General features: G+C 43.8%; 4 protein-coding genes, 3 long non-coding RNA genes and 1 pseudogene across 11 annotated transcripts; 5 read left to right on the plus strand and 3 right to left on the minus strand.

The window, feature by feature from the left end:
* Positions 1-2299: 2299 nt before the first annotated feature.
* On the plus strand, positions 2300-14452 carry PURA (purine rich element binding protein A). Of its 5 annotated transcripts, none has more exons than XM_059917245.1 (2): positions 2300-2391; positions 9039-14452. In XM_059917245.1, the coding sequence occupies exon 2, from the start codon at positions 9183-9185 to the stop codon at positions 10152-10154; it is 972 nt and encodes a 323-aa protein (XP_059773228.1). In that variant the 5' UTR covers positions 2300-2391; positions 9039-9182; the 3' UTR covers positions 10155-14452. The 5 variants fall into 5 exon arrangements, with proteins under 5 accessions (XP_059773228.1, XP_059773227.1, XP_059773230.1 ...); XM_059917244.1 differs by lacking the exon at positions 2300-2391 and adding an exon at positions 2900-3327; XM_059917247.1 differs by lacking the exon at positions 2300-2391 and adding an exon at positions 2900-3193.
* Positions 14453-19622: 5170 nt separating this feature from the next.
* On the plus strand, positions 19623-23980 carry IGIP (IgA inducing protein). Its single transcript, XM_059919508.1, has one exon. It carries the CDS (start codon positions 23691-23693, stop codon positions 23850-23852), a length of 162 nt encoding a protein of 53 aa, XP_059775491.1. The 5' UTR covers positions 19623-23690; the 3' UTR covers positions 23853-23980.
* Positions 23981-37592: 13612 nt separating this feature from the next.
* Positions 37593-67306, plus strand: LOC132363814 (uncharacterized). The gene is made up of 4 exons (XR_009502660.1): positions 37593-37635; positions 50984-51193; positions 66216-66330; positions 67145-67306. It is a non-coding gene; the product is annotated as an uncharacterized LOC132363814 (long non-coding RNA).
* Positions 67307-73287: 5981 nt separating this feature from the next.
* LOC132362569 (uncharacterized) lies at positions 73288-143589 on the plus strand. The gene is made up of 2 exons (XR_009502401.1): positions 73288-73447; positions 143490-143589. It is a non-coding gene; the product is annotated as an uncharacterized LOC132362569 (long non-coding RNA).
* On the minus strand, positions 76033-76843 carry LOC132363815 (small ribosomal subunit protein uS3-like; annotated as a pseudogene).
* Positions 99965-128116, plus strand: LOC132362568 (uncharacterized). The gene is made up of 2 exons (XR_009502400.1): positions 99965-100056; positions 127932-128116. It is a non-coding gene; the product is annotated as an uncharacterized LOC132362568 (long non-coding RNA).
* On the minus strand, positions 128877-129565 carry LOC132362566 (U6 snRNA-associated Sm-like protein LSm3). The gene has a single exon (XM_059917276.1). It carries the CDS (start codon positions 129526-129528, stop codon positions 129220-129222), a length of 309 nt encoding a protein of 102 aa, XP_059773259.1. The 5' UTR covers positions 129529-129565; the 3' UTR covers positions 128877-129219.
* Positions 143590-145365: 1776 nt separating the features above from the next.
* PFDN1 (prefoldin subunit 1) lies at positions 145366-210637 on the minus strand. The gene is made up of 4 exons (XM_059917274.1): positions 210534-210637; positions 207830-207996; positions 175496-175580; positions 145366-145768 (listed from the first exon to the last, which is right to left on the minus strand). Exons 1-4 carry the CDS (start codon positions 210564-210566, stop codon positions 145685-145687), a joined length of 369 nt encoding a protein of 122 aa, XP_059773257.1. The 5' UTR covers positions 210567-210637; the 3' UTR covers positions 145366-145684.
* Between the last annotated feature and the right edge of the window lie 22094 nt (positions 210638-232731).

Below are 232731 nucleotides of genomic sequence, written 5' to 3' on the forward strand. Positions count from 1 at the left end.
TAAACTGGAATAAAACCAATAAATGCCTGAGGAGCCACTTCACACCCCAAACACGTGCAAACTTTGTTCAACAGAACACTTTACTGCCAAAACGGAGCTGGCAGAAGTTTGGAGCTAAGGCCCACAGGCTGCATGATTTGCTGGCGCAAGAGAGCTTAAAAATCTTAACATAATACTGCTGAGTTTGAGTTCTACCAATTTGCTTAAGACTCCTTCCCCAAGTTTGACTTAAGAAAAATGGAAGCTGCCATCAAGAAAGACTTTACTAACACTTCATCATCTACTCAGAAGTGATTTAATTCCCCACTCCTGATGGTCATACCTCTATATTCCTTGGTGGTTGTATTTATATTGTAAATCTAAAGCAGTCTATTTTGAAATGCATGTAAATTCAGTTTTGCTTGGTTGCTTGGATATAGAAGTACAGGAAGAATGACTGTAAATATACAAGATTAATTACAACAAAGTTTTGCTTAGAAAACACTTGATCCAAATAACCCCCATATATCCCAATTCATTACCCTTGAAAAATGGGGGAGAAATTAAGATATAGAATATCTGTAAATTTTTATCACTTTACATTTGTTTTAGTTCATCTTCTCACATCTCTGAGTTTGAGTAATGGTGTTTTATTTTTTACATGAAAAATGTAGGAAGCCAGGAAAGGAGCCAAGATGAGTTCTTCTCTTCCACAAGGGTCAACGATAAGGTCCTATTTGGAATCTTCATAAGTTTGATGCAGTTTAATGACGAAAACTGCACCTGAATTTAAAAATTGTAGTGAATACTTGCAACTATACAACTAACAACTTTAAATTTGTAAACACTTGAAAAACATGCAGTACTGAGAAACTATGGTTTGCTTGGGAAGGTTATCTTGTGCTTTTTCAATAAGAGATCTTTAAAGATGCTACTTGCTCCTCATATAGCTAAAAAATAAAGATAAATTAAAAAGCTTAAAAAAACCCCTTTCTAATCTTTTCCCTCAGTAGCTCCATGTATTTTATTCATTCCTCTGAAAGCCTGTTTTTCCTCCTTTAGAACTTCCTAAGTATTCTAATCTCAGCTATGATTTCATATTTTCACTAGCTTCTAATCTCCACAATATAGTTGGAAGCATTTAGGACAAAACACTCTTTAGGATATCAAGTTGCAGAAGACTGTAGTTTTAAAGATATTTATATAGTAGTGCTGCCACCTAAAGATGAGGCGAATAAAGAAGCAATTCAAAGGAAATGACCCATCATTCTTAAAGCTGTCTGAAAATTTTCTCATTTCTAACTAGGGATTAATAAACATTTTGCTGTTTTGTTAATATGGAAGTTTGTTTCACAGTAAATTATTGCTGAGCTGTAATTTTCTATGGCAGAAATTTTCAAATTCAAACTTTTTAGAGTAATCTGTGATTTGGGGTCTCCAGGAAACTCCCCAAATTTGTTTCTCTCAGACATTAGGCACTGCCTACAATACACAAGTGTGGGGTTGGGGGAGGGGGGAATCAAAAGATACCCGGAAGTAAACTATTGAGGAATCTCTGGTTTAGTGGATAAAGCAGGTAATAATAGACGTATGGTGTTTCCCTCTATCGGTGACAGACTGCTTGCAACTCTCAACTGACATACTTTTGTAACTCAATTTTCTCGTCTATAAAATGGGGTTAATTTCACCTCTCCCCTACTTGCCTCTAAGGCTTAGCTAGGTAAGCTTCTTGGAAAAGGTCCTATAATAAGTGAGTTGAAAAGTCTACTATTAAAAATAAAACATAATAAAAAAGAAGTCTACTATTGCCTAATAAAAGAGTATCTCACAGTGTATTGCAAAGTTACCTCAAAATAAAATACAGTTAAATAAGTTAAAACATTGACTAAGTTTCCTTAAATCACAGATTGACTTCTCTGAGAGCTATTTAAATAATGATAAAGATGGTAAGGCTGTTTTTTGCTTATTTTGCAGCCGATATTTTTAACTGATCCATCTTCTATGTATGCAGTGTTGCAGGATGGAGATGTGACAGCATACAAAATGAGGGAAAAAGTTAACGTGTACCAAAAATCTTGTCAAACCTGGTCAAAGATTTCAAGAAAACTCTTAAAGGACATTTTATAGTTCTGCATTTCGCCCTAGCATAGCAATTTATGAAAATTAACTCGTCCCTTTTACTCTCTCCCTCTCGGCCCAAGGACGCATAAATAATATTTATCAGGGTTTTGTCCTTAGTCACAGTCCCTCAAAGGGGCCCAGTTTCACCTACACTGCGTGGGAGGCTGGGCAGCAACCCCACGCTTCCTGTCAAGGATTCCTGGGGCTACAGCCTGAACGTGGTCTAGCCCGTTTCTTCTTTATGCTAATTTTGCCCTTCTAGCCCCTCTCGGCGGGCGTCTGAAGGCCAAGGTGAGACCCTCCCGGGAGATGAAAGGCCTATTGCCTCCTAAGAGATGTGGGCGGAACGGGGGCGCGGGGCAGGGTGACAGGGTGGTAGCGACACTGACAACGACGCTGAGGGCCCTAAGTTGGAGCTGACGCAGGCCCTACAGGGTTCCCTCCCCGCCTGAGCCTGGCTTCCGCCCTCAGAGCCCAACAAGGGAGAAGTCCTCCCGGGGGCGCTACCGGCGGTGGGCGGAGGAAGGGCGGGCAAAGAGGCCGCAGGCAGCCCCCTCCTCAGACGCGCCTCAAGGCCTGGGCCGTGGGCTGTTGACGCGCCAACGGCGGGGAGGGCGCGCGCACGCGCGAGCTGGGGGGCGGAGGGAGCGCGCTCGGCGGCCGCCGCCGCGGCAACTGAAACGGAGGAACGCGAGGGCGGAGGGCGCGAGCCACGGGAGGAGTGTGGGGGGGAGATGGTGGGTAGCGGGGAGCGCGCGCTGACGTCGCCCGGAGTCACGCACGGAGCGCCGGGTTACGCGCCGACGTCTGGCTGCCACGACTTGCCGTCTGCGGCGGCGGCGGCAGCGAGCGGATCCCGCAGGGGAAGGAGGAGGAGGGAGAGCCAAGGGGGCTGTGAGTGAGCGGGAGAAGCAGGGTGTGAGCCGGACTTGCCAGCGGGAGGGAGAACGAGTGAGAGCCGAGCCAGCCATCCGAGCCGCCTCCTCCTCCTCCCCTCGGCGTCCCGCCCCCGCCTGCCAGCCCGCCCTTCTCCCTCCTCAGCCGGCAGAGCCCGAGTGAGGCGCAGCTCGGCTCGCGCCGCTGTCCAGGACAGGTGTGCGCGCGCGCGCCCTCCTCCCCTCCCCCTTTCCTCGCGCCCGCCTAGCGCCTGCCTCGCGCGCGCCCTCCCTCCCTCCAGCCCGCGCCCTCCCTCACCTGCGGCAGGACAGCGCCCGCCCGCCCGCCCGGGTAAGCCCCTCGCGACCTTCTCTGCTGCCACTGCCACAGCTTGAGGTGCCGCCCACCTTGTCCCTTCTAATTGCCCTCTTATGCCCCAGGAATAATTACTGTAGCATTGTAGACATCCCCGCACCCTTCCTCCGGGGACCCTGGTAGTGCAGCAACGCGCCCCCCTCCCTCCGGAGCGCACGAACGAACGAACTCCTTCCCACCTCCAAAAAAGAAGAAAATCACACGCCCCTTTAAAAAAAAAAGCAATCCTACCTCCTCAGGCGCTGGAGACCACCAGTGGTGCCGTTTGCTTAGCAATGCTTGAGCCCCATTCCCCCTGACCACCTTTGCCTGGGGCCTGGGACAGTTCGCCAAACCTGGCCGACACTCCCTGCACAGCAACCCTGGCAGGAGGGGAGAGGAAGGAGGCTTCTAGGCTCCACTACCAACCCCTCCTTTCCTCTGTTCAACCCCCGCCCCACCCCCGCAATGCATACACCCTCCCAGTATGCGTTGTAAAAATAAAAAAGAATACACTGGTGCTGACAGCGCAGGCGAAGCCAGGCCCAAAGATGGGTGGCCCGAACAAGGCATTTTTGCTGCCCCACAGAGCTAGGTCAGCTCCATAGTCTCCTCTGCCTTTGTCCGAGGGCAAAACGGACGGATGTGAAGTTAGAGGGTCTTCCCTTTGAGCGACGGTAGGCCCCGGCAGCGGCTATGTCTATAGGGGAAGGGGCCCCAACAAATATATCTGTCTTGAGCCTGAACTTGGATAGAGAAAGGCCCAAGAGTCCGGCTGGGAAAACTTTCTTTGGTTCGTTGCTGTCTACCCCTGAATAAATGCTACTTTAATTTACGTTGTCTCTGCGGGACCCTCTTGAGGCTTCTAATTCGTTCTTATCTGGGCCCCTTTACGTTTCTGTCGGGCCAGGCGCTTTTGGACAGCTTTTTGCAGCGGTGTCTCTGCTGGTGTCCCGTGTCCTTGGAAGGAAGCCCCAGTGCTTTATAATAGGCTGAATTTGGTTTGACATCTTTTGGTAGATTGTCAGAGGAGAAAAGGAATTTTTTGATTACTTCAAGACCCTCACTGTTCCCCGCCCAAACTGACGTTTTCGAATTGCGGCTTTGAAAATTGGAGTGTTGACTAGAGTGTGGAGAGAGTTGCTGATTTCATTCCTTTGGGTACTAGTAAAACCATTTAAGAATCAGCCGAAAGAGAGAGAGCTGTTGACATTTGCATCGGTTCTGTTTGGACCTTTTGGGTACATAAAATGTCGGGTTCTCTGAATCTTTTATCGAATTTAGAATGTGTGCTACATTTATTTAATTCTTCTACAAATGCTTAAAATAACATTTGGGGAAATGTGAGGATTCTATCACATGGATTGTTCTCTTCAGATTTTAAATGTTTAATTCATATCTTTAACCCTAAACATTGAAATAGCATTGGAGAGGCGTAATTTTAAAGATTAGATGAGCTATAGAAAAGGAATAGACTTTTAAAAAATGGTCGGTGAAATACTATTAGTCGTTGTTGTTAAATGTTAAGATTTACTTGAGAGTTTCCCTTAATTTTCCTGGTAGCTAGCCATGAGAAGAAATGGGTAATTCCTCCACTTTGAACAGTTACAGTACAACATTCCAGTTAGTTTTAATGATTTGGGTATTAAAGATAATTGTCTGGTTTAAGACAGGCATTTAACCTAAGTAGCACTTGAAAACACAAGTTCTAATGTTTTTGCTTCTCTTTTATTTGGGAAATCTGTGATTCTGTGAAATATTAATGAGCGTATTGTTTCTGTTGGGAACTCCGTAATCAAAAGGGTTTATTACCCAGAGGTAGATCTCCTCTCTCCAAGTTTATTTTGTAAATGTGTGTGTTAATTTTTACTTTTAGAATTAGATTATTTAAGACTCAACCGTATTTCAGGCTGAGGAAAATGAGGTTTTTTCCTTCTTGTTCAGCCTAGTATCTGTTTCTCTTGTGAACAGTTTTTTGTTGGTAAGAGTTTGTTAAAGATGTAGAGATAGAGGGATTAAAAATAAAGCAATCTCTATTTTCCTTGAAATGTGTGTGTAGTGTTAATAAGAGAGCACACTAAATCTAGAGACGTTTATTAGGTTTTAAAAATATAAGCAAACTTTGAGGAGGAAGGAAATATTTTTTGATAGTTCTTTCATTAACACAGATATTCTGTGCATATTAATATATTTCGTTTTCCCTTTGTCTTTCCTACATTGTATTGAAATTATAATTTTAATTTTACAACTATTTGGTTTAAAATGACAATGCAAACATCTAGACACTAGAACTGGCTTTTCATTTACCAAGTTAGCATATTGTTTTGGTAATTAACAAATAGCTAGGTATGTTTTTAAATCCACAACTTTGCTAATGGATTTTCAATGTTAGGATGCAGATTTAACTTTGAAGTTCTGTTTAAGGTTAAACTCTTTGTTTTAAGACTTTTCTCTCAGACTGCCTTTTAAGGGTACTATATTCTGTAGCCTACGGAAAGCCGCCTTTCACCACCCCCTCCATTCTGACCAAAAGCCCACACTTACAGGCTTATCCTGAAATAAACTCTCTTGTTTGAGTAGTGAAAATGTGTTAAATATCCTATTTATCATTGTATTATTTTGGGAAAGGCATTATTAACCTTGTTTGCTTTTAGATACATTTATAAAGTAGGCAAGAAGCTAATAGATAAAGGCAAAATTTTATACATATATAATAAAAAGCATGAAATAAGTAAGAACATATTTATGTGGAGAGATCCAGGTCTCAGTTGTTTACTGATTTGAGCTTAAAATTCCCAGTTTATGCGTGCAAATGATATTTAACTTGTGTTTTGTCTAGAAACTTCATCAATTGCCTCTGCGCTGAGGAACTAAGAACTCAGTTCCTGGTGACAGTCACTTTTTCAGAAAATCAGGGCATTCCCAAACTCAAACCAATTCAGAGCCCCTGGACATAAACGTTTGGGACAGAGGGCAAGAAATTTAGACTCCAAAGTTGGTTCAAGAAGGCGGGCAGTTTCGAGCCCTACTTTTTTGTCCTGGGGGAAGCGATCATTAGCATGGAAGAGTGACAGGGACCGGCAGGCGCGTGCCCCCTTATCGCAGCCCCACTGGCCTTGCTGCTTTGAGTTCTCCTGAGGGGTCAAGGGCTTGGTTCAGCGCGAAGTAAACCCTTGAGGAAGAATAGCGGCTCTTCTAGAGCGGTCTTAACCAGGTCTTAGTAGTCTCAGCTTACAGGTGGAAGCGTAATGCCCCGCCCAGTTCTGTGCGGAGACCCTGCCACTCAGCCTTTGAGACCCTGTTTGGGGCCGGGGTCTATCCAGGGTCCTGATCGCTACCGTGCAAACCTAGAGGAGCCGCCGCTTCTTACACATGCATTTCTGTGTGGTGGGAAGTGCACCAACAGTTCCTACGTCTCCTTCCCGACAGACTTGGGGACAGGGGAGGGAGTGCAGAAAAATCAGCACTGAAAGGGTAATACGCGGTGCTAGAGGATGACCCTAAACTAAGGGGAAGTTTTTTATGGGGCCCAAAATCTGGATTTCTATCTCTCACAGTGGGCCTCCTCTTCAGGGAGCCATTTCAGGGACAGCTGGACAGGTGGGTGGTTCTGAGGCTGGTTCACAGGACTATCCCAGTTTTCTTCTTGGGAGCCAGGGTGCTCTGCCCTGTTTCTTCCTCTTTAGCGGGAGGTAGCGAACGTCAGCCCAGAGCTGAAGTAGCTAATGCTGGGTTGAATGGGGCCCTTGCTAAGAGAAAAAGGTAGCTGTGAATACTTAGCAGGCAGGTTTGCCCAGGAGATGAAGGGATATATCCGGGGGCTTTAAGGTCTCAAGCACTGACAAAGCTTACGCCCTGGGCTGGTCTGGGTTTCTTTATCATTAGTTCTCTCTTTACGCCTCTCATTTCCAGGAAGCTTGGGCAGCCAGGTACTCAGATGTCTTGGGAGCTAAGAGTGAGGGAGGCAAGTCTCCTTACTTTTGGGGGCAGGGGTTGGGGAGTGTTAAATGGGAATGGAGCCTACAGATGAGATAGGTATATGCTTCTCAGGGTGGAGGCAACAATCCATGCTTGAGAAAGCCAGGAATAGGGCTGTGAGGTCTGTATCCCCTAAGCCCCTTGCATAAGGTGATGGGGAGCATGTAGGGGCATAGGCAGGAGGTGCCCTGGAGACAGGCCTTAGCTTTCCCACAGCTGGTAGGACTTCAGACTGCAGTGAGGGAGTGTGAACATTTGCTGTCTATCTGGAAGAAGGAAAATAGGCCCTAGTTTATGCCTCAGATCTAGGAAGAGAGAAATCTATTATTTCTGAGCCCCTTCCTGAGACCAGAGAAGACCCTCTTTAGCTGTCACTGGTTTAGCTGTCATTGGTAATGGTCGGTAACCTAGCTGTCTGCCTAAAAACCAGTTATCATTTAATGTTTTACTTTTTGAGAGATGGGGGCTCTCCTTGTCACTTAGGAGTTTCTGGGAGGAGGAGTAAAAGGGGCGAGCGAACCTGCGTTAATGAATCCCGTAAGGAACTGCGTTTCCCAGGAAATTCCTGACATTTTTAGCTCGTGAATTTCCTAAAGCCTGCTTGGTTTTCTCTTCCATCTGGGTCCTTCCAGAGAGGAAGAGTGGGCTAGGGGCTGAAGGCTCGGCAGGGCCTGGTTTATCCGCAGAGCTGGCCGGCAACCCAGGCTGGGCTCAGCCCTGAAGAGGGTGCCCCCCTTCCCCAAATCTCAGAAGGAGGAGGGGGAGGCAGGCGGGCAGTCGTTGTCCCACAGGGGGCTGGTTGAAGGTTTTGGGGTGAGTGTGGGGTTTCTTTTTGATTGTTGCTTGGGGAGAAGGGCAGAGCCAACGGGAAAAGGCACTGCGGGCACCCCGGCCCTGGTGCGGCTGCCGTCCTCTGCTCGGCTCCCCCCTGCCGGTGAGTGCGCCCGCCCGCCCGCCCGACTGTGCGGGGCTGCGGTTGGGGGGAGGGGGGAGCGGGATCATCTGAGGCCAGAGCCGCTGCCGTGCGCGGGGAGGGGGAGCGGCGGGAGCGAGGGGAGGGAAGGGCTAGGTGTCTGGTGCTCCGCGCCACTGCTGCCGGCGCCCCGTCCTCATCCCTGGCAGCCCCTTCTGCAGCTAAGGTTTACCGCCGCACCACCTCTCCTCTTCCTCGCCCGCCTCTGCGGCCAGGGCTCTGCGGTAGGAGACAGTCCAGTCAAGTGACGGGTGGGCCTGTCTGGGTTTGGATCTGGGTCTGGATGGGGCCCGCTGGGGAGGGGGTGGCCGTGACTCGGTGTCCCCTCTCTGCAGCGGGCTCAACTGCGCTGCGCGGGCCCCTCCCCCCACATCTTCTTTGGGGTCACTGGAAAGCAGAGCTCAGGCCCACTCCCTGTGCTTAGTATGGCAGTCCCCTTCTCACGCCAGTCCCCCAACTCCCCGGGCCGAGGCCACTCAGGGTCTGGCCAACAGCGACAGCCACAGTGGTGGCGGCAGTGGCGGCAGCAGCTGCGACGCGGCGCGTTCTGGTCCCCCCCCACCCCAACCAGGAGTGTGGGGTGAGGGCCGATGGGTGGGCGCCGCCTGGCGGGCGGGCGGATGGGGGACTGGCAACGGGGAGGGGGTGCGGGTCACGTGCTGGCGGTCGGGTGGGCGCGTACAGTAGGGCGCCCGGCTACTGTACTGGGGAGTCAGTGCCCTGTTACCGGGTCTCGTCTGTCTCGTCTCTCCCGCAGATCTCGCGAGAGTGGCTGACTGGCTGTGGGGGTTGCGGCGGCAGCAGGCGGAGCCGGGGAGGGAAAGCAGCGGCGGCTGAGGCGACTGAGGCGGCGGCGGGCGGAGCGGCAGGCGGCGGCAGCGCGGCGGCGGAGCGCAGCATCATGGCGGACCGAGACAGCGGCAGCGAGCAGGGTGGTGCGGCGCTGGGCTCGGGCGGCTCCCTGGGGCACCCGGGCTCGGGCTCGGGCTCCGGCGGGGGCGGTGGTGGCGGCGGGGGCGGCGGCGGCGGCAGTGGCGGCGGCGGCGGCGGGGCCCCGGGGGGGCTGCAGCACGAGACGCAGGAGCTGGCCTCCAAGCGGGTGGACATCCAGAACAAGCGCTTCTACCTGGACGTGAAGCAGAACGCCAAGGGCCGCTTCCTGAAGATCGCTGAGGTGGGCGCGGGCGGCAACAAGAGCCGCCTCACTCTCTCCATGTCAGTGGCCGTGGAGTTCCGCGACTACCTGGGCGACTTCATCGAGCACTACGCGCAGCTGGGCCCCAGCCAGCCGCCCGACCTGGCCCAGGCGCAGGACGAGCCGCGCCGGGCGCTCAAGAGCGAGTTCCTGGTGCGCGAGAACCGCAAGTACTACATGGATCTCAAGGAGAACCAGCGCGGCCGCTTCCTGCGCATCCGCCAGACGGTCAACCGGGGGCCCGGCCTGGGCTCCACGCAGGGCCAGACCATTGCACTGCCCGCACAGGGGCTCATCGAGTTCCGCGACGCTCTGGCCAAGCTCATCGACGACTACGGAGTGGAGGAGGAGCCGGCCGAGCTGCCCGAGGGCACCTCCTTGACTGTGGACAACAAGCGCTTCTTCTTCGATGTGGGCTCCAACAAGTACGGCGTGTTTATGCGAGTGAGCGAGGTGAAGCCCACCTACCGCAACTCCATCACCGTGCCCTACAAGGTGTGGGCCAAGTTCGGACACACCTTCTGCAAGTACTCGGAGGAGATGAAGAAGATTCAAGAGAAGCAGAGGGAGAAGCGAGCTGCCTGTGAGCAGCTCCACCAGCAGCAGCAGCAGCAGCAGGAGGAGACCGCCGCTGCCACCCTGCTACTGCAGGGTGAGGAAGAAGGGGAAGAAGATTGATCAAACTGAATGGAACCCCCCCCACATGCATACATACACACACACACACACACACACACAGCCACACACAGAGAAAATATACTGTAAAGAAAGAGAGAAAATAAAAAGTTAAAAAGTTAAAAAAAAAAAAAAAAAGAACTGTTAACTCCAAGGGAGCACCACCCACAGAACCTCCACCAACTGACAGTTTCTCTTCTTGACTTGCCACCCATCGCTGGATGTTGTCCACTTTATCCACCATATAAAACAGTAAGCAGCTGCTAAAAACAAAAAACAAAAAAAAAATACAAAAAGTAATAACATTATATGAACTGTGTTTCCTACTTGATTAAAAAATATAAAGAACTGAGTGTTTATTTCCCTAATTAACCAAGAACTTTTGTACACGTTTAAGCTATTATTATTAAAAGTGTTTGCAAAATGGTCAAGATTATAATATTGCTGAATTCTATAAAAGTCCTTTTCATGTTGAGCTAACATTTGACTTTAGCACAAAAAAGAGATATTTTAGAACACGTAAAATAATATTTTTAGTTTTTTCTCATTTTGTTACCAAATTTCAAACCTTACATGGAGGTTATTATAGTATATTTGACACCCTATATACCTGTGATTAGAGATGTGTATATATATGAGGGCTAGGCATGCTGTGTGTCTGAGCTTTGTCTAAATGTTATGCAGAAGTTTGTAGAGTTAAAGGTACGTAGGTTAATTCATGCAAGGTAAACAATAAGTGCTCTCTTTTATACAATATGCATTGCATCTGGACCTTAAACATTTAAAAATGGTCAGTGAAACTTCTGTGAACATGAAGAAATTATTAAAAAAGGCATTTAAATGAAATTTGCTAAGTTGTGATTTTTACGGTTGGAACCAAAGTTATTCAAGTAGTAAAAGAAAAAAGAGAAAGAAAGAAAAGGAAATCTCCCATAATATTTTTCTGCATCTGTTTGCTTTGACTGAGTAGGCGTTTTGTCATTATTGTGTATATGAGATGTACTTGTATCGTTCATAATATATTTTTTTTATTATGTGTAGAAAGATTTTAAAAACTTAACTAACGTGCAGCAATTTCCAGTGAACCTGTACTTGGACATCAGGTAGTGAGTCTGTTTGTGGTCACTAGCACTGTCTCCTAAACTTATAAGAGGTCTGAAGCTATCCTTTGATTTTTGCCAGTGCTATTAACTTATGTAGACCCGTTAAAAAGCAGAGCAACACAATTATAGTTATCCTACTGAGCCATGGATTCTGAGCTTCATTTTAAAAGTGAAAGCCAAGTTGGTGTATGTAAAGGATTTCCATGTAGCTGTGGTGCTAGTTATTACTGGCTACATTATATGCTAAGTGTATTTGTGTTCCCCAAGTGTACAAGCCTTCTATCAAAAGTATGTTCTATAACTCATATATTCAAGGTGTAGGGTATGAAAATGCAAAGCTTAGGAGAGCACTTTACTAAGCTGGTGTCCTCCCAACTGAAATTGTTTGTAACGATAGTCTTTTACAGGTTTTCATTTAAAGATGTTCGTGTGCTTTTAATTGACAACTAACTTCTTGCTGCTGTATAGTAAAATATTAATATATTTTTATCATTAAACTGCTGCATGACTATCATCTTTGAGTGAAGAGAAAATGTTATAAAAAAAAGATGCCTTAAACAGTACATTTTGGTTTGGAATTCTGTAGAAAGTATTTTGGTTTAAAAAAAAATGGATCTTGTCTGACATAAAGAGTTCTGGGGATGGAATTGTTTTCTTGGCAAATCCAGCCATATAGATCTAACTGCTGTATGTAGAAGACACCACCTGTAGGAGCTGGAAGGTATCAGTGCTTCTCACATTGTAAAGCATTGGCCTAGGAAGGTGAAACAGTTGTCTTTGAAGGATTTTTTTTTCTGCTGGTTCTTTGGGTTTTGATTTGGTATTTTTAAGCTCCCTGGTTGAGTGTGTTGTCTTTGAGATCTACTGTATGTGTTGAATAACAAGCTATTTCCATTGTACTGTGCATTTTCCCATTAAATTGTTTGCTTTTAATATTCATACAATGTTTAATATGAGGTGACCGTACAATAGTTAGGAGTTTCTTTACTTACAAAATCACTGGAAATGATTAAATTGCTTTTCCCCTTCCCCCAAGGTGCATTTTTCTTATTTCCATATAGTAAAGTTGAGCTTTTACAGTGCATAATGTGACATTTGGAATGCTTATCAACTGCATGTAAACATTAATAACCTGCACTTTTTTGTCTTAAGGTTTGTTGAGCTGTTTTGTTCACTGTACTTTAACTGTGATATGGAAAAGACTGCATTCTCTGTGCTGTTACTAGTTAGGAAAGAGAATTGCTTTGATTTTGTCTCTTGTTTACTATAGCTTCTTAAAGTTAAGCCTTGTACTACAGGTTGTTGGAGTACTCCTAGATCAGTGTTTCATAGTAGCCAGCAATAAGTAGTGCAAGTCAACAAAAAACACAGCAAACTTAGGCAAAGTGTCCTTTCTTTGAGATGCGAGTTCTTTCATGAGGTTTTCTTTAGGGTCCGAGTTACCTAAAGTGAAGCCTTTCTTAGCTATAGACTTCAGATTCTGCTTGGAATCCTACCGGATCAAGAAGCACATGTATTGTGCAATTGTCTTTACACTTAACAGTTAAACACAATCTTACTCAGATTTTGAAACCAGTGTCTGAATTATGGTCAGTGGTTTTAAAAAGAAATCCACATGCAGATCTTTTAAGACTTCTTAAGACGTGATCATAGAAAAGACAAATGACTGTAAAGATGCTCTTTTTTTGCATCTCACTTTACCTCCCCAAGTCCCCCCCCAACCTTTCCTTCTCCCCTCGCCTGTTTCATCCTTTTCCCACCCTTCCCCCCAGGTGCTCGGTACTTTACCAAGGTTCTATATCTCAGTGTTTTATGTTGGAGTTTTTCCTTGTTTTTATTTTACTAGTTGGTAAACCCTGTTTGTGCTGAAACAAAAAAGGAAATGGTATATTTGACCATATGTTTTATTCATAGAAGACAGTATGATCAAATGTGCCAAAAACAAGTAAACAAAACTTAATTCATGACAAGTATGCCTTATTTTTAATGATCTGCTTTGTCTTACAATTAAGGTCCAAGAGCTTGGTTAAACTATATTATTTGCCTAAGTATAAAAGAACACTTGAAATGCATTGCGTTCTTTAAAATGAGAGACATTGTCAAGTAATTTAATCCAGAGATCAGCCACCAGATTTGAAATGCCCATGTAAGTGTGTGTGCTTAGTGTTGTTCGTTTTTTGGGGTTTTTTTGTTTTTTCTTTTAAGTCACCAAATCTTTTTTTAAGCTACTTTTTATTTGTGCCTCCTATTTATCATGCTGATGTTGGAAACAGCAGTCATCCAGCCACAGAGGGAGCTAAAGTTAACTAACCAGAACTGTAGAAATCATTATACATGGCTTTGACAACAAAGGAAGTTCATAAGAAAAGCCATGTTGGCTTTTCCTCCACTAGATACGGATTGGAGGTAGATGAATATTTGCCAAATGGAAAAAAAGACAATGTGAGTCAGGAAAGACAAACTTTTCCAGCTTCTCAAAAGCCATGGAGAGTAGAAACCAAAACCAACAGGGAAATAAAAAACCTTGAAAGTCTCACTTTCTAGTTGTCCCATTCAGGGGTTGAAATTTGACTCAAAGTGAAAAATGTATCAATGTGTTTTTTAGGTCTTCACATCTAGAGATGGATAACTATTCCAGTTTGATTTTTCAGGTAATGGAGAAAGCTGCTAGTAATTTTAACCCCTGCCTAAAGAAGATAATTTCATTTGGGAGCAAATACTTGTTGCCTTGAAAAATAGCACTGTAATAGCCTATGATAATTAGTTATAGAATAACCTTTATCCCTTTTAAACTATGCAAATTATTAAATAAGTGTAAATTAGGACTCAAAGATAGTTGATTATATTGCAATCAGATGGCATTCACAAACTTAACTGGAGCATATACAAATAAAATCTATTAGTCTAAGAGTTTTGTATGCTAACAGAAGAATATAATTTAGCTACCTATTCTAAAAATGGTGAATATTATTAATATTGTACAATAGGACTGGGAAGACTGCCTCCTTTTTTGAAGAGAGAGATTAAGGATTTTTATAATTGTTTTTCATCAAATTTTAATATTTTTGTCAAATTTTTAGGTATTTAATTTGTAAAACAGTTTGCTTTGTACTGGCATACAGAAAATAGGGTATTGATTTTAAAAACTTTTTGAAGCCAAGTGATCAAGTACATTTGTAATAAAAGTCAATGGATCTATATCAGTTGTACTCACTGTTTTCATTTCTTATACTTATTAATATAGGAATGCTGTGCTTTTTCTGCAGGAAAACAACTAAATTTGGGTGGAAGGGAGGGGAAAAGATAAGTCTGTTGATAATGAGAATCTGGGTGGGTACCATGGCCCAAGTACTTTATATAATCTTTAAGTCAGTTAAGATTTGGTATATTGAAAAAGATGTATAGGTCACTTTTTTCTACTTTTTTTCCTTATGAAATGATGTTTGTGGGGGTTGTCTCATTCATTTTTTCTGTGCTTTAACATTTTGCATTTGGCAATGTTGAAACTTTCTAAACTAACACATTTTTCTTTTATGATATTTTGGATTATCTGCCAGCCATGGTTGACCCCACCATGGGCATGATTATTTTTATCTCCCACACATGGTTCACCCTCTCTTCAATATTCCCATTCATTTTTTTCATGTTACACATACACACATTTCCATATGATTTCAGAACGGGGATTTCTGAAATTGTTGTTCTGGTGGCTTTCATAGCTCCACGATTTGTTTTGTTATACATGTGAACATACTTTTAAGATTTTTTTCCCCCATAAAAAATGAGATACCAAATCTGATGACTTTTTTCATTTTCAGTATCAGAATGAGATCCAGCTTTCTATGTAAAAGGATGCTAAAACGAGAATCTTTAGCAACTTAGGTTTGGAAAAATTGGTGATAACTCTGAGTATAACATTTATAGTTGATGATCCCTAAATCTGAATATCTTAATGATATATATATATATATACACACTTCCCCATGAGAGTGGAATGAATAGGAAAGAGAATTTATTAGAATTCCTTAAGTGAATAAATTCACTAAAGTTATTTGTGCAAAGTTGTCTGTTGAAGTTTATCCACTTTTAAATCATATAATATTTCTGTTTATTTTCATTGAAAATTAACCAAATTTAGGCCATTCATAGTGAAATTATGTAAAGCTTAAGCATTCACTTCTATTAAAATTACTGTTTTCACTCAGCAACATTAATTACTATGAAGAATTTGCAATAAATTTTTAAGAAAAGCTGATTTTAATATTTGAAGAGTTATTTGATCCTAAAACAAAACCTGAATTTAAGGCCTAGGCCATTTGATAGACTCTTTTTGAGCAGAAATTTCATTATTATGGGCTAAATGAAGATCATCTAAACTAGCATTAGCATGAGTCAGATAGAATTTCATAATGCAAGACAACCAGGTGAAAAGTGAAATACATGATTGGTTTCAAGCCAACAGTTTGTCATCTTTCAGCTGCTAAACTGACTACCAAGTTTTGATGTTGAATGGTCCTAGGCAACATATGCCTTTAGCAAAGTTGAGTATGGCAAACGTCACTTGTTAGAAACATTTTTCTTGAAAAGAATTTCATAGCTATTCATTCATATATGCCTTTAGGAAAGTTGAGTATGGCAAACGTCACTTGCTAGAAACATTTTTCTTGAAAAGAATTTCATAGCTATTCATTTATTTTTATTTTGTCCCCATATTGTGTTTGGCATTTCCTTCCTCCCTACCTTCCTCCTTCCCTCCCTCCCTCCCTCCCTTCCTTCCTCCCTTTCTTTTTTTTTTTCCTGATGTGCTTTGCTTTTGTGGAAAATTGTCTTGTTTGATAGGTATAAACATGGTGGTGAGCCTCTGTGTAAAATAAGGTTACTTCTTATGGACCAGAAATATTTTACTCATTTTGGAATTATAAGATTTTTGCATTTTCATGAATACATACTTTGTTTTGGTGATTATTAGTAATTTGCTTATTAATTAAATTTTTGTAGTATTTCCTGGAAAAAATTTAAGCTAAAGAGTCTAATTTTCTTGATTTAGGATGCACTTTAATAAGTCTAGAAGCCTCCAAGTTCAAGGACCAAACCTTTATATTCTAGAATTTTGAGAAACGTGGAAATACTCTTGTTAGCATGTGTTTTGCTCTAAACTGGATTAACGCAGAAGGATCCTAGGAGGACTTAAGATGTTCTTATTATGAAGTGGCAGTCAAATTTATGGGACAGGTGACTTATGTATTCACATTGACCAGCTCAGTGATGGCCATCCACTGATGAATTAATAGACATATGTTGGGGAATGGGCCAAACTCCCTTTGAGCTAGAGTGGGTGGGCAGTTTCCAGTGCAGGTAGTTGTTGGTGACATTTGACCTACCTCCCTACCATAAACACTGGAATTTTCTTTTTCCCATCCTCCTTTTTCCTTGTTTTTGTCTCCTTTATCCTTCTCCTTGCCATAGGCCTACCAGTGGCACTCCAGTTTACCTCCTTAGGAAGGAAGTAAAGAAATTGCTGACTCCTGCCTTAGAAAAGAACATAGCTAACTGATCCCAGAAAGATTTCTGTATTATGAGGTAATTGGGCAGTTTTTTCTGACTGCTGTTTTCCCCATAGTCTTAAGTTGGCAGTTTGAAGAGCATCGAAATTGTTAAGAAATTTGTGAATTTAAGAAAGTAAGAAGTATGTGTATTTTGGGTAAGTTCCTGGAAGCTGAGACTTACTGGTTTGGAAATTGGAGAGCAGAAAGGGGAGAGCTGTTTAATGTGTTTATGAGTGGAGTGTGAGAGGTATACAAGGGAATGGTTTCAAGGTAAAGTGGGAGAAATTTTTACTGGAGGTAGGAAAAGACACTGAGATGGAGTCTTAAATGAGAGTTTGTTTGCTAAGGACAATGAAGTTGATATTCACTAAGGAAGTTTCAGTAAAATCAGAAAATGGGTCCCTTGTTGGTTATGGGAAAGCTATTGGTCTGTAACTAGATGTTACAGTGACGATGCAATATACAAATCTGTTTTCAGGTATAGGATGTTTGCTTTTCTGGACAAATTAAATAGCACAATTGTGGAATGGCAACTTTTCTGGTCAAGGCAAGTTGCTGCTGGAGACTTATTTTGAGGGGAAGAAATAAGAAAGTTCCAAACTTTTTCACCGTTACCATTTTTAAACTATCAGAAATATGTATCTTACATTCTCCTGGGCTCATGTTACAATGTAGTTTACCTTTGCTTTTCAAAATGTTCTTTAGATCAAATTATTTGATTTTATAGTCCACAAAGATCCATATTATGCCTTGCATTTATAGAACCTTGAGCCTTTGTTCCACATGAATTTCTAGAAGAGGACAATAAACCGGGTAAAAACACTGAATTGCAATTTTGGGTATCCTTTCTATTTCTTTTATATTTACAATCCTAGCAACCATTTAACATTGTAGACCTTATGAGATCCTCAATAATACTATATTTCTGAAATTAGAACAACATACACCCCTCCCACCCCTGTTTGTTCTCCCACTTTCTATGTTACTTTAAAATTGTAGAATTCTCAAGAGTTCGTTGGTGGCAAATGTTAATAATATAGTTTAGTACATCTTGGAAGTTCTTGCGTCCTTTGTAGGGTGAAGTGATTCTGTTTAGATTTCTGTTCCCAGTATCCCAGGAGCATTTTAAATTATTTAAGATAAAGAGTTGCTATCATACTTGTTTTTAAAGTTATATAATTCAAGTATATTTGGATTAACTCTGTTTTCTAGTTTAGTATGGACTTATTCTCAGTGATTTTGACAGATTACTTTCAAGTTTCATTATACCCAAATCTGTATACGTTAGTGATAAAACCTCTTTAAAGATAACTAAAAAAAAGAGGTTCTGATTTTGTATTTGGAATGTAGTGGGGTTTTTTTACAAATGTCAAATACATTAATAATAGAAGAATTATTTTTATTTTAACTTATTTTGTAGAGTTGGCACTTAGTATGGTTTTCACATAGTATTGTGTGTCAGATTTTAAATTATTGTAGTTACATACTATAACTTAAGTCAGTGTAGAGCCTTCTTAAATAACCCCTCCCTTAGGAATTGTTTAAAAAGAAGTGAATTCCCAAACCTGTGTCAAGAACCAGTGATTTAAATGACTGTGAGACAAGTCTTTGAAAGGCTTCCTTGAGTCTAGTCAATGGAGATAAATGATAGCCCATTTCCATGCTGCATACAGTTGTTAGGGTTTATAAAGTTGTCAATATGTAAAAGTGCAAAAGCAGGAAAGACTGTAAAGTTGCCTATAAAATTTCTAGTTTTCATTATTTGCACTATTTATCTTTGCACTTGATTTTTTGAAAGTTAAGACTAGTCACTTTCACTTTTGTTTCTAGTCTTTTCTAATTTCTTACAGAATTATGTTTTCAATATCCCTCCCAAAGCAAAACTTATATGCAATTAAATATTCTTTATAAGTCCAAGAAAATATTTCTTAGTGTTAGCTATGTAGAACAAAAATTTGTTTTGATAAAATTTTTAATACGGGCCTTTATTTGCCAATAAAATCCTTTGTAACTGTGAGTTTTATTAGACTATTTGAATAGACAAAGTGAAAGCTTAGGATAGAAAAAAAATAATATATGTATATATATATATATATGTATACATATATATATACACACACATGAAGTGGTGTCTTTAAGATCCAGTTTCCAGCCTGAAATGGCCTGATTTTGGAGTGTTGATTTGTTTTCACTGAAGTCAATGAGATTTGAGTCTAGCTGGGTATTGGCTTTAAAAGCTGGAAGTGAAGTGGGTGGCAAGTGGCAGCTCCCTCTTTCATGTAGTTTTCCATAATACTCATGGAGTTTCCTCATGGTCTATGTGATATAACTGGTATCGAAATAATTATATTAAATGAATATTCCTTTTTGGAATTCAAGGTTGACTCACTTTTTGAGGAGGGGAGGGTGACGGGGGTAAGAGACTTTATTTTAACTAGAGGCATTATTATAACCTCAAGATGTGCTCTAGAAAGAATAGGAGAACAAAAAGTGTACCTGTGAACATATTTTTTGTCTTAGCGAGATTGCGCGACACAGTTAGTGTTCGGAATTGCAAAAAAAAAAAAAAAAAATTGACGGTTTTGTCAATAGAACAGAAATGTGTTTTGGCTAAAATTATATTTTGTAAGTTATTTAATTACTTCATTTTATATTCCCTTTCCCATAGCCTTTTAGGCACTTCATACTTAAAACCAACAAGTGAGAGGCCTCTCTTCAGATCTGGTTTATTTTTGGAATGCCTGAGTGTGTTTCTGGATGGGGGGGTGGGGGCGGGTGGTGCGGCGGGGCTGGTGTTTTAATTCTTGACATGCTCGTCTCAGCATGTTTTGCTATTCATTCTGGATCTTAAGTTTGCAAATTCTGCTGAAAATTCAGTGATGTATTTGAAATGAGAAACTTCTCTGTGACATAGTGTGAATGTTTGTGGCTGGACTCTATTGTGGAAACTTGTGGCTTTGTTTTTAATTGAGGTAGAAAGTTAAACTTCCGTTGTTCAGATTTTAGGTTTATCTAGTGGAATTGTGCCCGGTAGTTATCTAAATATGGACCAATTTTGGGAAATGAAGGTTGACAAATGTGTATTTGACTCTAGATAATCCTTTATTCAAAATCATAAAGGCTTACATCATTAGAGTTGTCTTAGGTTTTATGTTGTCTTGGGTTAAATGTGGATGATGATCAGCATTATATCTATGAACTTCCTTTGGGAAAAGAGAAAAATTCAGTCTCCAAACCTTTTCTTGGAGACTAAATTTACCATATATGGATAATGAAAAAATTTTAGAAAGTGGCTTTGATTATTTTTAAATGGAATTTAATCAGCTTAATTATTTTTCCTAGTTTGAAGCACTTATTTCCCAAATGTGAATAAAGGGAAAAGATCAACAATTTGGCCCCCCCCCCTTTTTTGAGGGCATTTTTAGTTTTCTGCCCCCATTTCCCAATCCTGTTATAAAATGAATTACGGGTATCCCTCTAAGTCCCTCTAACCCCTTTTGGGGGTCACAGATACCTTTGATAATCTGACGAAAGTGATGGACCCTCTCCCCAGAAAGAAAATACAACATATACAGATAATTTTGCATACAACCTCAGGGGCATCACACATCTTCTGAAACCCAAGTTAAGGATCTCTAAGTAAACTCTGTAGAGAAAATTTTAATGCAATTAATTGATAAAATTAAGAACTAAGTACTGGCATAAAACATTTCAGATTGGAATTATCGTTAGATGATGGCCCCTACTAGCAAAATGTGACATTCCAACCAGCTTTGTTAGACATTATAACATCCAGATAGAAGGAAAAAAGAAGCAAAGTTCTGAGAGCTATTTTTAAGGAGTCAGGGCATCTCTAGACATGGGAGCCACTCCTGGTTCAAGGCAGGGGTCAGGGTGCCTGACAGCTTCTAGCAGGGTAGAGTTTGATAAACCACAATGCTCAGGATGCCAAGGGGTTAGCCATTATCTTAACCCCTTTCTCACCAAAAGATTTTAGTTTTGTGTATTGGGAAACAAGACGTCACTAGGGAAGAAAAAGATTTGCCTTACAACTTTGCTGGAACACATCAGTTTGGTGACGTATGGGACACCGGTATCATTTTTGAGAAGGTGCATAAAACCAAAGTAAATTATTCTCTATGTAGAACATTCTTTACTAGTAACATTTGTTTGGATGTATTAGCTTTGACAATTTTTACCAGTAAATATTGGTTTTATTTAAAACTGGTAATCCAGTTTATAAATAGGATAGTTGATATATCTGTCCTTTCCCCCATGTAAAGAATAGTTTAAAGGTTTATGCTTACTTTTTATTTTTCTCTCTTGATGCCATGGAGTGGGGTGGGGGCGGGGGAGATCTTTGAGTCAACAACCGACAAAATATCTTCTTCAAATTTGAAAATTGAGAAAGCAGCACCTTATTTAAGTCTAACTGTATACCATTTTAGTGCATGTATTAGTTTTAATAATGATTTTTTGGTGCATGCCTTTGGGCTTATTCAAAAGTGTACAATAGGAAAGTATACGTATTTCCTTTCTTAGAAAGGAGATGTTTTTCTACTTTGCAACATGTGATTACAAAAATCTTCCTCTGTGGGAAGATTAACCATGTATTGAACTACTGAAAAGTATATATTTTTAGATATACAGAAAGCATCTACATGGAGCAGCATTCAGACCTATATAGAAGTCATAGCATTCTATATAGGACCAAAAAGGAAATAACATTAAACACTTAAACAGACTTTGTTGGGTAGAAATACCTTTAGATCTTGCATTGACTTCCAAAAAGAAAATGCCACAGAAGTTTGCTGAAAACTTTTGTTGTTTGAATTTTCTCTGTCAGTGTATTTAGCCCAAATAGAACAGCTTTGGGTTAACACATACGTAAGAATCAAAAAAACAAAGCTAACTAAATAAATCAGTCTGGTTTGCTAATCCAGCTTGACTGAAATAAGTAAACTAATCACTTGCAACATAAAAAACTGTTCAACTCCTCTAAGGTTTTGACAAAATAACCTTGGCTGATGTGGGAAGACTCCCACTTTGATTTCTGACCTGACAGTGAAGATTCATGCTTGACATGATTTCATACCTGACAGTGTCTGTTTAAGGAGCTGTGGTACAGTCTGCTAATGCAATCCCAGATACCTGTTGATTACCTGTGAGATCTAGAGTCCAAAGTAGCCAGCAGCTGTATCCCTGAGTGCTCTGTGCCCATCAGATCTCTTAAAGTAAGCAGGGTTGGGACAGGTCACAGCTCTGATGAGTGACCTCAGGTGCTGTGGACAGCCCCGGATTTAAGACTTGTATCTGCTTTCTTGGGAGTCATCACTGAACTAATGTCCCACATGGTGTTACTTACTGTAGATGCTCTCTCTTGGAGGAGGCCCAGAGCACACATCCTAATTGCTTGTGGTACTCAGAGAGGGGGTGCTAACTCTGATGCCCTGGCCAAATTCCAGTTTAGGGATGTGGGTCTTCTTGCTATTCTAATTGGAAACATGCATCGCTTCCCATTTTCCCTGTTGATCTCAGTGCAAACTGCACTAGTATATTTCTTTGCCCCGACCCCAAGTCTCTAAGATGCTGGTGTGTATTATATGGGCCAAGTTCATGCCTTATCCTAATGCTGGAAAGTTGAGGAATGAGTGAGCTTGGTGTCACAGTGCCCTGTAGTTGGAGGGTAAACTCTTGTGGTGTTTTAGGGAGGAAGTTGGCCCTCTTCTTAGCATAAGTTGGGGAATGTGCACTAGCCGGAGGCTTCCAGCCATGAGGTGTGAACTGAAACCTATTTTCCCTCTTTTCTTATAGCATGTTGAGAACATCTGTTGGGTTTTTAGCAGTCAGGGAAGGCCGGAGTTCTGCAGCTTTAATCTGGGTAACTGAGGCTAGTTTGAGCAAGTCTTTGGTTAATTAACTAGGTTCTCAGATGCCACAGACTCCGTGAAAAGTCACCATTATTTTCAATGGTTGTGATAGAATTTCCCCCAGTAGCCATTATTTTAAGATTATATTGCAGAGTTGCTTTATTTGAGCTTTTCGTGTATACACAATCCCAAACTGGAAGAAATAATAATTAAAAAAAGGAATCCTGCTGTGAAAGGTATATATTACTCTAGATTTTTCTTACTGTAAATATTGTAAGATTGTAATACTGTCGATATTTTATTAACCAACAAATGTTAATCTATGTGAATTCAGACTTATTTTAAATGTGCTTCTTATTTACTGTGTGTGGTCCCTGTTGCTGACAGTATTAAGTTATATTCTGATGTAAGATTAACTTTATTAAAGAATGTAAACATTGTTTCCTTATGGGAAAACAAATAAAGTATAAAGAAGACAATTCTTTTCATTAAAATATACTGTGTATTTACACTTGCTAGACCCAGCACCACTTATAAATTTAGTACACTGTTCAAAATTTTAGTTAACACAGCTGACATGGTTGTGCTCTGTTTGAAAGTCTAAGAGTAGGTACTGTTGGAATATAAACAGTCTGTATTTGTCTGCTGTGAATCATAATCTTGAAATTTCTAATCGAGTTTGTAAAATTTTTATAGTAAAACATTTTAACAACAATTTAAAAATTTATCTTCTCTAAAAGAATGGTCAAAACAATATCCTTTCAGAAATAGAATTGTTCTTTAATATCTTTCCAAAATGACTTTGGTTAAATGGACCAGGTGTATGTTAGTTAAAATTTAGGACAAAGTTGTAATATTCTTTGAGTTTACAAGTTAATCCTTATTGGAGATGTGCCAATTATACAGTAGAATATCATTAATTTGCACTGTTTGGGGACCCCATTAAGAATGCTGAATTTTTCCGACTAAGAAGTAAGCAAATGCAATTTAAAAAGTAAATTTGAGCATTCTGTATTAAATATGTGCAGTTATTATCACATGAAGAAGCTCAGTGTGTCGGGCTGTAATATAACCATACTTGCTGTCATGTTCTCCCATCTCAGTGCTGGGAACTCACCATGTGGAAACCAAGCAAATGTGTTGTGCATCAGCCGGCTTGAGTTTGTTCAATATCAAAGCTGAAACTAGCGAGGTCTGCTGTACTGCTTATTGAAGTATTGTGATTCTTTTAGGCATTGATTCTTACAAAATATATACTGTAACAGTATACTTTGTACAGATTTAAATTTTATTTGAAAAAATGAAATAAAGTAGGCAAAAAAATAAAGATGTTTATTTTTCATGTGACTATATAAACAGATCAGTCTTTTGTTTCAGTGCCTTTGGTGGGGGTGGTTATGGTTGCTCTTGGAATTTTTTGGGGGGCGGGGGGGCATAGAAACCATTTTAAGGATTCAGCAGCAGGTATACTTGCCTAATCATTAATTTGCTGTAAGGATTAAGTGGTCTGTCTCACACTGGAAAACTGTTTTCTATTTTATTTTAAAACAAATTTATTTAATTTTAGAGATTTTATGTGAATGGCTTCCCTATCTTGCTTCTTGAGTCAGTTTTTAAAATTCTCTGGTGGTGTGACGGTTAACCGAGCCATCACAATTGAAGAGAAAGAGAAACTTTTCCCATAGATCATGTCCCTTTTCCATAGAAGGCTTTTTGTTTTCTGTCGTTTTAAATTTGAAGTTGGTTTGGGTTACAAAAGAGTCATGACAAAAGATGAAGAGAATCCTCTGCAGAAAATAGCAGTTGTGCTTGAAAATAAGATCCTTTCAAAACTGCTTTTCTAATGAGTGGAGTGGTAGACAGTGAATGAAGTTACCAATAAAAATGTGGCACAGGAGTGATCCTTCAGAATAGTTTTAATGGGACCTTCTCAGAGAAGATTAGATTATCTGACCAAAAAGAACCATCCCAGTTTTGGCCTCTGACTCAAAAAGCAGCAGTGGCTTCAGGTGTATGATATTTTCCTCAACCTTTAGAAATGGACTTGGAAGTTTTATTTGTTTTTTCTCCTCATTTTATCTTTTCTGATGCTTTCACTTACTTTTAGGCTGGATATGAGAAGGCTTGGAACAAGCAGTTGCAGGAACAAGGTTCCTGCAAAAGTCACACTATAGAAAATTTTTTCATTGTTATTTAAATGTGTACGGTAGTAGTTATACTCTAAAAACTGATGCATGGCCATAGAAATATCTCAAGTTCACAGTAGCACAGTTTCAGGCTTCCCTGGGTAAATTCCAAGAAAGTTTTGTTGTCATTGTTGTTGTTTTGGTTTTTTCCTGCTAAAATGGCCCTCCTTTGTAGAGAACAGCAGACTAGCTGTTGGACTACAGCTAGCCACAGCTAGCTAGCTTTGGACCAGCTTCCACATCTGACAATCACCAACTCCAGTAAAAATAATACAGACATTTTGCTGCATGAAAACTTAAAGCTGAGGGTTTTGGGTAGGTAGGGCAGGTACTAAGAAACTCTAATTTTCCCTAAGTTGGGCAGTGCCTCTGATTCGGGTGGCACACAGAGAACAGGTGTGTACTTCCTGAAGATTCCCCTCTTTCCTCCAGGTGGAATCAGACAAACTCCTGGGTCCCTGTCCCGGAGGAGGGCTCTCTAGTACAGGACATTGTGGTAGAAACTCTAGCCACGATTTATAGTAAGTATAAGCGAGTGAAAAGCCAGAAGCCAGGCCCCTTCCTAACTGTCCTGTGGCCTTAATCTTTAAAAGATTCTAAATGGGACTATGATTAAATATGCCCTGTGGTTATTTTGGAGGGCTGGAGGTGAGTTCTATTGCAGGGCTACAGGGGGAACATCCCAGACTTGGGATGGGTCTGAACTATATAGGGCTAGGCTTACAGGCCCATGGGAGCCTCTCAAGAAAGGGGCCCAGCATGGTCAACAGAACTATTAGTCATTTTTATTCAGCACTTTCTTTTCTAAAGTGATATAATTGGCAATTGCTTCCCACCCCCCACCTCCAATGGATGTTAACTTTTATTTAACCATGTGGTATGTCATTTACTTGGGCTCTTTTGCATGGTTTTTAGAACTCTCTTTGTTCCTAGTGCCAGTAACAATTTCTAAGCGGATCGGACTTTTTGACTTGGGGTACTGGGTTGTGGAAGAGGTTCTGCTCATTCAGGATCAGAGGAAAGAGATCCCTTTTTCCGTGTTTGGCTGCCCGGTAACCTCAGGGCCAGCACAGTCACTACTGCTTTCACTTCAGCACCATCCCCCACGCTTCTGGAACTTAAGGAGGAGGAGCCACTTTTTTTCTCTGAAAATGGGGATTCTACCTTAATTTTGCTAATCTCTGGAGTGTTTCCAATAACGTCGTTCCAGTTTTCCTACCAACATTGATTTTCATTCATTTTGATCAAATCAGGCCATTTGGCACTTAGGCTGGCAGTGAGAAAATGTCACAAACAGACTCACTGAATGTTGCAATGTTTAAAAAAGCAGGATATCCCCACCTCACAGCCAGCAGGGTTGTCCAGTTAACCCCACCATCCTAGGAATCCTGACTCTCCTTGCATGCTCAGCTCACAACTCAGACCTTCCCTGGGGAGCAGGAGTTTCTTTGTCAGCCTCCTAGGGAGATTGGCAGCCGCTCTGACCTAGCTCGGCCTTCTCTTTCTGTCTCTGGCAGTGACACTAAGGGTGGGTCTGTACTGCCACCATCCTAAATTTTTCCAAGCGCCCCCACTTTTTTTTTTTTAAAGCTAATATTGAGTGCTTAAAATATGCAAGCTAAGTGTTTTATCTAGGTTATTTCATTAAATCTTACTACAACCCTATGAAATAGGCACTATTATTATCCCCATTTTACAGAAGAGGAAACTAAGACAAAAAGAGATTAAGTAGTATGCCCAGGGTCACACAGTCAGAATTCAAGTCACGAGTCCTGGCAAGCTGAGACCCTTGGTCTCAGACACTCTAGTGCCACCTCCTCCCGTAACTTGCAGGGTCTTCCTGACTTTGACAGTGCCTTACCTCAGGATGTATTTAGCTGGATGGCAAAGCCAGTGTTCCCTGCGGCAAAGGAAGATTTCTCTGTATAGCTCAAAAGCCACATTTCCTGTTCTGAAGGTTGATTCATGAATGAATCCACATTTTCATTTCCCCTGCCCCTTTCATGGGGGAATGACTTACTCGGAGCAGGTCTGAGGAAAGCTGGCAAATGGCCCTTCCAGGCCTCTCTCCACTGCTCTTGCTTAAAGTAAGTACAGCGCTGAGTACTATTCCTGCCTCTTCCCATCCTCACCACAATGACCTGATCAAAACGCTCTGTGAATGAGCTCTTCAATTCTGTCTAGTGGAGCTGTCGATTTCTTTCTTGTTCCCAGATTATACCCCCCAGAAGACACCCTATCTTCCTTATGGCTGACCTCCTATCTGGGTTCATTTGGCTCCAGATATAGGCTCAAAAAGGAACAAGAGGCAGTCTCCAGGAGAGGATCTGGGTCTGCCCAGATTCCCCAAACCTCACTATTTGCCAGTAATTGGCCAAGTAATTGGATCAGTCAGGGCCAGCCCTGTAGTTTCCAGCTCAAAGTTTTGCTTGGGCTTTTACGTTTCTGAAGGCACTTTTCCTGCATCCTCTAAAATGCTACTTCTCAGATGCTTCCTGACCTCTAAGGGAAGGTCCAGAGTGTCACTCTCCAGGGGCTTCTTCCAAAAATAAAATATGAAATTCCTTGGGACTTAGGGGTGGTTTAGAGGGCTGTGGTATCTATTAGAACTCTTGTCTGAAAAGGGAAGATCATAATCCCTCATGTTTCTTGTATCCTCTAAAGCAGTGATTCTCAAGGTGTGGCCCCTGGACCAAGAGCATTAGCATCCCCTTGGAAATTGTTAGAAATAGAAATTCTTTTTTTTTTTTTTCGAGTTTTTTGGCTGCGCCACACGGCATGTGGGATCCTAGTTCCCCAATCAAGGATTGAACCCATGACCCTTGCATTGGAAGCGCAGAGTCTTAACCACTGGACCACCAGGGAAGTCCCCAGAAATAGAAATTCTTGGTCCATACTCCAGACGGAACTGAATCAGAACCTGCAGGAACCCAGCAATCCCTGTTGTAACAAGCTCTCCAGGTGACTCTGAGGCACAGTAAAGTGTGAGAACCACTGCTCTCTAAAGCAAAGCTTCTTTATCTCTTTTGGAGTTTTAGGTTTGAGAATCTGATGAAAGCTTGGGACCCTCTCGCCTGCTTCACAGACCTCCTCAAGTCCGTGTTAAGAATCCCTGCTCTGGAACTTAGGGCTTGTCCATGCCTCTCTGGCTTCCACCCTCTCCACACCACCTTGAGAAGGGGTGGCCACGTGCTCCCTGTTTGTTCTTTCATTCATGTCCTGTTGGTTGTCGCTGAGAGTGGGCGGCCCCCGTGCCAGAGAACACAGGGGAAACGGCTTCCTGCTCCATTTGTGCTGCAACTGTAGCCTGTGGCCTCTAAACAAAAACCAAATGCTTGGGCATGGGGCGCCAGGCCAGAGCCTGGGCAAACAGAAAAGCGATTCCTTCTCCTGGAGCTGGGAGCTGTGTGTCAGAGCAGAACTGCTAAAAACTGCGGAACTTCCTGTGGCAGTCCTGGCTGGGGCATACTGACTGCAGCTAGAGCTTTGTCAGTGGCAGGTCCTTGTTATGCCTGTTGCCCCTGTTTAATTGTTTGTGGCACCCCTGTTCAGTTACACAGGTATCCTGGTTTGGGTAACAGATTATATGGTCCCCCATTTACTCACCTAATGGCCTCCTCACAGGTCTCCTTATGGCCAGTCTTGCCTCCTGCAATCCATTCTCCACACAGCGGCTTGCCCATAAATATGGTTAAAAGACCCTTATGATCTGGCCCCATCTAACTCCTCAGTTTTCTCTCCTTCCTTTCACCTCCTTGTTCATCTCTCTTAAGCCATACTGGTCATCTTCCCGTGTCTTGAATGCATGGAGCCCATTGCCACCTAAGTGTCTTTGGCTTTGCTCTTCCTTCTGCCTGGAATGTGCTTCCCTACAGCTCCTCACACAGTGGCCCTTTTTCATAAACAGGCCTCAGCTTTCATGTTCTCCTTTCAAGGAGACCCCCTTCCAATCACTCTCCCTCACAGCACTGTTTCCTTTTTCTTCCTAGTGCTTATCACTGTCCAAAGTTGTCTTTTCTTTTTCTGTTGATGGGCTAACACTGTGAGGGCAGGACTGAGGCATCGCCAGTGCCTAGACAAGTCTGGCACACAGCAGATACTCAGTAAACATCTCTTAGCTAGGTGGTTGGACTTCATCCACTCCCAGAGTGCCTCTGGGGGCTGACTTCCTCATCCATGTTGAATGCAAGTACTGTCATCCTGTTTTATCTCACCTCTTGCCCACAGGTGGCATAGGACAGGGACCCTGAATACAAGAGGATTCTTCTCTGCCCGCTGCCAACTCTCCTTAGCTTCCTGCACCTCCCACCTCTGTTCGGGCCTTAGCGTCTCCTCTCCTTAGGTATTTCATCTCCAGATGAGGTTCTGGGGAAAGGGCAATGACCCTGGCCTCAACAGATAGCTTAATGCCCACTCTCCCCACAGCTGCCCCCCAAAGCACTGTGGGCTGGGGCTCCAGCCATTCAGCATGCACTTAGGGGGCCCCTTGGCCACTGAGCATTTGATGGGCAGCATTCTTCTGGGCTTCTTGATGAGCTGGGAACTCACTCTCCCTGGAATCCACTAGTTGAGGGAAGGGAGGAGACTAGCTATCCAAGGGGTTATGTGCCCTGTTTCCAAATGCCACAGGGTAGGAGGTGTCCAGAGAAGTATGGCTTCCATAGCGCACCAACATCACTGGTGACGTTTCACCAAATCCTGGCTCTTCTACTCTCTGTTACTTGACCCTCCCCCGAGTCTTTAAAATGAGAGTGGTGACAACTAAACCCCCTCCCTCCAATAACATTCCAGGGCAGCAGTGAAAAAGAACCTCCCTCCTTCATTCTAAACCTGAGGAGGAAATGAGGCTCCTGAGCTCAGCTGAGTTTAAAATAAATTTAGGCTCCAAGATAAATTTAGGGCTATGGAATATGGACTCAAATAGCAAAGTCATACAGAGATAGGAGATAGAGTTTGAGAGTTTCCAACCAACTCGCCATAAAGTGAGTCCCTGATGAGAACCAGGCTGCTGCATGGTGGGCAGAGGATAAGGAAGGGGAAGCAAGGACCTGGAGACCGGACCATCACTCTGGAGGCTTTCCAAGGCCTTTGTCCGAGTTCTGGCCTTTGGGGAAGGAGCATGGAGGTGGAGGTTAAAAATATTAGGTTTGAAATCAGATCGATGCAGATCCAGACTCTGTCCCTCACTAGCTTTGTGGCCTTCAGCAACTCTACCTAACCTCCCCTGGTCTCAATTTCCTCATGTATAAATGGGATAACAGTGCCGACTTCATTTGATTGTTGGGAAAATTAAATGAAATAATTCCTGTGAAGAACTTACAGCACAGAGTAGTGTTTAATAAATGCTTTCATCATCATTATCCTTGATGTTGTTGCGGTTGTCGGTCAGAAGGGAGACAAATGTGGAACTTGTGTAGCCGATAGGAGCCCTGCTTCCAGTAGCCTCTGCGTTCCCAGGTAGGGGAGCCGTGAAAAGAGCAGATGCCTCTCGAGAGTGACCAGCTAGACTGCATTTGGCTGAAGGGAGGGGAACCCATTCTGACCCCTTCCCATTTCAGCTTTGGTCCTACCTACGTACCTTTCTCCTGCCAGCCCAAGGAGGATCCAGTCTGTGGTGCTCTCTTCACAGGCCCAGTTGTGTACCGGACCAGATTTATTTTTGGTTTGTCGCCTACTATCTCTGTTCCAGGCCTGGAATGTCTGAGGTTTTCTAGTGATGGTGGAGGAGAGCGCTCTTTTGAAAAACAAAATGAGGTCTCAGGCTAGGGGCTCTGCTTCCTTCTGGCTACAGGCAACAACAGAGAATCTGCCATCTGCCAAGGGTGCAGGATGACTAGAGGTCAATGCTGAATATTAATTCACCTGTTGGACATCTAAGATAGCAGTTAATCAGCCCTGGGGAACAGCTCTTGCATAAGGAAAGGAGAGATTTGCGTTTGGCAGAAAATTTTATTTATTTATTTATTTATTTATTTTTGGCTGCGTTGGGTCTTCGTTGCTGTGCGCGGGCTTTTCTGTAATTGTGGCGAGCGGGGGCTACTCTTCATTGTGGTGCGTGGGCTTCTCATTGCGGTGGCTTCTCTTGTTGCGGAGCATGGGCTCTAGGCTCATGGGCTTCAGTAGTTGTGGAACACAGGCTCAGTAGTTGTGGCACGTGGGCTCTAGAGCGCAGACTAAGTAGCTGTGGTGCACGGGCTTAGTTGCTCCGCGGCATGTGGGATCTTCCCGGACCAGGGCTCGAAGCCGTGTCCCCTGCATTGGCAGGCGGATTTTTAACCACTGCGCCACCAGGGAAGTCCCGGCAGAAATTCTTAAGCTGGGGCTTTTGGGGGTCTGTAAAGCTCCTGAAATTTTATGCAAGATTATACCTGTATGTGCAAGGTACATTTTTCTGAGAAGAGGATCCATAGTTTTCTTCAAAACTCTTAGGGGAAGTTACAGCCCAAATAGGTTCAGAATCACTGGTCCTGATCTGAGAGTAGAAATAGAACCCTCCTCTAGGGGGTCTCTAAGAAGCTGCATTCTTCAGCTTGGCTGATGAGAAGGCTGAAAAGGACCTGGAAGCAGGGCTGCTTAGCCTTTGAGGAAAGAGAGCTGTTCTCTTTATTGCACCTAGGTTGACTGGTTGGAGCCTGCCCTATCCATTTGGAAGTTGGGGATTTTGAGCTAGCTAAATATCCCTTATTTTCCCTGAATTTTGGTTGCAATATTATAAAGCACTCTAAACTGTCATATTTTGTGCCAGATTGGGGGACTGGCCTGGTGTCATCTCAGAGGTGGGAAGCAGGGTTGAGTGACTGCGCTAGGTGTGTGTGGTAGCAGTAATGGTGGGGGGTGAGGTGCAGGGGTCTCCTTATGTTGCCCTCATTTGGATGCTTGTTACATAACTGGTTCTCAGCCACAGTTTTTGCATTGATATGTAGTTGTTTCCTTCCTTTTGGAGACATTAAATCTAAGTTCCATAGTCCATTTTTTAATTTCACCAAGGCAGTGGCTTCTCCTTACTCCTATGGCATCCTTTCATGAGAGGCCAGGAGCCCCAGTCTTCTCCCCAGCTGTGCTTATTTACTCCTTACCCCTCACCCTACAAATCCTGAAAAATAGCTCTGAAAGCCAACTTGGGGCCTTTGAGATTGTTTGCTGCTCCTTGGAATATGATTCCATCATTGAGTCTATTCCAATTCTGGCCAGTCCTGGTACTGTCTCCTGCTTTCCTCAATACCCATCATTCCTTGTTGCAGCTACTTGGTCATGTTAAAAAATGAAATCTATCTCCCTGCTGAGAATTTTCCCCCTCCTCTCAAACCTCAAGTCCATGTGCTCAACCCAGCTTAATGGATGGCATCAGAATGCAGCAGAGGTTTCCTAAAGCTTGGCTGTCCTCCTACCTGAATCAGGCAAACACTCTCTTAGCTCAGAGTCAGCTCACAAGTAGGAAGTATGGGCTGAGACTAGCTGAACACAATGGTTCCCTGGTCTCCCCCAAGAGCAGAACCTGATCCCTATAGGGTGAATTGGTTGACAGAAGCTCCATGGGACAAGAGTTTCACTTTTCTTTGGGGGCCTTGAGTTGGAGTATTCTCTAGACATGAAACAGAGTCAAGTCTCTAGGACATAGGCCTCTGATTTGGAGTCATCAGACCATATAAGGCCACCCAGCCCACCCAAAAACACAGGTACATCCATCCTCACTGCCACTAGGGGTCTGGACAGGGGCCACCATCCCAGGACTACCCTGATCCTCACAGAGCTGAGGGGTCTGATGGAGGTATTAAAGCCCACACAGGGCAACATTTTCTCCACATGCTCTTCCAAAAGGCTCTCTACGCAGGGAAAATGAGGTCTTGGGAGGACCTGCCTGAGCCACATCCCCTCTGTGAAAGATGGGCCTACGGACTGGAGACCATGATGTCTGCCAGAGAGTCAGCCCTTCCTCCTCCTCCTCACCCAGGGCCAGCAAAACTGTTTCTGGTCCTTCCACCTTGCTTCATTGCTCCTCTCCTGCACCCTGATCCACTTAACCCGCTCATTTTACGCTGGCTCTGAATAACTATGACTTGAGTTGTCTCTTGATTGTAGGGCTCTGAGGATAACAATGGGGAGTAGCCACCCTCTGGTGTTTGCTTCCTCCTGAACCCTGACTTCTACGAAGGAATTGTGAGGGAAAGGAAAGGCCTCCAAGGCCATCTGGTCTCACAGTCTGCTGCCAGGCAGAATGAACCACCCCTTGGCCCAGGCCAACTTGTCCTTTTAACCTTATAATAGTTCCTTGGGTTATACAGAGGCTTTTTATTTTGATCAAAGGTATCTATCCTCTCCTTCATGGCTTTGTATTTTGTGGTTTTTAAAGAAGGTTTCCCTATGCCCAGATAATAAACATATTCTCCCATATTTTCTTATATTTCTTTTATATTGGGTTGACCAAAACTTCATTCGGGTTTTTCTGTAAGATGTCACAGAAAAACCCGAACGAACTTTTTGGCTAACCCAATAGTTGTATTTCTATGTTAGTTCTTTAATCCATCTGGAATTTGTGTTCATATATGGTGTGAGCTAGGGAGCTAACCTTTTTTTTTTTTTTTTTTTGGCAGAGGGTCACATGCTGCCCAGAATTATTTATCCTATAGGCCATCCTCTCCCCAATGACTTGAAATACTACTCTTCTCATATTCAAAAGTCCCATAAATATATGTGACTGTCTGGACTCTCTATTCTGTTGCATTGAACTTTTTTATATTCCTTGTACAGTACACCATTTTAATAGTTGTAGCTTTTGAGTGTGTGTCGATACAGTGTATTTTACTCTTTCATTCTTTTCCCCCAAATTGTTTTGTTCTTCTTACGTATTTTTTCTTTCCAGATGTACTTCCCAGTCAGCTTGTCAAATTTCATTTAACAAGTCCTGTTGGGATTTTGGTTGAGATTTTATTTATCATGTAAATTAAGTTGGGAGAGAGTTGATATCGTTACAATATTGAGTCTTCTCATCCAGAAATAGAATGTCTCAGCTGTGTTCTTAAGGGCCTCCAGGGGAGACATCCTCTCTCCTCCTGACCCCTGCAGTCTCTCAGTGTCCATTGGCTGGTGTCCTGAGCCACCAGAGCCTGGTGTTGCAGTGTTCTGTGATTCTAGCTTACTCATTCCCTCTTCCCACTCAGAGATGGATGAAACAGTTGAGTATTTGCTTTTGCTTAGGAATTCCAAGCTTTATCTTTCCAAGAGCCAAAATTACTCAGGGGAATTGTCCCATCTCTTTTATGCCCTGCTTTTATATCCCATTCCTAGAATCCCCCTTCTCGTCCTGCTCTCTCAGGAATTCCAATATTTCACATCTAGAGTAGTACGGCTTAATATTATCTTTAGTCAGGATTTCCCTGAGAATCTGGTTGGCCTGAAACACAGCCTCTCATTCTGACCTTCTCTCTTTTCACATTGTTCCATGTAATTTCTAAGCTTCATTCAGACAAGATGATAGCTTGGAAGGAGAGCTCACAGGTATTCAAGAGAATAGCAGTGTTAGTGATTCTATGCCCAATGCCTACATTAAAGGAAGAGCTTATTGCCCCAGATTTGCCAACAGATACCAGCCTATGACTCTGCTCACCACCCTCAACTTTACAGAGTGTCTAGGAATTCCCAGGCATTTTTGATTCCTGATTTCTGTGCACCAGCCTCAAGAGGCAGGTTGTTAGATCCGGCTGACTGCCAAAGGCCAAGAGGTCCTAGCCCTTCTGCTCGAAACTATTCCAGGGATAGCTGTATCCAGCTGTTTTGTTGCCAATATGAAAGCCAAAAAAGCCAGAGCTAAAGTTTTGTGGGCTCTCAGAGCAGGTGTGGCAGCCAGGAAGTAGGAAAACAGGAGCCTGACCAGGGTCCAGGTCCTCACCTCATCCCCCAGAATAGCTGAATGTGCTTTAAGGCCAGGTACGATGGCAACACAAAGATATAGGCAATTTGCCCAAAGTGTTTGCATGTACACCTGGGTACCAAGAAAGGCCACGGAGTCCAGACACCCAGACATGCTTTGCCCAGCCATGTTCCTCTCCTGTTTCTGCATCTACTTGGCTATCTCTGCATCACCTCCTCCTGTTTCCAGGTACCTTTGGGCAAGGTCAGCCCCAGTTACCACTAAAATATCCCCTTGATAAATCTTCACCTGCTGCTTATCCAGTGAATAAGATTTCAGGGTAAGGACTGCAGAATTTGTCCTAGAGATTGGAAAGTTACTCCAACGTAAGACTTACATAAAATGATTCCTAGACATTTGTGTTTCAAAGGACAGAATGAGCCACTCCCGCATAGTGAACCAATTTCAAGGACAGGAAATCTGCCACAGGGGCTGAAAAGTTCTATAACACAACCAGAGCTACAGCGTCTGATTCCTCGAGGTCTCGCTTCCAAACACAATATGCTGCAAAAAATTTTCCCTAGCCATCTCCCACCACACCCCCCAAGTTGCTCAAGGCCCAGCCAGCCACCCAATTTTACATGTCTAAATCTGAAATCAAAGTCCCAGGCAGGGAGAGGGATTGTCACAAGTAATTGCAACATCCCACAAGAATTTGTTTGGGAGTTAAAAGGAGCCAAACCTGGGCCTTCTCCAAAGCTTGCAAGCCTGAGCTTTTTGAGAACCACATTTGATCCGTTCCAATACGTTGAATGTAAACGTTTGTCTTGTGCCTGCTTGGCAGCTCTAGGGGACTCTGCAGGGCTCCTGTGGCCCACCATGGTGACCCGTGTGACTTCCCCTAGGAGAGGACAGTGTGGGGGACTGCCTGCTATGAGCCACAGGCCCCCAGAGTTGGCCTTAATCTTCTGAGCCCTGCTCGAAACGCTATCCCAGGGGAAAAGGAGGAGTGAGGGCTCTGAGGGGCAAAGGCTCCCAAGTAGCTGCAGGAAGAGACTTGGATGGGAGGGGAAAGGGCATAGGCATCCTGCCACACTGCCACATCCTTTCTCAGCAACTTCTACACTCACTCTGCCCTTGCCCTCACCCTTACCTTATCTCATCTTATTCTTACATGTTAACTTCATGACATTATTTAGAGATGATGTTGTTTCTTTTTCCATATAGAAAATAACCACCTTCAAAGTGACAGCTTAGGGCTCAAACACAGTAGCTATTCCAACTACATCCGAAGACAGACCAGCATTATTAGGGATACAATTGGTTGTTATGAACCAGACACAGTTGTCATCGTCATCGTCATCATCATCATCATCATCAAACAGTTACTACTTACTGAGCCCTTACTTTATGCACAGGCCCCTTGTGAGACTGACATTATTATTTCCCTATTTAACGGAGTAGGGCCAGGCCTGGTGAGGTTAAATGGCCTGCCCCAGGTCTCCCAGTTGGTCAGAGGGGGAACTGGGCCTCCAGAGGGCCTGAGCCATTGCCATGGCTCATTTTCTTCTGGAAGAAGCAGAAGGAAGCAGAGCCCAGCAAGGTGCCTGCTGGCCCCAACAATCTAACACTGCCAGCAATGGTGGGAAGGGGCTTTCACAGCATGTCTTACCTGGGTCCCGGGTCACCTACAGCCGACCCAGGACCACAGGGACATGATGACTCAAGGATGAGGATGGAGTAGGAGGGGAGGGTGAGGCCCAGCCAGTTCTGTCTTGTTCCTTAGAGAACTCTCATGTCGTTGTGGGCAACGGGGGGTGGGGGGGGCGGGGGCGGGGGCCCAGTACGCATGTGAGCCCTGCCTACCTCCTCCCAGTTCTCCAGGACTTCACAGGGGAGGCTTTCTCCAAGAGGGGTTATTCCTCATCCCCACCACTCTGGCCCTAGCTTCAAAGAACGCAAAGAGAGCCAGAGCAGGCCAAGATCAATTTCTACTTGAAGGCCAACAGTCGTACTGTCCCTCAGCCCAGTTTCTTTTCAATATAGCCTAATGTCTCTCTGTCCCCTCTGCTGATTTACATGGCAGGTTTATTTAATTAGCCAGAGGGGAGTCAAAGTGCAGCTTGTCCTCAGAGTTAATTAATACTTACTGAGCCACCACACTGTGAGTGATGCCAAGATTGGACTGTGTCCTCTATATCAGCTTAGGGAACAGACTTCAACCCCTTTTGCCTGGCTGGGATTGGGAACTGGAACCAGTTAAAGAGTAGGGATGATGGGGCCCTGAGCTATTGTGAGGAGCAAATGAGGCCATGCACCTAACATGTTTGCCACAGTGCCTGGCACATAGTAGGGACTTAGATATTGATACTGTGTTTGTAAATTTTAAAAACAAGTGGCAGGGAAAGGTGGCCGAGAGACCATGTTCCCCTCTGGGGCATGTTCCAAGGGGGAGAGGGGTAATGGTAGCAAATACCACAGGGAACACAAACCCTCAGGCACACTCCCACAAGCATTGTCCACGAAGAAACGCAGCATGCTTCTCCCTATTTTCACCAGGCTCCTTTAGAAGATGGGGAAGGACTTCCCTGGTGGCACAGTGGTTAAGAATCCGCCTGCCAATGCAGGGGACACGGGAAGATCCCACATGCCGCGGAGCAACTAAGCCCGTGCGCCACAACTACTGAGCCTGCGCTCTAGAGCCCACGAGCCACAACTACTGAAGTCCGCACGCCTAGAGCCCGTGCTCCGCAACAAGAGAAGCCACCGCAATGAGAAGCCCGCGCACCGCAACAAAGACCCAATGCAGCCAAAAATAAAAAATGAATTAAAAAAAAAAAGACACAAAAAAGTTGAACATGAAAGGATTGAAAAACAAGAAGATGGGGAAAGTGCAGGTGGTTGACCCTGGAGGAATTCAAGCAGAGCATGAGTAAGTGGAGGCTCTCCTTTAATTGCGATCTGATTGCAAAGGGAAGGAAATCTGGCCTGGGCAAAGGAGTGCTGCTGGCCTATGCGATTCCTGCCAGGCCAGGGCCCTTCCCCTCCTTCCATCACCCCGTCTCTGCACACACCGGAACCCCACTCCACTCTTATCTCAAAAGACTTTTGACCCTGGCTTTTCTTTCAAATGGTGCTTCCTTGGGCCGTCTCCTGTGGAGTGCCCTGACAGAGCCATCGCTAGGGCGGGATTTGGTGACGGTGCTTGCCCTCTCCCTCTGCCTCCTCCAGGGCTGCCATGCTTGACGAGCATCTCACAGTCCGCCCCGTCCGACAGCTTGGCTGCAGGGGAGTCCCGTTGCCCAAAGCCCTCTTTGTGGTTGGTGGCTTGGGACGGCCTGCCCTAACTCTCCCAGCTCAATATCTGGGCAGCTTCAGTCCTTCTCGTGGGAGTGCTGGCATAGCCCGTGCCTGGGTGTGTGGGCTCTTCACTCTTTGTCCGCCAGGCTTGACCCCATGATCCTATTCAGAGCCTGCCCCAGAGTCTGGATGAGAGGTTACCATGACGCAGCCCAACCCCAGGCATGGATAGTCCTTTCTGGATGCTAAGGCCAAGTAGGAAGACACACTACTGAGGCAAGACCCAGTGGCTGTCTCCGCTGCCAGAAAGATAGCTTTTCTAAGCCAAACACTGAGGCAAGATACCCACAGCCCTAAGACCTAGACAGATTTGGACAGGAGGGCACAGTGAGGCTTAGAAGTTTCATCCTGGCTTTGCCACATCTTCTGTACAAAGCCAGATGCTGGGTGGGAAGCATTCTTCGCAATTACCTGAGATGACTTTGGTAAGGAAAATGGAATGTGAAATGGGGCAGAGACTGACACAGCCAGACTGTCAACTACAGCCAGCTCTGGCGGGCCTGAGGTTCTGGGGCCCCTGCGCCCCCTGCTGGCCCCTCAGACAGGCTCCTGCCCTTTGGCTTCCTCCTCCCCAGGAAGCAGCCTGGTGCTTCCTTCTCAACCCAGCGCTACTTCATCTGCTCCCTCCCGCCTCACTCTTTTAATCTTTTCACCTTTGGACCTAGCCTACAGCTGCTCCCTCTTCCTTCCATAACCTGGGCTTCCTCCTTCTGGACAAAAACCTCTGAGTGTGACCCAAGGTTTTTTTTGTTTGTGGGGGGAGGGGGGTTGTTTTGGTTTTTGTAGTGTATGACCCAGCCTCTTGAAGAAGACCCTCAGAACCGTGCAAGTGGCAGCCTGCCTCAGCCAGCACCTCAGAGCAGGCTCTTCTGCTGCTTCCCAGAGGGCATCCAGCCTCCAGCTCTTCCTTCTCCCTCTGTCTCTCCCACTGCAGAAGCCCACCCTTACAGAGCCTCTAGGGGTGGCCCCTCTAGCTCTCCCAGACCAGCCCTCCACACCACTCCAGACTGGACCAGGAATATCTTCTCTCTCTCTTTCCCTCCCTCCCTCTTCCTCTCCCTCTCCCCTTCCAAATCCTGTCCACTTAGCAAGTTCTAATGGCTCCAGTGTTCACACTCCAGCCCATCTCCACTATGTCCTCTCCTGAACCTCCTGCTGCCAGGCTACTTGCTGTGACAACAGTCTCTTAGGTGTGTTTGTCTTCTGAGATTGGAAGCACCCAGAGGGCAAGGACTTTTAACCTCCTACAAAGCCAAGGGCAGTGCTAGGCTCCCAGTGGGCACTTGGGACCCCGTTGAACGCTGATCCTCTCCTACTAACCTCCCAGCACTGCCTCAGAGCTCTCTGCCTGCGCAAGGTCCGGGGAGTGGCAGGTCCGGTGCGGCTGTGCCTTCAAGGCTACCATTGTCAGGTCACTGCAGAAGGAGGGAAGATGGGGGCCATTTCCCAGAATGGATGAGAATGACAGGGAGGCTTTTATTTCCAGGGTGAAGGGAGGGAGGACCAGTCGGGAGTGAGGTCCCTGGGTGTCAGTTATCACGCTGGTGGAGAAGCCCACGCGCGATGTAGAGGACGTGGATCCCAGGAAAACCCCCACACCTCATAGTTGCCTCGTCCTACCACCACTCCATTCCTCCCAAGGGCGATCTGCCTCCCGGTTCGCAGCCCTGGGACAGATCCTTGCGTGACCTCGGGCGGCGCCCAGTGCTGCTGTGGACAGCTCATTCCGCGGCGGTGGCGGCGGCGGCGCCCGGCGTGTCCCCAGAGCCGCCAGGGGGCGAATAGGGTGCCCGCCGGCTCTTGGGACGCCCGGGGCGCCGGCGCTGAGCTCCGGAGAGTCCCGGCCAGGGAAGACGCGCCCGCCAGAACCTCCTAGGCTTCCCGCCGCCGCAGCCGGGCCGGGCAGCTACTTCCAGCCCCGCCTTCGGGCCGTCTCGGTCGCTCTGGGCGCCCCAGGCCTGGGCGGGGGCGCAGCCGCTGCGCGCCCGCACAGGTGACGGGCCGCCAGCGCGCCCAGCTCCACGCGCACAGGGCACTGCCCGGCGGACTCGCCTCGCTCGCATCCCGCCCCTCCTTCGCCCTCTTGGCAGCCCCGGCTCTGCTCTCGCAGCCGCCCCGATTTTGGGGCCGGCGATTGAATAGGCCGCACCCCGGGCGTAGCAAATGGAGGACGCTGGAATTTAAGGAGGGGGCGAGGGAGGACGCATCTCAGCCCCCTGCCTTCTCCCCACTACTGCGAAGCGGCCGCGGGCGACGCGCAGGCCGGTCTCTGCGCCCTGGGGCTCTGGTCTGGCCCGGCGCCGGTGCCGGTACGGGTGCCAGGGAGAGACCCCGCGCGAGGTTGGCCGGGCGCAACCGCGCTGCACCTGTTGGAGCGGGCCTCTACGCGCTCGGACCCGAGCCGGCCGCCACGGTACCCGGTACCCGGGCGTGTACTGAAGGGCCACAGTTGGCTTTAGGAAAACAAAACGAAATATTTATCTAGAATGGATATATGCGTATGTCGGCTCCTCTCTGGGTCAGCTGGTTAGGACCATATTTCGTTAAGTCTCAGACTGCAGCCTGAGACCCCGACGGCTTAGGACCTGCCCCCTGGCCTTGGCACTGCTGAGGATCTTTTGACTTGATGAGATGCTGTTTCCGTTGAAAAACAGTCTGTTCTTTGGAATCCAAATCAGCTTTTATCAAAACATGTCGGGCCTGACAGAATTGGTGATAAACGTGTGTGTGTGTTTAAATCCTTTTTGTGCCCACACACTAGCCTGCATCCATTCTAGGTAAATATTTCTACCATTGAACAAAAGGAAGTCAAGTTTGTTTCGTTTCAAAGGGAGTCTTTGAACAAGTATCTCTCTACTTGTGGCTAGTCAGTTACCCACACTTTATTTTGCTTTGATTTGGTTAGCTTTAGGGGGTTTTGCGACACTGGAAGCAAGAATTTAGGTTAAATTATGTCTCAAGCTGCACATGAGCGCTGGTTTCAAATCCTAACATTTAGCACAGGCTTTCACAGCGGGAGTGCCAGGGTTGACATCTGTGTCCGGCTGTATTCTGATTCATGCTGGTCAGATAGATGCTCAGACAAACCCCTGGGAGAGGGGATCCTGAATGAGTGCACTCCTCTGCCCACCAGGAAGGAGTCAGGAATCCGCAAGACAAGATGAGTTTGTCGGCTAAGAGGGGCCAGCGCTATATGTCTTAAGTTGCTTTCAGGCTCTGGGATGTGGGATTGGGCTGCAAACTCTGGACTCTAAATCTGTTTAGCATCCAGGACCTGGGTCCCAGGAGACTCTCTACCTTCTCCTCAATTCATCTGGACATGAAAGGTGGGCTCAGAAATCAACAAATCAACCGATGGTCAGAGAGCCTGGGTGATTCTGCAGCCCTGAGGGAGCCTCACCCGTTCCGCCCCACCCCCCACCCCCATACAGCACTAAGGCTCTGCTGACAGGGCAGGGATCCACCCCAAGCCCAAGGCAAGATCCCACCCCTGCTCCTTCTGTCCTTCAGTTCCCCGTGTGTCTGAGACTTCCTGGCTCTGTGAAGGCAAGGAGTAGCCCAAAGTCCAGAGCCTCACATCTAAAGAGTGGCACTTGTGGGAGCCCTGGCCCCAGTCCCCAACCTCAGGAGGCTCTGGAGATGGATGGGGTCAGGTGAACAGCCTGCATGACTGCAGCCTCTGACCTTGGCCCAGACACCAACCCTGCTGCCACCCTGTCTTCTTTGAGCTTTCCCAGAGTCGAGCGCTCACCAGGTATGGCTCCCACAGGGTTTCCCCATTCACCGGAATGCAGCCACGTGCCTGGAAGAGCACTCTTAGTTCAGCCCACCCAAGACCTCAACTCCCATCCTCTTCTTGAGTCAGCACTACACTTCCCCCTTCTCAGCTCTGCTGGGGAGCCCTCTATTCCCAGGAGAGCTACCCGGAGGAGAAGGCCATGTCCTCACTGCCTCACAGGTGGGAAGGGATAGACATGAACACATCTGCAAAGGCTCTTCTTGGCCCCCCTTTAATCCCAGTGAGTCTTCCATCCCACACTATTTATTGGTTACGACTTTGTGCCAGGCACGGTGGCAGAGGTCGGGGAATACACAAATAAATGAAGCCATTCCTGCCCTTAGAGAGCCCATGGTGTCTGATGGAGGAGTTTATTCTTTAACTCATTCTTTCACCAAATGAATGAGTCCCTTTGCCAACTGCTAGGGAGACAGCGAAGAAGACAAGCACAGCCCCAGCCATCCTAATAATACCACCTTGTAGACCCACAGTCCGTAGGGGAGACAGACATTAATCAAGCCATCTGGCAAATAGAGAATTATAAGGCATGATAAAGAGAATCACAGGATGCTTGTGAGCACGTGTAAAGGGCCGGGGCGGGGTGTGTGTGCCTGTGTGTGTGTGAGGAGGGGGGGAAGACCGGCTGAGGGGGAGGGGCAGTAGGAGGGGACTGACCGGGACCCAGACCTGGCAGAACCTGGTACGGTGCTTATCTTCCTCCTGAAACATGACCCCAGAGCTTCGAGAAGGCCCCTCCCTGTACCCTATCCCTCACCCCCACACTCAGGAATTCTGCCAGCCTCTCTCTCTGAGGATGCCAGTCGCTTTTCCTTGCCGCCCGTTGGTGGCAGGAGGCCACAGCGCCCCTTGTGGCCACTGACTGAAGTTTCCAGGACCGTGGAGGGGTGGGGTTTCAGGCTGTGGAGCCGCTGTGTCCCAGCCTCCTGAGCTCCACCAACTAGCCTCAGTCCTTGGGCAGAGCCTCTCTCTTGTGCCTCTTGGTGTCACCAAAAGGGACCTCCAGGGTGGCCTGACTGGGAATAATGCCAGGCTCCCTCAGCTGACACACAGGTGCCTATGCGGCTGCCACGGGTTAGCCAGCAGCAGCCTATGGTGGATAAAGTGGCCTAGACCCACAGGCGGCTGTGCCTCTGCATTTGCTTCCTTTTGTCTTTACAGATGTGGTGGATGTTACCTCCTGTGTGCTCCACATAGTGAGGCCAGAGCCTGGGATCCAGGGGAGTGCTTTACACACCTGCTTCCCTCTGTGGCCCAGGCCTTTGGGGATGTGGGTCTCTTGGCCTCTCCCTCTCTCCTCTGCCAGCCACTCCACATTCACGGTGGCTACAAAGCTTGGTGGCTGGATTTGGTTGCCCCTGAGACCCAAGCACAGAGAAAGAGGCCACTTGCCCTGCTGGTATCATCGTCTCTGTGGAGAGGAAAGTTTGAAAATCCTCACTGGAAAGCCAGAAGCAAGCACTGAGCAAAGGCATGATCCTTGTTAGCACTTTCTAGCCAGACACACATCCCAGCCAGGGCACTTGGGCCTCAAATGGCAGGGCTGCCCGCCTGCCTGAGTTTCTCACAGGAGGAAGGTGAAACAAGACCACCTTGAGCTTTTAGATGTGGAAGAGCTAAGGCTAGCAGCAGGACCACCTGGGGCTCCAGGCAGGGGTAGGGGCAGAAAAGGAGAACATTCCATTCCTTAGAACCTGGTGGGCACCTTTCTCCTCTCATTAGGTTGACTGAGCTCCTCTTTAAGGTATTATAAATGTTCAATGAATTCTGACTCTGTTAGGTTGGACGGCATTAAGGTATCCTGGGTAGATGCTGGGAACACAGCAAGGGACACGTAATAATAACAGTAACACTACCATGTATTGTGCACTTAATATGTGCACTCTGAGCTCCATGCACTGCATGAATTTTATTATTTAATCCTTACGACTTTCTCAGAGAGAACTGCCGTTGTCATCCCCATTTTATAGCTTAGGAAACTGAGGCTCAGAGAAATGAAGTCATTTGGCCAAATTCACACACAGCTAATTAGGATTAAAACTGAGGTCTGTGTGCCTCCAGGGTTCACACCTTCCTTCCCTCCTACAGACCATCCCCCAGAGCCCAGAGCTGGGAGAGGGAAGAGCACTGGAGAGAAGGAGTGGGTGCCATGCTGGCCTCCGCCCTTGGTCAAGTTCATCCTGCCTCCACACAGACTGTCTTCCTGTGGCCTTGGGGATGGTGGCCTGAGGATGGGCAGTGAGGCCTCCAGATGCCAGGGCAGGAAGGTGGCTGCTCACCCATGTCTCTGAGGGCTGAGCTCCCCAGATACCTGGGCTTCCTGATCTGCTCCCCACCTTGGGCCTAGGTGGTGACTTCCCAGAGCCTGGCACCTGGCAGGCAGGCGGTCATAGGATCGAGGACACACGCTTGGAGCCAGAGGCGCCTTCTGAGCTCAAAGCCAAACACGAACACATGGGCAGAGAACCTGCCACTGAAGCCACTCATTTATCCCGTGTGCCCAGAGCTTCCCCTGGAAGCTCTACCACATCCCTTCGTCCCAGAGCAGCCCTGGCTTCTGTGTTTTGGAAAGGTGTGGACCTAGGGAGGGAATGCGGCGGGGGCAAGGGGTGCAGAACTTCTGCAAACAGGATGTGGTGCCAGAACCCAGAGCTGCCCTCCCCTCTCCAGAGGAAACCACAGACCTTCGGGAAAGAGAGTCACCACTTGCCCAGAGTAGCCAGGGGGAGGGAAGGGGTTCATTATGGGGATTATTACATTCAGTCCTTAAACCACCCTAAGAAGGTGCTATAAATTATTCATTTTACAGAAGAGGAAACCGGGATCAAGGTCTTTCCCAGCTGGGAAAGCTGGGTCCCTCATCTGCCAGGTAGCCCCCTGTTAACTACTCTGCTGCACCATCTCCATGGCCTTTATCAGGTGATGGGAGTGGGGGGCAGGGGTGGGGGTAAGCAGAAGAGAAAGGGGCCCTAAACTCCAGGACTTAGAGAGGGGAGAGGCAGCCTCAGGTGTACATAAGGTGTTTGACCTAAAGCCCAAAGGTGACCGCCACTCATTGGTTGATTCCAGTTGAGCCCCTTCCACATGTAGGTCCAGCGATGGCAGCGTCCCTGTCCTCTGGCAGGTGAAAGGGGACAGATGCTTTACCAGGCGAGTACTCTGGAGACAGCGTGTGGAGGTGTGGAGGGACAGCCAGCCCAGCCTGAGACGGGGAGGGATCAGCAAGGCTTCCTGGAGGGGAGTCCTAAAGAAAGTGTAAAAATTAAATTAGGGAGAGGAAGGGATGACCGGAGGTAGGAGCAGAGGGGACCACAAGAGCAAGGCCCAGGGAAGCCTAAGCCCTTTGAGGGCTGCTGAGAAAAAAGCCCTTTGAGGGAGTGAGGTGAGCAGAGGCAAGGGGAGAGGGTGGATGGGCAGGCCAGAAGTCACAGGGTTTCCAAGCCCAAGGAACCTGGGACAACCAGACACCCTCCCACAATCTCCCTGCGGACATCGCTGCGAACCGGACCGGGAACATTCCAGCCTAATCGAAGCTCAGATCGGGAGCTCCAGAGGCTCCACACGCTGGGGCCGGGCTCCCCCAGGGAGCTTGCCCGCTCCCTCAGGCCAGGCCCCAGTGGGGGCTAAGGGGTCCTCAAGGATTCAGACCCTAAGAAGGCTGGAAGTTTTCCCTCTCCAGAATCTGGGGGGAACTGGGTAGGGATGGAGCGGAGGGGAATGGAAATGGAGCCGGAGGGAGGGCCCACCTGCCAGACAGAAAGATCCTGCCTGAGGAACAGGACTTCAGAGCCATCCCGGTTCTCAAGGGGCCCCTGCTCAGGCCGGTATTTCGGAAAAGGGCTGAAGGGCAGGATTTCAGTCCCAGCCTGAGCCCAAGCCTGTGCTGCCCTCTACCAGGCCCAGCCTCGTCTGCTCTCGGCTTTAGGGGGGACACAGGCTAGGATATGGGAGCAACAGCCCCCCAGCCCTGGAAATGGGGTGTCAGATGGCCAACTGGACTGCAGATTCTGTTGTCTGTTAGTCATTTTTATTTCTTCATTAAAGCTTCCATTCTTTAACTATGTAAAGAGCATCATGCTTAGGAAAAGAGCTAAGGGGTTGGAAGGGTATGGGGACAGAAGTCTTAAATACATTACCTGATGTCACCAATTTCAGCCTAAGAGAGAAGTGACCCCCATCCTCTTTATACACTGGAGAACTTCCTGCCTCCAATCTCCCAGCTCCCTTGGTCTTCTCTCCACCCTGCCCCCCACCCCGCCCCCTGCCAGAGAGGCAGGTCTCTGGCATTGGCAACAGTTAGAGACAAAGAAGCAGTGAGAGGAAAGGAAGAGAAACCAGGCTGCCTCAGGGTAAGGGGACCCCATCCCACCTCACAGGCTGGCAGGACACCACTTGCTGGGAGTGGGGGTGGGGTGGGGGAGGGCGACTCTCCCTTCCAGGACCTCTGAGCTTCCTAGTTCAGGTCCAAGGACCTGGTGTCATTATTAGGGGGACCAGGCCAGGAGGAAACCTCCCCCAGCTGACCTGGTTGACCTTCTTCCAGAAGCTGGCCAAATTCTTTGTATGGCCTTGTCCCCGAGGTGTCATCAATTACAGTAGCAGCGGCCACAGCAGCAGCAGCAAAGGAGATTATCTATGGAGGGTTGGCTAGGTGTCTGCACTGAGCTCCCACATTTTTCATTATCTTTTGAAGTCCCCACAAACCTCAGGAGAGTTTAATAACCCCATTTTACAGATGAGACAACTGAGGCTCAGAGAAGTTAAGTGACTTCCCAAAGTCGTATAGTTACTAAGTGACAGTGTCAGGACTCAAACGTGGTCTCACTGACTCCAGAGGGTGAACGAAGCTGGACTGCCTCTTCCCTTCCCCCACCACGCCGCTCACTCCCAAACCCAAGGCCTCACAGGGCAGCATCTTCTACACTCTGCAGCCCTTCTGACCTCTTCTTCCTCAAGCTCAGTTCTGCCCCAGCTCCTGGCCCACCTTTGCAGAACTGGGGAGGGAGCAGGATGGTTCTACTGCTGGGGTGGAAGGGCCCCTGCACCCTGGCGCGTGGGAAGGGGCCTGAGCTCAGCTTGGCCCACTGACTGGCTTGGCCTGGCCAGCAGGCATCACTCACATGTCAGAGTAGCCATGGTCACTTTTGTTAGTCGAGATGACTGCATTCGAGAGGGAAGAGGAGAGAAGGAGGGGCCCAAGCCCAAGAGGACAGAGTGGGTGATCAGGGACCATAAACTCCTGGGGGCACAGGTGAGCGGAGGTTTGTGGCTCAGTCTGACACACCAGGCTCTATAGGTGCCCTCAGCACCCACCTGCCCTGGGGGGTTCTCTCCCCGCCTCTCCACTGCTGCCTGCTCTGACCTCACCATGCCTGGGGCACCAGGGACCACCTCCTTCACCTCCCAGGAGCCCAGGCTCTGGAATCAAAGGAACCTGGGTTTGAATCCTGGGACCCTAAGCAAGTTACTTTATCTCTCTGGGTGTCAGGTCCCTTAACTCCAAACGGATAGAACCTTGTGATAAAGGAGCTAAAGAAAGAATGTTTAATAGTAGTAACATTAATGTTTATTCAGCACCCACTGTGTGCCAGGATGTTTTATGTATTATCTCACTAAATCCTCAAAACCGCCCTAGGAGTTCAGTGCTATTATCATTGCCCCTATTTTATAGGCAAGGAGGCTGAGGCTTAGGGGAAGTAATTTGCCAAAGCTGGCAAGCCACAGAGCTGGGATAGGCCTCCAGAGTCTGTGCTCTCAGCTACCTCCATGTGTGATGTGCCGCTGGCTTGAGTGTTTGGGCCCTCAGATCCTCTGGCTTGCTTCCTATTCCACTTTGCAGAGGGGCTGCAAGAGTCCCTGGTAACAATGGGGAATGCTGACCTCAGGGGTTGGCACGCTGCCCAGGATCCCCTTCCTAGGCCTTTTTGATCCAGTGACAGACTTCTCCTGGTCACCTCCCTGAAAAGCTCTTCTTCCTTCCCCAGGGCTGGGGCTGGGGATCTGCTATGGTGTGGGCACGTCCCCGGGTGACACAAGTGAGGACAGCAGATGTCAGGAGGATCCTGTGTACTGGGGTGCATTTGTTCTGAATCTTCTCGCATCTGACCACTTACTTGGTCCAGGAAGGGCCTGAGGTTCCACTGGGTCAACAGATGAGGAAACTGAAACTCAGAACTATTAAGTGATATGTGCAAAGTTGCCCATCATGTGCACGGTGGAGGGAAGATTGTGGAGCCAGGTGGCCAGAGCCCAGAATCAGAAGTCTTGACCCCAAGCTCTTCTCTGTCAGGGGCAGCCTCTCTAATTTGATAGTTTGGGGCAGGGGCAGCCTGTTAATGGGTCCAGGCACTGCCTGTATTCACACATGCTGAACTGTCAGGATCCTGAAGCCCTGTTCCTACTCTTATTACTCAATAGGGCCCTCATTCATTTATTAGGTTGACAATTATTTATTGAACGCCTACTGTGTGCCAGATCCTATACTAGGCACCAAGGATGCATTGGTGAACAAAAGCGGACCCGGTGCCTGCTCTCATGGAGCATATATACCAGTGGAAAAGAATCAAACAAATATGTGTCCAGTTACAAATTGTGATACACGCCAAGAAGGAAAACTACAGCTGATTCTAAGGCAGAACAACAGCGGGGGCATAAATTAGACTGGGGGGGTGGGGGAGAGGGGCAGCGGGCAGGAAGACCTTTTGGAGATGACTTTTATATACGAACATAACCAATCAATCAGCCAGTTGATTAACCCAGACCAGTGAGGTGGTCAAGTTCCACATGCTATGATTTCCAGAGTAAGGAGGTTTCCATTCGGCTTTCCTCTCCATCAAGGAAAAGTGCTGTTGTCTACGGCCGTTTTGCCATTTGCCTTGAGATTTCAGGTCCCGGTGACCTCAGAGTACAAGTGAGGGAAAGTATAATCTGACTTGGTTTTTTGGATAAAACAAGAAGTGCTGGGTCCCCCCTCGCCCAGATCGGCGCCGGCCCCTGCCTCCCCACCCGCCCTCAGAAGTGCGGTGCTCTGTCGCCACCTGGTGGATGTAACAGAACACGCACGGGGTCGCCCGGCCTCCCGAGTCTGGGGTAGGATACGGAAAGCGGCTTCCTTCGGACGGAGGCTGAAAAGGAGGCAGTGGGTTTGGATGACTTCCTGGCAGGGGGCGGGGATGGGGAGAAGGAGCGAGGGTGGATGGAGAACTGCTGCTTGAAAGTCAACTGACTGGAGACCGACAATGGCCCCATTGTGTCCGGAGCCTTGACCTTGATTTCCTGCCACTGTCGTCTCCCGGCGTGGCATCACCCGGGGCTGATTGGCCCGGAGTCCGTTCCGTGACAGTGGGCGGGCCCCGGGCTTGGATGGCGAGCACTGGGCTCCCCTGGGGGCTGAGACACGCGAGTGGCCCTGTCCCCCCAGGAATCCCAGGGAAGGCGGGTGGGGCAACGGGCCGACGCCTTTCGGAAGTCATTTCCTCCTTGCTACTCACAGTCAGGAGTTTGGGGGCAAGAACTCGGGACTTTCTTTGAAAAGCAGTGCTACCTTATGGTTAGGGACTGGGATCTGCAGTCTGAGAGACCCAGCTCCAAATTAGGGGATCCCTGGACACAGCCTTTAACACCACCCACCCTTTTCTTTTCTTCTTTCTTTCTTCCTTTCTCTCTCTTTCTTTCTTCTTTTCTTTCTTCCTTCCTTCTTTCCTTTCTTTCTTTCTCTCTCTTTCTTTCCTTTCTTTCTCTCTTTCTTTCCTTCCCTTCCTTCCTTCCTTTCTTTCTTTCTTTCTCTCTCTTTCTTTTTTCTTTCTTTCTTTCTTTCTTTCCCTTCGTTCCTTCCTTCCTTTCTTTCTTTCTCTCTCTCTCTTTCTTTTCTTTCTCTCTCTCTTTCTTTCTTTCTTTCTCTCTTTCTTTCTTTCTTTCTTTCTCTCTTTCTTTCTCTCTTTCTTTCTTTCTTTCTTTCTTCCTTTCTTTTTCCATTCTCTTCCCTTGGTTCCTTCCTTCCTTCTTTCTTTCTTAGCACATACTGGGATACACATTCCCTTTGTAAAAAATATTACACAATACAATAAAAAGTTACAGCTCCCCACCTTTGTCACACTTACAACCCCCCCGAAGTGGGGGTGGGGTGGGGGAGGGCGACTCAGGTAACTGCTACTGTTAGATTGGTGTGTGTCCTTCCTAACCTCATTCAATGAATTACATGAGTCTGTACATATGAAAATATATGATTCCTTGTATGTACTCTCTGGGCCTCAGTTTCCTAATCTGAAAAATGAGAATGAAAATAATAGTAGTTAATTCTGAAAAGTTACTGAGAATGTTACCTGAGATAATTCATGTGGAGCGCTTGGCTCGGCACCTGGCACACAGCATCTGTGACTATTGTTGTCATCATTCACCATCATTATTATCATTATCATTGGGACCCAGACCCAATTCTAAGGTCTGGATAGAAGCCCTGTCTTCCTCCACAGCCTGCTCTTCCCCCTCCCCCTTCTCCCTCCTAACAGCCTGTGATAAAAATCTGTGTTCCCTAATGCCTGTGTTTTTTTAAAACTAGAAAGAGCATCTGGTGTTTTCTGCATGTTCTCTCCTCCCCTTCCCTTCCTTCACCCCACCCGCCCCTTCCCTTCCATATTTGACCTAGATGTGACTGCTCACCCCACCGCAGAGAGAACATTCCATTCTGTGTCAGAAGAAGAGAGTTTCATGGCCCATATGGTGCTGTTGGACCCACAGTGTTTGTACATAACGGCTGTCTGCTGGGTAGGGGTAGAGCTAGTGGCTGAAAGGGGGCAGGGTGGGGGGCGGCACACTCTGTGAAAGAGCACATAGTAAAGCAGGTAAGTAAGCAGTAGGGTCAGCTGTCAGAGCAACCCAGGGTGTGGCCAAGGGCAAGTCATTTCACCTGTCTGAGCCTCAGTTATCTCACCTGTGCAATGGGGCTACTAACAATAGCCACCACATTCAAGTGCTATGAGGATAACATGGAACCTGTGAAGGGACTTGGTACTGAGAAAGCCAAATAGTAGTTATTATGTTGGAAAACTAAGTGTCATGTTTATTTAGCATTTTATGTTTGCAAAGAGAATTTCTAACTTCCTTTTTTCTTTTTAATATGAACTAGTTTTTGCTGCATGGAGAAGGAAGTTTGGTTTGGATTTACAAGTCTCAGGAGAAAGGTAAATGCATTTTCCTGGGCCTCTGTTGAAGCAGCCAGGTGCCACTTCCTGGAGCTGTTGCTGGTCCCTAACATAGCCACAGAGAGCATCAGGATACAGGACACCGAAGGACCTCACTGTTCCAGAGGATGCAGCAGAAAATACGTCAAACCCATGTGAGTAAGACAAGGCCAAATCACCCATTCCACAAACAGTCATGGAGCAGCTGCTTTGTGCCCAGCCCGTACTACAGAGCCCTGCACAGCTGAGGGTCCCTGGAATACAGGGGTTTTATTGGGGAGGGGGGAAACTTACTGCACATATGAGCTAATATTTATTCAGTGCTTATTAGATGCCAAGTATGTTATAAGGACAACAAACAAGTCTTAGATAAGATCTTTGTCCCCCTATAGCTTGTGTTTTATTGTAATTTTTAAAAATTTTATTGAAGTATAGTTGATTTACAATGTCATGTTAATTTCTTCTGTACAGCAAAGTGACTCAGTTATACATACATACATACCTATATATATTCTTTTTCATGTTCTTTTCCATTATGGTTTGTGACAGGATATTGAATATAGTTCCCTGTGCTGTACAGTAGGACCTTGTTGTTTACCCATCCTATATATAATAGTTTGCCTCTGCTAATCCCAAACTCCTCATCCTTCCCTCCCCTACCCTGCCTCCCCCTTGGCAAGCACAAATCTGTTCTCTATATCTGTGAGTCTGTTTTTGTTTCATAGATATATTGATTTGTGTCATATTTTAGATTCCACATTTAAGTGATATCATATGGTATTTGTCTTTCTCTTTCTGACTTACTTTGCTTAGTATGATAATCTCTGAGTCCATCCTTGTTGCTGCAAATGGCATTATTTCATTCTTTTTGATGGCTGAGTAGTACTCCATTGTATATATGTACCACATCGTTATCTATTCATCTGTCGATGGACATTTAGGTTATTTCCATGTATTGGCTATTGTAAAGAGTGCTGCTTTGAACATAAGGATGCATGTGTCTTTTTGAATTAGAGTTTTGTCTGGGTATATGCCCAGGAGTGGGATTGCTGGATCATATGGCATCTCTACTTTTAGTTTTTTTGAGGAACCTCCATACTGTTTTCCATAGTGGCTGCACCAATTTACATTCCCACCGACAGTGTAAGAGGGTTCCCTTTTCTCCACACTCTCTCCAGCATTTGTTATTTGTAGACTCTTTAATGATGGCCATTCTTGCTGGTGTGAGGTAGTTCCTCATTGTAGTTTTGATTTGTATTTCTCAAATAATTAGCGATGTTGAGCATCTTTTCATGTGCCTATTGGCCATCTGTATGTCTTCTTTGGAGAAATGTTTATTTAGGTCCTCTGACCATTTTTTGATTGGGTTGTTTGTGTTCTTTTGTTGTTGTTGAGTTGTATGAGCTGTTTGTATATTTTGGAAATTAAGCCCTTGTTGATCGCAACTTTTGCAAATATTTTCCCCCAGTCTGTAGGTTGTCTTTTCGGTTTTTTTTATGGTTTCCTTTGCTGTGCAAAAGCTTATAAGTTTGATTAGGTCCCGTTTGTTTATTTTTGCTTTTATTTCTATTGCCTTGGGAGACTGACCTAAGAAAACACTGGTACAATTTATGTCAGAGAATATTTTGCCTATGTTCTCTTCTAGGAGTTTTAAGGTGTCTTGTCTTATATTTAGGTCTTTAGTAGCTTGTGTTTTAATGGTGCTTCTATACATGTTACTTTCCTCTGCTTTTTTGGGGAGTGTTATACGCACATTAAAATTTATCTTTTTGAGTGTACACTTCTGTGAGTTTCAACAAACACAGACATGTAACCACCATCACAATCAAAATATAGAATATGTCCCCCCTCCAAATTTTCCTCTTGCTCTTTAGTGGTAAATAAGGCCTCTCCCCCAACCCCAGCCACTGGAAACCACTGATCTGATTTTGTCCTTATAGTTTTGCCTTTTCCAAAATGGAATCCTACAGTATGTAGCCTTGAGTCTGCTTCTTTCTTTTATCTTAATGCTTTTGAGATTCACCCACATTGTTGTACATACCAGCAATTTGTCCCTTTTCTCTTTAACTTTTCATTCTAAAATGTTTCAAATATAAATTTTTTTTAATTAATTTATTTATTTTTGACTGTGTTGGGTCTTCGTTTCTGTGCGAGGGCTTTCTCTAGTTGTGGTGAGCGGGGGCCACTCTTCATCATGGTGTGCGGGCCTCTCACTGTCGTGGCCTCTCTTGTTGCGGAGCACAGGCTCCAGACGTGCAGGCTCAGTAGTTGTGGCTCACGGGCCCAGTTGCTCCGCAGCATGTGGGATCTTCCCAGACCAGGGCTCGAACCCGTGTCCCCTGCATTAGCAGGCAGATTCTCAACCACTGCACCACCAGGGAAGCCCCTCAAATATAAATTTAAAAGAATAATAGTGTGGGAATTCCCTGGCGGTCCGGTGGTTAGGACTCAGTGCTTTTACTTCTGTGGCCTGGGTTCAATTCCTGGTCAGGGAACTAAGATCCCACAAGCCACATGGCCAAAATAATAATCATAATAATAATAGAGTGAATACCTTTAAACCTACCACCTAGATTCAATAATTGTTTGCATTTTGCTGTACTTTAAAATAACATCTATAACAGGCATGTATTTGCTGAACCATTGGAAAGTAAGTTGTAGATACTGACACTTCACCTCTAAAACTTCAACACATATCATCTAAGAATGAGTGATGACCATATGTTATCACACCTAAGAAAGGTGACAATAAATTCCCAAGTGTCATCTACTATTCATCCATTTGCAAATTTCCCCAATTTCAAAAAAGATTTTATAGTTTTTATCCACTTGCTAGAGGGTTTTTTTTTGTCTGTTTTTTGGGGTTTTTTTTTTTGCCTGAGCCCAGCAGCTTGTAGGATCTTAGCTCCCCGACCAGGGATGGAACCCTGGGGCCCCAGCAGTGAGAGTGCCAAGTCTAATCACTGGACTGCCAGGGAATTCCCAACTAGAGTTTTATTTCTAAACTTTTAGTTTTGAAATAGTTATAGACTCATAGGATGTTGCAAAAATAATAGAGTCTCATGTACCCTTTAACCATCTTCCCATAAAAATGACATCTTACATTGAGCTGTAGTAAAATATCAAAACCAGGACACTTGCAGTGGTACATTACTGTTAACTAGACAACAGAACTTATTCAGTTTTCACGAATTTTTAACCTGCATTCATTTGTGCGTGTCGGGGGGGAGGTGTATGTTTAGTTCTATGCACTTAAATCCCAAGTAGAGATTCTTATAACTACCACCACAGTCAAGATTGTTACTGTTGAGCAGAAGCAAGAAGAACTACAAACCTGCAGCCTGTGGAACGAAAACCACATTCACAGAAAGATAGATAAAATGAAAAGGCAGAGGACAATGTACCAGATGAAGGAACAAGATAAAACCCCAGAAAAACAACTAAATGAAGTGGAGATAGAAAACGTTCCAGAAAAAGGATTCAGAATAATGATAGTGAAGATCCAGGACCTCAGAAAAAGAATGGAGGCAAAGATCGAGAAGATGCAAGAAATGTTTAACAGGGCTTCCCTGGTGGCACAGTGGTTAAGAATCTGCCTGCCAATGCAGGAGACACGGGTTCGAGCCCTGGTACAGGAAGATCCCACGTGCTGCGTAGCAACTAAGCCCGTGCACCACAACTACTGAGCCTGCGCCCTACAGCCTGTAAGCCACAATTACTGAGCCCACGTACCACAACTACTGAAGCCCGTGCGCCTAGAGCCCATGCTCCAGAACAAGAGAAGCCACCGCAATAAGAAGTCTGCGCACCACAACAAAGAGTAGCCCCTGCTTGCTGCAACTAGAGAAAGGCCCATGTGCAGCAACAAAGACCCAATGCAGCCAAAAATAAATAAATTTATTTTTTAAAAAAGAGAAATGTTTAACAAAGACCTAGAAGAATTAAATAACAAACACCTACAAGAATTAAAGAACAAACAAACAGAGATGAACAATACAGTAACTGAAATGAAAAATACACTAGAAGGAATCAATAGCAGAATTACTGAGGCAGAAGAACGGATAAGTGACCTGGAAGACAGAATGGTGGAATTCACTGCTGCGGAACAGAATAAAGAAAAAAGAATGAAAAGAAATGAAGACAGCCTAAGAGACCTCTGGGACAACATTAAACACACCAACATTCACATTATAGGGGTCCCAGAAGGAGAAGAGAGAAAGGACCCGAGAAAATATTTGAAGAGATTATAGTCGAAAACTTCCCTAACATGGGAAAAGAAATAGCCACCCAAGTCCAGGAAGCACAGAGAGTCCCAGGCAGGATAAACCCAAGGAGAAACATGCTGAGACACATAGTAATCAAACTGACAAAAATGAAAGACAGAAAAAGTATTAAAAGCAACAACGCGAAACGACAAATAACATACAAGGGAACTCCCATAAGGTTAACAACTGATTTCTCAGCAGAAACTCTACAAGCCAGAAGGGAGTGGCATGATATATTTAAAGTGATGAAAGGGAAGAGCCTACAACCAAGATTACTCTACCCCGCAAGGATCTTATTCAGATTCGACGGAGAAATCAAAAGCTTTACAGACAAGCAAAAGCTAAGAGAATTCAGCACCACAAAACCAGCTCTACAACAAATGCTAAAGGAACTTTTCTAAGTGGGAAACACAAGAGAAGAAAAGGACCTACAAAAACAAACCCAAAACAATTAAGAAAATGGTAATAGGAACATACATATCGATAATTACCTTAAATGTGAATGGATTAAATGCTCCAACCAAAAGACACAGCCTCGCTGAATGGATACAAAAAACAAGACCCATATATATGCTGTCTACAAGAGACCCACTTCAGACCTAGGGACACATACAGACTGAAAGTGAGGGGATGGAAAAAGGTATTCCATGCAAATGGAAATCAAAAGAAAGCTGGAGTAGCAATACTCATATCAGATAAAATAGGCTTTAAAATAATGTTACAAGAGACAAGGAAGGACACTACATAATGATCAAGGGATCAATCCAAGAAGAAGATATAACAATTATAAATATATATGCACCCAATATAGGAGCACCTCAATACATAAGGCAATTGCTAACAGCTATAAAAGAAGAAATCGACAGTAACACAATAATAGTGGGGAACTTTAACACCTCACTTACACCAATGGACAGATCATCCAGGCAGAAAATTAATAAGGAAACACAGCTTTAAATGGTACAATAGACCAGATGGATTTAATTGATATTTATAGGACATTCCATATGAAAACAGCAGAATACACTTTCTTCTCAAGTGCACATGGAACATTCTCCAGGATAGATCACATCTTGGGTCACAAATCAAGCCTTGGTAAATTTAAGAAAATTGAAATCATATCAAGCATCTTTTCTGACCACAACGCTATGAGATTAGAAATCAATTACAGGGAAAAAATGTAAAAAGCACAAACACATGGAGGCTAAGCAATACATTACTAAATAACCAAGAGATCACTGAAGAAATCAAAGAGGAAATCAAAAAATACCTAGAGACAAATTACAACGAAAACACGATGATCCAAAACCTATGGGATGCAGCAAAAGCAGTTCTAAGAGGGGAGTTTATAGCAATACAAGCCTACCTCAAGAAACAAGAAAAATCTCAAATAAACAATCTAACCTTACACCTAAAGGAACTAGAGAAAGAAGAACAAACAAAACCAAAGTTAGTAGAAGGAAAGAATTCATAAAGATCAGAGCAGAAATAAATGAAAGAGAAACAAAACAATAGCAAAGGTCCATAAAACTAAAAGCTGGTTCTTTGAGAAGATAAACAAAATTCATAAACCTTTAGCCAGGTTGATCAAGAAAAAGAGGGAGAGGACTCAAATCAATAAAATTAGAAATGAAAAAGGAGAAGTTACAACGAACATGGCAGAAATACAAAGCAACCTAAGAGACTACTACAAGCAACTCTATGCCGATAAAATGGACAACCTGGTAGAAATGGACAAATTCTTAGAAAGGTATAAGCTTCCAAGACTGAACCAGGAAGAAATAGAAAATATAAACAGACCAATCACAAGTAATGAAATTGAAACTGTGATTAAACATCTTCCAACAGGGCTTCCCTGGTGGCGCAGTGGTTTGGAGTCTGCCTGCCAATGCAGGGGACATGGGTTCGAGCCCTGGTCTGGGAAGATCCCACATGCCATGGAGCGACTGGGCCCGTGAGCCACAATTGCTGAGCCTGCGCGTCTGGAGCCTGTGCTCTGCAACAAGAGAGGCCGCGATGGTGAGAGGCCCGCGCACCGCGATGAAGAGTGGCCCCCGCTCGCCACAACTGGAGAGAGCCCTCGCACAGAAACGAAGACCCAACACAGACATAAATAAATAAATTAATTAAAAAAGAAAAATCTTCCAACAAACAAAAGTCCAGGACCAGATGGCTTCACAGGTGAATTCTATCAAACATTTAGAGAAGAGCTAACACCCATCCTTCTCAAACTCTTCCAAAAAATTGCAGAGGAAGGAACACTCCCAGACTCATTCTATGAGGCCACCATCACCCTGACGCCAAAACCAGACAAAGATACTACAAAAAAAGAAAATTACAGACCAATATCACTGACGAATATAGATGCAAAGATCGTCAACAAAATACAGCAAACAGAATCCAACAACACACTAAAAGGGTCATACACCATGATCAAGTGGGATTTATCCCAGGGAGGTAAGGATTCTTCAATATATGCAAATCAATCAATGTGATACACCATATTAACAAACTGAAGAATAAAAACCATATGATCATCTCAATAGATGCAGAAAAAGCTTTTGACAAAATTCAACACCCATTTATGATAAAAACTCTCCAGAAAGTGGGCATAGAGGGAACCTACCTGAACATAATAAAGGCCATATACAACAAACCCACAGCAAACATCATTCTTAATGGTGAAAAACTGAAAGCATTTCCTCTAAGATCAGGAACAAGACAAGGATGTCTACTCTCACCACTATTATTCAACATAGTTTTGGAAGTCCGAGCCATGGCAATTAGAGAAGAAAAACAAATAAAAAGAATACAAATTGCAAAAGAAGAAGTAAAACTGTCACTGTTTGCAGATGACATGATACTATACATAGAGAATCCTAAAGATGCCACCAGAAAACTACTAGAGCTAATCAATGACTTTGGTAAAGTTGCAGGATACAAAATTAATGCACAGAAATCTCTTGCATTCCTATACACTAACAACGAAAGATTAGAAACAGAAATTAAGGAAACAATCCCATTCACCATTGCAACAAAAAGAATAAAATACCTAGGAATAAACCTACCTAAGGAAGTATAAGACCTGTACTCAGAAAACTATAAGACACTGATGAAGAAATCAAAGATGACACAAACAGATGGAGAGATATACCATGTTCTTGGATTGGAAGAATCAATATTGTGAAAATGACTATACTACCCAAAGCAATCTACAGATTCAATGCAATCCCTATCAAATTACCAGTGGCATTTTTTACAGAACTAGAACAAAAAATCTTAAAATTCGTATGGAGACACAAAAGCCCCCAAATAGCCAAAGCAGTCTTGAGGAAAAAAACAGCTGGAGGAATCAGACTCCCTGCCTTCAGACTATACTACAAAGCTACAGTAATCAAGACAATATGGTACTGGCACAAAAATAGAAATATAGATCAATGGAAAAGGATAGAAAGCCCAGAGATAAACCCACACAGCTATGGTCAACTAATCTATGACAAAGGAGGCAAGGATATACAATGAAGAAAAGACAGTCTCTTCAATAAATGGTCCTGGGAAAACTGGACAGCTACATATAAAACAATGAAATTAGAACACTCCCTAACACCATACACAAAAATAAACTCAAAATGGATTAAAGACCTAAATGTAAGACCGGGCACTATAAAACTCTTAGAGGAAACCATAGGAAGAACACTCTTTGACATAAATCACAGCAAGATCTTTTTTGATCCACCTCCTAGAGTAATGGAAATAAAAACAAAAATAAACAAATGGGCCTCAATGAAACTTAACAGCTTTCGCACAGCAAAGGAAACTATAAACAAGACGAAAAGACAACCCTCAGAGTGGGAGAAAATATTTGCAAATGAATCAACAGACAAAGGATTAATCTCCAAAATATATAAACAGCTCATGCAGCTCAATATTAAAAAAAACAAACAACCCAATCAAAAAATGGGCAGAAGACCTAAATAAACATTTCTCCAAAGAAGACATACAGATGGCCAAGAGGCACATGAAAAGCTGCTCAACATCACTAATTATTAGAGAAATACAAATCAAAACTACAATGAGGTTTCACCTCACACTGGTTAGAATGGGCATCATCCGAAAATCTACAAACAACAAATGCTGGAGAGGGTGTGGAGAAAAGGGAACCCTCTTGCGCTGTTGGTGGGAATGTAAATTGATACAGCTACTATGGAGAACAATATGGAGGTTCCTTAAAAAACTAAAAATAGAATTATCATATGACCCAGCAATCCCACTACTGGGCATATACCCAGAGAAAACCATAATTCAAAAAGTCACATACACCCCAATGTTCATTGCAGCACTATTTACAATAGCCAGGACATGGAAGCAACCTAAATGCCCATTGACAGATGAATGGATAAAGAAGATGTGTTACGTATATACAATGGAATATTACTTAGCCATAAAAAGGAATGAAATTGGGTCATTTGTAGAGATGTGGATGGATCTAGAGACTGTCATACAGAGTGAAGTAAGTCAGAAAGAGAAAAACAAATATATATTAATGCATATATGTGGAATCTAGAAAAATGGTACAGATGAACCAGTTTGCAGGGCAGAAATAGAGACAGAGATGTAGAGAACATACATATGGACACCAAGGGAGGAAAGCAGGGTGGTGGGGAGGGGGTGGTGGGACGAATTGAGAGATTAGGATTGAGATATATACACTAATATGTATAAAATGGATAACTAATAAGAACCTGCTGTATAAAAATAAATAAATAAAATTAAAATTTAAAAAGAGATTGATAACTGTTACATCACAACTGTTAACATCACTAGGAAGAACTCTCTAGTGCTACCTCTTTGTAGTGACACCCATTCCCACTTCATGCCTCCCTGGTCCTCCTCCCTGACCCCTGGAAACCACTAATCTGTTCTCCATCTCCATAGTTTTGTCATTTTGAGAATGTTGTATAAATGAAATCATACAGTATGCAACCTTTTGAGATTGAATTTTTTCACTAAGCGTAAGGCTCTTGAGGTTCCTCCAGGTTGTTGCATGTATGATTGGTAGTTTGTTCTTTTCTATTGCTAAGTAGTATTCTTACATGGATGTGCCACTGTTTAGCCATTCACCAGTTGAAGGATATTTGAATTGTTTCCAGTGTTTGGTGATTATGAATCAAGTTACTGTGAACATTTGTGCAACAGGTTTGTGTGAGAATATAAGCTTCAGTTCACTTGGGTAAATACCTAAGAGTGGGATTGTTGGGTTGCATGGTAAGTGTAAATTTATGTGAAATGGCTAAACTGTTTTGCCAGCTGGCTCTACCATTTTGCATTCCCACCAGCATTGTATGAGGGTTACGGTTGCTCTGCATTCCTGCCAGCACTGGGTATTATCACTTTTTTATAAAAATGTCAGCCATTCTAATACACGTGTAATACAACCCCACATAACTCTTAAACCGTAAGTAAGACCGTGTCACGACCCTTCTTAAAATACGCTTCACATCACACTAAGAATAAAATTCAAGCTCATTTCTGAGGCCTGCCAGACCCTCTCTCCTGACCCCTGGGTCTCACTCGGCTCCAGCCGCAGCAACCTCCCTGTTGTTTCTGACACCCTAAGCTTGTTCCGCTGGAATGATCTTACCCTCGGTATCCAGGTGACTCAGTTTCTCGCTCCATTTACTCTCTGTCTAATATCAGCTTCTCAGAGGCCTACCCTGATGGTCCAAATGAGCCCCATCCCTCCACTCAGCTCACAATTCTCCTACCCTGTTTTATTTTTCTTCAAGGCACTTATCTCTGCTTGACACAATACTATATCAATTACTGAACTGTTTACTGTCTGTCTCCCCCATAAGGACAGGGATTGGCTTTTTGATGACTGTTTCCAGTGCTTAACACAGTGCTTGGCACATAGGAGACACTCAATAAATATTTGTTGAATGAATGTGTATCGGAGACCTCTTGTGACCCTCCTTCCATCCTGGCCCACCTTTTACTCAGCCGTCGCCATGGCAACCAGTTTTGGGGCAGGTAAAAGCCCCTTGGGTTAGCTGCTCCCCACAGGTCTTGCCTTCTGCCCAGGCTTGTGTCTGGACTCAAGCACTGTGGCCTGGAAGTGTGAGGAACTTAACCCTACTGGGGCAACCCTGGACCCACAGATATACGCTCGCTTCTCTGATGCTCAGTGGACAGTTCTGAGGTGCCCTCCGTGTTGCTCCTCAGCAGGTCCTCCCCGCTGGATTGAGCCCCACTTGCCCACAGTGGTGACCAACTCCATAACACACCATTGTCCTGCTTTCCTTCTTTCCAGTCCCCCTCTCCCCACGCCCCTACTCCTGTTCCCGGGGGCCTGGTGCATAATAAATATTTATTAAGTGAATAAGGTAATTACTAGCAACACACATACACACAGACACACAAAAGACAAGAAAAAAGAAAATGTATGTCCACACAAAGACTTGTCATGAATTGTCATAGCAGGTTTATTTATTTATTTATTTATTTATTTATTTAATTTTAGATTTTTTTAAATTGAAGTATAGTTGATTTACAGTGTCATCTTAGTTTCTGGTATATAGCAAAGTGATTCATAGAGAGATAGATAGATAGATAGATAGATAGATAGATAGATAGATAGATAGAGATATTCTTTTTCAGATTCTTTTCCATTATAGTTTATTACAAGGTATTGAATATAGTTCTCTGTGCTATACAGTAGGACCTTGTTGTTTATCTCTTATATATAGTAGTTTGTATCTGCTAATCCCAAACTCCTTATTTATTCCTCTGCCACCCCTTTCCCCTTTGGTAACCATAAGTTTGTTTTCTTTTTTAAATTTATTTATTTATATTTGGCTGCATTGGATCTTCCTTGCTGCGTGCATGCTTTCTCTAGCTGCGGCGAGCGGGGGCTACTCTTCATTGCGGTGCGTGGGCTTCTCATTACATTGGCTTCTCTTGTTGAGGAGCACGGGCTCTAGGCACGCGGGCTTCCATAGTTGTGGCTCGCAGGCTCTAGAGCGCAGGCTCAGTAGTTGTGGCACACGGCCTTCGTTGCTTTGCGGAATGTGGGAACTTCCCAGACCAGGGCTTGAACCCTTGTCCCCTGCATTGGCAGGCAGATTCTTAACCACTGCGCCACCAGGGAAGCCCATAAGTTTGTTTTCTATGTCTGTAAGTCAAAGCAGCATTATTCATAATAGCCCAAAACTGGAAATGGCCCAGGTGTCCATCAACAAGCAAATAGATAAATTGTGGTATATTCATACAATAGCTTACTACTCAGTAATAAAAAGAAACAAATGCTGATAAATGCTACAACATGAATGGACCTCCAGAACATTATGCTGAGTGAAAGAGGCCAGACAGGAGAGTACATACTGGATGATTATATTTACACTGGGTTTTTTTGTTTTTGGCTACACTGCGTGGCTTGTGGGATCTCAGTTCCCTGGCCAGAGATTGAACCCAGGCCACAGCAGTGAAAGCACTAGATTCTAACCACTAGACCACCAGGGAAATCCCTGGATGATTACATTTAAATGAAGTTCTAGAACAAGCAAAATGAAGCTATGGGAACAGAAAGCAGAGCTGAGATTGACTGGGGCTGGCCATGGGGAAGGAGGATATTGACTGGAAAGAGGACTCAGGAAAACTGTACAGATTATGGAAATATTCTATATCTTTCGTAGAGTGGTGGATACTTGGGTATTTGTCAAAACTCACATAACTGTACACCTTAAACATGTGCATTCTATTGTATGCAAATTATACCTCAATAAGGCTGATTTTTAAAGTGAATTAACTATAAATGCTACGAAGGGAAGAAAATATGGTATGTAAGAGAGAATGGGGGGAAGTAAGATTACTTTTGATTGGTTGGCCAAGTGATTCTTGAGGAGGTGACATTTGAGCAGAGATTTGAATGTCAAGAGGGAGACAGCCATGGAAAGATCTAGGGGAGGCCATTCCAGAAAAAGGTCAATGCAGGAACAAAGACCCAGAACAGGAAGGAGTTTAATAATCTTGGGACCAATCTGAAGGCCAGTGTGACTAGGTGAAGTGGGTAGGGCAGAGAGTGGTACGGACAGGGTGGAGAGTTGGGCAGAAGCCAGATTACCTACGACCTTATCAGCCCCAATAAAGGTGTGGAATTTGAAATGAATAAAATGCAAATCCCTCATGGGTCTAGTGGAGCAGAAACAGATAAGCAAATAAAGGCAATACAGGGTCATGGGTGATATTCTGGGGACGTGTACAGGGAAAGAGGAGGGAGTAGTCAGCGCTACCTGGGAACATCTGGGAAGGCTTCCCAGAGGAGGTGACATTTCAGCCAAGACTTGAAGAGTAGCAGAGGAGAAAGGGTGTTCCAGTGGAGGGTGCTGTGTCTATAGTAGCCCAGAGGTGAGCAGCTCCATGGAACATTCAAAGACCTGAGCATAACATAAGTCTAGTTGGAGTTTTGCCTCTAGGGGAGTGGCAGGAGATCTGAGGTTGAAGAGAAAGGCTTTTAAATGCCTCATCAAGGACTTCCCTGCCGGTCCATTGGTTAAGACTCCGAATTTCCACTGCAGGGGGCAAGGGTTCGATCCCTGGTCAGGGAACTGAGATCCCACATGTGGTGAGGTGCGGCCAAAATACATAAATAAACGCCTCATCAGACTTGATCCTGCAGGGGATGGGAAACCCCTAGAGAATTTTAAGTAAGAGAGTATTAGGGCCAAGTTTATATTTCGGATCAAGACCTCTAGATTGGGCACATGGAGAGCAAGACCGCTGGTTCTGGTGTGAAATCACAGGGAAGGCCTGAACAAGGACGAATGGGGCAGGCAGAAGGGCCAAACTCTGCTACGAGGTAATCAGGACTATCCCGAACTCAGGGAACTTCAGGTCTCTGGCTTGAAGGCCTGGCTTCCCTGCAGGACGGTGGTCCAGTTAAGCCGGACACATGAGGAGAGACAGGTTGAGGAAAACATCTACAGAGTTTGAGGCACCAGAGGGCCATAAATGCTAACTTTTATGGGCTCTGCTCCCTCAGAGGGCTTGTTACTTGAAGATTCCTAGGCCCTGGCCCCAGTGATTCGGAAGCAGTGGGTCTAGGATGGAGCCCAGGAAACTGCATGTGTACCCAGTGCCCCTCCCACTCTGACGCAGGTGGACCCCACACCTACAGAGCTGTCAATTTGGCCTCTCCAGGGAGGGGCCTGGAGCAGGAGGTGGACGACAGGCACACTCTCATCTGGACTGTGGCCAAAGCAGCCAGAAATTCAGGCAAAGGTGGTGTCCAAAATAAGGCTCTGGGGGTAGTGGGTGCAAAGGTCTCCCCTGCTGCAGCTAAAGAGTTGCACTAGAGATAAACAGCAAGGTTCTAATGTATAGCACAGGGGACTGTATTCAATATCCTATGATAAGCCATAATGGAAAAGAATATGAAAAAGAATATATATGTGTATAACTGAGTCACTTTGCTGTAGAGCAGAAATTAAACACAACATTATATATCAACTATACTTCAATAAAATTAAAAAAAAAAAAAGAATTGCACTAGAGTGGCCCTGGTCGTCATGTGTAACTCCTGATCACCTGACCAAGGAGCCACAGAAATTAGTGGTAGGGCCAAGATGAAGCAGATACCTTTTAACTTGTTCCCTCTCCGAGGGTGTGGATGGAGGGTAGCCATGGTGGGGATACATGGAGGCTTCGGTGACCTGGAGAAGTGCTCTGTGCAAAGAGAGCAGCTTTTGCGCGCATCAATTTACCCTTGCGACATCTCTATGTGCCTGGGCCTATTATTATTTCCACTTAACAAATGAGAAAACTGAGGCCCAAAAACATTTAGTAAAATGTTCTGGGTTCCAAGATGAGGATGTAGGGGAACCGGGGCTGGAATGCAGGTCTCTGGACACTCCTAATCATAGCATTACCCTGCCTTCCCGAGTGGGAGAAGTCACTTCACCTCTTAAATCAGGGGTCCCCAAACCCAGGGCCACGGACCGGTTTCAGTCTGTGGCCTGTTAGAAACCGGGCCACACAACAGGATGTGAGTGGTGGACGAGCAAGCGAAGCTTCATCTGTATTTACAGCTGCTCCCCACCACACACATTACCGCCTGAGCTCCGCCTCCTGTCAGCATTATGGTGAGTTGTATAATTATTTCATTATATATTACAATGTAATCATAATAGAAATAAAGTGCACAATAAATGTAATGTGCTTGAATCATCCCAAAACCATCCCCCCACCCCACCCCACCCCCAGTCCGTGGAAAAATTGTCTTCCATGAAACCAGTCCCTGGTGCCAAAAAGGTTGGGGACCGCTGTCTTAAATGATCGTCCAAGCAAGGGATGGGGGAGAGTACACGTTTTCCTTGTCCTATCCCTTTCAGAAAGTGTCTGAGTCCTTAGTGTGTTTTCCAAAAAAAAGGTTCCCAGGGCCCGAGGAGCTAGGATTTAGAGCCTCATGGTACAAATCGACTTGTAGGGTCCCAGCCAGGAACAATTGCCCATCTTCTAAGAATCTCACAGCAGTGCCACATGCCTCAGCTTTATCCAAGCAACAGAAGGAGGTGGTGGAGGCGGCCGTGGCAGCAGCAGCCTCAGCAGCAGCAGCAAATCTGTCCCCAGTGCACGACAGCATTGTTTTGCTGTGATGGAATACACATGGCATATGTCTGCAAAGTTACTATCTTGAGAGCAGATAGAAAGGGGATTTTTCATGTGCCAGATTTCACTTTCCTTTCTGAAACAATTCTTGTAGTAAACAGAGGTTTTCTGATCTTGCTAAGATCCAGAAGATGGGAATTCCTTTACACATTTTAAGCAAAACTATTGTCTTGTAGAGTTTCAGTCTATTGATGGTGCAAATGTTTTTTAAACATAGAAGCTCTCCTGTGCCCCCTCCCTCCCTCCAAAGGCCAGGACAGGAAGAGGCACTGCCACCTATAGGCAACCAACTCTGTTCCAGTCTCAGACCACCCCAGTGATGAGACCACCGTCTGTCCCGTGGCTGCCATCCCCTGGCAAACAGGGTGGGTAAGAGGAAAGGCTTGCTGAGCGTGGGAGGCCTGGGGCGGAGGGGAAGAGGCAAGGAAGGGCCAGGAAGTGAGCAGAATGTGACTTTTAGGAGGAGAATTATTTTGAACTACATCTTGTGTGCTGACAGCATAATGATCATTATTAGGACCTCAGATGCAACACGAAGCCCGCCCTGAAGTTAAATTTTCCCTTTCCGATAAGCGTGGCCTGTCAACCCAGCCTAAGATGGCTCAATGCAACCTCCTCCACGGTAGGGGGGTTGAAATGCTCCAGCTGCTCCCTCAGTTACCTTTCATTAAGGACTTTGCCTTATTGGTAAACAGGGGCACCTGTTTGCCTTAGCCTTATCAAATCAACCTGACAACTACTTTGTGCAAGAATCAGAGTTGTATTTGCATTTTTCTACCCACATTTAGTTTTGGGGAGTGCTATTTCATGGAGGGGCAGACCTGTGGCCTGAATGATGCTCAGACAGATTTTGATTGGCTTTCACAGTGTTTTTAAAATTGGTTTTCACATCAAAATCCTGTTTGCCATCTTCTCTTGAAAAAAATCAGAAAACTTGGCCGCACTGGGCCACATTCCCCTGGGCCAAGTGGCCAGATAGTGGCTCCCTTTGCACAGAGTTTGCTCTCCAGTTTGCCATAACCCCACCACTCCCCATCCTCCTCCTTCCACACCCTAAGAAAGGGTACAAGTTAAAAGGCAGATACGGAGAAACGAGTTTCAGTCTTGGCCCACCCCTTACCTCCTAGGGCCCCTTGAACAGGTGTCTACATCTCTCTGAAGCCTGTTTTTAATCCCTAGGAAGAAGAGAATAATGAGATAATGCATGCAGAGCACTGGCCAGAAGCCTTGCCTTAGAGGAAGCACTCACTGAGAATTTGCCCTGTATGTTTATTGGTGATTATGACTAATTCCTGTCAATGACGCAGGGCAGACCCAACACTGTATACAAATGGACACACCTACTGAAATGTAAGTTTGATATAAGCAAGGATTTTGAAAATCTGTTTTGCTTATTCCTACATCTCTAGAGCTTAGTACAGTCCCTGGCACATGGTTGGCGGTTGGCACTTAGTAAATGTGCTGACTGAATATGTGGATTTAATGTTTCCCTGAGTTCTTATTCTTCATATGTCATGTACTAAATCATCATTAGTCCATTGTATAAATATAAATGCAAATGGACATATGGGCTGAGTATTTCAAATTTATATGTGCTGATTTTTTTTCTTATTTTCAAAATATCAAAAAGTAGGGAGATTCTTAAGAGTTGATGGGAACTTCATACTCAGTTGAGTCACAGCCTAGGAGAAAAATGTGTTTTCCTCCAGGGCTGGGTTTCTAAGATCATTATCCGAATGCCAGGCCACTTCAGGAATCAGTGCTTCAAAAAGTCACAATTAAAATTGCACGGCTTTATGTGATGCCTCTTGAGAACTCAAGGTGCTGTACAAACACATTTAAAGCATGAAGTGCTCCCTGAAGCACTTTCTTCAGAAGTAATACTTCCAGAGAGGAGAGTGCACTTAGGTAAAACCAATGGTGGGTTCTATGCCATGATCTCAGCAAGACAACCTCTGAGTGCTGGAGTTTGCACCCCAGTGGATGCAACTTTCCTGGAAATACGGAAGGTGAGTTGGCCCCCAAGTGGATTCAAAGCTATCCTACTGGAATAATATTGGAATATTATGTTACATGTGCCTACAGGACTCTTCAATAAGCTTGTGGTTTTGGTATCGGTGGCCTGTAGGGGTCAGCTGTGTTTTTTGTTTGCTAGGCATCCGTTCTTCCTAGTGCTGGTAACTAAGCTTCTATTTTCCTGGGGAAGCTGTTCCTTCCAAATTTTAAACTGTGGGGTTTGGGGGCCTAACCTTACTCCCAGGCTCCAGAGGACAGCATGGAACTAGCCAAGATGTCACATCCCCTGGCTGCAACCACACATTCAGAGAAAAGCACGTTACCCAAAGCCGATGCAAACAGACTCCAGTCTGGAGCTTTTCTTAGTACTGTTGGGAAAGAGAAAGCCTTTTGTCTGCTGGGAACTTTTTGCTATGAGAATGTAATTCTGACACTCTCAGAGGGACTGCCTGAGAATGCAGAGAAAAGAGAGCTGAGAGAGCAAGAGAGGAGACTCCTGGTGATACTGTTTGAGTGCCTGGATCCAGCTATGCCTGAAGTTCAGATTTGCCTCTGGACTCCTGGTTTCAAGAGCCAATAAATTCTCTCTCCCTCTTTCTTAAACTGATTTGAACAGCATTTTAGTCACTTGCAGTGGAGATGGAGACACTCCTGACTAGCAAATTGGAATTCGAAAATGTAAATCAGAAAAAGAGGCATAAAACTGTGAGACTCATTGCTCAGGTGAAACCCAAACCTTGAACCATGACCAGAAGCAAACTCATGCCTCTTTCTCCTTCACATGAACCTCAAATTCCATTAGAACCAGGCAGAGCAGTGAGCTAGTGCACAGTAGAAGTGAAATTTTTTCCTCCTTTCTTTAATACCCTCACACAAAAAAAGAATCTGGTCCTTCTTTTCTGGGTTTTGTGCATGTGCTGGCCACACTCACTGGCTTTCCTTTCACATGTGTTCATTTAACTGCTTCCATGGGGGGAAGACATTGAAATAAGCCAGAGGCCAAGTCTTAGTGGATTTCTCCAGTGCTTTAAAACTCTGTTCTTAGGAGAATTCCACAGTGTTTGCCATTGAGCCTGAGAGCTCCAAAAAGTCATTGTTTGACTTGTGCAGCATGTAGAGATGTTCATTTAACAGGGTTACTGAGCGCCTCTGCCTGCCAGGCTCTGACCGCCACACACGTGTGAGCAAGGGGGCGCAATCTTTCTCTTTTTCAGGAGGGGTGGTTTCTAGTCCTTGGTCAGCCCTTCCTTACCCTTTGGGGCCGCACCTTTGCCCCTACTCTCCCCTCTGACCAGGTTGAAATCTGCTGCTAAATGATTCTTTACAAAACACTGCATCCCATTCCCATTTCCCATTCTGAGGAGCTTCAGTGGTTTCCTATACTTTTTGTATTAAATCTATACTCTTCTCAGGCCTTAATAAAACTAACACTAATAATAAAAAAAAGTGAATAGTTTGGAGCACTTACTATGTGCCAAGCACCACATTTAGGTTTCATATGCATTATCTTAGTTAATCCTCAAAATAACACTATAGCTACACTGGGGGTGGGGATGAGGGTGGGAAATAAAAACACTGTAAAGTAGATAACAATGTTATCCCTATTTTTTTCCAGATAAGGAAGCTAACGCACAGAGAAGTTAAATAACTTACTCAAGGTCATGTGACCAATAAGTGATGGAGTTCGACCCTGTCACTCTGGCTCCAGACCCCATGTTCCTATCAGAATGTTTTGCTGTCGCAAAAGCTCCTCTACAATCTGCTGTGTCTTTCTCTACCTTATTTCTCACAACTGTCCAATTTCCACAGTCCACTTAGGCTGATCTTATGGCTATGCCCACCATTCGCTAGTGTTATTGCCTTTGCTTATTTGTTCAATCATTCATTCATTCATTCATATATTCATTCAGCAAATATTTACTGAGCCCCTGCCCCAGGTGCTCATGTAGTCCAGATGATATAACCAAGAATGCTCTCTTCTCTCACCAGTTCTCCAAATCCTCCAAATTTCAGGCTTTGTTCCAGACCCTTTCTTTTATACATCCCACTTCAGCCAATGCAGCTGGCATGGCATCCCTCTCCCTGAATGCTGAGGGCAGAGTAGGGCATGACATAGTTTAGCACTCAATTTCACAGAGGCTTTGTGAGCTCTCATGCTGTCTCACTGTCCTATCAGGAGTGTGATGTCTGGAGGACCGAGTCAGAGAACTTGCTCCTTTCATATCCATCACAGTGTGGAGTGTACATTAGGCATCCAAGAAACATTCTTTCACCCAATTGGTGAGTGAACAAATGGGGTCCAATGAAAATACAACGATTTTTTTAAAAATTAATTTATTTATATTTTTGGCTGCGTTGGGTCTTCATTGCTGCGCTCAGGCTTTCTCTATTTGTGGTGAGCTGGGGCTCCTCTTCGTTGCAGTGCGCGGGCTTCTCCTTGAAGTGGCTTCTCTTGTTGTGGAGCATGGGCTCTAGGCGCGCGGGCTTCAGTAGCGTGGCACTTGGGCTCAGTAGTTGTGGCTCGCGAGCTCTAGAGCACAGGCTCAGTAGTTGTGGCACATGGGATTAGCTGCTCTGCGGCATGTGGGATCTTCCTGGTGCCTGGCAATGAGGCAATGCCAGGCTGCTTGAACATGGGATCCTTGAACCCATGTTCCCTGCATTGGCAGGCAGATTCTTAACCACTGTGCCACCAGGGAAGCCCTACAATGATTTTTTAAATGGTCTTCTGAAAAACTGTGAATCTGGGTTCTTCCTTTGACCTAGAATTCACCTCAAGTTGATGACAGTCTCCTGAGTTAGGTATTATACCCATTTTACAGATAAAACTGAGGCTCAAGGAAGGTGGGTAACTTGTCTGATTTCACAAAATGAACAAACCTCAGAGCACAAATTCCCAACCCCTGCATCATGCTGCCTCCACAATCCTTGGATGGTTCTCCTGAGTTCACAAATGTTGAAAATCCATTGCAGTTCCAGTGGCTAATGGACTTTCACAAAAAATATGCTTTGTCAGGACCTTCCACACAGACATTTTTCTTTATTTCTGGGAATGGAAACTTGTGAAGAAACTCCAGTGACTTCTACATCTGGCTGGCTGCTTACTCCTGGGACTTGAGGTCAAATCCTAGAAAAGAGTCATGTGGGATGTGCTCCCTGGCCATGTCTCTGGTTCTTGGATGCTGCCAAGTAACATTCCTTGAGTTTGTACTCATATGATAGTGCTCCTTCCTCAAGGGGGTGGTGGGGATGGGGGTGGGGAACGTTCTATTTTTCCTTTGGTGGTTATGCCCTGTCACACCCAAGCAGCTCAGTAAAAGAGGAGTGGCCAAGGACCGTACTGAAAACACTGTTCTTTCATCTCTTCTCCCCCAGCATGACCCCATATGTCCCAGCTGCCCTCTCCAGCCTCGCTCCCTTGCCGGGGCAGTTATCTCCGCCTTCTCCCTCACCCTCACCTTGCCCTGACCCCATTAGAGCCTCAGAGGCCCTGTGCTTTCCCCTCAGGCCTCCATCAGGTTCTTCTCACCTGCTCCTCCTTCTCTGCAATCCTCACGTTTGCAGCCTCTCAGCCTCCCTTCCCTTAATGCTGTTAGTACACGTTTCCTTTCAGCAGCCTCTCCCCAAACCACTGCTCCTTCTCCTTTCTCTAGACCCCTTCTCCAGTCTCTCTGCTCCTAGCACTTCTCCCCTCCACTGCCTCCCTCAAACCTCATTCTAGCCCAACTCTTCCCCAACCTGTCCCTAACCTGCAGTTGGAGTTCCCCTCCTCAGATCTGCCACCCCAGGTGTGACTGCCCCTGCCCTGCTCCCACCATCTTCCTGCCTCCTAATCTCTGACCTTTGGGACCCGGGCTCATGTTTTAAATCTCTTCTCTCCTATTAGTATAACTCTGACTGGAGTCATGACTATCTTTCACAACTGTCTTTTATTCCCGTTTGTATGCTAGTTTCTTTTTTTTTTTTAAGATTTTTTTTTTTGATGTGGACCATTTTTAAGGTCTTTATTGAATTTGTTACAATATTGCTTCTGTTTTATGTTTTGGTTTTTTGGCCACGAGGCCTGTGGGATCATTGCTCCCCGACCGGGGCTCAAACCCGCATCCCCTGCATTGGAAGGCGAAGTCTCAACCACTGGACTGCCAGAGAAGTCCCGCTAGTTTCTTTTTTAAGTAAATGTATAAAAATAAAGAAGTGTCACTTAAAATGAAACTATTAAGTAAACAGTACAGGTGGTACTTGGATATGAGGTGCACCACCGATAAACTCCTGATCTTCAAGGGTCATGCCTCAAGCAGCCTGGCATTGCTCATTGCCAGGCACCAAAATGTGCTCACTAGAAGTTATTTATAAAATAACTTTTTGGTTTAAAATCCCACAGGCTGAGAGGGAAGGACGACATACATGAAACCTCCATAGTGGTGCAGGGACTAGAAGAGTAAAACTTAAATGGAACTCAGAAAGTGACGGGATGAAATAAGCAGTGGCTTTCAAACCAGGACCTCCATGGAGTGTTAGATTTTCATTTTGAAGCAGATGGTCTATGTCTAGCAAATGGAAAGTCATAGAGGTGCAGGCATATGATTATAGTGAGCAAGGGGAGGAAATTGAAGAGAAAATCGATATCTAATCTGCAAAACAAAAAAGCTTTTCAAGTAGGACTTTCAGGCTTGTTCTAGGCTTTGCTCTGGGAGTGTTTCAGTGCTTTCTCTTTCTGTTGGAATAGAAGGAGGCCTTCAGGGCAGGAGGTCTGGGCCTGGGCTACAGCCCGTCTCGTCCCCTCTCCTGAATGAATGAAGTCTTATTACTTTCTCCAGCAAAGGCTGCACTACTTGTTGAGAGGCTTATGGGGAAAGTTGCCAGAGAGCAATCCAGTTATCAGCCTCAGCCCCAGTCCTCTCAGGTACAGTTCGCGGAGCAAACCCTCGAACCTACTTGGGTCTAGACCCAGAAAACACGGAGAGGAGCAGCCCACAAGCGAACCCTGCGTGCCACGCACTGAACAGGGTACGGTGGGGACACAGGCCCTGCCAGCCAGGCACTTGCACTGGCGGCGAGGGGATAACGTCTGGAGTCTCGGAGCACTGATCGAACTTGAGGGGAGTGCCTGTTGGAGTCTCAGGTATCCATCCCAACTCGGAGGCCTGAGCAGCCAGGCCAGAGACGGACCTCGAGTCTCCGCGTCGCTAACAGCCCGGCAGCGCTCCAGGAGGCGCTTCCCGGCCCAGCTGCAGGCGACTGGGCTCTTGTTGTGACACCGCCCACCGCCTCGCCCCGCCCCGCCCCTTGCGGGTTGCCAAGGTGATCAGGTGACTCCGAGCTCGCGGCGCTCGGGCCGGTTGTGACGTCAGACGCGCCCAGGCTCCTCACTCGCTCCTTGGCAGGTGCGGCGCCACTTGTGCAGTCTCGTCTGATCCCAGCGGGTCCGGGCCGAACCAGTGCCTAGCAGGTTCGAAGAGAAGAGAGGTAAGGTGCGGCGGAGCCGGACCCGGCCAAGCTGGGACCAGGGAGGGGGTGAGGCGCGGGCAGGGCCCTTCCGGGGTTTTGCGCATCCCCGAGCTCCCCAGAGGACGCCGGAAGAGCGAAGGGCCCCGGGGCGGGATGGGCCGGCTCCGGCCGAGGAGCGCGCACGGGCTGGGAGAGAGACCGGGAGCTGGGGAGCGGTTGCAGCCGGCCCGATGCCCACCCCGGCTCATCGCGGCTGCTCCTCCGGGTCCCGTCGCAGCGCCGCTGGCGGAGACTGGGAAGAGCCAGCGCCGCCCGCCCGGCCTCTGGGCAGTGGACTAAGGGGCTCCGCGTTGCGAGGAGTCGGCTGAGAGCTGGGCTCGCCACACCCGGTCTCGCGGGACGTCTGCGGGAGGCTTCTGCATCTCTTCGCCTTGGGCTGCGATTTCTAGGGCGCTGCCGGGGATCCACTCCGTGCTCTGAGCCGGGCCTGCTGGGGGCGGGAGAGCGCTCGGGAGCCCCGCGGGTGGGAGCAGGGGCCGGGTGTGTTCAGGAAAGGTGTTGCGGGGGGAAAGGAATCCTGACTGTTGAGAACGGTGTATAGGGATCTGAATAGACCTGTTGGAGGAAGTGAAATCTGAGCGGAGCCCTGAGGGGGGCGGCTAATCTCCGGCAGCTGTGGGCGTTGGACGAGTAGAGGGAGGGAAAGGGGACCTCTGGAGAAGGAGACCTTGAGCCTTGCGCTGGAGGTAAGGGAAAGACGATTCGGTGACTTACTGGACCGAGTGCTAGGGCGGTTTTGGGGGCGGAGGGGAAGTTTGGAGATTTAGGGCCGGTTGGGAAGAACTCTTTGAGCGCTCAGCTGAGGGTTTGTGTACCGTGGGGAGCCACTGAAGCGTCGGCTGGGTTGGGGTAGGGGAACACTGGGATGGGGAGACACCGAGGAGGCTGTTGTAATAGCTTGGAAAAGAGGTGACAACGCCTAGAACTCTGGTCCGTTGGGATTCTGTGAACCCTGCTTCTGAAATCTTTGTAGCAGACAAGGATGTGGGAGCAGGCAGCCAGGTGCCAATTACCCCGGCCATTGTTAGCAGATTTAAAAAAAAATTCCTTCTCTTGCGGGAAAGGAAGCACGCAGCTGCGGCTCATTTTCTCTTCTCATTTGGCCGGGTGAGTTAATGACTCTCTGAGGGCTTTGCTTCCCTTGATATGCACTGAGGTTGTATTGTCCACAGCACTTACCCTTTAGAAATTTCAGAGTGTTCTACAAACACCTCTTATCCCCAGGGTGAAACCCAACCCTGAGCGAGTGGTAGGAGATTTAATGGCAGGGAAGTTATTGAAGGGTAATCAGTGCCCCAAACATGAATGGGGGCATTGGGGAAGCTGAGAGGACCCCCCCTTCTCTTCGTTAATTGTAGAACAGAGTTCCCCTTTCCTACCTGCTACCCTCAGTTTGTGGGCTTCTTAGGTAAGGCTGCTTAAGTGTTAATTGGCCATTTTGTCTTAAATTCTTGAGAAATAGGAAGAAGATATTTTGATTTTTGAAGAGGAATGATTTGGTGATATATGGGTTTTTTTCCAGCTCTGAAATTTACTGATCCTATGACCAAAAAAAGCACAGTTGTCCTTTTTAGATTGAACCTTTCACAAACTTCTGTTTTCTGGGAGGAAGTGAAATAGCTGAAACTTCTCACCAATTTGTTTTGTATTTGTTTGACTCCAGAAAACAGAATTGGACTCCAGGAATCCTGTACAGTAAAAGGCAGTTGAGGGAATTGCTGAGAACTTGGCAAGGTGGCTGCAGCTGGTTTGTGCATTAAACGGAGAAACCAGTACAGCACTCAAGGGAGGACAAATCCAGAGTGCTGGCAGCTGGGGAGAGCGAGCTTCCCAGTCAGATCAGCAACATCATTCTCTGTAAAAGATGTCTTAAGACAGGTCATTTGAGCATTGAGCAAGTGTGTTTACCACATACTTCCACTTACCCAAAGAGTTTTTCCTCCCGTGTACCTATTCATTGGCCAGGCTTGTTATGATAGAGTTTTTTATGGGGCTCTCCAGGAGCCCCATAATATTAAGAACCGCTGGAAATTAGATTTCTGGGCCACGTTTTTAAAAAACTGTTAACCATTTTCTAAATGGTCTTTGGAATTATTTGGAAGGGCCAACTAATCATGCTTCCTTTGGAAACAGTCCGCTCCCCCTCCCCCAGACACTGTAACTATGTGCTGTCAGGGCAGTTAAGTAGGCCGAGAGTTTTGGGAAATTTTCTGCTTTCATTCACCCCGGCCGCCCCCACAAATGTTCCCATTGGTAGAGAATTTAAGACTTCAATGTTAGGAAAAAAGGATAGTGTTTCCCTCAACACAAGCGATGATAAACACCTGGCTGTTCTGCTGAAGAACAGAAATACCCTCCCTTAAGGGGAACTGGGCCCAGGTGAGAGGCAGGGCTAGGGTATGAGCCAGGGACCCCCACGGAGCGTTCTAGGCCTGCACCTTTGTTACCCAAGGGCAGGCCCTCCTTTCTTGGCCGGAAACAGTCCTCAACCTTGAAATGGGGTAATGGGCAGTGCCCCCTTCACAGAGGTTCTTTTTTTTTCCTTTTCTTTTAAAAAGATTTTATTAAAGGTCTTTATAGAGCAACATCCAGACTCCAGATCCAGCGGCCAAGGAGACCCTATTATGCTGTGGGTACCGGCTGGGGCACGGCAGGTGGCTCTGGCTTCCCACCCTTCTGCTCGGAGATGGGGGTGGTGGGCAGTATTTCATCTTTGGGTTCCACAATGCTCACGTGATCAGGCAGGGGCTTCTTAGGGCCAGTCTTACCAGGTGGGTCCCAAGGCAGCATGATCTTTACCTTGATGCCCAATACACCCTGTCTGAGCAGCATGTGGCGCATGGTGGTATCAACATAGTAGTTAACAAGGTCCCCACTGTGGATCATTAGGCCATCCACAAACTTCATGGATTTAGCCCTCTGTCCTCGGAGTTTCCCAGGCACCATGACCTCGCAGCCTTCGGCCCCACTCTCCATGATAAACCACAGCACACCATAGCAGGTCCTCCGCATAGCAAGGCCTCCTAGGGGCTTGTAATGCAGAGACTCTGCCTGGGCAATGGCGCACAGACCGCTTATGGCCAACTTTTCAGCATAAAGCTCTACACTGCCCTCAGGGAAGCCAAATCTCTTCTGAAACACAGCAGTCAATTCCTGGATCCGTCGGCCCTTCCTCACCAAGAACATTCTGTGTCCTGGTGGCCAAGATAATGATTTCTGTCCTGGTTGGTGTAACTCGGACCTCAACTCCAGAGTACCCATCTTCAGCCAGCTCCCGAGTGAGAAACTCGTTCAGTTCAGCTTTGAATATGCCGTCAGTGTCAAACTTCTCTTCTTGGAAATCTGCACGGCCATCTTGCCGCCGCGCCCCGCCGAAAGGAAAGGCTTCACCAAGGTTTTTTTTGTTTTGTTTATTCATAAATTTACTTATTTATTTATTTTTGGCTCTGTTGGGTCTTCGTTGCTGCGCGTGGGCTTCCTCTAGTTGTGGAGAGCGGGGCGGGGTGGGGGGGTTACTCTTCGTTGTGGTGTGCGGGCTTCTCATTGTGGTGGCTTCTCTTGTTGCGGAGCATGGGCTTTAGGTGCGCGGGCTTCAGTAGTTGTGGCTTGCGGGTTCTAGAGCACAAGCTCAGTAGTTGTGGCGTGTGGGCTTAGTTGCTCCGCGGCATGTGGGATTTTCCCGGCCCAGGGCTCGAACCCGTGTCCCCTGCATTGGCAGGCAGATTCTTAACCACTGCACCACCAGGGAAGTCCTTCACAGAGGTTCTGAAGGAATATTAATGGGAGGCTTTTATGAAATTTGAGCTCTTTCAAAGCAGAATATTTTAATTTTTGGATGATTGGTATTTTTTTGAGATGCAGTGAAATAAAAAAAGAGGTGGACATTCTAAATTTTTTTGTAAAAGCCTCATTCAGCACCCTAAGGCTTTTTTGTTTTTGTTTCTGGGTGTATTTGGGCTTGGTTACCAATTAGCCAATAATCAGATCTGGAGGCCTGAGGGTAAGTGCATGTTTGCATTTCATATGTAACTAAGTTCAGGCTGTTTCACACTTTATCCAGCTGGTTTAGAGTGCCTGGAGTAAACCTTGCAGCTTCTTGGGCTTTGGACCCAACATCCTTTCAACCCAACATCCTTTCAACCCTAAAGGAGTTATTTACTAAGCACTTCAGAGACTGAAGTGGGCAATAATGCTCACTAAATTGAATGAGGAGTGAAATAGTCATCTTTTAAAATTCAATTCTCCTGAGTCACTCTGCCAGTCCTCCATCAGATAGAGATTCAGGTGCTTGCTGACGTGCCCAGGGAACTACAGAACTACAACATCCACTCTCGGACTTGTGACATTTGTTGTCTAGGCATAGTTCTCACAGGGAAGTTCTGACAGGAGAGGCTTCCTGTTTTTCTCAGGCTGAATTGAGTGCTGTGTTCTAGGCCTCCAAGCTCCTCACGCTTGACCAGCCCTACTAATTGGCTTGGCTGTAAAATGGGAGTCAGCAATTAAAACACAGCAGTTTAGAAGCAAGGGGATTGGGCATGAGTTGACCCTCCAGGCTCTGGCCAAAAAGGTTCACACCATTTTGGGCACTATATACAAAGGGCTCTTCAAAAGGCAGTGAGCTTAGAATGACTTCTTTTGTAGTTTTTAGGAGACATATGTGGAATATTAGTACTGATTTAGGCCTCAAAACCAGAGCTAGGAAACTGGATGGGCCCTCACTTCTAAAGCAAGGGAGGGAGTTCCCTGGTGGCGCAGTGGTTAAGAATCCGCCTGCTGATGCAGGGGACATGGGTTCGATCCTTGGGCCGGGAAGATTCCACATGCTGCGGAACAACTAAGCCCGTGCACCACAACTACTGAGCCCGCGTGCCTAGTCCTGTGCTCTGCAACAAGAGAAGCCACCACAATGAGAAGTCTGCGCACCACAACGAAGAGAAGCCCCCCAGTCGCTGTAACTAGAGAAAGCCTGCACGCAGCAATGAAGACCCAACGCAGCCAAACAAACAAAAAAAAAAAGCAAGGGAGATAAATGGTTTGAATCCAGTGTCTGTGGGTAGCAAGTCTGGTATCAGGCTTTGCCAAAAACAAAGGATGGTTTATATTTTTCTGAACCTTTTGATTAAAGGCATACTTCATTTTATTGTACTTTGATCTATTGGGCCTAGCAGATACTGTGATTTTTACAGATAGAAGGTTTGTGGCAACCTTGTGTCTATCGGTGTCATTTTTCCGACAGCATTTGTTCACTTTGTTTCTCTGTGTCACATTTTGGTAATTCTTGCAATACTTCAAACCTCCACCAGCAAAAATGATTACAACTCACTGAAGGCTCAGAAGTTTGTTAGCATTTTTCAGTGATAAAGTATTTTTTTTTAAATATTTATTTTATTTATTTATTTGGCTGCACCGGTTCTTAGCTACAGCATGCATGTGGGATCTAGTTCCCTGACCAGGGATCCAACCCGTGCCCCCTGCGTTGGGAGCGTGGAGTCTTAACCATTGGACCACCAGGGAAGTCCCACAGCGGTGAAGTATTTTAAAATTACGGTGTGTACATTATTTTTTTAGACAGTAGACTACAGTATAGTGAAAACATAACTTTCATCTGCACTGAGAAACCAAAAAATTTGTGTGACTCTCTTTATTGTGATATTCAGTTTATTGTGGTGATGTGTGTGAATGATTTAAGGGAGTCTTGGTAATCATGGTGAGAGGAGGGTTTTTTTTTTTTTGGATGCGTTGGGTCTTCGTTGCTGTGCATGGGCTTTCTCTAGTTGCGGTGAGCGGGGGCTACTCCTTGTTGCGGTGCGTGGGCTTCTCGCTGTGGTGGCTTTCTCTTGTTGCGGAGCACGGGCTCTAGGCGCACGGGCTTCAGTAGTTGCAGCACGCAGGCTCAGTAGTTGTGGCTCACGGGCTCCAGAGTGCAGGCTCAGTAGTTGTGGCACACAGGCTTCCCGGACCAGGGCTCGAACCCGTGTCCCCTGCATTGGCAGGCGGATTCTTAACCACTGCACCACCAGGGAAGCCCCGAGAGGAGGGTTTGATCTACCTGAATTTACTCACTGGAGAGTAATGCCTTATTCACAGATGCCTTTCATCAGTTCTCTGATTTGTGTTAAAGAGTCATTAGTTAGTCCCAAGAGAATTGGCCCAGAAAATAAATCACGACTGAAATCTATCTGGCCTCGTGGCCAGTGTTCAAAGAAAGGTAGGGGTGGGGAACAATTGAATTGCAAAGGTATTTGGGAAGAGGATGACCTGGGAAGTGGTGCTAGACTTCTGCTCTCAGTACTTCACCGGTCAGCTTTCAGTATTGGGACCTCGGGCAGGATCATTTGGGACAGTATGTGTGAAGAGGGGGACTTCTGTAGGAACGTGCCTATCTCATGAGTCCTTGTCTTTTAAGCCTATACTTACTGCTTTCCTGCTGCCCGCTAGCTTCCCAGAGACCCCAGACCCCGTGTTCCCCCTTCCCCCACTCCCAGCCTTTCTTTGGCAACACCCTCTCAAAAGGCTGGTGTGATTCGTCAATCTCTGATCCAATTTCTGCGTCCTCTGGTTCTGCTGACTTTGCTGAACTAAATCTTGGTGATATTCGATGTGTGATGGTGGCAGAACTCCAGCGAGGGGTAGTTGCATTCTAAGGGCTTGGAGGTGGATACTTTATCTGTTTCTCACACTTAATTTGTGTTCCACCTGCATGATTTTTGTCTTATCTCTTTGCCATCAGTACTATTATTTAACATTTTTCTTTAAATTATGCCATTTTAAAAAAACTCTAAAAGTTATTTGAAAGGGAAACTATGATTGGCTTAAATTGGAAACCACTATCACCTGCCACAAATAGAAAGCAAATATTAAAAAGCATAACTATTAAAATTAAGTTGTCTGTCCACATTCCCCAAATTGTTCCACATACTCCAGTTGGAAAAATACTGCCTTCATCCAAAGATATGACTCACTCTGTTAATGTTTTCAGGTGGCAGTAAACAGGTGGTAGGAATGGTTTGGGGGTAGGCAGGCCTTCAGAGAGGACCCCTTGAGTCCCATCTCCTGAAACTCTGCATGGCTATATGACACCAGGAAGACAACAGAGTGAAAAATCTAGGAACTAAAAAGAAATACATGCAGTCAGTTGAAACCACTGGTGTTTTGATATGAGGTTTGCCAAAAGGAGGCCCAAGTGGTGGTGAGCCTGTATACTACATGAAATTCTAGGCCCTCCACCAGGGATGTGACTTTATTGATGCTGTGTTCTGTTGTTCTTTCTGTGCAGGTGTGCTCTTGGAAAACTCAGGTTTTTGTTCAGGGTGGATGCAGTTTGTTTTCTTGTTTTTGTTTTTAATTCATCAATACTCCATACTACTTTGGGCCCCTTGTCTACCATATATACGGTTGCCCTTGGTGGATGTTACTAATGACAGAACTCTGAAGTTATCATCTAGCATGTGTTTTTTTCTAACCTTTTTGTCCATAATGCCTATTCCTTTAAAAAATTCTATGAAAATGAAAGGGGGGGGGCAGTGAGCTGCCCTGGGATGTCTGGTCCTTAGGGTGCTCACATGACAGGTGTGACTGGTACTTGCTGGTGTTCAGTGAAATTCACTCTTGTCCTTTAAAGCCGCCCTGCGGCGCTGACTGAGCTGCCGCTCCCGCACAGGGTCAGGAGAGCGCGCTTAATGGTGGAGCAAAGCCAGGGCTGGTCTGGTAGCCGGCAGGAACCAGGGGTGCTTAGTTAAATTGCCAGCACATGAAGCTGTAGGGGCCTTTTTCTAAGCCGTCAAGATTTCAATTTTCCCACAAAGCCTAGTCTAATGCTCTGGGAGGGGGCAGGCAGAGCCTGTCTTTCAGGGGCTGTGCTGGTGAGGGACCTGGCCTGGGAAGTGGCCTTGTCAGGCTTGTTGGGAGGGATAGACTGTCCCTTTCTAGTGTGTCCTGTCAAGTTGGCAGGGGGCAGAGTTCCTCCCTTTTCTCTCTTTCCCTGCTCTAACCTATTCTTTAATCTCCTCAACTCACTTTCTCTGTTAACAGCTTTCTTCCCTTTTTCTTTCCCTTCTGTTCACTGCTGCTTTTGCTTCCTACCCTCCCTCTTGCTGGGCTCATTTTCCCTCCATTGTCACTTTGAGGGCTGGCTGTTTGAAGTTCCAGAGTTACAATGCTCTCCTGTACATCCCATGACTAGATGTAATTCAGAGGTCCCCAGCCTTTTTTTCTGAGCAGGAGCCAGCCTTCACTTCCCCATGGCTTTAAGATAGCAGCATCAGTGGGGTGCTGACCGGAGTTCCTGAGCTGAGGGGTGGGATGCAGCTGGTGGTTGGAGTTCCCAAGGGGGGAGTGGGCAGTGGGGGGGTGGGCTTGCTGGCATTATGGGAGCTGTCGGACAAGGGGCTGAGTGAGGGCCACCTTTGGGGAGTCCTTCCAGAAGCTGAAGGCAGAAGGCTGTCCTACATTCAGGTAGTCCTCTGGCTTCTGCAGAGGACCATCCAGGACTAATAAAGGCTGGAGAAGGGGCCCTTGGTGAGGTTGGCCTGGAACCCATGGGACTATTCGCAGCTGTGGATCCTGCCCTGGAGCTGGAACAAAACATGTTCTCAGTGGTAGCTGGATGGTTGTTGGAAGCATCTAGAAGTGTGGCTTTCCTGCTCAACGAGTTAAGAAATAGGTTATTTTCTCCTAAAAGCCATGGGGCAGACATTACCCAAAGATAACTTTCATTTTTTACTGTGTGTAGTCATCTCCCAGTAGTTCCAGGACCCCCTCGTACCAAAATAATGTGGATGCTCAAGTCCCTTAGATAAAATGGCATAGTATTTGCATATAACCTACGCACATCCTCTGAATACTTTAAATCATCTCTAGATTACTTATTATTATTATTATTTTTTATAAATTTATTTATTTTATTTATTTTTGGCTGTGTTGGGTCTTCGTTGCTTCGTGCGGCCTTTCTCTAGTTGTGGAGAGCGGGGGCTACTCTTCGTTGTGGTGCATGGGCTTCTCATTGCTGTAGCTTCTCTTGTTGCGGAGCATGGGCTGTAGGCGCGTGGGCTTCAGTAGTTGTGGCAGACGGGCTCAGTAGTTGTGGCTCACGAGCTCTAGAGTACAGGCTCAGTAGTTGTGGCACACGTAGATTACTTATAAAACCTAACACGTAAATGCTGTGTAAATGGTTGCCATTCAAGCTTTGCTTTTTGGAACTCTCTGGAATTTTTTTTCCAAATATTTTCGATTTGCTGTTGGTTGAATCCAAGGTTGTGGAACCCACAGATACAGGGGGCCAACTGTGTAGAAAAGTGTGTATAACAAAAAAGTACAGTTTCATGAATAATTATATTCATTAATACAACTGTAATCTATTCAGGTCTAGAAATAGAACTTTATTTTTAAGCCCAAATTGGATAGTAGAATGCTCTGTGTTATAATTTGCTTTTTTCACTATGTTGGCACTTTTCCATTATCAGCACATGTAATTCTACCTCATTCTTCTTAAGGGTCAAATAGCAGTTCCATGGTTTGGAAATTCCATGGTTTATTTAATCATCCCCATACTGATGGGCCTTTGGGATGTTACATATCATATATGTATGTGTATGTATTTTATATATATGTTATATAGTTATTATAAGCAAATGTTATAATAAATATTTGTGTTTGTGGTATAAAATTGTGTATATAATTGGTTTTTTGGTGTACTGGCACTAGTATATACCTGTAGGATAAATTCCTAAAGGTGGAATTACTGGTTCAAGGAATAAGGTGTTTTTATTATTTGAGGTTTCACTTAAAAATGAGTCTTTATTGAAGAATTTATAAGAAAATAGAATGGACCCACTGTAAAACAGAAAGGGTGTTTCCTCCAAACATTAGGGAGGAATAGGATACCGATGATACCTGGGTGGCTCAGGATAGGCTATCTTAGTTGTTGGTAGATGTTTTCAGATAGCGATTTTTGTTGTTGTTTTGCATTTGCATTTCTCTCTTTTTTTTAAAAATTTTATTGAAGTATAGTTGATTTACAATGTTGTGTTAATTTCTGCTGTATAGCTAAGTGACTCAGTCATACATATATATTCTATTTCATATTCTTTTCCATCATGGTTTGTTGCAGGATATTGAATATAGTTCCCTGTGCTATACAATAGGACCTTGTTGTTCATCCATGGCATACATAAAAGTTTGCCTCTGCTAATCCCAAACTCCCAATCCTTCCCTCCCCCACTCCCCCTCCCCCTTGGCAACCACAAATCTGTTTTCTATTTCTGTGAGTCTCTGTTTCATAGATATGTTGATTTGTGTTGTATTTTAGATTCCACATATAAGTGATATCATATGGTGTTTGTCTTTCCCTTTCTTATTTACTTCGCTTAGGATGATAATCTCTAGGTCCATCCATGTTGCTACAAATGGAATTATTTCATTCTTTTTGATGGTTGAGTAATTCAGGTAGCGATTTTTTTTTAAAGGGCTGTTTAGTAAATGTTACAGATCTTATCCCCTAGAGAGCAATAGGCCAGGATCCAGGATCCAGCCAGAGGTTCTGTACAGAAAGCTTTATGCAACAAGATTTTAGCAGATGATGTGTTTTCCTCTGTCGAGGGGAACTTCTCTGGATTCCCTCAAACTCTCCAAGGCTGGAACATACTAAAATGAACATACCAAGTTTATTGTTGAAGGGAGATGAGATTGGCTATAGCCATATTTTCAAATAATGTTGAACTACTGTGGATTATTAGTGTGGGTATGACTTTTCAGTCTTTACTATTCATCTAATATATCAGGACAAATGGAGAATACTTACATTTTTGTGTTAGCTTAATGTTGGGGACAGTGGCTTAAAGCAATTACCTGAATGGCTTTAGCAAACCAAATAGTTTGTAGATTTTTTTAGTTTTGTGTGTAACTCAGTTATACAAGCAATATGTAGTTTTTATAGCCTTTGTGAGAAAGGAAAATAAGACAGTGAACCTCCTCATTACTCTAGGACAGGGCCTCCAGAGGTGGATGATCCACTATTATTTTTTGCCTCCTATGTGCATTTTGATGCCCTTATTCAGTGAAGGGTCCCATTTCTGAGCTCTGTGTCAATGTGCATTCCACTGAGAGGCTATTCTAAAGCCACAAGCCAAAATGCTGATACAGAAGACCTGCTCTGGTTTATTCATTCGCTGATTATATGAGGACAGCTCTGGGCCTGGTTAACTCTCTGGCAAACAAAAGATCATGGATGAGGTAGGGGATGGCTAATAATATTTGAGAGGTTGACACCAGCATCAGTATTTAGACAATAATGAAGTAAAACAGCAGGTTGTCTCCTTCCAGCCTGTCCCCCAAAGAAAAGCAACTTAGGAAATGGTAACACAGCCAAATGTGTTAGAAATAGTGAGCAAGTCATTAAAACAAAGATCTTGTCCATGTTAGGATAACTGTCAACTATCAGAGTTTTCCTGGTGTTGCTCTGTTATTGGGAACATCACTACCACCTTTTAGAAGTGAATCCCAGGACTTCCCTGGCCGTCCAGTTGTTAAGGCTCCATGCTTTCACTGTGGAGGGCGCAGGTTCAATCCCTGGTCGGGGAACTAAGATCCTGCATGCTGTGCGGCCAAAAAAAAATCAGTAGAAGTGAATCCCTGCTGTTACTATTCCCCAGGGCCCCACTGTAGAGCTGTACATGTCAGGAGTAGGTTCTTCCTAGGTGAAGGCCTGCAGTTGTGGAATGCCTGTTCTTGTGGCTTTGGCTTTGGGGTTCAGATTTGATGCCGTTGCTTCTTTTCTCGGCTCACCGCAGGCTCACACTATATGTGGACCCACTTCCCCTGTTGGCGGGGTCACTCAGGCTCTACTTGTACCTGAGTTTCATTAAACTTGCATGACTCTTTGAGGTGACCGCCCTCTGAACCAGCCCAAGTGTCTAGTCTGTATAGCCAAACCCCCCTCACCATACCCTTGAAATTTGGAGAACTTCCAGCATTTTCCATCTGATGCAATAACAGACGAATGGAAAAGATAATTTAATTTTAATTTTATTAATTTATTTTAAAGGATTCCAATAGTTGATGTGGAAGCTACAACCTTTTTTCTAATTACTTTTTAAAATAAATTTATTTATTTATGGCTGTGTTGGGTCTTCCTTGCAGCGTGCAGGCTGTCTCTAGTTGTGTTGAGTAGGGGCTACTCTTTGTTGCGGTGGGCGGGCCTCTCACTGCGGTAGCTTCTCTTGTCGCGGAGTACGGGCTCTAGGCGTGTGGGCTTCAGTAGTTGTGGCTCGCAGACTCTAGAGTACAGGCTCAGTAGTTGTGGCGCATGGGCTTAGTTGCTCCATGGCATGTGGGATCTTCCCAGACCAAGGATCGAACCTGTGTCTCCTGCGTTGGCAGGTGGATTCTTATCCACTGTGCCACCAGGGAAGTCCCAATAATTTTATTTTTATTATCAGTGATACTGAAGGGGAAGAGGAAGGGAGCTAGAGTTCTTTCTCTCATATCCTCAGTACTGGGCTTGTCATGTAGTAAGTACTTAATAATGTTGAATAAACAAATGATTAGGTCTGCCAATAGTATCTGACAAGCAAACGAATAAAATTACATGACTCCTATTAAAAGAAATAAAGGATAACTATAGAAAAAGAAGCTGCAGTGATCCTGAAAGTCTGCTCTTAGCAAGGCTGTTTGTGAGCGTTATCTCTGACCGGAGTGTGAAGGTTGAGTAATCTGCATTTCCCTTTCTGCCTAACTCTCGGGTGTGATCATTGCTTCCCGTTAGAAGCCTTCTCTGGCTTCCCTGACCTACTGTCTCTACTTTTTATAGAAGGAACAAATGACTGTGTGAATGGAATAAACAAACACATCAATGCCAAAATTTAACAAAAACTGTAAACCTGAGATGATAGAGCAGCACAAAACCAGTAATTCTAAAGCTTTTTTTAGCCCAACAAACCATAACCAAAATTATGGGTATGAGAATCAAGAAAAACTGAGGGACCTAGTGTATAAAATAATCTATTTATGAAGATCCTATTAAAAGGCCAGCTAATTAGGGAGTTCAGAAAAGACACAGAGGAGGTCTTTAGAGTAAAATCAGCCCTTTTTAAAAAAAACTTAACAATTTTATAAATTCCCAAGAAGGATATGTAAAGATGGAGGGATAAGCATGACTTCTGGCTTTGAAGATAAGAATAGTTCCAAGGTAGGGAAGTCTGCAAGTAACCAAGAGAATTTTTTTTTAACCCCATGTTTGGTACTTAGCCAAGTGACTTCTCAGTTTGAAGCAGAGAAAAAACATTTAAAGAACTTAAGAAGCTGAAGTGTCTTGTGAAAAAAAGAATCATGGGACTTCCCTGGCAGTCCAGTGGTTAAGACTCTGCATGTCCACTGCAGGGGGCACGGGTTCGATCCCTGGTCGGGGAACTAAGATCCCACATTCTGCATGGCGTGCCCGCCCCCCCCCAAAAAAAAGAATCACAATTACAAAAATCACTGTAAAAAGCAGTGAAGAACATATATAAAATAGTTTATCCACAAGGGAAAATTAATAATAGGAAGGGAAATTGGGGCACTAGAAGGGGACAGGAGGTCTACAGAGGCATTCTAGCCATTAAAAAAAAAAAAAAGAGGTGGATAACATGAAAATACCAAAAAGCACTAAGAAAACTTATTTTTTTTCTGACTATGTAGGTTCCTTATTGAAATTTTCAAACATACAGAATAAATAACAATTGCCAATAATTCCAGCACCCAGGGAAAACCACTATAAATGTTTTTTCCTTCTAGCCAAATTTTGTCTGTCTACTGTTACTGTACACTTAAAGCATGAAAATCTTTTTTTTTTCTTTTTTTCCCGTTTTAATCAAGGCTCCTCAGGACTGTCCCCTCAGCCCTTCCCAGGCTTGTCTGCCAAAGCATGGAAATCTTTTTTTTTTTTTAAACATCTTTATTGAAGTATAATTGCCTTACAATGGTGTGTTAGCTTCTGCTTTATAACAAAGTGAATCAGTTATACATATACAATATGTTCCCATTTCTCTTCCCTCTTGCATCTCCCTCCCTCCCACCCTCCCCATCCCACCCCTCTAGGTGGTCACAAAGCACCGAGCTGATCTTCCTGTGCTGTGCGGCTCAAAGCATGGAAATCTTAATGTACAACTCCAAAACTGTTCCATGTAATCATGACTCAGCTCAAAGATGTGGAACATCTCCATCATCCCAGAAGTCTCCTCTTGTGCCTCTTCCAGTCAATATCCGTAGATTCGTTTTGGCTGTTCTTGAACCTCATATAAATGGAATCTTACAGTGTGAAGTCTGTTGAGTCTGGCTTCTTTTGTTCATCATTGTCTTTGGGACTCATCCACGTTGCTGCATGTAGTAATTGTTCTTTCCTTATTGCTGGGCAGTTTCTATTGTATAACTATACCGTAATCTTTCTGTTCTGCTGTTGATGAACATTTGGATAGTTTCCGGTTTGGGGCTATAATAAATCAAGCTGCTTTGACCATTCCTTTTTTTTTTTTTTTTGGCCATGCCGTGCTGCATGTGGGAATGTGGGATCTTAGTTCTCTGACCAGATATCGAACCCGCGCCCTCTGCACTGGAAGCACGGAGTCTTAACCGCTGGACCACCAGGGAAGTCACTGACTATTCTTACATATGTCTTTGGTGGACTTAACGCACTCATTTTACTTCAGTATATATCTAAGAGTAGAGTTGCTGGGTCGTAAGATAAATATTTCCAAAGTCATGAATATATTATAAACTTTGTTCTAAAAGTGTGATTGTGTCCAGGGTATAGTGTGAATTATTCTTGGTTTATAAGGATGGAGATCAAGGTTCATTTTTTTATTTTCTCCCATTAGAATAGCCAGCACTATTTATTGGAAAGATTAATTTTTACTTTCTGAGTTGCAGTGGTGCCTTTCTATTAAATTAGGTGACTACTGTGTGGGTCTCTTGTAGAATTCTTCATTCTGTAACACTGATCCATTTATTAATATTTATTTTAAAGAAAATGGGATCATGCTTTTACATTTTTCTACACTTACTATTATATCATGCTTCAAATTAAGAATAATTGCAAAGGAACTATTATATAGATGTACCATAATTTATTCTTTTTTTTTTGGACGTTTGGGTTGTTTTTTCTTTTTTCTGTTTTGTTTTGTTCTTTTATGTTGCAGGCTTTCCTCAAATGTCTTGATAATCCTTGTTCATTCATTTATTTATGAGGCAATAAAAAGCTGATTAGAAGTTCTGCGTGCATGGGCTTTTCTGTGGAGTGACTGGGTGAGTCACTGAAGTCTCCTCGAGTATTATTATCAATAATTTTTTCCCCTTAGGGCTGCTCAGTTTTTCCAGAGGAACATTCTCCACCCTACTGCCTGCAGGGTCAGTGCCATGCTACCAGGTGTCTTGTCATTTAAAAAATAACTTTGAAAATTATTATTCTTTCCTTCGTCTCTACTTTGATGAGGTCTTTTATTGTGATCTTACCTCCATGGGCCACTTTCCGAAAGAATAGTTTCTGCTCTTCTCATTGTATGGCTGAATGACTGAAAATCCTATGACTCTGAGCATGTCTTGAGTGGGATCCTCAGATAAGAGTGTTCAGTGCAGCCTTTTTTTTTTTTTTAATTTTTGTTTTATATTGGAGTATAGTTGATTTACAATGTTGTGTTAGTTTCAGGTGAACGGCAAAGTGATTCAGTTGTACATATACATGTATCTTTGTTTTCAGATTCTTTTCCCATTTAGGTTATTACAGAATATTGAGTAGAGTTCCTTGTGCTGTACAGTAGGCCCTTGCTGGTTATCTCTTTTAAATACAGAGTGTGTACACGTCAATCCCAAACTCCCAACTTATCTCCCCGCCCCCATGTTTCCCGTTTGGTAACCATAAGTTTGTTCTCTAAGTCTGTAAGTCTGTTTCTGTTTTGTAAATAAATTCGTTTGTATCATTTTTTTTTAGATTCCACATATAAGCAGTATCATATGATATTTGTCTTTCTTTGCCTGACTTACTTCACTTAGTATGATAGTCTCCACGTCCATATTGCTGCAAATGGCATTATTTCATTCTTTTTTATGGCTGAGTAATATGCCATTGTATATATGTACCACATCTTCTTTATCCATTCATCTGCTGATGGACATTTAGGTTGCTTCCATGTCTTGGCTATTGTAAACAGTGCTGCAGTGAACACTGGGGTGCATGTATCCTTTCAAACCATGGTTTTCTCTGGATATATGCCTAGGAGTGGGATTGCTGGATCGTACTATAGCTCTGTTTTTAGTTTTTTAAGGAACCTCCATACTGTTCTCCATAGTGGCTGTACCAATTTACATTCCCACCAACAGTGTAGGACGGTTCCCTTTTTTCTCCGTACCCTCTCCAGCATCTGTTGTTCATAGGCTTTTTGATGATGGCCATTCTGAGTGGGGTCAGGTGATATCTCATTATAGCTTTGATTTGCATTTCTCTAACAATTAGCAGTGTTGAGCATCTTTTCATGTGCCTGTTGGCCATCTGTATGTCTTCTTTGGAGAAAAGTCTGTTTAGGTCTTCTGCCCATTTTTTGATTGGGTTGGTTTTTTTTGTTTTTTTGTTTTGTTTTGTTTTTTTATATTGAGCTGCATGAGCTGTTTGTATATTTTGGAGATTAATCCCTTGTTGGTCACATCGTTTGCAAATATTTTCTCCCACTCTGTGGGTTGTCTTTTCACTTTGTTTATGGTTTCCCTTGCTATGCAAAAGCTTTTGAGTTTAGTTAGGTCCCATTTGTTTATTTTTGTTTTTATTTCCATTACTCTAGGAGACAGATCGAAAAAGATATTGCTGTGTTTTATGTCATAGAGCATTCTGCCTGTTTTCCTCTAAGAGTTTTATAGTATCTGGTCTTACATATAGGTCTTTAATCCATTTTGAGTTTATTTTTGTGCATGGTGTTAAAAAATATTCTATTTCATTCTTTTACATGTTAGCTGTCCAGTCTTCCCAGCACCAGTTTTGAAGAGACTGTCGTTTCTGTATAGTCTTGCCTCCTTTCTCATAGATTAATTGACCATAGGTACTTGGATTTATTTCTGGGCTTTCTATCCTGTTCCATTGATCTATATTTCTGTTTTTGTGCCAGTACCATACTGTTTTGATGACTGTAGCTTTGTGGTATAGCCTGAAGTCAGGGAGCCTGATTCCTCCAGTTCCATTTTTCTTTCTCAAGATTGCTTTGGCTGTTCAGGGTCTTTTGTGTCTCCATACAAATTTTAAAAAATTTTAGCCATGCACATGGTTCATGAGAAAAAAAAAATTTTTTTTTTGTTCTAGTTCTGTGAAAAATGCCATTGGTAATTTGATAGGGATTGCATTGAATCTGTAGATTGCGTTGGGTAGTATAGTCATTTTGACAATATTGATTCTTCCAATCCAAGAACATGGTATATCTCTCCATCTGTTTGTGTCATCTTCAGTTTCTTTCATCAGCGTCTTATAGTTTTCAGAGTACAGGTCTTTTGTCTCCCTAGGTAGGTTTATTCCTAGGTATTTTATTCTTTTTGATGTGATGGCAAATGGGATTGTTTCTTTCTCTTTTGTTGTTAGTGTATAAAAATGCAACAGATTTCTGTGTATTAATTTTGTATCCTGCAACTTTACCAAATTCATTGATTAGCTCTAGTAGTTTTCCAGTGGCCTCTTTAGGATTATCTATGCATAGTATCATGTCATCTGCAAACAGTGACAGCTTTACTTTTTCTTTTCCAATTTGTATTCCTTTTATTTGTTTTTCTTCTCTAATTGCCATGGCTAGGACTTCCAAAACTATGTTGAATAAAAGTGGCAAGAGTGGACATCCTTGTCTTGTTCCTGATCTCAGAGAAAACGCTTTCAGCTTTTCACCATTGAGTATGATGTTAGCTGTGGGTTTGTCATATATGGCCTTTATTTTGTTGAGGTATGTTTCCTCTGTGCCCACTTTCTGGAGAGTTTTTATCATAATGGGTGTTGAATTTTGTTGAAAGCTTTTTATGCATCTATTGAGATGATCATACGGTTTCTATTCTTCAATTTGTTATTGTGGTGTATCACACTGATTGATTTGCAGATACTGAAAACTCCTTGCATTCCTGGGATGAATCCCACTTGATCATGGTGTATGATCCTTTTAATGTATTGTTGGATTCGGTTTGCTAGTATTTTGTCGAGTCTTTTTGCGTGTATGTTCATCAGTGATATTGGCCTGTAATTTTCTTTTTTTGTGGTACCTTTGTCTGGTTTTGGTATCAGGGTGATGGTGGCCTCATAGAATGAGTTAGGGAGTGTTCCTTTCTTTGCAATTTTTTGGAATAGTTTCACAAGGATAGATGTAAACTTTTCTCTAAATGTTTGATAGAATTCACCTGTGAAACCATCTGGTCCTGGACTTTTGTTTGTTGGGAGTTTTTAAATCACAGTTTGAATTTCAGTACTTGTGATTGGTCTGTTCATATTTTCTATTTCTTCCTGGTTCAGCCCTGGAAGGTTGTACCTTTCTAAGAATTTGTCCATTTCTTCTAGGTTGTCCATTTTTTTGGCATATAGCTGTTTGTAGTAGTCTGTTATGATCCTTTGTATTTTTGTGGTGTCAGTTGTAACATCTCCTTTTTCATTTCTAATTTTATTGATTTGAGCCTTCTCCCTTTTTTTTCTGGTGAGTCTGGCTAAAGATTTATTGATTTTGTTTATCTTTTCAGAGAACCAGCTTTTAGTTTCATTGATCTTTTCTATTGTTTTCTTTGTCTCTATTTCATTTATTTCTGCTCTGATCTTTATTACTTACCTTCTACTAACTTTGGGTTTTGTTTGTTCTTTCTCTGGTTGCATTAGGTGTAAGGTTAGGTTGTTTGAGATTTTTCTTGTTTCCTGAGGTAAGATTGTATTGCTATAAACTTCCCTCTTAGAACTGCTTTTGTTGTGTCCCATAGGTTTTGGGTCATTGTGTTTTCATTGTCATTTGTCTGTAGGTATTTTTTGATTTCCTCTTTGATTTCTTTGGTGATGCATTGGTTGTTTAGTAATATATTGTTTAGCCTCCACATGTTTGTGTTTTTTTACAGTTTTTTTTTTTCTGGTAATTGACTTCTAATCTCAGTGTTGTGGTTGGAAAAGATGTTTCACATGATTTCAGTTTTCTTAAATTTACCGAAGCTTGCTTTGTGGCCCAGCGTGTGATCAGTCCTGGAGTATGTTCCATGTGCACTTGAAAAGAATGTGTATTTTGCTGTTTTTGGATGGAGTGCTCTATAAATATAAATTAAGTCCATGTAGTCTAATGTGTCATTTAAGGCCTGTGTTTCTTTATTGATTTTCTGTCTGGATGATCTGTCCATTGATCAAAGTGGGGTGTTAAAGTCCCTCACTATTATTGTGTTACTGTCGATTCCTCCTTTTATGGCTGTTAGTATTTGTCTTATATATTGAGGTGCTCCTATGTTGGGTGCATATATATTTACAATTGTTATATCTTCTTGGATTGATCCCTTGATCATTATGTAGTGTCCTTCTTTGTCTCTTGTAACAGTCTTTATTTTAAAGTCTACTTTGTCTGATATGAGTATTGCCACTCCAGCTTTCTTTTGATTTCCATTTGCATGGAATACCTTTTTCCATCCCTTCACTTTCAGTCTCTATGTGTCCCTAGATTTGAATTGGGTCTCTTGTAGACAGCATATATACAGGTCTTGTTTTTGTATCCATTCAGCCACTCTGTATCTTTTGGTTGGAGCATTTAATCCATTTACATTTAAGGTAATTATCGGTATGTATGTTTCTATTGCCATTTTGTTAATTATTTTGGATTTGTTTTTGTAGGTCTTTTTTCTCCCCTTCCTCTTTCGTTCTCTTCTCTTGTGATTTGATGACTAACTTTAGTGTTGTGTTTGGATTGCTTTTTCTTTTTTGTGCGTTTTTTATCTATTGTAGATTTTCGGTTTGCGGTTCCCATGAAGTTTTTTTGGTTTTTTTTCCCCCTCTGTGGAATCTTACTGTATTATTATTTTTTTAATGTTTTTACATCTTTATTGGAGTATAATTGCTTTACAAAGGTGTGTTAGTTTCTGCTTTATAACAAAGTGAATCAGTTATACATATACATATATCCCCATATCTCTTCCCTCTTGTGTCTCCCTCCCTCCCACCCTCCCTATCCCACCCCTCTAGGGGTAACAAAGCACCGAGCTGATCTCCCTATGCTATGCAGCTGCTTCCCACTAGCTATATAAACATGATTGTCTTAAGTTGCTGGTCTTTTAATTTCAATTTCATTTCTAATATCCTACATTTGTGCTCTCCTCTTTTCATGATTGCTGGTTTTCATATCATATTTGTGTGTGGATGATTTCCTACCTTTACTGTATATTTGCCTTTACTGGTGAGCTTTTCCATTTATAATTTTCTTATTTCTAGTTGTGGCCTTTTCTTTTCCACGTAGAGAAGTTCCTTTAGCATTTGTTGCGAAGCTGGTCTGGTGGTGCTGAATTCTCTTAGCTTTTGCTTGTCTGTAAAGCTTTTGGTTTCTCTGTCAAATCTGAATGAGAGCCTTGCTGGGTAGAGTATTCTTGGTTGTAGGTGCTTCCCTTTCATCACTTTAAATACATCATGCCACTCCTCTCTGGCCTGCAGTTTCTGCTGAAAAATCAGCTGATAACTTTATGGGAATTCCCATGTATGTTTTTTTGTTTTTGTTTTTCCACCAAGCAGCTTGTGGGATGTTAGTTTCCCAACAGGGATTGAACCCAGGGCTTTCACCCAGCAGTGAAAGTGCCGAGTCCTAACCACTGGACTGCCAGGGAACTCCCCCCTTGTATGTTATTTGTTGCTTTTCCCTTGTTGCTTTTTAAAAATTTTTATTTTATTTATTTATTTTGGTTGTGCTGGGTCTTAGCTGCAGCAGGTGGGCTCCTTAGTTGCGGCTCACTGGCTCCTTAGTTGTGGCTCACCGGCTCCTTAGTTGCAGCCTATGTGCTCCTTAGTTGCTGCCAGCAGGCTCCTTAGTTGTGGCATGCATGTGGGATCTAGTTCCCTGACCAGGGATTGAACCCACATCCCCTGCACTGGAAGGCAGATTCTTAACCACTATGCCACCAGGGAAGTCCCTTTCCTTGTTGCTTTTAATATTTTCTCTTTGTCTTTAATTTTTTGTCAATTTGACTATGTGTCTCAGCGTGTTCCTCCTTGGGTTTATCTCTATGCTTCCTGGACTTGGGTGACTGTTTCCTTTCCCATGCTAGGGAAGTTTTCAGCTATTATCTCTTCAAATATTTTCTCAAGTCCTTTCTCTCTTTCTTCTCCTTCTGGGACCCCTATAATGCAAATGTTAGTGTGTTTCATGTTGTCCCAGAGGTCTCTGAGACTGTCTTCATTTCTTTTCATACTTTTTTCTTTATTCTGTTCCATGGCAGTGATTCCCACCATTCTGTCTTCCAGCTCACCTGTTCTTCTGCCTCATTTATTCTGCTATTGATTTTTTCTAGTGTATTTTTCACTTCGGTTACTGTATTGTTCATCTCCATTTGTTTGTTCTTTAGATCTTCTAGCTCTTTGTTAAACATTTCTTGTATCTTCTCGGTCTGTGCCTCCATTCTTTTCCTGAGATCTTGGATCATCTTTACTATCATTACTCTGAATTCTTTTGCAAATAGATTCAATGCAGTGGTTTTTTTAAAAAATTTATTTTATTATTATTTTATTTTATTTATTTATTGTTTCTGGCTGTGTTGTGTCTTCGTCACTGCGCACAGGCTTTTCTCTGGTTGCGGCGAGTGGGGGCTACTCTTTGTTGCGATTCGTGTGCTTCTCGTTGTGGTGGCTTCTCTTGTTGCTGAGCACAGACTCCAGGCACACAGGCCTCAGTAGTTGTGGCACGTGGGCTCAGTAGTTGTGGCTCGTGCGCTCTAGAGTGCAGGCTCAGTAGTTGTGGCACACGGGCCCAGCTGCTCCATGGCATGCAGGATCTTCCCGGACCAGGGATCGAACCCGTGTCCCCTGCACTGGCAGGTGGATTCTCAACCACTGCGCCACCAGGGAAGCCCAGATTCAATGCAGTTTTAATGGATCTTAGCTGCTGCTTGATTTGAGCTGTCTCTTTTGGAGCTGTGATTTGTCTTTAATGCTACAATTTCCACTGTTTACATTTGACCCTCAGTGTAACACACTCTGCTATAGTAGAGCTTACATTTCACCCGACCAAATTTATAAGGGAAAACATTCATGTTTTAAAGTTTTGTATCATACCTTAAATTTAAAGCTCATTTATATTCTGGTTATGTTAAGTGGTTTGTACTAGACTGTGTCAATGTGAAGGAATCTTTCTTTACTTGGGTTTGCTTCTGTACAAGCATGGGAACAGTTGATTCCCACTGGGTGAACTCCTGCTTTTCGGATGCCAGCTCTGGAATCTTTGATCTTGACACAGATGCTATTTCTATGACTTTTGCTGTTCTCTTACTGGGAATTTTTTCCTGCTTAGAGGAAACTGAAAATAGTTCCAGATTTTATTCCTCTAAGGTGACTGTGTTCTGGGAACACAGGACAGAGTGTGGGGTGGGGGTGGGTCATGACAGTAGAGCATCTGTATGGCTTATGCTCTTTATAAGTGCCTCTGAGTAGTATATGGGGTTCCCCTGACCCCAGACATAAAGCAATTTCTCAGGCAGAGGGAGAAAGTTACATACTAAAAATGAGAGGGAAACATGATTGAGGGAGAAGGGGGAGGACACATACAGTTGGGAGAGTTTTGAGGGTCCCAGGAATAATGAGGAATAGATACACATAGATCGATCAAGAAAAGTCATGAAACATTGAGGTGTGAGGTTGTGATAGTTCTAAACACTTTGTTCTCTGTTCCTTCTCACTGCTCATTGTTTTTAGAAGGGCAGTGTCTTCAGAGACATATAGGTATAGACTTTGCTAGAGGGAGAATGATCATTATTACAGGGTCTTGTTGGATTAATGAAGTTAAACTACAGTTTCGATGGAATTAGGTCAGTACAGAGGGGACACACACACAAACACACACACACACACACACACACACACTGAACTTCAGGAAAGAGTAGTTATGATGGCTGTGTTCTACTTCTGTGACTTAAAAAATAACTAATGGAATAGCTGTAGGGAGGTTAATGAGACTGATTTCTGTGTTAACCAGGGCTCACTAGGTTTACCACAGCCTTCCAGGTAGGAGAGAGGAAATGCAGAAGTAGTCAGCAGTTAGGTGCCCAGGTTCACGTGATGAATGCAGTGTTTGTCACTGTGAGCCTTTGGTTTAGGGTAAAGGGAAAGGCCATTTCCAGGTCAGAGTGTAATGCCACGTTGGCATAGACCAGAGAGCAAAGAAGGGAAAGAACTCTAGTTCTTTTCTGAATCCCTGCCAGGCCCCTGAAGAAAGAAGAATGAGAGACAGAATGCAGATGAGGTCAAAAGAGAGATCTTCCAGCCATTCCGATTTCATCTTACAAAGTTTCAGTTTATTATCCCCTCCTTCAAGTGACACTCTCCTGACTCCCACCTCCTCTCACTGGGTTTAAGCCCCTACTGCTACCCAGCAGTCTGTTTACCCCTTTTTCTAAAAACCACCATCCTTATGTTTGTCTTTTTAACCTGTTGTCCAGGGAAAGGATTTGAAGCATATCCATTTTTGTACCCCACTACTTGGCACAGTGCCAGGCACAGTCAGCACTGCATAAATGTCTGCTTGCTTGAACATCAATCAGAGGGGTTCATTAGCTTACCTTACTATTGGTTCCTAGTAGTGGAAATTCTACAGAGGTAGCTTAGGTTAAGTTGGGTTTTAATCTGATTTATGAGCTATTATAAAGTCATCTGGAATCCCATTTCTTTTTTTTTTTTTAATTATTTAGTTATGTATGTATGTATGTGGCTGCGTTGGGTCTTAGTTGCTGCACACGGGATCTTCATTGCAGCATGTGGGATCTTTTTTTTTTTTTTTTTTTTTTTTTAGTTGCGGCATGTGGGATGTAGTCCCCTGACTAGGGATTGAACCCAGGCCCCCTGCATTGGGAGTGCAGAGTCTTAACCACTGGACCACCAGGGAAGTCCCTGGAATCCCATTTCTTTCCTTCTTTCTGCTCTACCTTTCTGAAGTAGCTACTTCATCTTAAGGCTGGTGGCTCCCTCACGGCTGCAGATTGGCAGTCAGCAGTTTTGTAGGCCGTGTCCTTGCTAGACCGTGTATTTGACTGTGTTAAGGGGAAGGGAAGGTTGGGAGTGTGTCAGGAGAGCCCCAAGATTTTTGTTGTTGTTGTTGTTGTTAAATTTATTTATTTATTTATTTTTGGCTGCATTGGCTCTTCCTTGCTGCGTGCGTGCTTTCTCTAGTTGCGGCGAGCGGGGGCTACTCTTTGTTGTGGTGCATGGGCTTCTCATTGTGTTGGCTTCTCTTGTTGCGGAGCATGGGCTCTAGTCACGCGGGCTTGCGTAGTTGTGGCTCGCGGGCTTCATTGCTCCGCGGGATGTGGGAACTTCCCGGACCAGGGCTTGAACCCTTGTCCTCTGCATTGGCAGGCGGATTCTTAACCACTTTGCCACCAGGGAAGCCCAAGCCCCAAGATTTTAACTGATCAAACCACTTTCGAACTAATCTGAGTGGCCAAGGGGTGCCATTTGTGATTGGCTTAGTCCTGGAGTCCTTGAATCAGTCTTGATGGAAAAGAAGAAAGAGTGACCTGGATTGGCTTAGGTTAGATTGGGCTCACCCTGGAAATGGTAAGGAATGAGCTTCCCCAAAGCACATGAACTACAGGAAGAAAGAATGGATACTTAACTGGAAATCTTACTTATTATGAAGGGGGATGTGGTTGTTGTGTGGGCAGCCAGCAAAGTCCACTATTTTAATGCAGATTTTCTAGGGAACCTTTCTTTTTTTTTTTTTTTTTTTTTTAATTTTATTTATTTATGGCTGTGTTGGGTCTTCGTTTCTGTGCGAGGGCTTTCTCCAGTTGTGGCAAGCAGGGCCACTCTTCATCGCGGTGCGCGGGCCTCTCACTATCGCGGCCTCTCTTGTTGCGGAGCACAGGCTCCAGACGCCCAGGCTCAGTAGTTGCGGCTCACGGGCCCAGTTGCTCCGCGGCATGTGGGATCTTCCCAGACCAGGGCTCGAACCCGTGTCCCCTGCATTGGCAGGCAGATTCTCAACCACTGAGCCACCAGGGAAGCCCCGGGAACCTTTCTTTATGGCTACTCTGTTCTTCTTATAGAGTCATTTATGAATTTATTGATTGCATATTATGAAAAAGAATTAATGGTGAAATTATTAAATTTTGAGTATGAGACTCTTCCCTCTATTAACTTACTCCGATAGGTAAAACGTTAAATATCAGTACAGGAGAGGGGTGACAGTACAAGGCAGCAAGATGACAGCAATCATGTTCATCCAGAATATATGTACTTTGCATTCCCCAGTAATGCTTTTAATCAGGAAGTCATTGTGTCAGGCACTTCGGGGGCTACAGAGATGATAGAAAGGAGATGCTGGCCCCCTCCAGACTTCAGGCCCAATCAAGAGAATGGATAAAAGGCTTTGGGGACTGGGCAGAAATGGCCTCCCTCATAGAAGCAAACCACCCAGAACAGGAACCTGTAAAACAAAGTGGGGGCTCCTGGGGAGTGCTCCAGCGTCCTGGGAGCCTGGATGGTCAGAGGAGGTGCTTGGCATGCTCTGTGGACAGCTCTGCCCTCTGTGTAGTGACAACCGAGCACACTGCTCAGCTGCTCAGAGCCGTGGGTCTCGGGAGAGCAAGCAGATCACCCAGTGCCCGGGGTGGGGGCAACCCTTACCCTCACTGGTCACTCACTGCTGGCGTTGCTGCTTGTTAGAAAACCCCACTGTGGCCCAGCCCTGTTTGTTGGAGGATTTCTGTCACCGGGTCAGCCTCTGCTGATCTGATTCATAATTAATGCTGTTAGACTTTCTGCCTCCTTCTTAGAGCTATCCAATCACATTTATGGATATTTTAGAGAATTAAAAAACAAAATAATAATCTGTTCTTCATTCAGCACATTTACTGAGGGGCCTGCCTTGTGCCAGTCACTATGCTAAGCTCCAGGGTCATGGTGATGACCCAAAACTGACGTGATTCCTGCTGTCACAGCCTGTAGTCTAGTGGGGGAGGCAGACAAAAGGCAAACAGATACATAAGATATTTGCCAATTGTGATGGTGAGAAGGAAACAAAATGGGCAGAGCTGAAGATGTGCAAGAGGTTTAAGACATCTTTAAGGCAATTTGTAAATGATCTCATGATTACAGTTTTTATCCTAACGATTTCCCCAGATTAAATGCAAATAACTTTCAATGTCTGTCTTAGGTGTACTCAGCAGGTCCCTGATGAACCAAGGGAACCCTCCACCATATCCAGGCCCCGGTCCGACGGCTCCATACCCACCTTATCCACAGCAACCGATGGGGCCTGAGGTCTACCCTCCAGGACCTGTGGGCGGACCCTACCCACCTCCTCAGGGGTACCCCTACCAAGGATACCCACAGTACGGCTGGCAGGGCGGACCTCAGGAGCCTCCTAAAACCACAGGTACTGTGATGTGAATGGGGCATGTATACAGTTGGTCCTCCATATCTGCAGGTTCCGCACCCACGGATTCAACCAACCACCAGATTGAAAATATTTGGGGAAAAAAAATTCCAGGAAGTTCTAAAAAGCAAAACTTGAATTTACTGCGCTCCAGAAACTACTTACATAACATTCATGTTGTATTTACAACTATTTAAATGACATTTACATTGTGTTTTTATTATAAATAATCTAGAAATGATTTAAAGTGTATAGGAGGATGTGCGTAGGTTATATGCAAATACCTTTCATTATAAGGTATTTATATATAAGGGACTTGCGCCACCGCAGATTTTGGTATCATGTGGGTCCTGAAACCAATCCTCCGTGGATACCGAGGGACGACTGTATGTGTATTACGTGGGTGTGCATGTGTGCAGTCCAACGTCACCAACGGAAATGTTTGCACGTTTTCTTTGGCAGAGAAGAAACTCTGGCCTTTGTTTGCCATGGTTGACATTTCCAAAGCTTGGTGACTGCTTCGGGTGGCTTCTAACTCCTGAGAAGGACTTCTTTCTTGGGAGGGCTGAATCAATTCTGCCTCCTTTCTCTTGTCCCCTGTGGGGCTGAAGACTTCCTGGCCGACATGTTTTCTGAAGGCATCTCCTCGAGCAGTGAGAGGGGGCAGAGTACCAGTTGGATTCTTGCTCTGGCAGCCAGTTTTGCTTTTCAGGTTTAGCCTGTTGGGATTGTTTTATCTCTCAACTTGCTGACCCTCAAGTCATCCTCTTGCCCCTGCTATTGGGGTTGGTTTTCTTTACTAATATGTTTCATAATTCTATTTAACCTGCTAGCTGAGTTGTCAGCAGCTTATGAGTCCTTCTTGTGTGCTGGAACAGTGCTACTCAAAGTTTACTGGGCAGACAAGTGCCAGTCCATGGGCGGCTATCAGGCTGCAATGAGATAAATACAGAAAGTGAGAGTAAAAATTTTAAAACTTTGAGAGCCATTTGACATTGCTGTGACATTCGAGCATGGAATCTTGCATTTTACAAAAAGTAGCAGTCTGTGAAGGGTTAGGAAGGAAACATCTTGAGAAGCACTGTACTACCTGTCTTGGTGACTGTTATGACTGTATTATAACCTTTCGGTTTGCAGAATAGTTGCGCTCTTAGAGCTTTCAGCTTTTGAATATAGCTCATTCTTACCGAGTGCTTATTATGTGCCAGGTGCTCTCCTAAGAGCTTTACATACATTCACATTTAATCCTTGCAACAGTCTTATGAGGTTATTCCCATTTTACAGTGAAGTAATTGAGACACAGAGTGGAGTAACGACTTGCCCAAGGCCACCCAGCTAGAAATGGCAGACCCCAGATTTGAATCCTGAAAGTTTGACTGTGGAATCTGTACCTGTATCTTATTGCTGTTCTGTTGTCCCTTTCCTGTCTTTTCTGACCTGACACATTTGTCTGAATTTAGGGCCTTAGGCTGCCTCAGAGATTTTCCTATAGTTTAACCCCTTACTAATCAAAAGTAGTAACAGAACTGACAGTTCATTTTATTTCAGAATTTGAGGGTTCTTTAGAATGGGTGGATGCCAAGGAAGAAAAATAAGTTTAAGAGGAATTGTGCGCTCAATATGGGAAAGATTTTACTTTTATGGTGTCACGTCAGGGGCTATATTGAGATTGAATAGATTTGAATACCTTTAAAAGATTTAGTTTATCTTGAAGGAAAACTTTTACAATCCAAGGTTCTGTTTTGTTGTAAATTGTTGTAACGCGTGCTTGGAGGACTGCAGGAAGTACAACCAGTATAAATCAGAGCAGTTGGCATCCAGGTCTATGACATCAGAGGGGGATTTCCTGAAAATAAATCTCAGTTTCTGGGGTTTCTGCTTCAAAACAAGGTAACCCTGTGATGAATGAAAGAAGGCCAACTGAAAAGACCACATAATATATGATTCATTTATGTGCAATTCAAGATTAAGCCAAACTAATCTATGGTGATGGAGATCATAATAGTGGTTACTCCTGGCTGTGGTGTCGGAGGATAGGGTAGGGTTTGTTATTGACTAGGAAGGACACAGGGAGACTTCTGGGGTATTAGGAGTTCTTTTGTTTTTTGTTTTTGTCTGCGTTGGGTCTTCATTACTGTGTGCAGGCTTCCTCTAGTTGTGGCGAGCGGGGGCTACTCTTCGTTGCAGTGTGCGGGCTTCTCACTGAGGTGGCTTCTCTTGTTGCGGAGCATGGGCTGTAGGCATGTGGGCTCAGTAGTTGTGGCTCGCGGGCCCTAGAGCGCAGGCTCAGTAGTTGTGGTGCACGGGCTTAGTTGCTACGCAGCATGAGGGATCTTCCCGGACCAGGGCTCGAATCCGTGTCCCCTACATTGGCAGGCGGATTCTTAACCACTGTGCCACCAGGGAAGCCCTAGGAGTATTCTTTTATCTTAATCTGGGTATAAACATTTTCAAGCCACACACTTAATATTTGTGCACTTTAGTATATGTTATATGTCAATGAAAAAAAAGTCAGCCCAGCATTTGTATTAAACAATAGATTCAGCCCAGTGCCTCCCTAGGTCGTGTCTTTCACCCATAGCCCTCCTGGTCTATGGTTTGTAGGCCATTTCTGGGCCTGTATTGTTTATACTGACTGTAACTACCATTCAGTGGATTTGAAACATTACAGAGCTTGTCTAGAATAAGTGCTTCCTGGGCTCGGTGGACCTTGTCCCCTCATGCAGAAAATACTCACAGGTTTGGCCCTCTTTCTTACCTTTGGTGTAATGTAAGTATTACATCAGCGTTTTTGAGGAAAAAAAATAATATCTTAATTCTTCTTAGGATTAAAAGGCTTTATCAATTTATCAATGATTTCATAAATGCAGTTGAAAGCTGTTTAACATCCTTTTCTACAGGATTTCTCTCTCTGTCATCAGCCTGTGCATTGTTAATTGCCCAGACCTGTTCTGTACCAGGTATGGCAGGGGATACCAGGTGGTCAAGCTCTTCTCTCAACCTGGGGTCCAGGTTCTGTGAATGGGACCCCCTGACCCCCCTCTCACTAAGGGATGTGCTTTTTGGGGACCCCTTTCGTTTCTTTCTCTTTGTATTGCTCCTGGGATCCCCAATCAGAATCATTCTTGGGGCCTGTATTCTAAGCATGTGTCTTTGAGCTCTCTGCAGAAATTTAAGGGATTTTTTTCTCTAGCAGGATGATTTTAGATGTATCTACTACTGCATATGCCATCTCTCAGCTGAAGTTCATGTGTGTAGTCCCTTCTGTTAACAGCTACCTAGGTGGAAATTGTTTTAGGGTCTTAGCTACTCTTAATTGGTGTCTGGTAATTAGTAAGGGTTTAATAAAGTGTTGAATGGACAGGTCGGTGGGTAGATGGCTAATCTAAGCAGAACCTTCTTTGGTAGTCTATTTTTAGTTCAAATTTCATTTTTTCAGATATTGCATTTTTTTTAATTTATTTATTTATTTTTGGCTGCATTGGGTCTTCGTTGCTGTGCACGGGCTTTCTCTAGTTGTGGCGAGCAGGGGCTACTCTTCATTGCGGTGCGCAGGCTTCTCATTGCGGTGGCTTCTCCCACTGCGGAGCACGGGCTCCAGGAGCACGGGCCTCAGTAGTTGTGGCACGCAGGCTCAGCATTTGTGGCTCGCGGGCTCCAGAGCACAGGCTCAGCAGCTGTGGTGCACAGGCTTAGTTGCTTCGCGGCCCATGGGATCCTCCCGGACCAGGGCTCGAACCCGTGTCCCCTGCATTGGCAGGCGGACTCTCAACTGCTGCCCCACCAGGGAAGCCCCTGTATTTTTTTTTTAAGCCTTTGTTTTTCTCAGGAAACCAGCTTTTTGGAAACCATGTGATTGGAAGCAGCAGGTGCTTGTGGGATTGAGGCTTCCCAGGGAGCACACCTGCAATATGTCAAGGGTCTCCTGGGGAGATTTTTAATAATAATAACAACTATACCAACTAGTATTTCTTGCACTGGCATTAGCTTCACATAGTCTTCATAATGACCCTGAAGCATTAGTCCCATGTTATAGAGGTGGAATCTGAGGCTCAGAGAGGTTGTGATTCAGTTATTTATTGTATAACATTACCACCCTGAAACTCAGTGGCTTAAAACAACAGTGATTTATTATTTCTCATGATTGTGTGAGGTGGCTTTAGGGGATCTCTCCTGGGGTCACTTGTGTGACTTAATCCAGCTGTCAGCTTGGCTGGAGCTGAAATGTCCAAGACTGCCTCGCTCACATGACGAAGGCCTGGGTTTAGCTCCATGAGGCCTCTCTCTACACATCTCCCTTTCCACGGCAACTAGCTTCCAAGAGTGTGAAAGTAGCAGCTGCCAGGCTTTTAACGGCTAGGCCCAGAGCTGGCACCGCCTCACTTACCCTGTATTCTATTGCTCAAAGGCTGGCCAGATTCTGCAGGAGGGGAAATAGATGCCATCTCCCCCCACTCCTGCTTTTTTGGCAACAGCTTTATTGAGATACAATTCACATACCATACAATTCTCCCATTTAAAGTGTCCAATCCAGTGGGTTTTGGTGTATTCACAGAGTTGTGTGACCATCACCACTGTCTAATTCCAGAAGATTTTCATCACCCCGAAAAGAAACCCTTTGGCAGTCATTTCCGATTTCCTTAACTCTCCTCCTACATGAATCTACTTTTCTGTCTCTATTGATTTGCTTGTGTTGAACTTTTCTTATAAGTGGAATCATGTAATGTGCGCTCTTTTATGACCGGCTTCTTTCACTTAGTGTAATGTTTTCAAGGTTCATCCACGTTGTAGCAACTATCAGTGCTCCATTCCTTTGCCAAATAATATTTTATTGTATGGATATACCATATTTTATTCATCTGTTCATACTTTATTCATCTGTTCATTAGTTGATGGACATTTGGGTATCTGCTTTTGAGCTATTTTGAATAATAAATAATGGCTGTTATAAGCATTGGTGTAAAATAGATTCCATCTCACTAGGAGGAACAGCATGTGAATACAGAGTGAGAGGAATCGTTGGTGGCCATCTTGGCAGACAGTTCACCATGCTCCGATCTTTCCTTTTAACAATTCACCTCTCTCCCATGTGCAAATTATACCCATCCCCTTCTAAGACCACCAGATGTCTCATCCAGTAACTACCTCAGCTTGGAGTTAAGGATGTCACCATCGAGGATGGCCTCTAACCAGCCATGCCGCTCCCTTCGCTCCCTACTCCTCATTCCCGTTCTGCCCAACTGTACAGAGAGATCAAACAGAATATCAGCACTTCTGTGAAGCTTTCCCTCCTGTATCCCACACCTCCCATAGAATTTACCACTCCTAGGTGCTTCAGCTGCACCCCGTACAGACTTCTTTCAAAGCACCTCCTCTCTCCAAATTCAGTTAGGTTTCATGTTCTCTCTGATTTACCTCTTTAGTGTCTGACTCCAGTCAACCTTGCTCATACTATTTTAGTTTAGGCTTCCACCATTTGTGTTGGTCAAGACTCTTAAGATTGCAAGTGACAGAATCTCAGCCTTAAATATTAACCAACAACAGAGGATCATCGGAGACCTGAGTGAAGGCCCCAGATGATAGATGGTGACGAAAACAGACAGGAAAAAGGGACACTGAGGGAACAGAGGCAACACAAGGAGCAAAAACCCTACTACAAAAAAGGGGGGGAGTCTCCTAATATTCTTAGATATGCAGGGAGATTTCTTACTGAAATAAGAGTAGGGATGCTGTATAAAAAGCAACTCAGGATACAAAAGCACTTAGGCAAGGAGCATGTGTCAGCCCAAGGATTGGGTTCAAAGACCCATTTGGATAGCCAGGTCTTGCCAAACCAGAACGTAAGGCTTTTTGCCACAGGTGGAAGCTTGACATATGTTTTGGTTATCTATTGCTATGTAGTAAATCACCCCAAATCTTGGTGTTAGAGATTCTATAATTTGGGCAGGACTTGGCAGGAAAGATTCATCTCTGCTCCCTGGGCCTGGAACATAGGAGATAACCAGTGTGCTGAGTTGAGTATGTGTACTTTCTACCCTTGAATGGGATTTACAAACTTTCCTTCTTGGCTTTCATATTTATAGCTGTCTAAAGGGGCACTATTGGGTTGGCTTACACCAATAATACAGAGGAAGAAGCTGTTTGGTTTGGCAGATGCTTTGGAAGGGAGAGAGGGATGGGAGCATGGCTGCTGGCTGTCTCACTGCTGGGAGGGGTCACGCGATGCCCACGCTGAGAAGCTACTACGCTTACGCGTGTCCCGTCCAGGCTTGGGCTTTTCCACTCTTACTGGCTTGGTTTGGCCCTCTTGTTTCCCATGAAGTTAATTTAAGTTCAGTCGTATTCTGTCAACTGTTTCAGTTTCAGTGAAATCTTGTACTTCTGGTTCATCATAACAAGAAATTGTTCTTTTGAATGCAAAAAAAAAATCCCCCATCCAGTATCCCTTTTCCCCCTCTCCCTCCTTCCACGTGGCCTCTCAGTGTGGCTGACTTGGGCCTCACAGTGTGACAGCCTCAGGAGGTCTGGGCTCCTTAGGCGTTAGGGTACAAAAGTGGCAGCTGCCAGGCCTTCCTTTAAAAAACAAACAAACAAACAAAAAACTTTTCATTTAACTTCTTTTTTTTTTTTTTTAAATAAATTTATTTATTTTATTTATCTTTGGCTGCATTGGGTCTTCGTTGCTGTGCACAGGCTTTCTCTAGTTGCGGCGAGCGGGTGCTACTCTTCGTTGCGGTGCGCGAGCTTCTCGTTGTGGCGGCTTCTCTTGTTGCAGAGCACAGGCTCTAGGCGCGCAAGCTTCAGTAGTTGTGGCACGCGGGCTCAGTAGTTGTGGCTCGCAGACTCTAGAGCACAGGCTCAGTAGTTGTGGCGCACGGGCTTAGTTGCTCTGCGGCATGTGGGATCTTCCCGGACCAGAGCTCGAACCCATGTCGCCTGCATTGGCAGGCGGATTCTTAACCACTGCACCACCAGGGAAGCCCCATTTAACTTCTAATTTTGAAAAAATTCCAGACTTACAAAAGCTTTGCAGAAATAGTACAAACAATTCTGTATACCTTTCACCCAGATTTCCCCAAATCTTCTGCAACTACAAGGTAATGATCTCCCTGGCTTTTTTTACTGCCCAGGCTCAGAAGTCTCAGCACATCACTTCCACCACACACTCTGTCAAAGCAGCCACAGGTCTAGCTAGCAGAGATTCAAGGGGAGGGGAAATGGACTTTACTCTTGATGGGTGGGTGACAAAGCCACAGTGCAAAATGGCACGGAAACTCTACCCCCAAGTCCCAGTGGTGATGGGTGAGCTCATCATGTTCAGTGAAGCATTCTAAATAACAAAACTCTTTCTAGGTTCTTATGAATATGCCATAGTAACAAAACTGTTTAAAGTGAAAATTAAACACAACAGTATCTCCAGTCTTAGGTCAGAAGACAGGCCATCTGTCTTTTTAAGGAAAGTTCTGTGAATTGGTTAGAAAGTCATGAAGTCCGAGGTTTTTAAATTCTCTCACCAAGTGGTATGGACTTATATACACTACCAAATGTAAAATAGATAGCTAGTGGGAAGCAGCCGCATAGCACAGGGAGATCAGCTCAGTGCTTTGTGACCACCTAGAGGGGTGGAATAGGAAGGGTGGGAGGGAGGGAGACGCAAGAGGGAGGGGATATGGGGATATATGTATATGTATAGCTGATTCACTTTGTTATAAAGCAGAGACTAACACACTATTGTAAAGCAATTATACTCCAATAAAGATGTTTTAAAAAAGAAAAAGAAAAAAAAAAAGAAGTAAATTCTCTCACCAAAATTGAAATGGCTCCCACTCAGATACCTCAAATCATTGGAAATGTTAAGAGTTCTCAGCTGATCACCCTTCCGAGCTCATGGCAGACATCACTCATCAATTCTGGCTCTAGCTGCTCAGCCCCAAATTTGGCTTCAGAATCCTCCTTACCGAAGGATCCTAGGCAGCCGCTATGAGTGAGGCTTGAATTGTTAGGTAAGATGAGGCCATTTTACCATTCCTTGCTAGGCCGAATCCCTCTTTTTAGAGATACTAAAACTGAAGTACAGTGAGGTTTAGTGACTTGCCCAGGGTCCACGAGTTTTGACTAGGATGTAAGTCCTGATTCCAAGCTAAATGCATTTCTTCTTTATGGCCTGCTGCTGCGATCCAGCACTGATTCCACAGCAATTCCCGGACGCCTTCCCTCTGCCTCCTCCCTCCGCCCTGCCCCCCAGCCACCGAAACAAACACAAAAACCTGGTAGTTATAACAGGGTACCACTTTCCTAGTAGACAGGTAAGTGGAGTGTGATAAAAGCTGGGTTCAAATCCCCTTATTAACACGAGGACCTGGGCAGATTGTTTAACCTCCCCGATCTTTGCGTGTGCCTGCCTCCCCTTGTAAGCTTCCTGAAGGTGATTTTTTCTCTCCTTCATCTCTGCTTCCACAGAACCTAGAACAGTGCTGACACGTGGTACATGCTCAGTAAATATTTGCTGGATGGATGGAAATATCACCAGTTTGAAAGGTGGTTGTGAATTCATGCTCCATGTCTGGTCCCCTTTCCCTTTGAGCCCCTTCCCTTGCTATTTAACTCTTGGGAGTCCAGATACTGCGGTTTTATTCATATTTTTCTGGGTTAGGACTGATATCTGACAATGTATTGATGTAAAATAAAATGAATTCTGCTTCAGCAGAGTCCTTGGGATGCCCCCATGGAGTTCAGAAGCCTGATTGGCCTTTGAACTGGATTTCTCAGCCTGTAAAAAAGTGCCCCTGTTCTTGCTCTTTGTAATTTGAAGGAGCAAAAGGGGAGCACCTGTTCCAGGAGAGCCCTGCCGGGTCACTGGCCAACCAGCAAGATGCTGTGAGCGGCCTTTCCTCAGTCCACAGTCAGAGTGCCGGCTGGTAACATGGCATATGGTGCCCCTGCACACGCCCTTTGGTGTCTGACACTGCTCTCATCGCTCAGCACAGGGATAAACGAGAAAGGAGTTTAACGGTCTGGCATTTCTGGCTAATTGGCTTGAGGTCTGGAATTACAGCTTGGCTTGTTTGAGCCTTTTATGCTTTTTTTTCATCAGAAACTCCGATCAGGCATCGTCATTGCCCTGGGAAGACTTTCAGCATAGATAAAGTCCAGCTCAGTACCTTCTTTCTCTGCCAGGCATCAGATGACAGAATGTCTCAGCAAGGACACTGCCTGGTGCCACCTAAAGCCGCATTGGCTTAGGAATCTAGGTGGAGTTTCTCCAGTTCCCTGAGCTTCTGTTTCCTTATCTGTAAAATTGGTATTATAGGACTGTGGCGAAGCGAAAACAAAGTCATATACCACGTAGAGCGTATGGGCAACGAGGGACTTAGCACCCTCCCTTGGCCCACACCACTTTTCTGAATTTTTGCTTGTGGTTGGATGGGGGTGGTGAAGACAGGAAGCCCTCAGGGGAAAGGTGGGGAAGCCAGTTGCTGAGGGTCATTCCTGATCTACCCTGAGAATCCCCACACGTCTGAGGCAACCGTGGGGACTGACAACTCCAAAGTCATGTCATCTGCAGTTTGTAGCCGTATAACTGGTCTCCCTCCTCCTGCTCTTGCCCCCTGCTGTCTGTTTTCTCCCCAGACCCTCGAGAGGCTTCCCTTATCACGCAGAGTAAAAGCCAGTCCTTAGGGGGACCAGCCAGGCCCTCCATGAGCGGGCTGCCCCCATGCACTGCTCCACCTTCACAGGCCGCCCCATTCCTACCCCGGCCTTGGTATTTGCCATTCCCTTTCCCCCTCCTCCGAAATTGACTGGGCTTGTGTCCTCTCGTGGTTCTTGCTCAGCTGTCACCTAGTCAGAGAGGCCTTCCAACCACCTCCCCTCTCCCTCTGCCCCATTTAACCAAGCACCCCAGCCTGGCACACTCTCCCCGCTATGCCCACCTCTTTTCTCTTCCCAACACATTGTTCACATGTCCCTTGGCTGCCTTTCTCCTCCTGCTGGAACGTAAGCTCCTTGAAGGCAGGGACTTTTGTATGTCATGTTCACTACTCAATTCCAAGTATGTGCTGACTGGCTGAGTGTCCCCTCCCCCAATGTCCTCTGCCTGCACAGGTGTCTTTGCAGCAGTCTACTTCCAGCCTTACCTTGGGTTCCTGTTCCTCCTCATGTCCTCTGTACAGAATCCTGGGAGTGGCTCTAAGGAGCTGCTACTAACTGAGTTTTTGCTGTGTCATGCCTGGTGCTGAACACTGTATATCCATCAGCATTTAATTAGCGTGACAGCTCTATGAGGTGGGACTTACTCTTCAAAAGAAGAGTTTGCCCAAGGTCAGAGCTAGTAAGTGGCAAGCAAACATTCTAACACCATGTGTGACCTGAGAGCCTGTTCTCTATGACAGTGCCCCAGAGGCTCCACCACCCGGATAGGTGCCAGCGCCCGAGGGCTCTGCCCCGTTGCTGCCTTCCACTCTGGCCGAGGTCCGCACTTGGCCTACCTTGTGCTGCTTCCTTCTTGGTCTCCTGGTTTATCCTGATCTCTGCCTTCTTCATGGCAAGAGTTGACTGTCTTGCGAAATACTTCTTTATATCTTATCCTCACTTGATCTTTGTTCAGTTAATTCATTTAACCTTCGTCCTTCCTCTTGCATCTCTTAGCACACATTCTGGGACGTTCAGTTGAATCTTCTAGTGCCCAAAGGGCATTTTCATGGAATTCCTTGGAAAAGTGCCCTTATGTCTCACATGGGCTTGGGCCAGCATCTTTAAAACTTCGGCCAGCCCTGTCAGAATCGGGAAACTTGTGGTTTCTGACTCAGCAAGTAGGTCTGGTCACGTAGACTCTTTGCTATGAGAAGAGAGACAGACCCAGTGGCCACAAGGAGGGAGGTCTCTAGAAAGGGAGGAAGAAGAGAAAGATGAGCAAGGAAGGGATATGAGAGGGAGACAGTATGGTTCCCAGACCTAGCACAGTAGCTGGTAGTTAGTAGTGCTTCCAGAAAGATCTACAGAAAGCATGAAACCTCAGGGCCTATCTAGATGAAGGCGCAGAAACTGGGGGCAAATGGGACGGTTGCCTGTGGTCTGATCCAGCCTGAACTTGGCCCCTCAACTAGGAGAAGGCGGGCTGCTTATGGGGTCCTCCTGGGATGCGTGGCTCTTGATAAGGGCTCTGACCCCAGCTGTTTCTCTCAGCACTGCGGGGCCCCCCTTTCCCTATCTCAGGGAGGGCAGGGACCTTCATGGCCCATCAGGCTTAGAGCTTGCTGATTCTTGCTTTGGAGGGGAAACTGCTCCTTCTTACTTTTTGTCATGGTCTACTGGCTTCCATTTAGTGGAGGCTTTGCTACCAGCCTGGGTTTCTATGTGATAGGCCAGAGGTTTTGATTTACCTGAGGATGAAAAGGTTTAGGTGGAAGCAGTTCCTCACCTAACGCTTGGGTGTGCCAGAGTAGAACCTATACAAGTTAAGGGCTCAAACATTTCTTTTGCCCTCCTTAATGGTTTTCTATTATTCTTAGAATAAAGACCAACATTCCAAAAGGTCTTGAGAGGTCCTTCATGGTGTAGCCTTGCCAGCAGATTCTGTTTCAGTTCCTCAGCCTCACCAGGCCTCTCCTCCCATATGGCTTTTGCAAATGGTGTTTCCTCTATATGGCTTGGAAAATTCACACCTCTCTTGACTCAGTACAAGTAACCTATTAATCCTTCCCATTTCACTCCTGTGTCACTTCAGCGATGCTGAGTGATACCTTACCCCCAGCCCGGTCTGGGTCAGCTTCTGTCCTTCATAGTACTCTCTGGGTTTGTAATTTTACAGCCTTGGCTCTAGTTAGAGAATTACGGTCTCCACCACGGTCTGAAAGCGTTCTGATAGTAGAGACCTTGTCTGATTTGACTGACCACTTGATTCCCCAGTAACTACTTGTTGAGTGATTGAAGATGAGAAGTTTAAAGATAGCACAGGGAACTCTGCTCAATATTCTGTAACAACCTGATTGGGAAAAGAATTTGAAAAAGAATAGATACATGTATATGTATAACTGAATCACTTTGTTGTACACCTGAAACTAACACAACATTGTTAACCAACTGTACTCCAATATAAAATAAAAAGTTTAAAAAAATAAAGATATGCAGGAGAGAAGACAGGGTGAGTTTCTGGAATAAGCTTTTTCAAGTGTTAAACTCTGGGTTTGAGTTTGCAGAAAAGACTGTTTTGCACTACTTTTCACTCCCTCACGTTACTCATTTTTTGGTCTGGGTTCTGAGCAGAATATTCAGTGTGGAGCACTGTTGCAATACTGGCAGTCACAGGTATGTGAATTATCAGAACTGAGAGATGCAGCTTTGGGTCATTTTTGCCTCCACTGAATGGTCTGGTCCCTAAACATAGTAACAACTCTCATAGAAAAAAAAATGTTTTCCCATTCATAGTCCAGATACCCCATCAACTCAAATCTTTTTTGTGTTCTTATTTCCTAGGCAGTTCTTGCTTATGTGCACGTGTCATTTGCACCTGGCTGCCATTGTAGTGTAGATTCCATTGTGTATTCTGTTTCCCCCCCCACTTACTTTGTCATAAGCAAATTTCCTATAAGGCAGGGCTTCTCAACCTCAGCACGTCGACGTTTGGGCCGGGTAATTTTGGCGGGGGGAGTGGGGCGCTGTCCTGTGCCTTGTACAATGCTTAGCAGCATCTCTGGCCTCTTCCCACTAAATGCCAGTGGTATCTGCTCAGTTATGACAACCAAAAATGTTGCCCAGACATTACCAGATGTTCCCTAGGGGCCCAGAACCTGCCTTTGAGAACCACTGCGATAGAGTCTTCATAATGAAAACTGTACGTTGGCTTTTGAGCCCAGTGGAGGAAGAGGCCTTCCTAATCAGCTTCACTAGCAGCTGAAAAATTCATGACTTTTTCTGGTGGCCTGCCCAGGAAGAAGGCTCCGGGAACTTGGAGCTATAAAGAATTCCCTCTTGACCTCTTACTGGACAGACAGTAAGAGGCTTTGTTTCTGAGCCTCTCTGCAGGTGGGATGGGAGAATGTGGGTGTTTGATACCAATTCCTAGATTAAAACCAGGAGGACAAGAAGAGTTTGAAGCCAGTGGTCTAAGTTTTTGAACATTTAATATTAATTATTAATTGTCAAATAGTTAATAAATAATAGTTAAATAAAAGAGCTAATAATTATCAAGTGGTTATGGTGTGTCAGGCATTTTTATGTGTTAACTCATTTAGTCCTGAGAACAACCCTCTGAGGTAGATCTTTTCTCATCCCCGTCGTATAGATGAAGGAACTGAAGCAGAGAAAGCGTGAAACTTGTTCATGGTCTCACAGCTAGGAAGTGGTAGAGCTGAGATTCAAACCCACCAATCTAACGCCAAAGCCTGTGCTCCTCAGTGACTACGATTTATTGAGCACCTAGTGAGGTGCCCAGCTCTGGGCTGAGAGCTTTATGGACATGGCTTCAATTCTTGCAATAGTCCTTCCAGGTAAGTGGTGTTATCCCAGATCTTACACATGTGGAACCTGAGTCTTAGAGAGGCTGTAATGTCTTGCCCATGGGTCCCCAGGTGTCTGACCCAGAGCCTGACATGCTTCCATGTGTCATGGGGCCTCCCATGAATGAGTAGAAGTTTTTGTTTTTGTTTTTTTTTTAACTTTGTCTTCCTTTCTTCCTTGGAATCTCACCACTCACTCGTTCAACAATTGTGAAATGCCTTGTGTAATTTAGTGCCAAGCACTAAATAAATGTTACTGTTTCTAATTAGATCTTGTTCAGGTGCTTTGTGTACATGATCTTTTTTAATCCATACAGTGGTCTTGGTGGTTTCCTGTTTCAGAGATGAGGACACAGGTTCAGAGAGGTGAACTAACTGGCCTAAAGTCAAAGAGTAACTCGCTGAGCCATGAATTGAACCCAGGTCTGTCTGGTTCAAATTGTATTCTTAACTTTCATGCTCATTTGCATTCCATTAGGAAATATCCTTGAAATACTTCAAAATATTAATAATATTTATATATAATATTTTATATTATATATAATATTAATAATAATGTGCATTGTTAACAGCGGTGAAGAGGTGGGCTCTCTGAGTATGACGTGTGCTCTCTGGGACACTCAGTTGCAACTCTTTTCCTTTCTTTTCACAAAAGCAGATTCGATTGGCCTTTAGTGAGTGAACTGGGCTCTTGGCACCAGTTTTGATTCTCATTCCCCGTATTTGTGACCTCAGGCTTTAACTTGACAGATCTGCTTAGCTAGGCCCGCGCTTAGATGAAGTCCCGTTCGTCTGTCCCCCGGCCCCCGCCCTGTGACTGCACTAGGTCTGGGAACTGGCGTCACATGAAGACAGTCTGGTCACGAGGACACTGGGGGACCATAGGCTCCTAAAGATGGCCTTGGGTTTTTCCATCTTCTTGGATATAGAGACACAACCTGTTTTGGTCAAACGCTTCATGTAAAACACTCTCTTTTGCCTTTTCAAAAGCTTTGGCCTGCCCAGCGCTCAGGGGTAATGGAGTATGAAAGGGCAGCTGCTCTTTGCAGATCCAGTTTACTCAGCTGGCCAAGGAAGTGTGCTCAGTTGGCTGGACCGGGCTGGACCGGGCTGGCCCAGGAAACAGGGGTGTTTGAAGTCCTACCCTGCTCCCAGACCACTCGCCCCCAGGTGCAGCCCAGGTTTTCTGCTCTAGTACTGCGTTTACCCAGTCTTGAAACTTGACATAATGCCTTTCATTCACATCTCGCATAAGCTTTTTAAAGTTAGGTTGATGTAAACAATGAGGAAATTGGTTTGGTGGGCAAGGAAAGGAAGGCTGCTTTGGGTAAAAGGAATCCAGGGAAACTGGAAGGTGCAGGTGGGATAGATCAGGTCATCTCTAGAATTGGAGCCAGGACCGTGGTGTTGGGACCGCCCTGTGAGTGTGAGGTCACCTAGGGTTGCGGGGGCCTTTCCCTAGGATGCGTCCTTCCAAATAGCAGTGAGGCATTAGCTGTGCCGAGAGGCCAGCCCGGGGCCCGAGCACAGTCCGTGTGGCTCTGCCTGCAACCCCAGCCGTTGTGGCCCAGCTCCCATGGGCACCCACTTCCCCGTGGTCAGTGTGGTTAGCCGCAGGGGAAAAATCTATATTCCGCTTACATTGTGGCTCCCCAGAGCTGAGACGCTCCAAAAAGCGGGACGCAACACAGGACGATCATAACTAAAATGCTGACAATGAAGATGGCGAGGGCTGGTGTCTGTAGATGAGGGCTTAGCCCAGCGTTCACTGACACTAGTGTGGGGACCACGCCCAGCATGGTCAGGGTCCAGAAGAGTGGCTTTCTCCAAACCCTGATTTAGTGCAGCTCTGCTGTACCCCAGGCCACTAGTCCTGGGGTACAACCGGGTTCTCACACAGAAAAACATGGCTTCATTCTAAATTACAGGAGTTACTTTTTAAATTACAGGAATATCTCTTCTTTATAGAAAGTAAATAATACCCATTCTTTTGCTATCCAGAGACAGTAGTTAACATTTTTGTATAAATCTTTTGGTCTGTGTTTAGTTTTTTATGATGCAGCCCTTTTTGAAATTTGACTAGTATGTTCATCTCTGTCCAGGAGATATATTTGCAGCTAATATAAATGCTACATAAAAGTGTTGTTGGGTGTTTGGGGTTTTTTTCTTCATCTTAAATTCATCAATCTGTGTACCCTCAGCTGCATCTTGGTCCCGTAGAATGTGAGTCTTGCGAGTGGCAATCAGTGGTTTCCGGTGAAGTCTCCATTGCAGATGTCAGTCTCACGCGGCTGACTTCATGCTGGGCGCCCCCAGCACCCCCCCCCCGCCCCCTCCCCCCCCCCGCTCTACAATACACAGTGCTTTTCTTCTAGCCATTTATTTTTTTTTACAGCAGCAATAATACTTATAATGTATTATCTGTTTACTTTGTGCCTGGCACTGTGCTGCTTTTCAAGGCGTTAAATCATCTAATCTTTATAACAATCCCAAGAGGTCGGTGGTGTTATGTCTCCGTTTTTCAGGTGAGGAAGCCGAGCCACAGACAGCTTGAGGGAAATGTATTTTACCGAAGTGGACTATGCCAGGTGTAGCAAGCTCAGCCCCCGAGCCCAGTGAACCTGCATCCGCAGCGGCTGGACCTTGGGGGCTGCAGAGATGAAGAGGACCCAGCTTCTGCCCTGAGAGCTGCTCTGGCAGGGGCTGAGAGACCCACTGGGACCGGCCAGTGAGTGGACCATGACAGTATTTGTAGCCTGCCCTGCCCTTCTGCTGTTGGACACTTGCCTTGGCTCCCTGAGGGAGTGGCTTCCTCCTCCAGGAAATACCGGCTTTCCTACCCACTCTTCTGGAAAGCCTTATCAGCTCGCAGCCAGGAAGCTTGCTGCTGTGTGCCGTCAGGGCTGTAACTCTTAGTTTTGAGAGGCCAGTACTGCTTCCCTCCTTGTTCCCCTGCTGTCCTCAGTGGCTTTTTTCTCATTATATCAGTGGCATGCTGCGTGTCCAAGCTAGGATCCTGGTTGGAAAAGGTGGCTCACTCCCTAGGGTGCCCTTACGCATCCTCAGCCTCCTAGACCTTAGAGGCTTTCTGAAGCTGGAGAAGGGCATCCCCACCGCCGCCCCACACACGCGCAAGTGCATGCACACGCACACACGTTTCCCCTAGAGCTTGCACCTGGGTGTGTGCGGTGATATGGAGAGCTTTGTTCTTGGTGTCCCAGGCATCAGAACCTTTTCCCAGGGACACAACCGGCTTAAAGACCATAAATTGAGAATAGCCTAGGAAAGATTTCAGTGCTTTTCAATTGCATTTTCCTTAGGGGAAAAAAAAATTTCCATTAGCCTTACTTTTTGGTAGTGTCTTGGTTCCCTCTGAACTTTTCCATTTAACCCTGAAATGAGTCCATTTGGTAGCCTGGGATACCTTGTCGGCCTGGAGGATTTTGGAGCATGCAAGATTCTTTTCGAGTTGTTCTTAATGGGTAAAAATGGACTTTCGCTTCTGAGAATAGGTGTATCATGGGTAGTTCATAAAGGATCAATATTCTCCGGCCCCGCCCCCTCCCCCCAAAAAAGCCCTGTCCAAGTACCCTTGGGCAGCCATGGGTAACCATGAGTTAGTTCCTCAAGGCTGCGGGCACAGTACCCTAGGCCTACAGATCTGAAGGAAAAGCTCTCAGGAGGGCCCTCGGGAGAAAGTATCTTCTGGGGCTGCGGGGCCGACTCTCCCTGGCCCAGCCAGGCTCGGGCCCCTGAGCTTTTGCTTGCTTCACTCTTTCCCAAGATGATCTCCTAGTCACATGGATCCCTTCTGGGATAGAGTGATGGCCCTGATACCAGGGACTGCCCTCAACCATTTCAGGAAAGTTCTGGATGAGCCAAGATCTCTTGAAGGACTTAAACTGACAGAAGTGGGAGTGACACCCTTCCTTAAGAACTTAAGACTGACAGGGTCTTCTTATTTTTTCTTAATAGTGCTTTGCCATTGCTTCAGAGAATAGCCAGCTAAGCCTGTATCTGCAGCTTGCTCACAAGGTAGGCTGGAAACAGCTTTTCCAACTGAGGTAAAAGGTGCAAGACAAATCGTTCATTCACTCATTCATTCATTCACTCATTCATTCCATGTCCCTTATATGCCAGGCCTACCAAGTGCCCTGTGCCAGACTAGGGGCATGGCGTGGTGAGTGACGCTGGCGTGTTCAGCATTTTTATCCAGGTAGAATCAGGAGCTAAGGGTCACCAGAATTCATCTTGGAGAGCAAAAGGAATTCCTGAGCAAGACCTTTCCCCTGTGCAGGCCTGGGAGAAGGGTAGGGAGGGTGAGGGGTTGGCAGAAGGATTCTTGGTGGTCGCCAGCTCCAGCTGCTGTCGTGGCGGGGCGGGTCACTGGGATGGCTGTGAGGTTGTGCCTCATTAGGAGGCAGTGCCCCCGGCCCTCCTGGGTCATCGCCCAGCAGCCTGGCGTCCACAGGAGGCGGCCCGGCAGTACCTAAGGGAAACAGACACTTCTTTTACCCTATTTCCCTGTCACTTGTTGGTTCTTCAAAAAGACCTCAGTTCATTGTGTAGAAGGAAAAACTGTCTATAGACTCGGCTAGCAGCCTCACATAATGCCCATGTTGCTTCCAGGTGTCTCAGCAGTTAGGGAGTCCTGCCTTCTGCCCTTCAGGTCTCTGTCTTGGGAGTAACAACGGCAGCTAACAAAAACCAAGAGCCTGCTGTATACTGGGCACTGGCCTATGTGGCTTAACTCATTAAGTCCCCAAAAACCCAATGACGGAAGAGGTGCTATTATTATCCCCATCTTACAAGTGAGGAAACTGAAGCTAGGAGAGGTTGTCACCCTTCAAAGCGGCACTGAGAGTGGACCCCGGGGGATACGACCCTACAGCCACCTCTCCTCATCTCCACGGTGTTCCTTGGCGAGCTGCTAGGAGGCTGGGGTCTGTTTGTGCTGTGATCTCAGGGGCGCTCCTGATGGAGGACGACAGCAGGGAGGCAGGAGTGAGCCCTAGGCCAAGTGTGCCGGGCTTTCAGAGTTTGCTGAGAGCCCTTCCGTTCTCCAAACTGGCGGGGCTGTAAATAAACCCACCGCTTTGGGCAGCTGAACCCTGCTCAGTGGATGGGGAGCAATCAGCTGCCTTCCGTCCTTCCTGACATGTTGGAGGCTCCCTGTGTACCCTTTCCACCTCCAAGGCTAATCTCACCTAGTTTCCCACCTCAGCCTTTCATAGCAAGGATTAGCCTGTCTCTTCCTGTTTCACTGGAAAGGTGGTTGGTCCTGCTGTTGGAGACTTGTTTTTGGATTCAGCTTCAGTGACAAGCTGGCTGGAACTAGTAGAGTTGACCATGGAAGGAGGTTGTCTTCCTGAACTCCAGCCCTGCCTGCCTAACAGAGCTCTAGTCACAGCCCTGCAGGCCAGGCCCCTGCCTCCCCTTCTCCCCTGGGGAAGTCTCTGGCCTCACGTTTGCCAATGGCCATTCTCAGTGGATGTGGTGGTAGTTTTCAGGACCCTTGGTGGTTGACTTTTGGGTGGCTTGCGGCGGTGTTACAGAACAGCAGGGACTGTTGGGGACTGCTTGGCGGAGCCCAGGCCCCCCCCCCCCCGCCACAGGTCTTTCCAGATCTACAAGGATGACCTTTGGCGCAGTGAAGTGGTGGGTGGTGTGCTTCAGGGGGCAGAGGGTGGGGTGGGGCGCACTCGTTACAAGTCAGGTGTGCCTTGCTCGAATCACCTGCCCACCACGCTCACTGAGAGTGGCTCTCCTGTCCCGTCCCCCCCTCAGAGCTCACCGTGTACCAGGGCTCTAAACTGGGGTGCCTTCAGGTGAAAATACAGCTATTTTTACTGTCTGCCAAATTAAGCTTGACCAAGGAGGAAGAAAACAACCTCAGGCGTTTTACATAAATGTGTCTGCTAGGACTGTTAATCAGTAACTCAGGAACCTGGTACGTGCAGAAAGAAGCCAGTTGTGGTCTGTATACCTAAGATAAAGACACATTTTGTGTTCAATAAAAGCGATATGGTGGTGTTTGCCTTGTTAGAAAATGCAGCAAGACCTATTTGGATGAGGCTCCTGAGGCCGGCACTCAATGTGAGTCAGGCTCATATTGCCGATGGCAGGGCAGCCTGTGCCTGTCTGTGCCGGGGCACTAATTGTAAGAACCCAGCAGCCACTTCCGTGGTGATCTCTGCCCATCTGGGCCCATTCCAAAGAGCCAGCTCCCCTCAAAGGAGCCTCTCCACCTTTTTCTGTAACCCAGTGCCTGAAACCAGAAAAATAATTTTCCTGGTTTCTGTTTAGCATCCAAAATCATAGCAGTTGTTGTCTTATATCCAGGGGCCGCTGACAGTGGGAGTTTGAGGCTTCTGAGTCTATTTCTGTTCTACTCCTACCTTTTCTCTCCTTGCTTTGTTTCCGTGATTCCCTGGTTCCAAGCGTCTTTCCTGCTTGCTTAGCAGGGTATGAAATAATAGATCGTGCAGTTCATCACCATCACCACCGCTCCCTCCTTGGGGCAGGGGGAGTCAGGCCATGATGACTCTGTCAGTCAGGAGAAGCCAGGGCTGTAGCACAGCCTGGGCCAACCTAAAATGCTGCCTGTTTCTGGGTGAGCTGCTCACTAGCCAGCGTTTCTTTAAATTTTCTTATAAAGGAAGGAAAACAAGGACAGGGCAGTAGTAGGATTGACATTCCTCTCTCCTTAGCTCATTCTGAAAGGCCCTGTCCTGATTCTGAATTCTAGTTGTTGAATATTGGTCCCCCCGCCCCCCAGTATGGCATGTCACCATGCACTTCCTCAGATATGTCGTTGGCTCTTCTTTCCAAGGTGTCTTGTGAGCTGCCTGAGTCAGGGACCATGTCTTTCATCCCGGACTCCCCTGCGGGGCTGGCTGTGTCAGGGAAATGAGAAGTGAGCATGTGGGGTGGGAGGGAGCCTGAGCAGAGTACCCGCCACCACAGCAGCTTCTCTCTCCTCCAGCACATCCTCTGTGAGGTCTGGCTGGAGAGGTCTGGAGGGGTCTTCGGACTGGAGGGCAGATGGGCACCTGGCAGACAGAGCGGACCTCCTTTTTTGGATGGCTGTGATGGGCGTCTAGCTGTCTGGCCTCCAGGGCAGCCCGGGGGACCCGGGGACGGTGGGATCAATCGCATCACCAACCCAGGAGAACTGAAACAGCTGCTGGGACAGAACGTCCCTGAGCCACCAGCCTATAGAGCTTTGCCTCCTGCAAAGCTCCCATATCTCTTTCCCCGCAGGGTGTTGATATGTCTGGAATCCTCATGAATAAGCGGAGGATGAAAGAACGTAGGGTTTATCATTTTAACCACTTTTTTTTTTTAACTTTTATTATATATTATCATACAGCTCAAATTTGTCTGAGTCTTTCTACTTCGTGTCCTGTCCCCTGGGCATCTTTCATATTTTCACTGTAAACTTCTTGGCTTTTTTTTTTTTTTTTAATTTATTTACTTATGGCTGTGTTGGGTCTTCATTTCTGTGTGAGGGCTTTCTCTAGTTGCGGTGAGTGGGGGCCACTCTTCATCGCGGTGCGCGGGCCTCTCACTATCGTGGCCTCTCTTGTTGCGGAGCACAGGCTCCAGACGCGCAGGCTCAGCAATTGTGGCTCACGGGCCCAGTTGCTCCGCGGCACGTGGGATCTTCCCAGACCAGGGCTCGAACCCCTGTCCCCTGCACTGGCAGGCGGATTCTCAACCACTGCACCACCAGGGGAAGCCCTTAACCACTTTTAAGTGTACAGTTTGGTGGCATTAAGTCCATTCACATTGCTGTGCAACCATCACCACCATCCATCTCCACAACGTTGTTCATCATCCCAAACTAGAACTCCTTACCCACTAAAAAATAAATCCACTCTCCAGTCCCTGGCAACCACCTTTCTACTTTCTGTCTCTATGAATTTGGCAGCTCTAGGTACTTCATGTAACAGGAGTCATACGGTATTTGTCCTTGTGTGACTGGCTTACTTCACTTAGCAAAATGTCTTTAAGGTACACCCATGTTGTAGCAAATGTCAAAATTTCTTTCTTTTCTTAGGCTGAAGAATATTCCATCGTATGTATAAACCGTGTTTTGTTTATCCTTTCATCCACTTGGTGGCTTCCACCTTTTGGCTGTTGTGAATATGCTGCTGTGAACATGGGTGTGCAAATACCTGTTCAAGCACCTGCTTTCAATTCTTTTGGGTACGAGTTGTAAAGCACAGGAGCAGGATGTCTTTTGAAGGTCAGTTTCTGATGACTCACCCTTCTCCACTGAGGGCTAGACTCACAGGCCAAAAGGTAGCTTTACTCACCGCCTAATTTTAGACTCCAACATAACCACCACTGGTCACTCGTAACATCAGGCTTCATTTTGATATTTGATAGGCTTTCACAGCATGTTAAAATTCCAGTTTTATGTATTACCTGTCACTGACTACACTTAGCTGGCCACTTCCTTGTGATTGTGGAGGCACCCTTGTCACTCGGTGGTGGGCACTGACACTAGGCAGTGCACCTCATTACACCCGGCTTGCTCCCAGGGGTGCAGGCTCTTGATGACTTTGCCCCTCCTAACCCAAGTTGGGCTGGTCTTTTGGTCTCGTCCCCAGACCTGGCTCCGTCCTGGGACCGGAAACCCTGAGCCCACTGACAACTGAGGATGTTGAGGTCACTTGTCTTCTACTCGCAGCAGCTTTGGGCAGGTGTGGTGTTACCCCCCAGGTCTGCTGATTCTTGTCATCTGTTTTCGTTTCATCCAGTTCTTACACAACATTTAACGTTATTAGAATTATACATCATTTCTTTCCTAGGAAAGTAAAATACTTTTCTGAAATACCTTGGCATTTGGAGTTGCTGCAAGAACTGGTGTTCCCTGCACCAGCTTAGAACCAGCCCTAGGGCCCTCGGTAGTTGGTGAGGTGGACACATCTGGGGGACGATGGGCTTTCGATGGATTCACCTGTCCTGTCATGCATGGGTCTCTCTACCTCTGGACGAGACTTCCTTTGGCCAGCACCCGTCTGTATTTGTCAGACGGGTTAGGAAGTAGAGATGGGAGCACAGGGAGAAGACCTGCACCCTGCACTTGAAGACCTCATAGTCTAGTTACAGCATTTAGAAACCCTGAGGATAAACTAGCCATTTCTGAGGCAGTCCTGTTGTCTTATCTTTTCCAATGCCGCAAGTAAAAAGAAAGCATTGCCGGCCTACAAAGGCAAAGGCTCCTGCTCTTACCCCCAGGCTCTGTTCTGGGCCCTGTACCACACGTACTGTACACGTAGCCTCCCCTTTTCATCTAAGGACTTCCCTCGGGCCCATCTCTGTCTCGGTGCTGCATTCTTCTTAAGGGCTGCTTGGTATTTCTAAGACTAAGGGTTTTGAATGATTGTAATGATAGTGTGATAGCAGCAATTCAGAGTCACAAAGATCCTTGATGGGCTGGGCCAGGTCAGGAAGGCTTCTCGGAGGAGATGCGCTGAGCCCCAGGTGGTGGGTCCTGTCCTGTCAGCGATGCAGAGGAGGAGGAGGGCGGCCTCTGCTGCTTTTCTCTTCTGCTGTTCTCGGGGCTGACTGTTGCTTTCTCCTGTTCTGGCACGTGGCATTAGTACACGCTTAGTACTGTGCCGCCGTTTTAGTCCCCTGATGGTCGCCTTATTGGGCTTGGTTTTAGATGCTGGAGGATGAAGGGAGGAGTTTGCCAGACAGCGGATTAGATGCTTCTCAGAGGATCTGAAAGATCTGTGTGAGGTGTGGAAGAAGAGCCTTTCACATAGTAACCCAACCTGGAGCAAGATCTCTGGCCTAAACCCTGGGAGCTAATGAATCAGGCAGCTATTTCTGGAGCTGACCTGGAGGAGAGGGCACACTTCTCTGCCCTGGGGCAGGTGAGCCATTTCTCTGGCAGGGAGAGAAGGAAGAGGCTGTTAAGGGTGCACAGCCGGATCTGGGAGGCAGGCAGGCATCTCCGCTCACGTGTCACATTCTGCACGGGAAGGCTGAGGACTAGCAGGTGGTCTGGGAGGGACTGTGAAACCCACGGTGGGCTTTCCTGCTGGGGTCGGTGCCACAGAGCCTTCAGGTCTTTAGCGGGTGGGTGGGTTGTCACTAGGCATGGGCCTGGCAGTCAGGATGCAGGTCTGTCTCTGGTCCTCGGGTTATAGCCCTTGTGCTGTTGTCCTGTTTGTTCCCATGCTAACCGGGTCCCTCTTCTGTCCCAGGCTCAGTATATCAGCTCCCCGTCCCCTGTCGTGGGCTCTGCCTGAGGTTTCCAGAGTCACACTTCCCAAAGACGTAACCATGTCTCCCCGACCCTGAACCTGGGCTCTGATACCATGTGGTTGGTTGAGGCCAAAGGAAAATTGACAGGGACTGTGTGTGTGTGTGTGTGTGTGTGTGTGTGTACGCACACGTGTGTGCATGGGCAGTTGGGGTGAGAGCACGGCCCGGAGTTGCTGGCAGTTCTCCCTCCAGCAGTCGTCCGTCCTCCTGCTGTGGCGCTACTGGAGGTGGCCTGGCTCTCTTCATCTGCCCCCTCCCCTCATAGTGGCTTTGGGCACACCCCTCCCTTGTGCTGGACCTGTTAGCCTCTGCCCAGTGAAGGGCTAGATGACCTTGCAGGCCCTTTGCTTCCAGAACAGCCTATGACTGCCTCCTGGCCTCTTGTTTATTTCTGAGGCTTCTCCCCTGAGTCCGGGTGAGCCCCCCACCCCTTCTCTCTGCCGGTTTAGGCCAGCTCTTTAGTCAGTCCTGGGAGGGGTCTGCCTGAGTGTCACTCATTTGAATAACAGTAATAACACCAGTGAGCATTTATTGAACGCTTGACAATGTGCTAGACACTGTGCTGTTAGCGTTTTGCATGCCTGATCTCTTCATTTTCCCAGCAAGCCTGTGGGGTACAGATTACTGACGTTACTCGTATTTTACAGCACAGGAAGCTGAGGCTAAGAGAGGTTGTTACCTGCCCAAGGTTACATGGCCAATGAGTTAGATGAGCCTATATTTAAATCCAATTTGGTATGGCTTATTAAAATCTCTGTTCCTAAATTCTAATTGTGGTGCCTCCCACTAGATTGGAGCAGTGTGTCTTTGGGAATTGTGACCTGGATTGGGGCAGCAGTATCAGGTAGGGAAGGGTTTCTTCCCTGCTTCTCTCCGAACTTCCCATCTCCAGACTCTGCTGACAACCCACTGCCTGCCCATCCCACCGCCCCTCCTGCTGAATCTCAGGTTCCTGGGAAGAGTTGTTGGAGCCTCTGGGGCCGCTTTAGCAAGGAGGAGGGAGGGCTGGGGAGATGGGGACGAGCTTTTCTGAGAACACAGCCAGTGCCCCCTGCACTGGGTTGTCTTTTTGTGTGCTGTCGGGTAGGGCGCAGGGCGCGGGCTGGGTCTGTGCTAGGCGGTTTCTGCCTGCGGGAGGGATGTGCTGGTGCACACCTTGCCCGCTGCAGCCGTCAGCATCGCTGGGGTTCAAGGCGGTTGTCTCTCTGCTCCGTGAATACGGCCCTAAGTGGGCTCCTGCCTCCTCATGGCAAAGCTGTCCTCACCCTGCTTTCCACAGAGACCAGAGTTCTGTGGCCACCAAATACAGGCCTCCGTGTTTGAAGCCCAGAGGAATTTCAGCCCATAGAATGAATACTTTTCTTTGGGTTATTAGTTAGCCAAGTACCAGCCTTCACACTGTGCACGCACCTGGAATTGGGTTTCCTGACTCGTGAAGGGGAGGCATTGGCCCCACTCCCTTTCAGGAGACCTTCCGGTGCTCTAGTGCGGTATGACGCTCGCTGAGCCACGGCTGGGCTGTGCCTGCTGACAAGCAGCCTTCCTCGTGGGGGCAGGTAGATCCGCTCTGAGTCTTGCAAAAGCAAGGGAATTTGGCTGTGAGGTGCCCGAGGCCCTTATAGGTAGGGCTCGGTAGCGGGGTTGCTGAACGTGGCCGGATACAGACCCATGGGATCCGTGCAGCGTGGCTGAACAGTCTAGGTGGCCACGGAGAAAGCGCTGTAGGAAGGAGGAGCCTGGATGTCTTTGAGCAAAGGAGTGACTCGATGGGCAGGTAGGTGTAGAACAGTGGGAGTGTGCCGCGTGAGGAGCCAGGAAACTGACCTTTCGGTGCTACCTTCTAGTTGATTCTGGACGGACCACGTAGCCTTCCCTCATGCAGTTGCCTCTTCTATGAAATGGGACCATAGTGTGTTCTCTGCCTGTGAATGTGCAGGGATATCTATAGACTTCAGTCCAATGATGGTGAGGAAAAGGGTGATGAGGGCTGAGTCTGGGAGCAGCAGGCAGGTGCCTTGGTGAGAAGGCATCTATCCCACGTCCCAGCACTCTGGGGTGCTGCTGGAGGGCCCCAGAGGCAGAGCAGAAATGTGGAGGGGATACTTCCAGGACGAAGGAGTGGAGGATGAGCCCAGTGACTGTGTTGCTGGGGTCAAGAGAAAGCCAAGGGCTGGGGCGGACGCTGCTTTCAGGGTCAGGTGCGAAGGCACTGAAGTTGCCGACAGCGCTGCTGAGGGAACAGGCTGGTAGGGCGGACGGCAGCGGCGTGGGGCTCTGCTGAGGAAGTGGGAGGAGAAAGAAGGGCATGATGCTGGCACTCACACAGGTGAGGGAGAGAGGGGAGCCGGGGTGGGGGGTGGTGAGGGACCTGAAGGTGGCCCCTGGCGGACCATGGACTCCCCAGGGGTTTGCAAAGGCTAGACTCACTGTACCTGCTCCTTGGTGCCCTCTTTCTGCAGGACCAGGCTCCAGTGGGCTTCTGACTACCTGCTCAAACCCAAAGGGGAGGAAGAGAAGAGGTTGGGGTTGGTTTGGGAAATGCCACCAGCTCGTGTCGCTGGAGAGGGAAGGAGTGCAGAAGGAACCCTGGCAAGTGGGGCTGTTGGGGACCTGGCGTGGGAGTGTTTCTGGCTCATGGGGCTCAGTCTTAGGAATTGCACCAGCGCGAGGACCCTCTGGTCTCCGAGCTCCTTGCGGGGAGGAGTGGTGATTTGATACAGCTACTGCTTACCAGGTTTGCCCAGTAGGAATCCCAGCGTGTGCCCAGGGCTGAGTCAGCAAGGCCTGAGGGGAGTCAGAACTGCATTGAAGGCAAATCTGATGGGTGAAACTGAAGGTCACAGGGGCCAGGCCAGGCCGTGAAGGGAGCAACATAACTGGGAGCACAGGTTAGGGAAGCTGGGCCGAGGGGGGTCAGTAGGTAACTGTGACATTGGGGAAGGCATCCAGGACTGAGGCCAGTGCCGCCAGGGAGCCCAGATCAGTGGTTGCCAGCTGCCCCCAAAGAAAGCCCCTGGAGCTAGCACTGTGGCAGAGGCTAGAAGAGGTCTGAGCTCTGCTGAAACTGGACAGCCCTCCCTCCTGCCTACAGGACCCTGGCAGTGACAGTGGAGGAGTGGCTTTGAGTGTGGCTTTGGAACCGGACAAGCCTGGATTTGAGAAAAATATAAAATGCAGAGCAGAGTAAAAGCCCCCACCCCTCCCACACTCTGACCTTTGTTTCTTGCATTCTTTCAGAAATCTGTATGTGTATGTGTGTGTATATATATCCTTTTAATTGTACAAAAATAACAATGCACAATGTACAATATACCTTTTATCCCTTGCTTATTCACTGGCAACATGGAAGAACCATCTCGTTCTTTTTAATGGCCATTTAGTATTCCATCCTATGGTATGCATTAGCTTGCCTAATCAGTCTCCAGGTGACAGACAGCAAGGTTGTTGCTAGTTTGGGGTTATTTTGATACAGCAGCAGTCACAATGTACACACATTTTTGAACAACGGGACAATTATTTCTGTAGAAAAACCCTAGATACAGATTTTCTGGGTCAAAGTTCTATGCACCGCCCCTCCCTGCCACCGCTCCCCCAAAGGGGTTTCTACCAATTCACACTCCTGCAAACAGAGTTTGAGAGTTACAAATGATAGTAACAGAGCTGTTGTGAGGATTAAATGAGATAATGTGTAAAGCTTTCAGCCAGTCCCTGCCACATCAGGCTGTAGGGCAGGCCTCACTGCAAACTGGATCACTTTGATGAGTCAAGTAAAGTGCTGGGTTGGGTTTCATAGTCAGCTTGGGGAACGGGAGGTGGCAGGAAACAGTGCTCTGACAGCTGCTGAGCAGATGTCACCTTCATTCACACATCCAGGAAACTACCTGATGTGGGCCAGACACTGGAGCGGGGATGGAGCAGGGAACCAGGTAGCGTGGCTCCGCCTTCACGGAGCTGACAGTCTGGGGAGAGAGGGAGACCTCGAACAGGTCTCCACAGGTTGTGCTAAGTGCTCGAGCAGCATAGGACACCGCTGCTCAGTCCCCTCTGATTGGGTCTCTCTCTCCCCGCCCCCGCCCCTCCCCTGCCCCCCAGTGTACGTGATGGAGCGGGAAAGGAAGACGGACGACACCGGGTGTCAGGCGGCCCTGGCCGCATGCTGGGCTGCTCTCTGCTGCTGCTGCCTCCTGGACAACTTGGACTGAGTAGCCGAGACCCAAGTGCTCCCTGCAGGCCTGCTACCTTCTGTTACTGGAATAAACAACTAGTGCTGCACAGTTTACATTTTTTCTTTCTTTAAAAATTAACTAATCTACAGACTTCAAAATTTTAGCATCTATGATAGGTGTGAAATGGTATCTCACTGTTTTAACTACCTTCCTGCTTACTAGTAACCTTGAACATAAACAGATGTTTTTGATTTGCCTTTACAAATCTTGTGAATTGCTTGTTACATATCCTTAGCCCGTTTTTTCTATTCGTTTGTCTTCTCTTACTGATTTGTAGGGAATCTTTAAATATTCCACACACTAATATTTGTCACTTTTATAGGCTTGGAAATACCTTCTTCTTGTCTGTCTCTTAACCTTTTTATAGTGTATTTTCTAGTATGAAAGTTTTGTTTATTTTCTATTTTATTATTTTTGGCTGCGTTGGGTCTTCGTTGCTGCACGTGGGCTTTCTCTAGTTGTGGCGAGCAGGGTCTACTCTTCGTTGCGGTGCGCAGGCTTCTCATTGTGGTGGCTTCTCTTGTTGCGGTGCACAGGCTTCAGTAGTTGCAGCACGTGGACTCAGTAGTTGCAGCGCATGGGCTTCAGTAATTGCTGTGTGCGGGTTCTAGGCTGCACGGGCTCTAGAGCACAGGCTCAGTAGTTGTGGCGCACAGGCTTAGCTGCTCCATGGCATGTGGGATCTTCCCGGACCAGGGATCGAACTAGTGTGCCCCACCTTGGCAGGAGGATGTTAACCACTGTGCCACCAGGGAAGTCCCGAAAGTTTCTAAATGTCATGTTTATCAATCTTTCCCTCATGCTTTGTGTGTGTGTGTTTTTTTTTTTTTTTTAAATCAAAAAAGGAAACATCAAATTTAATTTAAAGAAAGAAACCCAGAAATTGTCCGAAAAAACAATGGAGCAAATCAACTCCTGAAAAAGTTCTGCATCTTGGTGATCACATTCTTTGCAAGGGTTGGAGAAAAATAAAAATGCCATTTAGCTTAAGAATTTGTGAGTTATCTGCAAATCAACTTATTTCAGAAGTGGAAGAATTCGTGGTTATTTCTTAAAATCAAAACGTACGCCGGTTTCTCTTTTGAATATCTTCTACATTTAAAGAGGCAATCACACAAAATCTCCTATTTTCCACACAGGATAAATCCTTTGTTTCAACCAACTCTCAATGGTGGGGCAACTAGCACAACACCGTCTCTCCGGACAAAGAGCATTGGAATATTCCGTTTTGTTGATTTATGTATCTCTTCATATGTTTCTTCATCAATTTCTATAGTTGTCACAGTTTCTTCCACATCTCCCAATATCATATTTAAATGCTGATCATAAGCATGTAACCTGCCTCGAAGCTCTCTGTCGTTTCTCATTTTCACATAGATTCGTTCATCCAGACTGAGTCTGATGAGATCCAGAGGCTCTTCTACAGTGTTGGTAGTTTGTTGCTGGTCCACGTCGTCCGCCATCTTTCAAACCCTGCGCTCTTTCGCTTTGTGTGTTTTAATCTTTGAAAAATCATTTTCTATTCCAAGATTGCAAAGATAAGCCTATATTTTCTTCTAAAACTTTTTCACAGTCTTTTTTTTTTTTTTTGGCTGCATTTGGTCTCCATTGCTGCACGCGGGCTTTCTCTAGTTGTGGCGAGCAGGGGCTACTCTTCATTGCAGTGCGCGGGCTTCTCATTGCGGTGGCTTCTCTTGTTGCAGAGCGCAGGCTCTAGGCACGCGGGCTTCAGTAGTTGTGGCGTGCGGGCTCTAGAGTGCAGGTTTAGTTACTCCGCGGCATGTGGGATCTTCCCGGACCAGGGCCCGAACCCGTGTCCCCTGCATTGGCAGGCGGATTCTTAACCACTGCGCCACCAGGGAAGCCCTTTCACATAGTCTTTAGTCCACCTAAATTTGTGTTTGATCATGGTGTAGGATAGGGTTCTGGTTTTCTTTTTTCCATTTTGATAGTTCCAGCACCATTTATTGATTAGGTCACCCTTTCCCCACTGATTTGAAATGAGATTTGTCATATAACAAGTTCCTACATATAAATGGGCTAGAATCAGAAGTCTGGTGTGACAGGCATCTTCCCTGCCCCCAGGACATGCATACACACATACTCCTTTCTCTTCTTTAGAATTTTCTTGGATATTCTTGGCCTTTTACTGTAATCTGGATTTTAGGATGAGTCTGTCATTTTCTATGGAAAACTACGATGTTTGGCTTTAATCGGAACAGCATGTAATTCATAGAGTAATTGGGGGGAAGAGTTGATGTATTTAAGAGTGTTGTCTTCCTATCTGGAACATGGTGTCCCTTCATTTTTTTGGACTTCTTTTATGTCCTTAGATAAAATCTTATAATTTCTTCACGTAGCTTTCACATATCCTTTGTTGGTCTTTAAAATTGGATGTCTTCTCAGGTACCTTGCAGTCTTAATGCTATTGTAAATGGACTCTTTTTTTTTTTTAATATTACATTTTTTCGTGAAAATAATTTCTTCATTCCAGTGGGGTCACAGATTAGATTTTTAACCCAGTTTTATCACAACATTGCCTTGGGACACTTTAAACTGTCGGAGGAGCAGTTCTTCAATCTGCCCCAAGTGTACTCCCAGGGAATCACCCTCCGACCGACATTCAGTAGCTGCTGAATATCTCCAGTGTGGTAGGCGATGGACCACAGAGAACAGACCCCATCCCTGCCACCATGGGGCTTACACTCTAGGGAGGGAACAAGACATTAAATAATCCCACAGGTATTATTGACATTCTGCTTTCCTATGAAAAGAAGATATGTATTGCTATGAAAACATATGAAAAGGGGACAGTCTGCACAGTCTGGAAGGGTGCTGAAAGACGAATAGCTGTTAATAGGCAAAACAATTGTAGGAAAAGCAGGTGCATAGGCCCAATGGCAGGAGAGAACATGCCTCATTTGAGAAACTAGAAGAGGAAACTGGTGTGGCAAAGAACAATGAGATGTTGGGAACAGATGAAGAGCAGGCAGGAGCAAGATGGGGGGCTCACAGCCCCACTTAGGGATTTTGGTTTTTGTCCTGTGAGCAGTGGGAAGCCATTGAAGGATTTTAAGCAAAGGGATGACATGATCACATTTGCATTTTTAAGAGCCCCCTTTGGCTTCCATGTAGAGAATGGTTTGAGGCACAAGTTCACATGGTGATGATGGAAAGACATGAACGTACTTGAGAAATTTGGAAGTAAAATCACAGGACTTGTAGATGGATTGGATATGGGGATTGAAGAAACGGGGAGTGGGGATGACTCCTGAGATTCTGACTGGAACTAGATGCCTAGTGGTGGTGTTTGTGGAGGTTGGAAACAAAGTAAAGGAGTATATTTGCTCAGGAGGAAGAAAATCATGTTGGGCTCTGAATGTGTTGGGTTAGATTGAGGTGTTTATGAGACATTCAAGTAGAGATGTCAGGTAAGCAGTTGTATATACACCTGGAGCTTGGAGGAGAGGTTGGGCTGGAGATTTAAATGTGGAAGGCACTGGCATATTGGTAGTAACTAGAACTGTGGGAGTGAATGAGATCACATTAGGTAGAAATGTGGAGGGAAAAGAGAAGGTGGCAGTGTAGGGCTGAGCTTTAAGGAAAACTGACTTGGACCTGTAGATGATGAACCTGCAAAGAAGTCAGAGATGGAAAACCAGGAGAATGGGATGTCCTGAAAGTAGGAGAATTTGTATTAAGGGAGTGATCAGTAGCATCAAATATTGCTGGGAGGTCAGAACTCAAAAATGTGCATTGGACTTAGCCACACTATTGTCACTGAGGGGTGGACTTCCGTCCAGTTCCTATTCTGTGAAGGACACCAACAGAGGGAAAGACAGGATTGCTAGGACCAGAATACAGGATTGGAGGAAGGCAGGCATTTGTGTAGGCGTGGAAGAGACAAGCTCAGAGTGCAAAGAACCAGCTGGGCACCATGAAGGCTCAAAGCCTCTGCTAAACTGGAGAGAACCATGCAAAAAAACAAGTTCCAGAAGGATCAGACACCAAGTAAGGGAGTCAGGTTATTGTCACTCAGCTTTGAGCCTGGGCAGAGAAGACACTGCTCCTCAAGCAGACTGTGTCCCCTGGGGTGGCTGTTGGAGGGTCCAGCACGTAGATTATCAAGCATGTGACTATCCTTGCTGGGGAGGCCCTTCTGAACAGCAGCAAGTATAGATCCGTCATGACCACCATTTCAGCCTTTCTGATAGTTTTCAGATTTTTCTAATATAAATTGTTCTATAAGAAACTCCCCATGCAACTCCAGTGTGGAATAGGTACTACGGAATTGCAGTTGAGGCAAGGACGGGCCATCCCCTACCTTTTTATAGAATCCCAGGGACCTGAGGAATGCATCTGAAAGCCTTAGGTCGTTCTGGATTTTCCAGTACATTTGGCCAAGGGAGATTTAGGCTGGATGGGTTTTGCCTCTGGGATACTGCCTTATAAGCAGAATTATCAGAGTGTAACTGCTGGTGTATTTTCTGAAGATCTGGGGGGTACTTTATTGCTGAGTAGTAGTCCGTTGTCTGGAGGTAACAGTTTATTCATTCACCTGTTGAAGGACATTTGGGTTGTTTTCACTTTTTGGTGATTATAAATTTATGTACAGGTTTTTGAACGTAAGTTTTCATTTCTCTAAGGAGTGAAATTTCTGGCTTAAATGATTAAGTGTATATTTAACTTTAAGAAACTGCTACTGTTTTTCAGAGTGGCTGTACCATTATGCATCCCCATCAGCAATGAATGAGGGTTCCAGTTGCTCTGTATCCTTGCCAGCACATATTGTCACTGATTTTAATTTTAGCCATTCTGATAGGTGTGGAGTGGTATCTCCTTGTAGGTTTTTTTTCCTTAATTAAACAAGGATTGTATTTATTTTAAAATTACATATCATACTCAAGCTGCCCTCAAATGTAATTTAATTTTCCATTACCTACATTTTTTTTTTTTTTTTTTTTTTTGGCTGTGTTGGGTCTTCGTTTCTATGCAAGGGCTTTCTCTAGTTGTGGCAAGCGGGGGCCACTCTTCATCACGGTGCCGTGGGCCTCTCACTATCGCGGCCTCTCTTGTTGCGGAGCACAGGCTCCAGACGCGCAGGCTCAGTAGTTGTGGCTCACGGGCCTAGTTGCTCCGCGGCATGTGGGATCTTCCCAGACCAGGGCTCAAACCCGTGTCCCCTGCATTGGCAGGCAGATTCTCAACCACTGCGCCACCAGGGAAGCCCCATTATCTACATTTTAATCCTTGTAGTTTTAATTTGCATTTTTAAAATGGCTAACGATGTTGTCGTGTACGTATTTGCCCTTCTTATACTATCCTATTTGGTGAAGAGTCTGTTCGAGTCTTTTACCCACTTATAAGTTGAGTTGTTTTCTTATTGTGGAGTTTTGAGAGTCTTTATATGTTCTAGATAAAGGCCTGTGTTGGATATTATTTGCATATATTGTCTCCCCGTCTGTAGCTTGTCTTTTCATCTCCTTAACAGATTCTTCTATGGAGCAAAAGTTTTAAATTTTGATTAAGTCCAAATTATCATGCTTTTGTTGTTAGGTCTCAGAACTCTCTGCCTAATTCCAGGTCATGAAGATTCTCTTCCATGTCTTCTTCTGAAAGCTTTACAGTTTTGTGTTTTACATTTAGATCTATGATCCATTTTGGGTAACTTTTTACATAAAATGTGAGGCATAAAATGGTTGAGGTTTTTGGGTTTTTGTGTGCCAATTTTTTCAACATTTGTTTGAAAAGACTATCATTTCTCCATAGAATTGCTTTTGCATGTTTGTCAAACGTCACTTGGCCATGTTTATTACCGTCCTCTCTATTCCGCTCCTTTGATCTGTCAGTTCCTTCACCAATACCATAACCGTCTTGACTATTGTAGCTTATATTAACCTTAAAATAAGGTAGTATGAGTCCTCCAACTTTATTCTTTTTCAAAATTATTTGTTATTCTAGTTCTCTTGCCTTTCCATAAATTTCAGAATCAGCTTATCTACAAAAAATACTGTTGGGGTTATGATTAGAAGGGCTGGTGGGTATCTAAATGGCATGACTTGCTCCCTCTTATGTGCCATAACCTCTAAAGAAGAAAGGCAGCCTGCTCCTTCATTTGCTGTGTTGTGATTATTCCAGCTTATGATTGATTATACTGGTATCTTTTGAAGTTTGGCGGTAATGAGGTATGTCTACATCGAATTGGGCAGGAACAGCCATGAAAGGATGACCAGTATGTTGAGGGGCTTGTGGGCCAGGTCATGCTCTAGGGCAGGTCAGCCACCATCATTCACAACCTTGGTCTCCATCTGTCTCCCTCCTGAGCAGGTAGAGCAAGACTTGCCAGTCATTAGAGGAATCTCCCTGCCTCGGGCTATTTACACCTCTGCCACAGGGTCATAGAACTGTCCTGTACTGTGCATGATCTGATTTTTTCTCTAGATTTTCCTTAATTTCTTCTGCCTGGCATAACAGCCTCACTCGTATTTATTTCTCAAACAGACAGACACATTAGAAGTATATTCATGATATGTCATGAGATAATGAACTGCTTTCTCCTTTCTGCTGTAGTAACACTACCCATGACATCAGGGCTTCCCATGCTCATCTGTTTGACCTTCCCCAGCTCACACCCATGGTTCCTGTGGTCTGAGGCAATGGCACAGGCAGACTTGGAGAGGAAGAGTGGGTGCTGAGGGAGCGCTGCACACGTCCTCACCCTGTGTCCTCCCGTCATTGTTCTTCAGTCCCCTCCCCAGTCTCTTGGCTGACTTAAGGATAAAAGAAAAACTGCTTTCTATTCTCCAAACTAACACCGGCTGTTCTGTCTCTTCGCCTCAGGGTATATGAGATTACTTGCTGAGTCTTCTGCCGTCACCCTAGCCAACCATTTGAGTTTCCCTTTTGGTCACTTACTTTCTTCTCTCATCAGCGGAAGCAGCAGCTCTTGGTTATCTCCTCAGATTTACCAAAAAAACCCACAAAACCTAAAATTATCTAAGTTTTTCGTTGTGTAAGCTCATCTGGATAGAGCACCCCACCCCCAAGCTGCTGGGCCCTCGTGTCAGCCTGTGGCATTTCTGTGGATGTGCCGGCCCTGCCCGCTCCTGGGCCTGGGCTGCTCCCTGTGGCTGTGTGGTCAAGACCAAGCTCTGTGCGTGCTGCTGGGCCAGCAAACACGGTTGTAGAGGCTGCACTGGAATGCCTGGCACCTCTTAGGTCTTTAGCTCTATGAACATTAACAGTGGAATGTCTATCAAATTATGAAAGATAACGTTTGAAATGTACTATATGATCTCACCCCATGGTGAAACTTGGCTGTTTGTAAATTGAGATTTTTTTTTTTGTCCCATCTTAATAATGATATTCACCTTTGTCCTCATCCCATTTTCCCATGTCATCTAAGGCAGTAGCTTCCAAAACTGTCTTTCCTTCCTATGGAGGAGGACACAGGGGCTCTAAGAAGTCAAGTGACTTAACCCGAAGTCACCCAGCTATGGCAGAATAGAGCCAGGACCTCTCAGCTCAGGTCTGCAGGCCCTGGTCTTGACCTCTTCTGTCAGTACAGGGTAAAAAAGCAAGCCTTTATTTTTTGTGTTATGTAAGTGGGGTGAGTGAGTTCCAGTCTCCCGCTTGTAGAAACAGCATGGCCTTTACTGGAAAGTACCAAGCACTGCTGGATCTCCAGCCACGCACAACCAAACTGGCAACTTCCAGCATTGCACTGAGTTCCGCGTGACGAAGAGGCGGCACTCGTGTGCTGTCACACGCCCTGTTCAAGCTCCTCAGCAACCTTCTTGGCTTCTGCGGCATCTCCATTTGGGAGGTGGGAGGATGGTCCTTTCACTTTAATGTTTTGTGACAGTGGACAGAAAACGCTATCAGCTCCTTTACCCCATTTCTGCACATTTCCTAGACTAAAAAACACATTGGAGGGAACTGTTTCTCGAAAGACACTCTTTTATCCCCAGAGAATTTAGTCCTTTTCCTGAGATTCAATGAACAAGGCCACCCGTCCTGCTGGAATTTTCGAGGTTTTGAGTTGTGAACTGATCACATTTGACTGGCTTTAATTTTAAGGTGTAAGGAGAAACACCCTACTTCTTCAGTTTTAAGTCTTTTTAATGTGTACATCCCTTGTTGACTGTTCTCTTTCATATTATGTTCTTCTACTGGCCTTAGTGTCTGCATTGTCTTAATGCTAGCCATAGACTCATCACGTCCAAGCAAATGCTCACGTGTGTATGTGTGAGGGTTTCTTTACTCCCTTACCTAAGGAAATGGGATGTTTCCAAATATTTCACCCTATTCTCTTGAGGGGCCTCAACAGCTAAAGTTGTTTGTATTCCGCCTTCCTAGCCCCCAGTACACACACACACAGCCCCTTGCTTCTCCCCTGGGTTGTCTCCTTTCCCATTTCTGAGCAGCTGTGCTTCATGTGGACTGCCAGTTCCTCTGCTTCTGTCATCCTGTGATGAGTTGGCGCCACACATATGAATACCAATCCGAATATGGATTGGTTGGAGGAGCCCCTCCCCGCACAGACTCAGAATAAGAAAACAGATTTCTGGTGATTTTTTTTCTGTAGGATGTCATCACATTGTGGTTCCCATTAAGTCTTCCCTCCTTCACTCCATGCCAGGCCCTGGGCCAAGCACTTTACATTCTTATGTTTTTGTCACAAAACATAGGCTCTTAGGCACTAGTTCCGCCCACCGCTTCACAAGTGTGAAGGCTGGGGCATGGGGAAGCTGTGACCGTCACTTGGGCAGTGCCCCTCCAGAGCCCATGTACATAGCTCTTGTCCTTAGAGAGCAATTCAAGCGGTGGGGTGCCCAAGGAAAGTCTGAAGTAGATTTCTTGAGGGGGACGGTCCAGCTACACCCCACCCCCAGGAGGTGCCTTGTTCTGGGCCAACACACCCACCGGGTGGTTGCCAGGAGGGACCCTGAAATTCACTCCGTCTCCCAGTTGACTGCTGGACCAGGTCCATTCTGCCCTCTCTTTCGGACACACTGTGGAGTAGGGTGAGGACTGGATCTTGCTCTCCCACAAAGACAGTGGATTTTAAGGGAGAACCAGGCAACAGAGGCGAGGCCTTTCACCTGTCCACACACATCCACATTTCAGGTCACTTGCAGCCAGGCTGCTGATTTGAAGTGAGCCTAATCTTTTTTTTTTAACATCTTTATTGGAGTATAATTGCTTTACAATGGTGTGTTAGTTTCTGCAGTATAACAAAGTGAAATCAGCTATACCTATACTTATATGCCCATATCCCCTTCCTCTTGCATCTCCCTCCCTATCCCACCCCTCTAGGTGGTCACACGGAGCTGATCTCCCTGTGCTATGTGGCTGCTTCCCACTAGCTATCTATTTTACGTTTGGTAGTGTACGTAAGTCAGTGCATCTCTCTCACTTCGTCCCAGCTTACCCTTCCCCCTCCCCGTGTCCTCAAGTCCACTCTCTACGTCTGCATCTTTATTCCTGTCCTGCCCCTAGGTTCTTCAGAACCATTTTTTTTTTCTTTTAGATTCCATATATATGTGTTAGCATACGGTGTTTGTTTTTCTCTTTCTGACTTACTAGTGAGCCTGATCTTGATGTGCAGAGAGCACTGGGCCAGGAGGCAAGAGGGCTGGGTGATAGGTCAGGACATACCTTTAATTCACTATGCGACCTCAGTTACCACCTCCCCTCTTTGGGCTCAGCATTCTTTTCTTACCAAAAAATGACGGGCCACATGATCTCCAAGGCAGTTTCATTTGCAGTTCTAGCATCTAGGATGTTCTCAATTGTCCCAGCATCTACAACCAACTCTGTCCCAGTGGCCCCAGCAGGTCTAGCCCAAGGATAGGGCCACAGGAGGTGGTGGCAGTCCAGTCATACTTACCAGACGGGTATGACATGTCCAAACGCACTTAACTGTTTTTGTTGTTTATGAAACAATTTTACTATCAGGTCTACTGTTCATAAAACTGATAGGGTTGGAGAGGGCTAAGGTACAAGCTGGCCTGAGACTGAGCCTGGGAAGGGAGAGGCTTGGGCCCACTCTCCTCTGGATGCTCTGGGTGCGATATGCCAGGGTTCCCTAGACCCTCAACAACCCCTGAAAAGGCTGGGCTTTGGCCAAGATGGCCGCTTGGTTTTGTCCAGCAGCTGCCTCCTCAGAGGATGGCGGTAGCTGTACTTCTGGAGATCTCGGAACAGTGACCCACACAGAGGTCAGCAAACTCTCACCCTTTCCAGACCAATCCACAACAACACTTGGCATTGTGTCTGGACAGTGACGGTGGGCTGAATGATTGCTCAGTCGGGTGGCAAGCAGTAGATACATGGATGGGTGAATGAATTGGCTGGCCAGCTCCCTGACTGTTCTGCCTCACAGTGGGTATCTTGGGACACGGAAGCAGGGAGAGGGACAGAGACTTGGGAGACATGGCTGAAGCTGCAGGAGGAGGTGGTAGTGAGGGCAGTGAGGCCCAGGTGGCCTGGGGAAGGTCCCGAACTGAGCAGGCCTTAGGCAGCTGCTGTCGCAGAGCCTGGGCCAAGGCTGTGCCAGTGCTGCCAGCCCCGTATCCCTCCCTCTACCTGTGGAGGAACAGGAAAGTGGAAGATATTCCTCACCTCTCCTGCTCTTAACCTCTAGACTCGTGAAAACTATACGCCCTTGATTGCCTCTACTATTCCCGGCCAACCGTCACCCCCTCACTGTCCCCCCTCTGTATATTTACCTGGTGCTCATGGCCTTCAGAGCAGGTGGCACAGTGGCACTGCCTTTAGGGCACCTTTTCTCACCAGTGCAACCCCCTTGTGCTTGAGTAATAAATGATCCCACTGCACGTGCACACCCAAGGAAAGCTGAAGTGCATCCTCAGCGAGCTGTGTGTTCTCCTCTCTGCCCCTGCATGGAAGGGGCAGGAACCATCCTATGGCTGTCCTGAGATTTTACTTATTCTTAAGATGTGGAAAGATTTTTCCCTTTCTTCTACCTCTGGTCCGAGCAGTAGGAGGGCTGTTCGGCATCCTCTGATACCTCCTGGAAGGCTGGCCTTCTTCTGTTGGTTTGGATGCTGGTTTAGAAGGTGGGGTGACTACAGGCCTCCTGCCTCTGGCAAAGCTGTCATCTCCACTGGGGGCACTTCCGGGGAGGTGCTCTGGCTGTGGTAGTCTTAGTAGAGAAGCAGCTTGGGTGCCCATCACTGGTCTTGGTCACAAGAGGCCAAGGTATAGCTTCCTTAATTAGCTCCCGGAGCAAGAAGGCCCCAGACGTCAGAACTCTCTGGGAAGCCCGTCTTTTTGTTTGCTTCTCCTTACTAGCTCTCTGGGTTGGGACTGTGCACAGATGCAGAGACAAGTAAGAATGGCCTAATAAGGCTCAATTACCACTTCAAAGCCCTTGATTAATCATTTAAAATGTCTGAGCTGAGCAAGAAAAGGTTTCAGATTCCAGGATGGGGCTGACTGAGGAACTGGAGCCTTTAGCAGAGTAAGCCTCTGCTCACGTTCCTGCCCAGGTCCCTGTGTGGTCTGGAGCCCCACTTGCCCACTGCCTGCCCAGAACCAGTAGCTCATGTGAATGGCCCCCCTGAGGTTGTACAATATGGTTGTCCTAGAATTTGGGACTGCTGGTTGGTGTGGCTGGTGGCCCTGGAGAAGACCCCAGGGCTTGGTGGGCAGTTGGGCACAGGGGGATGCATGCCTCCAAGCATCTTGCATCTGTCTTCTCTGCTTCCAGCAGAGAGGCAAGAAGGCAGATGGGGAGCCTCTTCCAGAATCTGCTCAGCTCCCCACAGGTTCTGCACCCAAGACTTACCTGGGTCTTTATGACCTAGTCTGGGCATCTGAGTTACACCTATATGCTCATACACCCCTCCCTGCACATTCCCCCAACCCCCTTCACCACCACCACCACCTTTGCACTTGCATTCACATGGCAAAGCTCTGAGTACCTGGCCCTCTGCAGGCCCCACCCCTGGGCTGGGGCTGAGAACATTGAAGGTTGGTACCAAAGGACTGTGTGAGGCAAGAAAGACAAGCTGGTGAAGGAACCCCTGGACCTGATCTCCAACTCAACCAGTTTTCTGGAAATGGAGAGTCCCTTCAGTCCCTTGCCTGGGACCAGGGCACAGGCTCCCAGCACTGGTTTGAATAGGGTGGTCTTGGCTCCTGAGACACTAGATAGGAAATGGGATGGTTAGCCTTTTGGCTGATATGTGTGTGAGCCAATCTGTAAAGCCCTGCCTGCGTCAGGAGGAGCTGGAGCCCAGCCTGTCCCCAGGCTGGCCACAAGGGGGCACTTAATCCCTAAGTAGGCACTCAATGTGAGTAGCCTCTGCAGACACCAGACCCTCTGCTCCCCACTGGGCACTGACTGCTCCCAACTCCACCCATTGCACTTCTGATCCCTCTCGATTTTTTTCCTCCTTTAAAAGAAAAAAAAATTTTTTATTTTGGAGTAATTCTAGATTTACAGAAAAGTCAGGTAGTACCATTTCTGTATACTCTTGATCCAGCTTCCCTTAATGATTAACATCTTACATAACCATGGTCCTGCCCCCCCTTTTTATGCCCAGCTTGCCAGTATAGGCCAGTTGCCAGGAAGGCCCATGTGGCCTGGGTGTGGAAACACCTGTATTAGAATCATCTCTGCCCCAGCTCCTACTGGGTAACCAGTACCACCAGAAAAGCTGTGGTGTACACAGTCCCCTGGCTTCAAGTACCCAGGGAGGCTGTCATGGCCCAGGACTCAGGTAGCATGGGCTGCATCCTAATGGCTCAGCCAGGGCAGTATGGGAGCTCTCAGGCAGGTTCACCCACTGGGTGGCAGGGATGGGGACACGTGGCAGATTAGAAGGTGTGAGGAGCAGAAGCCCCAGGGCTGGGTGGTGTCCTGGGGCAGACTAGGCCTGCAGCTCAGTGCAGCGGGCACCCTCTAAAGGTGCAGTACCTCAGACTCTGCAGGTAAGCAGGGCATCTAGGCAGATACAGTTGTAAGATATGCAATTTCTGGGTCCCACCGCGGGTGCTGTGAGGAACCGTGAGGCCTTCCTCCTGGGCCAATCATCCCTGCTTTTGGTGATGGAAAGAAAAGCAAGGAAAACACAAGTCACTCCTACCTCCGCACCTACCCTCCCACACACGCACTCTTCCACTCCCATCTTCTCAACAGTCTGGAAGCATAGGTTCTGTCCTCAGCTAATGCAAGGAAAAAAGTCATAAGGGCTTTGGAAGACTCGGTGCTCCAGGAAATAAGTGACTCGGGTTTCTAAGGTATGTACAGCACTAACTACCCCTATCAAGGTTGATGCAGCCCTCTGGCTTGAAGTCCTCTGTTTTGTAGCCAGACTGATTATTTCTAACCTCTGTGTAAGCACTGTCTGGGAGTAATCAGCTCAGTCTCTACTGCCCCAGGTTGTGGAGTATGGCAGGTGAAATAAGCCCTGGCAAGGACAAACTTGACTAATGGAGAAAGGTGATAGAGGAAGCAAGACTGGGACATTTTTGTTTCCCTGACTAAGCTACCTGAGGTTCAGTGGTTTTGAGAGGAAGAAGGGCTGGGAGCAGGGGAAGCAGTGAGGAGACAGGTGTCCCACAGGGTTGTGAAGATCAAGTGGTGCCCTCAGCACAGGTCCAGGCACATCGTGAGCACCTCTGTAAACGCCAGTTTAAGAGAGCCTGCAGGACCTGGCACATAGCAACCCAGCCTCGGGCTGGGTCTCAGGCCTGGGTTAAACAGGCTGTTTCCAGAGCTGGCAGAGGAGGGGGACTTTATGTCCCAGGGGCAGCAGAGTGGCAAGGAGAATACAGCAAGAGATTATTCAAGGGGGTCCACAGCCAAATGTGTTCTCAGTTTCCCTGTCCAACACTACCCATGCAGGATCAGGGGAGGCTGGGAACTTGGGCAGGTGGCAGGTGACACCCTGCTGTGGTGACCCCAGAGTTTGGAGTGCCCAGGCCTTCAGTGGGTGGGGTGGGCTCTGGCTGGAGTGAGAGAGGACTGTCCTGGAGCCCATTCACTCCTGTGCTCCTCCTGGTCCCTGTGCTATCCCAGTTGGGGCCTGAATTCACATCCTGCCTCTGGCTGGTCCTGTGCTGAACAAGAGACTTGACCTCTCTTAAGTCTTGAGTTCCTTACCTGTGAAATGGGAATGATGGTAACATCTATCTCAAAGTTACTCTTAAGACTAAATCAGGTCATGTGCCTTACCAGACCTCAGAAAAATAAATGGGTTGTCGCCTCCTCTATGACTAGGCTTGCCTGGTGGTGGGTCCTGTCTCCCAGACCCTGAATTAACTTTGTCTGTGTTGAGAGGGGCCAAATGAAAACAGGCTGAGATTAGACCCGTGCCGTGAGAGAAGGGAAAGGGATGTCTCTGTGGAGGGCGGCTGATACAACAGAACCTGGACAAGCTCACACTAACCCAGCGTGTTCTAGCTACTATACCAGGCTCCAGAGAGAAGAGTTGCCGAGAGAGGAGGTATAAAAATAGATACACAAAAATAGAACTAAAAGATGATTGCCAAAGGACTGGTTTAATTTATAAGATTCATGTATTCATGAACTTTCAAAAAGTTTAAGATCCTTACTGCTTATTACTGAGTTTGATGATGGTTGTTTTGAGATTTTCTTAAAAGTGGCTGCAGATCCTCCGAGGCCAAGGTCAACCGTCAGACATTCTAATGGGAAGCGAGGCTGACGTGAGCCAGAGCTCACGAGTAAAGGGTGATTGGGGGTCCTTCTTGATCTGGGGATTTGTTTGGCACTCAGATCTCTTAATACAGCGCTTAGCCCTGACAGGGCTCAGATTTCCTACTCCATTCTGAGGAAACGCAAGAGTTCCAGGCTCCAGCCATAGCCTCCCACTTGCCTAGGTTTTCATCCTGCCTACCATTGCTTTGTGCAAAAGTTTAGAGGCTGGAGCACATTCTGCATTGGCCAGGTATGAAAACCAAGATTCTTGGTTAATCTTTTAAAGCCTAAAGCCCCTTTTTAGGAGATTTTAGTTACTCTCTTGCTCTTGGGAGATGGCTTAGCTGTATCTGAAGAAATGCCCCCCAGTTCCCCTGTAGGATTCGGGACAGAGTGCTGCCTGGTTATAAACCAAGTAGGGTTAGCCAACTCTGGCCAGAGAGCAATGGACATTTCTTACTTAACTGGCTGCCTTGGTGTGAGTCCATTGGGTAGGTTCCCTAGTGCTTGCCCTCCTGCAGGGATGAATGTCCTTAAGAGGAGGAGGGAAAGTAGTTGAGCCACCCTTCCTCCATTCATCACCCAAGACTGCATAAGTGGAAAGGCTGCACAAAGTCTGCTCAGTGGCTTTCAGCTGCTGTACGTAGCTCTCCCTTGGTCTGAGGTGTTGGCCCTGTAGAGCCTGGGGTTTGTGCCGGTTCATTCTCACCCTCTCTCCCCTTCCCCATCCAGTGTATGTGGTGGAAGACCAAAGAAGGGATGACCTGGGCCCATCTACCTGCCTCACAGCCTGCTGGACTGCCCTCTGTTGCTGCTGTCTCTGGGATATGCTCACCTGATCACCCCGGCTCTCCTGTCCTGCCAGCTCTGCCGCCACCGCCAACAAGTGTGCCTGCCCCCGTCTCTTCTGATTGCTGAAATCAATGACTAGCTCTGCACAGACACTTCTACCTTCAACGCAGTGGGATTCTAGATTAGCAGGGGCTGCTGCTGTTTAATTCAGTGACTTGATCTTTTTAATGTTCAAATCCATTTCTTATTGGTCCTTCACAAATGTGCTAAATGACTTTCATTTTTTTGGCCAAAGGCTTAGTGACAAAATATATATTTATAATTTTAAAATTATACATTCAAGGTAGTGGCATGATGTAACATACCACTGAATGATTTCTCTGCTGACACCCTGTATGTTTCAATAAATTTGTCTAAACCTCAACTGTCTCAGTTATTCCAGATACAATCTAAGCCCTGGGTTTCTCAGCCACTGTCCAGTATATGATGAGGAGCCAATCTACCTTTTCATTCTGGCTGCTACTAGGGAGGCAGGGTCCAAGGCCAGGTGTCCTTCAGCCAGGTCAAGGAGTCCTCACCGAGCTAGCATTCTCTCCCTAGTCCCACTGAGATATGGACTCACCAAGGAGCCACACTGGCTTTTACCCAGAGCCTAGGAAAGGGCATCTTGGTAACTGTGGTGGCTGCCCCAGGGCCTGCTCTGGAAGGAGAAGCCACAGCTGGGGCTCAGGGCCAGACCTGAGGCTTTCTCTTCCTGCTATCCCCTCCCAGAACCCAACCCCCGTCCACTGACACACAAAGAAGAGAGCTGTCATAATACAAACTAGTCAGCCAGGCCATCCATCTCAGTTTTGGCCACAGGGTGGCGCTGAGCCACCATAGCAGCAAGTCTAATTTTCCTTCTTCAGCTGGCCAGCCCTGAGAGGCACAGTTGACAGGTCCTTGCCTAACCTCGCCTGCCCACTTTCCCTCTGAATCAGCCAGGTGCTGATAAATAACTACCAGCTCTCTCTCTTTAAAAACAAACAAAAAGCCAAGATTTTGTAGCATCACCTGATTTCTGTGGAGTAAATGGTAGGTCCCACCGTAGCTGATTTCAAGCTACCAACGTGATATCCTGAACATGGACTTGGGAAGACAAGGGCAGGAGTGCACTGCTATGCAGTATTTCCACCATCCAGATACAACAGACTGTTCACCTCAAAAACACAGATAATGGCCAAATTTAGTAAAGTAATTCGGAAGGGGTAAGTTCTAAATACTTACTAACCTTATTTTTAATATAATTTAATGGTAAATTTACAAACTTAATTTTTAATAATGGCTACTGTTTAACAACTGGCTTGCAACAAAGTTCCTGAAAATTAAATAATTGGCTCTCCTGAGCCAGTACAAGCCAGCGCCAGCACACCACTGCCCCCACGCCTCCAGGAGGCCTCAGGATTGTAATTTCCACCCTATGAACTGACCAAAGGGAGACCGTCTTGGAGTGCTGCTGGTTTATTAGCAGATTTTCTTTTACAATGTTTGGGAGGAAGTGGGAAAGGAATCTTTAGGCAGACTGCCACTGAGGCACCACTGTTGTGTTCACTTACATTCAGCTGTGCCCTGCTCTCCTTTTCCTTATCTGCATACTACATGGAGGCTCAGAAGTTGAGGGGTTTACCTAAAGGAACAGAAAAAAGAAGGCAAGGCTTCAATGCAGAAGGAGCAGGCCCACGGCCCCGGAGGAGAACAGGGAGGAGCTGAGGTGGAGATAGCCTCTGCCTCTCTGATCCTGTTCTCATCCATCAGCTCAAGAAAAGCAGACTTAGCAGAGTGGGACAGATGTCTTTTATTGGTCTGACCAGCGTGACTAGTCGTAGGCCCAGGAAGAGCTCTCCTATCTGTCCCGGCTCCCATCTTCCCTCTCCTGGGGGTTCATGACTCACCCCCAGGGAAGAAGGGTGGCAGGCAGAGCCAGGATAAAAAATACAGGGATGGGATCTGAAAGGGGCTCCAGGTGATGCATAAAACATAGGGTTACCAGACCATCCAGATAAACTGTCCATCAGGCAGAGCAGAAGCAGTTTCCCTATACAGGCCCCTGGCCAGGAATGGCAGGGGTCAGGAGGAAGAGCTTCCCTAGAGGCTTCCTACTGTGCCCTTCGTGCCATCAGCATCTCCCGGATATTGTCCTCAGCTTCCTTCACACTCCGCTCCAGGTAGGATTTTTTCTGCTGCAATATGAGAAGGAAATAAGGGTTAGGACCAGGGGGAATGTGCCAAGTTGGCAGATGCAGCTTCTGTGCCCAATGGTTATGGCTTCTCTGTGACCAGTGACTTCCAGGAGCCTATTGTCTATTGGGAGCCAAGTATACACACCTGCCCAGAGTGTTCCCCCACCCTGACCACTGGGCACAGGGAGGGGGTTGCTCGGTACAGGAAGCAGGAGTGCTCTCTGGATGGCAATAGCACTCTTCCCCCAGAAGGAAGTAGACTCTAAAAACAGGCGTCTTGGTACATGAAGTTATACCAGACAGACAAAGGCCAGGAAATTCCAGGACAAAGCTCTGGCCCCATAACAGATTGTCTCTCAAGGTTTTCCATGGCCCAGGCCAGGCGCCTGTAGCTGCCACTGCTGCAAAATGGACAGCATACCCTCTGCTCTGTCCAGCAAGATGATAGATAGGCTGCATCACACGTCTCACCAAGGCAGATGAGTCAAGATGAAATCTGCTTTTCTAATGAAACTGTTGCCTGCCAGGAATCCAGGACAGTGACACTGAGTAAAACAGACCTTTTGCAAGTTTACCTCCTACCCCATCTGGGTCCTAAATTTAAAATCTCAACTTAAGACAAAGAACTTTACTTTCAGGAGCCACATGTGGACCAGGATTAACAAAAGATTAGTCAAAGGAAATGATGTGTGTACATTATTTTCCCTGTGGTCACCCCAAAAGTATGGTGGCTTCACCACTGGTCCCTGCCCTGAGGACACCGTTGTGGCTGCATTCCCACTTAACAGACATGAAATGAAGTCTCCCTTTTTGGGGAATACTCAAAATAATCCCCTCCCAGGGTGCATGTGACTGAGCCACACTAGAGCCAGAAATGCAGAGCCCTAGCCCAGATGCAGCCAGTGCCCTTCCCTCACCCCTCCTCCCTTCTTCACCCAAGCAGCTGGGGGTTCACTTTGACTACTGAAGTGCCCAGGTGACCTGGGGAAGCCAGGGAAAGGCTGGGGCAGAGGGCAGGTAAGCAGCCTGGTCTCAGGCCTTGCTTGGGAACTGATCCCCAACCTCTGAGACAGGAAAATGGAATGGAGTGCTTCTATTACCTGAGGCCTTCACCAATAAACCTCTCAGGTGCCCCTTCTACATATCCCTGCCTCTAACTTCTCCCACTCTCTGTCCAGATATTTTTTAAACGATAACATTTAGAGACTTTATAGTTTCCTTTAAGTGCCAAATGCTGAGGCATCCACAGTATTTTTTAGTAAAATTTTATTGAAGTATAGTTGATTCACAATGCTGTGCCAATTTCCGCTGCACAGCAAAGTGACCCAGCTACACACATATATATTCTTTCATGTTCCCCTCCACCATGGTCCATCATGGGACACTGAACATAGTTCCCTGCGCTACATAGCAGGACCCCACCGTTTATCCATCCTATATATAATAGTTTGCATCTGCTAATCCCACAAATCTTTATCATAGTTCTTATGTGAACCTCTGGTTCCTGTTTGTCTTCTAACTTCAAATTTCTTGAAGGCTAGAAAGAGCCCGATCTCTTTACTCATCTCCCATCTGTCCAACTTGCACACAATTCCTTACAAAAGAACAGGAGCTCCACAAAAACTCATAGTGACCATGATAATTCTATGGCTGAGGAAATTTGTTCAATTACACTGCTAAACCTGATATAGTCCTATCACTGTGATATCAGAGTGGGAACTTAAACTTCCTTTGATAAACAACTTGTGGTGAGTAAGAAAGAGGCAAATACTAGTAACTCCTGATACACAACTGAAGAATGTACATGTACTAAGTGTTGTGCAGCAGCTAGACAGCAAGTGCCATGCACCATTCTGGGCACCTTTTGGGTCCCAGCCCTGTAGGAATCTAAGGAAAAGGCTTGTGGAGCAAGTGGAGTTCTATCCCGGCAGCAGTCAGCCAGCGCTCAGGAGCCCAGGCCTGTTGCATTCCATCTCTGCCAACTTGCTGCCCCAGCTAGCAAAACCATAAACTTGGAGCATCAGCAAGAGCTTTTCTCCCTACTGCCCAGGCCTCTGGCCAATCAAATTCAGGTTGTATTCTCAGCTTTAAAATTCTTCATTCTGTCACATCTCTTCCTTCTATCTTCCACTTCCAGTTTCATTACTTTTTCATGATTTTTTACTACTGCATATCCTAAAGTCTTCAAGTTTCAGAAATAATGTAAAATGAACCTGTCTTTAAATCTTTAGTTTAAATAGACTTACTGGACATTAAAAAAATTTTTTTTCATCCCAACAGATGGGGCATCTCTAGCACAGACCTGCTTTCTAACTGTATTTCAATAGTTCCTGTCTCATCCTCAAACATACCTAAGCCCAGAAGACCCTCATAGTCAAACCCGGACCAAAGCACATGATGTGGGTTGAACTGTGTCTCTCAAAAAGACATGACGAAGTCCTAACCCCCGGTACCTGTGAATGTGACCTTATTTGCAAATAGGGTCTTTGCAGATGTAACCAAGTTAAGATGAGGTCATACTAGATTAGGGCAGGCCCTAAATCCAATGATTAGTGTCCTTCTAAGAAGGCCACGTTAAAAACAAAGGGATACACAGGGGAAATGCCATGCGTTGATAGAGGCAGAGAGTGGAGGGTTGCATCTGCAAGATTAGAAAGGCGCCAAGGATGGCCCACAACCACTATAAGCTAGAAAGAAGAAAGGAAGGAGTCTTCCCTAGACCCTTCAGAGAGCATGGCCCTGCAACACCTTGATTTTGGACTTTCAGCCTCCAGAACTGTGAAAAAATAAATTTCTGTTGTTTTAAACCACCCAGTTTGTGGTAACTTGTTATGCAGCCTTAGGACACCAATATAGCACCTGAAATGAAGGATGCTCCCCCAGAGACAGAGTTTATCCCAAGGTTCTTTTGGACCCACAGCTTCTATCCACACTGAATCACAGAGGCCTAGGTAAGGATCCCTAAAAGTTAGAATACTGGAATTGTACTAATCCCAGAAATAACTGTCATAGAATTGACCCAAATACAAATGAGACCATCAGAGAGAATGGAAAAAATTAAGGAACCAATGACTAAGTTAAACTTTTTCTTCCTTGAATCTCCACAGCTTAAAACCACTAGTCAAATCAGAAACTCTGTGGACCCTGCTCTTCCCCATTCCTGTAAATAACAACTCCGTTGCTGCAACTCAAGACAAAAACTTCAGTGTCATCCTTGAATCTTCTTTCTTTCACATCTGACATCCAATCAAACAACAAATCCTGTCAGTGCTATCTCAAAATGTATCCAGAATCTGACCTTAATGAAGAGCCTCCTAAGTGGTCTCCTTTCTTCTGTCCTTGACCCCCTTCAGTTTCTTCTCCACACAGTGGCCAGAGTCATCTTTCAACATTTAAAACCTTCCAATGGCTTTCCATCTCTCTCAAAATAAAAGGCAAAAGCCTTTTCAAAAAGCCACGTACAGTCCTGCTCTAAGCTGACTCTGACCTCCCGTCCCATGACTCCCTCTCTCTCACTCATTCAGCTCCAGCCACACTGGCCTCCAAGCTGTTCCTCCAATCCACCAGCTATGCTCCTGCCTGTCCTTTGCCTTTGGGTCTCTTTGTGTAGGAACTCTCTTCCCCAGATATCTACATTACTTGCTCCTTCACGTCCTTCAGGTCTTTCTCAAGTGTCACGTTATGGGAAAGGCCTTCTTGATCATATGCGGCTCCATACTCTCTATTCTCCTCACCTTGATTTTCCTCCTTAGCACCTATCGCCACCTGAAGTGGTATTTGTCTGTCTGTCTGCCCTTATGAGAAGGAAAGGTCCATGAGGGCAAGACTTTGTTCTACTCACTAATACAGTCCCAGTGTCTAGAAGAATCGCTGGTTCATAATAGGAACTCAATAGTTGTTGAATACAAGTGCATTTATCGTGGGAAATGATGCCTTACTGATTTACTTGTACACACACTCCTTTTTAGTTTTCCCTCCCAACCTGAATGAGGAATACCCATCAAAGGAAGCAAAGGCAAAAAATGACCATTCTCCTTCAAGGTGGTTTTCAGTTTTTGACATTGCCCTCTAACCTCTGCCCCTAGATAAACACAGGTTTAAAACTCAGACCTCACTGATCCTGATGGGGACATGAAAACCTTGCTCTCACAAACAGGCCCTAAGGGTCAAAGCCCTTACACTTTATTGTCAGGTCAACTTGTAAAACCATAAAACAAACCATCCCCATTTCCCACGTCCTGGAGTAGAAAATCCTTGAGAAACTGCTCCATGTGATGTCAGTGTCAGGGCCGCTGTGCACTACAAGGGGGTAATAACTGCTGTGGAAACTCTAGGAGGCATGTGAAACCCCCACCTTCCACCAGGAGTCCTGGGAAGGCATGTGCTGGCCTCACTGCAGCACCTTTCCGTCTTACTGAGCAATCTCCCTCAGAACCCTGTCTGTAGGAAATTCTCTCCTGGCATCAAACCACAGAGCTCTAGGTGCGGCAACATTCTTGTGGGGCCTTGTCCTGACGTAAAATTCTGAGATTTCCTGTGGGGCTCAGCACGGCCAGGGAAATGACATTGTTGGACTTATTGCTCATCAGCCTGAAGTTCTTCTTTCCGGGAGTCAGACTAAGGGGCTGGTGTTTCATTCTCATCCTCTCACAAAGGAAAGAGGCTCAAGTCCCTAGAACTTTTCCGACATGACACAATGTCTCAAATAGACTCCTGAGGTAATTCATCTTGTGACACTATCTCTATAGACTTTTCTTCTTTTCTTAGGAACTTTATCTCTTTCTCTAAATTAATATTTTTCCTGTTTGTATTATCTTAGGGTATAGAGAAGTCTTTTCCCCTCTCACCTTTTATTTCCCCACTCGTAAAATGAAGATTTGGGTAACACCAAATTAAAAACTCAAGAGCTTCAATGAATCTCATGTTCTCTCAGTCTGCAGAACTGTAAAATGGCCAGAGGGGGGCCAGCTGCCCATAATGGGGAAGTTTAGCAAGAGGCCAAGAATTCACTGAAGGCTGAGGAGGCATGTCTTGGCGGCCAGGGTAAAATGTGAAGAAGGCAGGGCAACAAGAGGAAAAAGAGAAAAACGAAGGCAGTGCAGGGGCACAATGAGAGAACTCAGAAAGGGAAATGAGACACGGATGGGCAGAGCTCTGAAAATGCAAGCGCTACAACAGCCTGAATGGGTGAGGAGCACTCACCAGAGGCAGGAAAGGCAGGCCAAACATGACCAGGGATTTGAAGATAAGAGACAAGTGATCCAAGGACACACATCCACTTGTGAACTCATCTGGGTTTATCCACTTCACCATTAAGGACACAACTAGGCTACAAGGTAATTGCTGAACTACATATGGCTGGGAGACAAGCTGAAAGAATGAGAAAGCAATTTTAGGCATGGAGCAGGAGAATAAAGGAAATCTAAGAAGGGGTTACTGTCTCTGCATCTTTTAGAAACTGCTTTCAAGACATCTTTCAGAGGTTCCTCTGCTGAAAGACAGGGACAAAAGACTTGGATCAAGCTGAGCAATGACCTTGGTTTTTCTCCCAGATGTTCTTTTACCTACCTGCTAAAGAGACTCTGACACTGCTACCGTATGGGGTCAGACTCCCAAATCCCACCTATGATCACATGGCTCAATGTACCCACGATAAACCTCTGCTCTACTCAAGTACCTTATAGCAGAGGTATACCAAGTGGTGGTGGTGGGGGGAGAGGGTGGATTCTCATTTCTTCCAAATGATAGTGTTTAGCCTTTTAGTCCACCTAAAGTTTATGTGATCTCTATCTACTATTGCCCTCCCTAACACATAAGCTTCATTTAAGTCCCAGAGAAAGACCAGTACATCAGACAACCTGAGAAAGAAAGAAAACAAGCTCACAGGTAAATGAAGAGCAAGGAGAGGCAACTGTTCCAATGCATATGGCAGAGATCAGGCTTCAGCCAAAGAATCATTATATTTATAGGCACCAAGCTTAAAACGATAAGCCAATAATCATGTCAAGTGATAAACAGCTGATGTAGGTAGGGACATTTGGCTCAAAGAATATTAAGGGGAGAAGGAACCCAATCACTAACTTAAATATCTAAAACAATGGCTCTTAAAGTATGGTCCCCAGACCAGCAGCACCAGCAACACTGGGGAACTTGTTAGAAATGCACGTTCTTGGGCCCCAACCCAGACCTACTGAATCAGAAACTCTCGGGGTGGAGCTTGGCAATCTGTTTTCACAAGCTCTCCAGGTGATTCTGATGCAAACTGAAGTTTGAGAATCTTCAAAAGTGGAAGTCAGCAAAATTCTTCTATAAAGGGCCAGATAGTAAATATTTTAGGCTTTGTGGGGTTGTCTCTGTCACAACTACTCAATTCTGCCACTATAGTGCAAAAGCAACACAAAAAACGTGCAAACAAATGGGCATAGCTGTGTTCTAAAAAACACAAAAACAAGTGAGCCAGATCTGGTCAGCAGGCTACAGTTTGGCAACCTCTCTTCTGAAAAAAGAGGGAGCCTTAAAAGGTAGAACTGAATCTAGCACGTAGGGATTTTAACTTTCCATGCAAGTTGCCTAATGAAAGCATAAATTTCCATCCATGCATCGTTCCATTCATTCATTCAAGCCTACTGCCAAACCATTTCTCCTCTTTTTTTCCTCCAAAACCCTGGTTCTTGAAGTTTGTAGCATCATGGTGTACCATCCTCTCCTCCCTTCCTCGCTGCTGCAATCTCCCAATCTCCCAATATCCTGGGTACTGCCCCTCATTCATCGGAGGCTCACTGTCTTCCTCTCCACCACTGCTGCACCACTTGAGGTGACTTCAACAAGAACGGAGATGATCCATCCAATACCATGACCTTCTCTCCCCTCACAATTTTTACTTTACCCCACCTGAGCCACCCAGCCCACGTTCATACCCTAGAGATTTGACAGCACCAGTAACTGCACCACCTCCAGAATTTCAATTTCACCGCCACTACTTCCTATTTTTCCAGGTCGTTTCGATCTGGTAACTCTCCCTCCAGCACTTCTTCAACCACATCACTCAACAAGTTTTTCATTATTCATTCTGCTTCCATGACCTTCTCCCCTCCCACCCAGCTCAGCTTCCACAGTCCATCATTTATATTTATTCCCCTCTGAACTCCCTTTTGCCCCTCTCTCCCTCTGTTGCACTTCCCTGGCAAAATACCAACCCAAGCTAAACCCAACCATCTACCTACTCCATGTTTGTACCCAAATAGCTGAATGTTGCTGGAGAAAAACACTTAAGTGTGCTGCATGGTTTTACTTTAAATTCAGAACTATGAATCTCAAATAGGCACTCACCAGTGTCCAGAAATTCTATTAAATTTTCTTAATATATTAAATTCTCTGCTCTCCAGGGCTTCCCTGGTGGCACAGTGGTTAAGACTCCGCCTGCCAATGCAGGGGACACAGGTTCGAGCCCTGGTCCGGGAAGATCCCACATGCCACGGAGCAACTAAGCCTGTGAGCCACAACTACTGAGCCTGCACTCTAGAGCCCGTGCGCCGCAACTACTGAAGCCCGCATGCCTAGAGCCCGTGCTCCGCAACAAGAGAAGCCACCACAATGAGAAGCCCAAGCACAGCAACGAAGAGTAGCTCCCGCTCGCCACAACTAGAGAAAGCCTGCGTGCAGCAACAAAGGCCCAATGCAGCCAAAAATAAATTAATTTAAAAAAATTCTCTGCTCTCCAAAGCAACTATTTCATACTTCATCTTGTCTCCTCAAATCTCCTATACTCTCTCCTCCCCTCTCATTCCCAGCTGAGAAAATAGCAGCAATCTGATGAGAATTATCTCTTTCCACTACCAAATCTACCACCTGACCTACACCTATACATATACTCTCTCCTTTCCTCGTGTTAAAATGGATAGAGGGGTTGTGTTTTGATAGAAGCAGAAACACAGCCCTTCCACTTGGGTGCTGAATCCATCCCCTTCTCAAAAATTTCACTCCCACAGTTATCCTTTTTCTTTCTTCCTAATCTTCAACGTCTCTTTCTCTGCAAGATCCTTCTTGGTAAGGCAAGTCACACACACACACACAAAAAACACCTTTCTTGTCCTCACATTCCCCTGTAGGTACTGCCTCCTTTCTCTCCTCCCCTTCTTGCAAAACCTCTTGAACCAATTGTTTAGTAGTTGCCTCCACTTCCTTACCTCCCATTATCTCCTCAAACCTCTCCAATCATGCTTCCCATCTACCCTATTGAACTTACTGTAGTCCAGGTCACCAACGATCTCTATGTTGCCCAAAGCAGTGGTTACTCTCTGTTCTCTTCTTACTCAACCCGTTCTTACTCATCAACAGCATTCAACACAATTCTTGAAATACTTTCCTCTCTTAGCTTTCATGATTCCACACTCTTATTTTCTTCCTACATTACTGGCTACCCCTTCTAAGTTCTCTTTTGCTGACTACTCCTCCTCTGCTCAACTTCAAAATGTTGACATTTTCTGGAAAGCTGTCCTTAACTTCTCTCCATCACTCTCTCTTAGAAACCCTCATCTAGTCTCATAGCTTTAAACATCATTATGACTTGTAAATTTACATCTCCAACCTAGACCTCCCCTTAATTCCAGATTTACACATCAAATTGCTTATAAAACATATTTTCCTGGTTGTCAAACCCAAACTTAACATGTCTAAAACAAGCACAATTGATTTATAGTCACCCCATACCCTCCCAGTCTTCTCCATCTCAGTGAATGGCAGTCATCCAATTGCTCAATTTAAAAACCACAGAGACAAAAAAATACAAAAGCCAACAGAAGCCATCCCTGATTCTTCTCTTTTCCTCGAACCCAATAGCACCCCGCAGCCACCCATCAGTCTTAACTTACTTCCAAATATATCCGGAAACCATCCTCTTCTTTCTATCCAGCTCCACTGCTACCATCCTAGTCCAAGCCTCCATCATCCTCGCCTGGATGTTTGTCATGGATATGATATTTTAACATGTAATTCAGATTACTTTCTGCTCAAAACCCTTGAAAGTCTTCCCATGACACTTCGAATAAAATCCAAACTCCTTAACCTGGGCAATAAGGCCCTGCATGATCTGGTCCCTGCCAACCACTCCAACCTTATTATGACTCTTCCCCTTTTCACTTGCTTAAACAATTCCACCAAACTTTTTCCAACCATAAGACATTTGCATCATCTGTGCCTTCCACCTGGAATGTTCTTCCTTTGGATACTTTTAAGTGGCTAGCTGCTGCTTTTCATTCAGATCTTAGCTGAAATTTCACCTTTTCAGAGAGGCCTCCCCAATAACTCTCTAAAATATCACCTTTACTACATGATATTTTCTTGCTTATATCTTTATTGTCTGTATCTGAATGTAAGTTCCATAACAGTAGGGAATCTTCTCTGACTTGATTAAAGCTTCATCCTCAGTACCAAGAACTGACATAATTAATTTAACCAACATTTATTGAGCACTCAATATATGTTAGACCCAAAGAGCACTGGGATTAGGGCAGTGAACAAGTCAAACACTTATTCACAGAGATTACGCTGTTGCAGGGCACATAGACATTTAACTACCTCTGCAATAAGGGCTCCAAGGGAAAAGCACAGTGTCTAATAGAGGAAACACCTGGTATAATCAAGGAAATCACAGAAGCACTTTTGAACAAGCTCTGAAGGATGAGTAGGAATTAATATAAGTGGAGAGGTTAGCATGGGGAAAGAGCAATTCCAGGCAAATGGAGCAGCAAGAGCAAAGGTCAAATGAAGCAAGACACGTTTGGGAACTAACTAAATGACAGCCAGTGAGGCTGAAGTACTGAAGTGCGGGGTGGGGCAGGGAGGGATAGATAATATAGAAGGATGAGGCTGGTGAGACTGAGTCAGATCATACAGGGTCACAAGCCATATTAAAAATTTGGTATTTATCTTAAAGATGATGAAAAGCCACAAGGTCTTAAGCGGGAGAAACAAAAACGTCAAATTTCCATTGAAAATAAAAAATTACTCTGGCTGCAACACAGAGAATGAGTTAGAGCAGAGCTTCCTGCAGAAAGCCCAGTCAGTCATGAATGGGTAATAGATGTGTCCAAGATATTGATCCTTTTAGTCCCTAGAGTGGCCGGGTGCATTCAGGGCAGCCAAAGCCCCCCTGGGCAGTTGCCTCCACCTTGAGCACCCTTTGTCCACTTACCCCAGTGAATCATGCAAATACTCCTCTGGGTGCTGTGATGTAAAAAGGGTTGGGAAGCACTGGGTTAGAGAATACAAGTGTGAATGTTGAGAAACCTACTAGGAAGCCATTGCAATAATCCTGGAACGAGATGACAGTATCTTAGTGGTGGCAATGGAGCTAGAGAAGAACAGATTCAAGAAATATTCAAGAAAAAAATCAACAAGAGGACTTCACCAAGTCCTTCACCATAACCTTCATTATTTATCAGAAGTTAGGAGGGGGGGTGTCAAGAATACCTCCCAAGAGGACCAGGTTTGGAAAAAAAGATGATAAGTTTAGTTTTAGACACATTGAGTTTAAGGTACCTGTGAAACATCCAAGTGAGACGTGAGAGGAGAAAAAGATTGGGGCAGAAACTAACACACCACTGTAAAGCAACTATACTCCAATAAAGATATTTAAAAAAAAAAAAAAACAGATTGGGTCTGAAGTTCACAGAAGAAGTCTGGGCTAGAGATACAATTTTACATATAGGTAGTACTTGAAGCCATGAGAATGAAATTCCTAGAGAAGGAACTCAGAATAAAAGGACTTAGCCTTATAAAAGTCAACATTTAGTAAGAATGAAAGGAAGAGGAAGAACCAGCAAGTAACACTAAAAAGGAGGGACACTGTGTCATAGAAACCAAAAGAAGAGTAGTTCAGGAAAAAGGATGAGATGACTAGAAATCACTGGATGTGTTCAAGTAGGAACCATGACAAAAACATGTCCGAAATGGTTGGGGGCAGGGGAGGGGAGTGCTCCATCAAGTGGCCTCTAGGATATCTTCCAACTTTAAAAAGTCTAGGGAATTCCCTGGTGGTCCAGTGGTTAGGACTCCACAAGCTCTCACTGCTGAGGGCCTGGGTTCAATCCCTAGTCGGGGAACTAAGAGCCCACAAGCCATGTGGTGCAGCCAAAAAAATAAAAATAAAAAGTCTATAGCTCTTTGAGACCTGACCCTAAAACTTCATGAAGGAAAACTACCCAATATTTTAATTGTCACAGATGAGCCCTAAGAGTATGTGTACTGTAGTGTCAGGATAAATAATTTCACCTCCTAACTTCAAAGGAGACACTGGGCTTTGTACAGATCCAACACAAGGGTTGTAGAAATATCAGTATAATTACGCTCAAGGAAATTATGAGAAGGGCTGAAATGCTATAGTCAGGAAATAAAGATGCAAAAAAAATGTCCTTCAGAGACCACACAATGCCACAACTGAGAACTGTGTGTTGGATAAATCTATTAACAGTATACTAAACATGACAAGTATTTGATTCAGGATCTGCGTAAAAGAGATCAGAAAAAGGATGCACAAAGACCACTACCAATATCACAACCCTGAGGTCTTTGATTCCTTTCTAAAACAAACCAAAAAACCCTAAAAATTATAGTCCTCATAGGACACTATTCTAAGTTCCATCATATATGAGAAATAAATGTACCCAGTACATAAAAAGAAGTCTCATGAAAACAAATTTTACAACAGCAAGACATTTCCTCATATACACTGTTTTACTTCTGGTTCTCCAGGGTCAGAAAGCCAAGTATCTATCAATAGGACTATTAAAACTCTACAAGTCTTCCAAATGAGCAAATAAAACAAGTTTTACTATTTCAGTCTTTAGTTTACTCTAATCTTACAAGAAGAGCAAGAGGATCAAATCAACAGTTTTTACTATTGAGTTTGGCCTGTAGGCATGGTAAAGGGGTAGGTGAATAAAGGTGTGCCTTCTGAGAGCGGAAGTAAGGGCAACACCTTGCATTCTTGGAAGTGAAGGTGTAACTGACTCACCTGTGGCAGCAAGACTAACATGCAAGTATGTGTGGCAAAAGTCTGAAGTCAGTCTGATCCTACTCTCTGCTCCAAGCAAGTCCAAGAAATTCTATTTTCTTATAACTCGACAACAAAAAAATACACAACCCAATTAAATAATGAGCAAAGGACCCTCAAACAGACATTTCTCCAAAGAAGATATACTAATGGCCAATAAGCACATGAAAAGATGTTCAACATCATTACTCACCGGGGAAATGCAAATAAAAACCACAACGAGATACTATTGATACTTTACACCCACTAAGATGGCTATAATCAAAAATGGAAAATACGTGTTAACAAAGACATGGAGAAATCAGAACCCCCATATACTGATGGTGGGAAACGTAAAATGATACAGCTGCTATGGAAAACAGTTTGGCAGTTACTCAAGAAATTAAAAAGACAAAATTATCATATGACCCAGCAATTCCACTCTTAGGTATATACCCAAGTAAGAGAAATGAAAACAGGTGTAGTAACAAAAACTGGTGAATGTTGATAGCATTACTCATAACAGCCCAAAAGTAGAAACAACCCAAATGTTCATCAACTGATGAGTAGATAAACAAAATGTGGTATATCCATATAATTGAATATTATTCAGCCATAAAAGGAATGAAGAATTGATACATGCTACAACATTGATGAACCTTGAAAACACTAAGCTAAGTGAAAGAAGCTAGACACAAAAAGCCACATGCTGTATGATCTATTTATATGAATATCCAGAACAGGCAAATCTATAGACAGAAAACAGATGAATGGTTACCAGGAAGGGGAAATGTACAGCAAATGCTTAATGGGTAAGGGGTTTCTTTGGGGGAGGGGGCACAGTTGGTAATGAATATGTTCTAGAATCAGACAGTAATGATGGTTGTGTTTAAAAACAAGCATGACACGGCAAGTTCCTAATGAATTATTTTCAGAGCAAATTAGTCTTTACTCCACCCAAAGACTGAGAGTAACACATACACAAACCAGCCAGGATAAAATAAACTGACGTACTAATTTCTGAAAATTAACTTTAATGTTATCAGCAGAAGCATTAACATTTAATGAGTTAATAAGGTACTCTGGGAGAGCCAATGGACAAACAAAGGCAAGGAAACTTCTATGTGATCACATTACTACTTTCCAATCAAGTAATTTATTTATACAACTAAAAAAATAGAGATATGGCAACCGGAAACCCATAAAAGGACCTGGAGACAGTGAAAACAAGTAAAAGCTCAAAGCCACTAAAAGCACAGATGCATGACTCATCGGCACCTCCTCTGCTGATTTGTATAGGTCATCAGAGGGTAGAACTGGAGAACTATAAACATACTCTAATATCAAAGGGTTATTTTATAAAGCTTTCAAAAAACCTCAGCTTTCTTTTTACTAAGAAAGAGAAAAGGAAAACTCATAGTTACACCTGTCGGTATCACCAAGAAATCACTGTTCTCTAACTCTAGGCTAAACCTCTAGGTCAGGCAAGCAGCCCAGGGCCTTTGCTCATAGCTCTGAGTGTTCTGAGGGGCACTGAGAAGTCAGGTCACATTACCCAGTGGCACTTCTCCATCCAGGGTGATAAGGGGCTCACAGCATGATGAAATCACTCTATAGACCAGGCGTCACAGCTGCCCCTTGTCCCAACTCCACACCCACCCAGGTTACCATGGAACTGGTACAAACAAATAGTTTAATATGCTATTAGCTCTGATCTAAGTAGCTGACATAACACCAATTAAATTTATAATGACACTGGAGTAATAAAAGAGCACTTGGCACACTTCTCTTTGCAAACATGATTCAAAGGGTGGTTTTCCTTTTGCCCCTTCTTCAATTTCTAGCTGCTAGGCCACTTAGAAGCCACTTAACCTCTTTACTCAAAGAGTTGGTGTTTAGGGGTTTATCATTTTATAAGAAAAGGACCACTAATATTAGAACTAGCTACTGGGGGTATCCTACCATGGCATAGGAATCCTCATTTCTTTCTGAGTAAAAGTGAATGATAAAGTGGCTGGAATCTAGAATCCTGGGTTCCCACTCAAATCTCCCTCTCTTTCTGACTAATTCTGGTTCTGGCTCTGTGAAGGACACATGATCTCCATTTCTAACACGTGGGCAGAGGCCACCTAGTTTAAGAGATTGGCTTCACCACAGAATCCATGGCTATGAGGAAATGAGAGCAGCAGATATTATTAAGTGCACCAACCTGCTGGCGCTTGCATCCTTGAGCCCACTGACTAGTCTTACCAATGTCTATATTTATGCTGCATATGGAAGGAGTCATCAGGCCTTTTGGCCACTTTTACATGCTATACATTAAAGCCATCAACAATGGGTCCTTTGATGTTACATGTTCTTATGGAATACCCTACAGCAGTTAAACTGAGTAAACTACATATATTTATTAGTGTGGGTAGAGCACACACATACAAAAAAAGCAAGTTATTGAAAGACATGAACACTATGATATCATCTGTTGAAAATGAGATGTTATAAAACATGGATTGGAAAGATATACCTAATACCTGATAGATTTCTTCTGGTGAGTGGGAATGAGACTAACGTGGAGCCAGGAGGCAAGTTACAAAGGAGACTTCAATTTCATTAGCATGGTTTTATTTTTGTAAAAAACAAACAAAAATATATATTACAGTATTCTAACATTTGTTAGTTCTGGGTGGTGAGTACACAGGTGTTTGTTAAATTAGCTTTGTACGTTTGTGTATCTTTATTTTTTTCCCAGTTAAAAAGAAACCTTTATCTTATAAGTACATGGTGGCAATATGCTCAATCAGTAGTTACTAAGCATCCATAATATGCAAGTAAAAAAATCCTGCATTTACCGAGTATTTACTGTGTGCCAGGCTCAGTCTCAAGTGATTTACATGTATTATGTTATGGGGTAGGTACTTTTTGTAAGAAGGGAGACATGCTGATCCTCTTCACCTCCAGTTTTCATCAGCTATCAGTCCTGGCTTCTTCAATCTACTCTCAGGAAGACTACTAGCTTTTCCTATTGGTGTGTTTGGAAAAAGCAATTACGGCTCAACTCCTTCCGCTCTGCCAGGATCTGCCTGCTTGCAGAAGGTACACATTTTCCTCGTAAGTTTGACAGATATGCTCTGCCTGCCTCTGCAGAGACAGACCTGTGGTTGTCCCACGCTTCCAAAGATTTGCTGGGTAGCTACATCTAAATTTGTATGCTTAATTCTGGATCAGTATTAGAAACCATTATTACTGCTGCACACCTAAGCCACATCCTTCAACCTAAGCTTTATCAGTTATAAACGTAAAATACATTTAAAATTTTCATATAGATTTGCCTTTCAGTTGATTCCATACTTAAGCAGGAAATAAAAGGGTTATTTATTGTCCCCATCCATCAACCCTGCTGTTGCTGCTGTTTTACAGAAGAGTATATTTAGGCTTGGAGACACTAAGTAATTTACCCAAGGTGGTAGTATGTGGCAGAGTCAGAGTTCAGATTCATATTCATTTGATTCCAGAGCTCATATTCTTAATAATTATGCCAAGGCATTATGCTATGCATATCAGAGCAAAGAAAAGCAGTACCAATTACTTGCTAAGAATTTGTAAGATGAACTCAAACAATATTCTAAAGGTTGAAGCTTTTCTTAGTATATACTGAAAGAGGGTAGGAAAGTATGTTTGTATATGCATATGTGTGAGTGTATACAAGGAACCGTGAAAAGTACTAGTTATTATAAAATTCTTTTAGGGAACTTTTAACCTTCAACTCTAGTAGGCATGTTGGCTTCCACCCATTAAGTACCCCCTCCCTCAAATTTTACTCAAGAAACCACAGATACACAGCAGGGTTTCTAATCTCCTGTGCTTTAAATGAACTATGTTGAACTACTCCCTACAGTGTAGTTCCCCCAGACAGCATGCTCAGCTTTGAGATTAACTTGATGTCAGTCTCTATATTCTGCAATCCCTCCTCAGGGAAAGCAAACCTTCCCTCCACAGACCAGGCCTCCCTAGCTCCAGGTCAGTGCTAATAAGAGAAAGCCACAAAGCACTTGAAACTTAGGTCTAACTGAGCTGACAGCCCCTGCTGTCAACACAAAACCAAGGGCCTGCACAGCCCCCTAACCATGGAGGAAGTTGGTCCCATCCCTTCAGCTTGGCCCCTTCACAGCAGAGGCTTGCCCATGTGGATGTTCACTCAGTTCTCTGGACTCACACTGCACACTATCCACACCTCTGTAAAGAGCTTTTACATCCTGCTGCAGTGCCCCTGGCTCAGTCTGTGAACCTTGTTTATACCTCCTGTACCTACCTTTTCTCCTTAGTTGATCTAATCCAGTCCTATGACTTTAAATGCCACCTATAAACTGACAATTTATAGACAATTCTCAATCTTATTTCATTAGCCTGGAGTTCCGGATTCATATTTCCAACTGTCTATTCAACATCTCTACTTGGGTATCTAATAGCACCTCAAAGATAACAAGGCCCAAACCAAACTTTCAATTTGCATTTAAAATTACTTTTGAAACTTGAAAACTGATTAGGAAACACTGATCTATGAATTATCAATAGTACATATGTTCTCATAAACATTTGGAATCTCTGTGGAGCCCATCACACATGGAATGCTATGTGGAAACCACAGTGAATGAACAGCATTGCACTGGGAATAACTACTTGCCCAGAACAAGGAGTACTTATACAAAGTGAGTAGAAACAATGCTGATTTCATTCATTTTACCCTTAACTTGTTTCCCTTAGGCCTTTCCAGCCTCATTTCTCACTTTAACCCTTCATTCCACCACTCTACTTCCAGACTTCTGTCCATAGTATTTCTTTGATTTGAAATGCTCTCTCCTCTGCCCCAACCCTATGTAGCAAAATTCTAACTGATCTTCAAGGCCCAGCTAAAATGCCTCCTCTCTCATGAACCCATTCCAAATCTCTCCAACAGCTGAGTGAATGATATATGTGGGAGGAAGGAGGTATGATTCCTTCATAACAGGTTCAAAACTTTGAGTCCTCGCTTTCATCCCTACACCCAATTGTCTTAGCTCTACCTTAGAATATATCCAGATTCTGATCACCTCCACTGCCACCACCCTGGTGGCAAGCCAACATCAATCTCCCGCCTAGATATAATGCAACATCCTCCTAACAAGTCTCCTTCCTTCCACCCTTGCCCTCCATAATCTATTCTCACCAAAGCAGCCAGAATGGTCCTTTTAAAATGTAAATCAGATCATGTCATTCCTCTGTTCGAAACCCTCCCCAAACTCCCAACTTCAGACCATAATCCAAAATCCTTAATATGGCCTACAAAGCCCTATATAATCTATTCCCTGATACTTCTCTGATTTCACCTCCTACTATTCTTGATCACTCAGCTCCAGCTAAACTGGCCTCCTTGCTATTCTCCCAACTCATCAATTATGCTCTCACCCCCAGGTTTTTATACTTGCTGTTCCCTCTGCTTGGAACCCTCTTCTCCCAGATGTACACATAGCTTGCTCACTCCCTTCGGGTCTCTCTTCTCAAATATCACCTTATCAGAGAAACCTTCCCTGTCAACACTATATAAGACAGCTTATACACTCTCACCATTCTCTCTTTACCCTGTGTTGTTTTTATTTTTAGCATTTATCAATTATATTATTTGTTTATTATCTGTCTCCGCATCCCATTCTCCAGAATATAAGCTCCAGGCCATCAGGGCCTTTGCTAATTATGTCTTTGCCTGTAATAGTGCATGGCACATAGTAAATACAATAGACTGTAGGTTCCTTAATGTGTAAGATTGAAGGTAAGAACAAAAAGCCTCCATAGTTAGTCAAAACCCCAAAGTACTCTGTATAATCAAGACACCCAGCAAACATTTAATGATTTTTTTTTTTTACATGCATACACTTCTTCTGGCCAATTATTATTGGCCAGAGCCTCACATCATGAATCTTAGAATTGTTTAGTCCCCCCAAAGGAAGGAAAAATCAGTTCTAAGTGGAAAGTTCAGCCTCTGATATTGAAAGCATCAACACTTAAAAATTAAGGCAAATGATATTTTACAATTCAGTTCAAAACTTGATCCATTTTAAGGCTTCAACTATAGTACCAGAAGCTCCTTCTTCCTCTTATGTTTTCTATCACCACCTATAGCTTGTTTCCCTCTCGTACCTTCTCTAAAGAGAGAAAGACACTGAGCTTGCATTAATGAAGTCTCTGAGTTTGAACCCCAAAAGTCCAGAAACGGAAAGTAATTTTTTTTTTTTACAAATTTCTAGAGCCGATTAAACTCAACCACAAATGATATCAATCTTGAGCTACTGGGCTTCCCTGGTGGCGCAGTGGTTGAGAATCTGCCTGCTAATGCAGGGGACACGGGTTCGAGCCCTGGTCTGGGAAGATCCCACATGCCACGGAGCGGCTGGGCCCGTGAGCCACAACTACTGAGCCTGCGCGTCTGGAGCCTGTGCCCCGCAACGGGAGGGGCCGCGATAGTGAAAGGCCCGCGCACCGCGATGAAGAGCAGTCCCCGCACCGCGATGAGGAGTGGCCCCCACTTGCCGTAACTAGAGAAAGCCCTCGCACGAACCGAAGACCCAACACAGCCAAAAATAAATAAATAAATAAATAATTAAAAAAAAAATCCGCTCTTCGAAATAAGTGTGAGTTAACCTTAAAAAAAAAAAAAAAAAAAAAAAAAAAATCTTGAGCTACTTGTAAAGATTTTAAGTGCTGCCATGTATGTCATTCCACATGAATCACAAGACGTCATCATCTATATAGCATAGATATTGTTGAAGACTGTGCTCTAAATTATAATTTGAGACCCTTTAGTTCAGTTAAAATGATTATGTATTTCATTAAATTAGGGAGTAAAGCAGGTTGATGACTTAAAAAATGCCTAAAAGTAATAAGCATTCCCAAAGCCTGCAGTGTTCAATTGCTCAATTTCCAAAGCTTTAGGTAAATACCAGGATCTTCATTAATACAGGCTTTCCCAAGATACTCCTTACCAAGAATCTCTAATACAAGCAATCCATTTTTTTCTTTGGTGCTAAAGTGGCCAGGCTCAGACCAAAAAAAAAAAAAAAAAACACCAAAAGAATTACACAAAGGGATTTTTGGATAGGAATTCAGACACAAAAATCAATAAGCAACTTCAGAATATAAAAATCAGTAAACCTTCAGGTGAGTTGACACAGAATGTAGAACACCAGAAATATAACTGAAAATTTGCTCCCAGTTTTCACACACTCCACCGCTGGTAAATACATAGCAGAGGATAGGAAGGACATTTAAATCATCCTTTCAGTGATCTTCAACAGCTTTACAAACAAGTAGTAGACTGCTATCTCCATTTTACAGAAAGTTATTTCTATTATTAGGAAGAAGTTAAGGTGCAGGGAAGTCAAGAGCCAAATCCACATAGACGTTTATGATGGAAATGGGGGTTAAAATTACATGCAGGTATACTGAAGTCACATGTGTGGTTAATTTTATCAAACAACCTGACTCTCTGGGAACACTGAGTTAGGGCAGAAGAGAGTACTAAATAGATGTCTTTATTCTCACAATAACTCCTCCATTTTAACTACCATCTTCTCTGTCTCACCCTCTCTCACAAACTAACTGCACATTTCCACTGTCAAAAGCCACATTAAATTCAAGCAAAAGACCACAATCACCTGGTTAATCTCCAGTACAACCACTGATTAGAGGATGCTCTTTGAGACCCCCAGCTCTGGCTCTCCACTATAAGTGGATGTGGGTACATGAGCCCTATGGGGTTTGGGAAAAGAGAGAGCTCAAACAATGTACTTGTCAGCAACTTTAAACAAAAAACCCATTCAATTAGAATGGCACCATGTTCCTTTTGCCCTTTCTCCTTAGGAACTAAATTAAACAGATTACAGACAGTGGCAAGAGCTGGCCTTAGAACAGCCTCCCCCTTATTTGTTATTTTTAGCAATTTAGTCCGACAACGCCTGACAACTAAACATGCCTAGAATAGCTAAAGGGAGGGGGGATTATCAGATACTACCAGCAAAAAAACACTAGTCATCACTTCCTCCAACCCTAAGAAAGAATCATTTTCCATGTCTTTATAGCATCACAGAGTTTGAGCTTTTAGAGTCTCATATAAAAACACAGCACATATAAAACATCAGTGGAAACTGATAATGCTTCCTGACCTGGAGTATTGTTCCACCCTCATGTGTTTTCTTAAAAACAAAAGCAGAATAAAATGAACTAAAGTGTTTTACACAAAAGTTAGGAGTACAATGCATGTGTGTCCATTTTGGAAAAATTCCAGTGCAAGATAATTATGTACCCAAAAGAATGGCCTCATGAATAGTGATGGAATTCAAATATTTTTATTATACTGGTGGCAGGTGAGAGATTTGTTTGAAAACAAGACAGAGTGAGGTGGGAGAAAATCATAATTAGCAAGACAGCATCAACCACAGACACTATTTTTAAATGAAATAATGTAGTAAAAATTCTTTGAAAAATGAATAAAATGGTAAAATAAAAATGGTAAAGTCCTAAGCAGTATAACTATCTGCATCAGCAGATTAACTAAAATTCATTAAAACCCATTTTATAAAATTTACCACTTATAATAAATGTCCATGTACACTCAAGGAATTTAATAATTTTTCAACATTTTCTGAATTTTTTTTGCCACTATTCTAAGTATCATGTATTTTACATGACACTATAGGATAAAGCACTACAAATGATAAAATGATGTCTCCCTGAGTATGTTACTTTATGCATGTGGAGTTAATAAGCTATTACACAGCTCTATCCAAAAGGATCTCTAAAACAGGTGATACTTAATATAAACTACCTTTAAGCCATCACACAAACATCTCTGATTTCAGTTATTTAAGCAACTACTACAAAGATATCAAACAAGATGCTGTCACCTCATTTTACATTTTAGCTGGCAAAGCCGTAGGCAGACAACTAGTTTTATTTTACCTGCAAAAATAGGACTACAATTAATAAATTAAGGTAATGATCTAAACAGAAAGGAAATTGGGGTTTTTTTGTTTTGGTTTGCCTCCCTCCATCTTTTCATTTTAAGGGGACATTTTTGCTCCTAAAGTGGCAATTCAGAAAAAGACCAAGGTTATAATGATAAACTTAATAGAAGTGACCCTAGATATCTTCTAATCCAACCCTCTTGTTTTACAGATGAGGACACTGAGGCTTAGAGTACAGCAAGGGCTAGAATCCAGAACTCCTAACTCAACAGAAGGTATTTAAATTAGGAATTTAGTATTTAAATTAGGAATTTAGGGTAATGAATGTTCTTCTATAAGTCTAATAGACTTTGAGATCTCTATTCATGGTTCAAATATCAGCTTGGATCTTGTTCTTTTGAGCTGATTAATTACAGTGTGCTCACTAATACAGGTGTGACCTGTTCCACATTGAGTATTGAACAACTCATTTCTTCTGGCCAGCATCTATTACTTCAGATTAAAAGAGACCTGTCATATAAAGACTGATAAGAGTAAGAATCTAGGGTAAAGAAAAGTATACTGATTAACTTCACCTTACCATCTAGTTAAAAAGGCAGGGAGGCATGCAATAACACGAAATAAAGTTCAAATTCTAACTCATCAAAAGAAATAATTCACTAAGCAGCCTGAAAATGAATGGAGGAACTCTCAGGCATGGGAGGGCGGAGGCTAAGGACAAATATTTATGGTTAGACAAAGAAAAGTACAGACCATATAAAGCATACAGCAGCGAAGGCTGAGGTCAACAACCCTCTGAAGCATTCAAAGGGATACTCTGGTGTGGTTATAGACAAGTGTTCCAAGGAGGGGAATCAGGCCACCCCCGGAGTGTATCCTAGAAGAAAAGAATAACTGAATCAAGATGCAAAAGGCTGAATTCTGGACTAACTGGAATGCAAATCCTTTTTAAAATCTTAATCACAAAACGAAGACACACAGCAGTGAACAGATCAAATCAAAGGAGTGTGTGTGTAAAACATCTGTAATATGCATTTCACAGACAAATAAGAAAGGCTGTCTATAAAGGGCAAGTCTATTTGGACTGTTTACATCTAAGTTCTTACCAGACCTGAATATTTCTACTGAGAAAATGAAATATATCATAGATAGTTTACATTTGGGCAAATATTAGCACTTGAATCGTAACACATATATACTGACCAAGATACTGATAATATTGATAATAACCAATAAAGAATACTCAACCAGAAAAAGAGCATATATGGACTTATTCAGACTCATTCTTCTCTGAAAGTCACAGAGGAGGATCACACAGCTACATTAAGCCCTAAAACACCAGGACGTGGAGAATATATATAGTTCACTATAACTCTAGCCTTCCAACCATCAGGCTCTTTTAGACAAGTCTTAAATAACTAAAAACTATTTTAAAACAAACATCCTTTTTTATAAATGTTGAGAATACAAATGAACTCTATAAAGAGATAAGTATTCATATGTGAAATCCCAACATATGGAACAATAAGAGAAACTTTACCCAAGACTCCCAAAGTCAAAACAACATAGAAAAGAGATTAATTTACTAATCTTGTAATTATTTTTTTAAAAAATGTTTTTAAGACACTCAGAGGTGCCTAGCTATCTAGTTACTACTAACTAGATAGCTATTTGGTTAGCTATCTAGTTATATCTGAAGGTGGGAAATCACCAAGCTAATTTTTAGAGTAGAGACATTTTATACTTTACTGCTCTCTAGTACTCAAACTCTCCTGGGTTGGAGCAGGAGATGTCTCTGAAAAATAGCTCTCCTCAACAAGAGGCTAAGAGATAAACTGTGCAAATGCTCCATGAGAACATCTTGACTTCTTAAGGGTAAAAATGAGCTATCTGGAAAGATAAATTGTGGCACAACTATATAATGGAATACATATAGCAATGAAAATGAACAAATCACAATCTCAACATGAATGTACTTCACAAACACAATGTTGAGGAAGAAGCGAAGCAAAGCAAAAAATATGGAGACAGATTTTGTTCATATAAAGTTCAAAAACTGTCTTGAGGGATATATACATAGGTAGTAAAACTATATTTTTTACGAAAGGAAATAATTATCTAAAAGTTAGGGTTACCTGAGGGAGGGGGAGAGCAGGCAGGAATGGAAGGGAGAAACAAAGGTAGGGGGCGGTGCTCTGGTGTCCTGCCAATTTTTGATTTCTTGGTTTGGATGATTGTAACAAGTGTTTGCTTTATAATTATTGATTAAACTACATGTATTTTAACACATATTTCTGTAAATGCTATATTTCACTACAAAATAAATAAATGACTAATTTTTTTTTGATGGATTCTAAACTTTGAGCTATGCAAGCAGATGAACCATTGGGTGTAATTCTTGTTCAACATATAAAAAACATTCTCCCACTGGCTTTGCTCTCACCTGCCCTTCTCTCTTCATTGAAAACACAAGTAAGAATCAGTGCTTATCATATAGTAGTGTCCACTTGACATCACGTCCAAAGAGGGTGTCCCATCATATACACAAAGGTACTAGCCCAGGGCTTCCCTGGTGGTACAGTGGTTAAGAATCCGCCTGCCAATGCAGGGGACACGGGTTTGAGCCCTGGTCCGGGAAGATCCCACAAGCCGTGGAGCAACTAAGCCCATGCACCACAACCACTGAGCCCGCGCTCTAGAGCCCGCGAGCCACAACTACTGAGTCCTTGTGCCACAACTACTGAAGCCCGCACGCCTAGAGCCCGTGCTCTGCAACAAGAGAAGCCACCACAATGAGAAGCCCGTGCACTGCAATGAAGAGTAGTCCCCACTCGCCGCAACCAGAGAAAGCCCGCGCACAGCAACGAAGACCCAATGCAGCCAAAATAGATAAATAAATTAAAAAAAAAAAAAAAGGTACCAGCCCAAAAGTGAGGTACTTAGGGCAAAAACTGGACATCCATCCAAGCGCCTACCAGTGCCTACCCATGCTATGGAAAAAATGATCCTTATTAGGCACAGTAAAATCTCCTCAATCATGGAAACTCCAAAACATTTTCTCATCAGAGTCTCAGAACTCAGCCAGCTGCAGAGTGTCACAGGCACCTCCTATCCGTTTTCTTGCCACTAGTCTTCCTACTTGTTTCAGGAACTACCGTCTGACCATAATAGCCGTTTTTGTGGAAGAGTCAGGACTTTCACAGTTTCTTAGATTTTACTTATAGCATTGGCTGGAGGGCTATTTCACAACCCTGGGATTGTAACATTCTGCGTCAGAAGTGGCATTATGTAGGCCAGAATGTCCTGGTTTCCTTATTCTTATTTTTATTGTGTCATTGCTGAGCTAACCAGGGTGGTGGAAGGGGTGGTAACCACGTCAGAGAAAGAGGGGAAGGAAAGTGGTCAACCAGTATTTGCATGTGCCTAAAATATAATGGGGATTTTAAACTGAAGGCAGATGAGCCTGAAGCAGTAATTCAATGAGAGAGAACATAGGAGAATAGTGGTCAAAATGTGTTCAAATATACCACTGAAAGCTTATCTCAAGGATTCCAAATACTTGAGATTCAAAAGGCAAGACATCAAAAATTCAGCTCTAGCTCATCTGAATGCTGAATCTAAGTTTTTGCAACTGCAAAAGAAGTCCACAATTATTTTCTTTTTACCTCTAAAAAAGTGAGCAAAAATATAGGATGAATTTTTCACTCTTTAGAAGATACATATCTCTTCAATCTATCGATAAGGTTTTAACTCAACTTTACCTAACGTTGAATTTTCTTTAAAAAAACCTATACTCTTTTTGTAGCAATGCTGTACATTTCAAAAAGAAAATTATTTTTACAAAGACAGATGAGACTCATGAAGTCCTAATTCCAAATCCCAATTATACTCATGTCATTTTTAAAAAGTACGATTTTGCATTTTCTAACAACATACACTGTATTACATATTATATACTCAGCCATCTTCTTTAAAGTTATTCATTATCAGTTATTTTTTTTTTAGAGAATTCCCTCAATGACATAAATAACATGGTTACTCTATCATACTAAAGCCGTCATTTTATTTTTTCTCTTCAATCAGATTAGCATCATTGGTCTGCTAATCGCCATTAGGAGAAATGGTGACATTCCCTCCCAGAACCTGATCAACCATCTTTATAAAGGGAAGATAAAAATCTATATAACACTATCACATTATGAGTCTGTTATGAAAACACTTCCTAGTCAAACCCAGGAAAGTGACTACAGCCTGAAGAAGCCAACATAGGGGTATTAAAATGTAAAATATGGAATTTTAAGAAGAAAAAGACAGACTATTTTCCCAAGGTTAAGATGGTACTTGTCTTTACCCTTCTAGTATGTAATATAACTCCTTATCAAGAAGACATGAGGGCAGGGACTTCCCTGGCGGTCCAGTGGCTAAGACTCCATGCCTCCACTGCAGGAGGAGCAGGTTCAACCCCTCATCGGGGAACTAAGACCCCGCATGATGCACCACGCGGCCCAAAAAAAAGAGGACATGACAGCAGCATTACAGTACCCCCACCCCTGCTCCATAAGAAGAAAAGGGCCAACAAGTGGGACACCAGGCTGGTTGACAATGTAGACACAGCATACTACAGTTATCAAAAGCTAAACAAATTCTAGGTTAAGTAGGACTGGGGAAAAAAATCTGGAGAGGGCAAACATAAACAGTAAGAATGGAGGTGGATAAAAGGGAGTCTAGAAAATACTAATGAAGATGGGCTCTCAGATCAGACTAGCACCTATGTTATGTCATGGAAAAGACTGATCCATAGCGTCGTTTATATAGACTGTTGGTAGGGGTGGGCACACACTGTGGGGCTGAGTTAATAGCTCTGGTCAAAAACTAGAACTTTGGACCCAAACCAAAAAGCTTACTTTATCAGAGATGAAAATGTGCTAAATTAAACAGCCTGGCCTTTGTCTGCAGAGTTATGCATAAATTATGCCTCCTCAATTTAATTGTAAGGTATCTGAGGGTAGAAATTAATAATGATAATTAAATAAGATGAAATAGGCTGGACTGACAAGAAATACTAGGGCCCAGAAGAAGAGACTGTATATTTGAAAGGCAGAGTAATAACTGGGAGGCCTTGGGAAAAACTATTTAGAGCTCTGAATCTGCATCAAGCTTCCCACGTAATAGGAAACCATATTTGTAATTACTTCAACTGATGATAGTTTATGTGCCCAAATCCTCACACTGTGCTATGAAACTAGTAGAATAATTAGAGAGAACAAGGGAAAAGCACTTAATTTAACACTGAGGAATCAGAAAATGCTTCTCAGAAGAAGTAGCCCTAAACTAAGATCTTAAGGATTAACAGAGGTGGTAAGAGCAGAAGGAGGAAGTTCCCAGGCAGAGAGAATTACTTTTGCAAAGACCTAGTAGAAACAAAGAAAACACAGCAAGTTCTAAAAACAAAATATTTCTGCATGTCTGGAGCATACAGTGTAAGAGAGAAGAGGATATGAGGGACATGAGAGAAAGAAACAGGAGTCATTTCATAAACAGCCTTGAAGGTATGTTAAAAAGCTTGAATGTTACCCTAAGAACAATGATGGGGTTTACACAGAGGAACAATACGACAGATTTAACATTTTAGAAGGTCATTCTAGCTTTAATATGTTAAAAGGATTAGAAGAGAGAAAGCTGGAGGTGGAAAAACCAGTTAAGATGCTACTGCAGACAATTGAAGCAGCTGGTTTAAAGGTGAGAAAAAACTTCCAGAGGGAAATACCATTTAATAGAGAAAACAGTGAAGAAGTAATATTCAGAGATAGTAAAAAGTTTCCAGAATTGATGAGTCACTAATCCTCAAACTCAGAAAACCCAACTTAACCCAGATAGGATTAAGAAAAAAAGCAAAAAGACTAAATCCCCACCTAAACATATACCAGAGAAACTACAAAGCATGAAAGATGACAAAACAATATTAAAAGTAGCCACAGAGAAAAGACAAAGGAACAAAAATTGGACTGATAACTTCTCAACAGCAACAATGGAAGCCAGAAGTCAATGGAATGCTATCTTTAAAAGAGCTGAGAAATTCCTAAACATATAAAGTGAAATGAAACATATCATCTCAACTATGCATATAGTAATAATGAGCATTTACAGCACCCAGATAGTAGTTTCTAAATACCATTGCCCACTAAACTGAAAGACTAAGGAGAAATTAATAAATATCATCACAGAGGGAGATTTGACACATCTCTCTCATAACTAACTAAATAAGGAGGAAAAAAAATCAGTAAGAAACAGAAAATCTGAACACTGCAACTAACAATGTATGTGTGCATGCATGCACATGTGGGTCTGTGCACATGTGTATACATTTCAGGCTGAAGTAATAAAATTATAAAGGTATGGCAGTCAAAAAGTATAGGATTGCTTCAGGGAAGAGAATAGTGTGTGTAGTGGGTGATACTATTAAAAATACAGGTTAGGGCAGTATTGGAGAGAACACTACATGCAGAGGCAGGGATCATGCAATAATTGAATGTTGAGGTAATAAGGAAACCACGATGGTAGGATAAATGGAAAACAAGAAACTGAATATAAACTAGATTTACATTACTAAAATGGAAAGATAAATTGTCAAATGATGAAAAACAGTATATACAGCATAATTCCTCTTTACTTAAAAAAAGTGTGTATGTGTGTGTATGAACTTGTTTATAAAATAAAGTTTTATAAAGTGTAATGATACACATCAAACCGTAAAAGTGACATTTTGAGGGTATGCAGAAAGAGGAGAAAGTCATTATTTTTGTTTAATCATTTGTTTTATTTTTTGACTGTTTTTCTTTTTTATAGTATACTTATATCATTTTTATAATATAAATATTGTATAAGATGAAAGATTAAAAACAAAAAACACAAAATAACTTCCTAGGATAGAGGCTATAGTTTAACTCTGCTAGTTTTTTGTAGCTGTTAATTAGCATTTCAAATACCAACTAGCTAGCTAATCTACTTCTATTACCTGACAGATATCAGGATACTCTTACCAGTATTTGAGAGACTCCGTGACAGGAAACTTTTGGAAGATGAATTTCCTAATATTCATCAGAAATGAATAGTATGCTAAACTCATCATCTGTGGCAATTTTACCTTGATGATTTTTTTAAATTATAAAAGTTAACACAGGGAGATGCAAGAGGGAGGAGATACGGGGATATATGTATATGTATAGCTGATTCACTTTGTTATACAGCAGAAACACACCATTGTAAAGCAATTATACTCCAATAAAGATGTTAAAAAAAAAAAAGTTAACACATACTTGTTACAATTTATCCAACACAGAGGTTATAAGAAAAAAACAATTTCATCCCATGTCCCATCTAATTTCTTTAGGGTAACCAGTGTTAATTTAATATATATAACTACAAATCATTTTCAATGTTCATATACAGATCTTGGTTTTTGTTTGTTTCCATAAAAAGAATTATTTACATGTTACTTTGCATCTTGCTACTTATTCATCAGGACAATTTTTAGATATATTTACCAACAAGTGCAAAAACACACTTTTTTTTTGGTAATCTACATGAAATAGTTTCGTTCAGTTTTTTAAGATACTTTTGTTTGGAAAACTCAATCTAGAAGAGCTGGGCTGACAAAAATGATAAAATAGGATATAATAACAACCTGGTTACTACAGGATAAGTTTTCTTTTTTTTTTGTTGTTTGCTTATTTGTTTTGTTTTATAATACATTTTCTGAGCTACAAAGCCACTATCAAGTTTGTTTAAATTCTCATTGGTAGTCAAACAAAAATAAGCCTAAGTAACCTAAGATACTACATGCTTGCCCCAGCCATGCCAAGTCAGTGTCCCTGAGAAATCCCCTGAAGGCTACAGGGGGTGTCTCACCAATTCAGCAGAGGGCTGAGTCAGATTCTGAACCACTGCCTCAAATAGTATTCAAAGAAATCAGATAAAGTGACCTATGAAGTCACTGTATCCACCCCCATCTCAGGAAATCTTGGTCCCAAAAAATAATAACCAGTTTTTTGTCCTGTCCAACTTTTACTATATACAGGATAGACCATTCACCAAAGCCCAAGAAGACTATTTCATCTGAGGTTTTAATGTATAAGGAAATGGTAATAATAAACTCCAATTTTCCAAAGATTTACTAAATTATTACTCTTACCTATCATCTTTTTCCCTAGCTTAAAAAAAAAAAAAAGTTTTCCTCACTGGAGCACTATCCTTCAGATAGTTAATTAGTTATAGCTTACTACTCAGTCCTTGTCTAGAATTACAATGTGTGAAAGAGTCATATAACTAGATCCTTTGACTATTATTATCATTACCTACTCTCATGCCCATCTACCACAACATATGGTGTTTAAATATACACTGTGCTTTTATTTTATTATATTTTTTAAGAATAGACATGTTCACTTAAGACAATGGAAGAAATACATTCAGGTTAACAGTATCCTATCTTCTCCAAAACTCCCTAAGGTTTCAAGAGATTAGTCTTTTTTCTGGTCTTATACACTGCCATAAAAAGACTGCTTCATAGCTCTAGCACAATTAGAAAAAATGAAAACAATGTGACATGACCTTGGCAGGCATACATTTTCATTTAATATGACACGATAATTACTTTTTTCCTAAAAGTCGACTACGACTATCAGTATTCAGTCAAAACTTACTTACTTCCAATTCTTTAATTTTTTCTTCTGCTATCTTCTGTTTCTCTAACAGCTGATTATGAATTGCCTCCTTGGATTGAAGAATAAACCTACAAAGCACAAAAAAGTTGAAGATTAAGCCACTTGACTACTATGTTCATCAAAATCAACAACTATATGCCACAAATATTAAACTAAGAAAACTAGAAGGATGATCTCCAATTGAGAACAAATAAAATGTATTACTACGTTATGACAAACTCAGGAAACCTCCACAGGTTTAAGCCTTCTTGGCTGAGAAGGAAAAAAAGCTTTAAAGTAAATTGTGCCTTCTGGTCTTAAGAAGGGAATCGGGCTTCAAGTATATTCATAGACAAAAGAAAAAAAAAACATAAAGGGATAAAAATCTACTGTAGGCTAAAAGAAAAGTTAACAAACAATAAAAATCCCCCATAACTTTAATTTTTCAGTTTCCTGTATCAACTTTTATCTAGATATCTTTCAAACAATATTTGTAAATTACAGCTCCTCCTCCAACCTTTAAAAAAAATTTTTGTAACAGCAGTAACTCATGACCTTTTAAAGTCACAATCAAGTACTGTGTTAGGATCAATGCATTAGTGTTTATATGAGTTCCTCACACAGAAAGCACTGTATAAGGCCCAGTATCTTTTATTATTATATCCAGAGTGTATAATACCTCTGAAAAGCTCAAAATGCACAAGTGGAAATTTTCAACTTTTTCCATTTTACATTCAGGCACATTATTTACAGTTGATGAGGGTGGAAATATGGGGAAACTTAAAAAGTTAATACTGAATCTGTTTTGTGACTTTAGGTTCATAATTCTTGCTGTGGGCAAAGGAAGAGCAAACTATTTTATAGCCTAAAGCAAGTAAATTGAAATATTTCCCTTCCACTGGAAGCAAGGGAAAATCTCAATTACTCAAATCTCTTTCAGGACTGTCCAACTGGGTTATAACAGATTCCAAAAAAGAACAACAACAAAAAATACAATTAATTAAGCGACTGTTTCTTCTCTTTGAACATAACTTAAGAGTTTAGCAAAAAACTAAACATCATCTCGTAACAAAAAAGCCAAACAAGAAACATATAAAGTTAGCGATATGTGGTTTTCTCTACCAACTTCACAAAAACAACACTGTGTCTAGGTAGGTTCTTACCATTAGGGTATGTTATTATAGATAAAAACAACAAAAAGGGCAACTAGCTTTTGCCCAGACACCTGGGAGGAAACTATTTTTCTCTCCTCTTCATGAATACACCTTGGCATACATATAATACAGTCTGGTGAACCTCTCTCTTTTTTTCCTTAATTTATTGATTTTTGGCTGCGTTGAGTCTTCGTTGCTGTGTGCGGGCTTTCTCTAGTTGCAGCAAGCGGGGGCCACTCTTCGTTGCAGTGCGTGGGCCTCTCATTGCAGTGGCTTCTCTTGTTGCGGAGCATGGGCTCTAGGCATGCGTGCTTCAGTAGTTGTGGCTCACGGGATCTAGAACACAGGATCAGTAGTTGTGGCGCACGGGCTTAGCTGCTTCACAGCATGAGGGATCTTCCCAGACCAGGGCTCAAACCCGTGTCCCCTGCACTGGCAGGTGGATTCTTAACCACTGCACCACCAGGGAAGCCCCTGGTGAACTTCTCTTTCACTCCACAAATTATTAAGCATGTGTCCTGACATGGACAGTCCAGATAATTTAATAGATGATCCCAGTCTTCAGTATTAACTTGACCCTTTGCAAAAATCTTGCTCATACATTTAATGCTAAGATAGACCACATTCATGAAAAGTGAGGACTACTACATAACCTTTTGTGTCCAAAATATTCTTATTATTAGTCCAAGAGATAGGTGTTATTTCTGATAAGACTATGGTTTACAGAATATTTTTCTCAGAACTAATTATTTAGTGTAGTATTTAAGGAGAAGAGTTGTTTTGAACTGTAATAAGTCTCAGTGACACCATATAAAAAGTATTATAAATCTAGGCCCAAGAGTCACCAAACTACGTCATTACATGCACGATTTTACTAACAAAGTCTTTCGGCCATGGAAATAATTTTCAGAGTAAAATATACATTTTTAAATAGCACTGATTGCTGGCCAGTGAATAGTATTCTCAAATAATAGGTCATCAGACATTATCTTTATTAGTGTCTCGGAAATTTTCAAAGCTAAGATTAGAGGTCAAGTCATTACTTATGTGGCCTTTAAAAATAAAGTATCTGAACAGATACTAAATCCCTTGAGCAGAAAATAAAATTACTAGAAAGCAAGAACGCTCAACAACAAAAACATGTTTTTCCATGGCCACACACCCCTGAGGTATCTATATTGAACTGTGCCAACTTCAAAGGCCAGAGAGATGTCATCGAAGCTGGCCAATCTACAAGCCTGAGGACATCTCAGCCATGAGAGTTTTAAACAAGGATGAGTATGGAGTAAATTCAAATGTCTATCTCAAAGAATAATTACATAGACAAAATTCAAACCAAAAAAATTACAGAAAATTTAGTTCTCAATTTTTAAAATGCCAAAGATACATTGTATGAGGATTGGAAAGAGCCCCCAGAAACATTTGGATTTCTGGAAAAAGTCTTTAGAAAACACCTTTTTCTAGTGTTAAAAGACAATGAAGGGCTTCCCTGGTGGCGCAGTGGTTGAGAGTCTGCCTGCCAATGCAGAGGACACGGGTTCGAGCCCTGGTCTGGGAGGATCCCACATTCCGTGGAGCAACTGGGCCCGTGAGCCACAATTACTGAGCCTGTGCGTCTGGAGCCTGTGCTCCGCAACAAGAGAGGCCGCGATAGTGAGAGGCCCGCGCACCGCGATGAGGAGTGGCCCCCGCTTGCCACAACTGGAGAAGGCCCTCGCACAGAAACGAAGACCGAGCACAGCCATAAATAAATAATTAATTAATTAAAAAATAAATAAATAAAAGTATAGAGGTTTTTTTTAAAAAAAGTCAGTTTAAAAAAAAAAAAGGACAATGAATTCTCAGACGTTATTTTGAAGATAAAGGATATATCATGATAATGTAATTATGAGTGGTACATGATAAATAAGTATTATGTACACTACTTCTCAAAGTAGAGACTCTCACAGACATCCTGCCTGATAGTTTATGGAAAGCCAAATGGTAGACAAAGGATTCCACAGTTCAGAATGCACCACAAAGGAAAAATAAAGCATGAAATGAAAAATTATTTTCATATAACAAATGATATGCACAAAACATGCTTATTAATACTCAGCATCATATAATCTACAATAGTCACTGCTTTGTATTGACAAAAGGCCTCTACATTGGAAATCAATGCCATGTGACTCTGCACTGTAAACTATCAAGGATGTGTAGCCTGCTGTTTCATTTCCTCATTTATTTGTAATTATGCCATCTGAAAAACATAATTTATGATGGCTTTTGGTTTTCTTTATTTGAGAAACATCAGAAGCTGTGTTCTGAACTGTCCTGCAGGTTGATACATAACTTCTATTTTCTAATGATTCAGCATATATCAAAAGTGTTGTTCACCTGCAAAAACACAATCTAGGATCAGTGGCAATGCTGTTTTTGGGTACACTTCCAAAGTATGGTAACCTGAACACAGATTATTCAGAAATAACAATGTGCTTATGATAATGCATTTTGTTTGGGTGGGAAAGTTTTAGAATATGAAAACATATTCTAGTGGCATGTAAAGAATCCGCAAATTAAGTAGCACACAAAAGGCTAGATAAAAATGATCATATCTTGCTCCTTTGCCTCATTCCGCTGGTGATGAAAACTAGTTGCATGTATGCACAAAGATCCACATGCAAAAAAATTTTTTACTTCATAATTTTTTAGCAAAACAAAAACAAACAAAAACCTAAATCCCTTAGTAAAGAAGCAATTAAAATTTATGCTACATCCATATTGTGAAAGGTTGAGTAAGACTTCTATTACTGGCATTATGCAGAGTAGACATCCCGAACAATGCAAAAAAAAAAAATTTTTTTTTTAACATTTTGCTGAGCAACCACAAATTAAAGATTTCACAGTGTGGAGAAAAGGGAACCCTCGTGCACTGTTGGTGGGGATGTAAATTGGTGCAGCCACTGTGGAAAACAGTATAGAGATTCCTCAAAAAATTAAAAATAGAACTATCATATGATCCAGCAATTCCACTCCTGGGTATTTATCCGAAGAAAACGAAAACACAAATTAGAAAAGATATATTCACCCGTATGTTCATTGCACCATTATTTATAATAGCCAGGATATGGAAGCAACCTAAGTGCCCATCAACAGATGAATGGATAAAGAAGATGTAAGATATAAATACACACACACATATACATATATATGATGAAATATTTCTCAACCATAAGAAGAATGAAATCTTCCCATATGTGACAACATGAATGGAACCAGAGGGTGTTATGCTAAGTGAAATTAGTCAAAGAAAGACAAATACTGTATGATTTCACTTATATGTGGAATCTAAAAAATAAATTAGGGACTTCCCTGGTGGCACAGTGGTTAAGAATCCGCTTGCCAATGCAGGGGACACGGGTTTGATCCCTGGTCCAGGAAGATCCCACATGCAGTGGAGCAACTAAGCCCATGCGCCACAACTACTAAGCCTGTGCTCTAGAGCCCATGCTCCACAACGAGAAGCCACCACAAAGAGAAGCCCACGCACTGCAATGAAGAGTAGCCCCCATTCACCGCAACTAGAGAAAGCCCGCCAGCAGCAACAAAGACCCAATGCAGCCAAAAGTACATTAAAATTTTTTTTTTTTTTTTTAGCAGTTAATTTTTTTTTTTAATTTATTTATTTATGGCTGTGTTGGGTCTTCGTTTCTGTGCGAGGGCTTCCTCTAGTTGCGGCAAGCGGGGGCCACTCTTCATCGCGGTGCGCGGGCCTCTCATTATCGCGGCCTCTCCCATTGCGGAGCACAGGCTCCAGATGCGCAGGCTCAGTAGTTGTGGCTCACGGGCCTAGCTGCTCCGCGGCATGTGGGATCTTCCCAGACCAGGGCTCGAACCCGTGTCCCCTGCACTGGCAGGCAGACTCTCAACCACTGCACCACCAGGGAAGCCCTAAAAAATTTTTTAAAAACAAATTAACAAATGTAGCAAAAATGAAACAGTTATAGATAGAGAGAACAAACAGGTGGTTGCCAGAGTGGAGGGGGGTAAGGAGAAGAAAGAAATAGGTGAGGGAGATTAAGAGGTACAAACTTCCAGTTGCAAAATAAATGAGCCAAGGGTATAAAATGTACAGTGTGGGGGTATATTCAATAACTATGTAATATCTTTGTATGGTGACAAATCGTTAACTAGACTTACATGGTGATCATTTTGAAATACATTTTGAAATACACTTCTATACATTTTGAAATGAACCAAAATACTGAATCACTATGCTATATAACAGGAAGTAACATAGCACTGTAGGTCAATTACACTTCAAATACAAACACACAAACCAACTCACAGAAAAAGAGATCAGATTTGTGGTTACCAGAGGCAGGGGGTGAGGGAAGGGGAATTGGATAAAGGCAGTCAAAAGGTACAAACTTCCACTAAGACAAATAAGTACTAGGGATGTAATATAAAACATGGTAAATAAAATTGCCACTGCTGTATGTTACATATGAAGTTGTAGAGTAAATCCTAAGACTTCTCATCACAAGGAAAAAAATATTTTTTTCTATTCTTTAACTGTGTATCTATATGAGATGATGAATGTTCACTAAACTTAGGTGACAAACATTTCATAATATACACAAGTCAAATCATTATGCTGTGCACCTTAAACTTACACAATGCTGTTTGTCAATTACATCTCAATAAAACTGGAAAAAAAAAAGTTTCTACAGGGGCCAAAATGAAGTGAAATCAGAAATTGTGGAAGGTAAGAAAGCAATAAATTGGTTTTCACCATGAGAGATTCTGCTGAATCCTAGAGACCTTCAGTATCCAAACAGGCACAGACACAGGAGATAAAACCTAGGCAGCAATAGAGGGAACTTTCCTCAACATAATAAAGGCCATATATGACAAACCCACAGCCAACATTGTCCTCAATGGTGAAAAACTGAAACCATTTCCACTAAGATCAGGAACAAGACAAGGTTGCCCACTCTCACCACTATTATTCAACATAGTTTTGGAAGTGTTAGCCACAGCAATCAGAGAAGACAAAGAAATAAAAGGAATCCAAATCGGAAAAGAAGAAGTAAAGCTGTCACTATTTGCAGATGACATGATACTATACATAGAGAATCCTAAAGAGGCTACCAGAAAACTCCTAGAGCTAATCAATGAATTTGGTAAAGTAGCAGGATACAAAATTAATGCACAGAAATCGCTTGCATTTCTATACACTAATGACGAAAAATCTGAAAGGGAAATTAAGAAAACACTCCCGTTTACCATTGCAACAAAAAGAATAAGATATCTAGGAATAAACCTACCTAAGGAGACAAAAGACCTGTATGCAGAAAATTATAAGACACTGATGAAAGAAATTAAAGATGATACAAATAGATGGAGAGATATACCATGTTCCTGGATTGGAAGAATCAACATTGTGAAAATGACTCTACTACCCAAAGCAATCTACAGATTCAATGCAATCCCTATCAAACTACCACTGGCATTTTTCACAGAACTAGAACAAAAAATTTCACAATTTGTATGGAAACACAAAAGACCCCGAATAGCCAAAGCAATCTTGAGAACGAAAAATGGAGCTGGGGGAATCAGGCTCCCTGACTTCAGACTATACTACAAAGCTTCAGTAATCAAGACAGTTTGGTACTGGCACAAAAACAGAAATATAGATCAATGGAACAGGATAGAAAGCCCAGAGATAAACCCACACACATATGGTCACCTTATCTTTGATAAAGGAGGCAAGCATATACAGTGGAGAAAAGACAGCCTCTTCAATAAGTGGTGCTGGGAAAATTGGACAGGTACATGTAAAAGTATGAAATTAGAACACTCCCTGACACCATGCACAAAAATAAACTCCAAATGGATTAAAGACCTAAGTGTAAGGCCAGACACTATCAAACTCTTAGAGGAAAACATAGGCAGAACACTCTATGACATACATCACAGCAAGATTCTTTTTGACCCAGCTCCCAGAGAAATGGAAATAAGAACACAAATAAACAAATATGACCTAATGAAACTTAAAAGCTTTTGCACAGCAAAGGAAACCATAAACAAGACCAAAAGACAACCCTTAGAATGGGAGAAAATATTTGCAAATGAAGCAACTGACAAAGGATTAATCTCCAAGATTTACAAGCAGCTCATGCAGCTCAATAACAAAAAAACGAACAACCCAATCCAAAAAATGGGCAGAAGACCTAAATAGACATTTCTCCAAAGAAGATATACAGATGGCCTACAGACACATGAAAGAATGCTCAACATCATTAATCATTAGAGAAATGCAAATCAAAACTACAATGAGATATCATCTCACACCGGTCAGAATGGCCATCATCAAAAAATCTAGAAACAATAAATGCTGGAGAGGGTGTGGAGGAAAGGGAACACTCTTGCACTGTTGGTGGGAATGTAAATTGATACAGCCACTATGGAGAACAGTATGGAGGTTCCTTAAAAAACTACAAATAGAACTACCATACGACCCAGCAATTCCACTACTGGGCATATACCCTGAGAAAACCATAGGTCAAAAAGTGTCATGTGGGCTTCCCTGGTGGCGCAGTGGTTGAGAATCCGCCTGCTAATGCAGGGGACACGGGTTCGAGCCCTGGTCTGGGAAGATCCCACATGCCACGGAGCAGCTGGGCCCGTGAGCCACAACTACTGAGCCTGCGCGTCTGGAGCCTGTGCCCCGCGACGGGAGGGGCCGCGATAGTGAAAGGCCCGCGCACCGCGATGAAGAGCGGTCCCCGCACCGCGATGAAGAGTGGCCCCCACTTGCCTCAACTAGAGAAAGCCCTTGCATGAACCGAAGACCCAACACAGCCAAAAATAAAATAAAATAAATAAATAAAGTAGAAAAAAAAAAAAAAAAAAAAAAAAAAAAAAAAAAAGTGCTCCAATAAATATCCTTGAGTATATATATATATATATAAAAAAAAAAAAAAAAAAAAAAAAAAAAAAAAAAAAAAAAAAAAGTGTCATGTACCACAATGTTCATTGCAGCTCTATTTACAATAGCCAGGACATGGAAGCAACCTAAATGTCCATCGACAGACGAATGGATAAAGAAGATGTGGCACATATATACAATGGAATATTACTCAGCCATAAAAAGAAATGAAATGGAGGTATTTGTAATGAGGTGGATGGAGTTAGAGTCTGTCATACAGAGTGAAGTAAGTCAGAAAGAGAAAAACAAATACAGTATGCTAACACATATATACGGAATCTAAGGAAAAAAAAAAAAAAAAGGCCATGAAGAACCTAGTGGCAAGACGGGAATAAAGACACAGACCTACTAGAGAATGGACTTGAGGATATGGGGAGGGGGTGGGGTGAGATGTGACAGGGTAAGAGAGTGTCATGGACATATATACACTACCAAATGTAAAATAGATAGCTAGTGGGAAGCAGCCGCATAGCACAGGGAGATCAGCTCGGTGCTTTGTGACCACCTAGAGGGGTGGGATGGGGAGGGTGGGAGGGAGGGAGATGCAAGAGGGAAGAGAAATGGGAACATATTGTATATGTATAACTGATTCACTTTGTTATAAAGCAGAAGCTAACACACTATTGTAAGGCAATTATACTTCAATAAAGATGTTTAAAAAAAAAAAAAAAAAAAAAAAAAAAACCTAGGCAGCATCCAAAGTGAGGATGTTATTAAGAGAATCCTCAATTAAAGGGTTCCACCTTCAGTCTAAGAGTGAAAACAACAACAACAACAACTTGTCTCTCAGCATGGTAAAATAAACTTGTCTATCTATACCTTGGTAGTAAGTAAAATGAAAAAATAAAAATGTCCCCTAAGAATTTGTAACCATAAGGTGACTTCCTCATGGGTTGTGGTCCAAATTCAACCTATTAGGGAATTCCCTGGGGGTTCACTGGTTAGGACTCCACACTTTCACTACCAATGGCATGAGTTCAATCCCTGGTTGGGGAACTAAGATACTGCAAGCCACACAGCACAGCCAAAAAAAACATTAAAATAATTTTTAAAATAAAAAAATAAAAATTCAACCTATTTTATGGTCTAGAAAATCTCAAGCACAGAATTTCATTTACAGTGTTCCTAATTACATACATGGCAAAGGTCAAGTAAACCTGAAGATGGGTTAATAAAAATTAAACTAAAACACAAAGAGAAAAAAAGGTGTAAAAACCAATAAAACAAACAAAACAAAAACAGGATACAGCAGGCAAGACATAAGAGACAATATTAAGTTGTCTAACATATGTGTAAGTAGAGATCCAGAACAAGAAGAAAAAAATTGGAGAAACATTTGAACAGACAATGGACAAGAATTTTCTAAAACAAATGAAAAAAAGAAGCCAAATCACAGTTCCAAGACACTCAGAGAAACCCAGACAAAAAATAAATACAACAAAACTAGATGTAACATAACCAAATTACTGAAAACTAAAACTAAAAAGAAAATCTTGAAGGCAGCCAGAAAATGACACACTGCATTAAAACAAAGATAAGAGTTACATCAAACTTGTCACAAACTATGCAAGGAAGACAATGGAATGACATTTTCAAAATACTGACAGGCAAAAGCTATTAACCAGCATTACACACACAGTGAACATATATTTCAAAAATGAAGGAGAAATTCAAACAAAAGCTGAGAGAATTTATTCTAACAAACATACATAAGAAATTTTAAAGGTAGTTGTTCCAGCGGAAGGAGTATGATAACATATGGCAACTTATAAAGAAATGAAAAGCACTGGAAATAGTATAAATTAAGATAAATATAAAAGACATGTTTTTCTCATTGTTAATCATTTTAAAAGATAGTTGGGACTTCCCTGGTGGCACAGTGGTTAAGAATCCACCTGCCAATGCAGGGGACACGGGTTTGATCCCTGGTCTGGGAAGATCCCACATGCCGCAGAGCAACTAAGCCCGTGTGCCACAACTACTCAGTCTGCGCTCTAGAGCCCACGAGCCACAACTACTGAGCCTGCGTGCTGCAACTACTGAAGCCCACGAGCCTAGAGCCTGTGCTCCACAACAACAGAAACCCACGCACCGCAACAAAGGGTAGCCCGTGCCCGCCACAACCAGAGAAAGCCCACGTGCAGCAACGAAGACCCAACGCAGCCCAAAATTAAATAAATAAATTTTAAAATAAATAAACAAAAAAAATAAAAGATAGTTGACTGTCTAAAGCATGGGTTGGCAAACTGGCTTGCAGGCTGAATCAGTCACACTCATTTGTTTATAGAATGTCTATGGCTGCTTTCTCCCAACAATGGCAGAGTTAAGAGAGCTGTGACAGAGATCATATGGCCAGCAAAGCCAAAAATATTTACTATATATCCCATTAAAAAACAAGCTTGCCAATTCATGATCTAAAGCAAAATAGTAACAATATACTGTGGACTTCAGTACATATGTAAAATGTATAACAATAAATAAGAAGAATGCAGAGATGTGAAATATAAGATGAAACGGTAATTTTTTTTTTAATTAATAGCTACTCTATTTATTTATTTATTTATTTATTTTTAGCTGTGTTGGGTCTTCGTTTCGTGCGAGGGCCTTCTCTAGTTGCGGCAAGCGGGGGCCACTCTTCATCATGGTGCGGGGGCCACTCTTCATCGCGGTGCGCGGGCCTCTCACTATCACGGCCCCTCCCGTTGTGGGGCACAGGCTCCAGACGCGCAGGCTCAGCAGTTGTGGCTCACGGGCCCAGTTGCTCCACGGCATGTGGGATCTTCCCAGACCAGGGCTCGAACCCGTGTCCCCTGCATTAGCAGGCAGATTCTCAACCACTGCGCCACCAGGGAAGCCCACGGTAATATTATTTAAAAGTAAATTACAATAAACTAAAGACATATATTGCAAAAAATAAGATAATCTCTAAATAAAAAAACTTTTTACTAAGGACTAATAAGCCAAAAGTAAAGATAAAATAGGATCATAAAACATACTCAATTAATCTAAAAGAAGGCAGAAAAAGAGAAAATGGAATAAAGAACAGGTGAGAAAAAGAAAGCAAGCAGCAAGGTGGTAGATTTAAATCCAATTATAGCATTAATTACCAGACATGTAAATGATCTAAAGACTCCAATTGAAAGGCAAAGATTGTCAGATTGAATTTAAAAGCATGACCCAACTACATCCAATCACAAGAAATCCACTTCAAATAAAAAGACATAGATAGGTTCCAAGTAAAAGCATGATCACACCCACAAGGGTGGCAATAATCAAAAAGACAGATAATAACAAGTGTTGAAGAGCATATGGAGAAGTTGGAACCCTCATTGGTGGTGGATACATAAAATGGTATAGCTACTGTGGGTAACATTTTGGCAGTTCTCAAAAGGTTAAACATAGAGTTACCCTTCAGCAATTCTACTCCTAGAAATATAACTAAGAAAAATGAACACACACGCACACAAACACACACACACACACACAAAAACTTGACTGTAAGTGTTCAAAGCCAATTATTCATGATAACCAAAAAGTGCAAACAATTCAAATGCGCATCAACTGATAAATGGATAAATAAAATGTGGTATAGCCATACAAAGAAATATTATTTGGCAATAAAAAGGAATGAAGTACTGATACATGCTACAACATGAAGTAACCTTTAACACATAATGCTAAGAAGGGAGACACACTCACATACTATATAACTGTATGATTCTATTTACATAAAATGTCCAGAAAAGGCAAGTCTATACAGACAGAATGATTAGTCGTTGCCTAGGGCCAGGGGAAGGGGATATTATGAAATAACTGCTAATGGGTTTAAGGACACTTTTTGCAGTGATAAATACTGTTCTGAAATTAGACAGTGGTGATGACTACACAATTTCATAAATATTCTAAAAATCATTGAATTGTATACTTTAAAACTGTTAAAAGAGTGAATTTTGTTATATTAACTTTATCTTAAAAAATAGCCAAAAGATTTAAACAGACATTTCATCAAAGAAGAGATAACAGTCACAAATAAGAAATGCTAAACACCATTCGTTATTAGAGAAATGCAAATTAAGCCCACAAGGAGATACCATTACACAGTTATTAGAATGGCTAGAATTAACCAAAAAAATAAAGGCAACACCAAGTGTTGGTGAAGATGAAAGCAACTGGATCTCTCATACATGGCTGGCATGCAAAATGGTATAGCCACTTTGGAAAAGAGTTTGGCAGTTTCTTATAAACGTAAGCAATCATTCTTAAAAACAAAGCAATCCCACTCCTAGGTATCTACCCAAGAGAAATAACATATGTCTATGCAAACAACTGTACACAAATATTTATGGCTGTGTTATTCAGAATTGCCAAAAACTGGAAACTCAATGTCCATCAACAACTGAATAGACAAACTGTGGTACAACTATACAATAGTATGCTATTCAGCAATAAAAAGGAACAAATTACTGATACATCCAGCAACATGGAGAAATCGCAAAACCATTATGCTCAGTCAAAGAAGACAAACACAAAAGGTTACATACATTATGATTCTATTTACAAAATTTTCTTAAAAAGCAAAACTACAAGCACAAAAAAACAGATCAACAGTTGCTAGGAGGTGGGGTAAAGAGAGAAAATTGACTACAAATGGACATAAAGGAATGTTTTGAGGAAATGTAAATGTTCTATAACTTAACTGTGGTGATAATTACACAACAGTATGTTTCTCAAAACATACAGAACTGTACAACTAAAATGGGTAAGTTTTACTCTATATAAATTACATGTGAAAAACAAACAGGAAATGACATTACTTTCAACAAACTGGAAATAATAGACTAATCCTAAAACATAGAAGAAATCCACCCTCACACAGATCCCAGCTAGCTGCCTGCTTTGGAGAGCATCAGGTGGACCATGTGGACCCCACCTGCCTCCAAAATTTGGGGTGTGGGGGAGCCGGGGCACATGGGGTGTGGCTATGGCTCAGCCAGGGGTTCCGGAGCAGCCTTGGTAAGATGCTGCAGGAGCTGAACTGTGCATGAAAGAGCACAGAAGCCCCATTCCTTACCATCAGTCTCTCCAAACCCTATGCCAGATATTCTCAATATTACAGTGATAAATACATTAGAATGTTTTGAGATTGCTGAATTAAAATATTAAATAAATTCAAATAATAAACCTAAGATGGCAGACTAGAAGGATGTGAGCTCACCTCTTCTTACAAAAACACCAAAATCACAACTTCTGACCCACTGACAAAAAAAAGTGCTGGAACCTACCAAAAAAGATTTTCTACATCCAAAGATAAAGAAGAAGCCACAATGAGACAGTAGGACGGGCACACTGTGATAAAATCAAATCCCATACCCACCAGGTGGGCAACCCACAAACTGGAAAATAATTATATCACAGAAGTTCTCCCACAGAAGTGAAAGTTCTGAACCACACGTCAAGCTCCCCAGCCTAGGGGTCTGGAAACAAGAGAAGGAGTTCCCAGAGAATCTGGCTTTGAAGGCCAGTGGGGTTTGACCACAGGAATTCCACAGAACTGGGGGAAACAGAAATTCCACTCTTGGAGGGCACACACAAGGTTTCAAGTGCACTAGGACCCAAGGAAAAAAAGCAGTGATCTCGTAAGAGCCTGGGCCAGACCTACCTGCTGGAACTGGAGGGTCTCCTGTGGAGGCAGGGAGTGGCTGTGGCTCACTGTGGGGAAAAAGACACTGGTGGGACTTCCCTGGTGGCGTGGTGGTTAAGAATCTGCCTGCCAATGCAGGGGACACAGGTTCAATCCCTTGTCCAAGAAGATCACACGTACCACAAAGCAACTAAGCCCATGTGCCACAACTACAGAGCCTGCATCCTAGGGCCCGCAAGCCACAACTACTGAGCCTGCATGCCACAACTACTGAAGTCCACGCGCCTAGAGCCCGTGCTCTGCAACAAGAGAAGCCACCACAATGAGAAGCTCACGCACCGCAATGAAGAGCAGCCCCCACTCACTAAAACCTAGAGAAAGCCCATGCGTAGCAACAAAGACCCAACACAACCAAAAATTAATTAATTAATTTTTTTTAAAAGAAAGAAATACGGTCAAGAAGATTTAAAAAAAAAAAAAAGACACTGGCAGCAGTAGTTCTGGGGAGTACTCATTGGCGTGAGCCCTCCTGGAGGCTACCATTCTCTCACCAAGACCTGGCCCCACCCAACAACCTGTAGGCTCCAGTGCTGGGATGCTTCAGGCCAAAAAACCAACATGGCGGAAACACAGCCCCACCCATCAGCAGAAAGGGAGCTTAAAGTCTCCCTAAGCATACAGCGGCCCAATAAACACACGCCCTGACATGGCCCTGCCCACCAGAGGGACAAGACCCAGCTCCACCACCCAGTGGGCAGGAACCAGTACCTCCAACCAGGAAGACTGCACAAGTCTCTTAGACAGCCTGATCCACCAGGGAGCAGACAGCAGAAGCAAGAACTACAACCCTGCAGCCTGTGAAACAAACCACAATCACAGATAATTAAACAAAATGAGACAGCAGAAGAATAGGTCCCAGATCAAGGAATAAGATAAAACCCCAGAAGAAAAACGAAGAATGGGAGATAGGCAATTTAACCAAAAAAGAATTCAGAGTAGGGCTTCCCTGGTGGAGCAGCGGTTGAGAATCTGCCTGCCAATGCAGGGGACACGGGTTCGAGCCCTGGTCTGGGAGGATCCCACATGCCGCGGAGCAACTAGGCCCGTGAGCCACGACTGCTGAGCCTGCGCGTCTGGAGCCTGTGCTCCGCAACAAGAGAGGCCGCGACAGTGAGAGGCCCGTGCACCGCGATGAAGAGTGGCCCCTGCTCGCCGCAACTGGAGAAAGCCCTCACACAGAAACGAAGACCCAACACAGCCAAAAATAAAATAATAAATAAATAAATAAAAATTAAAAAAAAAAAAAAAAAGAATTCACAGTAATGATAGTAAAGATGATCAAGGATCTCAGAAGAAAAAATGGTGGCATGTAGAGAAGACACAAGAAATGTTTAACAAAGACCCATAAGAATTAAAAATGAACAAACAGATGAACAATACAATAACTGAAATGAAAAATACACTAGAAGAAATCAATAGCGAAGTAAATAACTGAGGCTGAAGAATGGATAAGTGAGCTGGAAGACAGAATGGTGGATATCACTGGAAGACAGAATGGTGGATATCACTGCCACGGAACAGAAAAAAGAAAAAAGAAAAAAGAAAAATAATGAGGACAGTCTCAGAGACCTCTGGGACAACATTAAATGCACAAACATTTGCATTATAGGGGTCCCGGAAGGAGAAGAGAGAGAAAGGACCTGAGAAAATATTTGAAAAGGTAACAGCTGAAAACTTCCCTAACATGGGAAAGGAAACGGTCACCCAAGTCCAGGAAGCACAGAGAGTCCCAGGCAGGATAAACCCAAGCAAGAATGTGCCGAGAGACATAGTGATCAAATTGACAAAAATTAAAGACAAAGAAAAAATATTAAAAGCAAAAAGGGAAAAGCAACAAATTACATACAAGGAAACTCCCATAACGTTATCAGCTGATTTCTCAGCAGATACTCTGCAAGCCAGAAGGGAGTGGCACAATATATTTAAAGTGATGAAAGGGAAGATCCTACAACCAAGAATATTCTACCCAGCAAGGCTCTCATTCAGATTTGACGGAGAAATCAAGTTTTCCAAACAAGCAAAAGCTAATACAATTCAGCACCACCAGACCAACTTTGCAACAAATGTTAAAGGAACTTCTCTAAGCAGAAAAGGCCACTACTAGACACAAGAAAACTGAGAATAAAAAAGCCACCGGTACAGGTAAACATAAAGCAAAGCCAGGAAATCATCCACACACAAATATGACATCAAAACCAGCAATCGTGAGGACAGCACAAATGCAGAATACTGGAAATGCATTTGAAATTAAAAGACCAGTAACTAAAAACAATCTTGTTCATATATAGACTGCTATATCAAAACCTCATGGTAACCACAAACCAAAAACCTACAATAGATATACACATAAAAAAGAAAAAGCAATCCAAACACAACATGAAAGATAGACATCAAACCACAAAAGAACAGAAGAGGAAGGGAAGAAAAAAGACCTACAGGGCTTTCCTGGTGACACAGTGGTTAAGAATCCGCCTGCCAATGCAGGGGACACCGGTTCAAGCCCTGGTCCGGGAAGATCCCACATGCCATGGAGCAACTAAGCCCATGCGCCACAACTACTGAGCCTATGCTCTAGAGCCCGCAAGCCACAACTACTGAAGCCCGTGTGCCTAGAGCCCATGCTCTGCAACAAGAGAAGCTACCCAATGAGAAGCTCACACACTGCAACGAAGAGTAGCCCCCGCTCGCCGCAACTAGAGAAAAGCCCACGTGCAGCAACAAAGACCCAACACAGCCAAAAATAAAAATAAATAAATTTAAAAAAAAAGACCTACAAAAAAAACCGAAACAATTAACAAATGGCAATAGAAACATACATATTGATAATTACCTTAAATGTAAATGGATTAAATATTCCAACCAAAAGACACAGACTGGCTGAATGGATACAAAAACAAGACCTGTATATATGCTGTCTACAAGCGACCTGCTTCAGATCTAGGGACACGTACAGACTGAAATTGAGGGGATGGAAAAAGGTACTCCACGCAAATGGAAATCAAAAGAAAGCTGGAGTAGCAATACTCATAGCAGACAAAATAGATGTTACGATAAAGACTGTTACAAGAGACAAAGAAGGACACTACATAATGATCAAGGGATCAATCCAAGAAGAAAATAAAACAATTATAAAATATATATACACCCAACACAGGAGCATCCCAATATATAAGGCAAATGCTAACAGCCATAAAAGGAGAAATCAACAGTAACACAATAATAGTGGGGGATTTTAACACTCCACTCTCATCAATGGACAGATCATCCAGACAGAAAATCAATAAGGAAACACAGGCCTTAAATGACACATCAGACATTCCATCCAAGAGCAGCAGAATATAGTTTCTTCTCAACTGCACATGGAACATTCTCCAGGACAGATCACATCTTAGGCCACAAATCAAGCCTCAGTACATTTACAAAAACTGAAATCATATCAAACATCTTTTCCGACCACAACACTATGAGATTAGAAATTAATTACAGGAAAAAAAACTGTAAAAAACACAAACACATGGAGGCTAAACAATATGTTACTAAATAATCAATAGATAACTGAAGAAATCAAAGAGGAAATCAAAAAATACCTAGAGATAAATGACAACGAAAACATGATGATCCAAAACCTACGGGATGCAGCAAAAGCAGGGCTAAGAGGGAAATGTACAGCAATACAATCTTACCTCAGGAAACAAGAAAAATCTCAAACAACCTAACCTTACACCTAAAGCAACCAGAGAAAGAAGAACAAACAAAACCCAAATAGAAGGTAAGAAATCATAAAGATCAGAGCAGAAATAAATGAAATAGAAACGAAGAAAACAGTAGAAAAGATCAATCAAACTAAAATCTGGTTCTTTGAAAAGATAAACAAAATTGATAATCCTTTAGCCAGACTCACCAAGAAAAAAAGGGAGAGGGCTCAAATCAATAAAATTAGAAATGGTAAAGGAAAAGTTACAACCACAGAAATACAAAAGATCATAAAAGACTACTACAAACAATTATTGAATATATGCCAAAAAATAGACAACTTGGAAGAAATGGACAAATTTTTAGAAAAGTACAACCTTCCAAGACTGAACCAGGAAGAAATAGAAAATATGAACAGACCAATCACAAGTACTGAAATTGAAACTGTGATTTAAAAACTCCCAACAAACAAAAGTCCAGGACCAGATGGCTTCACGAGGGAATTCTATCAAACATTTAGAGGAGAATTAACACCTATCCTTCTGAAACTATACCAAAAAACTGCAGAGGAAGGAACACTCCTAAGAATCTGAAAAAAATGAATATATGTATATGTATAACTGAATGACTTTGCTGTACACCTGAAACTAACACAATATTGTAAATCAACTATACTCCAATAAAATTTTTAAAATAAATAAATAAGTAAACTCAAAGATATAGCAATAGAACTACCAAGACAAAGCAGTGCAAGAAAAAAAAACAGGAAATAAAAAAGAAATGAGGGGCTTCCCTGGTGGCGCAGTGGTTGAGAATCTACCTGCCAATGCAGGGGACACAGGTTCACGCCCTGGTCTGGGAGGATCCCACATGCCGTGGAGCAACTAGGCCCGTGAGCCACAACTACTGAGCCTGCGCATCTGGAGCCTGTGCTCCGCAACAAGAGAGGCCGCGACAGTGACAGGCCCGCGCACCACGATGAAGAGTGGCCCCCGCTCCACGATGAAGAGTGGCCCCTGCTTGCAGCAACTGGAGAAAGCCCTCGCACAGAAACGAAGACCCAACACAGCCAAAAAAAATTAATTAATTAATTAATTAATTTAAAAAAAAAAAAGAAATGAGGACTTCCCTGGTGGCGCAGTGGTTAAGAATCTGCCTACCAATGCAGGGGACATGGGTTTGAGCCCTGGTCCAGAAAGATCCCACATGCCGCGGAGCAACTAAGCCCGTGTGCCACAACTGCTGAGCCTGCGCTCTACAGCCCGCAAGACACAACTACTGAAGCCTGCATGCCTAGAGCCTGTGCTCCACAACAAGAGAGGCTACTGCAATGAGAAGCCCGCACACCACAACAAAGAGTGGCCCCCGCTCACCGCAACTAGAGAAAGCCCATGCACAGCAACGAAGACCCAACGCAGCCAAAAATAAAATTTAAAAAAAAAAAAAAAAGGGACCTGCCTGGTGGCTCAGTGGTTAAGAATCCGCCTGCCAATGCAGGGGACACGGGATCGAACCCATGTCCAGGAAGATCCCACATGCCACAAAGCAACTAAGCCCGCACACGACAACTACTGAAGCCTGTGCGCCCCAGAGCCCACATGCCACACTACTGATCCCATGTGCTGCCACTACTGAAGCCCCCGCGCCTAGAGCTCGTGCTCCACACCAAGAGAAGCCACCACAATGAGAAGCCCATGCACTGCAACAAAGAGTAGCCCCTGCTCACCGCAACTAGAGAAAGCCCATGCACAGCAACAAAGACCCAATGCAGCCAAAAAAAAAAAAAAAAGAAGAAATGAGCTATCAAGCCATGAAAGGACATGAAAAGAAATGGAGGAAACTTAAACACATATTGTTAAGTGAAAGAAGCAAGTAATGAAAAATGCTTTTTTACTCTGTATGATTTCAAACATATGACATTCTAGAAAATGCTGAACTATAGAGAAATAAAAAGATGAGGGGTTTGGGGAGGGAAGGATGAATATGTGGAGCATAGAGGATTTGGGAGACAGTGAAACTGTTCTGTATGATAAAGTAATGGCAGATACAAAACATTATACATTTGTCAAAACCCATAGAACTGTACAAAAAGTGAATCCTAATATCAACTATGGACCTTAGTTAATCATAATGTATCAATATTCCTTCAATTGTAACAAATATACTACACAAATGCAAGATATAAAAAGAGGAAGAAACTGGGGAGGGGGAATGTGAGAGCTCTCTGTACTTTCTGCTCAATTTTCTTGTAAACCTAAAACTTATGCTCTAAAAAAGAAAGTCTATTAATTAAAGCAAACAAACAGGTTGGGGACATGTTAAAAGGGTACAGGAGACAACCTGAAACAAATCTATAGAACACAGCATGCTCAAATATAAACTCTGAGTGATGCTGCTGCATCTTAGTACAATCCTATTCATGTTCCCCTCATCAACTCCTATATTCATAAACCCCTCTTCTCTTCCAGGACCCATATTACAAGCATTATGCAGGCTCTGGGCTAAGCTATTTGTACCCAAAGTCCCTCTGAGAACTCATTTATTTTCAAGGCTTCAACCTGGCTAATGACTCTCAAAATATTATCAACCCCTATCACCTACACTATCATCTAATGGTCATTTCTACTTGTATGTTCCACATCTCCTCAAATTCAGCATGTCCCAAATTAAACTCATTTTATCTACCCATACCAACATTCCCTACAGTTTCCCCATTTCAATTTCAGTCTCTATCAGTGATATCACCACTTGCCCACTCACCTAAGTCCCAAACCTGCAGCTATTCTCTGTGTCCCCATATTCCCAATTTATCTCTAAGGCTCATTACTTTCTTTCATACTCACCCTCTTTCCTCTCCATCCCACTTCTGCCACCTTACTTTCTGCCCTTATTACTATACTCCTGAATTACTTCAAGAACTTCCTACCTGTACTCCCTGATTAAACTCCCTAATTCATCTTAAATATTTTACCCAGTTTTCATGTAGCTAGCCCTGAACTGTTGGTCACTCCAGTGATTGTTTTTGATGATTTTAGCAGACGCTATTGGTTGGCTACCCAGTATCTGTTCCTCTTACTTTGTTGTCAGAGCCCCAATTTTCTTTGGGTAGCCTGCACTGTCAAGAGACTCAGGGAGGTGAATCCTGTGGTAAATCTTGATTGGTCTTACCCAATCATGGAAGTTCCATCCCCCAAAATTTAAGCCAAGCATGTAGCTCAGTTCTTGTCATGAAATGTGAGAGGTGGTCCTTTTGAAGACTTCTGGGAAAGATTTCTTTGCTCCCACAAAAGTGACACAAAACACATGATACTTTCTAACTCTGGAGGTTGTCACATCTGAATGAAATCCTTGGAACTCCTGCAATCAATCTGAAGATGACGCTGCCAAACACAGGGAGGAGGGCAGAGGCAAGAGTACTTAAAGAAGTGGAATTAAAGCCCAATATACAGTCCCTGAGGAGGACTGATATGCACAACATGGATAAATCTTGGAAGTACTATGCTTAATGAAAAAAGCCACAAAAGGAGTACATATGATAATGATTCTATTTATATATCCCATATAAAGTTCTAAAATAGACAAAATTAATCTACAGTGACAGAAATCAGATTATCAGTTGCCTAGAGCAGGATCTGGGGGAGTGGAGGACTGACTTGGAAAAAGCAATAAGGAACATTTTAGAGTGATGAAAATGTTCTATATCATGATTGGAGAGGTGGTTACATTTGTCAAAACTCATCCAACTCTACTCTTAGAATGAATGCGTGTTACTATATATAAGTTATAGCTCAATAAAGCTGACTTAAGAAAGATACATAATTAGTACTATAGTAGGCCAGATGGTTATACGTGCCAGAGGAAAAATAAAGCCAAAAAACAGAGCATACAAGAGGCAAGTAGATGGGAGGTGGAAGTATGTATATACTACTTTTAAATAGGATGGTCATACCCAGCAATCCCATTACTGGGCATATAGCCAGAGAAAACCATAATTCAAAAAGACACATGCACCCCAATGTTCACTGCAGCACTACTTACAATAGCCAGGTCATGGAAGCAACCTAAATGCCCATCAACAGACGAATGGAGAAAGAAGATGTGGTACATATATACAATGGAATATTACTCAGCCATAAAAAGGAACAAAACTGGGTCATTTGTAGAGACGTGGATGGATCTAGAGACTGTCATACAGAGTGAAGTAAGTCAGAAAGAGAAAAATATCATATATTAATGCATATATGTGGAACATAGAAAAATGGTACAGATGAACCAGTTTGCAGGGCAGAAATAGACACACAGATGTAGAAAACAAACGTATGGACACCAAAGGCGGAAAGTGGGGGGGGGATGGTGGTGGTGAGATGAACTGGGAGATTGGGATTGACATATATACACTAATATGTATAAAACAGATAACTAATAAGAACCTGCTGTATAAAAAAATAAATAAAATTTAAATGATAAAAAAATAAACAGGGCTTCCCTGGTGGCACAGTGGTTAAGAATCCGCCTGCTAATGCAGGGGACAAAGGTTCGAGCCCTGGTCCAGGAAGATCCCACATGCCGTGGAGCAACTAAGCCCGTGCGCCACAACTACTGAGCCTGCGCTCTAGAGCCTGAGAGCCACAACTACTGAGCCCACGCGCCACAACTACTGAGGCCCGCACACCTAGAACCTGTGCTCTGCAATGAGAGAAGCCACCGCAATGAAAAGCCTGCACACCGCAAAGAAGAGTAGCCCCCACTCACCACAACTAGAGAAAAAGCCCGCGTACAGCAACGAAGACCCAATGCAGCCAAAAATAAATAAATAAATAAATAAATAAATTTAAAATAAATAAATAAAATAAATAAATAAATAAGGTGGTCATAAAAGAGTGGATATATTGTATATGTATAACTGATTCACGTTTTCGTACAGCAGAAAGTAACACAACATTGTAAATCAACTATACTCCAATAAAAAAAGATTTTAATATATTAGTAAATAAATAAATAAATAAATAGGGTGGCCATGAAGGCCTCAATGCCTATTTAGTAAAGACCAGAAGGAAGAGAAGGTATAAGCCATACAGACATCTGGAAGAAGGTGGCTTCATTCAGAAAACCCAGAAAATACAAAAGCCCTTGTCTTTTTCTCTGATAAAATGTAAAAGTCATCTGAAGATTTTGACTAGAGTGATCTGAATTTTGTTTTAAAAGAGTCACTCTGGCTGCTCAGTTGAGAACAGCTATAAAGTGTAAGGATAGAAGCAGGGAGCCCAATTAGGAGGCAACTGCAATCCAATGATAGTTTAGACCAGGGTGGTAACAAGCAATGTTCAGATTCTGGGCAAAATTTAAAGATAGAGTCTTTGCTAATGGACTGAACGTAAGACTGAAAGAGAGGAGTCAAGGATGACTCCAAGGGACTTCCCCAGTGGTCCAGTGATAAAGAATCCGCCTTCCAACGCAGGGGACATGGGTTCGATCCCTGGTCAGGGAACTAAGATTCCACATGCCATGGGGCAACTAAGCCCACGCGCTGCAACTACTGAGCCCTCACACCTCAACTAGAGAACCTGCATGCCGCAAACTACAGAGCCCATGCACTCTGGAGCCCACGAGCCACAACTGGAGAGAAGCCCAAGCACTGCAATGAAGATCCCACGTGCCACAACTAATACCCAAGGCAGCCAAAAAAAAAAGGATGACTCCAAGATTTGAAAGAGCTGGAAGGATAGAAAAGCCATTTGTGGGACTTCCCTAGTGGTCCAGTGGGTAAGACTCCGCGCTCCCAATGCTGGGGGCCTGGGTTTGATCCCTGGTCGGGGAACTGGATCCCGTATGCCGCAATTAAGAATTTCGCATGTCACAACTAAAGATCCCGCATGCCACAACTAAAGATCCCACATGCCACAACGAAGATCCTGCATGCCGCAACTAAGACCCAGCATAGCCTAAATAAATAAATAAATAATAAATAAATAAATATTAAAATTGTTCCCCTCCCTCTAACCATCATTCCAACTGCCTTAAAAAAAAAAAAAAAAAAAAAGAGAAAGAAAAGCCATTTGCTGAAATGAGAAAGACTGAAGGAGGAACTGGTTAATTTGTAACTAATGAGAATTTTATTTTGGTCAAGTCAGTTTTGAGATGCCTATTAGACCATCAAATGTAGATGTAAAGGAGGCAGGTGGATATATGCAAGTTGGGAGTTCAGGAAGGGTTCTAACCTAAGATAAAACTCTGGGAGTTGTCAGTATATAAAAAAGCATTTAAAGAGATAAGCCTGGATGAGATCACTAAGAAACTGAGTATATACAAGAAAAGAGAAAAAAATCCAAAGGCTGAGCTGAGCCCAAGATCAATCTAATATTTGGAAACGGGAAAGAAAAGGAAACAGTAAAGGAGACTGAGAAGGAATGGCCAGCGAAATAGGAGGAAAACCAAGAGGTGGTATCCTGGAAGCCACAGGAAGAAAGCGCATCAAGGAAAGAAAGATAAACTGGACTAAATGCTACTTACTGATAAGTCAAGTAAGATGAGGATTGGGAATTCACTATAATTATTTAAAAAATCATGGTCCCTTCAGGAACCCAATTCCATGTAAACATTCCTTGTTCTAGATGAGTAACTCACATACTGATAGGTTCAATCTGTACTAATTAAAAATCACTGTATATTTTTAAATCAAACTATTACTCTTGAAATAGAAACAGTAGTATGTTAATCTATTTTAAACATGACATTTATTTTTGGTCACTACTTGGTATTCTAAGTATTCTGGTAAATAATCACCTCTGATGTTTACCACTTTCACTCTGGTCTCATCAAACCCCAAACATTTCCACACATAAGCATCAAGCTATGCTACAACTTTTCCCAAGATGTGATCTTTATTTTACTAGTAGGTTAAAATATAACATTGGATAAACGAGAACCAATGGATAATAAAAAATTACTATCCAATGAGTACTGAAGGACCCAAACAGAATACTCTTGGTACAAAAGCAGAAAGTCACAGAGAAATATAAATATATTTTGGCACAGTGCAAAAGACTCAGACACACACATACAGGATGCATCTTGTGGTCCAAATCTTTTTACCCTGAGCCAAACAATGTAAAAGGCTTGGCTTAGGGCAGTCATGCTCTTATCTATTTAGAGATACATTTTCAGTACTGGGCTCCTGCTGCTGTGCAAATTTTGATATAAGAATATTCTAGTCCTCTTCAAAGCCAAAGGGATAGTGTCTTCCAAGTAATCTGGTCCATTTCAAGGTAACTGATCTTAGAACAAGAGTTGATAATGTGAGTTTCTGGCCAGAAAAATGAGATAACATTCTCCCAGACATGTCCATTCAAACCTGAAGTCTAAAATTAAAGTGGGTATACATTCTTCACAAAACCACAGGCACTAATGGTACATGCAACACACTGCAATCCTAATTATTCCATCTGGGCAAAGGATATTTGCAATTCACAGCAATTCCTGATAGAAGTAATAAGAAAGAAAAGAATACCAATAAGTCATTATCAAGTGTGTATTCGTGTATAGGGACTGACTCTTACCTTTTAAGTCAATATTTTTTCTGAGTTCCTTTTGGGTGTTTCATTAAGCAGACTATGTCCCTTGACATGAACATGTCAGTCCTCCCTCAAACAGATTAGATAGCAAGTTGTTCCTAAATTTGCCACTATGAGATAAGTGGCAGCTAAAATCACAAAATTCTTGGTACAGCTTAAAATTGATTGTTTTTCACTTCAGAGAAATTCAGCCAGAGTTAAGTCAGTTACAGCACCCAAATCCCCAATGACAAAGTAACAAAGCTCAAGATTACTGCTACCTTTATTTTTATTTACATAGGAACAAGGTAATTTTTTTCACCCTTCCCTCAGTTAACTACATTAATTCTTGCTTATCACCAATTGGAATACACTGCACTATCCTCTTGTGTTGTTGATTAATTGCTACTTTCATGCAACAAAAGCAGATCAAAAAAAAAAAGTCAGGCCTTTTGATGTCAGGAAATGCACAAGGAAACTCCTCCAAGTAATGGTAACAAAATGAATCAATTACATTTAAACAAGTTCTAGCCGAAACTAAGCAACCCTACAACAGACACATTAAATAAAAATTTTATTTCAGCATGTTTGTATATCCCAAGGTAAGTGTAACAGACTTCTTTTTCTTTTCTTATAATAAACTCCTAATTGACACATTTTTGAAATTAATTTCCTGTGTTTCAGTGAGATTGTTTGGATTCTGGAGAACATGGGAGGGCAAGAAGGGAAAGAATTATTAACAGTATTCTTCTGCAGAAGAAAAATGGCTATGTAATTCCTACGCAAATGTTTGTTAACTTCCCCTGCCATAAAACCAGTGATGTCATTCTACACAGCAGTAAGCACAGTTATAACGAACACCGAGTTTTTAAATCACTGACAGCTTACAGAAATTAAGAATATTAATCAAAAATCTCCTCTCCCTAGAGTACCACACCTGTGGAAGAGGAGACTATGCCCAGCTGGGGTTATATACATACTCAGCATCAACAAAACTGAAGTCATTTTTCCCTGCACAACAGGAAAAGTTGTTTTTCTCCCCCTTAGGACTCTGAGCAATGAAAGCCATGACTTTATATGGCTCTGTATAAAAACACAAGAAGGCTGGATCACATTCTATTAGGAAAAGCAGCTCAACATCAAAACTCCTCTTCCTTTAAAATAAAACCTAAAAAAATGACTAAGAAAATTTCTTCCTACCTTTGAAAATTATTTTATCTTTGCTTCATTTTCTCTACTGTAAACTACAGATTAATACTTTCAAAGAGAGTATAAGGAGCTTATAAATTCGAATTTGCTGTGTGGCTCTCACACCAAAAGTAGTCTGCATTTTTTTTTTCTCCTACAGTAAGCATTAAATAAAATATCTAAACTTGGTTCTAGTGAGAAAAACAATATAAACCATTATTACTATAGTATCAATAATACTTAATATTTACTACACCAAGATTTGTTGTTTATTAGGAATGAAATATAGTACAACTATATCTTCAGCTTTAAAATTACCTCGAGGGGCTTCCCTGGTGGCGCAGTGGTTAGGAATCTGCTTGCCAATGCAAGGGACAAGGGTTCGAGCCCTGGTCCGGGAAGATCCCACATGCTGCAGAGCAAATAAGCCCGTGTGCCACAACTACTGAGCCTGCACTCTAGAGCTCGCCAGCCACAACAACTGAAGCCCGCAGGCCTAGAGCCTGTGCTCCGCAACGAGAAGCCACAGCAATGAGAAGCCACCGCAATGAGAAGCCCAAGCACCGCAATGAAGAGTAGCCCAAGCACCGCAATGAAGAGTAGCCCCCACTCGCCGCAACTAGAGAAAGCCCGTGTGCAGCAACAAAGACCCAACGCAGCCAAAAATAAATAAAATAAAAATTTTTTTAAATTTTAAAAATTGTAAATAAATAAAATTAAAATGACCTTGAATTGACTGGAATACCAACTCTACATCAACATGAAATTGTAAAATGGTTGCAAAACTTGAGGTAGCATGATTATACATACCCCTTTTGATTAATATTTAACATAACTAAACCTAGAGCAACTGCAAATGTTTCATCTTGGCTTTTCTAAATGTCACAACTCAAATTACAAGTCAACATTCAAATTAACAATTAAAATCACAACAAAACCAACATAACATTTTAAACAAAGGGCAGTTCAACCAAACTGTCACAAAGAGTTCAGATTTCTACATCCTAATCAGCTGAAAAGTTGCTCGATTATTTAGATTTTTTTTAAAATTTTGTTACCTATCAGAAATATACCTACTGTTTTCATTTTCTACCTGTGCCACATTTATCTTAAGTTTTATACTTCTGGATCTTTCAACCATTAGAGATCAACCATCAAATTACTTCAAGAAGTAGAAATAGCAACACTGCTCCCGAACAGCAATTTCTGCATTGCTAGACACTTATCTAGTTGGTAGATTTATACCATTGTTCATTCTTAGTTCCTTAAATGTAAAAAAATATCCACAGAATGGTGGCATACCTCTAAATTAGTTTAAATATGGTACAAAGTTATTTTTAGTTAGGTTCAAGTTTTAAAAAGGCACTAATCATTCTTCTCAAAGGCTAATCTACTCAAGTTCCTCCCATATTAGAATAATAAAAAGCCCCAAACATTTCCACACATAAGCATCAAGCTATGCTACAACTTTTGGAAAGAAGAAATGTTATTTATGTAATGTTCAAGCACAAGGATATTAGAATAATGGACCTAATATCAAATCAGGGTCTGGATCATACCTATTGTTAATAAAAATAAATTTGACCTTTATTCTGATGATGGGCCTTTCAAACACCAGCATGACTAAATGTCATTTATGTGTTCTTTCAAATGTAATTCTAATTTTTAAAAATACTCTTATCTTCTACTATGCAAAGGAAAAAGGAAGAAAACTCCCATAAACGATTACAAGCTGGTTCTTATTCATGAAAAAAAAAATACAAGAAACATTCATGTAATATTTATTTGAGATCTGTTCCCTCCTTGCATGCTAGAAAGATGAAGACAAACACTTCCAACTATTCAGACAGATCATTCCACAGTTGTAACTTTCATCATAGTTCTTAAAGCGGTATGGTGAGGTCAGCTCACAAACAGCTTAAGTAGCAAAACTAGAAATTGGTGGTAGTAGTATCAGGCTACATAACAGCCTCTCCAAAGAATATGAAGTAAGAGAACTAAAATGTGCTGGCAACATGCCAAGAGACTGGATAGAATATAGCTTTGAGCAATGAATATGCAGAGCTTACAGTATATAGCAATTCATCATCTCTTACCCTGTAGCTTGATTTTCCTTGTTTTAAACCAAAAATAGCCATATATAAGGGGTATTTAACAGTACCAGTTTTCTCCATGCTTAATGACTGGGAAAGGCATCTGGGCTTGAAATGACTTGGTAACCTAAATACACACCCTAAAATGAAAAATCTGGCTTCCATCCTATGTGAGGATGAGTAAGGTAAAATATACAATTGTATTGATATTATTCTGCACAGAATAGCTTTTATTCTCCAAAAATTATACTGCCCTCAGCATAATCCTAAGGCTTGGGTTTTTCTATATTGTCAGTTCTATCTCTGCAACTGGTTGACATGTAGAATTTGTCAACCTTCTCAACAGATTTAATAAAGAATTAATTCTGTCAGATCAAAGGACATAATTTTGGTCAGAAACAATTCCTTTGACCTTAGTCAAAATATATGTTACTTTTAAAATTTCACCTTTATTGAATCATATATTTTAAAAGCATAATAAACTCCAATTCTTAAGTCTCTGACACTTCCTAAACATTTTCTTTCTAAAGAACCAAAAGAAAATGTGGTTATTTTAGGCGAGAGAATCATATACAATTCAAATCCACACGCATTTAACACCTATTTTGTGCCAGACATTATACTGAGAACTGAGGAAACAAAGATAAATATGTATATGGTCTCACAGAGCTGACAATCTAGTTGGGAAAACCAGACCATTTCAAACTCAATCAAGTTCTGCCCCCTACCCTCATACTGCCACCCACGTGCTCTACTAGCTAGAGGAACAAAAGCTCTGGTATCCTCCAGGAAAGTGTAAGTAAATCTGCCAGGCAAGATGAAAAAATCTTCAGAGAAGATAAGCTACATCTTGAAAGATGAGAATTTCACAAGGGAAAGTGGGATACTGCAGGCCAAGAAGGACAGAAGGAGCAAAATCAAGAAAGCACAAAAACATGGCATGCGTGAGGAAACCCATGTGGCAAGGGTAGGGATAACAATTTTGGGTACATGTGCTACTACTCTTCTACCCTCAGCCCATGACAGACCTCACTGATCAATTAAAGCATGTTTAAGTCCACATGAGACTCAAACTCCTTCTCAACAGATAACTCAAAACCAATGGAAGGAGGCAAGTCCATGAGATGAAATTTATGTGCTATCCTCAGCCTGGGAAGAGAAAGTGGTGGGATTTGAGGCTAGAAGGGTAAATTAAGAACAGATTATGAATGACCGTGAATGCTAGGCGAACAAGTTTAGATTTTATTTCGTGGGCAACCAAGGGTGAACAGAGGATTTTATGAGAAATAATGACATGATCAACTCTGGCAGATGTGTGAAGAAAGCTTTTGGACCAACAGAATAAAGGCAGAAAGAACAGTTTAAGAAGCTATACCTTCGGGACTTCCCTGGTGGCGCAGTAGTTAAGACTCCATGCTCCCAATGCAGGGGGCCCAGGTTCAATCCCTGGTCAGGGAACTAGATCCCACATGCAAGCCGCGACTGAGAGTTCGCATGCCATAACTAAGGAGCCCACTGGCCGCAACTAAGGAGCACACGTGCCACAACTAAAGGAGCCCTTGAGCCACAACTAAGGAGCCTGCCTGCCGCAACTAAGACCCGGCACAACCAAATAAATAAATTAAATAAATATTAAAAAGAAGAAAGAAGCTATAGCTTCTCAGTCCAGGCAAGACACAATGAAGCTTGCCTTCTTAGTCCAGGCAAGATGCAATGAGGCCTGAATTTCAGCAATGGCAAAAATCTATTGCAGGTTCTAAAACAAAAATGTAATGTTTTAGATTTCATAATTCTTGGTGCCTTTTTTTTTTTTTTATAACTTTATTTATTTATTTTTGGCTGCATTGGGTCTTCGTTGCTGCGCACCAGTTTTTCTCTAGTTGCGGCGAACAGGGGCTACTCTTCATTGCAGTGCGCAGGCTCCTCACTGCGGTGGCTTCTCTTGTTGCGGAGCATAGGCTCTAGGCGCGCGGGCTTCAGTAGTTGTGGCAAGCCAGCTCAGTAGTTGTGGCTCATGGGCTCTAGAGCACAGGCTCAGTAGTTGTGGCACACGGGCTTAGTTGCTCCATGGCATGTGGGATCTTCCCAGACCGGGCTCGAACCTGTAACCCCTGCATTGGCAGGCGGATTCTTAACCACTGAGCCACCAGGGAAGCTCCTAATTCTTGGTTTTAAAACAAGTTTGAGAAAAATTAGTATTCTAATTAGAATTCCCTAATAATACTCAAAAAGGAAAAGAAAAGACAAATTAAGGTAAACACTAGAATTAAAGAAGTGAATCACAATTCAAAATTACTCAAGACTATAAATCCAGAAATAGATATTTCAGGTTTAGCATCAAGAAAGAGAACATCCTCATGACCAGACTAATACTCAGCAAGTCTTTTCTTCCTGAGGGCACTAATACTCTAGCCAACAACAAACACTACTTACCTTACATGCCCTTACAAATCCCAGTGAGATGCAGAAAGAACAAAAGTCAAATTTAAAACCATATCTCAGCCTTTAAACTCTAAAATTCTTTGTGAATACAACCCATATGTAGCACTTTGGGCAGAATGCAAAAAAAGCAACTTCCTATCATTTCTGCAGAATGTTTAATAAATGAAAGTATTCTAATTAAAAATTAAAACTTCACTGTAGATCAAAAGGCCAAAGAGAAAGTTTTTCTGTTTTGGAAAAAGAAATTCTTTAGCTGTTGCAAACAAAGGCTAATGTAATGATGTGAAATCCAGGTGCAACATATCAACAAGCATGCTAGAAAAGTTAGCATTACTGTTTTAAGACCTAAGGGTATTCAAACTAAAGATAAAATTATCCTGTAGTGAATGCCAACAATGCACTTCATACTACATAGACACATATTCAAGGGTTCTACTTTGTTCTCATCCCAATTCTTTTGTGTCCCAGTAACAAACTCTCAAATTGGGATTATCTTCCTTTTAAAACAAGCTAAAATGAAAAACATGAACTCCAGCAATAAAATTTATCTGTGGTAATTGTTTATTCTGAGAAAGCAAATCAGATGAACAGTTTATCATCATCAATCTCTTTTCCAGAAAGATATGGATTAGCTAGTCATGAGCAGGGTCTATTTCTCATGATGTCATTCTAAAGTCATCACTAAATGTTACACATGCCATGCTTCCTTCAAATCAATCACAAAACAAGTCATCCTAGACTGAGGTCAAATTCCTTTCCAACTAAAAGAGCTCCAAACTTAAGTAATGGTCCACTTACTAAGTAATACTCAGAGACCAAATTCCAGAAAAACCCTCCTCCTGTACCTCCCCCACCTAAAAAAAAAAAAAAAAAAAATTAGTCTCCTTTTAGCTCAGTGTAATGGAATGTGACCTGTAGTTAAGGGGTTTTCCATTCCTATTTACTGCTTAGAGAACATGAAGCAGATCTATTCTCTCTCAGAAGGGTAATGTATTTTTTAAAAAGAAAAAAAGTGAAGTGTAGGGGGTTAATCATAATTAGAACAAACAAAAGGTAAGGTGATTTATTAGATTTCTCATGTTTGACAGAATGAGTACATTTAAATCACAACTGAATGTTTATTTTTATTTTACAACCTGATCAGACATCTAAAAGATTTATGATTTGTGTGACTACTAATAACTAGGTAGGGAAGGGGAGGTTAAAACTACAACTACTTAAATAAATCTTCACACATGAAACTACTATAAACATCTTTTCACAACAAATCATATCTTTATCATTGAAGTTACACACTTAAGTACCTAAGCATAGAGAGAAGAACAGGGAATAAATATTTTTAAAATGTACTTCAAAGTTTAAAATTAAACACATCTATCTAGAGTTCAGTTTCTCATTTTTAAAAAAAAGAAGATATTTGACTAGATGATCTTTAAAGCTACTATGATACTTTAACACAAGTTGTAAAGTGAACAAATTCTATGATTTAATTCAGACAAACCTCTTTCAAGATAACCCCCTTAAGGATATACTTTACTTACATTCTTCCTACACCTTCATACATGTTAGTCTCATCTACCAAAGTCATAATCTCTGTATCTGTAAGATGTGCATGCTTTTTCGTTCTGTTTAGCTGTTCAATCTGTATGTCTGCAAGCTTCACCTTCTGTTGAGTGTCAATAACTTTGGCTTGCAGCTCTGTGAAGGCCTAAAAAATAAGTCCGTGATTTAGTAGGTGCAACATTTTACAGGAAACATTTAAGTCAAATCTAAATATATTAAAATAAAGTCTGCTAACCAGAGACAAAGCTGTGAAATTTACCACGCAAACATCAATAAAAATCAATATAATTGTAAACAATCAAGCCACTATGCTAAATACATTTGACTCTTGAACAATTCGGTGATTAGGGGCACTGACCCTCCGTGCAATTGAAAATCCAAGTATAATTTATAGGTGGCAGTTCCTATACAGCAGTTCCTCTGTATCCTTGGTTCTAAATCTGTGGATTCAACCAACTACACATCGTGTAGTACTCTAGTATTTTCTATTTTTAAAAATCTGCATACAACTGGATCCCCGCAGTTCAAACCAGTGTTGTTCAAGGGTCAACTGTACTGAATTTACTCAGTCCTCAGAAGATGCAACCTATATGAAGCAGAACAAAGGTAAATAATAACCATATCAAGTAGCAGGTATCCAAGGAGTAATAAAAGCACTAAATGCAACAGTCAGAGGATGAAACCCAGAGATCCAAAACAAGAAACATAAATGTAACAACTCACTACATCTGTATTACACAACTAGGTGTAAAGTACTTTCCCACATTTGTTTGAAGTATTAACATGTGACTATTAATATGAGAATACTGACAGATATAATAAATGTCTCATTTACTCTTTTCAATAATCCTGAGTTAGGGATGGCAGTTTCACCACCACAGTTTACAAATTAACTATGTTTTAAAGAGATATAAATGACTTGCACAGGGCTGAACAACTACTAGGTGGAAAAGCAAGTACTTAAATCCATTTCTTCTGACCTCTAGTTCAGGAATCTTTCTATTCTACTATCTACAGTAATATTCAGAAAATGAATATTTTAAGAGAAAGACAAAAAGAATTTCAAAGCATTGGTAGAAGAACTGCATCATGATCTTCATACGCACATACCAAGCCAAACTTGACACTTGAGTACCCTTACTCAAAGATAAAAGGTTCTTGGATACTCATGAAGTGCCTAGAATGACTTTCACATGCTCTCAAATTTATGCCTTAATAATAACATTTGCGGCTGCAATACACAGCAAAAGCTACTACTTAATTTTTATTCTCACTTTGTTCTCACCTACTAGTAAGGTTTCAAAAGATTCATTTTGGGGGAGAGGAAGTGCCTGAAGTTTCCTAATAGTCTCCACCTGCCGCCACCCCCGCCCCCGCCCAAAAAAAACCTTATAAAGATATTAGAAGACCTTTAAACAAGTTTTTTTTTCAGTTAATTTCATTGGTTGTCAAAACTACCCAATTTAAGTCTGTAATCATTTTCTCAGTTTGCATTCACTGTCCACAGGTTTCCTAGCAACAAATTCAAATAATACTGAGGGGTAAGTCCATTCACAGCTGTACTCTATTGTTAGCTCTTTCAGTAAACCCTAACTTAAATTTGAACTTTTAACAGAAAAAAAAGGTAAACTTTTATAACATTTTAAGACACAGTTTGCTAAGGAAGCTAGTATATTGTTAATGCTAAGATATTACAGCACTAGAGACCACATAAGGACTAAAGGTACAAGTTTCAAACAAGAAGCAAGACACACACACACATAAATCCTCAGAGCAATAATAAACAGCTTCATTTATTAGGTGGAAAAGCTATTTCAGCTGTCCTATTTCTTATGCAGAGGTTGACCAGGAGACAGCCTTAGTAAGATTTGCTCTTCTAATGAACCTAAACTGATGGTCAAAAGGTGGGAAGTAAGGCAGAGAATACTGGATTCTAGTCCCAACCTTGGTCTGAGTCTTTTCTGAAACTGTTTCCTTTTCTAGAAAAGTATAGGTTTAAAGTAGGTCAAGTCTAGGAATCCCGACAACTCTTAAGCTGCGAAAACGTTCCTGAGTAACAACACATTTATAGGCAATTGTTTGAAAGGAGAAACCCAATTCCTTCTGATACCGATTTTATCTGGAAAACTTTCTTTTTTGACAAGTCTTTAAAAACGGGGGCGGGGGGGGGGAGCTGAGACCAAAGCCCTAAGATGAACACTGCTATGAGAATACCTAACTGAACCGTATGTAGCGACCTTACAAGGTATGGGATTGAAGAAGTGGCCTAAAAACACAGGTTGGACTTGGATTTTTTCAAAGCAAATTAGAATGCAGAATTAGATGCCTCAGCTCGGGCAGCCGTCTCAAAGGGCTCCAGCTGGAAACGCTCACTTCAGGCCTCACTATGGAACTGAAAACTCCAAGCTCAACGAAAGGTCTCTGGAACTCGGAACAAGGGAACAGAACAGCTATCGGCCCATCAGACTTAACCAGGCCCAGCGCAACCGGCTCTTACCCAGCAAAGAGCAGCTCGCCCCCGACTCCAACCTAAAGAGACCCTGTCCCGCCTTAGGACTCTGGGAAACCATTCCCCATTTCCCTGGAGCCTTCCGCAGGACTCGAGTCTCACTCGATATTCTTGTCCACAGTCCCCTTAGCTCCCAAAGAAAAAGTCTCTGCCTGCTCAAGACCCTCTTTTACCTTCTTCAACTCCAAATCCACGGGGGCCGCCATCTTGCTTCACTCCTGCGCCTGCGCAGTGGGAGAAAGCCGGAAAGAGGATGGGGGAAGGGCGCTCCTTGAAGGTTTGATTTCCCCCTTCCTTCTGCGCCTGCGCATGAGTCTGGCTGATCGGTTTTCCGACCTTCGCCAGCGCTGGCAACCCCTGAAATATCCAGGATTCCGATTCAGAGTGCATCTTCCTCACGTGACCTATAGGCCTGCCCTGTTTCTCCACATCCTTCCAAACACAGCACAACGCGCAGATTTCGTGTATGGGTTTAAGCATTTTGACAAATAGCTTAATTTGTGCTGCTAAATTGAGATGTATGTAGATCAGGCCAAAACCCCTTAAGTCATTCATGCTTTCGGCGAGTCCCTGTGCTGTCAGGCATGAGAGAGTCAGCCTAAGAGCTTCAGGCATGGCAGTGTGGAGAAGACCAGAAGGCTTAGTTGAAGTGTTCTCCCAAAGAACGTATTTCTACTGAACGCTCCTGGAAGACCTTCTAGACATAGTGGTTCTCACGAGAGGCCACATTAGTTTGTTTTTAAAAAAAAAAAAAACAGATTCTCTGATCCTCATCGCAAACTTAATTACTTAGAATCTTTGCGATGGGGCCCAGAAATTTGCACTTTTGCAAACTCCCCTTATGACCTGGTGCAAGTGGTCTGCAAACCACATTTTGAGAATCTGCTATAAAGTACCTGGTGTTTGAACCAGAAGAGTGACTAGTAATTGGACTTTTGGACGTGAAAGAAATATATGTCTTACCTACTCTAAAAATCTGTGGGGGAGAAGAAAGGGCAGGGAATTTGGAACTAGATAGATCTGTATTCAAGGTTTGGTCTACCTTGAGCCTAGGTATGTCTGGTTCCTATACTAGTTGTATAGCAATAGAGTTTGTCTCCTCATTTAATATGAGAATAACCCTAACAGGGTTATTCTGAGGAATAAATAAGATCAGGATGAAAAGCTCCGAGCATAACACAATGCACACAGTAGGTACACGATAAATAGTTGTAGTTAAGTTCATGTAGTTAGCATTGTTGTGTTTGTCTTTCAAGGTCCAGCAAATGGGCCACATCCTCCTTTACGTATTTTTTTATTTTTTACATCACTCATCACACAGACCATAAATAATCTCTCTTCAGACTCTCAAGACTACATCTATTCCTTTTTCAAGGCGCTTTCTATCTTAAACAAATTTTTTTTCGTATTAGACTTACTAGCAATCCAAGTGTCCATCAGTGAATGAATGTATAAACAAAATGTGGTATATATCAGGGGTCCCCAACCCCCGGGCCAAGGACCAAGCAAAGCTTCATCTGCCTCTCCCCATCGCTCACATGACTGCCTGAACCATCCCCCCACCCCACGCCACCCAGTCCGTGGAAAAATTGTCTTCCATGAAACCAGTCCCTGGTGCCAAAAATGTTGGGGACCGCTGGTATATACATAAAATGGAATAGCATTCAGCCTTTAAAAGGAATGAAATTCTAATCCTACTTAGAATTCTAATGCTACAACACGGATGAACCTTGAGGACATACACTAAGTGAAATAAACCAGTCACAAAAAGACAAATGCCGTATGATACCATTTATATGAGGGACTTAGAGTAGTCAAAATCATAAAGACAGAAAGTAGAATGGTGTTGCCAGGAGCCAGGGGGAAGGGACAGAAAGGGGTATTCTTGTTTAATAGGCATAGAGTTTCAGTTTTACAAGATGAAAAGAGTTCTGGAGATGGAAAGTGGTGATTGTAACACAACATTATGAATGTTTTTAATACCACTGAACTGTACACTTAAAAATGATTACAATAGTAAATGTTATATTATGTATATTTCACCACATTAAACAAATGAAAAAATGTATTTGTTCTTCTTTCAAATCTACATGTTCTTTTCTTTTTCATAATGATATGCAGTGATATGTTCTTGCCTAATAGTGAAAATAATTAGAACATAATGAACATAATTATTTTTAAATTTCTTTACAATGTTTTATCACCTGAAGTTTTTTGGGTGTGAATTCTTCCACTGGGGGTGTCTGCTGGTCTTTCTTATGAGACTTAATTTTCTCATTTGACTCATAAGTTTTTGATTAAGTTCCTAACTTCAGTGTCTAGCATGTCCTGGACGATGAAAACATCTCACATTCACTTCTTTTTTTTTTTTTTTTTTGACTGCACCGCACGGCTTGTGGGATTTTAGTTCCCTGACCAGGGATTGAACCTGGGCCCTCAGCAGTGAACGCATCAAGTTCTAACCACTGGACCACCAGGGAATTCTTCCACATTCACTTCTACCAGAGCCCTGTGAGAGACATGAGTTCCAGACCAATTTTTAGGGTGATTCTTGACACCACATGAGTGAAGCAAATTTAGGGAAAAATAAACTTTGCCCTGAGCATAAAGTTGGCAGAATGTGTTATATGTTTATGGACTGGCAGCCACTGTAATACGTTTCCTTTTTTTTTTTAATATTTATTTATTTATTTATTTGATTGTGCCAGGTCCTAGTCGTGGCAGGCAGGCTCCTTAGTTGCGGCACGTGGGCTGCTTAGTAGCGGCATGCATGTGGAATCTAGTTCCCTGGCCAGGGATCAAACCCGGGCCCCCTGCATTGGGAGCACGGAGTCTTACCTGCTGTGCCACCAGGGAAGTCCCTGTAATATGTTTCTATATCTCCCTTTTATTTGGGCCTTCAAAATAAATATTTCCTTTCTCTCTCCAGAGCTTCTAAAATGGGAGGAAAAGACTGTCTACGAAAGCCCTAAAGAGTTTGCAGTCCTTGGACACTTGCCTGGAGAATAACCATGCTGTGCTTGCTTCTATTATTTTTATTTAAAAAGGAAAAAAAAAACAAAAACAGACTTCACACTGAAAGCTTCACTACTACAGGGATATACTCCTTCTGAGGTTCAAACAGTCCACAGTCGTGGAATTTAAAAGGTGATCCTCTATTACCCTTCGGCTCTGCTAATCCATGCACAATACACTTACTTATTCATTCAACAAATATTTATTGAACATCTGTTAGGCACTAATCTAGGGCCTTGGGATATAACAATTAACAAGAGACAAATTCCCTGACCTCATGGAGCACACATTCCAGTGGGGAAAGACAAACAATAAACATGCAGGGACTTCCCTGGTGGTCCAGTGGCTAAGACTCTGCTTTCCCAATACAGGGGGCCCAGGTTCGAGCCCTGCTCAGGGAACTAGATCCCACATGCCACAACTAAAAACAAAGATCCTGCACACGGCAGCAAAGATCCCGCGTGCTACAACTAAGACCTGGCACAGCCAAATAAATAAATAAATATTTTTTTAAAAAAGATTGTATGTTCCAATAGCTAGAATAAACAAATTTATTTTTAAAAAACATGCAAACAAATAATTTCATATATTAATAAGTATTATTAAGAAGAAAATAGCAATGTGGTTAGAGACTGACTGGGTGGAGGCCACTTAGGTGTGGGAAGCTCTCTGGAAGGCCAGAACATTTGAGATGAGACCTGAAAATGAGAATTAGACAGCTATGCAAAGAGCTGGGGAAAGAGCATTCCAGACAGAAGGAACAGCAAGAGCAAAGGGTTTAGGATGGGAGCAGGCTTGGTATATTTGAAGAACAAAAGGAAGACATCAGTGTGGCTGGATGGGGAGAATGGTAGAAGGCGGTGACATCAGCGAGTTGGACACGGGGCCAGACCATGAAAGACCTTGTAAGCTACAGTCAGGGATCAGAATGTTATTCTTTTTTTCTTTTTTTTTTTTGGCTGCCTTGAGTCTTCGTTGCTGCACGCAGGCTTTCTCTAGTTGTGTCGAGTGGGGGCTACTCCTCATTGCAGTGCGTGGGCTTCTCATTACAGTGGCTTCTCTTGTTGCGGAGCACGGGCTCTAGGCGCATGGGCTTCAGTAATTGCAGCACAGAGGCTCAGTAGTTCTGGCTCGCGGGCTCTAGAGCGCAGGCTCAGTAGTCGTGGCACACGGGCTTAGTTGCTCCGCAGCATGGGTGATCTTCCCGGACCAGGGCTTGAACCCGTGTCCCCTGCATTGGCAGGCAGATTCTTAACTACTGTGCCATCAGGGAAGTCCCAGAATGTTATTCTGAGTGTGATTGGAAGCCATTGAATAATTTCAAGCAGGGGATTGATATGACCTGAAGAGATTGATATGATTCTATTTTAAGGAGACCATTGTGGGTTCTAGGTGGAGACTAGATTGGAAGGAGCAAGTGTTGAAGCAAAGAGACCAGTTAGGAGACTACTCCACTAGTACATGAGACAGATGCTGATGGTCTGGGCGAGGATGATGACGAATGAGGTAAACAGAAGTAGATGGATTCAGGTAGAGGTTACTGAACTCAATGAAGGAATGGATTGGGGGTACGGGGGTGGCCATGAAATAAAGAGAGGAATCAAAGATGATTTGTAGGGACTTCCCTGGTTGTCCAGTGGGTAAGGCTCTGTGCCCCCAATGCAGGGAGCCTGGGTTCGATCCCTGGTCGGGGAACTAGATCCCACATGCATGCCACAACTAAAGATCCTGTGTGCTGCAACCAAGACCTGGCGCAGCTTAAATAAATAAATATTTTTTTAAAAGATGATTTGTAATCTCCAAATAAGTATGCTGAGTGAAAGAAACCAGACGAGAAAGAGTAACATGCTGTATGATTCCATGTCTAAAGTTCTAGAATATGCAAATAAATCTAAAGTGACAGAAAGAAGATCAGTGATTGCCAGGTAGATTGGGAGTGATGGAAACTAAGGTGGAGGTGGAAAGAGGGGGTTACAAAGGAGCAATAGATAACTTTTGTGGTGATGGATATATTTACTATCTTAATTATTAAGATGGTTTCCTAGGTGGGAACTTATCAAAGTGTACACTTAAATATATTCAGTTTATCATATGCAATTATACCTCAATAAAGTTGTTTTAGAAGAAAAATAAAGACGTCTAGGTTTTTGACCTGAGCAAACTTGTTAAGTGATATGTCTTTTACTGAGAAGAGAAAGTTAGTTCTTATGATATAGCCTACATACAGTCTCAAAGCCACTCTCCAGGAATAATAAGAATAATCGGGGCTTCCCTGGTGGTGCAGTGGTTGAGAGTCTGCCTGCCAATGCAGGGGATACAGGTTCGAGCCCTGGTCTGGGAAGATCCCACATGCCGCAGAGCAGCTGGGCCCGTGAGCCACAGTTACTGAGCCTGCGCGTCTGGAGCCTGTGCTCCACAACAAGAGAGGCCGCGACAGTGAGAGGCCCGCGCACCGCGATGAGGAGTGGCCCCCACTTGCCACAACTGGAGAAAGCCCTCGCACAGAAACGAAGACCCAACACAGCCATAAATTAAATAAATTAATTAATTAAAAAAAAAAAGAGTAATCTTTCCTCCTGTGAATAGACTATATTAGTTAGAGTATAGGTTCAGCTGCTGTAACAGAGTTCCAAAGTAGCAGTGGCTGAAACAAGATAGAAGCTCATTTCTCTCTGTCACAATCATCCAGACATAAGCAACACAGGGTAAGTATGTGAGTTCTACAATGCCAGAGTTCCCAGGCTCCATCTATCTTATCCATGTGATCCAAGGTGACTCATCACCACCATGTCCATAGCTTAGCTAGAAGGAGGGGGAAAAGGACAGGGGAGGCTCACTCTGTCCCTTTAAAGGCATATCCCAGAAGTTGTAAATGTGGCTCTGTTCGCATCATATTGGCCCAGAGAGAATCACGTGGCCATTCCTGGTGACAAGAAAAACTGGGAAATGTAGTTATTATTGTGGGCAACTATGTGACTAGCTAAACACCAGGAATTATATAGTTATGAAAGGGAAATAAAAGAGAGATACTGGGGAAAAATTAGCAGTTTCTGACATGGGAGCTTTTCAGCTTACAAAGCCATTTCTCATTCATCAAGTTATTTGATTGTAACAACTTTCTACGATGGATACTCTGAAGGGTTCATTCCATTTGAGAGAAAGTTTAGCAGAGTGGTTAAGAGTATAGACTTTGGAATCTGACCACCTAGTTTCAAATCCTGTTTCTACTGTTTACTTGCTGTGAGATCCAAGGAAAATTATTTAACCTCTCAGGGCTTCTGTCTCTTCAACTGTAAAATAGAGATAATAACAGTACCCATCTCATAGGCTGTTATCAGGATTAAATGAGATAATGCATGCAAAGTTCCTGATATACAGTTATATCTAATCTACATTAATTATTATTATGTGTCAGGTATTGCAAACCTACAGAAAAATAAAAGAGCATTTCACAGTACAGTGGGGGTCACAGATAAACAGAGAGTTATAAAAGAATATGAAAATTCTGCTGTAGAGGATGTAACCCCAGGAGTTGGAAGAACACAGAGGAGGGGCTCCCAACCCAGGAGTCTTGTAGGAAAAATAAGAGTTTGTGGCAAAGAAAAGAGAAACAATATTCCTAGAAGAGACTAAGACCACCAAGGCAAGAGCCTAGTGTCTTTGGAGAAATACAAATTGTTTGGTATGCCTGAAGCACAGAAGCATGTCAACCACTGAGAGAAAGGGACAGAGAGATGAGGGCCAACGGTGGAGGGCCTCCCAAGTCAAGCTCATTGAATGCAATGCAATGATCATTGAATACAATGCAATGGTCATTAAATACAATGGAGTGCTGTAAGCAAGGGAGTGACTGGTCACATTTACACTCCAGAAAATTGCCATGGCTGCTTTAGGTGGAGTGAGAAGAAGATGAGAAACCAGATCAGAACTAGAGCAGCCATCCAGACAGCAAGGGGCCAAAACTAAGGCAGTGGAAGAGAGGAGAGCCCCAGTGTTCATCTGCTTTTCAGAATTCCTTTCCTGTCTTTAGCAAGTTCTCTCTTAACCCTGCCTTATCTCAGCTGCTTTTGCATCACTCTATTTACTACAGAAACATCTTCTTTGATAACATTTCTATATACAGGTGATCAACCATCATGGTTTGTCCAAGACTATACCAGTTTTTGCACTGAAAGCCCTGTGACCTGGGAAACCCCTCAGTCCTGGGCAGGCCAGGACAGCTGGTCAGCCAACCTATAGAGCTTTACAGAGAGGCAGTGTAATGGTTAAAAGAAAAATTCTGGACCCAGATTGCCTGGATTCAAATCCCAGCCCGATCATGTATCAGGTACAGGACCTTGAGCAAGTTACTATACCTCTCTGTAGTTCAATTTCCCCACATGAAAAATGGGGATGCTGCAATGTAGTAACTACCTCACAGGGTCATTGTGAGGATTAAATGAGTGAATATATAGAGGTGGCCCTCTGTATCCATGGATGCAAAATTCAAGGTAAGGGCTGACTGTAAGGGACTTGAAAATCCCGAGATTTTGATATCTGCAGGAGCGGAGGAACCAATCCCTGGTGGATACTAAGGGACAACTATACTGAGTATTTACAATTTAGATTGGTACCTGGAACACTGTATTTTTCATGACTATTTTGAAATTGTAGCTGTAATAAACCTACTGCCTTCTGGTTTATTTCACTTCTGTTCCACACATCCCCTTGCTCTGTCATCCTTTCTTGGATGTCTCCAGATCCTTCACTTTAAGCTCTCAGTCACCTCACCCAAAGATGGTGAGAAAAAGTAGTTCTGAGACTCGGATCTGTGGGTAGCCTCTGAGAGCATTAAATTGAATTAAAGAGAATTTAAGGTTTTTAAGACTCTCTCCCAAGTGGGCTACTTCCTGATATCCTCAGGAAGGTGGAATTTGCATCTGTTTCCTCTGACAATGAATTACGCACAATGGTCTGCCTAGTAGTAGGGTGGGATGGGGTGGGGCATTTGTACGGCTTATGTGGTTCTGTGAGGGCTTTAGGGACAGGGATAGGGAGTGATCCTTCCCAGCAACACATTTGCCAAGAAACTGAAGTAGCTCTTCTAGCTGGCTGAGTTAGGTTTGGGGCTGGGACATTCCTAGGAGGGGAAGGGGAGCCTTAGCTGTGCCTACCAAACAAAATAGTCACTGTAAACTACAAGGAGAGGAAGTGAGTTGTCCTAAGGGGGAACTGTCAGCGGCTTTCCCCAGGCACCTTGCCACATTTGATTCAATCTGTTTATGAAAAGTCCAAAGAAAATGAGTATTTTCAATCAATCTGATGATTTAACCTTGCCTAAGAGATGAAGCTGGGTAACAGAGCACAACAAAGACTGGGATATTTATCCCATTGGTCACCAGAGAAAGTGAGGGGGTGGGGCCTGTCAGAGGTGAGAGTCAAGGATAGGAGACTCAAGAATCGGGAAGCAATAAAGTCAGGGAAATCAAAAGCCTAGTGGAGAATCCATGTCTCTATCGCTCCAGCTCACCCCAAATGGAAAAAGTTCATTGTCCTTTAAAACAGGAAGAAGAATACAATGGGGTTGGGTTGAGATCTGGACAAAACTCTACATGCAGTTTTTAAATAGGCACCAAAAAGCATCAACACAGAAGAATGTTTTTCTACCCTCAGAGCTGTACCTAGGATGTGGTGACTAAAGCTTTTCCCCAGAGCACCCACATTTAGCAGCTCCAAATTTTTTAAATAAAGATTTTTAAATTGTAAGAAGCTTAAATTTTTAATATTTTTCCTTTTATAAATTAGAAGAACATGAGTGAGTGTAGCACCTAGTAAGCAGGAAACTTTGTTGAAACAGGAAACCACACATCATTCACCTGTTACTAACTCGCATACGTAGCCACAAGCAATTCCAGACTTACATTTGACCAGTTTCGCCTCCAAGTGGAAAGAGACAAGGCTTCTTTCCTTTACGGTTCCAGAAAGAGTCCCAGAATTGGATTTTCCGGGCCTAAGTTGATCATATGCCCATCTTTGAAATAATCACAATAGCCAGAGGCATGGAATGCTCTGATTGGCCAGGTGCAGGTCATACAGCCATTCCTGGAAGGTTAGGGGTATCATCCCCACCCAAAAAGCACATGGACTGAGGGAAAAGTGTCTTCTTTACCAAAGAGTAAAGTATAAGTATCAAAGGAAGAGGTGATGGATATCACAAATAGGAAAAAAAAAAAAAAAATAGGTGCCCACTACAACTTAGTTGCCAAAATTTCAACTTTTTCAATCCTCTCTCCTAATAAATAGGCCAATTCCATTTCAATAGGTACATGAACTTCATGATAGTGAATCTCTATTCTTCCTGAGATAATGGAGGTCAGGGACTTCAAGGAAACAGTCTTGTTTTGCAGTGGAGTCCTTGGATCATTGGATGTGGAGGGTCACATCCAAGGGGACTGAATCTAAGACTTAGTGTTGTTTGGCTTTTCTAGCTCAGGACACTAAGTACTATCTCTTTGTTTTATTAATGACAAATTGTAGCAGCCACTGTTGATAGGGATGTGGAAGTTACCACTTCCTTTTGTCCCCTCAGCTAAGGTCAAATGCTAAGGTCAGCTTGGGCTTGGGAAGATGGCAAAGGGTAGCTGGCTGTGGGTGAGTAGCCTCTGTGACTCATAGGTCTTTGTCTTTCTAACCATAGGGATTAGTAGAATACATAAGAAGTCACAAGCAGGAATACTTATCCTGAAACATCAGCATCTGAGGACAGAAAGCCATATAGAATTAGGTGGTAAACTTTGCAACGGATCCTAATTAGTCCATCCATTTTGTCACATACTTATTTCCATTGTGTTCTGCCATCTGAAGTTTAGTATAAAATTTCCAGGAAAAAATCCTAGACTCAGAGAGCTGGAAGGGATCTTTGAGTTCTTCTAGCCTACCCCCTTACTTTATAGTTGAAAATATACAGAAATATGTAGAGAAATATAATATAGAAATATAGAAAATGAGGCTCACAAAGGAGAAGTGGCTTGCCAAGAACATAGCAAATTGGTATCCAAGCTAAGACTAGAGCGCAGGAGTCTTGGATTCCCTTCCAGAGTTCCTTCCATTCCACCCTGTGGCCTTTCTTGGGTGGATCCTGGCAAGACTATACTGAGTCTCAAAAAGAAGAATTTAGAATCAAAAGGCTCCATTTGTCTGGGGAATATGGGACTCCTTTTTGTACCCAGTTACCCTCGACTGCAGTTAAACATACAGATCTTGGAAAAGGGTTTCAATCCCAGGGCACAAAGACAAGTTGAGATAGAAAAAGCTCTAGGCCTCTGCTCCCTAGAAGCAAGATTAACCTGGTGTTCTTTTAGATTTGGACTATGCATTGGGAATTCTGGGTACTCCGTAAACACAGCCGTGCTGCGTGGCTTACGGGATCTTAGTTCTCCCACTAGGGATCAAACCCACACCCTCACAGTGAAAGTATGGAGTCCTAACCACTGGACCACCAGGGAATACCCCAGCAATCTTTGAAAGCACTGATACCTGGGCCCCTCCTCCTGGAGAGGTGGATTCAGTAGATCTGTGCTGAAGCCCAGAGAATCTGCGTCTTTTAGAAGCTCACCAGGCTTAGAAGCTGCAGCTCTAGAAGAAAATGTTAATGGAAATGCTTTTCTGGAAGGGAGAAAAAAAATTATGTCAAAACTTGGCACTTTAAAGCCATTCTGATGTAAACGCTTCAGGTGTTTATGACAAAGAGAAAACGAGAATTCCTGGAAAGGGGAGGAAGTTGAAACCCAAGAAATCATAGAGGGAACAATGGAAATAAGAAGGCGGCTGAGTTTCTGTTTTACTACATTGTGACCACAGCTTACACTCAGACAAACCACCTCTTAGCCCAGACTTTGTTTCCCTGACTCTACCCTCCAGTGACAGATCCTGTGAATCCCCAGTCCTCAGGGCAGAAGAGCATTAGTGCAAATCAACCACTTCTTGGCATTTTTCTAGTTTCTGAACAAAAAACTAACCATACATTGGCTTTGTCCATGTATAAATGAAACAAATATTTAAGTACCTACAGGATGCTAAGTGCTGCTCTAGCAGTGAACAAAATAAACACCTTCCCAGTCCTCATGATCTTTAGAGTCTGGCATAGGTGCTGGATGCATTTCATAGAACTTACTGAGAACTAGGGTTGTAAAGAGATCTTTCCCTTTATTTTAGTGGCTTCATCACACTAGTTTCTCTTCTATTCCTAGACTACATCAAGCGTTTTCTTTCCTCCAGGTTCTCCTCTAGATCACTCTTACCTGCACTCTGCCCATCACCTACAACTAAACTTATGGGTGTCAGCTTCAAAGCCCTTTCCATAAAGAGGCATTTAACTGACTCCACAATTTATGTATACATTCTTTTTTATATTCTTTTCCATTATGGTTTATCACAGGATGTTGAATATAGCTCCCTGTGCTACACAGTAGGACCTTGTTGTTTATCCATTCTATATATAATAGCTTGCATCTGCTAACCCCAAACTCCCAATCCATCCCTCCTCTATTCTCCTCCCCCTTGGCAACCATAAGTCTGTTCTCTCTGTCTGTGCTGACTCCACAATTTAAAGTAGCTGCCCTGGGGCTTCCCTGGTGGCACAGTGGTTAAGAATCCGCCTGCCAATGCAGAGGATATGGGTTCGAGCCCTGGTCCGGGCCCTGGTCCGGGAAGATCCTACATGCTGTGGAGCAACTAAGCCCGCGAGCCACAACTACTGAGCCCATGTGCCACAACTACTGAGCTCGTGCTCCACAACAAGAGAAGGCACTGCAATGAGAAGCCTGTGCACCACAACAAAAAGTAGTCCCCTAATCTCTGCAACTAGAGAAAGCCCACGCACAGCAATGAAGACCCAATGCAGCCAAAAATAAAATAAATAAAATAAATAAAATTTTTAAAATAAATAAAGTAGCTGCCCCTGTTATTCTCTCCCAGAGCACCTTATACTTTTTCTTCATGGCATTTATCACAGTTTTTTTTTAATTAATTAATTTATTTTTGGCTGCATTGGGTCTTTGTTGCTGTGTGCGGGCTTTCTCTAGTTGCTGCGAGCGGGGGCTACTCTTCATTGTGGTGCTCTGGCTTCTCATTGCGGTGGCTTCTCTTGTTGTGGAGCTCAGGCTCTAGGCACGAGGGCTTCAGTAGTTGTGGCACACGGGCTCAGTAGTTGTGGCTCGCGGGCTCTAGAGCGCAGGCTCAGTAGCTGTGGTGCACGGGCTTAGTTGCTCCGCAGCATGTGGGATCTTCCCGAACCAGGGCTTGAACCCGTGACCCCTGCATTGGCAGGCGGATTCTTAACCACTGCGCCACCAGGGAAGCCCTATCACAGTTTTTAACAGTATATTTATTTGCATGATTATTTTTAAACTCCACCTTAAAAAAAAATTAATTCACACAATAACCACATATTAAATGAAAACTGTAAAAGGAAAAGAAAATTAGCTTCCTGCTCCTGACACCCTGGTTCTCAGCTCTTCTTCCCACAGGCAGATGCTATTATATTCTATAAATATTCTATATAGTTCTATGGGTCCATGTAATTATTTGTTAAGTGGCTACCTACTAGTCTGAGAGTAGGTACTGTGTCTATTTGTTCATTGCCTTATCCTTAGTATTTGGCACATAATTAGCACTTCATCAGTATTTGTGGGGTAAATGAAAGGATGTTAAAAGAACAGAGAAATTGGGTCAATATCTGAACTGCCAGCTTCTATGCATCTTCCCTGCCCCACTCAGCTCTGAGTATCCAGTAAACTTTATCGATGCTCCTGTGCTCTCCCAACTCTCCGTTTACACCTCCTTGAGAGCAACTTCTCACACAGTGCTGAAACTATAGTTCCCTTGCCTGTCTGTCTCTCCCAGTAGTCAGTGAGCTCCTTGAGGGCTGGGACCACGTTTAATTCTTCTGGAACGCTGTTCCCAGACGTTAATGAATACTTTCTGACTGGCTGCTTGTCTAACCTGACACATCAGACTGTTGGCTCCTTTGCAATTCTGTTCTCAGCCTGTCAGAGCAGCTCAGAGTTGTTATTTTTCTGATAAAGACTAGCGTTTGCTTCAACATCTCTAGTTTAGAGAGGTGCACTTTATTTGAGCCTTCCTGCAGATCCTCATTTCTTTTAGGACTCAGTTTCCTCATCTGTAGAACGGGAATAATCATGCCAAACTTCCAGCATTGTTGTGATAATTAAATGTAAATGCTCTTATGTAAAAGCACCGAGCACATCAAGGCAGTTGTTCAATTCCCCACACCCTTTCAGCAAGAAGAGTCTAGGTGTCTGTTTTACTGAAAAGGAGAGAAGCTCTCTCTGCGTGGGAAGTAGGGTCAGACAGACAGGAACTTTAATTCCAATCCCAGTTCAAACATTATTGAAACAGTGAGGTGTGAATCACTAATATAGTAAAAAATTTCCCCTTTTTGGACAATGACTTGAAATATAATGGTTACATGTTAAAGAAGCTGCTGAGTGATGCATCCTCAGGACAGAATACAGAGACTTAGAAGGTCCCTCAAGGCCATATGCAGTCTGGTCCCTGCCTGCCCCTCTGTCTCATCCTGCAGCACTCCCTCCCTCCTCCCTTCTAGGCTCTAGCCACACTGAACTTCCTTTGTTCCTCCATGCATCCTTTTGATGCCAGGCCTTTGCATATGCTCTTCCATCTGCCTGTCACTCACTTATCCTAAGCTTAAAAATTTCTTCCCCAGGAAGACCTCTCTTGACCTCCTGAACCAGAATAGGTCACTGTGTTGTAGGGCAACCTATAAAACCCTGTTCTTCCCCTTTCCCAGCACTCATTACAGATGTAAATTCCCAAAGGGCCTTATTCAACCGTCTATGTATTCAACAATCATTTCTAGAATTCCTACTATGTGCTAGGTGTTGTTCTGGAGGCTGAGGCTACAGTGGGAGGCGAGATAAGCCACAGACCCTACTAATGGACACTTACATTCTAGTGAGAGAGGCAGACAATAAACAAATTAATATAGGGACCTCTGCCCTGTTCATTTCAGCATTTCTAGAACTGGACATTGTATACCCAACGCATAGCAGATACTCAAAAAATGCTTGTTGAGGTGAAGGAACATGAAGTGAGTGTGAGTGGCAGCCAGCCTCAGGAAAGAGGCAAGGGTGGCCAGTGTCAGAGCCAACATGACTAACTACTGCAGGGATCATTTCACCCTGAAGATCTGTCCAGCTTTCAGGAGGGACCAAAATGGGTTGGAGCCTACCCTCTCCTGTTGGTCTCTAAGAACATGAGACTGGGGTGGGGAGAAGTGGCTTAGCTTCACTTCTGTCTGCCCTGTGCCTATGTAGGCATGTAAAAATGGGGATAAGTGAGTGGGTGCAAGCCCCAGACTTGCCAAATGATCTCATCCACTCCTGTGCCTTCCTGTGCCAGACACTGGCTAGCTGGTGGCCAAACCCATTTCCTCTTTCTCATGGACACCCACCTAGACTACATTTTCCCACTTCTCTTATAATTAGATGTGACCACATGATGAAATTTTGTCAGTGGAATATGGACAGAAGTGATAGAAACTCCCATGCACGATCCTTCATGCTCTTTCCATATCAAAGTGACCTCGGAAACCATGTATTAAAGGTGGCAGAGACCCAAGATGGAAGGACTTAGGTCCCTGAACTACTATTTGGAGAAGAGCCTCCCATTTATTAGGACAGCCATTATTTTATTTATTTTTTAAAATATTTATTTATTCATTTATTTTGGCTGTACCGGGTCTTAGTTGCAGCACATGGGATCTTCGTTGCAGCATGCGGACTTCTTAGTTGCGGCATGCGAACTCTTAGCTGCGGCATGCATGTGGGTTCTAGTTCCCTGACCAGGGATCGAACCCAGGCCCCCTGCATTGGGAGCACGGAGACTTGCCTGCTGGACGACCAGAGAAGTCCCAGGAACACCCATTTTAGACTTGATCTGAGTGAGAAATAAACTACTGTGATGGGCCACTGAGGCTGGGCATTTACCTGTTAGAACTGCTAGCATTATCTTAACTATATACTTCCTTACTCTCTCTGGGACAATGATACTTCTCCAACCCAGTGCCTCCCCTTGGCTCCAAACTCAGCTCTACAGCTATGCACCAGACATTCCTATTGACATGGTCGGATATATATATAAAACCTTTTTCAGATTCTTTTCCATTATAGGTAGTTACAAGATATTGAATATAGTTCCCTGTGCTATACAATAGGTCCTTGTTGTTCATCTATTTTATGTATAGTAGTGTGTATCTGTTAACCTCAAACTTCTAATTTATCCCTCCCCCACCTCCTTTCCCCTTTGGTAGGCATATGTTTTCTGTGTCTGTGAATCTTCTTCATCCATTCATCTGTTGATGGACACTTAGGTTGTTTCCATGTCTTGGTTACTGTGAATAGTGCTGCTCTGAACATTGGGGCGCCACACTTACTTTAAAACCCTAGGCTGGCTCCCATCGCCCTGAGGATCCAGTCCAAACTCCTTGGCATTGTCTTGAAGGCCCTGCATGATCTGACCCGGCCTCCCTCTACCTCTTCACCCCTTCTGCTGACCCCAGCCCAGCTGTCTACACTCCGGTCACACCAAATTCATTTCAGTTCCTCATTCACATCATCCTCCCTCCCTGCGCCGACTGTTCCCTCTGCCGAAGAATACTCTTAACCCCTCTCTTCCCTTGGGCCACATCTGCTCAGCCTTTAGGCCTCAGCTTGAATTTCACTTCCTCAAGGAAGTGGCCTCCCTGACCCCTGGAGCAGGCTCAGCCACTAGCACCTCCTACTGCCCATCGTAACTCTCTCGACACTTGATTGGTGTGACTTGTTTAGTTGTCTGTCTTTCCTGTTAGAGTGCAAGTTTCTAGAGGGCAGAGCCTGGGTCCTGTTCACTCTTGCGTTCTTAGCTTCTAGAACAAAATAGGAATCACTGTATGAATGTTAAATGAACCCATGTTATCAGTGAACTAGCTCAATAATCGTCAACTTAAAGTTGCCATATGGCATCTCTCGGCAGCCTCTTAGGAATATCAGTGCTCTTTCATGGTAGCAAACAGTTAATTCTCAGAGTTTCTCTGTGATCTGAGTCAGTGATGATTTGCCCCTTCTTCACGAGGAAACAGAGCCTCAAGGGAGCAGGTGATCTGCCCTAGGGAAGCAGAGAGGAGAAGCAGTCACAGGGCTCTAGCTATGACCATACTACCTCTACCTCCGCCCTCCCCGCTTCCCCCCCGCCCCCAACCCTGGCCACCAACTTTTCTTGTTTCTGAGCACCGGGCGGAAATGTAATGTCATGACACATTGGGGCATTTCTTTCTTCCACTGCATTTTTCTGATGTGACTCCAGCCTGGGGGTTGGGAGAGCACAGGCCACAGGGGGAGGGAAGCGATTGGTGGGGAGGTTAGCTGCCCCCGCATTCCTCGGCGGCCTCCGTTTGCATAGTTCTGAGGGAGAAGAAAGCAGTTAGCAAGCTTTGGCAGATGCACTGGGCATTCAGCTCCCGTTCTGGCAGCTGCAGTGGTTGGGACCAAACACACGTTCTGCCAAGGCCAGGGAGGCAGGCCCTCTCCTGGCCCAGGCTGCCAAGATGCGGTGGAGGAGGTCAGCGCCTCTGCCTAAGATGGGGAATCACAGAAAGAGCCCCCTTCTTTCTGCCCAGTCTGGCAGCCAGTTGACCATGAGCCAGTAAGTATGCATATATGGGGTGGGGGTGGGAGAATAATGTCAGGGCCTCAGGGCAAATCCTTCCAGGTTGGAGGGCTGGCGTGGACATTGGAGGGTCTGGGGGTGCTATCTTAGCCCTTGCACACCCTGGACATACTGGAGGGGAAGCCCCTGGGCAGATGTCCCCACCCAGTTGCTGGGGCCACTGACATTGCATTCCAGAGAGGGCTGCAAGTCACAGACCGTGGCTTGAGAAAGAGCGTGCAGCCTCGCTCACCATGGAAACCAGGCTTCCTAGGAAAAGGTCACATATTTGATGTGGCTGTCATCCGGACACCTTGAAAGAGGCCCTGTTCCTGTTTTCTTGAGGACACCCGCCAGTAGAGAAGGCCTGAGACAATGGGGGTAGCAGCTGACCAGTTTGCCCGGCTCTAGGCAGGCCCCTGTCACAGTTTCCCCTTCTCAGCAAAGCCCAGCATGCACATGCTTCCACAGTCTGACTCCAACTCATACCCATTGGGTCAGGGCTGCAGACACAGCCATGAGTCTGGCAAGGAGATTGGCTGTTCCAAGAATCTGGAGACGGAGGTGCCAACAAGATCTACGAGGGTAAAAACTAGCAGAGGGCTAGAAGTCAGAGCTTGTCAATAACTACCATGTATTGAGTACTTACTTCACACCAGGTACCATGATAAATGCTTTACATGCACCATAATCCTCACAAAAACCAGAATAAGAAAAGTGAAGCTTTATGCAACTAGAGATTATCATACTAAGTGAAGTAAGTCAGAAAGAGGAAGACAGATACCATATGATATCACTTATATGTGGAATCTAAAATATGACACAAATGAACCTATCTATGAAGCAGAAACAGAATCACAGACATAGGGAACAGACTGGTGGTTGCCAAGGGGGAGGGGGTTGGGGGAGGGATGGGGAGGGGGTTGGGGGAGGGATGGAGTGGGAGGTTGGGGTTAGCAGATGTAAGCTATTATGTATAGAATGGATAAACAAGGTCCTACTGTATAGCACAGGGAGCTATATTCAATACCCTATGATAAACTATAATGGAAATGAATAAAAAAAAAAGTGAAGCTTTGAGAGGTTAAATAACTTGTCCAAGATTATTATACAACCAGAAAATGGCCTGGTCAGGGTTTGAACCCAGCTTTGCCTGATGCAGAGCCTGAACCCTTAACCTCTACCCTATTTTCACTCACTCCTTTATTCATGCATTCATTCATTTATTCAACTGTCCATTCATTCATGCATGCATCAAACATTTAGTGAGAGCCACTGATGTGCTGGGAACTGTATTGGGTACAGGCAGAGAGAGCTGCAAAAGGACACGCTGCATGACCTCCATGAGATCACAGTTGGAAAAACAGATGAGTGAACAATGACAATACACAGTGTGATGGACGCCATGGGAGAAGAACACCAAAGGTGCTATGGGAAGAGGACCAATTTTCCTTGCATTGTCCAGGCCCGGTTCTGTGGAAGCACAGAAGAAGAGTGACTAACCCAACTGGGACTGGCGGACTTTCTCCAGAAGGTATCCAAACTGGAAAAGGATATTTGTACCTGCAGGTTTGGACTTGGGTCAGCCTTCTCAGGCCTTGAGTCTCAGGGTCTGGAGTTGTATCCACTAAGCAGGAGAGTACACTTACCCCCAGATGGACCTGATCAGGCCCTCCTTACCAAGCACAGGGCTTCCCAGGGCCACCAATCCACTCAGTACCATCAAAGAAACAGAAAGAAGTCAGGCCTTCCTAGAGAGCTTTCGGTGAGGGCATGGTGTACACAACCAGGCTTAACCCAGACACAAATGGCATAAAGGAAGAACAAGTGGTAGCTTCTTCCTTCTTTCACACTCCCAGTGAAGCATGCCTGCTGTCAAAAGCTGGGGGACAGCAAAAATAAAACTAGTCTCTCAGGGACTTCCCTCGCGCTCCAGTGGTTAAGACTTCTCCTTCCAATGCAGGGGGTGCACGTTGGATCCCTGGTCGGGGAGCTAAGATCTCACATGCCTCGTGGTCAAAAAAACAAAACATAAAACAGAAGCAATATTGTCACAAATTCAATAAAGACTTTAAAAATGGTCCACATAAAAAAAAAAAAAAAAACTAGTCTCTCATCATAGGGAAACCAACCCAATGACTTCTAGGTTACAAGGAAATGAGGGTTGGGGAAAAGGGTGACTTAATTCCTCCCATCTGTCTGGTTGCTACACCCGCATCATACATCTTTGAGGAAGCCTCCCACGCAGGCTCTGATCCACTAACCACAGCACTCCAGCCCTGAAAGGGGCCCTTTTCCTTAGACGCCCTGTTGGTTAGTAATGGCCAAGATGCTGGGAGGGAAGAATGGAGGGAGGGAGGGATGTTCTCTGAAGAGCAAGAGGGCAGCTGGCTTCCTTCACAGCTGTGTGGGTGGCAGTGAGCTAAGAGGTCCTGTTCTCTTCTCCATCAATCAAGAAAAAATGTGCAATTTTAAAAGTTCAAAAAGAAAATCCAAACCCAAACAACCTCCAAATTATATTAACATGGTGGTGGCCAGACACTCCAGAAACCAACCATGGAAGGGGCAATTCTAACTTCTTCCTCCTGCTCTCAGGCAAGGGTAGCCTTTTTCTTTTTCCAGGGTTGGTCTCCATGGAGCAACATTGCCTGGTGTCCTGTTCCCGGAGGCCTGGCCCGGCTTGGGCACCTCACCACAGCAAGGAGGGAAACACAGAGGCTTCTCCTCTCTTCTCTCTTCGGAGAATGGTGGTCAAGATAGAAGCTCGTGGTCAGTGAGAATTGCATTAGGTAGTAAGAGCCTTGTGGAAGGTTCTTCATTCCTCTGAGTTTCAGGGCCCTCTTCCATTAAACTGGAGATAATAATACTACCGACCTTCCCGGGGCACTATAAGGGTTAAATAAGATCCTCTCAGAGAAGAACTGTGAAACACCATATAAATGGCAGGTGCCCTTATTTTTCTTTTTTTCTTTTTCTGTCTTCAGGTCCTTCTTATTTATCCCTTTTGCTTCCTTTTTTCTCCTCCTTGCCTCCTTCTCCCTCCCATCACCCTCACTGTAGTGCCCTCCTTTACCCCATTTGGCCTTAATATGTCCACAGAAGAATTCTTTTTTTTTTTTAAATATAAATTTATTTATTTATTTATTTTTGGCTGCGTTGGGTCTTCGCTGCTGCGCACAGGCTTTCTCTAGTTGTGTCGAGCTGGGGCTACTCTTCGTTGTGGTGCGTGGGCTTCTCATTTCAGTGGCTTCACTTGTTGCGGAGCACGGGCTCTAGGCACACGGGCTTCAGTAGTTGTGGCACACAGGCTTAGTTGTTCTGCGGCATGTGGGATCTTCCTGGACCAGGGCTTGAACCCGTGTCCCCTGCCTTGGCAGGGGGATTCTTAACCACTGCGCCACCAGGGAAGTCCCCACAAAAGAATTCTTGAGTTCTGTGGCCCCTGTGAACTTGCTCCCCCATTCATTCCCATCTTGATGAACAAAACCATTATTTGGCCAGTTTCTCAGGCTAAAATCCAAGAAATCATCCTTGATTCTTCTCTTTCCCATAGTGCCCACATTTGATCCATCAGCCTGTCTTATAGGTGGTTCCTCCAATATGTATCCTGTATCTGACCATTTCTTACCACCTCCTCTGCTACCACCCTTCTCCTGGCCCCCATCATGTCTTGCCTGGATGACTGCAAAGGTCTCCTAACTTTTGCCCCCTAGGACCCCTTCTCTGTATATCAAAATCATACTTGTAAAACATAAATCAAATCATATCACTCCTCTGCTCAAAACACTCCACTGGCTTCCAAATTGTTTACCATCTGGTCCTTACCTCCCTCTTCAACCTCCAATGACTATGCCACAACTCAGGGGTTCCTTTGTGTCACTCACACATACTAAGCTTATTCTTTGCATGCCTGATCCTGCCTTGTCCCAGTTCAGATGTTACCTCCTCAGAGAGACCTTTTTTGAGCCACCTATGTAAATTAATTCTGTCCCTACTGACTCTTTAGTAGACCACTCTTGTGTGTGTGTCATTTCTGAAATTATCCCATTTCTTTATTTACACATGTATTGTTGGTCCATGTGTCAGTCTTGTCCACTGTTCTCCAGTGACAAGAATAGTACTTGGCACATTATAAGTGCCCGTCAATTTTTTTTTAATGAATAAATGAATGTACTTGCTCCAAGATTACTTCTTCTCCCCCTCACCTTACTCCATCAAAATGCCCTCCCTCTTCTTCAGAGCATGGATTTCATTTGAAAGTTGATAGAGAGGCCTCCACAAATATTCGCTGAATGAATGAAGCTAAAACGAATTACGGGGCTTCCCTGGTGGCGCAGTGGTTAAGAATCCGCCTGCCAATGCAGGGGACACGGGTTCGAGCTCTGGTCCAGGAAGATCCCACATGCCTGCCGCGGAGCAACTAAGCCCGTGTGCCACAACTACTGAGCCTGCGCTCTAGAGCCTGCGAGCCACAACTACTGAGCCCACGTGCCACAACTACTGAAGCCTGCGTGCCTAGAGTCCGTGCTCCACAACAAGAGAAGCCACCGCAAAGAGAAGCCCACGCACCTGAACAAAGAATAGCCCCCACTCGCCGCAACTAGAGAAAGCCCACGTGCAGCTACAAAGACCCAATGCAGCCCAAAATAATAAATAAATAAAATAAATAAATTTATTTAAAAAATAAAACGAATTACGTCAACTAAGAATGCCAGCCTCTTAATGTATAGCTATTCCCAGGAGTATTAGCATTCTCAAACAGGAAGCTTGAATTTTCAGGCATCGTTGACAAAGGGAAAAATTTCAGGCCAGCCGAGTTGAAGTGATATGTTTGGACTGAGTTTCTGTTCCATGTCTTCTCAAATCCACATATATTTGTTAAGACCCTTTAGGGCTCCTTTGAAACCAAAGCTGCCGTTAAAATGTAAAACAATAATTGAAAAGCATTGCTTGTTTCTAAGAAAAGAATTGTGGATTGAGAATCAGAGGCCTGGGTTTCAATCCTGGATGTGCCACTAATTAGCTTCTTGCACAGGTTGCTGATGGTAACTATCATTTACTGAGCATCTAACATGTGGCTGACCCTGAGCTAGGCACTTTACTCACGTATATCATTTCTGCAACTCTTCCAGGTGGATATTTTTAGTATGTCTATTTTATAGATAGGGAGGAAGGTTCAGAGAAGTCAGGTATCATGCATGAGGCCACGTGCTAGTAAACAGTGAAGCCTAGACTCAGACTCAAGTTTGTGTCAGTCTGTATTCCTGTTCCTTCCCCAGCACCCTGATAAGGCACCTTGGGGCAGGAGAAGAAACTCTAAGGAGTTGCTCTCTAAGATCTTTTTCATGTAATTTCTTCACTATATGTTTTCTGGATTTGAGAAGAAGAGAACACAAGTGTGGCCCTGAGAACTCATTTGAGAATGTAGCTTAGTGGTTAGAGTACAGCCTTGGATGTCAGACTTCCCGAGTTAACAGCCTGACTTTACCGCTCACCTTAAGCATCTACAACATGCGTGGAGTCAGAGCACCTACCTCCTGGCCCAGTGGGCCCTACTTAGTGAGCACTCCATGAATGTTAAATATTTATTAACCTAATAATGATTACTATGTACATCATAAAAGAAAGTCTCTCAAAGGCTACTGAAAGGAA

The sequence above is a fragment of the Balaenoptera ricei genome, chromosome 3 (assembly GCF_028023285.1).
Source record: "Balaenoptera ricei isolate mBalRic1 chromosome 3, mBalRic1.hap2, whole genome shotgun sequence".
NCBI classification, from domain to species: Eukaryota; Metazoa; Chordata; class Mammalia; order Artiodactyla; family Balaenopteridae; genus Balaenoptera; species Balaenoptera ricei.

Bases quoted from the DNA above. Each gene is read 5' to 3' on its own strand.
- PFDN1 (XM_059917274.1), bottom strand. From the start codon at position 210,566: ATGGCGGCCCCCGTGGATTTGGAGTTGAAGAAG. The intron at 207,997-210,533 runs GTAAAAGAGGGT...CTTATTTTTTAG, and splicing joins TGGATTTGGAGTTGAAGAAG to GCCTTCACAGAGCTGCAAGC. The intron at 145,769-175,495 runs GTAAGTAAGTTT...CTCATATTGCAG, and splicing joins AAAAAATTAAAGAATTGGAA to CAGAAAAAATCCTACCTGGA.
- IGIP (XM_059919508.1), top strand. From the start codon at position 23,691: ATGTGCAGTTATTATCACATGAAGAAGCTCAGTGTGTCGGGCTGTAAT.
- PURA (XM_059917245.1), top strand. From the start codon at position 9,183: ATGGCGGACCGAGACAGCGGCAGCGAGCAGGGTGGTGCGGCGCTGGGC.
- LOC132362566 (XM_059917276.1), bottom strand. From the start codon at position 129,528: ATGGCGGACGACGTGGACCAGCAACAAACTACCAACACTGTAGAAGAG.